Source organism: Gopherus evgoodei, chromosome 2, assembly GCF_007399415.2.
Source record: "Gopherus evgoodei ecotype Sinaloan lineage chromosome 2, rGopEvg1_v1.p, whole genome shotgun sequence".
NCBI lineage: Eukaryota > Metazoa > Chordata > Testudines > Testudinidae > Gopherus > Gopherus evgoodei.
Genome location: NC_044323.1, coordinates 92,689,189 through 92,976,754, shown reverse-complemented (window position 1 = coordinate 92,976,754; position 287,566 = coordinate 92,689,189). Strand labels below are relative to the sequence as shown.

Below are 287,566 nucleotides of genomic sequence, written 5' to 3'. Positions count from 1 at the left end.
AAAATAACCTCCAGTGACATTGCTACCTACTATTGTGCCTATTGGGATCACACAGTGTTAGAGAACTGTAGACAGCCTGTATAAAAACCCACTCTGCATTCTGAGCCATAGCCTTTTGCATTTATGAAGCAATTGTCACCTTTCTAAAAATTCCTTTCAGCCTGGAGTCAGCTGCAGAAACTCTTCATTGGCTTCTGTAGCTAGATGGGAACAGCAACTTCTGATTTAGTGCATATTTTCCAAATACATCTGTAAGAGGAGGTCAGGTCTACAGAACAGGAGGTCACCTAGGGCACAAAGGGGATTTAGGTGCCCAATCCCATTATGAGTCAATGGGAGTTGTGTGTTTAGCTGCCCCTTGGCCTTTAAAAAAAATAAAAAACTTCCGGCTGAATATTAGGTGAAGCCAACAGTCAGTAGTTGTCTGTGTGAGTTATCATGGGCTGACTGGGTGGAGATTTGTCATCAGTCTAGAGGAGCATAACACTTGGGGTGAAAAATCTGGCTCTAGAGAAGGAAATGGGGCCAAGCTCTCACCTCCATAACAGCCTGACACTACAGTCTCCCAATCCAGACATCATTCATCTGCTGAAACAGGAAGCAATTGACAGTAAAACAGGAGCATTGGACCCAGTGTGCAGGCGCAATAATATACCTGCTTATAACTCCCCAGTAACTGGGGCTTATCCTGCATAGTATCCTCCTCAGGTACAGAGCCTCGTGTTAGAGTCTAGAGATTCCAGCTGTGGATCACAGTTGGCACTGGGTGAAGCCCTAAAGGTCTTTCCATTGACTTCAATGGGCTTTGGATCAGACCACAAGTCACCTAATGGCAAGGCAAACCAGCCCGGCCACTTTACATTTTAATATTACTCCAATGGAAACGGGTAAGTTTATTTTGGTTGCTTTTCTGCTGTTTAATTAGCCTTGAACCACAGAGAGCTTATTGTTCCCTTTATAAAAACCACAGAGCTCTGTTCTGAAGGACCAGCCTATCTTTAATCTCTGATGCCAGTTCAGCAGAAAACAGCTTGAACTGATAATATTCTATATAACGTCAATCTTAGCATGAATGTTCAGGGAACCTCACAAAATAAGAGTCCCTGCCACAATGATTTGATAGTCTAAGGTGGGTTACTAGAGCAATGAGGATAAATGGGAGTCGGGTTCTTCAGAACCCAAGGGGGAAAGCTTGTGATTGCAGATGATACTTGAAAGAAGGGCAGAAGTGGAAACATAGCTTATTGAATGATGCTAGAAAAACATAAGAAAACTAATGGAGCTACACTATAAAAAAAGACATCATGGATTGGATTAGCTCTCATCACAAGGAAACAAAGAAGTGTTAAAGAAAACATGAACATACTCATAAATTAATGTGACAAAACCATCAGTGTAGAGTTGGCCCTTTTTCAGAACTAGGACAAAATTGACTTCAAATATACATTTGCAGATCCATCCTATCTCAGTAGAGGGCACTAGCACACAGATATATTATAGCCACTGCACATCACTATTTATAGAACAGAGGGCTAGTATTACACTGAAGTAGGAAGCGATATTCCACTACTTCACATCTAGGGAACTCAGAGAGCAGGATCCTGGGAAGTGCTTAATATCTTCAGAAGGGTTCTGAGTGCTGTACTGGCAACAGCACTACTCTTCAGGACAGCACCTCCCATGTTCAAAAGGTAAAGAAAATAATCCCCAAGAAAAGTAAGTCTTCACTGTGCCATCAACATGGCTCTGCCTGTCCCTTCATCTTTGTATTAGTTACAGTCATATCTTTTTAGACTGAAAATCTTTGGGACAGTCACTCCATATATTGCTATGTATAGTAACTCACACACCATCTGGACAGAGGCCTCTTGGAACCACCATAATATATTTAAAAGACAAGTCCTTTGTTACCCAGACTTTCATGATGCAATCTACACTGGTCTAAAGATAGCGGAAGAATTTGCTTCATGCCAGATACTTTTATCAAAGAGCATTAACTTCGGAGGAGTTTCAGCCATAACTCTACTTATCTTAAATTAGCATATGCAACCAGCAAAACCTCATCCTGTGTTAACTAAATTAGTCACTTCCTGTCCTCAAATGCACCTCTCTGTCCATCCCAACACAACAGTCATTTCTCACAGATGCAGGTCCAAGCAAAACCTGCAAGATGTTGCTACTCCACGTCATTACTCTGGCTTTTGTTTTGTCTTGCACGTTTCCTTTTTATACTTTTCTACACAGTTGTATATTACTGAATAACAATTCACCATGCTCCAGATTCATATTAATTTCTGGTTTTCTTTTCTTGCTCTCTTTCTAGATGGATGTGCACAAATGCATCTGAGACAAGCTCAGTTATCCATTACCAGGGCAGAAACTAAAACCACACGTATAGTCTGTGAGGCTTCTGGCATTCAGAACTTCGGGAGTGCTATTATACACTGGTATCGACACAGACCTGGAGAAGCTCCGGAGTGGATTCTGTACATCTCAACCGTAAAAGTTGAATTTGACAAAGATACCGATAAGAAGAAGTTTGACTGTGAAAAGAAGCCTGACCAGCCCATCTCTACCCTAGTAGTAAATGCAATAACTCCTAACGACCAAGCTATCTATTATTGCGCTTTTTGGGATGGCACAGTGTTAGAAAGCTGTAGACATCCTGTACGAAAACCTCATTCTGAATAGTGAGCCCTGGTCTACACTACAGGGTTAGGTCAAATTTAGCTGTGTTAAGTCTATTTAAAAATGACTGTCCACACAACAAACCCCATTCCGTCAACCTAAAGTGCTCTTAAAATTGACTTCTGTAACCCTCCCCGATGAGAGGAGCAGCGCTAGAATCGACCTTGCTGGGTTGAATTTGGGATAGTGCAAATGCAAATCGAAGGTATTGGTCTCCAGGAGCTATCCCAGAATGCTCCATTGTGACCGCTCTGGACAGCACTTTGAACTCTGATGCACTAGCCAGGTACCCAAGAAAAGCCCCTGGAACTTTTGAATTTCATTTCCTGTTTGGTCAGTGTGCAAACTCAGCAGCACAGGTGACCATGCAGTCTCTCCAGAATCGTAGAGTGTAGAATGTTTGTACTCTCCCCCTATCATCTTCATCCCTGAGGTTATCGCAGATTAAAAGGTGAAAAAACACACTCGCGATGACATGTTTTCTGAGCTCATGCAGTCCTCCCACACTGATAGGGCTCAGCTTAATGCATGGAGGCTTTCAGTGGCAGAGGCCAGGAAAGAATTAAGTTAGCACGAAAAGCGGAGGCAGGAAGCGATGCTAAGGCTAATGGGGGAGCAAATGGACACGATGAAGCATCTGTTGGAGCTGCAGGAAAGCCAACAAGAGCACAGACACCCACTGTGTCCACTGTATAACTGCCCACCCTCCTCCCCATGTTCCATAGCCTCCTCACCCAGACGTCCAAGAAGGCGGGGGGGGAGGGCGGGGCAGGCTCCAGGCACCCAGCCACTCCACTCCACAGGATGGCCCAAGCAACAGAAGGCTGTCATTCAAACAGTTTGATTTTTAGTGAGGCTACAATAAGCTATGTGGTCTTGTCCTTCCCTCCTCCTCCACCCCACCCAGACTACCTTTTCTCTCTTTTTTTTTAAATTAATAAAGAAAGAATGCATGGTTTCAAAACAGTAGTTACTTTATTTCGAAGGGGGGAGGGTGGTTGGCTTACAGGGAATCAGAATCAACAAAGGAAGCAGGTTTGCATCAAGGAGAAACACACACTGTCACTCTGAAGCCTGGCCAGTCATGAAACTGGTTTTCAAAGCCTCTCTGATGTGCAGTCGCCTTGCCCACAACAGCAGCAGTGATGGTGAGCTGAGGAGGCTACAGGCTTGCTGTGGTATGGCATCAGCACGGGTAACCCAGGAAAAAAGGCACGAAATGATTGTCTGTCATTGCTTTCACGAAGAGAGGGGTGACATGTACCCAAAACTACCCGCGACAATGTTTTTGCCCCCATCAGACACTGGGAGCTTAGCCCAGAATTCCAGTGGGCAGCAGAGACTGCTGAAACTGTGGGATAGCTACTAACAGTGCACTGCTCTGTAAGTCGATGCTAGTCACGATAGTGAGGACGAACTCTGCTGAATTAATGCACTTAGTGGGGACATACGCAATCGACTGTATTAAATCGATTTCTAAAAATCGACTTCTATAAAATTAACCTAATTTTGTAGTGTAGACATACACTCTCTACCTCGATATAACGCTGGGCCCAAACATATTCTCAGAACATGGGCCTAGGACATTCCCCAGCCCAGCCAGCCACAGAGTCTGTTCCAGGGTCTAGTCCAGGTCTGGGCTCTGTTTCTGCTCCTCTGCTACCAGGCTTCATCAGGGGTTGGGACACGCAGACCAGGGGGCTGTTAGCAATATTGGTTTTAACACTATTACAGGCAGAGACAACCTTTGGAGGATGTTAGTCTGCTGAAGATCCCTGATTGGAAGAGAAAGCAAGTTTTCCAGACTTGTGACAGAAGGCCACTTAATCAAGACAACAACATTTTGCCCCGTGCTGACTGAACAGCAAATCAATGAATGGAGAGGACTAGTAAGCTACCAGAGTGGTCATAGGTGCGGGAACTAGGGATGCTGCTGCACCCGCTGGCTTGAAGTGGTTTCCATTATATGCAGGCTTTACAGTTTGATTCAATGGCTCTCAGCATCCTGACTATATACTATATACAAATTATAATTATATTATTAGAGGGGTAGCCATGTTAGTCTGTATTCACAAAAAACAACGAGGACTCAGGTGACACCTTAAAGACTAACAAATTTATTTGGGCATAGGCTTTCGTGGGTAAAAAATCCACTTCTTCAGATGCATGGAGTGAAAATTACAGATACAGCCATTAATATATATTGGCACACGTAGAGAAGGGAGTTACATTACAAGTGAAGAACCAGTGTAGAAAGCCAATTCAGTCAGGGTGCATGTGATCCACTCCTAATAATTGATGAGGAGGTGTCAATACCAAGAGAGGGAAAATTGCTTTTTAGTGAGCCAGCCACTCCCAGTCCCTATTCTAGCCCAAATTGATGGTGTTAAGTCTGCAAATGAATTGTAGTTCTGCAGTTTCTCCATGAAGTCTGTTTTTGAAATTTTTTTGTTGAAGAATGGCTACTTTTAAATCTGTTATTGAGTATCCAGAGAGATTGAATTGTTCTCCTACTGTATTTTGTATGTTACCATTCCTGATGTCTGATACGTGTCCATTTAACCTTTTATGTAGAGACTGTCCAGTCTGGCCAATGTACATGGCAGATGGACATTGCTGGCACTTGATGGCATATATCACATTAGTAGATGTGCAGGTGAATAAGCCTCTGATGATGTGGCTGGGTCCTATGATGGTGTCGATAGAGTAGATATGAGGGCTCTAGGGGTCTGTCTGTGTAGATTTGTTTCTGTGCTGTAGCAGGGAGTTTCTTGAGCAGATGGTGTCGTTTCTTTGGGTACTCCTTAGTGGGATCAGAGGATATGGTGTTGCAGAGTTGCCTGGCAGTCTCCTGTTCATAATCTGACCTGTTCATGATGACTACAGAACTTCTTTTGTTAGCCCTTTTGATTATAATGTCAGAGCTGTTTCTGAGGCTGTGGATGGTGTTGCGTTCTGTATGGCTCAGGTTATGGGGCAAGTGATGCTGTTTGTTCACAATTTCAGCCTGTGCACGTCTGTGGAAGCACTCTATGTAGAAGTCTAATCTGTCATTTCAGCCGTCAGGAAGAGTCCATGCAGAATTCTTCTTGGAGTGTTGGTAGGAGGTCAGTGCTCTGTTCAGTGGGGTGTTGAGTCAGAGATGGCAAAAGCAGGCTTCTAGATCACCACCGAACTGTATCATATGCATGGGGGTGCTGGGGCAGAAAGAGAGCTCCCGAGATAGGACAGACTCTTCTGCCGGGCTAAGTGTGTGGTTGGATAGATTAACAATACTGTTGGGTGAGTTAAGGGTACCACTGTTGTAGCCCCCTATGGCATGTAGGAGTTTAGCTAGTTTACTCTCCTTTTTCCTCTGTAGAATAGTAAAGTGTGCATTGTAAATGGCTTGTCTTCTTTTTGTAAAGTCCAGCCACGTGGAAGTTTGTGTAGTAGGTTGGTTTTGTATGAGAGTCTCTAGTTTTGAAAGCTCATTCTTGATCTTCTCCTGTTTGCTGTACAGGATGCTGATCAGGTGATTCCTCAGTTTCTTTGAGTGTGTGTGGCACAATCTCTAACCATAGTCAGTGTAGTATGTTGATTGCAATGGATTTTTTACCTTCAGGTGTTTTACCCATGAAAGCTTATGCCCAAATAAATCTATTCATCTTTAAGGTGCCACCCCACTACCTGTTATACACAAATTGTTCTAACCCCTTGGAGCTGATTGCTGGAAGTTTGCCATGCCCAGAAATATCCTGGACTGTCTTGATGCTTAAGAATTTTTTTTACAGAGGCAGGAAATCACTAAACAGGAGTGCAGAAAAATTCAGACAAATACTACCAGGCTTCTGAACTAGGGGACAGACACTTGCTGACAATGGATCTGCCCCCACAGACATTGTGCCAAGCATGCACAACACCAAGATGCCATTGTCACTAGGAGATGTTGTCACATGATACAGCCCCTGGGATTTATTATAATGCAGTCTCCCTGCAATAGCACTGTAATTCTAGTATTGGAATAACTGTACACCAGTGTGACAGCCATAGAAAGAAGAATATGTGGAAATATGTACTTGAGCTGGCTAAGGCTGTAGACCTAGATCAGATTTCCTTCCACCATCAATGCAACAGTTGCTAGAACAAATCAACAGTTGCATTACACATACATACACGCACTTAGATCACAGATTGTGTGGAAGGTGGGGAGGTTGGAGGAAGGGGTACCAGGGAAATGGGATAGCTTCCACCTGCAGCTGAAGCTAAGGCCACCCTATAGCACACAAATATCCTCCATAACAATAGTTTTATTGGTTTTAACCCAGAAATCTCTCCCACTTATGCTGCAATTTTTCCCCCAGAGTAACAACAAAGGTGGCAGCAGTAGCCACTTCCCAGCTGCAGCTCCGGCTCCATTGGTGCTTTCTCTCCAGCACATTCCCTGGGTCCAGACAAATCCTCAGAACATGGGCCTAGGACATTCCCCAGCCCAGCTGGCCACAGAGTCCGTTCCAGGGTCTAGTCTAGGTTTGGGCTCTGTTCCTGCTCCTCTGTCACCAGAGAACTCTGTGGTATTACCATCATCCCCTCTGCACCAGTCTAGAACTCAGACTGTCCCAGCTCAAAAAGCCTGTCATGCAAGAAGCAAGGGAGCCACACCCAGGATGGTGGTGAACACCCAGTTAATCTTGTTGGAACAAAGGCAGGTAGATGGGCCAACAATGGACTTTTGCTTGGCATCCTTTGCCTTGTGATAGGCACACTGAAGGGTTTTGATTCACTCCCAACATTGGAGAGCCATCTGCTGGATCCCCTCCTCTGCCAGCCTCTTGAATGCTCTCACGCAGATGCTGGTTTCAGGTGCACCTCCCAAAATCATGCTCTTTGCCATGCTCACATCAGAGAGCAACAAGAACCCTGCTGCTTTGACCAGCTGTGACGGCAACTTCTGTTCAACTGAGCTGAGCATGGTAGAGGTGGAGCAGGCTGGATGAAATGAGGGATTAAATGCTGACAGGATATATAAGCCAGTAGAGGCAAATGGGAAGTTATTACTGTAGGTAGGTCAGAAAATACAGCTCCAAGGAATTGTGGGATGGCATTAGAGGCCTATCGAAACCTGAGCTCCACAACCTGGGATTGAATTGCAGCCCCAGGGTACGAGCCAAGGTAAATCTAGTGTGACAACACACCCTGAAAGACAAATCTACTGGCAGCCACAGGCACCTTTCTACAACAGCGTTCCAATACTTGCTTCCACCAGTGGAATTGACCCAGGGGTAGCAACTGAGAGAAATTTTAGAGAAAAAAGTCTAGTGTAGACAGATGATGCTAATTGACACTTAGAAAGTGTCCCAGCAGAGCCAAGTGAAAGTTCCAGTCCATCATTTAATGAAAGGTAAGAAATCCATGATCTCTGAAATTGTCATTTTGCTACTCACTGTGGCCTTGGAACTCCCTGGCAGCAGCAGAGATATATTTCAGATCCTTCTACCACCAAAAAGCACAGTCCCCTCCATTTGGGTTGAAGAAGCGTTTTCTTTAGTTGCTAGCAGGACTGGGTTATGCCACATAGCTGAACATTTGTGGTACCATCCTTGTTCTTTGCACATACACACTAATTAAATTATCACAGTATCTATGAAGGGCTCTTAAGACCATTCTGAGGAATACAGAGAATGAAAATCCTGACTCTCACACCACAGACTGGTGGCCCAGCTGCACCAGTCAATAATTTGTGCAAGTGCAATCAAGCAGAATTAAAGGTCAAGAGGATCCAGAGATGACACTTTCCAAAACAGACTGTTTAAATACAGAAACTGCTACCCAGTCTCTGTGCAGTTTTTTTGTAAGTCATTAGTAGATAAAGGAGTTTCTTGGAGGAAAGCTATTGTGCATTTTGAGTTTTATAAGAGAGGGTGTAAAGATTTGAGGGTGGGCTTGAGTTGGTTAGGAGAACAGCGAGAGATTAAAATAATTCACTGTATATTAGCCACCCTGCCCAGGAGGAATAGATTCCCTTACCAGCTCTAAACCTATCCCCACAATCCCCTCCACTACCAACCCTGATCAGTTCTATATGCAGTCTCTAGAACCCTCTTCCCATCACCTCCTTGTGGGGTAGGGTAAGACGTTCATGTTGAAAAAAGTGCAGTGACACTTCAGATGATCTCTGGCCACTGTATTACAATAATTTATAGATTCTCCAAAGTGCAAAGTGTACATATGTCTTAACATTAATAATTGAATATGCTGTCAAAGGGTAACTCACCATCAAAATGCCCCCATGCGGCTGGCAAAGTTTTCTCCTCTGGTCCCCCTGCCAACAGCCACTCCAACCCTGCTGTGGTCTGCTCATTGTACCTCAGCCCCCAACCAGGTCACATTCACTCCCAGTCATTCCGGGGTTACAGAGAGTCACACAAAACAACAGTCCAATGACCTTATGACAGATCTTCAGCCCAGTTTGGGGTTCAGTAATCCTTATACCCCTTATGGGAAAGCAGGCAGGCTTGCCTTCTACTCTGGGTTTCAATCTGGGAACCCTGTATCAAACCCCTACAGATAGCCTGTTCCTCCCAGCCAGCATTCATCCTTAATTCAGCCACCCAATCCTACCCAGATGAGCATAATTCTAAATTAGGCCTGGCCCACCCTCCAGATGCAACTGGATGCACTAATTGCTGTCTGGCAGTGGCTCAGCTTAACTCTTTCTTTGCCAGTGCATGGTATATACTCCATCACATACCTATGAGATATTAAATAGCATATGTGCTTATATTATATCTTTAATATCTTGTGGCAACATTTTACCTACACATTTGAAGCAAAAATACATACCAGTAATTAAGTGTATAAATGGCCTTTTTTGGAAGACAGGATAAGGTCAGTTATTAACGTACACAAGCATGTATTATATCTCAGTAGAGGGCAGCAATAGCACACAACTGAACTGACGATGACAGGTTTGCATCCCAATGACTATGTGTACAACTGAGAGAAGACGGCAGGCTCAGATTTGTAATGGGAGGGAGGTTGCTCCTTCACAGTCACCATGGACATAGGTGCTGGCCCACGTGAGTAACTGAGCACAGATACAGGAACCACTAGGAGCAATGAACCGTGCTAATAACCAAATTACATATTCTCCTAACATGCCTGTGCCCAGGGGCATGCACAAGTGGGGGAAAGAAGGGGCACAGCCCCTCCTCAGTAGTCTTCTAGTAAAAATATGCTTTTCCGGTCTAGCTCCAGCCCCAGCTCTGGCCGCTACTTCAGCCCTGGTGACTAACCACTGTTCGCTACTCCAGCCCCGGCCCTGGCCCTGGCCCCTAACCCAGCCCCAACTCTAATGTGCCTATCCAAAAGAGATCAAATTTAAATTCCTGTGCATGCCCCTGCTTGCTGTGCCTGTAAAACAAACCAAAAATAAAGCACCTGAAAGATGGTAATCACATGAGATTCTGTGCAAACAACTACACAAGTTTTACTGTACTTACTTTCACTCCTGTTTTAGTAGATGTGGCTGCATTATCTGAAGGACACAATCCTTGATTTTCAAACATTTTTACCCCTCCAGTTTGTTTATGAAAACAGATGAGACTTCAGCACCCTCCCCCGTCCTGAGATTTTAGTTTCTGACCACCTGACAACATACATAGTTTGATGCTTCTGAAAACTTACCCCCACATCTGCAGGCAGGAGAGCAACCATTGGATCCTGCTTAAACAATTAATTTCCTCTCCCTAGCTGCACCTCTCTCCCCATCTCTCCATCTGAGGGGCTATTTCAGTGTCCTCTGTTTCAAGTTCAACCCAACCAGTAAGAATGTTACTGCTGCAGGTTCTTATTGTGACTTCAACATGGTCTTGTAAGTCATTTTTCTATTCTGTTCTTTTCCACATGTATCCATTCCTTCAGCAACAAGACACGTTCCAAATTCCTTCACCTTCAGGTTTATAATATCAGTTCTCCTTTTTTCTTTCTAGATGGATATACACAAATAACTCTGACACAAACTTCATTGTCTGTCACCAGAGCAGAAAATAGAAGCGCATATATATGGTGTAAAATTTCTGGCGAAGGTTTTAATTTTAACAGTGCTTATATACACTGGTATCGACAGAGCCCTGGGGAAGCTCCAAAGAGGATTCTGTATATTGGATCAGGCTCAGCTATTATGGATGAAGGTTTTGATAAAGAAAAGTTTGAAGCTGAGAAAGTTGATTCTACATCCACATCTAATCTCAGAGTACATCAACTAACCCGAGAAGATGCTGCAACCTATTATTGTGCCACCTGGGATCGCACAGCACTAGAAAGCCATAGACAACCCCTACAAAAACCCACTCTGCGTTCTGAGCCAAATGTATGAAACCAGACACATCCCTTCTCCTTCCTCTCAACTTGGAACCAACAGCAGAAGCTCCTGACTGATTTCTGCAATAGGACAGGAAGAACAGCAGCACAGAACTGCAGTTTTGAACTACATTTTGTTACAAATCATCACGACACCTTTTAGAGCAGGTCAAAGTTGTTTTGATGGACATTTTATTCCCCCTCAAAAAATGCAATTTCAGTTTGACCGAAACTATTTTCAAATTTGGGTTGAATTTACAAATAGTTTTGCTGAAAAAAAAAAAAAAAGGATTTTTTTTAAAGTTGAAATTTCAGCATTTTCAAAATGAAACATTTCATTTTGAAATTTAGTCAGATTTATATTTTTTAAAAACAACGAAAAGGTACAACCCTCCACAAAATAAAACATAATGAAACACATAAACAAAAAAATGCTTTGGTGAGAACACAATGTTTCATTCAATCTGAAATGAAAATATTTCAGTTTTTCATTTTAGTGTGAAAAATCAAAATAGGTTTTATTTTGGGGTTATCCAAAAGAAATTTTAGAAGGGATTTTTCAGACACTTACACACATTTAATTTTGAGCACCTGGATAGTCTACGATCTCTGGAGAGCAGACAATCACCTATGGCAGCAAAATTTTGTATATGTATAACTGTTTGTGCAAATGAGTGTTGGCTGGTAGAACGGCATATTTGTTTATAAAAGCCCCAGACTGAGGCTAAGCTCTCTGAGAGCTAGTCTACACTAGAAGCACTACATCAGCGCAGATGCTCCGATGCACCTGCGCTGCTAGACTAGAATCTTCACTAAATACACTCTATGTCGATGGGAGAGAGCTCTCTCATTGGCATAATTACTCCACCTCTGCGAGAGGCGAAAGCAATGTTGGTGGTAGACACAGCACTGGTTTGGACAGTGTTTAGGTTGCTGTAACTTGCCTCGCTCAGGGTGGTGGCTTTTTTACATCCTGAGTGATGAACATTAGATTGACTTAAGTGGCAGTGAAGACCTGCCTCCGGTATTTGGACTCTGTCTTCCGAAATGTACAACTCTTGAATAATTACCTATATCCAGACCCCATGCAAACACACCATGGATCTGTGCACCAGCTGGTCAGCAGTATTTAAAATGAGCCAGTCTCTCCTGTTTGTCAAGAAGCCAACATTTTAAATCACTGAAAGGGAAGAATGAGTGAGAAACACACACACACACACACACACACACACACTCACTCTATATGGAAGGTTTTCTGTTATTAAAGGGGATGCAGATCAAATGAATGCAAATTCTACAAAGCTGAAGTCATTCCAGAAGGAAATACTGTATGTTTGGATTCTCAGCATGAGAAATCCAGGTGAAACAAAGTTCCCAGGCAGTTCTAACAGCACTGATGAAAGAGTTAACAGGTAGAAATGCACACAGTTTCAGTCCATCCACAAACACCAAGAACGAGCGATGCAGAGAACTATGGAGGGGTTTGGAGACCATGGAAAGTGGAACCTTCAGAGGTTGGAGAGAGCTGTATTGCCCAGGTGGAAATTAATAATTCTGTCACAGGGGAGTGAGACTATATGGGCTGATGAGGTCATTAGAGCTGTGGCATATAGGAATATGATCTCAGAAGACGGGAGGAGTCAGTTGAGCAAAGGAAGTGACTGATAGGCAGATCTGAGAGTGAGAAATGTCCAGTGATGATGAGCTATTTCAAAGCAATGTAGATTTGCATTCTCTCTCTATAAAAGTTCATAAGGCTCTCTAGTGGATGGTTCTAGATTTGTTCAACTATGTGGCATAGGCTCTGTACAGATAAATAAATTCCTTTGTGTGGGATTATGCTGCTTTATTCTGTGTTTAACAGAGAAATGAATTGTCTCTTTATAAAAAAGGCTGTTGAAATATACAGAACATCACCTTCTTGGTGGCTTTCTGATCAGTAAAGCAGAGTTAAACAGAGTTCTTCTTCAGTTCAAGTAGATAAGTTCTCTGCATTGGATTAGTTCCCAGTGCAAGTCAACAAAAACTAATAATGAAAAATGAATAAAGTTGTCTGTAAATTAAGAGTTGGGGTGAAACTAAGGACTTGTTTACAGTTACAACGCTGCTGTAGCGCTTACTGAAGACACTTTCTATGTTAACAAGAAAGCTGCTTCTGACAGTTTAGATACTCCGCCTCCCTGAGAGATGGTAACTATGTCAATGGGAGAAGCTGCCCCAGATCAACTTAGTGCTGTCTACACTGGGAGTTAGGTCAGTATAACTGTTGCTCAGGGTTGTGGATTTTCTACACCTGAGTGATGTAGTGATACTGACATAAGTTTGTACTGTAGACCAGGGCTAAGCGTACATGAGCAGCCATCCTATTTCAGTAGAGGACATTAGCACACAGATGTGTTAGCTCTGTTATGAGTAGCGAGATGTAAAACGGCCAAGCTATCACAATTAAGTAGGGAAAAACACTGAAGAATTTATGACTGAAAGATGCACTACAGCTCAATTCTGCAAGATGCTCAGTGTCTCTGGAAACATTGTGAACACCATCAACTTCCACTGGCATTGGTGGGATCTGAGGGAACTCCATCTCTCTCTGTAGTGGCTCAGCAGCTTCCTAAGGAAAGCAATGAGTGAATGACTTCAAGACAACAACAGTTTTAATTGCACCATCAACAGCGTTTCCTTCTCCCCACTCTTTTTCCAAACTGCCCACTGTCGTCCACTACCTGCCTAGCCAGTTCTCCAACAAATGAAATCATGTCTTCTTCCACACCATCACCTACACATAGACTAGCCCCTGACTGGTCTCATATGGAACATCGCTACCTTCTCCTCCGTAAGATTTCTAGTCCACAGGGCATACAAGAAATCTGCTAACACACAATGACTGAGCTTTGAGGATGAGTGAGGAAAAAACAAAAAACAGTATATTTGTGCATAAACAAGGACATGAGAGGAAAAAGTTATTTGTTTTGACTTTCCCTTTTCCCGTAAGCTTGGAAGGTTGCTCCTTTTTTAAGACTGTCAGCAGTCCGAGGCTGAACTTTGCACTTTGTTTTCACCCCAGAGCCCAGATCTTGCATAGCTCCTTAGGATGTAATAAACAACAAAAATAATCAACACTGATCCTTCATTATTCATTAAAGGATCATGAAACACATCCAAGGAATATGTTTCATGCCAGTGCTAGGGTTCAAAGTTGTCATACCGAGCAGCAGTAACTCTACGTCACCTTGAAATAAATCTTCTACAGCCAGTACCACTTAACTGGAGGTTACCTAATTGAGTCATTTCCTCTCCCCATCTACACGTCTCTCACCTACAGGTCTCTTTCTCCATTCAAGATCATCAATTACATTCCTTGGCTGGAGGCTAACAAGAGCAGCAAAAACGTTGCTGCTGACTTTTGTTCTGGCTACAGTTTGCTCCTATGTGTTGCTCACTCTGTCCTCCACATACGTAGGCCCGTGACAGCAGCAGCTGCAGAGCCTTCACATTATTTCATTTTTACGTTGATTTTTTTCATTTTTTTCCCCCCACAGATGGCACCTCACAAGGGCATCTGACCCAACCTCAACCATCCATCACCAGGGAAGAAGGTAACGCCATACGAATTGACTGCCGTGCTTCTGTATCTGGGGATTTTGACAAGGCTTCCATAACTGGTATATACAGAGACCCAGTACAGCTCCAGAGCAGATTCTGTTCATCTCAATGCAATCTGTCTTTGACAGATACTCAGATAAAGGAAAGTTTAATGCTGAAAAGAAGCTTGGCCAGTCTACCTGTACCCTGACCATAAACAAAATAACCTCCAGTGACATTGCTACTTACTATTATGCCTATTGGGAATCACACAGTGTGAGAAAACCGTAGACAGCCTATACAAAAAACCCACTCTGCATTCTGAGCCATAGCCTCTTGAGGGTATGAGCCCACTGTCACCTCTCTAAAAATTCCTCTCAGCCTAGATCCAGCTGAAGAAACTCTTTATTGGCTTCTGCAGCAACATTTGAACACCACCTGCTGATTTAGTGTGTATTTTCCACATAAATCACTAAAGACCAGGTCAATTCCAGCAGAAAAGGTGGTCATTTACAGCACAAAGGAGAGCTAGGCAACCAATCCATTAAACACACAACTCTCATTGATTGTTAACTGTCCCTTGGCTTTCAAAAAAAGTTTCACTCATAATATTAGGTGAAGCCAATAGTCAGTACTTCATCTGTATGGGTTATAAGAATGGCCACACTGGGTCAGAACAAGGGTCCATCTAGCCCAGGGAATCAAAGTGATCCATCCCCTGTTGCCCATTCCCAGCATCTAGGAGACTAGGGACACTTCAGAGCATGGTTTGCATCCCTGCCCATCCTGGCTAATAGCCATTGATGGGCTTATCCTCCATGAATTTATCTAGTTCTTTTTAAAACCCTGTTACAGTCTTGGCCTTCACAACATCCTCTGGCAAAGAGTTCCACCATGTAACAGGGTGCTGGCCAGGAGGTCCTGAGCCAGCCCTCTGTTAGCCCAGCTCCAATTAAGAAGCATTAATTGGGGCTGATTGAGTATGACATGCCTAATTGCTAGAAGAGAAGCACCTGCAGGCTTCATTAGCCAGGGGGCTATATAAGGAGGGGGGAGGAAAGGGAGGGACTAAAGGCTGTGCATCCCTGCTGACTGGAGAAGCTAGCTGTCCCCCAGGTTGCTAGTTTGCAGCAGTCTGGAAATAGAAGATGATGGGAGCTGACACTATATATAAAAGGCATTGGTGATTGCACTCAGAAGAGGTCTCTGGCTGATTTGTTGCGAGGACAAGCGAACTCCTTGCTACGCATAGGTAGACTGTAGGTTGTGTGAAGAAATACTTCCTTTTGTTCATTTTAAACCTTCTGCATATTAATTTCATTTGGTGACCTCTTCTTGTGTTAAGAGAAGGAGTAAATAACACTTGCTTATTTACTTTCTATATACCAGTCATGATCTTTACACCTCTATCATATCCCACCTTAGTTGTCTCTTTTCTAAGCTCAGAAGTCCCAGTCTCATTAATTGCTCCTCATATGGAAGCTATTCTATACCGCTAATCAGTTTTGCTGCCCTTTTCTGTACCTTTTCCAATTCCAATATTGATATTTGAGATAGGGCGACCATATCTGTAAACAGTATTCAAGATGTGGGTGTACAACGGATGTATATGGAGGTAACTGTGAAGGGCTGGATCACAGACACTCCTCTGGGAGCTGCCAATCGATGTACCAAGACTACTTCTATCCCTGTTTTCCCTGCCAGCTCAGCACTTCAGCACCCTGTCTTGCTGAGCCAGACACTCTTGTTTACTTCAACAAAGACCCAGAGTCTCAATTACCTGCCTCAAAGCTGCAGGTTTACCTGAAAACAGCTCACAGACGTGTGCTTGCCTTTAGCACCCCAATGCCCAACTCCCAATGGGGTCTAAACCCAAATAAATCCGTTTTACCCTGCATAAAGCTTATGCAGGGTAAATTCATAAATTGTTTGCCCTCCATAACACTGATACAGAGATATGTACAGTTGTTTGCTCCCCCAGGTATTAATACATTCTGAGTTAATTAATAAGTAAAAAGTGATTTTATTAAATATAGAAAGTAAGATCTAAGTGGTTCCAAGCAGTAACAGAACAAACTAAGTTACCAAGCAAAATAAAAAAAATTCACAAATCTTTGTCTAATCAAACTAAATATAGATAGGATCCTCACCAGTTCCAGAATGCTCCCTTTTACAGGCTAATCTCCTTTTAGCCTGGGTCCAGCAATCACTCACACCCCCTGTAGGTACTGTTCTTTGTTTCAGTTTCCTTTAAGTATCCTGAGGTGGTGGAGAGCTCCTTCTTTTGCCAGCTGAAGACAAAATGGAGGAGTCTCCCAGGGCTTTAAATACTCTTTCTTGTGGGTGGAGACCCCCTCCTCACCCTCTGTAGAATCCAGTCACAAAATGGAGATTTGGAATCACATGGGCAAGTCACATGCCCATGCATGACTCAGAACTTGCAGGCAGCAGTTATTACCCACATGCTACCTTGAATGTCCTCAGGTAGACTTCTTATGTGGATTGGAGTCTTCCAAGCTCTTTTGTCTGTTAAATGCTTCTTGACTGAGCACATTCCTTTCTCAGTAAGTGACCAAATGTTCTAATTAAGGGCTTGGCTACATTGGAGAGTTGCAGCACTGGTGATGGGGTTACAGCGCTGCAACTCACTCTGTGTCCACACTTGCAAAGCACAGCCAGCGCTGTAACTCCCTGGCTGCAGCACTGGCTGTACATCTGGTCTGCTTGGGGTGTAGCAATTCCAGCGCTGGTGATGCAGCGCTGCTCATCAAGTGTGGCCACCAAAAGCGTTTTTGTTGGCCTCCAGGGCATTAGGAGGTATCCCAGCATATCTTTTCAGCCACTCTGCTCATCGTTTCACACTCCACTGCCCTGGGCTCAGATGACCAGCCCGTTAAATGCCCCAGGAATTTTAAAAATCCCCTTCCCGTTTGCTCAGCCAGGTGTGGAGTGCAATCAATCAATCAATCACTGACCATGCCTCCACGCCCCAAACAAACCCCAGCATGGAACACTTCAGAGCTGCAGGACCTCATCAGTGTTTGGGGTGAGGAAGCTGTGCAGTCACAGCTGCACTCCAGCCGTAGAAATTATGATACCTATGGCCAGATATCAAAGTCCATGCTGCAAAGGGGCCAGGAACGGGACGCGTTGCAGTGCAGGGTTAAAGTAAAGGAGCTGCAGAGTGCCTATTACAAAGCCCGTGAGGGAAACCGCCGCTCAGGAGCTTCCCCCACGACCTACCATTTTTACAAGGAGCTGTATGCGATACTTGGGTGTGACCCCACTGCCAATCCGAAAACCACGATGGAGAGTTCAGAGCAGGGAGAGGAGGGGGAGGATGTAGCGGAAACTGAGAATGAGGCTACTGAGGTGGTGGGAGACACCCCAGAGTCCCAGGAGGCATGCAGCCAGGAGCTCTTCTCAAGCCAGGAGGAAGGAAGCCAGTCGCAGCAGCTGGAACTTGTTGGTGAAGACGAAGCAGAGGAACTAGTTCCCGGTAAGCAGCTCTTATTTTAAGGATGGAAATGTTTTGGGAGAGGAGGGGGGGTTATGGCTGCACGTATGCATGCCTAGATGTGGAATAGCCCATTGATTTGGTCTATCACGTCGTGGTAATCAGCCTCGGTAATCTCTTCAAAAGTTTCAGCCAGAGCGTAAGCAATGCGCTTGTGCAAATTTATAGGGAGAGCCACCTGGTCCTTGTCCCAGTCAGGCTAACGCATCCATGCCACTGTGCCGTAAGGGGTTGGGGGACCATTGCTGCACACAGGCAAGCTGCATAGGGACCAGGGCGGAATCCACATTGCTGTAGAAGACCCTTCCACTCTTCCCGGGTAACCCGCAGCAGCGAGATATCTGGCAGGATAAAATCCTGTGGAAAATGTAGGGATAGTGTTCAGTGCAGGTCCCCCCCACATGCTCACTGCTTTCCTCAATGCACAGAAACCCCAGTGAGCCCTGACTCAAGCAGCTCCCCTTCCCAGGTGAGTCGCGGCAGAAACATTGATTAGAGGAGTAACTGCTGTGGCAATTGTGAGGGTGGTGTTCAGTGCACTTTCCCCCCAGCTGCTCTCTGCTTTCCCCAATGCACAGAAACCCCAGTGAGCCCTGATTCAAGCAGCTCCCCTTCCCAGGTGAGTCACAGCAGAAACATTGATTCATTAATCACTCATTCCCCATTACTCACCATGTCTTTGCTGCTGTGGCCTGTCTGTGCTATGTTTGCTATGTGTAAATGATGCTACAAATAGTCTACAAACTCCTTCACTGTGATTATAAACAATGCAGCCTCTGTATTAAATGTTTCTATTTCTGTTTTTTTTAAGTGTCCTTGAATCCTCCAGCCCTATCACAGCCTGCTGAAAGACTACAGAACTTGAGGAGGAAACCAAGGAAAAGCAAAGAAGATTTGGTGAAAGCAGTTATGAATCAGTATGCCAGAGAGAATAAGAGGCTGCAGGACTGGACAGAGAAAATGCATCAGTGGAGGGAAACACAAAGCAGGAGAAAGGAATTGGCTACCAAGAAAAGCACAAAGCAGCTGATAAGCTTTCTGGCGTGCCAAATGGACTGTATGCAGTCACTCGTATCCGTGCAGGCAGATCACTACCGTGCTAACGCCCCCCCCCCCAAAAGCTCTCTCCCTTGTGCCCCAGTTTGCTCAAAACCCCCTTCTCCAGCATCCTGGTTCTTACCACCACCAGCTGCCCCCAACACCTGTATGTTCACCTACCAGCCGAGAACTATGACCCTTACCCTATGCACTCAACCCCCCATCACCATGCAGCATATTAATCCTGAAGTGCAGCAGGCATTGCACAGCAATCCAGGCAGGACATATTCAAACCTCTGAATGTACAGTTCAGCACCCTACCCCCCTGCCCTTTTATGTACTGTATTTTGAATAAATGATTTCTTGGCTTTTAAAACAGTTTTTATTATTGCAGAAAGTGAAACATACTGTACCCCAAGGGAAAAACAGGCACTGCAAATCATTGAAACCACTGCACTTCACTCCCGTGCAAGGCACCAAACATTACTGTTGGCTTTCAGCCTCAAATTGCTCCCTTAAGGCATCCCTAATCCTTGTAGCCCTGTGCTGGCCTCTCTAGTAGCCCTGCTCTCTGGCTGTGCAAATTCAGCCTCCAGGTGTTGAACCTCGGAGGTCCATTCCTCACTGAACATTTCACCCTTTCCTTCACAAATACTATGGAGGGTACAGCACGCGGATATAACCTCAGGGATGCTGCTTTCCCCCAAGTCTAGCTTCCCATAAAGACATCTCCAGCACCCTTTTAAACGGCCAAAAGCACACTCCACAGTCATTCTGCACCAGCTCAGCTTGTAGTTGAACCGGTCCTTGCTCCTGTTAAGCTTCCCTGTATACGGTTTCATGAGCCATGGCATTAAGGGGTAAGCGGGGTCTCCAAGGATCACAATGGGCATTTCGACGTCCCCTACTGTGATCTTGTGGTCTGGGAAAAAAGTCCCGGCCTGCAGCTTCCTGAACAGGGCACTGTTCCGAAAGATGCGTGCATCATGCACCTTTCCAGGCCATCCTGTGTAAATGTCAATGAAATGCCCACGGTGATCCACAAGCGCTTGGAGAACCACAGAGAAATACCCCTTCTGATTAATGTACTTGGATGCCAGGTGGGGTGGTGTCAGAATAGGAATATGCATCCCATCTATCGCCCCTCCACAGTTAGGGAAACCCATTCGTGCAAAGCCATCCAGAATGTCCTGCACGTTCCCCAGAGTCACGGTTCTTCTTAGCAGGATACAATTAATGTCCCTGCAAACTTGCATCAACACTATTCCAACGGTCGACTTTCCCACTCCAAACTGGTTCATGACCGATCAGTAGCTGTCTGGAGTTGCCAGCTTCCAGATTGCAATAGCCACCCACTTCTCCACTGACAGGGCAGCTCTCAATCTCGTGTCCTTGCTCCGCAGGGTTGAGGCGAGCTCAGCACACAGTCCCATGAAAGTGGCTTTTCTCATCCGAAAGTTCTGCAGCCACTGCTCGTCATCCCAGACTTGCAGGACGATGTGATCCCACCACTCAGTGCTTGTTTCCCGAGCCCAAAGGCGGCATTCCACACTGCTGAGCAAGTTACTGCCACAAGCAAATTATTGTCACGTGCATCAAGCGAATCAATATCATCGTCGGACTCCTCACTGTCACTGTGGAGCTGAAGGAATAGCTCCACTGCCAAACGTGATGTGCTGGTGACATTCATCAGCAAAGTCCTCCGCAGCTCGGGCTCCATTTCTAACAGAAATCGCGCTGCAGACTCACAATGGCGCCAAACTGCTGGGATGTGTAGTGATGCACCACGGGGCATTGGGACAGGAAGCAGAATGACCCGCACCCTTCAATCCCCTTCTCACAACCCACAGCGCCAAAATGGGATGAGGTGCTCTGTGGGATAGCTGCCCACAATGCACCACTCCCAACAGCACTGCAAATGCTGCAAATGTGGCCACACTGCAGCGCTTTCCCTACACAGCTGTACGAAGACAGCTATAACTCCCAGCGCTGTACAAATGTAAGTGTAGCCATACCCTAAGGCTACTTAGAGATCAAGCAATTATACAGCCAATGTTCATCACTTTGAACACACAAATGGTACCTGCATACAACTAGGATGAACACAACCAGTAGATCATAACCTTTACAAAGACAAGTTACATGGCATATGTAGCAAAACTCTATTTCAGTTATCATACATACATTTATAAGCACCCCCACCCCATAAAGCCTTATGGGGTACACTGTCACAGTAACATGATATTTTCTGTCTTATTATCTATCCATTTCTTAATGATTCCCAACATTTGTTAGTTTTTTTGACTGCTGCTGCACATTGAATGGATGTTTTCAGAGAACTCTCCACAATGACTACAAGATCTTTCTTGAGTGATAACAGCTAATTTAGAGCCCATCATTTTACATATATAGCTGGGATTGTGTTTTCCAATGTGCATTACTTTGCATTTATCAACACTGAATTTCATTTCATTTTGTTGTTCAGTCATCCAGTTTTGTGAGATCCCTTAGTAACTCTTTGCAGTCTGCTTTGCATTTTATTATCTTGAATACTTTTGCATCACCTGCAAATTTTGCCATGTCACTGTTTACCTCTTTTTCCAGATCATTTATGAATATGTTGAATAGGGCTGGTCCCAGAACAGAACGCTGAGAGACACCACTATTTACCTCTCTCTATTCTGAAAACTGACCAATAATTCCTACTCTTGCTTTCCTATCTTTTAACCAATTGCCAATCCATGAGAGGACCTTCCCTCTTATCCCATGACAGCTTACTTTGCTTAAGAAACGTTGGTGAAGGACCTTGTCAAAGGCTTTCTGAAAATCTAAATACACAATATCCACTCGACCACCTTTGTCCACATGTTTGTTGCTTCCTCACCTTCAAAGAAATCTAGTAGATTGGCAAGGCATGATTTCCCTTTACAAAATCTGTGACTCTTCCCCCAATAAATCATGTTCATCTGTGTCTGATTATTCTGTATCTTTTAAATTTCTGTTTAACTAAACTTCCTCATTATTGTATAGCACCCCTTCCTGAAATTAAATACTACTTTGGTGGGCTGCTTTGGTGTTTCCCCCCTGCACAGAGATGTTAAATTTCATTTTGTTATGGTCACTATTACCAAGCAATCTAGGTATATTCACCTTTTGGACAAGATCTTCTGCTCTGCTGAGGACTAAATCAGGAATTGCCTCTCCTCTTGTGGGCTCCAGAACTAGCGGCTCCAAGAAGCAGTCATTTAAGGTGTCAAGAAACTTTATCTCTGAATCCCATCCTGAGGAGATGTGTACCCAGTCATTAGGGAGATAGCTGAAATCCCCCATTATTAACCATTAAATATGCTGTCAAAGGGTAACTCACCATCAAAATGCCCCCATGTGGCTGGCAAAGTCTTGTCCTCTGGTACCCCCTGCCAACAGCCACTCCAGCCCTGCTGTGGTCTGCTCCTTGTGCCTCAGCCCTCCACCAAGTCACATTCACTCCCACCCCTTCCAGGGTTACAGAGAATCACACAAAATAACAGTCCAATGACTTTATGACAGATCTTCAGCCCATCTTGGGGCTCAGTAATCTTTACACCCCTTATCTCAGGTGGCTTTTATGCCACCTTCTTTGGCAGCCAGTAGGGGCACATGGGAAAGCAGGCAGGCTTGCCCTCTACTCTGGGTTTCAATACAAGAACCATGTAGCAAGCCCCTACAGACAGCCTGTTCCTCCCAGCTAGCTTTCATCCTTAATTCACCCACCCAGTCCTACCCAGATGAGCATAATTCTAAGTTAGGCCTGGCCCACCCTCCAGATGCAACTGGATGCACTAATTGCTGTCTGGCAGTGGCTCAGGTTAACTCTCTCTTTGCCAGTGTGTGGTATACACTCCATAACGTATGCTATTTAATATCTCACGGGTATGTGCTTATATTATATCTTTAAAATGAAACTTTGTGGCATCATTTTACCTACACGTTTGAAGCAAAATTACATACCAGTAATTAAGTGTATAAATGGCCTTTTTTGGAAGACAGGATAAGGTCAGTTATTAATGTATAGGAGCATGTGTTATATCTCAGTAGAGGGCAGCAACAGCACACAGTTGCACTGATACTGACCGGTTTGCATCTCAATGACTATGTGTACAACTGATAGAAGATGGCAGACTCAGATTTGTAATAGGAGGGAGAGGGCTCCTGCACAGCCAGCATGGACATCAGTGCTGGTCCATGTGAGCAACTGAGCACAGATTCAGGCACCATTAGCAGCAATTAAGTGTGCTAATAACCAAATTATATATTCTCCTAATATGCATTTCTGCTCTAGCTCTGGCCCCAGCCCTGGCCACTACTCCAGCCCTTGCGGCTGACCACCCTTCACTGCCCCAGCCCTGGCCATGCACTGCTCCAGCCCCAGCCCTGGCCTATGACCTTCCCCCTGCTCCAGTTCCCAGCCCCTGCTCTAATATGCCCATCCAAAAGCGGTCAAATTTAAATTCCTGTGCATGCCCCTGCCTGCTGTACTTGTAAAACAAACCAAAAATAAACCACTTGACAGATGGAAATCACATGAGATTCTATGTAAACAACTACACAAGTTTCACCATACTTGCATTCACTTTTGCTTTAGTAGATGTGGCTGCATTAAATGGAAGACACAATCCTTGATTTGCAAACATTTTTACCCCTCCAGTTTGTTTATGAAAACAGATGAGACTTCAGCCCCCTCCCCCCTCGTGGGATTTTAGCTTCTGACCTCCTGACAAATATTGGTCTGGGACAGGCTGGGGCGTATTGGCTGGGAAATAAAAAACATAGATAGTTTGACTCTTCTAAAAACTTACAGCACATCTGCAGGCAGGAGAGCTACCATTGGATCCTGCTTAAACAACTCATTTCCTCTCCCCAGCTGCGCCTCTCTCACTGTCTCTACATCTGAGGTGCTATTTCAGAGTCCTCTGTTTCAAGTTCAACCCAACCAGTGAGAATGTTACTGCTGCAGGTTCTTATTGTGACTTCAACATGGTCTTGTAAGTCATTTTTCCATTCTGTTCTTTTCCACATGTACCCATTCCTTCAGCAACAAGGTATGTTCCAAATTCCTTTGGCTTCAGGTTTATATCATCATTTCTCCTTTTTTTTTTCTAGATGGATCTTCGCAAATAACTCTGATACAAACGCCACTGTCTGTCACCAGAGCAGGAACTAAAAGTGCATCTATGTGGTGTAAAATTTCTGGCGAAAGTTTTAATTTTAACAGTGCTTATATACACTGGTATCGACAGAGCCCTGGGGCAGCTCCAGAGAGGATTCTGTATATTGGATCAGGATCAGCTATTATGGATCCAGGCTTTGATAAGAAAAAGTTTATAGCTGATAGTTACGTTTCTGTGTCCACTCTAAGCTCACAGTACACCAACTAACCCGAGAGGATGCTGCTACCTATTATTGTGCCACCTGGGTTCGCACAGTACTAGAAAGCCATAGACAACCCCTACAAAAACCCACTCTGCATTCTGAGACAAGTGTATGAAACTAGACAGATCCCTTATACTTCCTCTCTACTTGGAACCAGCTGTAGAAACTCCTGACTGGTTTCTGCAATCTGACAGGAAGAACAACAGTGTAGGACTGCAGTTTTGAATTATATTTTGTTATAAATTGCCACAAGATCTTTTAGAGCTCGACAAAGTTGTTTTGACATATAGTTTATTCCTCACAAAAATGCAATTTCAGTTTGACAAACTATTTGCTAATTAGGATTGAATTTACAAATAGTTTCACTACAAAAATATATTTTTTAAAGTTGAAATTTCACTTCAACATTTTCAAAATGAAACATTGACTTTTCATTTTGAAACATTTCGTTTTGAAATTTAGTCAGATTTAATAAAAACAACCCACCAAAAAGGTACAACCCTCCGCAACATAAAATAATGAAACACAAAACAAAACAAAACAAATGCTTTGGCGAGAACAAAATGTTTCATTTAATCTAAAATGAAAATATTTTTCATTTTGGTGAGAAATATCAAAATAGGTTTTATTTTGGGTTGAGCCAAAACAAATTTTGGAGGGGATTTTTCAAACGCTTACCCACATGCTTAACTTTGAGCACCTGGATAGTCTATGATCTCTGGAGAGCAGACAATCACGTATGGCAGCAAAATGTTGTATATGTATAACAGTTTGTGCAAATGAGTAAAACGGCCAGGAGGTCCTGAGCCAGCCCTCTGTAAGCCCAGCTCCAATTAAGAAGCATTAATTGGGGCTGGCTGAGTATGACATGCCTATTGCTAGAAGAGAAGTACCTTCGGGCTTCATCAGCCAGGGGGCTATATAAGGCTCGGGGTCAGAGGGAGGAAAGAAAGGGAGAAGCCAAGGGCTGTGTACCCCTGCTGGCTGGAGAAGCTAGCTGTCCCCCAGGTTGCTAGTTTGCAGCAGTCTGGAAATAGAAGGCAGTGGGAGCTGACACTGTAAATAAAAGGCATTGGTGATTACATCAGAAGAGGTCTCTGGCTGATTTATTGCGAGGACAAGCAAACTCTTTGCTACACACAGGTTGCCTGTACGTTGTGTGAAGAAATACTTCCTTTTATTTATTTTAAACCTGCTGTATATTAATTTCATTTGGTGACCCCAAATTCTTGTGTTAAGGAGTAAGTAACACTTCCTTATTTACTTTCTCCACACCAGTTATGACTGTTATACCTCTCTCATATTCCACCTTAGTTGTCTCTTTTCCAAGCTGAGAAGTCCCAGTGTTATTAATCACTCCTCATATGGAAGCTGTTCTATACCCCTAATCATTTTTGTTGCCCTTTTCCGAACCTTTTCCAATTCCAATATATCTCTTTTTGAGATGGGGTAACCCATTTGCAAACAGTATTCAAGATGTGAACCTACAATGGATTTATATGGAGGCAATATGATTTTTCTATCTTATCATCTATCCCTTTCCTAATGAGTCCCAACATTTGTTAGTTTTTTTGACTGCTGCTGCACATTGAGTGGAAGTTTTCAGAGAACTATCCACAATGACTCTTTCTCGAGTGATAACAGCTAATTTAGAGTCCATGGTTTTACATGTATAGTTGGGATTGTGTTTTCCAATGTGTATTACTTTGCATTTATCAACATTCAATTTCATCTCATTTTGTTACTCAATCATCCAGTTTTGTGAGATCCCTTAGTAATTCTTTGCAGTCTGCTTTAGAATTTACTAATTTGAATAAGTTTGCATCGCCTGTAAATTTTGCCATTTCCCTGTTTACCTCTTTTTCCAGATAATTTATGAATATGTTGAATAGGGCTAGTCCCAGTATGGAATCCTGAGAGATGCCACACTATTTACCTCTCCCTATTCTGAACACTGCACATTTATTCCTATCCTTGGTTTCCTATCTTTTAACCAATTACTGATCCATGAGAGGACCTTCCCTCTTATCTCATGACAGTTTACTTTGCTTAAGAACCTTTGGTGAAGGACCTTGTCAAAGGGTTTCTGAAAATCAAAATACATTATATCCACTGGATCCACCCCCGCTTCAAAGAAATTTAGTAGATTGGCAAGGCAAGATTTCCCTTTGCAAAATCTGCATTGACTCTTCTCCCCAACAAATCATGTTCATCTATGTGTCTGATAATTCTGTACCTTTTACATTTCTGTTTAATTAAATTTCCTCATTTTTGTGTAGTACCCCTTCCTGAAATTAAATGCTACCTTGGTGGGCTGCTTTGGTGTTTCCCCCCTGCACAGAGATGTTAAATTTCGTTTTGTTATGGTCACTATTACTAAGCAGTCCAGGTACAGACACCTTTTAGACAAGATCCTGTGCTCTGCTTAGTACTAAATCAAGAATTGCCTCTCCTCTTGTTGGTTCCAGGACTAGCTGCTCCAAGAAACAGTCATTTAAGATGTCAAGAAACTTTCTCTCTGAATCCTATCCTGAGGTGACATGTAACCAATCAATACAGGGACAGCTGAAATCCACCATTAATTATTATTGTTGTTATTGAGTTTTTCATTTTATAGCCTCTCTAATCATCTTCAGCATTTCATAGTTACTATCACCATCCTGATCAGGTGGTCAGTAGAATATCCCTACTGCTATATCCTTATGTAGCAAGGTGGACCCCCTGCTCCTGCCCTGAAGGGCTTAAAAGAGCCCAGGAGATGGCTGTGGCTGGCGCAAGAAGCCTGGGCTGATTGGGGAAAGGAGGCTCAGCTGTGGCCATGCCCCAATCAGGCCCAGTTGGCCCCTATAAAAGGCCGGGAGCCAGAAGACCAGGAAGTCTCTCTCTAGCTGTAGAGTGAGATGGGCCTGGCTGCAGGGAGCTGGACACAGGGTATCTGTGTGAAGCAGGGCTGGGGAAAGGCAGAGGAGCTGGGGAGCTCCAGCCTGGAAAGCCCCAGGCTGCAGCCTAGCAGAAGGCCAAGAGGTACTGGGGGGTTGCAGAGGGCAGCCCAGGGGTAGGCCAAGGCAGCAAGTCCAAACCCTCCTTGCCTGTGATGAGTAGGCTGATACTGCAGTCTGCCCCAGGGTGCAGGGGCTAGACAATGACTGGCAGTAGCCATATACTGAAGCAGGTGGGGATAGTGGGTGAGGATTCCCCAGGGAGGGGAGACCCTAAGACTGAGGGGATTACTGCTAGGGAGCAGCACCCCAGGTAAAAGGGCACTGGGTCCTGGGAGGGACATGGGGCCAGAGGACAGGCATATGACTAGCCTGCAGAGGGTGCTCCAGAGCTAAATCAAGCTAATTCCCAGAAGACACAAGCAGGAGGTGCCGCAGGGGTGAGTTCACTCATCTACACCTTCTTATTCAAGAATGGAAATATTATCCATAGAGGTTCTATGTAAAGTTTAAGATTTTTACTTCATTTGACTCTACACTTCTCACATATAGTACCACTCCCCAACCAGCATGACCTATTCTGTCCTGATATATTTTGTACTCTGGTATTACTGGTATTTAATATAAGGCACTCTAGTTCAATCACCTTAGTATTTAGACTTCTAGCATTTGTATACAAATACTTTAAAAATTGTCACTTCTTAGTTGTCTTCCATTATGTGATGTAATTGAATTGGCTGCTTTTTCATTTAGCTGTTTCTCATCAGATCTTCCCTGTATTTATCCTCTTCTATAGACAATCTTGATTAACAGATCCTCTCCTAAGGGATGTCTCTGTCTGAATCATGTGCTCTTCCACACCTGTGAGTTTTCCCACAGCCCTTAGTTTAAAAGCTGAGCTGACTTGGCGTAGGTCTGTCATCTGTCTAGAGGAGCATGTCACCTGGAATGAAAATCCTGGCTCTAGAGAAGAAAATAGGTCCAGGATCTCTTACCCATAACTGACTGAAACTACAGTCTCCCAATCCAATCCCACAAGTCACCAAACGGCACTGCAAACCAGCCTGACCGCTTAACACTGCATTTTGATATTACTCCAATGGAAACAGGAGTAAGTTTATTTAGGCTGCTTTTCTGCTGTTTAATTATCCTCTGAGGCACAAAGAGCTTATTGTTCACTTGATAAAAAACAGAATTCTGTTCTGAAGAACCAACCTTTATTTAGTCTCTGAAACCAGTTCAGCAGAAAACACATGGTGTGACAGCAGGTTACACTCTGCTTGAACTGACATTATGCTGTATAATTTCAATCTTAGCATGAATGTTCAGGGAGCTTCACAGCATAAGAGATCCAGTCCCTGCCACAGTGGTTTTTCTAGTTTAAACTGAGTCACTAGAGCAATGAGGATAAATGGATTCAGATTCTTCAGAAACCATGAGACAAGCCTGTGATTGCAGATATTTGAAAGAAGGACGGAGATAGACGCATTGCTTATTGAATAAAGCTAGAAAGACACAAGAAAATTAATGGAGCTACAATATAGAAAAGACATTAAGGATTGGATTAGCTCTGATCACAAGGAAACAAAGAATTGTTTACAAGTAATTCATTTGTTCTTAAAGTATTTGACAAGAATATCTTAGTGTTTAATTGGCTCTTTTTCAGAACTAGGGCAAAACTGACAGCAAATATACAATAGCAGGTCCATCCTGTCTCAGTAGAGGGCATTAGCACACAGATATATGAATTAAATATTGTAAAGTGGCTAATATAACAGAGGGAAAGTATCACACTGAAGTAGGAAGCAATATTCAACTACTTCACATCTGGGAAACTCAGTGAGAGCACTATCCTGGGAAGTGCTTAATATTTTCAGAAGGGTTTGAGTGCTCTAGTGGCCAATTGTCCCGATTTCATAGGGACAGTCCCGATATTTGGGGCTTTGTCTTATATAGGCAATTACCTCCCACCTGTCCTGATTTCTCTCACTTGCTACAAAAATTATTGCTGTTTCCTGGCTTTTGTTCAAAGGCAAGATTAAGGAGTAGATACTCGTTTCTGTTTTCTCTCAGCCAGACATAAGACCACCACATACAACTGAGGTTTAAGTACGGCAGGTATAGATTTTAAAAGCATGTAGTAAAAGCAAACTTTTATAAGTACAAAGCAGCATGTGGCTGACCATGTCCTGCAGATAACACTGGTCTACAATTTTTGAGAAGTCATCTGCTTCAGAGATAAAATGTGATATTTATTATGTATTTTGATGTGCTGAATTCATATATGACAATTAAAACAACTGATTGGCTACTGTTTCTAAGATATTTAAGTTTTTACATTTTATGTCTATGTATATTTTGTAGATAGTAGAGTTTTAATCATAAATTGTAAACCTAGGTCTTTTCATGTGTTTATGGTTGCTTTACATAATAATATTTCATCTGTCCTGTTTATGTAACACTTTAAAAATCAGCAAAAGGGTTATATAAATACAATTTATTATGAAACAAAAGGCAAAAAACTATTATGTACATAGTTTAGTCCTATTCAGTGTCTACTAGGCGCTTCTTGACTTATCTCTTGTATTCAATAAATGGGGCATCTCTTGTCACTGTCCAGCAATAGTCTGCAAGCATTGGTGGGCTCTATTTGCCCTGATAGCCTGCCAGGAGATTCCACTGCTGTAGTCTGGAGCCCAACAGCTCTGCCTTACTCTTGGCTAGTTCCAAATCCCTGACAAGGTCATTCAATTCACCTTGTCTTATGAGGTGTGGTTCAGAGGAGGAGGATGGGAGAAAATGTGGGTCCTGTGACATTGATGGTTCAGGACCAGAAGTTTCATCCTCTTCCTCTTCCTCGTCTGACTCAAGTGAGAATGATTCTGGTGCATCAGGAACCGGCAGTCCTTCTCCGTGGGGTACTGGGCGTATAGCTGATGGAATGTTTGGATAATGCACAGTCCACTTTTTCTTCTTTGACACACCTTTCCCAAGTGGAGGCACCATGCAGAAGTAACAATTGCTGGTATGATCTGTTGGCTCTCTCCAAATCATTGGCACTGCAAAAGGCATAGATTTCCTTTTCCTGTTCAACCACTGGCGAAGGTTTGTTGCACAAGTGTTCCAGCATATGTGTGGGGCCCACCTCTTGTCCTGATCTCCAATTTTGCAGCCAAAATAAAGGTGATAGGCTTTCTTAACCATAGTGGTTATACGGTGCTTTTGTTATGCAAAAAGTCACTTCACCACAAACATAGCAGAAGTTATCTGACTGTTCACACAAGTATGAGGCATCTCTGCTCACTTTGGCTAAACAGAAATGTGTCCCTTTGCAAAATCAAACACTGACAAATAAGAGAGCACGACACTGTATGATTTCTAGAGCTGATATAGGGCAATTTGTTCAGCAGAGTGATGTAAGCTTCATTAGGATTGCATCATCCATGACTTCTAGGAATAACATGATGCAATTCATATCATGTATGATGCAATACCAGCTTCAGATTGCATCATTCATTGTTTTGCCTAAAAAGCAAGTACTGTCCAAACCCAGTCGTAGATTTATTCATAGATCCAGTCAAAGATGTATTTTAGTCATTTCTGGTTTAAATTGAGATCCCTTCTCAAAAGCCCTTATAACTCACTTATCCTCCGCCATTCCCAAGTCAAGGGTCATATATACTGACCCAATAGCATATCTTGAAAACTAGAGCCAATCAACAATTTTAAGCATCATTTTCATTCTCAGTGACCCAGAATTAGTAAAGTTGGACTGCATTTATTTCAGAAGGATTTTGGCTGTAGAGTAGTGTAATTACAGTATAAATTAGATATCTAGTTCCTCCTTCATTTTTGGTTAATAATCTTTGGAAGTCATTCCTATCAAATCTGTCCTTGAATGTAGTTTTATATGCTTGCTACCATTTGTTAGGCCTCTTACCAGTATTGGTTTCAGCACTATTACTAACAAAGACAACCTTTGGAGGATGTTAATTTGCTGGAGTCCCCTGATTAAAAGAGAGAGCAAATTTTCCAGGCCTTTTGGCAGAAGATCAGTTTATCAACAAGAAGACATTTTGTCCATGGCTGCCTGAACAGTACATCAAATGAACGGAGAAAGCTAAGATACAGAGCTGAAAGAGTTCCCTGACAGTAATATTCACTGTCTTGTTTTTCTCCTCTATGCAAAATTCGTAAGCATCGTTAGTCAGAAGTGGGGGGAAAATTCTAACAAACATTCCTAGGATTCTGAACTAGGATGAAGAAACTTGATTACAATGAAACTGCCTCCATGTTCCCACCACTCAGACATTGTGCCACGCATAGATAACACAAGTATGCCATGGTCACTAAGGGACTTTCATGTGGTACAGCCACTGGGATTTATAATGTAGTCTTCCTGCGACAGCGCTGTAATACTAGGATTGGAATAACTGTACTACTGTGACAGCTATAGGAAGAGAAGAACATGTACTTAAGCTTCCTAAGCCTGTAGTCCAAGATCTGATTCCCTCCCACCATCAATGCAACAGTTGCTAGAATAAATCAATAGTTGCACATTTAAATTCCATCCCCCTTGGATAATACATGGTGGGGAAGTTCGAGGAAGGGGGACCAGGGAACTGGCATAGCTTCAGTTGTCGGTGGAAGCTAAGGACACCCTATAGTACATAAATATCCTCCATAACAATAGTTTTATTGGTTGTAACCCGGAAATCTCTCCCACTTATGCTGCAATTTTCCCCCATGGTAACAACAAAGATGGCAGCACTGGCCACTTCCCAGCTGCGGCTCTGGCTCCAGCTCTGTTAGTGTTTCCTCTCCAGCGCATTCCCTGGGCCCAAACAGATCCTCAGAACGTGGACTTAGGACATTCCCCAGCCCAGCTGGCCACAGAGTCTGTTCCAGGGTCTAGTCTAGGTCTGGGCTCTGTTCCTGCTCCTGCTCTTCAGCCACCCAAGAACTCTGTGGTGCTACCGTCATCCCCTCTGCACCAGTTTAGAACTCAGACTGTCCCAGCTCAAAAAGCCTGTCATACAAGAAGGGAGGGAGCCATACTCAGGGTAGTGGTGAGCACTATTAGTAGATAAATGAGTTTCTTAGAGGAAAGCTATTTTCCCTTTGGGGTTTTATAAGAGCGTGTAAGGATTTAAGGGTGAGTTTTGAGATGATTAGGATAATAGTGAGAGATTAAAGTAATTCACTGTACAGGAGGGACAGGTTCCCTTATTAGTTCTAAATATATCTGCACAATCCCCTCCGCTAGCAACCCTGGTCAGTTCTATACAGTTTCCAGAACTACCCTCCCAACACCCTACAAAAATTTCACATTGGCTCTTCAGTCCAGAGGCTCAGGGAGTACAGTGACTTTTAGGTCAGAGGTTCCAGAGGGTGGGCCACAATACAGTCCAAGGTGATCCACTGACAGGAGTGGAGATTGGAGGGCATGTAAGGACATTGCCCCCCCCCCGGCTCCAAACTGCATCTTTCCATTCCCCTTCCAACTCCGGCCCTTCAATGCAGCTCCAGGTCTCACAGCCCCTCCAATTTCTCCTGCCTGCTAGAATCTGTGTGGAGAGCGTGTGTCATGGGCAGGGTCTGGAAGAGAGGGATTTTTGGGGGAGGAGGGTGCTGGAGTCAGGGGAGCAGCAGAGGCACAACTGGAAGGTTTCTTCTTCCTTTCCTCAGCATCTGACTTGTAGACAGACAATGGGGATGAGGGTGGCAAGTTGCTATTTTGCAGTGGGGAATATCTAGGGCCATGCCCTGTGCAGTGAGATGTCCACTCCATCTTGGTGGCTGCCAGTGTGGTGTTGGTGTGCTGTTTTGCAGTAGGGGCAACATCAGAGGACCCTCCCCAGGGCACTGACCTGTCCTCTTTCCTCCTCCCATCTCTGCTGTCTGTGCTGGGAGCCACATTCACCCCACTGCAGGCTCCACATGGTCCCCTCCCGAGCCATCCATCTATCTTCATGGTGAAACATGAAGCTGCCTGAAGGACTGACCTCCGCTTGTCCCCAGCAGCCGGGCTTTCTCAGCTGTTTTGCCAACTGAGGCTCCCCTGCTAAATCCAGAGTTCCCCTGCCCCATTCTGCCCAAACCTGGGGTCCCCCATTGCACACTCTAACTCCTAATCCATAAGGTGGCTGCCCCATCCCTTCTGAAACACTCTTCGCATGCCACAGCCCAGCCTATCCCCCACACTCTATTTCACCACGAGCCATCTGTCAGTGCCTTTCCTCTTGGATCAAACTGGTCTCCGTGTCTCTCACTTCACCCCTCTACCGTACAGCCCTCACATGCCACCCTTTTGTGCTCTATTATGTAGACATCACACCCAGAGGATTCCTATAACCATCTGTGCCCTCTGCCAGATGGCACCAAGAGGTTCCTGGGTCACAGCAGGATGTCACCAAGAGTTGTTTAAAGTCTCTGGCCTGATATTCAAAGTGCTGAATTGGATTTGCTCTGCCTACTTCAGAACTTGCCTTGCTTTCTGCAAAAGTGACCTGTCATGATAGCTACATTCCACCAGAACAAGAGGAGACTTGTATGAGAGACAAAGACATTTCACAGAAGCTGGACCTAGACTTCAGGACTCACTACTGCAAGACTGAAGAATGACTAGAGGTCTTACTGTGTTTAGAACTAATTGCAAAACTCTTAACTTCCCTTTCCCACATTTAAAACTCCCAACCTCTCTGACTTTCACACACCACACCCCAAAAACCACCCACACACCAGAAATCGGGAAGTCACAGGAGCAGTTCCACTCCTCCCCCACAGCTGTAGTGCTTCCCCAGTGTTTGAGTAAGAAGAGGATTTCTTGACCCTCACACGGCCACAGCGCACAATGCAGCTATTTACACCATACACTTGGGGAAGGGTTTGGCTTTTCACTGGTTAAATTCATCAAAAGCTCAAGAACCATATCATTTGTATTTAAAACACACCAGTATCGATTTTGATTGCTTTAAGCAAGGTATTGCTGGATAATCCAATCAACCAAGGATGACAATAAATTGTTGCTTAATAAAGCCACATTGTTGTATGGAATAGAAAAAAACCCAATAGACCCATGTGATTATGAGAGCTGAATACAACTAAAGTTATGTTTGTCAGTCAGGCATTAACAAGATTATAACCAGCACCATTCGCTGTGCAAGCTCTGCTATGCACTCTGCTGGTCACATGGGCAACCAGTTTAGCTGCTTATGGAAGTCAAAGTGATTGGAGTGGACTTGATGCAAATAAGCAAGGAGCAGTGTATTATGCAAAATGAACACTCCTTAGTCTGTGTTCTTGCAACATATAAAGTTTTGCTTTAGTTACATGGAACAATGAATTTAAAAATCAAACTTCATTTGAAACAAAGAAGCAGGGACAGGAATTGTAGACTGTAACAAATTCTCAACCCAGATTCAAAAGAACAAAGTAAAGGTCTTCTGGGTATTTGGACTCTGTCAGCCCAAACGTACAGATCTTAAAATAATTACCCATGTCCAGACATGATTCAGACACACCGTGGATTCTTGTTGTGTGCACCTGAAAGTCAGTGGCATTCAAATAAGCCTGTCTCTCCTTAGTTTGGCAAGAAGCCAACAGTTTAAATCACTGAAAGGGAAGAATGAGTGAGAAACACACACACACAATATCAGAGATGGATAACTTGAGCCTGAGAAGGAACCAGAATTTACCAATGTCCATTGCCAAAGAGCCACAGTAATATGTCAGCAGCCTCCCATCAGCTCCCTCCTACCTGCTCCCAACACCTCCACTCCACTAGCAGTCCTGCAGATCAGTGCCTCCCCCTCCCTCCCCACACCTCCTGATCAGCTATTCCATTGCATGCAGGAGGTTCAGGGAGAGGGGGGAGAGGATCAAGTGCATGGCAAGATCAGAGGAGGGGATAAGACGGGGTTGAGGGGGGCAGGGCTTGTGGCAGAGACAGGGGTTGAGCAGCAAGTGCCCCCCAGCACATTGGAAAGTTGGCACCTGTAGCTCCAGCCCTGGAGTTGGTGCCTGTACAAAGATCCTCATATTAACTTCTGAAAAGCCGCATGTGGATCCAAAACCACAGGTTGGCCACCCCTGCACTATATGGAAAGTTTTCTGTGATTAAAGGGGATGCAGTTCCTATGAATGCAAATTCTTCGAAGCTCAAGTCATTACGGAAGGAAATACTGTATGTTTGGATTCTCAGCATGAGAAATCCCGGTGAAACAAAGTTCCCAAGCAGCTCTAATAGCACCAATGAAAGGGTTAACAGGTAGAAGTACACACAGTTTCAGTCCATCCACAAACACCAAGAACTAGTGATGCAGAGAACTACAGAGGGGTTTGGAGACTATGGACAGTGGAACCTTCAGAGGTTGGAGAGAGCCGTATTGCCCAGGTGGAAATGAATAATTCTGTCACAGAGGAGTGAGGCTCTGAGGGCTGGTGAGGTAGTTAGAGCTGTGGCACCCGCTCTGCTCCCCCAGCCAGAAATACATTGAGTTTGCCTGAAAAATAGTAATAATGCTGAAGACTTGCTGTTCCTTCAAAGCAGAGCTGTGATTCCTGAATAAGGCGACAGCCTTGCCTTGGCTTCACAGCTCACAGGAGTATTAACTACAAAAGCTGAGGATCAGCAATTCCACACATAAGAGGACCCACTGCATCATTTCACACCATTCTGGTGCCATAGCTGGCTCTGAGGATTCCCCTTGTGTAAGAACTACCCTTGGGTAGCAAAGCACCAGCATGGCAGGTCTGGGCTGCCACCACCACCTCCTCCCCACTTTGCCTGAAGCTCCTGGGAGAAAGTAGTCATGGCAGGGGCACCCTGGGCCCCGCAATCCCCAGCAATTGGAAGACCCCTGGGGGCAATGGAACAGTGGGCCAAATTCTGTTTAATATTACATCTCTTTCTTGAATGTGTGGTGTAATAAAGGGCAGAATCTGGCCTCAAGAATAATGTCAGCTACAGGAATATCACTGTTGGATGTATAGTAGAATCACCAGCTTATTAGAATTATGCCAAATTCTGACACTAGTTACATACAGGCAATGCCAGAGCCAGCAGTGGTCTCACACTTCTGTAAAGGCAATCAGCATTTGGTCTATAATGGTCTGTGCATATTTCACAATGGGATCTCCCCTATCCTGGTACAGCATTTTCCAAAGCTGGAATTACAAACTTCGTTCTTCATGTACTTTCCTGGCATGAACTATGCACTAAAAATACCATAATCTATGAGTTGTTTTTTTAAATCACTGAAGAAAGAGTGATTGATACAATGTAACGTCACAGAAAATTGCCATTCTTCAGATTTCTGTACTAGCCTATTCAAATTGATACCTAAGAGTTTTACTCGTTTATCACCATGAGGGGGTACCAGAAGCTTGAATTTATATTTAGCTAACCTGAGCTGTTACTTTGTTCAGTCTTCAAGCAGGAACTGTGTGCAATGTTTATTATCGTACAGGAAGGGGTCATCTATGCAGATACACAGAGCAAATTAAGTGAAATGATAGAAGCAAACCAGTGTTGCATGTACAGTAATTGACTATTGAGACCCGCAGGCAAATATAAAGTAGATTACTCAGAGCACCGTATCATACATTATAGCAAACCACCTTGGGAAACATATATGCATATTAAAACATACACCAGAAATCAAACCATACTCTCTGCCCTTAACTATTCTGCAATTAATAGCTACCAACATACAATAAAAATCTAATCCTTCCAAGCCTAGCTATATTGTAATGCAGCTGTCTCAGGGGTGAAATCTAACGAGCCTACACAACAGCTTGGAGAGGTAGTGAGGATTAAACCATATGCAACTGAAACTCCAGGGGGAAGTTTAGGTGAACAGAATGGAAGTACTCAAATAGGAATTTGACAAGGATGCTAGGGCCCACATCTTCCAGATTTATGGGTGTCTAACATGAACTGAAATTAATTGGAGTTAGGCACAGAAATACTTTCAGCATGGGGCATAGGCTCCTATTCTTATAAAAGGTTCCATGGGATCTTTAATGACAGGAAGTTAACACGACCTTTGTCTTACATTTCATTTAAAAAAAAAGAAAGAAAGAAAAGAAAAAGAGACGCCTGTGAGCAGGCAGTGATCTTCCCAAGAAGGGATGAGTTCGTGTTTTATTTCCAATGCCTGAACCTCCTGCCTTTTTGCAATGAAGGGTTCTGGTGTGGAGTTTTTGAGAGTCAGACATGGTTTGGCCCTTCCCTAGTTTTACTAAGAATTATTTTAACATTAACTATTTCAAGTCTGTACGCTTCAACTAATCAAGACGTATGACTGTGTAGTTCTCTAGGTTTCAGAGTAGCAGCAGTGTTAGTCTGTATCTGCAAAAAGAACAGGAGTACTTGTGGCACCTTAGAAACTAACAAATTTATTTGAGCATAAGCTTTAGTGGGCTACAGCCCACTTCATCAGATGCATAGAATGGAACATATAGTGAGGAGATATATATACATACAAAGAATATGCCCAACTCCCACCTTTTCATGTTCTCTGTATGTATATACATTTCCTCACTATATGTTTGATTCTATGTGTATATATATATACACACACATATACAATCTCCTCACTGTATGTTCCATTCTATGCATCTGATGAAGTGAGCTGTAGCCCACAAAAGCGTATGCTCAAATAAATTTGTTAGTCTCTAAGGTGCCACAAGTACTCCTGTGCTTTTTTGTTGTTGTTGTTGTTTGGTTTTTTTGATAGTTCTCTAGTGCAGGGTGAAGAGAATGCAGTGAGGAGTTTGCTTCTGGTTAGTGGCTCACACACTGGGCTGACACGTCTCCCCTCTCACACTCTTAAATACATTGGAAGCTCTTTGATATGGTGAGAACAGCAGCACTTCATCTCTTCTGTTCAGGACTGTGCAGCCTGCTCCCACCTTTTTCTTTCAGCATTTGAGTATTTGTCACTCAAGACTGAGCAGCATTGACTTCTTGTGTTTTTATTTCTCCTCAGGAGCCAGAGCAATTCCAAGAGACATGGTGGGGTTTCTGGAATTTCTCGTCGCTTGCCTCTTGCCACGTAAGTTTGTTGAACTCAGTTCTGTTTATTATTTGTGGTTATTTATGCAGCATTGTGGGCTTGGATCCCCAGAGTTACAACAGTTTTATTCCAGGGCAACCCTTGTGAAAGTAATGGAGTAAGACTGGAGACTCAGTACCCCTGAGTATGCATGGAGCTTTGCAGATAATCCACAGACAATGGACCCAATTCTCCACTGTCCTGCCCCTTCCGAAGTAACTGACAACTATGCAAGGGGGGGAACAAACCCTGAGATCAGAATTGTCCTCTCACTCACACCCGTGGCTGAAATTACACACGTCTCCCTCACTATGCTCACTTCTAAATGAACACGCAAGGTGAAAGGCAGTGGAGAAGCAACCCCAGTGTCCCTTCAGTCTAAGCAGCATGGACTCTGCATAGAGCAACATTACTCCTCCGTGTAGATGGATTATTTCTAGTAGCCATTTCCTCATTCTCCTTATTCTCCTTTTGCCTTCCAGCTGTGCTGTGGGCCATTCACCTGGAGCAGGTACCAATCTCCATCACAAAGGAGCCGCGTGTGAGCAGCAGTGCTGAATTCACCTGCAAGGTGTCTGGCGGGTCGGGCTCTACCTATATCTACTGGTACCGAGCCCCAACTGGAGGGGCACCACAAAGGCTGCTCTACCTTTCTTACTCCAAGCCTCAAAGCTGGGACGCCGGCTTCTCCAGTGAAAAAGTCACCGCCTATTTTCAAGGCCGTAGCATCTGCAAACTATTGTTGCACAAGCTGGAAAAGGCAGACAGCGGCCACTATTACTGTGCCGCATGGGATTATACACAGTGCCACAAACTTCCTGCAGCCCTGCACAAAAAAACCCTCAACAACAACAAAACCACACACAGCACAGCCTGGGGAGGCTGGGCTCAGCTCTCACATTACTGCTGCAGCAGAGCTGAGTGAGCCCCATCTGCAGCCCACTCTATAGTTTGGCAGCCCTAACACCAACTTTCTAATCACATGAAACCAAACACCAATTTCCCATCCCTTCTGAAGCCCCACCCCCCTGCTCACTCCATCCCCTCTCCTTTCATGATTTGCTGTCCCCCACCCTCATTCACTTTCATCTGGCTGGGGGTGCAGGCTCTGGGGTGGGGCCAGAGATGAGGAGTTTGAGGTGTAGGAGGGGGTTCAGGCCTGGGGCAGGGGTACAGTGGGCTAAAGCAAGCTCCCTGCCTACCTTGGCTCAGCATGGCACTCAGATGAGGCCAACATGTCTAGCTCCTAGCCAAAGGGGACTCCTGGCCAATGGGAGCTGCGGAGCCGGAGCTCAGGGTGGAGGCAGCGCACAAAACCCCCATGGCCATCCCTGTGAGTAGGTGCCATAGGGAGATGCTGGCTGCTGCCAGGAGCTTTGTGAGGCCAGGGCAAGCAGGGAGCCTGCCTTAGCCCTGCTGTGCCACCGACTGGACTTTGAACGGCCTGGTCAGCATTGCTGACAGGAGCCGCCTGGGTCCCTTTTTGACTGAGTGTTCCAGTTGAAAACCAAATGCCTGGCAACCTTATCTATAGGGCAGACAGCCTCTCAAACACATACCATAGCCAATACAGCAGATTGACTCCTGCTCCAGCTCCACCCACCCATGCTGATACCCCTTCATCCCAGGAAGTGGGAGGAGGAGCTTTCCTAGTGAGTGGTACTGAGCCCACTTCCCCAGCATCTTCCTAGCAATACCAGCTCCATCTCTTAAGGCAGAACAAACAATTGTCTTCTGGTGTGACTATTTCATAGGTGACTTGAGAATGATTGTGGGTGGAGGAGAGAGAGTAAGGACAACAGGGTGGGGAGGATAAAAGACTGAAGAGGATTTGGGGTAGGTGAACGGAGAAGATGAGGGAAGAGAATTTCTAGTTTGCTCACATGAGCAAGTCACTTAATTCATTTCCACTGAGAATTTTTAGCAATGACTGAAGCACTAACCAGGGTGCAGGAGTTTTTGCTGCCACACTGTTTAACCCTATTCAAACCAGGTCTAAATCACGGAGTGTAAAAACACCTGCATCCACTGTGCTCTAGCTCTCCTATTGCTGTCACCATACCTGGACCTGTAACATTTCAAGGTACAGAAAGGTGCTGATTGAACCCCCTCAGTGTGATGCTCTTATCTCCTGTTTCCAATAGTTGGGCTGTTGCAGCCTTGGCTAACACTGCTGGCTCTTTGCGCTCATGCTTTCAATCCCTGCTTCCAATAACCCACTCAGTGACATGGCATTACATTAACACAGACAAGGCCTTAGAACCAGTTTTGCCCCAGTTTCACACTCAGCAGTGGTGGGTGCACTAGTACCGTTGTTCTCAACCAGTGGTCTGGGGATCCCTGGGAGGCCGCAAGCAGGTTTCTGGGGGTCAGCCAAGCAGGGCCAATGTTATACTCGCTGGGGCCCAGGACAGAAAGCTGAAGTTCCACCACATGGGGCTGAAGCCCGGGGCTCTGACCCCTTCCACCTGGGACTGAAGCCAAAGCCTGAGAAACAGCTTCCTGTGGGACCCTGTGGTATGGAGCCCCAGGCAATTGCACTGCTTGCTATACCCTAATGCAGAGTCTGGCTTTTATATGCAGAAACCTAGTTGTTGAGGCACAAGAGGGCCGTGGAGGTTTTTTTGCATGGAGGGTGGTGGGGTGCGCTCAGGGGGAAGAAAGGAAAAAAAAAGGTTGAGAACCTCTGCACTAGTAGACACAGGATGCAGGAATTCTGTGGCCATGGCAGCAGCGGTCGAGGGTAGACAACGAAACATAACAGAACTAACTTTACTGCACATTAATCCATTGAGGGCTTCTCTGAGTGTGTATAATGCAAGAGAAGCAGTACAATTCCTGACACCTTTCCAGCTCTTCAAACCAAACAAGAGAAGGGCATTGACATTTCCAGGAAGACATAGGGAGCTTCCTTGCTAGTTATCAAATCCCTAATAAGCAGGTTGGCTGCACATCCATTTTATGTTACATTGGTAATTCACTGATCTTACTCTATACTGTAGCTATTTTTGATCTATATCTATGTAAGCAGCAAACTGTCTGAGTAAGGCATTCCTAAAATGTCCATCACCAGGGTATCTGAGCACTGAACACAGTAATAGGGACTCTGACAGCACTAAGAGGACATTAAAGTTGGTTCTGCTTTTTGAATCTGACAGTTTCTAGTAAGCTTTATTTGCTTCTCTTTCTTTGCATATTTATCTGTTGAACACCCTAGTGCTTGCAGTTGTTTCTTTTATTTGCAACAGGAAATTTTTTATCTAGTTACATTTTTAAAATACAAATATAGTAATGTTATTTCTATTCAGGTAGCACCCAAGCTGATTGAGACCTCTTCTTGTTAGGAACTGTCTAATCATGTGATAAAAATACTCCCTGCTCTAAGAAAGTTTTACAAATGATGTAATCATGCTTATCTGATTCCATATGAAGGATGGAGGGAGAGGGACATAACTTTCGTATTAGATGGTAAATTGTTTGGGGTAGGAGTCAGGCCTTTTTGCACATCTGAACCCCACCTAGGACAGTGGGACCCTAATCCTGATTAGGAACTTTGGTTTCCACTATAGTAGTAAAATGATTATTTGCATGGACTTAGGGTCTTTAGGCCCCAACTGAGAGGGGTCCCACTGTGCTAGATGCTCTAGACCACACTGAGAGATGGTCCCTGCCTCTAAGAGGTTATATCTAACTAGACAAGACATAAAAAGAAATGATAGTTCTCATTTTACAGATTGAGGACAGGAGATTATGGGCCAGATTATCAAGAAGAGCTGCGCACCTCTCCCTCCAGCAGAACTCGACAGAAGCAGTGGCACTCTGCCCCTCTGAAAATCATGGTCTTGGTAACTTGCCTGTGGTCAGGGACAGGGCTGGCTCTAGCTTTTTTGCCACCCCAAGCAGCGAATGAGGTAAATAAATAAATAAAGCTGCGATTAGTGGCTTAATTCTTCGGTAGCAATTCGGCAGCCTGTCCTTTTCTCTGAGAGGGACTGAGGGACCCACCATTGAAGACCCAGACATGCCGCCCCTTTCTATTGGCCGCCCCAAGCACCTGCTTCATTTGCTGGTGCCTGGTGCCGGCCCTGGTCAGGGAGGGGGCCATTGGGGTGTAACAATAGTGGTGGTGGCATTGCTGTGAATTGAGTTCAGACCTCCTGAGTCCTAGTTTAGTGCCTTAAAACAAGGCATTAATGGTGAGAGAGTGCACTACAATTTGCTACATGGATCCATCCTTCTGTTGAAGGAGAATGCACTAAGACCGAAATTCTCACAAGTATTTAGTCTCCTAATTTCCACTGAAATCATCCTAAACACTGAATTAGACCCTGGACCTAAGAAACTATAATGGTTAGTGGTGCTCTCTCTCACACACACTTCTCCTCTACCCCCCAACCCGCAACCCAACAGGAAACCAGCCAGTACAGTAAGAACAGCAGCAATATTCTCATTTCTTGGTTTCTTCAGTCAGGACTGGGTAACAGTACTTTTCTTTTGATGAAATTGAGCATCATTAACTTAATAACTTTCCTTCCTGAAAAGGTGCAGCAAATTAAGGAGACATGGTGGGATGTCTGGAAGCTCTCCTTGCTTGTTTCTTCCCTGGTAAGTTTACTGGACACATTAACTGTAGTTAGTGATTTTATTCGGTATTTATTGTTAACAAAAAATACATGTGCCTGAATCTCGAGTCCAGTGTAACACTTGATGTTGGTGCAATCCCAATGAAGCCAATGGCATTGCACTGAAATAAAACTAGAGTACTGAAATGGAGAAATCAGGATCTGTAATGCTGCATGATTCCTCACAGATAAAGGGTCTGATTCTTCACTGCCTTGTATCTTGCATAACCATTCACACCATCTTTGACCAGGTGTAAACAGAAATTGATTGTTCACTCACACTAGAGATAGAGGCTTTAACCATTTTGCCCTCACATTTACAAAATGGCTACACACGCTACAAGGCAATAGATAATTAAACCCATGTACCTTCCTCAAGAACTTACAGTTTGCAAGGTCATGTGTGTGTTACTGCTCTTTGAAGAAGGGAATGTATCTAGGTGCTGTCTCCTCATGGCTGCTTTCTCTCTTTTTGCTTTCCAGTTGTTCTGTGGGCCATTCACCTGGAGCAGGAGCAGATCTCTGTCACAAAGCAGCCACTTCAAGGCAGCTCTGCCACATTCACTTGCAAGGTGTTTGGTGGATCAGACTCTACCTACATCCACTGGTACCGAGCCCGAGTTGGAGAGGCTCCACAGAGGCTGCTATACCTCACTCTCTCTGGGTTGGAGTTAAAGCAAGAGGCAGGCATCTCCAGTAACAAATTCTTAGCCTATGGGACAAAAAGCATCTCTAACTTGTTGGTGTACAAGCTGGAAGAGACAGATAGCGGCCGCTATTACTGTGCCACATGGGATTTTACACAGTGCCACAAGCTTCCTGCAACCCTGCACAAAAACCACCACAGCTCGGTGTGTGGGGCTCAACTCTCATATTACTGCTGCAGCAGAGCAGGCTGAGTGAGCCTTGTGCCCTTCCCATGCACACTAGCCTACAGAACAGGCATAGCCTCAGTCCCACAAGCCACGGCCAGTGTGAACTCCCATTCAGCCAGTTCTAGTCCTGTAGGGATTTGTCTCAGCCAGGGAAGTGGGAGTTTCCCTAATGGGTGATACAAAGCTGCCATCCAGTGACTGCCTGCCAGTGCTGTCTCCATCTCTAAAGGCAGAACATGTGATTAAACAGTCACTGCCCATTTGACTTCACAAAGCAATGAGTGCCAGAGACACTGGGGAGTGAGAGAATGAGGGAGAATGGGGTGGGGACAATAAATAACTGGGGATGGAGGGGGGTAAACTGAATAGGGAAGGTGAGGGGAAGACATTTTCTAAGTAGGAACAAACAGCAGTTTGCATCTCCACTGGGAATTTTCAGCACATATCCATGGCTGGAGCTGTAGTGTACACAGAATACAGGAGTTTTCTATTCAGTTTCAGTGGCCATACATATAATAACTAACATAGTTCTTCTGAGTGCACACGTGTGCCATGCTTGAGGAGTTAAGACAAGAACAGTAGCAAAATATATAGCTTACAAGTTCTTCATTCTAAATGTGAGATGGGCACAAGGAAATCTTGGGGGGCTTCCTTCCCATGGGAAAGGGCCCAATTCTCATATTCATCTGCACCACACTCACTGCAAGACAGAGCTTGGTGACAAAGGTGGCTGGATGCCATCTCTGTGCCTCCATAATGCTGGGGTCAGCTAGTGGCTTGTTTGGCTCCAACTACACCTTAGTGCATTTAGTTGTCCCTGCTAGTATTGGCCCTAAGGAGCCATTGTGGAAGTTAGAGATCACAGTAATGCAATACCTCCCTCTAGCCATGTCCATGACAGCAGAGTGGAAATGGAATACCTTATCCTAGGTTCCAGGAATTCCAGCCTGTCCTGAGAATGAGTAGGTTTTGGTTCACACTCATGTCCTCTGATAGCTCATTTCACCATCAATTTCCTTTGACTGAGAACTTTTAATCATAATTACAAATAAGCAAATGAAACTGGTTATTGTATTATTGATGGACATGTGGGGCTCCTGTTAATATCAATGGATTATATATGGTACTCATTCACATATAATTTAGAGAGTCATTCATGTACATGACACTTACAGACACAGTTCAGAATGTCCAATATAGATTAATATCCATTCATGTTCTTGGCATGTATGTTAAGGAAACCATTTGGTCCACAAAAAATCATAAACATGGGACATTTAAAGAAGTATGGTACTTACATATATATTTCCAAACAATTAATTAATATGTAGTTAAGGTTCATAAAATCAGAGAGGTTCGAAATGGAAAAGACCTATTACAGCATCCAGTCCATCTTCCTGCCAATGCAGAACTATTCCCTACAAAGTATTTTCTAGTGCTCTGTTTGGTCTAGTTTTAAAGGTCTCCAAAATGAGGCTTTCATCATCTCCTGAAGAGATGATTCCATGCCTGATTGAGATCAATGATTGTTCACGCCATCCTCTGCATCAGTATGGAAGATGTTTGGTGTTTCTTTTTTCCTGCATTAAAGGTTCATTAAAGCACTTTGAAATCTCCAAATGAAAGGTGCTCTATCCTGAGCTATTTCTAAAAGGTAGTGGGTGCTCTCATCATCATCTGTAGGCACTAATGGGAGGTGAGAGACCTCAGCACTTCCAGCATTACTTATGGTATGTCTACACTACAATAACTAGGTCTATGTTATAGAAGTCAATTTTTAGAAATGAATTTTATGCAGTCGATTGCATATGTCTCCACTAAGCACATTAAGTCAGCAGAGTTTGTCCTCACTACTGTGGCTAGCATCGACTTACAGAGCAGTGCACTGTGAATAACTATCCCACAGTTTTCACTGCCCATTGGAATTCTGGGTTAAGTTCCCAATGCCTGAAGGGGGCAAAAACATTGTGTAAATGTCATCAGTCTCCCCTCTCTCCGTGAAAGCAACAGCAGACAATTGTTTCATGCCTTTTTTTCCATGCATATGCCATACCACAGCAAGTGTGCAGCAAGCTCAGCTCACCGACACGGCAGCTGTTATGTCCTGGGTGCTGATGGCAGCAGACAGTGCAGTAGGTCTACAAACCATCATCATACACCACTTCTACTGCAACTCTGCTCTGCTGCTATTGCCGCAACAGTGAATTTCTCCATGTTTTCTGTCATGGGCTCCTGGGTACGTGTGTGCTTCCTTGGGAAATGTGCGTGGTGCTAACCGTCATCCTCCACTGCTTTCGCTGCAACTCTGCTCTCCTGCTCACCTCATACCACGGCAAGCATGGAGACCACTCAGCTCACCACTGCTGCAGTGAGCATTGTAAACACCTTGTGCATTATCCTGCGGTATGTGCAGAACCTGCAAAAGCAGGTGAGGAAGTGACAACAGCTCGATCATGCTAGGACATAGACACAGACTTTTTTCAAAGCACGGGCTCTGGCCATTCGGACATCATGGTGGTAATGGGGCAGGTTCATGCCATGGAATCCTGATTCTGGGCCCGGGAAACAAGTGCAGACTGGTGGGACCGCATAGTGTTGCGGGTCTGGGATGATTCCCAGTGGCTGCAAAACTTTCACATGCGTAAGGGCAGTTTCATGGAACTTTGTGACTTGCTTTCCCCTGTGCTGAAGTGCAAGAATACCAAAATGAGAGCAGCCCTCACAGTTGAGAAGCAAGTGGTGATAGCCCTCTGGAAGCTTGCAATGCCAGGCAGCTACCGGTCAGTCAGGAATCAGTTTGGAGCAGGTAAATCTACCATGGGGGCTGCTGTGACCCAAATAGCCAACACAGTCACTGAGCTGCTTCTATTAAGGGTAGTGACTCTAGGAAATGTGCAGGTCATAGTGGATGGCTTTGCTGCAATGGGATTCCCTAACTGTGGTGGGGCAACAGACGGAATGCATATTCCTACCTTGGGACTGGACCACCTTGGCAGCCAGTATATAAACCACAAGGGGTACTTTTCAATGGTGCTGCAAGCACTGGTGGATCATAAGGGAGGTTTCACCAACATCAACATGGGATGGCCACGAAAGGTGCATGTCACTTGCATCTTCAGGAACTCTGGTCTGTTTGAACAGCCGCAGGAAGGAACTTACTTCCCAGACCAGAAAATTACCATTGGGGATGTTGAAATGCCTATAGTTATCCTTGGGAACCCAGTCTACCCCTTAATACTATGGCTCATGAAGCCATACACAGGCACCGTGGACAGTAGTAAGGAACAGTTCAACTATAGGCTGAGCAAGTGCAGAATGGTGGTAGAATGTGCATTTGGACACTTGAAAGTTCGCTGATGCAGTTTACTGACTCGGGGTATGTCTACACTATGGGATTATTCCAATTTTACAGAAACTGGTTTTTTAAAACAGATTATATAAAGTTGAGTGCATGCGTCCACACTAAGCACATTAATTCGGCAGTGTGCGTCCATGTACCGAGGCTAGCATCGATTTCCGGAGCGTTGCACTGTGGGTAGCTATCCCATAGCTATCCCATAGTTCCCGCAGTCTCCCCTGCCCATTGGAACTCTGGGTTGAGATCCCAATGCAAAAACAGTGTCACGGGTGATTCTGGGTAAATGTTGTCACTCAATCCTTCCTCCGTGAAAGCAACAGCAGACAAGCATTTTGCGCCCTTTTTCCCTGGATTACCCTGGCAGATGCCATAGCATGGCAACCATGGAGCCCATTTTGCCTTTTGTCACTGTCACCATATGTGTACTGGATGCTGCTGACAGAGGCGATACTGCAGTGCTACACAGTGGCATTCATTTGCCTTTGTAAGGTAGCAGAGATGGTTACCATCCCTATTGCACCGTCTGCCATTGTAAACTGGCAATGAGATGATGGTTATCAGTCATTTTGCACCATTTGCAATTGGAAATTGGCGATGACAGTTATCAATCCTTTTGTACCATCTGCTGCAGTCATGGGTGCTCCTGGCTGGCCTTGCTGAGGTAGGCCGGGGATGCATGGACAAAAATGGGAATGACTCCCCAGGTCATTCCCTTCTTTATGTTTTGTCTAAAAATAGAGTCAGTCCTGCCTAGAATATGGGGCAAGTGTACTAGAGAACCAGAGAGCACAGCTGCTCTGGGTCAGAGCCCCAGATATCCCACAGAAATGATGAGCTGCATGCTATTCTAGGGGGTGCCCCAGCAACAACCCCACCTGTTGCTTCCCTCCTCCCCCAACCCTCCTGGGCTACCAAGGCAATTTCCCCACATTTGTGTGATGAAGTAATAAAGAATGGAGGAATAAGAAACACTGACTTTTTAGTGAGATAAAATGAGGGGGAGGAAGCCTCCAGCTGCTATAATAATCCAGACAGTACAGAATCTTTTCTTAAGACATGAAGGGGAGGGGGCTGATGGAGCTCAGCCTCCAGCTGCTATGATAAGGACAATTACCAACCGTTTCGTACAGTCTGCCGGGAATGACCGGGATTCATTCCCATTTTTACCCAGGTGACCCCAGCCGACCTCACCGAGGCCAGCCAGGAGCACTCATAGGCTGATGATGACGATAGATAACAGTCATTTTGCACCATCTGCCACCGGAAAGGAGATGCTGGTGTTCAGCACTGCAGCACCCCGTCTGCCAGCAGCATGCAGTAGACATAGGGTGACATTGAAAAGAGGTGAGAAATGATTTTTTTCCCTTTTCTTTTGGGGGGGGAGGGTGTAAATTTATGACATATACCCTGAAACACCCAGGAAAATGTTTTTGACCCTTCAGGCATTGGGAGATCAGCCAAGAATGCAAATGCTTTTCGGAGACTAAGGGGACTGTGGGATAGCTGGAGTCCTCAGTCCCCCCTCCCTTCCTCCATGAGCATCCATTTGATTCTTTGGCTTTCCGTTATGCTTCTCACGCAGCCCTGTGCTGAGTCCCTGCTGTGGCTTCTGTCTATCATAGCCTGGAGATTTTTTCAAATGCTTTGTCATTTTGTCTTCTGCAACGGAGCTCTGATAGAACAGATTTGTCTCCCCATACAGCGATCAGATCCAGTATCTCCCATACAGTCCATGCTGGAACTCTTTTTGGATTTGGGACTGCATCGCCACCCATGCTGATCAGAGCTCCACTCTGGGCAAACAGGAAATGAAATTCAAAAGTTCGCAGGGCTTTTCCTGTCTACCTGGCCAGTGCATCCGAGTTCAGACTGCATTCCAGAGTGGTCACAATGGTGCACTGTGGGATACCACCCAGAGGCCAATACCATCAAATTGCGGCCACCCTAACCCTAATCCGACATGGCAATACCGATTTCGGCGCTACTCCCCTCGTCGGAGAGGAGTACAGAAATCGGTTTAAAGAGCCCTTTATATTGATATAAAGGGCTTTGTTGTGTGGACAGGTGCAGGGTTAATTCGGTTTAACACTGCTAAATTCGGTTTAAACGTGTAATGTAGACCAGGCCTCTGTTAGACCTCAGCGAAACCAATATTCCCATTGTTATTGCTTCTTGCTGTGTGCTCCACAATATCTGAGAGAGTAAGGGGGAGATGTTTATGGTGAGGTGGGAGGTTGAGGCAAATTGCCTGGTGGCCGATTACGCACAGCCAAACACCAGGGTGGTTAGAAGAGCACAGCAGGACGCGCTGTGCATCAGAGAAGTTTTGAAAACCAGTTTCATAACTGGCCAGGCTATGGTGTGACAGTTCTGTTTCTCCTTGATGAAAACCCGCCACCTTGGTTGACTCTACTTCCCTGTAATGCAACCAACCTCCCCACTTTGATCACAACTTTCAGAGGCAATAAAGTCATTACTGTTTCAAAAATATGCATTCTTTATTAATTCATCACACAAATAGGGGGAAAAGTTGCAAGGCAGTCCGGGATGGGTGGAAGGAGGAAAGGACAAAGGCCAGACTACAGTTCAAAACTTATTGAATGCCAGCCTTCTGTTGCTTGGGCAATCCTCTGGGGTGGAGTGGCTGGGTGCCCGTAGCCTTTCCACCCCCCACTTTGCCCCACGTTCTTGGGCCTCTGGGTGAGGAGGATATGGAACTTGGCAGGTGGTTATACAGGAGCTGCAGCAGTGGTCTGTGCTCCACCAGATGCCTGAGCATGTCAGTTTGTTCCCTCATTAGCCTCAGCATTGTATCCTGCCTCCTCTTAGCATGCTACTCCCTTCTCTTATTGTGTTCATTTAACATTTTCCTGGACTCTGCCATTGTTTGCCGCCATGCATTCTGCTCAGCTCTTTCAGTGCAGGAGGACTGCACGAGCTCTGAGAACATCTCGTCATGAGTGCTTTTTTTTCACCTTCTAATCTGTGCTAGCCTCTAGGACAGAGATGATAGGGGAGCATAGAAACATTTGCAGCTGCAGGGGGGGAAGAAAGGGAGAGTAGTATTTAAAAGATACATTTTAGAAAATAAAGGAAGACTATTTCACACTGAATCAAGTGATTCACATTACATAGCACATGTGCTTTCACTACAAGGTGGCATTTTGCTTCTTCTATTGAGTGCCTGCCAGTTTGGCGTGAGACATCATACAGGCTCAGCTGGGCAACAGAATTTGGCTTGCAGACAGCCATGGTAAGAAAAAAGGTTTTGGCTTCTTCAACCTTCATAACATGTGGGAATGGTTTCTAACAGCAGCACCTCCTTTTCCATACCAAGCAAAGCCTGTTGGGTTGGCCATTTAAAAGGAGGAGCTACGGTTTTAGGGTGAATGTGCAGCACAATCCAACCCCTGCGCACACACAATTCTCTGGGATGATCACTTCACCCCTCCTTCCCCCCACCCCACCCCACCCCACTGCGTGGCTAGTATCAGGGAAGATCCCGGTCAGCCATGAACAGGCCTCCCCCCACTATATGGCTAACAGCGGGGATGATTTATTTTCAGCCAAAGGCAAACAGCCAAAGCCCAGGCCCATTTGCTGCAAGGTTTTGTTCTGCAATGATTCCAGACTACTTGCTACTGGCTTGGTGTGGTAAATCAATCATTAAACATGCTTGTTTTTAAGCCCTGTATTATATTTACAAAAGGTTCCTTCTCTGGCTTCATGGTCCAGAAGTCTGCCTTGGGAGGGTATTGGCTCCAGGGTGATGAATAGTTCCTGGCTGCCAGGAAGAAGGGATTCTCCACTTGCCTGCTGTGCGCTATCCTCAACTACCTCCTCCTCCTCATCTTCAATCTCCTCATCCCTGCTGCGTGAGACTCCCCCCGTGCAGTTGTCCACAGACAGTGGTGGGGCAGTGGTAGGGGCCACCCCCAGAATTGCATGCAGCTCTTCATAGAACTGGCATGTATGGGGCTGTGACCCAGAGCAACCATTTGCATCCTTTGTTTTTTGGTAGGCTTGCCTCAGCTCCTTAACTTTCACTCAGCACTGCTGTGTGTCCCTGTTGTAGCCTCTGTCCATCATGCCCTTGAAGATTTTGGCAAATATATTGGCATTTCGTCTTTTAGCACGGAGTTCTGCCTGCACAGATTCTTCTCCCCATACAGTGATCAGATTCAGTACCTCCTGTTCAGTCCATGCTGGAGCTATTTTGTGATTCTGGGACTCCATGGTCACCTGTGCTGATGAGCTCTGCACTGTCACCTGTGCTCAGCGGCAGCTCCAGGCACCAGTGCTCCAAGCGCATGCCTGGGGCGGCAAGCCGCGGGGGTAGCCCTGCCGGTCCCTGTGAGGGTGGCAGTCAAGCAGCCTTCGGTGGCTTGCCTGCAGGAGGTCTGTCGGATTCAGTGGCAATTCGGCGGCAGATACACCGAATCCGTGGGACCGGGGACCTCCCGCAGACAAGTTGCTGAAGGCTGCCTGACTGCCATGCTTGGGGTGGCAAAAAAGCTAAAGCCACCCCTGCCTGTGCTGATCAGCTTGCCACACTGGCCAAACAGGAAATGAAATTCAAAAGTTCCTGGGGCTTTTCCTGTCTACCTGGTCAGTGCATCTGAGTTGGGAGTGCTGTCCAGAGAGGTTACAATGGAGCATTCTGGGATAGCTCCTGGAGGCCAATACTGTTGAATTGCGTCCATGCTACCCCAAATTTGACCCAGCAAGGTTGATTTTAGCACTAAATCCCTCGCTGGGGAGGAGTACAGAAATTGATTTTAAGAACCCTTTAAATCAACAAAACAGGCTTGGCCGTGTGGACAGGTGCAGGCTTAAACAAACCTAACACTGCTAAATTTGAGCTAAACCCGTAGTGTAGATCAGGGCTTAGTATTTTACAGGATAAGCTCTGTATGAGCAAAGTGCTCAGTTTATTTTTAGTAGTTCTTAGACTTAGGTACAGAATTCAATCAAGTCATAAGATTTCATACTTGAGTTGGGTTCCTTCTAGTCTCTTGACCATTATACCAGCAATTATATAATGTATATTTTAAAAAGTTATGACCCAGTCCTCAATGCAAAGTTATCCCACTGTTTTCCTCAAAAAAACACCCATAATTTTCAAACGTGTGTAGCAAGATCTGGGCAATAGCAGCTGAGATTTCTCAAGTCTACTTTCTTCAGAATGTGCTCCTTTCTGTAACATGAAGCAAATGGTGAAGGGAGAAAATGATGATTTTTTTTTACTGAATTAATATTGAATCATTGACATCTTATTTTGTGAAGCTACAAGATGTCTTGAGAATAAAAAGTTTATACAGCAAATTTCCCCACCTTCCTCCCTCCCTCTGTATACCACAAACATCCTTTTAACAAAACAGGATGTGTCGTTTTTCAGCTGCTTCATCATCAAGACAGGAAACCAGCAAATTTCTGTTTAAACATCTGCCAGGTTTGGATTCAAATTACTTCACCGTTATTGTAATGTGCTTTTGTGTAAACAATAAACAACGAAAAAAAAAACCCCAAGTACACTCAGAAGAATCTTTTTCTACATTTTAGTATTAGGGATGGGATTTCCATTTTACTGTTGCTGGGATTTAAAGCCATAAGGCCCTGGTCTTGTGAATTCCTGTTGCCTGTAATGAGGGAAGGTGGTGTTCAGCACCTTACAGGATAGTCCTTTTCAAGTTTCATCCACAGCCCAGAGAAGTCAGGGGAAGAACTCCCAGCCACTTCAATGAGCTTTGGATCAGGCCCCCAGACATCCACAACACACTCCACACTCACTCTTTTGCTGGGGAGATACTGAACTACAGCTTCCACAAAGGGGCTCTCTTCAGATGCCAAGAAAAGGGCTGAGGTTGGTTCTTCAGAGGTGAGATTGTTTGGTTGGGAATATTGTATATTTACAGCATTCACTACAGTGTTTCCATTCTAGAACTGCATGTTTCTATAATCTATATGAACTAAAGTGATATAAAAAAATCTATAGGGTTCTCTGATTTTAGTTTTATCAAAAGTCCATTTAACAGGATATAAATGTGTATGAAAATAAGTGCACAGCAAAATGAATTCTTATAATTGAATTTTCTTGTTTCAATATAACTGAGCTAGCAGAAGATGAATATCAGACTACCTGAGGAGCTGATTCTGAGAACCACCATCTATCATGAATAAACCGAGTTCAGTCAATGAGACTATTAATGTGAGCCAACTTACTCAAAACCCTCCTCTCTCTTGTACATCCCCTAAGAGACAGAGATAAGTTAGTCCTAAATTAACAAGGCAGGGCTCAGACAATTCTCATCATCAAGAAAACCATAGGGAGGCTTTCAGTCTCATTTAAACACCCACACTCCTCCACATCCAGTATATCCCTCTTTGTGAGATTGTTCCTGGTCTCATTATCAGAAAATGGCTGCCTGTGTACAAACTATGATTTTTAAATTCTTGGAATTCAGATCAAGTTTCTCCGGGTGACTAAGTTCAGGATCCTAAATTCCTTTAAAGATCTGGCCCTAACTCCCTTTCCCCAGCTAGCTCTGTTCAAAGAAAGGTTATAAGAAGTTTATGTAGATGGGGAAAAGTATATCCCCCACCCCCGACCCACACACTTAAACAGGGATAGTGCAAGTAGCACTCCATCTATATGTCTAATCACTGTGGTTTTGAAATATGGTACATTTGTTGCTATGTTTCTTTGGATAGCTTGCAAATATATTCAAAATGTTTCAGAGTTTAAGGAGTTCTCAGAATAGTTTATTATAAAGTTTAAAGGGTTAAATTCAGCCCTTTGTAAAGTCAGGACAAGATTTACAGCACTTACTTCCCTCTTAAACCCCCAAAATAGGGCTGAAGCGGAGTTAAAACATAGTAAGGACCTTGTTCTGGCTCTGCACAGAGATGAAGGTCACCCAATAAAAGTTACATGCTCTTGTGGAGTGGGAGGAATAGACACCAACAGATACGCAAAGGGAAACTCACAGACAGGATGTATATAGCAACACAATTCACAAACAGCATATGCAAACTCTTATGAAACAATGGGAATCTATTGATTTAGGTGAAAACAAAGACAACCCCTGAGGTATCTCCGAGTCTGCATGACGCAAGAGTCAAATTAAGTGCAAGGACATTGTGTTTATTTAAGAGATTATTGATTAGTTTTCCTTGACAACAATTATATCATAACTATAAACTTGAGAGGACTCTGAGTTAAGACAGGATGAAAAATTCCTGAGTAAATTCTCCCTAGGAATTGGGGCTTATTCCAAAACTCATTGAAATCAAGTGAAGAACTTCCCATTGACCTCAATAGACTTGGCATCAGACCCTTGGTGATCTATTTTCATCACTGCTTGAAAAAATTCTATTAGTTGCCTTTTTTCATGCTGAGAGCATTATTCCTTGATCAAATCTGCTGATGTTTATGTTTTTTTTTAAAAGGGAGTGCAGAGAACCTCAATACCTGCAACTATTGTTATAATAATCATCTGATACTCTTTTTCAAAAGTTCAAAACAAGGCAGCAGTCAGAAGAGTTGCTGGATAGCATGAGGGAAGGTTAGTAGATGTTCATATCTCAAAGTGTAGCCTTATGAACTTTTATATAAGGCAAACGCAAATCTGTATTGCCTTGAAATAGTTCATCAGTCACTTCCTCTACTCAAGTGACCCCACCCTTTCTCTGAGATCAGAATTCATTTTCCTTTCTTTCTCAGCAGCAGGTTCATCATAGCCTAGTGAGAATGTTACTATTGCAAGTTTATCTTGTTGCTTCAGTGGTTTGGTCTTGTAAGTTGCTTTTTACACTCTAGGCTTCTCCATACAGACATGTTATTGAGCAATGATTGGAGGTCCTCCATGTTTATTCAATTTCAGATTAAAGGGTCTTTGTCTCTTTTCTCCGCAGATGGAGAGGCCCAAGTACTGACTCAATCTCAACTATCCATCACGAGGGCAGAAAATAAAACTGCACGAATTGACTGTCATGTTTCTGGCATAACCCTTAGTAGTGCTTATGTACACTGGTATCGACAGAGACCTGATGCAGCCCTGGAACGGATTCTGTATTTTTCATCAGGAAAGCCGATCTTTGACCGGGATTCTGAGAAGGGAAAGTTTGAGGCAGAGAAGCAGCTCTCCAACTCAATCTGTGTCCTGACAGTAAAGAAAATAAGCAAGAGTGATGCAGCTACCTATTACTGTGCTGCTTGGGATCACACAGTATTACAAAAGCATTCACATTCTGTACAAAAACCTACTTTGTATTCTCAGCAACAGATTTTCAAATACAAGAAACCACAGATACCTCCTAATCCTGTTTTTCATGATGAACTAGATGCAAAAACACCTTACTGGTTTCTGTAACAAGAGATAAAAGCAAGAGAGCTGTTGCTCGCACATGTTTTGCAAACAGTAAGACCCCACCTGTCTCTGCCAAACAACAAGATCAAGTAGTTGCACAGGGCAGCTGAACACTCAGGGCAGCAAAATTTTCAGTTGGTTTCTAGGGGTGACTAAGGTTTGACACAGATGCACATTTATCAGTTTGCATAAGAGAGCAGACATGACAATTGAATCTTTGTGCAGTTAGTTACTCAAGTGCACTGGAAACTAAACTGCTAATGTAAACTATGCTGTAACACTGCTAGAGTAAATAGCTTGAACCTTTTTCCTGTTTCAAATTAGCATTTTACCTGGGAAGGGCTTATTAGTCCAGCAGATGCCTGCTCATAAAAACCACAAAATTCAGCTCTAAAGAACAGTTTCATATTTAATCTGCGATACCAGTTTGTTCAATGAGATGTAATATAAAAGTTACACTCTCCTGAAGCAGATATTTCTATCCAGCCATAGATATGACTGCACCTTCCAAGCCTATAGATTATCAAAGTCCCTGCCCCACAAAGGTGATACCCTAAACTGAGAGGCGTTACTAGAGGAATGTGGATGAATGCTTGGATGAAGAAAGAGAAAGAGAGGCTCAGCAGCTTCTCTGGGCAAGTGATAAGTGAATGACAGAAAGACAACTATAGTTTTATCTGCACTGTCAGCAGCTCTTGTCCACCAATTGCCTATTCAATTCTCCAAAAAATTCATTCATGCTTTCTTCCATACCATCACATACTCATGGAACAGGTCCCTCGTTTCATATGGAACATCACTACCTTCTCCTCTGCAAGATTTCTATTCCACAGGATGTACAAGAAATCTACTAGCACACAATGACTGAGCTTTAGGGGTGACTAAGGAGAAAACAAAAACCAGTGGATTTGTGCATTAACAATGACATGGTAAAATATATGGAAAAAATAAAAATAAAGGGATTTTGATGTTTCCCTTTCCCATAGGCTTGAGAGCTCACTCCTTTTTTTAGGCTGTCAGCAGCATGAGACAGGACTTTGCCTCTTTGTTTCCACCCCAGGGCTCAGATCCAGCACAGTATCTCAGGTTGCTGCTGTAACATAAGTAATAAACAACAGTAATAATAATCAGCACTGATCCTGAAACACACCTAAGGAATCTATTTGACCCCGGTGCTAGGGTTGACACTCACCCAAGGTCAAAGTTGTCATACTGAGCAGCAGTAACTCTACCTCACTATGTAATAAATCTTCTACAACTAGTACCACTTAACTGCAGGTTACCTAAATGAGTCACTGTCATAAACAGATAGCTAAGGGTTAATGTTCTTTTACCTGGAAAGGAGTAACATGAAACACCTGACCGGAGGACCAATCAGGAAACAAGACTTTTTCAAATCTGGGTGGAGGGAAGTTTGTGTGTGAGTCCTTTGTTCTTGGTCTTCTGCCTGTCTCTCTCTCGGCTATGAGAGGATTTCTGTCTCTTGCTTTCTAATCTTCTGTTTCCAAGTTGTAAGTACAAATATAGTAAGGCAGTAAGGTTTATATTGTTTTCTTTTGTATTTACATGTGTGTAGTTGCTGGAATGTTTTGAATTGTGTTCTTTTTGAATAAGGCTGTTTATTCATATTTCTTTTAAGCAATTAACCCTGTATTTGTCACCTTAATACAGAGAGATTATTTTTATGTATTTTTCTTTCTTTTTACATAAAGATTTCTTTTAAGACCTGTTGGAGTTTTTCTTTAGTGGGGAACTCCAGGGAATTGAGTCTGTGCTCACCAGGGAATTGGTGGGAGGAAGAAGTCAGGGGGAAATCTGTATGTGTTAGATTTACTAGCCTGACTTTGCATTCCCTCTGGGTGAAGAGGGAAGTACTTCTGTTTCCAGGATTGGAAATAGGGAGGGTGGAATTCCTCTGTTTAAATTCACAGAGCTTGCTTCTGTGTATCTCTCCAGGAACCCAGGGAAGGAACACCTGGAGGGGGGAAGAGAAATGGTTTATTCCCCTTTGTTGTGAGACTCAAGGGATATGGGTCTTGGGGTCCCCAGGAAAGGTTTTTTGGGGGACCAGAGTGCCCCAAAACACACTAATTTTTTTGGGTGGTGGCAGCTTTACCAGGTCCAAGCTGGTAACTAAGCTTGGAGGTTTTCATGCTAACCCCCATATTTTGGACACTAAGGTCCAAATCTGGGAATAGGTTATGACATGGTGGCAGAGGTGGGATAGATAGAATCCAGAAGCCAGTAGGAATATTATATTTTTCTTTTTCTGCTAGGGGCTTTTTAGCAGAGAGGGTTTGGTTTTAAAAGGAACCAGAGAGAATTTTTTTCCTGCTCTCTCTGGCAGTTGTGGCTTGCATATTAAGCAAGGAACAATTAAGGGGCTATTAAGGGTCTTTTGTGACAATATCACTCCCATTAAGAGTCATTACCAGCACAATACACATGCAAATAAAGTGGTTTTTCTGGTTTACTTTACATTTAAAAGATTAGCTAGAGGAAGAAAGGGAAAAAGGCACTGTTGGTAGGCAGACCCCAGGAGGCAACAGAGAACCTACAGTTCAGAAGATAAACACTGGAGGGCACCCCAACACAAGAAAACAGGAACCATGACTTCCAAGGAAAAAAGGGAGGCAGAAGAACAAATCAAAGAAGCTGAACACAGGCGACAACTAGAAAAAAGACAAAAAAAGGTGGAGCTGAAAGAAAAGGAAGAAAACATCAAACTGGCAGCCTACAAAAGAGAACAAGCAGCCAAAGAGGCAGCCCACAAAAGGAAACTAGAAGAAGAAGAGGTGGCCCACAGAAGGAAACAAGAAGAAGAAGAGGCAGCCTACAGAAGACAGATAGAACTCCAGAGGGAGACCCACCGACAGGCCATGGAATTTAAAAAGGCTAAGCAACAGGCTCCAGCCAATCTTAACAACCCTTCACCAATTATGGTTCCACATCCCAGGAAATTTCCCACCTACAAGGCAAGTGATGACACTGAGGCCTTCTTGGAAAATTTTGAAAGAGCCTGTCTTGGGTACAGCATCCCTGAAAACTAGTACATGGTAGAATTGAGGCCACAGCTCAGTGGATCTTTAGCAAAGGTGGCAGCTGAAATGCCTAAGGAGAACATGAACGACTATAAACTTTTTCAAACCAAGGCCAGTTATAGAATGGGGATAACCCCGGATCATGTCCGTCGGCGTTTCAGAACCCAAAAGTGGAAACCAGATGTGTCATTTCCCAAACACGCCTACTACGTTGGGAAAAATTATGAGGCCTGGATATCAGGACACAATGTTAAATCCTTGGAAGAACTGCACCTCCTCATACAAATGGAGCAGTTCTTGGATGGTGTTCCTAAGGACATAACACGGTACATACAAGATGGAAAACCCAAAAATCTCACCGAGGCGGGGGAGATTGGAGCCAAATGGATGGAAGTGGCAGAAAGCAAGAAAGCTACTGTCAAGGGGAATGAATACCCCAGAGGGCACACCGACCATAAACCCTACAACCGAGGACAGCCAAAGACCCCACATACAACCCAAGTAAAGCCACAGACGCCCTATTCTTCCACCTCACCAGTCTGCAGTAACTCACCTCGACCCAGTGACCCATCAGATGGAAGATGCTTTAAGTGTAATGAACTGGGACATATCAAGGCCAACTGCCCAAAGACCGCCAACCGAGTGCAGTTCATTACACCACCATCACCCAAAAGATCCCCAGGCCCAGATGCCTCTCAAATACTCTTGGAGCGAAGGGAAAATTTGAGAGTGGGCGGAAAGAAGGTTACTGCGTGGAGAGACAAGGGGGCACAAATGTCAGCTATCCACCAATCCTTCGTAGACCCCAAATTCATCAACCCAAAGGCAAAAGTGACAATTTACCCCTTCATGTCACAAGCTGTAGTCTTGCCTGCAGCTGAACTGCCTGTCCAGTACAAAGGTTGGTCAGGAATGTGGACTTTTGCAGTCTATGACAATTATCCTATCCCCATGCTACTGGGGGAAGACTTGGCCAACCAGGTGAAGCAGGCCAAGCGAGTGGGAATGGTTACACGTAGCCAAACCAGGCAAGCTTCCAGACCCATTCCTGTTCCTGAGCCGTCCACAGACGCCCCGTCTGTGTTACCAGAGACCCAGACAGAGGTAGTGGACCCGGATTCCATGCCAACCACTGAAACAGCCACAGCACCTCCAGTCCCAGGCCCGGAACTGGAACAGCACCTCCAGTCCCAGGCCCGGAACTGGAACAGCAACCAGCAAGTGCCACCACATCTTCAAACTCAGCGCCAGAGTGTGCCAGCGAGCCAGAACAGGCAGAAGCAACAGACAGCCATACCCAAAAGGCTCAGCCAGAGCCTGAAATACCCTCAGGTGTGCCAGTGGGGAGCGGTTCACCAGCAAGGGAAACAACCTCATCACCTACATCACTTCCAGAGGGACCAAGCCCAAGTCCACAGTCTGAGGAAGAACTGGTGACCCCAGCCTCAAGGGAACAGTTCCAGACTGAGCAGGAAGCAGATGACAGCCTTCAGAAAGCTTGGGTGGTGGCACAGAGCACCCCACCGCCTCTCAGCTCTTCTAATCGATCCCGGTTTGTTATAGACCAAGGACTTTTATACAAGGAGATTCTTTCTGGGGGTCACCGGGAAGAATGGCAGCCGCAAAAACAGTTGGTGGTTCCAACTAAGTACCGGGGGAAGCTCTTAAGCTTAGCCCATAATCATCACAGTGGCCATGCTGGGGTGAACAGAACCAAGGATCGGTTGGGGAAGTCCTTCCACTGGGAGGGGATGGGCAAGGACGTTGCCAAGTATGTCCGGTCTTGTGAGGTATGCCAAAGAGTGGGAAAGCCCCAAGACCAGGTCAAGGCCCCTCTCCAGCCACTCCCCATAATTGAAGTCCCATTTGGTTATGACAGTCACTTCCTCTCCTCATCTACACCTCTCTCTCCATTCAAGACCTTCATTTACATTTCTTGACTGGAGTCTAACAAGAGCGGCAAGAATGTTGCTGTTAGAGACTTTTGTTCTGGCTACGGTTTGCTCCTGTAGTATGTTGCTCGCACTTAGGTGACAAGATAGGAAGCGTCAAAAATTCGGACGAGGTGTTGGGGTGGGGGGTAAAATAGGCACCTATATAAGACAAAGCCCTGAATATCAAGACTGTCCATATAAAAAAAAAAAAAAAATCAGGAAATCTGGTCACCCTATTCACACTGCTCTCTGCATACATTGGCACATGACAGCAGCAGCTGAAGAGCCTTCACATCATTTCAGTTTTATGTTGATTTTATTTTTTTGTTTCTCCACAGATGGCTCCTCACAAGTGCATGTGACCCAACCTCAACTGTCCATCACCAGGGAAGCAAATAAAACCTTACGAATTGACTATCATGTTTCTCTATCAGAGGATTTTGGTAAGGCTACTATACACTGATATAGACAGAGACCTGGTGCAGCTCCAGAGTGGATTCTGTCCATCTTAATGCAGTCTGAATAGAAAGGAAAGTTTAATGCTGAAAAGAAGCTCGGTCAGTCTACCTGTACCCTGACCATAAAAAAAATAACCTCCAGTGAGGTTGCTACTTATTATTGTGCATATTGGGATCACACAGTGTTAGAAAACTGTAAGACAGCCTGTACAAAAACCCACTCTGCGTTCTGAGCCACAGCCACTGTCACCTCTCTAAAAATTCCTCTCAGCCTGGAGCCAACTGCAGAAACTCTTCATTGGCTTCTGCAGCTAGATATGAACAGCAACTTCTGATTTAGTGTTTATTTGCCAGATACAGCACTAAGACCAGGTCAGGTCTAACAGAACAGGTGGTCACCTATGGCACAAAGGGGAGCTAGGCACCCAATCCCATTACAATGGGAATTGTGTGTTTAGCTGCCCTTTGTCCTGTAAAAAAAGAAATAATCTTCCAGCTGAATATTAGGTGAAGCCAACAGTCAGTAGTTGTCTGTGTGGATTATCATGGGCTGACTGGGTGGAGATTTGCCATTAGTCTAGAGGATCATAATGCTTTGGGTGAAAAATCTGACTCTAGAGAAGGAAATGGGGCCAGGATCTCAACCCCATAAATGCCTGACGTGACAGTCTCCCAATCCAGACATCATTCATCTGCTGAAACAGGAAGCAAGTGAAAGTGAAACAGGAGCATTGGACCCAGTGTGTAGGCACAATAATCTACTTCCTTATAACTCTCCAGTAACTGGGGTTCATCCTGCATAGTATCCTTCTCTGGTACAGAGCATCATTTTAGTGTCTAGAGATTCCAGTTGTGGAGCTCAGTGGGCATTGGGTCAAGCCCTAAGGGTCTTTCCATTGACTTCAATGGACTTTGGATCAGACCACAGGTCAGACCACAAGTCACCAGCCTGACCACTTTACATTTTGATATTACTCCGATGGAAACAGAAATGCATTTCTTTTGGTTGCTTTTCTGCTGTTCAATTAGCCCTGAACCATGAAGAGCTCATTGTTCACTTTAAAATGACCACAGAGTTCTGTTCTGAAGGACCAGCCTATCTTTAGTTTCTGATGCCACTTCAGTAAAAAACACATTATGTGACAGCAGGTTACACTCTGCTTTGAGGGGAGAGATAGCTCAGTGGTTTAAGCATTGGCCTCTTAAACCCAGGATTGTGAGTTCAATCTTTGAGGGAACCATTTAGGGATCTGGGGTAAAAATCTGCCTGGAGATTGATCCTGCTTTGAGCAGAGGGTTGGGCTAGATGACCTCCTGAGGTCTCTTTCAACCCTGATATTCTATGAACTGATATCATGCTGTATAATTTCAGTTTTAACATGAACGTTCCAGGAACTTCACAGAGTAAGAGGCCCTGCCCCAATGATTTGATTGTCTAAGGTGGGTTACTAGAGCAATGAGAATAAATGGGGTCAGGTTGTTCAGAACCCAAGGGGAAAGAGTGTGATTGCAGATGATACTTGAAAGAAAGGCAGAAGTGGAAGCATAGCTTATTGAATGATGCTAGAAAGACACAAGAAAACTAATGGGGCTACAATATAGGAAAGACATTATGGATTGTTTCCTTGTGATGAGAGCTAATCCAAAGTGTTTAAGAAAAAGGTTACTCATAAATTAATTTGACAAAATCATCAGTGTAGAGTTGCCCTTTTTCAGAACTAGGACAAAATTGACTGCAAATATACAATTGCAGATCCATCCTACCTCAGTAGAGGGCACTAGCACACAGATATATAACCATTGTACATCACTCTATTTATAGAACAGAGGGCTAGTATCACACTGAAGTAGGAAATGATATTCCACTACTTCACATCTGGGAAATTCAGTGAGACCAGGATCCTGGGAAGTGCTTAATATCTTCAGAAGTGTTCCGAGTGCTGTACTGGCAACAGCATCCCTCAGGGCAGCAACCTCCCGTGTTTAACAGGTAAAGAAAATAACCCCCAAGAAAATTAGTCTTCACTGTGCCATCAGCATGGCTCTGCCTGTCCCTTCATCTTTGTATTAGTTACAGTCCTAGCTAGGAAACCCAGTCCCAGATCTGGTCCACACTGCACAGGGCATTGTACAAACAAGCAACAAAGTTTGCATCCCCACCCACAAACATCTTGGTGCTTTCTTCCTTCACTTGTGTGTGGAATCTCTTCCTACTCCCTCCCCCCAAACTCCCAAACCACTAGCCTCTTCTCCTTCAAATCCCTCTCAAGACCCACTCTTGCTGCAACTCCTACAAGAAATCTACTGGCAGATAACAACTCTGATTGGGAAGGGTGGAGGATATGGTACATTAAAACATTAATTACCAAATTCTCTGCTGGTGCAAATACCCTTTCGGACTAAAGATCTTTGAGGCTGTCACTCCATATATTGCTATGTATAGTACCTCACACAATGGGGACATCATTTGGACAGAGGCCTCTGGGAACCACTGTAATATAAATAATTAAAAGACCAGTCCTTCATTACCCAGACTACCATGATGCAATCTACACTGATATAAAGAAAGCAGAAGAATTCCCTTCATGCCAGATAATGCTCTTTGATAAAAGTAACTTTGGATGAGATTCATCCATAACTCTACCTTATCATAAATTAGCATATGCAGCCTGCAAAATCTCATGCCGTGTTAATTAAATAAGTCACTTCCTGTCCTCAAATGCATCTCTCTGTCCATCCCAACACAACAGTCACATTTCTCATAGATGCAGATCCAAGCAAAACCTGTAAAATGTTGCTGCTCCACATCATTATTCTGGCTTTGGTTTTGTCTTGTAAGTTTATTTTTTACCCTTTTCTACGCAGTTGTACATTACTGAGTCATAACTCACCATGCTCCAGATTCATGTTAATTTAATGTTTTCTTTTCTTGCTCTCTTTCTAGACGGATGTGCACAAATACATCTGAGACAAGCTCAGTTGTCAATTACCAGGGCAGAAATTAAAACTGCACGTATAGTCTGTGAGGCTTCTGGCATTCAAAATTTTGGGAGTGCTGTTATACACTGGTATCGACATAGACCTGGAGAAGCTCCGGAGCGAATTCTGTACATCTCACCTGAAAAACTTAAATTTGACAAAGTCTCCGATGAGAACAAGTTTAGTTGTGAAAAGAAGCCTGACCAGCCCATCTCTACCCTAACAGTAAACAAAATAGCTCCTAATGATGGAGCTACCTATTATTGTGCCTATTGGGATCACACAGTGTTAGAAAGCCAGAGGCAGCCTGTACAAAAACCTCACTCTGAATACTGACCCATATCCCATCAAATGTATGAAACTACAGCTACCTCCCTGATTTTGCCATCGGCTGTAGAAATTCCTCACTAGCTTATTTTAAAAGGTAAAAAAAAGAACCCATGCAACACGATCAATAAATATCATTATTGTGAAGTAGTTAAGGTCACCACACATATAGTATAGCTGATTCAAAGCCAAAAAAACCAAGTACCATGACCACAGCTCCTGTAATACCTCCACCCCCTACCAGTGGTAAGTGTAGTGTTAAGGGGCTTGCAGAAGATCTGCTTTTCTCTGTGTCAGATTCCAACTAGCTATTCCTAGCAACAAACGCTTCAATGCCTCACCCAGACCCTATCTGAGAATCTCAGCCCTTACAGACACAGTCCCCTGTACCACACAGGGAATACTGCTAAAGGCTTTAATTCTAGGGAAAGATTAATCATTAACATAGAAACAGGCAGTGATTGGTCTTCAGTGGGAGGGCAGCAAAGCACTTAAGATTAAGCATGGGCTTAATGCAGACGCTTTCTGGAATAAAGCCTTAAATAAGAAAGTTGGGGTCTACTGCACTAATCAACATGAACCCTTCATTGTCCACCCCCTTAAGAAACAATGGATATGGTCCTAAGTTCACTGGAGCATTAGCTTCATAGTGGACGTAGTGCTGAAACTCATGCTGGCTCACTTTTGTCTTAATGACTAACAGTCAAATTAACCTCACATGGAACTGACATATCTACAAACAACAGAACTCTTCTTGGCTGCTACTTAAGTGAGTCACTTCCTCTCCCCAGAGGCACTCAGCTCTGCATCCGTGATGCTAACCTTGCAGCCTTCTCTTTCTGACATTCAGGCTCAGCTGAAGTCAGTGAGAATGTTACTGCTGCGGGTTCTTATTGTGGCTTCAATTTGGTCGTATAAGTTGGTTTTCACTCTAGTTTTCTGCAAATATGCAAATTACTGAGCAACAACCAGAGAACCTCCAAATTCATGCTTATGGTATTTTTTTTCCCTTTCTTTGTAGATGGAGCTATACAAGTACAATTGACAAGTTCAGTTATCCATCACAAGGAATCTGATGAAAACAGTAAGAATTGATGTAAAGTTTTTGGCATCAATTTTGGTGATGATTATATACACTGGTATCGACAGAGACCTGGAGAAGCTCTGGAATGGATACTCTGATCATTTTGTACCTTAAAGTAATCAAATTTTGACAAGGACAAGTTTAGCATTAACAAGACAACTGAGAAAAACAAAATCCACCTGTACTCTAAGAGTAGACAAACTAACCTACGATGACACAGCTACCTATTACTGTGCCTACTGGGATCACAGTGTTAGAAAGTCATAGGCAGGCTGTACAAAAACTTCACTCTGTATTCTGAGCCACAGACTTTCAGAAGTTTACAAAAGAAAATCCCCCACACACATAGTTGCCGCCTTAATCTTAATCAGCTGATAGCACAAGTATTTCTGCACTAGATATCAGATCACTACATACAATTGATGTTTTTAAGTATGGCAGATATAGATTTAAAAGGAAGTAATAAAAGCTAACTTTTATAGGTACAGCATAGCATTTCATTGACCATATCCTGCAGATACTTATAGTAGAAGTCAGATATTCAGTTCCTCCTTCATTTCTGGTTAATAATCTTTAGAACACCATTCCTATCAAGTCCCTCCTAGAACGTTCTGTATGTTTGCTACCATTTTTGGGATCTGATACAGGAGTCAGGACACTCAGACCAGGGGGCTGTTAGCAATATTGGTTTTAATACTATTACAAGCAGGGACAAATTTTGGAGGATATTAGTCTATTTAAAATCCCTGATTGGACGAGAAAGCAAGTTTTCCAGGCCTGTGATAGAAGGCCATTTAGCAAGACAACAATATTTTTCCCTGTGCTGACTGAACAGCAAGTCAATGAATCGAGAGGACTACTAAGCTACCAGAGTGGTCATAGGTGCTGGAACTAGGGATGCTGCTGCACCCCCTGGCTTGAAGTGCTTTCCATTATATGCAAGCTTTACAGTTTGGTTTAATGAGTCTCAGCACGCCCACTGTATACAAATTATTAGAGGGGCAGCCATATTAGTCTGTATCCACAAAAACAACAAGAGTCCAGTGGCACCTGGGAGACTAAGAAGTTTATTTGGGCATAAGCTTTTGTGGGTAAAAAATCTACTTCTTCAGATGCACAGAGTGAAAATTACAGATACAGGCATAAACATATATATATATATATACACACACACTGGCACACGAAGAGAAGGGTTGTTACCGTACAAGTGGAGAACCAGTGTAGAAGGCCAATTCAGTCAGGGTGGAGGTGGTCCACTCCCAATAATTGATGAGGAGGTGTCAATACCAAAAGAGGGAAAAATCGCTTTTTTAGTGAGCCAGCCACACCCAGTCTCTATTCAAGCCCAAATTGATGGTGTTAAGTTTGGAAATGAATTGTGGTTCTGCAGTTTCTCTTTGAAATCTCTTTAAGTTTTTTTTGTTGAAGAATGGCTTCTTTAAAATCTGTTATTGAGTGTCCAGGGAGATTGAAGTGTTCTCCTACTGGCTTTTGTATGTTACCATTCCTAATGTCTAATTTGTGTCCATTTATCCTTTTAGGTAGAGACTGTCCAGTGTGGATAATGAACATGACAGAGGGGCATTGCTGGCACATGATGGCATATATCACATTAGTAGATGTGCAGGTGAATGAGCCTCTGATGGTGTGGCTGGGTCCTATGATGGTGTCGCTAGAGTAGAAATGAGGACAGAGAAGGCAATGGGTTTTGTTACAGGGATTGGTTCCGGGGTTAGTGTTTCTGTGGTGTGTAGTTGCTGGTGAATATTTGTTTCAGGATGGGGGGCTGTCTGTAAGCGGGGACTGGCCTGTCTCCCAAGACCTGTGACAGTAGGGGATCGTTTTCCAGGAAAGGTTGTAGATCATTGATGATGCACTGGAGAGGTTCTAGCTGGGAGCAATACGTGATGGCCAGTGGTGTTCTGTTATTTTCCTTGTTGGGCCTGTCTTGTACTAGGTGATTCCTGGGTACCCTTATCGCTCTGTCAATCTGTTTCCTCACTTCCCTAGGTGAGTATTGTAGTTTTAAGAATGCTTGATAGAGATCTTGTAGGTGTTTGTCTCTGTCTGAGGGATGGGAGCAAATTTGGTTGTATATTAGGGCTTAGCTGCAGAAAATGGATCGTGTAATGTGTCCAGGATGGAAGCTGGAGGCATGTAGGTATGTATAGCGGTCAATAGGTTTCTGGTATAGGGTGGTGTTTATGTGACCATCACTTATTTGCACTGTAGTATCCAGGAAGTGGATTTCTTCTGTTAGGGCCAGGCACACAGTGTTAGCTCTGGTGTTGCCTAGAGCTACTGCTTCTGGCCATCGGGTAGCAAAGTCCACTAAAGTCAGTATGTACTGCTTTCCTCTGGGCATCTTTTTTGGGAAAGGGCCCAGAATATCCACAGCTACTCGCTGAAATGGGACCTCAATTATGGGGAGTGGCTGGAGAGGGGCCTTGACCTGGTCTTGAGGCTTACCCACTCTTTGGCATACCTCACAAGACCGGACATACTTGGCAACATCCTTGCCCATCCCCTCCCAGTGGAAGGACTTCCCCAACCGGTCCTTGGTTCTGTTCACCCCAGCATGGCCACTGGGATGATCATGGGCTAAGCTTAAGAGCTTCCCCCGGTACTTAGTTGGAACCACCAACTGTTTTTGCGGCTGCCATTCTTCCCGGTGTCCACCAGAAAGAATTTCCTTGTATAAAAGTCCTTGGTCTATAACAAACCGGGATCTATTAGAAGAGCTGAGAGGCGGTGGGGTGCTCCGTGCCGCCCCCCACGCTTTCTGAAGGCTGTCATCTGCTTCCTGCTCAGTCTGGAACTGTTCCCTTGAGGCTGGGGTCACCAGTTCTTCCTCAGACTGTGCCCCCGTGTCTCTCCACACCATAACCTTCTTTCCGCCCACTCTCAAATTTTCCCTTCGCTCCAAGGGTATTTGAGAGGCATCCGGGCCTGGGGATCTTTGGGGTGATGGTGGTGTAATGAATTGCACTCGCATGGTGTTCTTTGGACAGTTGGCCTTGATATGTCCCAGTTCATTACACTTAAAGCATCTTCCATCTGATGGGTCACTGGGCCGAGGTGAGTTACTGGAGACTGGTGAGGTGGAAGGGTAGGGTGTTTGTGGCTTTACTTGGGTTGTATGTGAGGTCTTTGGCTGTCCTCGGTTGTAGGGTTTATGGTCTGTGTGCCCCCTGGGATAATCGTTGCCCTTGACAGTAGCTTTCTTGCTTTCTGCCAGTTCCATCCATTTGGCTCCAATCTCCCCCGCCTCAGCGAGATCTTTGGGTTTTCCATCTTGTATGTACCGTGTGATGTCTTCAGGAACACCATCCAAGAACTGCTCCATTTGTATGAGGAGGTTCAGTTCTTCCAAGGTTTGAATGTTGTTTCCTGTTATCCAGGCCTCAGTTTTTTGCAATGTAGTAGGCGTGTTTGGGAAATGACACCTCTGGTTTCCACTTTTGGGTTCTGAAGTGCCGACGGGCATGATCTGGGGTTATCCCCATTCTGTATCTGGCCTTGGTTTGAAAAAGTTTATAGTCATTCATTTGCTGCTTAGGCATTTCAGCTGCCACCTCTGCTAAAGGTCCACTGAGCTGTGGCCTTAATTCTACCATGTACTGGTCTTCAGGGATGTTGTACCCAAGACAGGCTCTTTCAAAATTTTCCAAGAAGGCCTCGGTGTCATCACCTGCCTTGTAGGTGGGAAATTTCCTGTGCTGTGGAGCAATAATTGGCGCCGGGTTGTTAGGGTTGGCTGGCACATGCAGCCCAGCTTTTGCCAACTCCAGTTCATGTTTTCTCTGTTTTTCCTTCTCTTCCATTTCTTTTTGGTGTTTTTCCATGTCTCGGCGGTGGGCCAACTCTTCTTCTGCTTGTTTCCTTCGGTAGGCCACCTCTTCTTCTTCTAGTTTTCTTTTGTGTGCTGCCTCTTTGATTTGTTCTTCTCTTTCTTTCATCTCCATTTGTCGCCTGTGTTCAGCTTCTTTGAATTGCTCTTCGGCCTTAATTTTTGCCTTAGAAGTCATGATTCCTGTTTTCTTGTGTTGGGGTGCCCTCCGGTGTTTCTCTTCTGAACTGCAGGCTCTCTGTTGCCTCCTGAAGTCTGCCTAGCAACAGTGCCTTTAGCTAATCTTCAATGTTAAGTAAACCTGAAAAACCACTTTATTTGCATTTATATAGTGCTGGTATGACTCTCAATGGGAGTGCTATTGTGTGACAAAAGACTCGTGATAGCCCTTAACGACTTCTTGCTTAACATGCAAGCCACAAACTGCCAGAGAGAGCAGAAAAAAAATTATCTCTGGTTCCCTTTTAAAACCAAACTGTTTCTCTCTGCTAAAAAGCCCTTAGCATAGAAAAGAAAAATATAATATTCCTACTGGCTTCTGGATTCTGTCTATCTCCCACCCGCTGCCACTCATGTCATAACTTTATTCCCAGATCTGGACCTTAGCGTCCAAAATATGGGGGTTAGCATGAAAACCTCCAAGCTTAGCTACCAGCTTGGACCTGGTACTTGCTGCCACCACCCAAAAAATTAGAGTGTTTTGGGGCACTCTGGTCCCCCTGAAAAACCTTCCCTGGGGACCCCAAGACCCAAATCCCTTGAGTCTCACAACAAAGGGAAATAATCCTTTTTCCCTTCCCCCCTCCAGGTGCTCCTGGAGAGATACACAGACACAAGCTCTGTGAATCCAAACAGAGTGACTCCCCCTCTCTGTTCCCAGTCCTGGAACAAAAAGTACTTTTCTCTTCACCCAGAGGGAATGCAAAATCAGGCTAGCCACTTCAACACACACAGATCTCCCCTGATTTCTTCCTCCCACCAATTCCCTGGTGAGTATAGACTCAATTTCCCTGAAGTAAAGAAAAACTCCAACAGGTCTTAAAAGAAAGCTTTATATAAAAAAAGAAAGAAAAAATACATACAAATAGTCTCTCTGTATTAAGATGACACAATACAGGGCAATTTCTTAAAAGAATATTGAATAAACAGCCTTATTCAAAAAGAATAAAAATCAAAGCACTCCAGCACTTATATTCATGCAAATACCAAAGAAAAGAAACCATATAACTTACTATCTGATCTCTTTGTCCTTGCACTTAGAAACAGAAGACTAGAAAGTAGAACTACTTCTCCAAAGCTCAGAGAAAGCAGGCAGCCAGAAAACAAAGACCCCAGACACACAATTCCCTCCACCCAAAGTTGAAAAAATCCGGTTTCCTGATTGGTCCTCTGGTCAGGTGCTCCAGGTGAAAGAGACATTAACCCTTAGCTATCTGTTTATGACAATGTGACCATCACTTATTTGAACTGTAGTATCCAGGAAGTGGATTTCTTGTTGGACTGGTCCAGGCTGAAGTTGATGGTGGGGTGGAAACTGTTGAAATTCAGGTGGAATTCTTCAATGGCCTCCTTTCTGTGGGTCCATATGATGAAGATGTCATCAGTGTAGCACAAGTAGAAGAGGGACGCTAGGGGATGAGAGCTGAGGAAGCATTGTTCTAAGTCAGCCATAAAAATGTTGGCATATTGTGGGGCCACGCGGGTACCCATAGCAGTGTCGCTGACTTGAAGGTATAAATCGTCCCAAAATGGTTGTGGGTGAGGATAAAGTCACAAAGCTCAGCCACCAAGTGTACTGTGGCCTCATCAAGGATACTGTTCCTGACAGCTCATAGTCCATCCTCATGTGGAATATTGGCATAATGAGCTTCTACATCCATAGTGGCCAGGATGGTGTTTACAATGCATTGGTGATCTTCCTGAAGTTTCCTCAGGAAGTTGGTGGTGTCTTGAATATACTAGGCGTGCTTGTAGCCTAGGGTCTGAGGAGAGAGTCTAAATAGCCAGATAATCTTGCTGAGATGATGGGGTGTCCAGGGTTCTCAGGTTTATGGATCTTGGGTAGCAGATAGAATACTCCTGGTCAGGGCTCGAGGGGTGTGTCTGTGTAGATTTGTTCCCGTGCTGTGGCAGGGAGTTTCTTGAGCAAATGGTGTAGTTTCTTTTGGTATTCCTCAGTGGGATCAGAGGATAGTGGCCTGTAGAATGTGGTGTTGGAAAGTTGCCTAGCAGCCTCTTGTTAATAATCTGACCTGTTGATGATGACTACAGCACCTCCTTTGTCAGCCCTTTGATTGTAATGTCAGAGTTGTTTCTGAGGCTGTGGATGGCGTTGTGTTCTGCATGGCTGAGCTGATGGGGCAAGTGATGCTGTTTGTTCACAATTTCATCCTGTGCACATCTGTGGAAGCACTCTATGTAGAAGTTCAGCCTGCCATTTTGATCATCAGGAGTCCATGCAGAATTCTTCTTCTTGGAGTGTTGGTAGGAGGGTTCCTGAAGGTCAGTGCTCTGTTCAATGGTGCGTTGGAAAATTTCCTTGAGTCAGAGATGGTGAAAGTAGGCTTCCAGATCACTGTAGAACTGTATCATATGCGTGGGGTGGTGGGGCAGAAAGAGAGTCCTTGAGGTAGCCCGGCAGAAGAGTCTGTCCTAAGTGTGTGGTTGGATAGATTAAAAATATTGTTGGATGAGTTAAGAGTACCACTGTTGTAGTCCCCTGCAGCATGTAGGAGTTTAGATAATTTACTCTCCTTTTTCCTTTGTAGAGAAGTAAAGTGTGGATTGTAAATGACTTGTCTTGTTTTTGTAAAATCCAGCCACGTGGAAGTTTGTGTGGTAAGTTGGTTTTGTCTCTAGTTTTGAGAGCTCATTCTAGATCTTCTCCTGTTTGCTGCACAGGAAGCTGATCAGGTCATTCCTCAGTTTCTTTGAGAGTGTGTGGCACAATCTCTAACCACAGTCAGTATAGTATGTTGATTGCAATGGATTTTTTTACCTTCAGGTTTTTTACCCATGAAAGCTTATGCCCAAATAAATCTGTTAGTCTTTAAGGTGCCACCTGACTCCTCATTATATACAAATTGTTCCAGCCCCCTGTGGGTGATTGCTGGATGTTTGCCATGCCTAGGAATATCCCTGACTGTCTTGATGCTTAAGAATTTTATATAGAGGAGAAAAATCACTAACCGGGAATGGGAAAAAATTCAGACAAATATTACCAGGCTTCTGAACTAGGGGGCAGAAACTTGCTGACAATGAAACTGCCTCCACAGACATTGTGCCAATCTTGCCAAACACCAAGATGCCATTGTCACCAGGAGACGTTGTCACATGGTACAGCCACTGGGATTTATTATAAGGCAGTCTTCCTGCCACAGTGCTGTAATATTAGTATTGGAATAACTGTACTACAATGTGACAGCTATAGGAAGAAGACTCTGTTGAAATATGTACTTAAGCTTGCTAAGCTTGTAGTCCTAGATCAGATTCCCTCCCACCATCAATGCAACAGTTGCTAGAACAAATCGATAGTTGCACATTTGTTTCCCCTCACTCCCCAGGATCACACATGGTGGGGAGGTTGGAGGAAGGGGGAGTAGGGAATTGGCATGGCTTCCACCTACAACTGAAGATAAGGTCACCCTATTGCATAAATATCCTCCATAACAATAGTTTTATTGGTTGTAACCCAGAACTCTCCCCCACTTATGCTGTAAATTTCCCCCCATAGTAACAACAAAGGTGGCAGCAGTGGCCACTTCCCAGCTGCAGCTCTGGCTCCATTGGTGTTTCCTCTCCAGTGCTTTCCCTGGGCCCAAACAGATCCTCAGAATATGGACCTAGGACATTTCCCAGCCCAGCTGGCCACAGAGTCTGTTCCAGGATCTAGTCCAGGTCTGGCAGCCACAGGCACCTTTCTACAGTGAGGTTTCCATACTTGCTTTCAGCAATGGATCTGACCCAGGGGTAGCAACTGAGAAAAATTTTAGAGGAAAAATGTCTAATGTAGACAGATGAGGCTAACTGACATTTGGAAAGTATCCTGAGCAGAGCCCAGTGGAAGTTCCATTCCACCATTTCATGAAGAGTAAGAAATCGATGACTACTGAAATTGTCGCTATGCTACTCACCATGGCCTTGGAACTCCCTGGTAGCAGCAGGGATACATTTCAGATCCTTCTACTGCCAAAAAGCACAGTCCCTCCACTGGGTTGAAGAAGAGTTTTCTTTAGCTGCTAGCAGGACTGGGTTTATGCCACATAGATGAGCATTTGTGGTACCATCCTTGTTCTTTGCACATATACACTAATCACGTTATCACAGTATCTATCAAGGGCTTTTAAGATCATTTGGAGGAATACAGAGAAGGAAAATCCTGACTCTCATACCACAGTCTGGTGGCCCAGCAGCACCAGTCATTAATTTGTGCAAGTGCAATCAAGCAGAATTAAAGGTCAAGAGGATCCAGATATGACACTTTCCAAAACAGGCTGTTTAAATACAGAAACTGCTACCCAGTCCCTGCACAGTTTTTTGGTAACTCATTCGTAGTTAAAGGAGTTTCTTGGAGGAAAGTTTGTGCGCGTTTTGAGTTTTATAAGAGAAGGTGTCAGGATTTGAGGGTAGGTTTGAGTTGGTTAGGAGAATACTGAGATATTAAAGTAATTCATTATATATTAGCCACCCTGCCCAGGAGGAATAGGTTCTCTTACCAGCTCCAAACCTATCCCCACAGTCCCCTCAACTACCAACCCAGATCAGTTCTGTACGCAGTCACCAGAACCCCCTTCCCAACACCTCTTTGTGCGGTAGAGTAAGAAGTTCATATTGGTTTTTCAGCTACAAAGGCTGAAAAGATTACAGTGACTCTTCAGATGGTCTCTAGCCACTGTATTACAATAATTTACACATTCTCCAAAGTGTGACATATACATATGTCTTAACACTCATAACAATTAAATATGCTGTCAACAGGTAACTCACCATCAAAATGCCCCTATGTGGCTGGCAAAGTCTTCTCCTCTTGTTCTTCCTGCCAACAGCCACTCCAGCACTGCTGTGGTCTGCTCCTTGTGTCTCAGCCCCCAACCAGGTCACATTCACTCTCTATAAACCTGGAAGCGGTGGGAGTAACACAAAACAATAGTCTAATGACTTTATGATAGATCTTCAGCCTAACTTGGGGCTCAGTTACCCTTATACCCCTTATTTCAGGGGACTTTTATGCCACCTTCCTTGGCAGCCAGTAGGGGCACATGGGAAAGCAGGCAGACCTGCTCTCTACTCTGGGTTTCAATCCAAGAATCCTGTAGCAAGCAGCAACAAACAGCCTACTCCTCCCAGCTAGCATTCATCCTTAATTCACCCACCCGGTCCTACCCAGATGAGCATAATTCTAAATTAGACCTGGCCCACCCTCCAGATGAAACTGGATGCACTAATTGCTGTCTGGCAGTGGCTCAGGTTAACTCTTTCTTTGCCAATGTGTGGTATACACTCCATCACATATGCTATTTAATATCTCATAGGTATGTGCTTATATTATATCGTTAAAATGAAACCTTGTGGCAATATTTTACCTACACATTTGAAGCAAAATTACATACCAGTAATTAAGTGTATAAATGGCCTTTTTTGAAAGACAGGATAAGGTCAATTATTAATGTATAGGAGCATGTGTTTTATCTCAGTAGAGGGCAGCAATAGCACACAGTTGCACTCAAGAACTGGTTTGAATCTCAGTGACTATGTGTACAACTGAGAGAAGACGGCAGACTCAGATTTGCAATGGGAGGGAGAGTGCTCCTGCACAGCCACCATGGACGTTGATGCTGGCCTACATGAGCAGCTGAGCACATATTCAGCAAGCACTAGCAGCAATTAAGTGTGCTAATAACCAAATTAAATCTTCTCCTAACACGTGTGTGCCCAGTAGCATGCACAAGTGAGGGCAAGCAGGGGCATACACCATCCCTTTCCCCCTCAGTATTCTTCTAAAAAAGAAATTATGCATTTCTGCTCTAGCTCCGGCCCCAGCCCTGGCCACTATTCCAGCCATGGCGGCTGACCACTGTTCGCTGCCTCAGCCCTGGCCATGCATTGCTCCAGCCCCAGCCTTGGCCCCTGCCCCTGCCCCTGCTCTAATGTGCCTATCCAAAAGAGATCAAATTTAAATTCCTGTGCATGCCCCTGCCTCCTGTGCCTGTAAAACAAACCAAAAATAAAGCATCTGACAGATGGAAATCACATGGGATTCTATGCAAAAAACTACACAAGTTTCATTGTACTTGCGTTCACTTCTGCTTTAGTAGATGGGGCTGCATTAAATGGAGGACACAATCCTTGATTTGCTAATATTTTAACCCCTCCAGTTTCTTTATGAAAACAGATGAGACTTCAGCCCCCTCCTCCCTCCTGGGATTTTAGTTTCTGACCACCTGACACATACATATTTTGACTCTTCTAAAAACTTGCCCCACACATCTGCAGGCAGGAGAGCTACCATTGGATCCTGTTTAAACAACCCATTTCCTCTCCCCAGCTGCACCTCTCTCCTTGTCTCTCCATCTGAGGGGCTATTTCAGAGTCCTCTGTTTCAAGTTCAACCCAACCAGTGAGAATGTTACTTCTGCAGGTTCTTATTGTGACTTCAACATGGTCTTGTAAGTCATTTTTCCATTCTGTTCTTTTCCACATGTACCCATTCCTTCAGCAACAAGACATGTTCCAAATTCCTTCACCTTTGGGTTTACAGTGTCATTTCTCCTTTTTTTCTTTCTAGATGGATATTCGCAAATAACTGTGATACAAACTCCATTGTCGGCCACCAGAGCGGGAACTAGAAGCGCATATATATGGTGTAAAATTTCTGGCAAAGGTTTTAATTTTAACGATGATTATATACACTGGTATCGACAGATCCCTGGGGAAGCTCCAAAGAGGATTCTGTATACTAAATCAGGATCAGTTTCTACGGATGAAAACTTTGATAAAGAAAAGTTTAAAGCTAGTAATGATGTTTCTGCATCCACCTCTAATCTCAGAGTAGACAAACTAACCCAAGAGGATGCTGCTATCTATTATTGTGCCACCTGGGATATCACAATATTAGAAACCCATAGACAACCCGTACAAAAACCCGCTCTGCATTCTGAGCCAAGTGTATGAAACCAGATGCATCCTTTATCCTTCCTCTCAACTTGGAACCAACAGCAGAAACTCCTGACTGGTTTCTGTAATATGACAGGAAGAACAGCAGCACAGGACTGCAGTTTTGAATTACATTTTGTTACCAAGATGTAAACTACTGTTACAAAGATCAGAAACTATCAAAGCCTTCATCCATAGAAACTGATCCTGATTTAATTTGGGTTGAATTTACAAATAGTTTTGCTGAAAAAAAATGATTTGTTTTTTAAAGTTGAAATTTCACTTCAACAGTTTCAAAATGAAACATTTTGTTTTGAAATTTAGTCAGATTTATTTAAAAAAAAACAACACCAAAAAGATACAAGCCTCCCCAAAATAAAATCTAATGAAACACAAACAAACAAAAAAGCTTTGGCGAGAACAAAATGTTTAATTCAATCTGAAATGAAAATATTTCAGGTTTTCGTTTTTGTGAGAAAAATAAAAATAGGTTTTATTTTGGCCTGAGACAAAAATTTGGAGAGGATTTTTCAGACACTTACATGCTTAACTTTAAGCATCTGGATAGTCGACCATCTCTGGAGAGCAATCACCTATGGCAGCAAAATGTTGCATATGTATAACTGTTTGTGCAAATGAGTGTTGGATGGTAGAACAGCATATTTGCTTATAAAAGCCCTAGATTGAGGCTAAGATTCCCCTTGTCTAAGAACTACCCCAGGGCGGCAAAGCACCAGCATGGCCGGTCTGCGCTGCCACCACCATCCCCTTCCCACTTTACCTGATGAGGAAGCTCCTGAGAGAAAGTAGGCCTAGCAGAAGCACCCTGGGCCCTGCAATCCCCAGCAGTCAGAAGTCCCCTGGGCAGTGGAAGAGTGGGCCAAATTCTGCTCAACATTACACCATTTTCTTGAACATGTGCTGAAATGAAGGGCAGAGGTGGCCTAGAGAATAATGTCAGCTACAGGAATATCACTGTTGGATGTATAGTAAAATCACCAGCTCATTAAAATTATGCCAAATTCTGACACCAGTTACATACAGGCAATGCCAGTGCCAGCAGTGGTCTTCCACCTCTGTAAATGCAATCGGTATATGGCCTATAGTGGTCTGTGCATATTTCACAATAGGATCTCCTCTATCCTGGTATAGCACTTTCACAGACAGGGCGTATATAGCAATATAATTCAAGAACAGCTTATGAAACTCCTTCTGAAACAATAGCAAACTATTACTTTAGGTAAAAACAAAGAGTTAATCCTTGAGCAACTCTGAGTTTGCTTGACACAAGAGTCAAAATAAGTGCAAGGACAATGTATTTATTTAAGAGATTACTGATCTGTTTTCCTTAATAACAATTCTATCAGATCTAGAAACTTGATGGGAATCTCAGTTAAGAAAGGATGAAAAATTCCTGAGTAAATTCTCCCTAGGAATTGGGGCTTATTCCAAAGCTCATTTAAATCAATTGAAGAACTTCCCATTGACTTCAAAGGACTTGGCATCAGACCCTTAGTGATCTATTTTCATCACTGCTTGAAAAAAAAAAAGTTATTTTAGTTGCCTTTTTCATGCTGAGAGCATTAGTCCTTGATCAAATCTGCTGATGTTTATATTGAAAAAAGAAAAAAGAAAAAGAAAGAAAAAACCCAAAGGAGTCCAGAGAACCTCACTACCTGTAACTATTGTTATAAAAATCTCATACCGTTTTTAAAAAGTTCTAAACAAGGGAGCAGTCAGAGAAGAGCTGGAGGATAGCATGAGGGAAACCAGGGCAGCTTAGTAAATGTTCCTATCTTAAAGTCCAGCCTTATGAACTTTTATAGAGGGAAAACGCAAATCTATATTGCTTTGAAAAAACTCATTGTCACTGGACATTTCTCCCCTCAGATCTGTCGCTTCCTCTACTCAAGTGACCCCTCCCTTTTTCTGAGATCAGAATTCATATTCTTTTGTTTCTCAGTAGCAGGTTCATCAAAATTTAGTGAGAATGTTACTGTTGCAGGGTTTTTCTACACACAAGCACATTACTGAACAATAATTGGAGATCCTCCATGTTCATTTCAAATTAACTGGTCTTTGTCTCTTTTCTCTGTAGATGGAGATGCTCAAGTACTGGTACAATCTCCACTATCCATCACCAAAGCAGAAGATAGAACTGCACGAATTGACTGTCATGTTTCTGGCATAACCCTTAGTAGTGCTTATATACACTGGCATCAATGGAGACCTGATAAAGCTCTGGAATGGATTCTCTATTTTTTATCAGGAAACCCCATCTTGAACCAGGATTCTGAGAAGGGAAAATTTGAGGCAGATAAGCAGCTCTCTGAGTCGACCTGTACCCTAAGAGTAAAGAAAACCAAAAATGATGCAGCTACCTATTACTGTGCCACTTGGGATCACACAGCATCAGAAAACTATTCACATTCTGTACAAAAACCTACTTTGTATTCTCAACAATAGTCTTTCAAATGTATGAAACCACAGCTACCTCCTAATCCTGTTTCTCATGATGGAACCAGAGACAGAGACACCTTACTGGTTTCTGCAGCAAGAGATAAAAAGCAACAGTACTATTGCTCTCAAGTTTTGCAAACAATAAGATCCCACCTGTCTCTGCCAAACAAACAATAAGACCTCGTAGTTGCACAGGACAGCTACATACTCCAAAGCACATGAAACTAGACTAGCCATGTTATAACATATTTTGACATTAGCAGAGCAGAAATAAGAAAAAGATTTGAGCTCTTTAATTAACTTTTGACCTGTGAACAGCTTTTTAGTCCAGGAGATGCCTGCTCATAGAACCACAAAGCTCAGTTCTAAAGAACCATTTCATATTTAGTCTGCAATACCAGTTTGTTAGATGAGAAGTAATATAAAAGTTACATTCTCCTGGAGCAGATATTTCTATCTAGCCATACATATGAATGCACCTTATGAGCAAATAGATGATAAAAGTCCTGGCCCCACAGAGCTGATACCCTAAACTGAGAGGAGTTACTAGAGAAATGTGGATTAATACTTGGATGGATAATGAACGAAGGAAAACAAGGACTGCAGTGATGTGACATGCATCTGGGCACATCTTCAGACTTGCACATTTTTTTTTAATTTAGTTACTTCTTTTCCACTCTCTGCCATATGGTCAGGAGCTCACGCACACACACACAGAGCACCAAGAGGAATTAGGTTTTGAAGGCCCATGGGACGAATGCATTTTGACAGAAATCTGAAGGAGGGGAGATGGTAAAAGCATGACAGATTGGATCAGGGTATAACGGTATAAATGTAAACTAACAGTGCTATAGTGTAGAACGTTAAAAGCAATTGTCACATGCTTTAATGAACTGGAGGCTGTGTGTGCGCGCGAGTGTCATAATATAATTCACAATTCTGAACCTTAGCGTCCAAAATATGGGTACTAGCATGAATTCCCCTAAGCTTAATTACCAGCTTAGATCTGATAAGCTGCCACCAATCAGGAATTCCAGTGCTTGATACACTCTGGTCCCCCCAAAACCTTCCCTGGGGACCCCCAAGACCCAGATCCCCTGGATCTTAACACAAGGAAAGTAAACCCCTTTCCTCACCGTTGCCTTTCCTAGGATTTCCCTCCCTGGGTTACCCTGGAAGATTAACATGATTCAAACTCCTTGAATCTTAAAACAGGGAGGAATGTCCCTTCCCCACCCCCTCCTTTCTCCCTCACCCAGAGGCAAAACAGATTCAAGCTCCGTGAATCTAAAATAAAGGGATTCCCCCTTCTCCCCTCCCTCCCTGTTAAGTACAGACTCAATTCCCTTGAGCCTCAACAAGGGGGGAAAATCAGACAGGTCTTAAAAGCAAAACTTTTAATAAAAAGAAAGAAAAAAAGGTAAAAGTTTATCTCCGCAATCTAGATGGTAAAAAGTTACAGGGTCTGTCAGCTTATAGAAACTAGAAAGAAGCCTCCCCCCCCAGCAAGATACAATTTAAAATACTTCCAGCAAACTACACATTTGCAAGTACAGAAACAATCAAAAGACTATAACCGCCTTTCTCACTAAATTACTCACTATTCTGAATATATAAGAGACTGTAGCAGGGAGATTGGCAAGAAACCTGGTTGCACATCCAGTCCCTTCCAGGACCCAGAGAGAACAAAGTAAAACCCAAAAAACACAAAGGCTTCCCTCCACCGAGATTTGAAAGTATCTTGTCTCCTGATTGGTCCCCTGGTCATGTGTTTGGTTCCCTGTTTGTTAACCCTTTACAGGTAAAAGAGACATTAACCCTTAACTATCTGTTTATGACAGCGTGTTAATGCACGCTTCCCTCTAATGAATGGTTCCAGATTTGCACAACTATGTGACATAGGCTCTATACAGATAAATGAATTCGTTTGTGTGGGATTATGCTGCTTTATTCTGTGTTTAACAGAGAAATGAATTGTCTCTTTATAAAAAAGGCTCTTGAAATATACAGAGCATCACCTTTTTGGTGGCTTTCTGATCACTAAACGATAGGTAAACAGAGTTCTTCTTCAGTTCAAGTAGATGGAGTTCTCTGCATTGGATTAGTCTCCAGTGCAAGTCAACAAAAACTAATAATGAAAAATTAACTAAGTTGCTTGTAAATTAAGAGTTGGGGTGAAACTAAGGACTTGTTTACAGTTACAACGCTGCTGTAGCGCTTACTGAAGACACTATCTATGTTAACAAGAAAGCTGCTTCTGTCAGCATAGATTCTCCGCCTCCCCAAGAGATTGTAGGTATCTCAATGGGAGAAGCCCCCTCATCAACATAATGCTGTCTACACTGGGAATTAGGTCAGTATAACTGTTATCTGGGTTGCGGATTTTCTACACCTGAGTGATGTAGTGATACTGACATAAGTTTGTACTGTAGACCAGGGCTAAGTGTATATGGGCAGCCATTCTATTTCAGTAGAGGACATTAGCACACAGGTATGTTAGCTTTGCTATGAGTCGTGAGATGTAAAACGGCCAAGCTATCACAATTAAGTAGGGAGAAACACACTGAAGAATTTACGACTGAAAGATGCACTACAGCTCAATTCTGCCAGATGCTCAGTGTCTCTGGAAACGTTGTGAACACCATCAACTTCCACTGGCATTGGTGGGATCTGAGGGCACTCCGTCTCTCTCTGTAGTGGCTCAGCAGCTTCCCAAGGAAAGCAACGAGTGAATGACTTCAAGACAACAACAGTTTTAATTGCACCATCAACAGCGTTTCCTTTTCCCCACTCTTTTTCCAAATGCCCACTCTGGTCCACCAACTGCCTATCCAGTTCTCCAGCAAATGAAATCATGCTTTCTTTCACACTATCACATACACACATATGTGTATAGCCCCCAACTGGTTTCATATCCAACATCATTACCTTCTCCTCTGTAAGATTTCTAGTCCACAGGGCACACAAGAAATCTGCTAACACACAATGACTGAGCTTTGGGGATGAGTGAGGAGAAAACAAAAACCAGTGTATTTGTGCATAAACAAGGACATGGGGAAAAAGGTTATTTGTTTTGACTTTCCCTTTCCCCACAAGCTTGGAAGGTCATTCTTTTTTAAGACTGTCAGCAGTCCGAGGCAGAACTTTGCCTCTTTGTTTTCACCCCGGGGCCCAGATCCTGCGTAGTACCTCAGGGTGTAATAATTAACAGAAATAATCATCAACACTGATCCTTCATTATTCATTAAAGGATCATGAAATACATCCTAGGAATCTGTTTCATGCTAGTGCTAGGGTTGAAACTCACCCAAGGTCAAAGTTATCATAATGAGCAGCAATAACTCTACGTCACCTTGAAATAAGTCTTCTACAGCCAGTACCACATAACTGGAGGTTAGCTAAATGGGTCACTTCCTCTCCCCACCTACAGGTCTCTCTCCATTCAAAATCATTGTTTACATTCCTTGGCTGGAGGCTAACAAGAGCAGCAAAAATGTTGCTGCTGAAGACTTTTGTTCTGGCTACGGTTTGCTCCTATGTGTTTCTCTCACTGTTCTCCACATACGTAGGCCCATGACAGCAGCAGCTGGAGAGCCTTCACTTCTATCATATCCCACCTTAGCGGTCTCTTTTCCAAGCTGAGAAGTCCCAGTGTTATTAATTGCTCCTCATATGGAAGCTATTCTATAGCCCTAATCATTTTTGTTGCTCTTTTCTGTACCTTTTCCAATTCCAATTTTTTTTGAGATGGGGTGACCATATCTGCAAACAATATTCAAGCTGCGGGCGTACAATGGATTTATATGGAGGCAATATGATATTTTCTATCTTATCTATCCCTTTCTTAATGATTCCCAACATTTCTTAGCTTTTTGGACTGCTGCTGCACATTGAGAACTATCCACAATGACTCCAAGATCTCTTTCTTGAGTGGTAACAGTTAATTTAGAGCCCATCATTTTACATGTATAGTTGGGATTGTGTTTTCCAAGATTCATTACTTTACATTTATCAACACTGAATTTCATCTCATTTTGTTGCTCATTCGTTCAGTTTTGTGGGATCTCTTAATAACTCTTTGTAGTCTGCTTTGGATTTTACTATCTTGAATACTTTTGCATCGCCTGCAAATTTTGCCATGTCACTGTTTACCTCTTTTTCCAGATCATTTATGAATATATTGAATAGGGCTGGTCCCGGTACAGAACCCTGAGAGACACCACTATTTACCTCACTCTATTCTGAAAGCTGACCAATTATTCCTACCCTTGGTTTCCTATCTTTTAACCAATTGCCGATCCATGAGAGGACCTTCCCTCTTATCCCATGACAGCTTACTTTGCTTAAGAACCTTTGGCGAGGGACCTTCTCAAAGGCTGTCTGAAAATCTAAATACATGATATCCACTGGATCACCTTTGTCCACATGCTTAGTGAGGCATGAATTCCCTTTACAAAATCTGTGTTGACTCTTCCTTCAACAAATCATGTTCATCTATGTGTCTGATAAACAGAAATTTAAAAAGGTATAGAATTAACTAAAACTTCCTCATTTTCCGTAGTACCCCTTCCTGGTATTAAATGCTACCTTGGTGGCCTGCTTTGGTGTTTCCTCCTGCACAGGGATGTTAAATTTCATTTTGTTATGGTTACTATTACCTAGTAGTCCAGGTATATTCACCTTTTGGATAAGATCCTCTGCTCTGCTTAGGACTAAAACAAGAATTGCCTCTCCTCTTGTGGGTTCCAGGACTAGTTGCTCCAAAAGCAGTCATTTAAGGTATCAAGAAACTTTCTCTCTGCATCCTATCCTGAGGTGACATGTACCCAATCAATAGCAGGATAGCTGAAATCCCCTGTTATTATTAATTATTATTATTGAGTTTTTTCATTTTTATAGCCTCTGTAATCTCCCTGAGCATTTCACAGTCACTATCACCATCCTGGTCAGTAGAATATCCCTGTTGCTATATCCTTATTATTTAAGCATGGAATTACTATCCATAGAGATTCTGTGGTACTGTTTGGTTCATTTAAGATTTTTACTTCATTTGACTCTACACTTTCTTTCACATATAGTGCCTCCCCATGCTCCCCAACAGCATGACCTATTTTGTCCTTCCGATATATTTTGTACCCTGTTTGTTCTATTGTACCCTATTTGTTTCTCTTGCATCTGAGGAAGTGGGTGTTCACCCACGAAAGCTCATGCTCCAAAACGTCTGTTAGTCTATAAGGTGCCACAGGATTCTTTGCTGCTTTTACAGATCCAGACTAACACGGCTACCCTCTGATATTTGTTCTATTGATTATCCTCGTTCCACCAGGTGTCTATGATGCCCGTTATATCAATATCCTCATTTAATATGAAGCACTCTAGTTCACCCATCTTAGTAGTTAGACTACTAGCATTTGTATACAAGTACTTTAAAAAATTGTCACTTCTTAGCTCTCTTCCATTATGTGATGTAATTGAATTACTCTTCCATTTGGCTGTTTCTTATCAGATCTTCCCTGTATTTATCATCTTCAGTCCTCTCTTCCTTACTAAGATACAAAGAATCTTGGGTAACAGATCCTCCCATAATGGCTGTGTCTGTCTGAACCACATGCTTCTCTACATCTGTCAGTTTTCCAGCAACCCTTAGTTTAAAAACTGGGCTTACAGGGTGGAGGTTTGTCATCAGTCTAGAGGAGCATATCACCTGGAGTGAAAGTCCTGGCTCTAGAGAAGGAAATGGGGCCAGAATCTCTTACCCATAACTGACAAACTACAGTCTCCCAATCCAATCCCAGTCATTCATCTGCTGAAACAGGAAGCAAGTGAAAGTAAATTTGGAGCATTGGACTGAGTGCACAGGTACAGTAAAATATTTCCCTGTAACTGGGGCTCATCCTTCATAGTATCCTCCTCCGGTACAGAGCCTCATGTTTGTGTCTAGAGATTCCAGTCACGGCTTGACCCAATCCCCACTGAGATACACAAGTATCTTTCCATTGACTTCAATGGGATTTGGATCAGACCACAAGTCACCAAACGGCACTGCAAACCAGCCTGGCCACATCATATTTTGATATTACTCCAAAGGAAACAGGAGTAAGTTTATTTAGGCTGCTTTTTTGCCGTTTAAATAGCCCCTGAGGCACAAAGAACTTATTGTTCACTTGATGAAAAAACACAGAGCTCAGTTCTGAAGAATCAACCTTTATTTAGTCTCTGATGCCAGGTCAGCAGAAAACACATGGTGTGACAGCAGGTTACACTCTACTTGAACTGATATTATGCTGTATAATTTCAATCTTAGCATGAATGTTCAGGGAAACTTCACAGAATAAGAGATCCAGTCCCTGCCCCAGTGGTTCTTATAGTCTAAGCTGAGTCACTAGAGCAATGAGGATAAATAGAGTAGATTCTTCAGAACCCATGATTAATATTCGGGGCTTTGTCTTATACAGGTGACTATTACCCCCCACCTACCCTGACTTTTCACACTTGCTACAAAAATTATAGCTGTCTCCTGGCTTCCGCTTAGAGGCAAGATTAAGGAGTAGATACTCCTTCCTGTTTTCTCTCAGCTAGATATAAGACCAACATATAAGGTTTTTAAGTATGGCAGGTACAGATTTAAAAGTGTGTAGTAAAAGCAAACTTTTATAGGTACAATGCAGCAATTGACTGATGATGTCCTGCAGATAATTATAGAACAAGTCTGATATCTAGTTCCTCCTCCATTTCTGGTTAATAATCTTTGGAAAGTCATTCCTATCAAATCTATCCTGGAATGTAGTTTTACATGCTTGCTACCATTTGTTGGGCCTCTTACCAATGTTGGTTTCAACACGATTATTGCCAGCAACCTTTGGATGATGTCAGTTTGCTGGAGTCCCCTGATTAGAAGAGAAAGCAAATTTTCCAGGCCTATGGCGGAAGATCTGTTTATCAAAGAGAAGACATTTTGTCCATGGCTGCTTGAACAGCACATCAAATGAATGGAGAGAGCTAAGATACAGAGCTGGAAGATTTCCCTGCCAGTAAAATCATTCACTGTCTTCATTTCTTCCCCTATGAAAAATTCTTAAGCATCAGTAGCCAGAAGTGGGGAAAAATTCTAACAAACATTATCAGGATTCTGAACTAGGATGCAGAAACTTGATGACGATGAAACTGCCTCCATGTTTCCACTCCCCAGACTTTGTGCCATGCATGGACAATGCAAGTTTGCCATTGTCGCTACGGGACTTTCATGTGGTACAACCACTGGGATTTATAATGCAGTCTTCCTGCCACAGTGCTGTATTACTAGGATTGGAATAACTGTACTACATTGTGACAGAATCGGAAGAGAAGAACAGTTACTTAAGCTTCCTACACCTGTAGTCCGAGATCCCATTCCCTCCCACCATCAGTGCAACAGTTGCTAGAATAAATCAATAATTGCACATTTAAATTCCATCCCTCTTTGGATCACACATGGTGGGGAAGTTGGAGGAAGGGGGACCAGGGGACTGGTATAGCTTCCACATGCAACTGAAGCTAAGGCCACCCTATAGCACATAAATATCCCCCACGACAATAGTTTTATTGGTTGTAACCCAGAAATCTCTCCCACTTATGCTGCAATTTTCCCCAATAGTAGCAACAAAGGTTGCAGCAGTGGCCACTTCCCAGCAGCAGCTCTGGCTCCATTGGTGCTTCCTCTTCAGCACATTCCCTGGGCCCAAACAGATCCTGAAATCAGAACATGGACCTAGGACAGTCCCCAGCCCAGCTGGCCACAGAGTCTGTTCCAAGGTCTAATCCAGGTCTGGACTCTGTTCCTGCTCTTCTGCCACCAGACAACCCTGTGGTGCTGTCCTCATCCTTTCTGCACCAGTCTAGAACTCAGACTATCCCAGTTCAAAAAGCCTGTATGCAAGAAGGGAGGGATCCATACTCAGGGTGGTGGTGAGCACTATTAGCAGATAAATAAGTTTCTTGGAGGAAAGCTATTGTGGCTTTAGGGTTTTATAAGAGCGTGTAAGGATTTGAGGGTGGGTTTGAGAAAGTTAGGATAATAGTGAGAGATGAAAGCAATTCATTGTACATTAGCCACCCTACCCATGGGGGACAGGTTCCCTTATCAGTTCTAAATCTACCTGCACAGTCCCCTCCACTAGCAACGCTGGTCTCAGTCTCCAGAACTACCCTCCCAACACCCTAAAATAAGTTCACACTGGCTCTGCAGCCCAGAGGCTCGGGGAGTACAGTGACCCTTTAGATCAGAGGTTCCTGAGGGCAGGCCACAATACAGTCCAAAGTGGTCCACTGACAGGAGTGGAGATTGGGGGGCATGTAAAGGTGTTACCCCCTGCCCCAAACAGCATCTTTCCACTCGCCTTCCAACCCCGGCCCTTCAATGCCGCTCCAGGTCTCACAGCCCCTCCCATTTCTCCTGCCTGCTAGAATCTGTGTGGAGAGTGTGTGTCATGGGCAGGGTCTGGAAGAGAGGGATTTTTGGGAGAGGAGGGTGCTGGGGTCAGGAGAGCAGCAGAGGCACAACTGGAAGGTTTCCTCTTCCTTTCCTCAGCATCTGGCTTGCAGACAGACAATGGAGGTGATGGTGGCAAGTTGCTATTTTGCAGTGGGGAGTATCTAGGACCTTCCCCTGTACGCTGAGCTGTCCCCTCCATCTCGGTGGCCGGCAGTGTGGTGTGGGTGTGCTGTTTTGCAGTGGTTGAAGTAAAAGGACCCCCCACGAGGGCACTGACATGTCCTCTTCCCCCCCTCCCATCTCTGCTGTCCATGCCAGGAGCCATATTACCCCATTGCTGGCTGCACACAGTGACCTCCCCAGCCATCCATCCCTGCCTAGGGTGGAACATGAAGCTGTCAGTGGGAGCGATCTCAGCCTGTCTCCAGCAGTCGGGCTTGCTCAGCTATTTTGCCAACTGAGGCTCCCCTGCCAAACCCAGAGTTCCCCTGCTCCATTCTGCCCAAACCTGCCTCCCACCACACAACCTCAACTCCCCATCCATGAGGTGGCTGCACCACCCCTTTCCTAACATCCTTAACTCTTCACATGCCACAGCCCAGCCTATCCTATCCACTCCATCTCACCATGAGCCACCTATCAGTGCCTTCCCTATTGGACCAAACTGGTCTCTGTGTCGCACACCTCACCTCTCTGCCCCTGGGCTAGGCTGGGGGTTCTCTGGGGCTGAACCCCTGCTCTGACTGGGGTAACAGGCTCAGTCTTCTTTCTCTGCCTCCTCCCCTCCCACTCCACCCCACCCCTGCACAGCTGGATCGAGCACTCTCCTGTCTGCTGCAGGAGAACTGCGCCCTGCAGGCTGAGGTGGGGCTGTGGCAGTCCAAGAGCCGACCAAAATATGCTGCGCCTGCCACCAGTCAGGGCCAGCACCAAGGGACCTCATCTGCCCCACTCCCCCAACCAGTGCTCTTGGCCTTGGCTCTTCAAGGGAAGGGACAGAAACCCCCTGTTGATTGTTCTTCCCAGTGGCCTCTCTCTCTTGTTGACCTTGCAATCTTTAAATTAGCATCTGGCTTTGCATGCAGCTAGGCTTGCATTGTGAGAGATACACACCTGACCAGACAAAGAGAGAGAAGCATCCCCTCTCCCCTGCCCGAACAGAATCTAGCCAAGGTTTGTCACCTCCTGGTGACCTGCTTTTAAATATCAAGGCTTTAATTTCCAGTATAGATACATGACTTCTTAAACATTACCTGTACATGCATTTCACAGTGACTGAGCTGACCAGTGCATTACTGGCAGCTAGTAGAGCCCCCACATGCCACCCTTTGGTGCACTATTATGTAGACATCACACCCAGAGGATTCCTATAACCATCTGTGCCCTCTGCCAGTTGTCACCAAGAGGTTCCTGGGTCACAGCAGGATGTCACCAAGAGTTGTTTCAAGTCTCTGGCCTGATATTCAAAGTGCTGAATGGGATTTGCTCTGCCTACTTCAGAACTTGCCTTGCTTTCTGCAAAAGTGACCTGTCAGGATAGCTACATTCCACCAGAACAAGAGGAGGCTTGTATGAGATAAAGACATTTCACAGGAGCTGGACCTAGACTACAGGACTCACTACTGCAAGGGTGAAAGATGACCAGAGGTCTTACTGTGTTTAGAACTAATTGCAAAACTCTTAACTTCCTTTTCCCACATTAACCACTCCCAACCTCTCTCACTTACACAGACCACACCCCAAAAAACACCCATCTACACACCAGAGATCGAGGAGCCAGAGGAGCAGTTCCACTTCTCCTCCCATAGCTCCACTGCTTCCCCAGTGTTTGAGTAAAACGATGATTCCTTGTTTTTGTGGTGTGGGGCCAGTTTTGGGCCCCATACTACAAGGATGTGGAAAAATTGGAAAGAGTCCAGCGGAGGGCAATAAAAGTGCTCCAGTCCCCTAATCATATGATTTATGAGGAGAGGCTGAGGGAACTGGGATTATTTAGTCTGCAGAAGAGAAGAATGGGGGTGGGGAGATTTGATAGCTTCTTTCAACTACCTGAAAGGGGGTTCCAAAGAGGATGGATCTAGATTGTTCTCAGTGGTACCCGATGACAGAATGAGGACTAATGGTCTCAAGTTGCAGTGGGGGAGGTTTAGGTTAGATATTGGGAAAAACTTTTTCTCTAGGAGGGTTGTAAAGCACTGGAATGGGTTACCTAGGGAGGTGGTAGAATCTCCTTCCTCATAGGTGTCAAAGTCAGACTCAGGACTCACAATTTGTCAGACCACTCTGTTTATTAGCAAAGCGCTCTGCTAATACACCCAGATAGTTTGAGTCTTGCATGGTGCTCACACTATCTTATTTATACAGATAAAAGGGCATGAACTTAACAAGATAACAAAAAAAGAAGCAGAATTGATAAGTTTACCTGAGGCTAGGCACATATCTTATTTCCTTACTAACTACTACCGATCTCCTGTTAATGTCCCACCATAAGCTTAAGTGGACCCATTGTTTCATACCTTAACGTTTCTTTTCCTGACAACTATATTTCAACATTTCCTTATTCCTGCTTAAAGGAACATACAGCATTTCTTTAATCCATTCTATTTTAACAATATAATTCATTCTACTTTCACATAAGTTTTTAAGATCAGGCTTAACAAAGCCCTGACTGAGATGATTTAGTTGGGGATTGGTCCTGCGTTGAGCAAGGGGTTGGACTAGATGACCTCCTGAGGTCCCTTCCAACCCTGATATTCTATGATGCTCACATTGCCACAATGCACAACCCAGTTATTTACACCATGCACTTCAAGAAGGGTTTGGCTTTTCACTGGTTAAGTTCATCAAAAGCTCAAGAAGCAAATCATTTATATTTAAAAAACACCAGTATCAATTTTGATTGCTCTAGGCAAGTATTGCTGGATAATCCAATCAATGAAGGATGACAATAAGCTATTGCCTAATGAAGCCACATTGTTGCATGGAACAGAAAAAAAACCAACAGAAATCAAACCATACTCTCTCCCCTTGGCAATTCTGCAATGAATAGCTACCAGCATAATAATATGGAGATATACCTATCTCATAGAACTTTAAAGGTCATTGAGTCTAGTCCCCTGCCTTCACAACAGGACCAAATACTGCCCTGAGAGATTATTTTTGCCCCAGATCTGTAAATGGCCCCCTCAAGGATTGAACTCACAACCCTGGGTTTAACAGGCCAATGCTCAAGCCACTGAGCTATCCCTGCCCCCAGTTTGGTTTAAAAGAGGAATCATCAGGGTAAAAAACAAACAAACAAAAACACATACTCACAAAACCCACCCTGCTATTTTTAACTGCTTCAAAGAAGTACCTCAAATCATCATTTTATAATAATGAAAGAAATTTTAAATCCACCGCCTGATTCACTCTGTTGCTCAGAGATCATCCCACTACCTTGGCAATGCATAGCAGCCATAAACCCACTTCATGCTCCCAGTCTTCTTAGATTTTCTTTTTCTGTTTGTTTCCACTTGGACAAGGAGCACTAATTATTCAGTTTCACTTTTTGGTTTTCACGCCCTGGCCCAAAGCTGCTATGTTTGAGTTGCAAGCGCTGCAAAAGAATATTCATTTTCAGGGATTAAAAACAAAATGTGTAAGAAACTCAGTGAGGGCATCTTCACAGACACACACACACACACACACACACAGTGAAATCAACATTAACCTCCATTTAGCAATAAAAATCTAATCCTTCCAAGCCTATCTATATTGTAATGCAGCTGTCTCAGGGGTGAAATGTAATAAGCCTACACAACAGCTTGGAGAGGAAGCAAAGATTACACCGTATCCAACTAAAACTCCAGGGGGAAGTTTAGGTGAGCAGAAAGGAAGTACTCACATTGGAATTTGACAAGGACACTAGGGCCCACATCTTCCAGGTTTATGGGTGTCTAACATGAACTGAAATTAATTGGAGTTAGGCACAGAAAAACGTTCAGCATGGGGCATAGGCTCCTATTCTTATAAAAGGTTCCATGGGATCTTTAATGACAGCAAGTTAACATGACCTGTCTTACATTTCATTTACAAAAAAAAAGAAAAGAAAAGGAAAAAAGGAAGCCTGTGAGCAGTCAGTGATCTTCCCAAGAAGGGATGAGTTTGTGTTTTATTTCCAATGACAGCACCTCCTGCCTGTTGCATTTGAGGGATCTGGTGAAGAGTTTGAGAGTCAGACATGGTTTCATCCTTCCCCAGTTTTACTGACTAAGAATTATTTTAACATTAACGATTTAAAGTTTGTACGCTTCAACTAATCAAGACGTATGACTGTGTAGTTCTCTATTACAGAGTGAAGAGAATGCAGTGAGCAGTCTGTTTTTGGTTAGTGGCTCACACACTGGGCTGACACATGTCCCCTCTCACACTCTTAAATAAATTGTAAACTTTGATACAGTGAGCACGACAGCACTTACATCTCTTCTGCTCAGGACTGGGCAGCCTGCTCCCACCTTTTTCTTTCAGCATTTGAGTATTTGTCACTCAAGACTGAGCAGCATTGACTTCTTGTGTTTTTATTTCTCCTCAGGAGCCAGAGCAATTCCAAGAGACTTGGTGGGGATTCCGGAATTTCTCTTCGCTTGCCTCTTGCCACGTAAGTTTGTTGAACTCAGTTCTGTTTGTTATTGATGGTTATTTATGAAGCATTATGGGCTTGGATCCCCAGAGTTACAACAGTTTTATTCCAGGGCAACTCTAGTGAAAGCAATGGAGTAAGACTGGAGTTTCAGCACCCTGAGTGTGTGTGTGGAGCTTTGCAGATAATCCACAGACAATAGGCCCAGTTCTCCACTGCCCTGCCCCTTAAGCTGTCATTGATACCTGTGTCTTGGAGAGAAAAAACCCTGAAATCAGAATTGTCCTCTCACTCACACCCATGGCTGAAATAACACACTTCTCCCTCACTAAGCACATACAAGGTGAAAGGCAGCAGAGAAGCAACCCCAGTGTCCCTTCAGTCTAAGCAGCAGGGACTCTGCATAGAGCAACATTAAGGCTCCATGTAGATGGATTATTTCTAGCAGCCATTTCCTCATTGCTCCTTATCCTCCTTTTCTCTTCCAGCTGTGCTGTGGGCCATTCACCTGGAGCAGGTACCAATCTCCATCACAAAGGAGCCACATGAGAACAGAATGGCTGAATTCACCTGTAAAATGTCCATCATCACCTGCTTTACCTATATCCACTGGTACCAAGCCCCAACTGGAGGGGCACCGCAGAGGCTGTTCTACCTTTTTTATTCCAAGCCTGACCCCAGCTGGGACGCTGGCTTGTCCAGTGAGAAACTCACCGCCCATTTTCAAGACCATAGAATCTGCAAACTGTTGGTGCACAAGCTGGAGAAGGCAGACAGCGGCCACTATTACTGTGCCGCATGGGATTATACACAGTGCCACAAACTTCCTGCAGCCCTGCACAAAAAATCCCAACAACAACAAAACCACACACAGCACAGCCTGGGGGGCTGGGTTCAGCTCTCACATTACTGCTACAGCAGACCTGAGTGAGCCCCGTCTTCAGATTGGCAGCCCTAACTTCAGCTTTCTAATCACAGAAAACCATTTTTCCACTCCTTCTGAGGCCCTTCCCCCTACTCACTCCATCCCCTCTCCCTTCTGTCCCCCACCCTCGCTCACTTTCATCGGACTGGGGCAGGGGGTTGTGGTATGAGAGGGGGTTCCAGCTGGGGGTGAAGGCTCTGGGGTGGGGTCAGGAGTTTTGGGTGTAGAAGGGGGCTCAGGCCTGGGGCAGGGGTGCAGGAGAGGGTTCAGGATTTAGGCTCTGGATAGGTGGCGCTTGCCTCTGGTGGCTCCGGGTTGGCAGTGCAGCAGGGCTAAAGCAGGCTCCCTGCCTACCTTGGCTTAGCATGGCACTCGGAAGAGGTTGGCATGTCCAGCTCCTAGGTGGAGGGGGGCTCTTGGCCAATGGGAGCTGCAAAGCAGGCACTCCGGGTGGAGGCAGCGCACGGAGCCCCCTGGCCATCTCTATACCTAGGAGCTGCAGAGAGATGCTGGCTGCTGCCAGGAGCTGCGTGGTGCCAGAGCAGGCAAGGAGCCTGCCTTAGCCCCGCTGTGCCACTGATCAGATTTAAACAACCCGGTCACCATTGCTGACCGGAGCTTCCGGGATCCCTTTTCAACCAGGTGTTCCAGTCAAAAACCAGATACCTGGCAACCCTATCTATAGGGCAGACAGCCTCTCAAACATGTACCATAGCCAATACAGCAGACTGACTTCTGCCCAGCTCCACTCACCCATGCTGATGCCCCTTCATCCCAGGAACTGGGAGGAGGAACTTTCCTAGTGAGTGGCACTGGGCCACTCCCCCAGCATCTGCCTAGCAATACCAGCTCCATCTCTAAAGGCAAAACAAGCAATTGTCTTGTGATGTGACTACTTCACAAGTGATTTAAGAATGATGGCAGGGGAGGAGAGAATAAGGGACAACAGGGTGGGGAGGATAACATACTGCAGAGGATTTGGGGTAAGTGAATGGGGAAGACGAGGGGAAGAGAATTTCTACTTTGCTCACATGAACAAGTCACTGAATTCATGTCCACTGAGAAATTTTAGCAATAACTGTAGCATTATCCAGGGTGCAGGAATTTTTGCTACCATGCTGTTTAACCCTATTCAAACCAGGTCTAAAATCATGCAATTTAAAAACCATCTGCATCCACTGTGCTCCAGCTCTCCTACCACTGTCACCTTCCCTGGATCTGCAACAGTGCAAGGTGCTGATTGAATTCCTTCAGTGTGATGCTATCAACTCCCTCCATCAATGCTTAGGCAACAGAAAGAGACTGAATAGCCTGCTACAGCCTTGGCTAACACTGCTGGCTCTTTGAGCTCATGTTTTCAATCCCTGCTTCCGAAAACCCACCCAGGGACATGGCATTACACTAACACAGACAAGGCCTTAGAACCAGTTTTGCCCCAGTTTCACACTCAGCAATGGTGGGTGCACTAGTACAGTTGTTCTCAACCAGTGGTCTGGGGATCCCTGGAGGGCCACAAGTAGGTTTCAGGAGTTCAGCCAAGTAGGGCCAGTGTTTGACTTGCTGGGGCCCAGAAATCTCCGAAGGAAAGGTCTTCTATCCTGCAAGATACTGAGCTATTTCTACAAGGTAGTGGGTGCTCTCATCATCATCTGTAGGCACTAATGAGAGGTGCTTACTTAGGGTTACTCACAGACTCATAGACTCATAGGTCAGAAGGGACCAATATGATCATCTAGTCTGACCTCCTGCACAAGGCAGGCCACAGAACCCTACCCATCCACTTTTATAACAACCCCTAACCCAGGACTGAGTTATTGAAATCCTCAAAACTGGTTTGAAGACCTCAAACTGCAGAGAATCCACCATATATAAACTCTGTCTGAACAGAGTGTTCAGTTTATTTTTAGTAGTTCTTAGACTTAGGTACAGAATTCAATCAAGTCATAAGATTTCACACTTGAGCTAGGTCACTGCTTTTCTTCTAGTCCCTTAATCATTGTGCCAGCAATTGTACAATTTATATTTTAAAGAGTTATGACCCAGTTCTCAATGCAAATTTATCCCACTGTGTTCCTAAAAAACAGGATTTTCAAAGGGTTGTAGCAAGACCTGGAACATGGATCTGGGCATTAGCAGCTGAGATGATACAGTGATACAAAAATTTTAACTGAATTAATATTGAACCTTAACACCTTACTTTGTGAAGCTACAAGATGTCTTGTGTGACAAAGTTCCTCCTTTACCTTGGTGGGTCCTGCGCTTATTGGCAGATTTGCTCACCTCAGTGATCTTCCCCACAGTCTGGGTCAACTCCTCCTGTGTCTGATCAGGAGTTGGGAGGTTTGGGGGGAACCCAGGCCCGCCCTCTACTCTGGGTTCCAGCCCAGGGCCCTGTGGATTGCAGCTGTCTATAATGCCACTTGTAACAGCTGCATGACAGCTACAACTCCCTGGGCTACTTCCCCATGGCCTCCTCCAAAAACCTCTTTATCCTCACCACAGGATCTTCCTCCTGGTGTCTGATAATGCTTGTACTCCTTAGTCCTCCAGCGGCACACCCTCTCATTCTCAGCTCCTCTTGCTCCCAGCTCCTCACACGCACTTCCTCTCCTCTGGCTCCCCCCTCCCTGATTGGAGTGAGCTCCTTTTTAAACCCAGGTGCCCTGATTAGCCTGCCTTGATTGGCTGCAGGTGTTCTAATCAGCCTGTCTGCCTGAATTGGTTCTAGCAGGTTCTTGATTACTCTAGTGCAGCCCCTGCTCTGGTCCCTCAGGAAACAGAAAACTACTCAGCCAGTGCCCTCTACCAGACTCCTGTACCCCACTGGCCTGGGTCTCTCACATATCCCTCCCCCCTGCTCAACACCAAGGGGTTGGGCAGCTTGGGAAGCCAGACAGTGCACACATGACAAGCCATCTTCATTACCGTGACGGCTCCCTGCTCTGTGTTGCACCCGGAACTGGAAAGGTTGGAGGGATAAGAACCACCTGGTCACCCTTGTGTTCTTCTCCTTGTTCCACTGCATCCACTGAAGAGGGGCATGGTCGGTCACAAGGACAAACCTGCACCCGAGCAAGTAGTAGCGCAATGCTTCCATGGCCCATTTTACGGCGAGGCACTCTCTCTCCACCACTGCATATTTTTGTTCCCTCGGAAGGAGTTTCCTACTGAGGTAGAGAATTGGGTGTTCCTCCTCCCCGACCATCTGTAATAGAATGGCCCCCAACTCTACTTCCGATGCATCTGTCTGCACGATAAATTCCTTGGTGAAATCAGGGGCTATCAGCACAGGGTTACTGCAGAGGGCAGTCCATAGGTCTGTGAATGCTTCCTCTGCTGTGTCAGACCATCTCACCAGATCAGATCCACGGGCTTTCACTAGGTCTGTCAGGGGGCTTGCCCTTGTGGCAAAGTGGGGATAAATCGTTGGTAATACCCCACTACACATAGTAATGCCCGGACTTGTTTCTTGCAAAGTGGTCGGGGCCAATTTTGGATGGCCTCCAACTTGTTCACTTGGGGTTTTACCATTTTCCCACAACGTAGCCAAGATATTTGGTCTCTGTAAACCCTACAGCGCACTTGGCAGGGTTTGCTGTAAGGCCAGCTCACCTGACGGTATCAAGGACTGCCTCCACCTTCTATAGGTGGGTTTCCCAGTCTGGGGTATGAATGACCACGTCGTCCAAGCAGGCAGCAGCATAACTGTTATGCAGGCGTAATAGCTTGTCTATGAGGCGCTGGAAAGTAGCTGGGGCCCCATGTAGTCCAAAAGGGAGGACAGTATATTGAAAAAGACCCTCTGGTGTAGAGAACGCAGTCTTTTCCTTTGCGTCTTCCGAAAGGGGAATCTGCCAGTACCCCTTTTTCAAGTCTAGAGTAGTCAAGTACCGGGCATTCCCCAGACGGTCCACTAGCTCATCTATGCGAGGTATGGGGTACGCGTCGAACTGGGATACTTCGTTTAGTCACCGGAAGTCGTTGCAAAACCTTGTGGTGTCATCAGTTTTGGGCACCAGCACGATTGGGCTGGACCACTGACTGTGGGATTCTTCGATGATCCCCAACTCCAGCATTTTTTTTACTTTTGCTTTTATTTCCTCCCTTTTGGCCGCTGGCACCCAATAGGGCCTCATTGTTATTCTGGCCCCAGGGTTCGTGACGATGTAGTGATATGTCTCGGTTGTTCAACCCGGTTTTGTCGAGAACACATCTTGGTTCCGGAGGATCATCTCAGACATCTCATTCTTCTGGTCTGGTGTTAAATCGAGAGACACTCCCACCCGTTTGGAAGGCTTGTTTTCCTGGGTTAGGTCTTTTTGGATAGTTATGCATGCCTCTTGTGCATGCCAGAGTTTTTTGTTTTTGGCGTCCTGGCTGCCGCACCTTGTAGGTTACTTCCCCCATGGGTTCAACCACCTCATAGGGCCCCTGCCATTGGGCCAGAAGCTTGCTTTCTGTCGTGGGTACCAACACCATCACCCGATCCCCTGGTTGGAACTGTCGGACTTTTGCCTGGAGATTGTAATAGGTTCTCTGGGCCTCCTGTGCTTTTCTAAATGTTCCTGTACAATAGGGGTGACACGGGCTATCCGGTCTCACATTTGTATTACATGTTCTATTATATTTCTCCCCTCACTGGGTTCCTCTTCCCAAATCTCTTTGGCGATATCTAGTATGCCACGGGGGTGACGTCCGTATAATAACTCGAATGGGGAAAATCCAGCTGAGGCCTGAGGTACCTCCTGGATAGCGAACATAAGGTAGGGCAGTAGGGTGTCCCAATCCTTCCCGTCCCGACTTACCACCTTCCTTATCATAGTGTTGAGGGTTCAGTTAAACCTTTCTACCAACCCATCAGTCTGCGGATGGTAAACTGAAGTTCTCAGGGTGTGTATATGGAGCAGCGTACAGAGGTCCTTCATTAGCTTTGACATAAATGGGATTCCTTGGTCTGTTAATATCTCCTTTGGTAGCCCCACTCGGGCAAAGATCCCCACCAGCTCTTTGGCTATCGTTTTAGAGGCCGTGTTCTGCAGGGGGATAGTTTCTGGGTAGCGAGTAGCATAGTCCAAAACAACAAGTATATATCAGTGGCCCCGAGCCATCTTCTCCAGGGGTAATAACCGACTGTCCCATGGGCGCATGTTATCCCCGTTTGCTTAGCCTGCAGCAGCTGACTACACTTCACAAGTTTCCCAGAGACAAGCGTGATAGCACTCCCCGAATCAACCAGTGCTGCGGTTTCTACCCCATTTAGCTTTACTGGTCCATACATATGTGGGGTTAGTGAGACCCCACAAGGTGGATTAGGGAGCATGGGTCTGCCCAGTTCCCCAGGTTACACTGCATAGGCTCCTGAGCACTGGGACACTGTTCAGCTATATGTCCCCACTCCGCACAGACATAACATCTGTATGGGGCTTTAGGCATTCCCCGGTCTCTTGGTTTGGGCATTCTAACATCACGATCCTCTTCTCCTTCAGTGCTCCGACTCTTTGTGGCTTCTGGTGGGCCTTCAACCTCTCTCTTTTTTCCACCTGTGATCCCCTGGTTACCCAGTCACCCGAGCTCTAGGGCTTGGTGCTGCTAATTTAACTCGGGGTGCCTCTTCCTTAACTGGTCGGGTCAGCTCCCTCTCCGTCCTTTGCCTCTCTACCAGTAAAACCACCTCATCATAGGTGGAGGGTTCATTCTGGCTTACCCAGGCACAAAGGTCTGGTGGTAGTCCCCTCATGTTTCAGTCGATGACCAGAACCTCTAGTATCTCTTCCAGACTCCGGGACTCCATACGCAACCACTTTCGTGCGAGATGGGTGAGGTCATACAATTGGGATGGTGGGGTTTTGTTTTCCTGGTACCTCCACTCGTGATACTGTTGGGCCCGCACTGTGGTCATTACCCCAGATCTGGCCAGGATCTCCACTTTCAGCTGGGGGTAGTCTGCTGCAGCCTCTTCAGGCAGATCATAGTAAGCCTTCTGGGCCTCCCCACACAGGAATGGGGCAAGGATGCCAGACCACTGATCTCGAGGCCAGGCCTCCCTTACGGCTGTCTTCTCAAAGGCCAGAAGGTATGCCTCTACATCATCCTCCCACGTCATTTTCTGCAGCCAATGGCTGGCCCATATGATCTGCGTCCCATCATGGCCACGTTTCAGCTCTCTAAGGGTCTTTACCTGGTTTACCAGTTCCCGCAACATAGCTCAGTCTTGAGAAGCCTGGTCCATCAGCACGTGATTAGTCTCTTGCTGCAACCACACTGCCTCTTGTTGGGCAGTTGCCTGGACACGGGTAGCCTCCTGCTGGGCTGCCATAGCTTGTATCAACACCCATACTAAGTCATCCATTGTGGTTAAAAAAAAACAAAACCCTCTACCTTTTTTTTTTATCACTCTCCTTCTTCTGCCACGCTCTGCACACCAAGATCCTACTTCTTACACCAGTTGTGACAAAGTTCCTCCTCTACCTTGGTGGGTCCTGCGCTTATTGGCAGATTTGCTCACCTCAGTGATCTTCCCCACAGTCTGGGTCAACTCCTCCTGTGTCTGATCAGGAGTTGGGAGGTTTGGGGGGAACCTGGGCCCACCCTCTACTCCAGGTTCCAGCCCAGGGCCCTATGGATTGCAGCTGTCTATAGTGCCTCTTGTAACAGCTGCATGACAGCTACAACTCCCTGGGCTACTTCCCCATGGCCTCCTCCAAACACCTTCTTTATCCTCAGCACAGGATCTTCCTCCTGGTGTCTGATAATGCTAGTATTCCTTAGTCCTCCAGCGGCACACCCTCTCACTCTCAGCTCCTCGTGCCTCTTGCTCCCAGCTCCTCACATGCACTTCCTCTCCTCTGGCTCCCCCCTCCCTGATTGGAGTGAGCTCCTTTTTAAACTCAGGTGCCCTGATTAGCCTGCCTTGATTGGCTGCAGGTGTTCTAATCAGTTTGTCTGCTTGAATTGGTTCTAGCAGGTTCCTGACTACTCTAGTGCAGCCCCTGCTCTGGTCACTCAGGGAACAGAAAACTACTCAGCCAGTGACTAGTATATTTGCCCTCTACCAGACTCCTGAACCCCACTGGCCTGGATCTGTCACACTTGAGAATAAAAAGTTCATATAGCAAATTTCCCTCCCCTCTCTCCCCATACCACAAACATCCTTTTAACAAAACAGGATGTGTTGCTTTTCAGCTGCTTCATCATCAAGATAGGAAACCAACAAATTGCTGTTTAAACATCTAGCAGGTTTGGACTCCAATTACTTCACCATTATTGTCACAAGCTTTTTTGTAAACAACAACAAAACCACCCTAAGTACCAGGGGCGGCTCAATGTATTGATCAGGAATATTGCATATTTACAGCATTCATTATAGTGTTGCCATCTGCCAACTGCATGTTTCTATATAAACTAAATGGTAAAATTAAACATCAAAGAACCCTGTAGAACAAAGGCCATGTAACAGTATATATATGTGCATGAAAATAAGCACAGCAAATGAATTACTATAATTGAATGTTCTTGTTTCAATATAACTGAGTTAGAAGATGGAGTATTATCTGACTACTTGTGGAGTCAATTTTGAAAACAGCCATCTATCTCGAATAAACCCACTTCAGTCAATGAGACTATTAATGTGAGTGGACTTACTCAAAACCTTCCTCTCCCTTGTACAGCCCCATAAGTCTCACAGGTAAGTTAGCCCTTAATTAACAAGGCAGGGCTCAGACAATTCTCATCATCATCAAGAATTCCACAGGGAGGCTTTCAGTCTATTTAAACATCCACACTCATCCACATCCAGTACTGCCCTCTTTGTGAGATCATTCCTGGTCTGACAATTAGAAAATGGCTGCCTGTGTACAAACTATCAGGGGAGTAGCCATGTTAGTCTGGATCTGTAAAAACAACAAAGAGTCCTGTGGCACCTTATAGACTAACAGAGGTATTGGAACATGAGCTTTTGTGGGCGAATACCCACTTCGTCGGATGCAAGATGTGTACAATCTATGATATTTAAGTCCTTGAAATTCAGACCAAGTTTCTCCATGTGACCAAGTTCAGGCACCTAAATTCCTTTAGGATCTGGCCCTAACTCCCTTTCCTGAGGTAGGTCTGTTCAAAGAAAGGTTATAAGAAATTTGTGTTGATGGGAAAAAAAGTAGATCTTCTCCCTCTCTCAAAACACAGGAACAGCGCAGGTAGCACTCCACCTGTATACTTAATCACTATGCTTTTGAAATATGGTATATTTGTTGCTATGTTTCTTTGGATAGGGTGCAAAGTATATTCACAAAGTTACAGATTTTAAGGAGTTCTCAGACTAGTTTATTGTAAAGTTTAATGGGTTAAATTCAGCCCTTTGTAGAGGGGCAAGGACAAGGTTTATACAGCACTTATTTCCCTCTTAAACCCTCAAAATAGGGTTTAAGTGGGGTTAAAACCTCGTTCTGGTTCTCTGCAGAGAGATGAAGGTCACCCAATAAAAGTTACATGCTCTTGTGATGTGGGGGGAATAAACACCAACAGATACCCAAAGGGGAACTCACAGAAAGGGTGTACATAGCAACAGAATTCACAAACAGCATATGAAACCCTTTATGAAACAATGCGAATCTATCGATGTAGATGAAAACAAAGTTAATCCTTGTGGCAACTCTGAGTTTGGAGGATGCAAGAGTTTCTAATTAGCATTTGACCTGGGAAGCATTTGTTAATCCAGCAGATGCCTGCTCATAAAAATCACAAAGTTCAGTTCTAAAGAACCGTTTCATATTTAGTCTGTGATACCAGTTTGTTAGATGAGATGTCATAAAAGTTACACTCTCCTAGAGCAGATATTTCTATCTAGCCATACATGTGAATGCACCTTATGAGTAAAGAGATGATCAAAGTCCCTGCCCCACAAAGCTGATACCCTAAACTGAGAGGAGTTACTAGAGAAACATGGATGAAATCTTGGATGAATAATGAAGGAAGGAAAACAAGGACTGCAGTGATGTAACATCCCTCATTAAAAAAAAAAAAATGGCCCCAAGACGAATTAGGTTTTGAAGGCCCATGGGACGAATGCATTTTGACAGAAATTTGAAGCAGGGGAGATGGTGAAAACATGACAGGATCAGGGTATAATGGTATAAATGTAAACTAGTAGTGCTATAGTGTAGAGTGTTAAAAGCAATTGTCATATGCTTTAATGAACTGGAGGGTGTGGAGGTGTGTCTGTGCATGCACACTACCCTCTAGTGGATGGATCCAGATTTACTCAATTAAGTGACATAGGCCCTATACAGCTAAATGAATTCCTTTGTGGGAATCATGCTGTTTTAAACAGATAAATGAATGGTCTTTTCACAAAAATGGCTCTTGAAATATACAGAACATCACCTTCCCGGTGGCCCTTTGATCCCTAAATGAGAGCTGAACAGAGTTCTTCTCTAGTTCAAGTAGAGTTCTCTGCAATGAATTAGTCCTCACTGCAAAACAATAAAAAAGAATATTGGGAAAAAAACAAACAAGTTGCTTGTAAATTAATTGTGCAAGACACATTCAGGTATAAATTGGTCCTTTTTCAGAGCTGGGATGAAACTAACTGTCCATGAACAAGGCCATCCTATTTCAGCAGAAGGCCCTAGCCCACAGATGTATTAGCGCTGTTATGAGTAGTGAGATGGAAAATGGCCAAGTATCACAATTAAGTAGGAAAAAACTAAAGAATTTAAGACTGAAAAATACACTACAGCAAAATACACTACACTGAGCCAGATGCTCAGTGTCTCCAGAAACGCTGTTAACACCATCAACTTCCACTGGTATCCATGTGATCTGAGGGCACTGACTCATTCTCTCCAGCAGGAAAGGCTCAGCAGCTTCCCTGGGCAAGTGATAAGTGAATGACAGAAAGACAACTGCAGTGTTAACTGCACTGTCAGCAGCTTTCATCCCAGGGCCTCCCAGAGGATTCAGGGGGCTCTCTCCATAAAAAAGTTGCAATACTATATTCCCGTGGGGGCCCCTGTGGGGCCCGGGACCTGGGGCAAATTGCAGCACTTGCCCCACCCTGGGCGGCCCTGTCTTGTCTTCCCTCCTCTTGTCCACCACCTGCCTATTCAATTTTCCAACAAATTCATTCATGCTTTCTTCCACACTGTCACATACTCATGGAATGGGCCCCTCGTCTCATATGGAACATTGCTACCTTCTCTGCTGCAAGATTTCTATTCCACAGGATGTACAAGAAATCTGCTAACACACAATAACTGAGCTTTAGGGGTGAGCGAGAAGAAAACAAAAACCAGTGTGTTTGTGCATAAACAATAACATGGTAAAAATATATATGGGGGGGAAATAAAATGGTGTTTTGACGTTTTCTTTCCCACAGGATTGAGAGATCACTTCTTTTTTCAGGTGGTCAACTAGGGCTTTTTTTAGGCCTGCATGAGACAGGACTTTATCTCTTTGGCCATGGCTACACTAGAGAGTTGCAGCGCTGGTGAGGGGGTTACAGCGCTGCAACTTAGGATGTGGCCACACTTGCAAAGCACGGCCAGCGCTGCAACTCCCTGGTTGCAGCGCTGGCTGTACACCCGGTCGTGCCACGGGTGTAGCGATTCCAGCGCTCAGCAAGTGTGGACCCCACCAGCGCTTTTATTGACCTCCGGGGTATAAGGAGGTATCCCAGAATTCCTGTCCACAACAAACCGGAAGAAAGGGGGAGCTCGGAGTTCAGCCAAACTGCTTATTTAAAAAACAAACACAGCTCCTGTTTGCTGAGCGAGCGGAGGCAGGCAGGGGAATTACTTTGGAATGTTCACAGCTGTTTGCTTGAAGAGAGAAACAGCACGCTCACACGGCAGAGGGGGAGGGGGAAGTCCATGTTGAGCAGATGCTTATCTGGTCTGACGGCTATTTAGGAGTGCATAATTTGCATTTAGTGAATGAGAGAGGGGTGGGGGAAGGGGTCAGAACTTTTAAAATGATTGAAGGTAGGCACTGTGTGTCTTCCAGTCCTTAGAACTTGCAAGGCAGGGAGCTGAGAACAGTGTCAGCTCCAAAAATCCATTCTCTCTGTCTCCCCCACGCTCCCTGTCACATTCCACCCCACCCCCCTCTTTTGAAAAGCATGTTGCAGCCACTTGAATGCTGGGATAGCTGCCCACAATGCACCACTCCCAACAGCGCTGCAAATGCTGCAAATGTGGCCACACTGCAGCGCTGGTAGCTGTCAGTTTGGCCACACTGCAGCGCTGGCCCTACACAGCTGTACGAACACAGCTGTAACTACCAGCGCTGCAGAACTGTACGTGTAGCCATGGCCTTTGTCTTCAGCCCGGGGCCCAGATCCAACACAATATCTCAGATTGCTGCTGTAATATAAGTAATAAACAACAGTAATAATCATCAACGTTGCTCCTGAAACACACCAAAGGAATCTATTTGATTCCAGTGCTAGGGTTGACACTTACCCACAGTCAAAGTTGAGCAGTAACTATCTCACCGTGCAATAAATCTTTTACAGCCAGTACTACTTAACTGGAGGTTACCTAAATGAGTCACTTCCTCTTCCCATCTACACATCTCTCTCCATTCAAGACCATCATTTACATTCCTTGGCTGGAGTCTAACAACAGCAGCAAGAATGTTGCTGTTAGAGATTTTTGTTCTGGCTATGGTTTGCTCCTGTAAAGGTGTTGCTCGCACTTAGGGTGACAAGATAGCAAGTGTGAAAAATTGGGATGGCGGTTTGGGGGGAAGGAGTAATAGGCACCGACATAAGACAAATCCCTGAATATCAGGACTGTCCCTATAAAAATCAGGAAATCTGGTCACCCCACTCATACTGCTCTCTGCACACATTGCAACACAACAGCAGCAGCTGCAGAGCCTTCACATTATTTCAATTTTATATTGATATTTTTTCATTGTTTCTCCACAAATGACTCCTCACAAGTGCATCTGACCCAACCTCAACTGTCCATCACCAGGGAAGGAAGTAAAACCATACTAATTGACTATCATGTTTCTCTATTCAAGGATTTTGGCAAGGCTTCTATACACTAGAATAAACAGAGATCCGGTGCAGCTCTAGACCAGATTCTGTTCATCTCAACACACTTGGTCTTGGATGGAGACTCAGATAAAGGAAAGTTTAATGCTGAAAAGATTATGGTCAGGGTACAGGTAGACTGTCCAAACAAAATAACGTCCAGCGACATTGTTACTTACTATTGTGCCTGTTGGGATCGCACAGTGTTAAAAAACTGCTGACAACCTGTACAAAAACCCACTCTGCATTCTGAGCCACAGCCTAAAAATTCCTCTCAGCCTGGAGCCAGATGCAGAAACTCTTCATTGGCTTCTGCAACTAGATATGAACAGCAACTGCTGCTTTACTGTGTGTTTCCCATATAAATCACTAAGACCAGGTGAGGTCTAGCAGAACAGGAGGTCACCCAGGGCACAAAGGGGAGTTAGGCACCCAATCCCATTACAAGTCAATGGGAGTTGTGTGTTTAGCTGACCCTGGGATTTAAAAAACACAACTCCCTGCTGAATGTCTGTGTGGGATATCATGGGCTGACTGGGTGGAGATTTATCATCAGTCTAGAGGATCATAACACTTGGGGTGAAAAATCTGGCTCTAGAGAAGGAAATGGAGCTAAGATCTTACCCCCATAACTGCCTGACATGACAGTCTCTGATTCCAGACAGCATTCATCTGCTGAAACACGAAGCAAGTGAACGTAAAACAGGAGCATTGGACCCAGGGCGCAGGAGCAATAATCTACCTCCTTATAACTCCCCAGTAACTGGGGCTCATCCTGCATAGTATCCTCCTCAGGTACAGAGCCTCATGTTAGTGTCTAGAGAGATTCCAGTTGTGGATCTCAGTTGGCATTGGGTCAAGCCCCAAGGGTCTTTCCATTGACTTCAGTGGGCTTTGGATCAGACCACAAGTCACCTAATGGCACTGCAAACCAGACTGGCCACGTTACATTTTGATATTACTCCAATGGAAACAGGAGTAAGTTTCTTTTGGTTGTTTTTCTGCTGTTTAATTAGCCCTGAACTGCAAAATTACTTATCTTAATCAGAACCACAGAGTTCTGTTCTGAAGGACCAGCCTATCTTTAGTCTCTGAAGCCAGTTCAGCAGAAAACACATGGTGTGACAGCAGGTTACACTCTGCTTGAACTGATAGTATGCTGTATAATTTTAATCTTAGCATGAATGTTCAGGGAACTTTACAGAATAAGAGTCCCTGCCCCAATAATTTGATAGTCTAAGGTGGGTTACTAGAGCAATGAGGATAAATGGGATCAGGTTCTTCAGAACCCAAGGGAAAAAGCGTGTGATTGCAGATGATACTTGAAAGAAGGGCAGAAATGGAAGCATAGCTTGTTGAATGATGCTAGAAAGACACAAGAAAACTAATGGAGCTACAATATAGAAACATCATGGATTGAATTAGCATGCATCACAAGGAAACAAAGTGTTTAAGAAAAAAATGAGGTTACTTGTAAATTAATTTGACAAAAACATCAGTTTAGAGTTGGCCCTTTTTCAGAACTAGGACAAAATTGATTGCAAATATGCAATTGCAGATCCATCCTGTATCAGTAGAGGGCATTAGCACACAGATATAATAGCCACTGCACATCACTCTATTTATAGAACAGAGGGTTGGTATCACACAGAAGTAGGAAGCGATATTCCACTACTTCACATCTGGGGAAACTCAGTGAGAGCAGGATCCTGGGAAGTGCTTAATATCTTCAGAAGGGTTCTGAGTGCTGTACTGCAACAGCACCACTCAGGGCTGCATCTTTCATGTTCAACAAGTAAAGAAAATAACCCACAAGAAAATTAGTCTTCACTGTGCCATCACCATGGCTCTGCCTGTCCCTTCATCTTTGTATTAGGTACAGTCATAGCTAGGAACCCCAGTCCCAGATCTGGCCACACTGCCCGGGGCACTGTATAAACAAGCAACAAAGTTTTCATACCTGCCCACAAACATCTTGGTGCTTTCTTCCTCCACTTGTGTGTGGAATCTCTCCCTCCCCTCCACCAAGCCCCGAAACCAGTAGCCTCTTCTCCTACAAATCCCTCTCAGGACCCACTCCTGCTGCCACTCCTACAAGAAATCTGTTGACAAATTAAGACTTAGGTTGGGGAGGGGAGGGGGATATGGTATATTTAAACATGAAGTACCAAAAATTCTCTGCAGCTGCAAATACCCATTTAGACTGAAGATCTTTGGGGCTGTCACTCCATATATTTCTATGTATAACACCGAACACAATGGGACACCACCCACACAGAGGCCTGTGGGAACCACTGTAATATAAATAATTAAAAGACCACTCCTTCATTACCCAGACTACCATGATACAATCTACACTGGTCTAAAGACAGTGGAAGAGTTTGCTTCATGCCAAATTATGCTCTTTGATAAAAGTAACTCCAGATGAGTTTTAGCCATAACTCTACTTATCTTAAATTAGCATATGCAGCCAGCAAAACCTCTTCCCGTGTTAACTAAATGAGTCACTTTCTGTCCCCAGATGTACCTCTCTGTCCACCCCAACACAACAGTCACATTTCTCATAGATGCAGGATCAAGCAATACCTGTAAAATGTTACTACTTCAGGTTGTTATCTTGGCTTTGGTTTTGTCTTGTAAGTTTCTTTTTTACCCTTTTTCTACACAGTTGTACATTACTGAGTCACAACTCAATATCCTCCAGATTCATGTTAATTTCTGGTTTTCTTTTCTTGCTTTTTTTCTAGATGGTGGAAGTGCACAAATACATCTGAGACAAGCTAAGTTCTCCATTACCAGGGCAGAAGATAAAACTGCACATATAGACTGTGAAGCTTCTGGCATTCAGAACTTCGGGAATGCTGTTATACACTGGTATCGACACAGTCCTGGAGAAGCTCCGGCGTGGTTACTATACTTTAAGACACGAGCTGATAAATCAAGTTTTGACAAGAAGTTTAGGGTTGACAAGACAACTGAAAAGTTCACCTGTACTCTAAGAGTAGACAAACTAACCTACAATGATGCAGCTACCTATTACTGTGCCTACTGGGATCGCACAGTGTTAGAACGCCATAGACAGGCTGTACAAAAACCTCAATCTATTCTGAGCCACAAACTTTCAAAAGTGTACCAAAAAAAGAAACCCAACACACCTAGTTGCCTTTTTAATCTTAATCAACAGAAGGCACAAGTAGATACTCATTTTCTCTGAGCTAGATATAAGACCATCACACACAACTGATGTTTTTATGTATGGCAAGTATAGATTGAAAAAGGAGTAATAAAAGCTAAATTTTATAGGAGCAAGATTGGATGTCATTGACCACATCCTGCAGATACCTATAGTAGAAGTCAGATATCCAGTTCATCCTTCATTTCTGGTTAATCATCTTTAAAAAGCCATTCCTATCAAGTCGCTCCTTGAATGTTCTATATACTTTCTACCATTTTGAGGGGGCTTGATACAGGGGTCAGGACACTTAGACCAGGGGACCGACAGCAATATTGGTTTTAACACTATTACAGGCAGGGACAACCTTTGGAGGATGTTAGTCTGCTGAAGATCCCTGATTGGAAGAGAAAGCAAGTTTTCCAGGCCTGTGACAGAAGGCCATTTAATCAAGACAACAATAACATTTTGGCCCGTGCTGACTGAACAGCAAATCAATGAATGAAGAGGACTAGTAAGCTACTAGAGTGGTCAAAAGTGCTGGAACTAGGGATGCTGCTGCACGCCCTGGCTTGAAGTGGTTTCCATTATATGCAGGCTTTACAGTTTGGTTCAATGGCTCTCAGCACCCTGACTGTATACAAATTATTAGAGGGGTATCCATGTTAATCTGGATCCACAAAAACAACAAGGAGTCTAGTGGCACCTTAAAAACTAACAGGTTTATTTGGGCATATGCTTCCATGGGTAAAAAAACCTCACTTCTTCAGATACATGGAGTGAAAATTATAGATACAGGCATATATATATATATATATATATAGGCACATGAAGAGAAGAGAGTTACGTTACAAGTTGAGAATCAATGTAGAAGGCCAATTCAGTCAGGTTGGATGTGATCCACTCCCGATAACTGAGGAGGTGTCAATACCAGGAAAGGGAAAATTGCTTTGGTAGTGAGCCAGCCACTCCTATTCCCTATTCAAGACCAAAATGATGGTGTTAAGTTTGCAAATGAATTGTAGTTCTACAGTTTCTCTTTGAAGTTTGTTTTTGACTTTTTTTTTTAATTGAAGAAGAACGGCTACTTTTAAATCTTTTCTTGAGTGTCCAGGGAGATTGAAGTGTTTTCCTACTGGCTTTTGTATGTTACCATTCCTGATGTCTGATATGTGTCCATTTATCCTTTTATGTAGAGACTGTCCAGTCTGGCCAATGTACATGGCAGAGGGGCATTGCTGGCACATGATGGCATATATCACGTTAGCAGATGTGCAGTGAATGAGCCTCTGATGGTGTGGCTGGGTCCTCTGAGAGTGTGGCTTGAGGACAGAGAAGACAATGGGGTTTGTTACAGGGATTGGTTCCTGGGTTAGTGTTTCTGTGGTGTCGTGTGTAGTTGTTGGTGAGTATTTGCTTCAGGTTGCACATTTAAATTCCCTCCACCTGGATCACACATGGTGGGGAGGGTGGGGAGGTTGGAGGAAGGGGGAGCAGGGAATTGGCATAGCTTTTACCCACAACTGAAGCTAAGGCCACCCTATAGCACATAAATATCCTCCATAACAATAGTTGTATAGGTTTTAACCCAGAAATCTCTCCCACTTATGCTGCAGTTTTCCCCTATAGTAACAACAAAGGTGGCAGCAGTGGCCACTTCCCAGCTGCAGCTCTGGCTCTGTTGGTGCTTCCTCTCCCACGCATTCCCTGGGCCCAAACATATTCTCAGAACATGGGCCTAGGACATTCCCCAGCCCAGCTGGCCACAGAGTCTGTTCCAGAATCTAGTCTAGGTCTGGGTTCTGTTCCTGCTCCTCTGCCACCAGAGAACCTTGTGGTATTACCATCATCCCCTCTGCACCAGTCTAGAACTCAGACTGTCCCAGCTCAAAAAGCCTGTCATGCAAGAAGGGAGGGAACCATACTCAGGGTGGTGGTGAACACCCAGTTAATCTCCTTGTAGTAAGGGCAGGTAGATGGGCCACTATTTTTGCTTGGCATCTTTTGCCTTGTGATAGGCACCCTGAAGGGTTTTGATTCACTCCCAACATTGGAGAGCCATCTGCTGGATCCCCTCCTCTGCCAGCCTCTTGGAGATGCTCTCGCACAGATGCTGGTTTCAGGCACACCTCCCAAAATCATGTTCTTTGCCGTGCTCTCACCAGAGAGCAACAAAAACCCTGATGCTTCCACCAGCTAAGCCGTGCTGGGACAGCATCCTCTCAAGCTGTTTGAATTAGCTGAGCAGGGCAGAGGTGGAGCAGGCTGGATGAAATGAGGGGTTAAATGCTGACTGGGTATATAAACCAGTAGAGGCAAATGGGAAGTTAGTACTGTAGGTAGAAGGCCAGAAAAATACAGGCCCAGAGAATTGTGGGATGGCATTAGAGGACTATCACATCTGAGCTCCACAACCTGAGATTCAGCTGCATCCCCATTGCAAAGCAGGCAGCTTTGGTACAACCTTAGAGCAAAACCCAAGCTGTAATTGACACTCCCAGCCAGGCAAGCAAGCCCAGGTTCAAAACACATACAAGCTTGGGCATAAGGGTTTTGTGTGAGGAGGAGAGAGGGATTTTGACTAAAACCAGGGTAAGAGCCGAGGTAAATCTAGAGTGACAACACACTCTGAAAGGCATAAAGCAAAAGTGTTCCCATACTTGCTTCCTATAGTGGAACTGACCCAGGGTAGCAACAGAGAGAAATTTTAGGGAAAAAAGTCTAGTGTAGACAGATGAGGCTAATTGACATTTGTAGTTTCATAAGAGAGGGTGTAAGGATTTGAGGGTGGGTTTGAGTTGGTTAGGAGAATACTGAGAGATTAAAATAAATCGTATGTTAGCCACTCTGCCCACGAGTTACAGGATTCCTTACCAGCTCCGAACCTATCCCCACAGTCCCCTCCACTACCAACCCTGATCAGTTCTAAACACAGTCTTCAGAACCCCCTTCCCAACACCTCCTTGTGGGGTAGTATAAGAAGTTCATATTGGTTTTTCAGCTACAAAAGGCTGAAAAGAGTACAGTGACTCTTCAGATGATTTCTAGCCACTGTATTACAATAGCTTACACATTCTCCAAGGTGCAATGTATACATATGTCTTAACACAGGGGTTCTCAAAATGGGGGTCAGGACCCCTCAGGGGGTCAGGAGGTTATTGCATGGGGGGGTGGTTCACGAGCTGTCAGCCTCCACCCCGAACCCAGCTTTGCATCCAGCATTTATAACGGTCTTAAATGTACAAAAAAGTGTTTTTAATTTATAAGGGAGGGGGAATCTCACTCAGAGCTTGCTGTGTGAAAGGAGTCACCAGTACAAAAGTTTGAGAATCACTGTCTTAACATTAATAATAGTTAAATATGCTGTCAAAGGGTAACTCACCATCAAAATGGCCCTATGTGGCTTGCAAAGTCTTCTCCTTTGGTCCCCCTGCCAACAGCCACTCCAGCCCTGCTGTGGTCTACTCCTGGTGCCTCAGTCCCCAAGCAGGTCACATTCATTCCCACCCCTTCCAGGGTTATGGAGAGTCACACAAAACAGGCCAATGACCTTATGAGAGATCTTCAACACAAGTTGGCGCTCAGTAACTCTTATACCCCTTATCTCAGAGGGCTTTTATGCCACCTTCTTTGACAGTCAGTAGGGGAACATGGGCAAACAGGCCGTGTACTCTGGGTTTCAATCCAAGAATCGTGTAGCTAGCCCCTACAGATAGCCTGTTCCTCCCAGCCAGCATTCCTCCTTAATTCACCCACCCAGTCCTACCCAGATGAGCATAATTCTAAATTAGGCCTGGCCCACCCTCCAGATGCAACTGGATGCACTAATTCCTGTCTGGCAGTGGCTCAGGTTAACACTTCCTTTGCCGGTGTGTGGTATACACTCCATCACATACGCTATTTAATATCTCACAGGTATGTGAATATATATCGTATCTTTAAAATGAAACCTTATGGCAATATTTTACCTACATGTTTGAAGCAAAAATACATACCTGTAATTAAGTGTACAAATGGCCTTTTTTGAACAACAGGATAAGGTCAGTTATTAATGTACACGAGCATGTCTTATATCTCAGTAGAGGGCAGCAATAGCACACAACTGAACTGAGAGTGAGGCAGCTTGTGGTAGGAAATGTAAGACCCCTGCTGGGGCTGAGCTGCGCTGTCAGTGTGGTACAAGCGGGGCCATCCACATGGCATGCTCCTCCGAGAGCCGGCTGCAGGATTGCCGGAGCAAAGGCTCTGCTCCTTGGGGAGAGAAGGGAGAGAGGCCACAGCTGGCAGCTCTGCAGGCTCTCTTGCATGGAGGGGCGGCTAAGCTGCTTTAACCCACCTCCCTGCACCCAAGCTTTCTACACTCCTGACCCGGCTTTGGTGTGAGGGCCAAGCACTCTCTGCCTTCACAGTCCTGCTTGCCACATGCCTCCCCTTGGTGGAGCGAGAGCCCAGCATTCATCTCCCCAGCCTGGGCGCAGGACGGACTCGTAAAGGCAAAGCAGCCCACACGCTCCCATTGCCCTGTTGCAAGCGCACTTGACCCGCTGGTCCTGCATGCCAGGGACTGGAGAGGATAGTGACCATTTCACTTTGCAGCTCTTTGAATCCTACCCCACCCGCTGCCCCCCTTCACACCCAAACCCAGTCCGCTTCCCTTCCCCGCCTAACCCGATACCCCACTGACTCAGTCTGCTTCCCTTCCCCGCTCCAGCCAAACCCGATCCTCCCACTGACCAAACCCAGTCTGCTTTCCTTCCCTGAGAAAAAAAAATTCTAAATTATTAGTGTTACTCTGTGACAGTGTATTGTGTATAATGTATGTGATTTATTTTAAGATCCATGCTACGTTGTGCAAAGCGAAAACCATAAAGTCAGCACTGTCAAGTTATTTATTTATTTTCATTAAATATGTAGACTAAAATAATTAAATTAATAAATGTTCAAGCCAAACGTGTATTAATTCTAATGAACAATGCCACATTATGCAGTATTCATTTTTGAAAGTTTTTAATAAGCGATGCTGATGGGAAGGGGGCAAGGTAGAAGTTTTGCCTAGGGCACAAAATATCCTTGCACCAGCCCTGGACATTGGTGCTGGCCCACATGAGCAACTGAGCACAGCTTCAGGCCCCGCTAGGAGCAATGAAACATCCTAATAACCAAATCACATATTCTCCTAACATGCGTGTGCACAGGGGCATGCACAAGTGGGAGCAAGCAGGGCATGTGCCTCCCCTTCCCCCCTCAGTATTCTTCTAAAAAAATAAGCTTTTCTGCTCTAGCTCCAGCCCCAGCCCTGGCCACTACTCCAGCCATGGCAGCTGACCACCGTTTGCTGCTCCAGCCCTGGCCCATGACCTGGCCCCTGCACCAGTTCCCAGCCCCCGCTCTAATGTGCCCATCCAAAAGAAATCAAATTTAAATTCCTGTGCATGCCCCTGTCTGCTGTGCCTGGAAAACAAACCAAAAATAAATCATTTGACAGATGGAAATTACATGGGATTCTATGCAAACAACTACATAAGTTTAATTGTATTTGCATTCACTTCTGCTTTAGTAGATGTGGCTGCACAATCTGGAGGACACAATCCTTGATTTGCAAACATTTTTACCGCTCCAGATTGTTTATGAAAACAGATGAGATTTCAACTCCCTCACCCTTCCTGGGATTTTAGCTTCTGACCACCTGACTGCATACATAGTTTGATGCTTCTGAAAACTTACCCCACACATCTGCAGGCAGGCAGACCTATCATTGGATCCTGCTTAAACAACTCATTTCCTCTCCCCAGCTGCACCTCTCTCTCTCTGTCTCTCCATCTGAGGGGCTATTTCAGTGTCCTCTGTTTCAAGTTCAACCCAACCAGTGAGAATGTTACTGCTGCAGGTTCTTATTGTGACTTCAACATGGTCTTGTAAGTCATTTTTCCATTCTGTTCTTTTCCACATGTACCCATTCCTTCAGCAACAAGATATGTTCCAAATTCCTTTGGCTTCAGGTTTATAGTATCATTTCTTCTTTTTTCTTTCTAGATGGATCTTCGCAAATAACTCTGACACAAACGCCACTGTCTGTCACCAGAGCGGTAACTAAAAGTGCATATATGTGGTGTAAAATTTCTGGTGGAAGGTTTAATATTAACAATGATTATATACACTGGTACCGACAGAGCCCTGGGACAGCTCCAGAAAGGATTCTGTATATTAGAGCAAAATTAGTTTCTATAGATGAAGGCTTTGATAGCAAAAAGTTTAAAGCTAATAATGATGTTTCTACATCCACCTCAAAGCTCACAGTACACAACGTAATCAGTGAGGATGCTGCAACCTATTATTGTGCCACCTGGGATCACACAGCACTAGAGAGCCATAGATAACCCCTACAAAAACCCATTCTGCATTCTGTATGAAACCAGACACATCCCTTATCCTTCCTCTCAACTTGGAACCAACAGCAGAAACTCCTGACTGATTTCTGCAATAGGACAGGAAGAACAGCAGCACAGAACTGGAGTTTTGAACTACATTTTGTTACAAATCACCACAACAGCTTTTAGAGCTGGCCAGAGTTGTTTTGACATAAAGTTTATTCCCAAAAAAAATGCAATTTCAGTTTAACCGAAACTATTTTCAAATTTGGGTTGAATTTACAAGTAGTTTAGCTAAAAAAAAAAAAAGATTTTTTTGATGTTGAAAATTCATTTCAACATTTTGACTTTTCAATTTGAAATATTTCATTTTTAAATTGTCAAATTTATTTAAAAAGAACACTGAAAAGATACACGCCTCCCAAAAATAAAACATAATGAAATACAAAAACAACCAAAAAATGCTTTGGCAAGAACAAAATGTTTCATTCAATCTGAAATGAAAATATTTCAGTTTTTCATTTTGGTGAGAAAAATAAAAATAGGTTTTATTTTGGATTTAGCCAAAACAAATTTTGGAGGACATTTTTCAGACAATTACACACTCTTAACTTTAAGCATCTGGATAGTCGACCATCTCTGGAGAGCAGACAATCGCCTATGGCAGCAAAATGTCGCATATGTATAACTCCTTGTGCACATGAGTGTTGGCTGGTAGAACGGCATATTTGTTCATAAAAGCCCTAGACTGAGGCTAAGCTCTCTGAGGGCTTGTCTACACTAGAAGCACTACATCAGCGCAAAAGCTCCAATGCACCTGCGCTGCTAGTGTGTGTCTGGTGAAGACATTCTATGCCGATGGGAGAGAGCTCTCTCATTGGCATAATTATTCCATCTCTGCGAGAGGCAGAAGCGATGTCAGTGGTAGAGCGTCTCCCACTGACAGTGCTGGTTTTGACAGCGTTTAGGTTGCTGTAACTTGCATCGCTCTGGAGCTGGCTTTTTCACACCCTAAGCAATATAAATTAGAACATCTTAAGCAATAGTATAGACCTGCCGTCAGTCTTGACAAGATTCACCCCAAAACAGGAAGGACGTGAAAGTAAAACTAGGTTGCAGAAGCCAATCTGCTGGTGATATGAAATATATGCTTGTTTCTTCTTGGTATTATGATAGTCTTAATATCATAAAATGGAACATATATCGAGGAGATAGATATACACATACAGAGAGCATGAAAAGGTGGGAGCTGTCTTACCAACTCTGAGAGGCCAATTAAGTAAGAAAAAACTTTTGAAATGATAATCAAGATAGCCCAGTACAGACAGTTTGATAAGAAGTGTGGGAATATTTACAAGGGGAGATAGATTCAATGTTTTACCAACTCTCAGAGTTGGTAAGACAGCTCCCACCTTTTCATGCTCTCTGTATGTGTATGTATATCTCCTCAATATTTGTTCCATTCTATGCATCCGAAGAAATGGGCTGTAGCCCACGAAAGCTTATGCTCAAATAAATTTGTTAGTCTCTAAGGTGCCACAAGTACTCCTGTTCTCTTTATTTACATGATCACATGATATTTTTGCATAGGACCCCTCCCTCATTCAATGAATCAATAGTTATTCAGTATTTATTTTTATTCTTCACATCCATGATGTGGCCCCAAGCCTTATTTAACGCAGACCATCCAAATATGGGCATTTCTGTGGTGCTGTCATAGTAGTATCTGGGTACTTAAACATTAATGAATTTCTTTTCATAACAGCCCTGTGAAATTAAATGGTGTTATTAACCCTGTTTTACTATGGGGGAACTGAGGCACAGAAGGATTACGGCCAAAATTGTTAAAAGTGTCCACTCATTTTGGGTGCTCAACCTGAGACATCTACTGCCTGATTTTCCACTGTACTTTACACTTTTATAGCACTCTATATGTTCAAAGCACTGCTCTGACCAACTTCAGTCACAGTTGTGAGTGCTCAGAGCTGCTGCAAATCAGGATCCAGGAGGCCACCTAGAAAATGAGGCGCACATAATATGTAGCCAGCTGTGAATATTTTGGGTTAAGTGACATGCCCAGCATCACACAGGAACTCTAAGGCACAGGCAGGGATAGAATCCAATTATCCCTGTTTGCACCCAACTGCCTTTATCATGACACCAGCCTTTCCTTTCCTGCAACCCCCTCCCTCATCCACTAGACACCTTCCAAATTCTAAAGCAAATGAGTCCAGGGTCCTACATACAACAGCCTCCTTCATTACACAACTGTGATTCAGCCCCAGAGCACCAACCACCCTGTGCACAAAATGAAACAGGAGTCTTACAGAAGAAAAAGTGTGTGATCATGTAATTGAAGACTGTATTGTAACACATATACATAAGGGGACCAAATTAAGGTTACCTGGGCAGCATTAAGTCTGGCATTTGCTAACTTCTGAGTGCTTGATTTTACAAACTTAATATTCTATTAAAGTAGTCTTTTTTATAGAGTGTCCTAATTTAAAAAACAAAATAGAGGTTCCATTCTAGACCTCTGTCACTTCAATTAACGGAGAAACTGGTATCGCTACTAGGCTGTTATCCTCTATGTGGATCAGGCACTAAAGGAGGATGATACACACATTTTGCCAATGGGTTTCAAAGTATTTCCTGAAAAAAGAGAAATACTGAAACTCAGGATTCCTGGGTTTAATTCGAGGAAATTCAAAGGGGATTAGGGCCTTTGGTTCCCACTATAATAATAAAAATGATAATTTTCATGATTTAGGGCCTACAGACCCAACTGAAGGAGAGGGGTTGCACTGTGCTAGATGCTCTAGACCACAGTGAGAAATGGTCTCTGCCTTTAAGACAGGTCCAAATAGACAAGATATAAAAAGAAACGATAATCTCCTGTCCTCCATCTGTAAAATTAGAACTATGGGCCAGATTTTCAAGAAGAGCTGAGCACTTCTTCCTCCAGCAGAAAACAACAGAAGCTGTGGGTACTCTGCATCTCTGAAAATCAGGCTCATGGTAATTTGCCGATGGGCATGCATGGCATTTGTAACATTGCTGTGAATGGAGTTCAGACTTCTCGAGTCCTAGTTTAGTGCCTTAACACAGGGCATTAATGGTGGGAGAGTGCACTGCAATTCGCTACATGGATCTCTCCTTCCATGGAAGGAGAATGCACTAAGGCCAAAATTCTCACAGGTATTTAGTCTCTTAACTTCCACTGAAATCATCCTGAACACTGAATTAGGATTGGATCTAAGAACCTAAAATGGTTAGTGACACTCTCTCTCTCTCTCTCTCTCACACACACACACACACACACACACACACACACACACACACACACACACACACACACACACACGTATTCCTCCTCTTCCCCCCACCCCCAACCCAATAGGAAACCAGCCAGTTGTCATAAACAGATAGTTAAGGGTTAATATCTCTTTTACCTGTAAAGGATTAACAAACAGTGAACCGGACACCTGACCAGAGGACCAATCAGGAAATAAGATACTTTCAAATCTCGGTGGAGGGAATCCTTTGTTTGTGTTTTTTGGGTTTTGCTTTGTTCTTTTCTGGGTCCTGGAAGCGACTAGACATGCAACCAGATTTCTTGCCAATCTCCCTGCTACAGTCTCTTATATATTCAGAATAGTGAGTATTAGTAGAACAGGCGGTTATAGTCTTTTTAATTGGTTTTCTTTATTTGCAAATGTGTATCTGGCTGGTAGAGTTTTAATGTGTATTTGACTGGAAGTATTTTAAATTGTATTTCTGCTGGAGGAGGCTTTTTCTCCAGTTTCTATAAGCTGAAAGACCCTGTAACTTTTACCATCTTAAGTACAGAGATAACTTTTACTTTTTTCTTTTTCTTTTTATTAAAAGTTTTGCTTTTTAAGACCTGTTTGATTTTTTTCTCCTAGTTAAGGCTCAAAGGAACTGAGTCTGTACTCACCAGGCAATTGGTGGGGAGAAGGGAGAGAGAGCAGTGGGAGAAGGGAAGGTGAATTTCCTCTTTGTTTTAGATTCACGGAGTTTGAATCTGTATTGCCTCTGGGTGAAGGGAAAAGAGGAGTTGGGGGGGACGGTAACATTCCTTTCTGTGTGGTGATTCAAGGAGTTTGAATCACAGTGATCTCCTAGTGTACCCAGGGCGGGAAAGAGCTGGGAGGAAGGAAGGAAGGAGGGGGAAGGGAAATGGTTTATTCCCCTTTGTTGTGAGACTCAAGGAATTTGGGTCTTGGGGTCCCCAGGGAAGGTTTTTGGGGGGGACCAGAGTGTATCAGGCACTGGAATTCCTGATTGGTAGCAGCTTATCAGATCTAAGCAGGTAATTAAGCTTAGAGGAATTCATGCTGGTACCCCAACTTTTGGACTCTAAGGTTCAGATTGGGGAAAGATACTATGACACCAGTACATTAAGAACAGCAGCAATATCCTCATTTCTTGGTTTCTTCAGTCAGGACTGGGTATCAGTTTTTGTTTGTTTGTTTTTTTGGACAAAATTGAGCACCATTAACTTTAATAACTTTCCTTCCTGAAAAGGTGCAGCAAGTTCAGGAGACATGGTGTGATGTCTGGAAGCTCTCTTTGCTTGCTTCTTCCCTGGTAAGTTTACTGGACACATTTACTGTAGTTAGTGATTTTATTCTGTATTTATTGTTAACAAAAAAAAATACAACATTTGCCTGAATCTCAAGTCCAATGTAACAACTTGATGGTGGTGCAATCCCAATGAAGCCAATGGCATTGCACTGAAATAAAACTGGGGTTCTGAAATGGAGAAATCAGAATCCATAATCCTGAATGGTTCCCCACAGATAAAGGGTCTGATTCTTCACTACCCTGTGCCTTGTGTAATTGTTCACACTATCTTTACCCAGGTGTAAACAGAAATTGATCGTTCACTCACAGTAGAGATAGAGGCTTTACCCATTTTCCCCTCACATTTACAGAGACATAAATGGCTACACAAGCTGCAAGGCAATAGATAATTGAACCCTTGTACCTTCCTCAAGAATTTGCAGGTTGCAAGACCATGTACATGTTACTTCTCTCTGAAGAGGGGAATGTATCTAGGTGCTGTCTCCTCATGGCTGCTTTCTCTCTTTTTGCCTTCCAGCTGTTCTGTGGGCCATTCACCTGGAGCAGGAGCAGATCTCGGTCACAAAGCAGCCACTTCAAGGCAGCTCTGTCAAATTCACTTGCAAGGTGTTTGATGGATCGGACTCTACCTACATCCACTGGTACCAAGCCCCAGCTGGAGAGGCCCCACACAGGCTGCTGTACCTCACTCTCCCTGGGTCAGACTTAAAGCAAGAGGCAGGCTTCTCCAGTGACAAATTCTCAGCCTATGGGACACAAAGTATCTCTAACTTGGCAGTGCACAAGCTGGAAAAGACAGATAGTAGCCGCTATTACTGTGCCACATGGGATTTTACACAGTGCCACAAGCTTCCTGCAACCCTGCACAAAACCACCACAGCTCAGTGTGTGGGGCTCAACTCTCTCATTACTGCTGCAGCAGAGCAGGCTGAGCCCTGCCCCCCCACCCCACCCCACCCCACCCCACCCCACCCAGGCACACCAGCTGACAGAATAGGAATAGCCTCAGTATCTCAAACCACAGCCAGTGTGAACTCCCATTCTACCAGCCTGTTGTGAAGAGATTTGCCTCAGCCAGGGAAGTGGGAGTTTACCTATTGGGTGGCACAAAGTTGACATCCAGTGACTGCCTACCAGTGCTGGCTCCATCTCTAAAGGCAGGACAAGTGATTAAACAGTCACTGCCCATTTGACTTCACAAAGCAATGAGTGCCAGAGACACTGGGGAATGAGAGAATGAGGGAGAATGGGGTAAAGACAATAAATAACTGGGGACGAAGGTGGGATGAGTAAAGTGAATAGGGAAGGTGAGGAGAAGACAGTCTCAAGGTAGGAACAAACAGCAGTTTGCATCTCCACTGGGAATTTTCAGCACATATCCATGGCTGGAGCTGTAGTGTACACAGAATACAGGAGTTTTCTATTCAGTTTCAGTGGCCATACATAAAATAACTAACTTGGCTTCTCTGAGTGCACATGTGTGCCACACTCGAGGAGTTAAGACAAGAACAGCAGCAAAATTTATAGCTTACAAGCTCTTCATTCTAAATGTGAGAAGGACACAGGAAATCTTGGGGGGCTTCCTTCCCATGGAAAAGGGCCCAATTCTCATATTCAACTGCACCGCACTCACTGCAAGACAGAGCTTGGTGACAAAGGTGGTTGGATGCCATCTCTGTGCCTCCATAATGCAGGGGGGTCAGCTAGTGGCTTGTTTGGCTCCAACTACACCTTAGTGCATTTAGTTGTGCCCTGCTAGGAATGGCCCTAAGGAGCCCTTGTGGGAGTTAGAGATCACAGTAATGCAGTACCTCCCTCTAGCCATGTCCATGACAGCAGAGTGGAAATGGAATACCTTATCCTAGGTTCCAGGAATTCCAGCCTGTCCTGAGAATGGGTAGGTTTTGGTTCACATTCATGTCCTCTGATAGTCAAAGGAAATTGATGGTGAAATGAGCTGAGAACTTTTAATCATCATTACAAATAAGCAAATGAAACTGGTTATTGTATTGTTGATGGACATGTGGGGCTCCTGTTAATATCAATGGATTATATATGGTACTCATTCACATATAATTTAGAGAGTCATTCATGTGCATGTCACTTAGACACACTGTTCAGAATGTCCAATATAGATTAATATCCATTCAAGTTCTTGGCATGTATGTTAAGGAAACCATTTGGTCCACAAAAAATCATAAACATGGGACATTTAAAGAAGTATGGTACTTACATATATATTTCCAAACAATTAATTAATATGTAGTTAAGGTTCATAAAATCAGAGAGGTTCGAAATGGAAAAGACCTATTACAGCATCCAGTCCATCTTCCTGCCAATGCAGAACTATTCCCTGCAAAGTATTTTCTAGTGCTCTGTCTGGTCTAGTTTTAAAGGTCTCCAAAATGAGGCTTTCATCATCTCCTGGAGAGATGATTCCATGTCTGATTGAGATCAATGATTGTTCACGCCATCCTCTGGATCAGTATGGAAGATGTTTGGTGTTTCTTTTTTTCTGCATTAAAGGTTCATTAAAGCACTTTGAAATCTCCAAACGAAAGGTGCTCTATCCTGAGTTATTTCTAAAAGATAGTAGGTGCTCTCATCATCATCTGTAGGCACTAATGGGAGGTGAGAGACCTCAGAACTTCTATCATTACTTAGTGTTTTACAGGATAAGCTCTGTATGAGCAAAGTATTCAGTTTATTTTTAGTAGTTCTCAGACTTAGGTACAGAATTCAATCAAGTCATAATAAGATTTCATACTTCAGTTGGGTGACTGCTTTCCTTCAAGTCTCTTGACCACTATACCGGCAACTATACAATGTATATTTTAAAAAGTTATGACCAGTCCTCACTGCAAAGTTATCCCTCTGTGTTCCTCAAAAAAAAAAAAACAAAAAAAAAAACAAAAACCCAGAATTTTCTAAGGGCTGTAGCAAGATCTAGAACATAGACCTGGGAGTTGAGACATCTCAAGTCTACCTTTTTCAGAATGTGCTCCTTTCTGTAACATGGAGCAAATGGTGAAGGGAGAAAACGATACAGTGACACAAAAATTTTAACTGAATTAATATTGAACCATTAACGCCGTATTTTGTGAAGATACAAGATGTCTTGAGAATAAAAAGTTTATACAGCAAATTCTGCCCCCCCTTCCTCCCTCCCAATACTAACATCCTTTTAACAAAACAGGACGTGTCGCTTTTCAGCTGCTTCATCATCAAGACAGGAAACCAACAAATTGCTGTTTAAACATCTAGCAGGTTTGGACTCCAATTACTTCACTATTATTGTCATGAGCTTTTTTTGTAAACAACAAGAACAAAAACCCAAACAAACCCAAGTACATTCAGAAGAATCTTTCCCCATATTTTAGTATTAGGAGTGGGATTTTCATTTTACTGTTGGTGGGATTTAAAGCCATAAGGCCCTGGCCTTGTGAGTTCCTGTTGCCTGTAATGGGAGATGAAGGTGCTCAGCACCTTACAGGATAGGCCTTTTCAAGTTTCATCCAGAGCCCAGTGAAGTCAGTGGAAGAACTCCCAGCCACTTCAATGAGCTTTGGATCAGGCCCCCAGACATTCACAACACACCCCCTGGAGACTTTCACTCACCCTTTTGCAGTAGAATTACAGCTTTTGTAAAGGGGCTCCCTTCAGATGTCAAGAAAAGGGCTGATGTTGGTTCTTCAGAGGCAAGATTGTTTGGCTGGGAATATTGTATATTTACAGCATTCGTTATAATGTTTCCATCCTAGAACTACATGTTTCTATATAAACTAAACAGTAAAAATAAAATTGGAGAACCCTATAGATTTTTATCACAAAGGCCATTTAACAGGATATAAATGTGTATGAAAATAAGTGCACAGCAAATGAATTACTATAATTGAATTTTCTAGTTTCAGTATAACTCAGATAGAGGAAGATGGCATATTATCAGACTACCTGAGGAGTTAATTTTGAAAACAACCGTCTATCCTGAGTAAACTCACTTCAGGCAATAAGACAGTGACTATTAATGTGAGTCAGCTTACTCAAAACCTTCCTCTTCCTTGTACATCCCCATAAGAGTCACAGGTAAGTTAGCCCTTAATTAACGAGGCAGGGCTCAGACAATTCTCATCACCATCAAGAATTCCACAGGGTGTCTTTCAGTCTTATTTAAAAATCCAAACTCATCCACGTCCAGTACAGCCCTCTTTGTGAGATCATTCCTGATCTCATGATTAGAAAATGGCTGCCTGCGTACATGATATGATTTTTAAATCCTTGGAATTCAGACCAAGTTTCTCCAGGTGACCAAGTTCAGGCTCCTAAATACCTTTAGGAATCTGACCCTAATTCCCTTTACCCAGCTAGGTCTGTTCAAAGAAAGATAAGATGTTTCTGTTGATAGAAAAAAAAGTATATTCCCCCCCCACCTACCCAAAAATACAGGGACAATGCAGGTAGCACTCCACTTATATACTTAATTGCTAAGCTTTTGAAATACAGTATATTTGTTGCTATGTTTCTTTGGAGAGTGTACAAATATATTCACAATGTTACAGATTTTAAGGAGTTCAGAGAATATTTTATTGTAACGTTTAAGGGGTTAAATTCAGCCCTTTGTAGAGAGGCAAGGACAAGGTTTATACAGCACTTACTTCCCTCTTAAACCCACAAAATAGGGCTAAAGTAGAGTTAAAATAGTGTGAAAACCTTGTTCTGGCTCTGCACAGAGATGAAGGTCACCCAATAAAAGTTACATGCTCTTGGAGAATTGGGAGAATAAACACCAACAGATACTCAAAGGGAAACTCACAGACAGGGTGTATATAGCAACAGAATTCACAAACAGCATATGAAACCCCCTAAGAAAGAATGGGAATCTACTGATGAGGTGAAAACAGAGATAATCCTTGAGGCATCTCTGAGTTTGGATGAGGCAAGTGTCAAATTAAGTGCAAGGACAACGTGTTTATTTAAAAGATTACTGATTTGTTTTTCTTGACAATTATATCATAACTATAAACTTGAGAGGACTCTGAGTTAAGACACGATGAAAAATTCCTGAGTGAATTCTCCCTAGGAATTAGGCCTTATTCCAAAGCTCATTGAAATCAACTGAAAAACTTCCCAATGATTTCAATGGATTTGGCATCAGACCTTTAGTGATCTATTTTAATCACTGCTTGAAAAAATTATATTAGTTGCCTTTTTTCATGCTGAGAGCATTATTCCTTGCTCATATCTGCTGATGATTATGTTTAAAAAAAACAAGGGGGAGGGGAGTGCAGAGAACCTCAGTACCTGTAACCATTGTTATAAAAATCTGGTACTCTTTTTTGAAAGTTCTAAACAAGGCAGCAGTCAGAAGAGTTGCTGGATAGCATGAGGGAAGGTTAGTAGATGTTCATATCTCAAAGTGTAGCCTTATGAACTTTTATATAAGGCAAATGCAAATCTGTATTGCCTTGAAATAGTTCAGTCACTTTTTCTACTCAAGTGACCCCTCCCTTTTTCTGAGATCAGAATTCACTTTCCTTTCTTTCTCAGCAGCAGGCTCAGCATAACTTAGTGAGAATGTTACTATTGCAAGTTTATCTTGTTGCTTCAGTAGTTTGGTCTTGTAAGTTGCTTTTTACACTCTAAGCTTCTCCATGCAGACATGTTACTGAGCAATGATTGGACATCCTCTATGTTCATTCAATTTCAGATTAAATGGTATTTGTCTCTTTTCTCCGCAGATGGAGAGGCCCAAGTACTGGTACAATCTCAACTATCCATCACCAGGGCAGAAAATAAAACTGCACGAATTGACTCATGTTTCTGGCATAACCCTTAGTAGTGCTTATATACACTGGTATCAACAGAGACCTGATGCAGCTCTGGAACGGATTCTCTGTTTTTCATCAGGAAACCCTGTCTTTGACCAGGATTCTGAGAAGGGAAAGTTTGAGGTAGAGAAGCAGCTCTCCAAGTCGATCTGTGTCCTGACGGTAAAGAAAATAAGCAAGAATGATGCAGCTACCTATTACTGTGCCACTTGGGATCACACAGTATTACAAAAGCATTCACATTCTGTACAAAAACCTACTTTGTATTCTCCGCAACAGCCTTTCTAATGTGTTTAATAGAGAAAGAATTGTCTGTTCAAAAAAATGGCTCTTGAAATATACAGAACATCACTTCTTGGTGGCCCTTTGATCACTAAATGAGAGCTGAACAGAGTTCTTCTCTAGTTCAAGTAGAGTTCTCTGCAGCGGATTAGTCCTCACTGCAAAACAATAAAATCGAATATTTAAAACAAAAAGAAAGAAGTTGCTTGTAAATATCCCCTTTTTCAGAGCTGGGATGAAACTAAATGTCCATGAATAGAGCCATCCTATTTCAGGATGACACTAGAACATTAGCACACAGATGTATTAGCACTGTTATGAGTAGTGAGATGGAAAATGGCCAAGTATCACAATTAAGTAGGAGAAAAACTAAAGAATTTAAGTCTGAAAAATACACCACAGCTCAAGATGCTCAGTGTCTCCAGAAATGTTGTGAACACCATCATCTACTTCCACTGGTATCCATGTGATCTGAGGGCATTGACTCATTCTTTCCATCATAAAAGGCTCAGCAGCTTCCCTGGGCAAATGATAAGTGAACAACAAACAACTACAGTTTTAACTGCACTGTCAGCAGTTCTTGTCCTCCTGCCTCTTGTCCACCACCTGCCCATTCAATTCTCCAAAAAAATCATTCATGCTTTCTTCCACACTGTCACATACTCATGGAACAGGTCCCTTGTCTCATATTGAACATCACTACCTTCTCCTCTGCAAGATTTCTATTCCACAGGATGTTCAAGAAATCTGCTAACACAATAACTGAGCTTTAGTGGTGAGTGAGGAGAAAACAAAAAACAGTGTGTTTGTGCATAAACAATGACATGGTGTACAAGAGTTTGCCGGGGCTCGACCCTCTCTGGGGTGGTGGGGAGCCACACTGCCTCACTACACCCCATTGGTTCCGGGGAATTAGTCCGGCCAGGGGGTCTCCCCTCGGTAGCCCTTGCTGTAGCCGGCTGAAATGCAGTTAGTCCAGCCCTGGCTCAGGGCGGGGCAACACCGCAAAGTCTGGGTTTGGGCCCTCAGGCAGGGTTGAGCAGTAACAAGAGGCTCCAGCCTCCTCAGGCCAGGGAGAGGGGGAGTCTGCCACCCAGGAGTAGGGTGGCAGGGGGGACGCAGGCCCTTCCATTCCACTGCATCCCATCCCGGGGCCCTAGCAGCGGCTGAAGATCCATTACTTAGTCAGTGGGGATCCTGGCCGCAACACACCGACATAGGCTCTGGTAGTGCTGCAGCCAGACTGGGGTCAGCTGCCCCTGGGCTACTTCCACACTCCCCCTCGGGCCCTACCTGGGTTCTGGTGTTGGCCTCTGGGGAATCCAGGAGCATGGGTTTGTCGGGGCCGGGGTTGGTCTGCAGGCCCGGCAACTCCTCCGGATAGCGGGGGCAGGGCAGTCCCAGCCAGTCTGGGCAACCACCTTGGGCTGCAGGAGCTTCCCAGTCGCGGGCTTCACTAGTGACATCTGCTCTCTCCAGTGGCTGGGCTCCTACTGAGCTCTGGGGACCAGCCTTTATAGTTCCGGGTCTCTGCCCGACCCTCTGAGGGGCGGGCTCAGAGCTCCCTAGCTCCGCCCACTCATGCATCCAGATGGGCTCTTCCTCCTCCAGGGTGGTGGGGAGCCACACCACCTCACCACACATGGCAAAAATAATATGTTGAAAAAATAAAAATAAAGGGGTTTTGATGTTTCCCTTTCCTACAGGCTTGAGAGGTCATTCCTTTTTTTAGGCTGTCAGCAGCATGAGGCAGGACTTTGCCTCTTTGTTTTCACCATGGGGACCAGATCGAGCATTTACATTCCTTGGCTGGAGTTCTAACAAGAGCAGAAAGAATGTTGCTGTTGGAGACTTTTGTTCTGGCTATGGTTTGCTCCTGTAACACTGTTCCTTGCACTTAGGGTGACGAAAGCAAGTGCGAAAATTTGGGACAGGGTTGAGGGGTGGGGGAGGAATAATAGGCTCCTATGTAAGACAAAGCCTTGAATATCAGGGCTGTCCCTATAAGAATCAGGAAATCTGGTCACCCTACTCACACTGCTCTCTGCATACATTGCCACATAGCAGCAGCAGCTGGAGATCCTTCACATCATTTCAGTTTTATGTTGATATTTTTTAATTGTTTCTCCACAGATGGTTCCTCACAATTGCGTCTGACCAAACCTCAAATGTCCATCACCAGAGAAGGAAGTAAAATCATACGAATTGGCTGTCATGTTTCTCTATCCGAGGATTTTGGCAAGGCTTCTATACACTGATATAGACAGAGACCCGATGCAGCTCCAGAATGCATTGTGTTCATCTCAATGCAGTCTGTCTTGGATGGAGACTCAGATAAAGGAAAGTTTAATGCTGAAAGGAAGATTATGGTCAGGGTATAGGTAGACTGGCCAAACAAAATAACATCCAGTGACATTGCTACTTACTATTGTGCCTATTGGGATTGCACAGTGTTGGAAAACTGTAGACAGCCTGTACAAAAACTCACTCTGTATTCTGAGCCATAGCCTCTTGAGTGTATGAGGCTATTGTTCCCTCTCTAAAAATTTCTCTCATCTTGGAGCCAGCTGCAGAAACTCTTCATTTGCTTCTCCAACTAGATATGAACAGCAACTGCTGATTTAATGTGTATTTTCCAAATAAATCACAAAGACCAGGTCAGATGTAGAAGAACAGGAGGTCACCTAGGGCACAAAAGGGATTTAGGCACCCAATCCCATTAGGAGTCAATGGGAGTTGTGTGTTTACCTGCCCCTTGTCCTGTAAAGAAATAAAAAACTTCCAGCTGAATATTAGGTGAGGCCAACAGTCAGTAGTTGTCTGTGTGGGTTATCATGGGCTGACTGGGTGAAGATTTGTCATCAGTCTGCAGGAGCAGTCTGCAGGAGCATAACAAAATCTTGCTCTAGAGAAGGAAATGGAGCCAGGCTCTCACTCCCATAGCTGCCTGACGTGACAGTCTCCCAATCCAGACATCATTCATCTGCTGAAACAGGAAGCAAGTGAAAGTAAAACAGGAGCGTTGGACCCAGTGTGCAGGTGCAATAATCTACCTGCTTATAATTCCCCAGTAACTGGGGCTCATCCTGCATAGTATCCTCCTCAGGTACAGAGCCTCATGTTAGTGTCTAGAGAGATTCCAGTTGTGGATCTCAGTTGGCATTGGGTCAAGCCCCAAGGGTCTTTCCATTGACTTCAGTGGGCTTTGGATCAGACCACAAGTCACCTAATGGCACTGCAAACCAGACTGGCCACGTTACATTTTGATATTACTCCAATGGAAACAGGAGTAAGTTTCTTTTGGTTGTTTTTCTGCTGTTTAATTAGCCCTGAACTGCAAAATTACTTATCTTAATCAGAACCACAGAGTTCTGTTCTGAAGGACCAGCCTATCTTTAGTCTCTGAAGCCAGTTCAGCAGAAAACACATGGTGTGACAGCAGGTTAAACTCTGCTTGAACTGATAGTATGCTGTATAATTTCAATCCTAGCATGAATGTTCAGAGAACATCACAGATAAGAGTCCATGCCCCAATGATTTGATAGTCTAAGGTGGGTTACTAGAGCAATGAGGATAAATGGGATCAGGTTCGTCAGAACCCAAAGGGAAAAGCTTGTAATTGCAGATGATACTTGAAAGAAGGGCAGAAGTGGAAGCATAGCTTGTTGAATGATGCTAGAAAGACACAAGAAAACCAATGGAGCTACAATATAGAAAAGACATCATGGATTGGATTAGTTCACGAGGAAACAAACAAGGGTATAAGAAAAATTGAGGTTACTCAAATTAATTCAACAAAAATGTCAGTTTACAGTTGGCCCTTTTTCAGAACTAGGACAAAATTGACTGCAAATATACAATTGCAGATCCATCCTATCTCAGTAGAGGGCATTAGCACACCGATATATTAGCCACTGCACATCACTCTATTTATAGAACAGAGGGCTAGTATCACACTGAAGTAGGAAGTCATATTCCACTACTTCACATCTGGGGAACTCAGTAAGAGCAGGATCCTGGGAAGTGCTTAATATCTTCAGAAGGGTTCCGAGTGCTGTACTGGCAACAGCACCACTCAGGGCAGCACCTCCCATGTTCAACAGGTAAAGAAAATAACCCCCAAGAAAATTAGTCTTCACTGTGCCATCACCATGGCTCTGCCTGTCCCTTCATCTTTGTATTAGTTACAGACATAGCTAGGAACTCCAGTCCCAGATCTGGTCCACACTGCACAGAGCACTGTACAAACAAGCAACAAAGTTTGCATCCCTGCCCACAAACATCTTGGTGCTTTCTTCCTCCACTTGTGTGTGTGGAACCCCCCGCCTCCCCACAAACCCCAAAACCACTAGCCTCTTCTCCTTCAAATCCTTCTCAAGACTCATTCCTGCTGCAAATCCTACAAGAAATCTGCTGGCAAATAATGACTCTGGTTGGGGAAGGTGGGGGACATGATATATTTAAACGTTAAGTACCAAAAATTCTCTGCTGCTGAAAATACCCTTTTAGACTGAAGATCTTTGGGACAGTCGCTATGTATAGCACCGAACACAATGGGGACACCATCTGGACAGAGGCCTCTTGGAACCACTGTAATATAAATAATTATGAGACCAATCCTTCATTACCCAGACGTCCATGATGTAATCTACACTGGTCTAAAGACAGTGGAAGAGTTTGCTTCATGCCAGATAATGCTCTTTGATAAAAGTAACTTCAGATGAGTTTCAGCCATAACTCTACCTTATCATAAATTTGCATATGCAGTCGGCAAAACCTCATCCCGTGTTAACTAAATGAGACACTTCCGATCCCCAAATGCACTTCTCTGTCCATTCCAACAGTCACAGTTCTCAAAGATGCAGGTCCAAGCAAAACCTGTAAAATGTTGCTGCTCCATGTTATTACTCTGGCTTTGGTTTTGTCTTGTATGTTTTTTTTACACTTTTCTACACAGTTGTACGTTACTGAGTCACAACTCACCATGCTCCCGATTCATGTTAATTTTTGGTTTTCTTTCCTTGTTCGCTTTCTAGATGGATGTGCACAAATACATCTGAAACAAGCTCTGTTGTCCGTTACCAGGGCAGAAAATAAAACTGCACATATAGACTTAAAAAAATAAAGCAACACGATTAATAAAAATCTTTATTGTGAAGTAGTTAGGCCACCACACACATAACATACCTGATTCAAAGCCAGAAAAACCAAGTACCATGATCACAGCTCCTGTAATACCACTGGTATGGGGTGGAGGTAAGTATGGTGTTCAGTGATCACTCAGTGTTAAGGGGCTTGCAGAAGATCTGCTTTTCTCTGTGTCAGATTCCAACTGGCTATTCATAGCAACAAATGGTTCAATGCCTCACCCAGACTCTGTTTGGGAATCTCAGCCCTTACAGGCACAGTCCCCTGTATCACACAGGGAATACTGCTAAAAGCTTTAATTCTAGGGAAAGAATAATCGTTAACACAGAAACAGGCAGTGACTTGTCTTCAGTGGGAAGGCAGCAAAGCAGTTAAAAATAAGCATGGGCTTAATGCAGATGCTTTCCTGAATAAAGGCTTAAATAAGAAAGTTGATTGATGCAGTAGACCCCACCATGAACCCTACATTGTCCATCCTCTTAAGAAACAATGAATATGGTCCTAAGTTCACTAGAGTATTTGCTTCATACTGGACTTAGTGCTGAAACTCATGCTGGCTCACTTTTGTCTAAATGACTATCAGTCAAATTAACCTCACATGGAACTGAAAGACCTACAACCAACAGAACTCTTCTCGGCTGCTACTTAAGTGAGTCACTTCCTCTCACCAAAGGCACTCAGCCCTCCATACGCATTCCTAACTTGCAGCCTTCTGTTTCTGACATTCAGGCTCAACTGAAGCCAGTGAGAATGTTACTGGTGCAGGTTCTCATCGTGGCTTCAGTTTGGTCATGTAAGTTGGTTTTCATTCTAGTTTTTTACAAATATGCAGATTACTGAGCAACAACCAGAGAGCCTCCAAATTCATGCTTATGGTATTTTTTTCTTCCTTTCTTTGTAGATGGAGCTGCACAAGTACAACTGACACAAGATCAGCTATCCATCACAAGGAAACCAACTAAAACAGGAAGAATTGACTGTAAAGTTTCTGGCATCAATTTTCGTGATGCTTATATACATTGGTATAGACACAGACCTGGAGAAGCTCCGGAATGGATACTCTACTTTAAGACACAAACTGAAAAATCAAATTTTGACAAAGAGAAGTTTAGCGTTGACAAAACAACTGAAAAATCAACCCTAACAGTAAACAAACTAACCTACAATGACATGGCTACTTATTACTGTGCCTACTGGGATCGCACAGTTTTAGAAAGCCATAGACAGGCTGTACAAAAACCTCACTCTGTATTCTAAGCCACAGACTTTCAAAAAGTGTAAAAAAACAAACAAAAAACCACGCACCGCCCCCCCCCAAACAGTTACCTTCTTAATCTTAATCATTTGAAAGCACAAGTAGATATTCATTTTCTCTGAGCTAGATATAAGACCATCACATACAACTGATGTTTTTAAGTATGGCAGGTATAGATTTAAAAGGGGGTAATAAAAGCTAACTTTTATAGGTACAGCATAGCATGTCATTAAGTATAAGCAGGATGCGGTCATAGAAGAAGTCAGATATCCTTTTCTCCTTCATTTCCGGTTGATAATCTTTAGAAAGCCATTCCTATCAGGTCCCTTCTTGTACGTTCTATATGCTTATACCATTGTTTGGGCTTCATACAGGGGTCGGGACACGCAGACCAGGGAGCTGTTAGCAATGTTGGTTTTAACACTATTACAGGCAGGGACAATCCTTGGAGGATGTTACTTTGCTGAAAATCCCTGACTGGAAAAGAAAGCAAGTTTTCCATGCCTGTGATAGAAGGCTATTTATCAAGACAATGACATTTTTTCCCCTGCTGACTGAATAGCAAATCAATGAATGGAGAGGACTAGTAAGCAACCAGAGTGGTCATAAGTGCTGGAACTAGGGATGCTGCTGCACCCCCTGGCTTGAAGAAGTTTCCATTATATGCAGGCTTTACAGTTTGGTTCAATGGCTCTCAGCACCCTGACTGTATACAAATTGTGCCAGCACCCCCGGGGGTGATTGCTGGAAGTTTGCCCTATCTAGGAATATCCTTAACTGTCTTGATGCTTAAGAATTTTTTTACAGAGGAGAAAAATCACTAACCGGGAATGGGGAAAAAATTCAGACAAACATTTTCAGGATTCTGAACTAAGGCACAAAAACAATGGAACTGCCTCCACCCCTAACCCCACAGACATTGTGCCATACATGCACAACAACAAGATGCCATTGTTACCAGAAGACATTTTCACATGGTACAGCCACTGGGCTATATTATAATACAGTCTTCCTGCTATCGCGCTGTAATACTAGTATTGAATAACTATACTACAGTATGACAGCTATAGAAAGAAGAATATGTGGAAATATGTACTTAAGCTTGCTAAGCTTGTAGTCTCAGATTTGATTCCCTCCCACCATCAATACAAAAGTTGCTAGAACAAATCAATAGTTGCACATTTAAATTCTTCTCCACCTGCCCCTCACTTGGATTACACATGGAGGGGAGGTTGGAGGAAGGGGGACCAGAGGATTGGTATGGCTTCCACATGCAACTGAAGCTAAGGTCACCCTTTAGCACATAAAAATCTTCCACATCAATAGTTCTATTGGTTTTAACCCAGAAATCTCTCGCACTTATGCTGCAATTTCCCCCCATAGTAACAACAAAGGTAGCAGCAGTGGCCACTTCCCAGCTGCAACTCTGGCTCCATTGGTGTTTCCTCTCCAGCTCATTCCCTGGGCCCAAACAGATCCTCAGAGTATGGACCTAGGCCATTCCCCATCCCAGATGGCCACAGAGTCTGTTCCAGGATCTAGTCTAGGTCTGGCAGCCACAGGCACCTTTCTACAGCAGCCTTCCCATACTTGTTTCCACCAGTGGAACTGACCCAGGGGTAGCAACTGAGAGAAATTTTAGAGGAAAAAAGTCTAGTGTAGACAGATGAGGCTAATTGATATTTGGAAAGTGTCCTGGGCAGACCTGAGTTTCATTCCATCATTTCATGAAAAGTAAGAAATTCATGACCACTGAAATTGTCGCTATGCTACTCACTATTGCCTTGAAACTCCCTGGCAGCAGCAGCAGGGATACATTTTAGATCCTTCTACTCCCAAAAAGCACAGTGCCCTCTACTTGGGCTGAAAAAGAGTCTTTTTTAGCTACTAGCAGGACTGGGTTATGCCACATAGCTAAGCATTTGTGGTACCATCCTTGTTCTTGGAACATATACAATAATCAGGTGATCACGGTATCTATCAAGGGCTCTTAAGATAATTTGGAGGAATACAGAGAAGGAAAATCCTGACTCTCATAGCACAGTCTGGTAGCCCGGTAGCACCAGTCAATAATTTGTGCAAGTGCAATCAAGCAGAATTAAAGGTCAAATGGATCCAGAGATGACACTTTCCAAGACAGGCTGTTTAAATACAGAAACTGCTACCCAGTCCCTGCACAGTTTTTTTGTAATTCATTAGTAAATGGAGTTTTTTGGAGGACAGTTCTTGTGCATTTGGAGTTCTATAAGAGAGGTTGTATGGATTTGAGGGTGGGTTTGAGTTGGTTAGGAGAACAGTGAGAGATTAAAATAATTCATTATATATTAGCCACCCTGCCCAGGAGGAATAAGCTCTCTTACCAGCTCCAAACCTATCCCCACAATTCCCTCCACTACCAACCCTGATCAGTTCTATATGTAGTCTCTAGAACCCCCTTCCCAACACCTCTTTGTGGGGTAGGGAAAGAAGTTCATGTTGGTTTTCATCTACAAAGACTGAAAAGAGTACAGTGACTCTTCAGATGATCTCTGGCCACTGGGTTACAATAATTTACACATTCTCCAAAGTGCAATGTGTACATGTGTCTTAATAACTGAATATGCTGTCAAAGAGAAATTCACCATCAAAATGCCCCCATGTAGCTGGAAAAGTCTTCTTCTCTGGTGCCCCCTCCCAACGGCCACTCCAGCCCTGCTGTGGTCTGCTCCTTGCGCCTCAGCCCCCCCACCAGGTCATGTTCACTCCCACCCCTTCTGGGGTTACACAGTCACACAAAACAACAGGTCAATGACCTTATGACAGATCTTCAGCATGACTTGGGGCTCAGTAACCTTTAAACCCCTTATCTCAGGGGGCTTTTATGCCATCCTCCTTGGCAGCCATTAGGGGAACATGGGCAAGCAGGCCGTGTACTCTGGGTTTCAATACAAGAACTGTGTAGCAAGCAGCTACAGACAGCCTGTTCCTTCCAGCTAGCCTTCATCCTTAATTCACCCACCCACTCCTACCCAGATGAGCATAAGTTAGGCCTGGCCCACCCTCCAGATGCAACTGGATGCACTAATTGCTGTCTGGCAGTGGCTCAGGTTAACTCTTTCTTTGCCAGTGTGTGGTATACACTCCGTCACATATGCTATTTAATATCTCATAGGTATGTGCTTATATTATATCTTTAAAATGAAACCTTGTGGCAACATTTTACCTACACATCTGAAGCAAAATTTAAATTCCTGTGCATGCCCCTGCTTGCTGTGCCTGTAAAACAAACCAAAGATAAAGCACCTGACAGATGGAAGTCAGATGAGATTCTATGCAAAAAACTACACAAGTTTCACTGTACTTGCATTCACTTCTGTTTTAGTAGATGTGGCTGCATTATCTGGAGGACACAATCCTTGATCTGCAAACATTTTTACCCCTTCAGTTTCTTTATGAAAACAGATGAGACACCAGCCCCCTCCTCCCTCCTGGGATTTTAGCTTCTGACCACCTGAGAACATACATAGTTTGACTCTTCTGAAAACTACACCACACATCTGCAGGCAGGAGACCTATCATTGGATCCTGCTTAAACAACCCATTTCTTCTCCCCAGCTGCACCTCTCTCCTTGTCTCTCCATCTGAGGGGCTATTTCAGAGTCCTCTGTTTCAAGTTCAACCCAACCAGTGAGAATGTTACTGCTGCAGGTTCTTATTGTGACTTCAACATGGTCTTGTAAGTCATTTTTCCATTCTGTTCTGTTCCAAATGTACATGTTCCTTCCGCAACAAGACATTCCAAATTCCTTTGGCTTCAGGTTTATATCATCATTTCTCCTTTTTCCTTTCTAGATGGATATTCGCAAATAACTCTGATACAAACTCCACTGTCTGTCACCAGAGAGGAAACTAAAACTGCACGTATGAGGTGTAAAATTTCTGGCGAAGGCTTTAATTTTGACAGTGATTATATACACTGGTATCGACAGAGCCCTAGGGCAGCTCCAAAGAGGATTCTGTATACTAAATCAGGATCAGTTTTTATGGATGAAGACTTTGATAAAGAAAAGTTTAAAGCTAGTGATGATGTTCCTGCGTCCACCTCTAATCTCAGAGTAGAAAAACTAACCCAAGAGGATGCTGCTATCTATTATTGTGCCACCTGGGATATCACAATAGTAGAAACCCATAGACAACCTGTAGAAAAACCCACTCTGCATTCTGAGCCACAGCCTTTCAAGTTTATGAAACCAGACACATCCCTTATCCTTCTCTCAACTTCGAACCAACAGCAGAAACTTCTGACTGGTTTCTGCAATATGTCAGGAAGAACAACAGCATAGAACTGCAGTTTTGAATTACATTTTGTTACAAATCACAACTACACCTTTTAGAGCAGGTCAAAGTTGTTTTGACATACAGTTTATTCCCTCCCAAAAATGCAGTTTCAGTTTGACCGAAAGTATTTACAAATTTGTTTGGATTTACAAATAGTTTTGCTGAAAGAATGATTTTTTTTAAAGTTGAAATTTCACTTCAATGTTTTCAAAATGAAACATTTTGACTTTTCACTTTGAAACATTTTGTTCTGAAATTTAGTCAAATTTATTTAAAAATGCAAACACACACTGAAAAGGTACAAGACTCCTCAAAATAAAACATAATGAAACACAAACAAAGTATGCTTTGGCAAGAACAAAATGCTTCATTTAATCTGAAATGAAAATATTTCAGTTTTTCATTTTGGTGTGAAAAATCAAAATAGGTTTTATTTTGGGTTGAGCCAAAACAAATTTGGAGGGGATTTTTCAGACACTTACAAACATGCTTAACTTTAAGCATCTGCATAGGCAACCATCTCTGGAGAGTAAACAATCACCTATGGCAGCAAAATATTGTATATGTATAACAGTTTGTGCAAATGAGTGTTGGCTGCTAGAACGGCATATTTGCTTATAGAAGCCCTAGACTGAGGCTAAACTCTCTGAGGGCTAGTCTACACTAGAAGCACTACATCAGCACAGATGCTCCGATGCACCTGCACTGCTAGAGTGTGTCTGGTGAAGACACTCTATACCGATGGGAAAGAGCTCTCCCTTTGGCATAATTACTCCATCTCTGTGAGAGGCGAAAGCCATGTCGGTGCTAAATGCTGACATAGTGCTGGTGTGGACAGCATTTAGGTTGCTGTCACTTGCATTGCTCAAGGAGGTGACTTTTTCATACCCCAACAACGCAAGTTAGATCAACTTAAGTGGTAGTGCAGACCAGCCCCTAGTCTTGACAATATTCACTCCAAAGCAGGAAGGATGTGAAAGTAAAATTAGGTTGCAGAAGCCAACATGCTGGTGATATGAAATATATGCTTGCCTCTTCGTGGTATTATGATAGAATGAGGAGATGGTCAATGTTACTGTGAATGGGATACTGTAGTCTATGACACAATCTCTTTTTTAATATATGGACCACACAATGAAAAAGTTTGAGAACCACCTGATCCAAGGTTCTATTTAAACCATTATCAAATAGAAGCTGTCATCTAATTTCTATTTTAAGGAATGAGGATTCATTTAAGCAATGAGGATCCATTTGCAAGAACATGCAAATAGAATCACGGTGAAGAGAATTTATGTGTCAGCTTTATGATGTCACAAAAATGTGAAATTAGTTAAATTCTCCAAGCAGTCAAGAAACTAGGAATACTTCATTAGAAGTTTTTTTTCCCAGCTACTGGTTACAGTGCCTGGTTATTTGAGCAAAGAGATAGCAGCATAAGTAAAGCACCACAGCTTCTTGTAAAATGAAAAGTCAACGTGATACTTCAAGCAGGATCAAGTTCTTTGGCACAGGAACCAAATTAGTTGTTTCTGGTAAGTATTTTTATTCTTGATTGAATCTATTTAGCAAAAGAAAAACAAAGGACAAAAAATTGTACTGAATAAATGAATTTTAGACAAGGAATTTCTACATAAGCCGTGCATTGCTCTTGATCTGAACTGGAACTCCCAAGGGCACCAATGGATTGACTGAAGAGAGTATTTGGTCCTAATGAGTAAAGTGAATACAAGAGTAAAAGGCTGGAATATTTACTGAATAGCTGCTAAGTATCAGGAAGGAGGGAAATGGAGAACTTCAAATTTAAAATATTAGGCCAAGTTCATCTCTCATTCAACTCCATTGAAAGAGTCCAAATGCCAGCAAGTGTAAAATTTACAGCACAGGTTTCAGTTTAGCAGATGTGAGATTATTAAAACTTTTGTTATTGTTAGGGCTATATCAGTGTTTGATGACTAATGAAGGAAAATTGTCTGAGATGAAACAGTGTTCAGGCTCTCGGTACTTGGTTTTATGAACGTAATTTTCCCTTTTATGTATATTTTATAGCATTTAAGCCACAGAAAAACAGTCCAATCAATAATATATGTGTGAATTAACAATGTTGAGTACATATAAGAGCATGTTACAATGTAAAGTGAAGCACAGAGGTTGTGATTTGCCCAAGATCACACGTGGAGCCAAATCTCCTCAGTTCCACTCTGGTGCTTTAACCACAAGACCATCCTTCCTATCCAGGCACATTGGAGATCACTGGACTAAATCCTGCTCATCCACTGAAATTAATGGAATTGCGTGGTGACCAGAAATTCACCCCAATCAATTTGAGTGATGTATGTCAAGGAGCAGAAAACATTTTTGGTAGAAAAAGGCACAGGAATGTACAAAGTGCATAAACTCAGTTTAATACTCACCTAACGTCCTGGCCCATAGCAACTCTTGTTTAGATTATGGACTTTGTATTTAAAATATGAACTGCAGAATTTGAATTCATATTTTGAAGATTCATTAGTTTTTGTAGAAGATTTGAATTATGGAATAAAGTACTTTGGCTCTGGCACCAAACTGATGATTTCAAGTAAGTTTCTCAAAATGTTTTCAAAGCATACATCTACCCTGGGCATCTACTATGCTTGTTATCCAGGACAAAATCAAGCTATTCATAAATATACTAGGTGAAATCCTGATTCCACTGAAATCAAAGGCAAAACTCCAATTGACTTCATTAGGGTCAGGATTTCACATACTAGGCTCTCTAAATCAGAAAGAATCAGAAACACTTCACTTAGGAGAATGTAAAGTGTTTGGAGATCTTGTTTAGCATTGTAAGACTGTGAGATGATTATGCAAAACTATTCAGAGGTCAAACTAAGCCCATTGTTAGCAGTAAATGTGAAATGTAAAATTTATGTTTTTTATACAATGTAGTATATTTAGCACCCAGTCTTATGAGGTGTTGAGGTACTTCAATGCTCATTAATTTAATTGGGAGTTGAGGATGCTCAGCACTTGCAGAATGTGGCCCTTAGATAGCATTAAGGAGTACATTTATAGTAACAATAAATGTATGCAATTGTGTTTTTTTTTAATAAAGACTCCAGTTCAGTAAGGAACTTAAGCATGTTTCTATTCCTATTCAGCAAAGAATTTGAGCATGTGTTTAACTTTAAGGCCAAAATGCAGTAAAATCTTCTTGATTCCATCCAGAAATCAGGAATAAAGGGGTTTGCTTATTTATTACATAAAGATCGAGTATGTGATAGAGATAGACAGATATTTTTAAAGATATTTTCAATTGTTCAAATGTTTTAGTCATGTTTGGATTTAAGGAGGGTCAGAGTATTCTGTGCCTTTAAGCGTATTCTTCCCTCTATATCCTGCTAAATCACCTTGCTGGGGGCCTAATCTCTGTGCTGCACAAATATTGCTGAAGAGCAAATGTTTTCTGTTGGGAATATTCCTGATTAGACCAACTAGCAGGAATTAGCCAGAATTTTCCCCATGAATATACCCATTTTAAAGGCTATATTCTACCCTCAATCTATTGTTATCATTGGGAGATCCATTATGGAATGATGGCAGTGTACAGGCTTAATTTTCTAACCTCAGCCTGTGCACCACAAATTACAATATTTGTTCCTTTCCACAAAATATTCAACACTCTTAATCTAACCCATTTTATCAATGGCATTTATGTGCCAATTGCCCATTGAAACTCAATGATTGTTAGATACCATCATACCTTTTGTGTCTTTGAAAATCTCCCCCACAGTTTTCATATTATTTTACATGTACTCTCCTTCTTTACTATTTTATTGTAAGGTCTGAAAGCAATTTATATAGCAAATCAGATTTATTTTAAAGTAATAACTACTTGTTCATCAACAACAAGATACTCACTCTAGATTTTTGCAAAGGATTTGCTCACTGTGATACTTATTACTACTAGTGGTGTTCTCATCAAAGTATTTGGCTCCGGTACCAAGCTCATTGTAACAGGTAAGTCATGTGGTAATTACAGTAATGCAAAGATAAAGAGGCTTATTGTGGTCATAGAAAAGCTTTTTATCACAAGTAAGGTCAACAATTGTAAGCTCGAACTTTTGAAGAACTGAGGATGTGTCATAAGCATGCTGGTCCTTCGTCCAGTTGCAAAAATTTGTCTTAGCTTTGATATTACTCAAGTTCTTTAACTAAAATTTATAAACATGCATAAAATTAAACAAGAATGAAATAATGGATGTATTCTGTGAAACCTCCCGCTCTTGCAGTAACATCAGTACAGCCCCACCAAGGACACCAAGTGCAGCAGTGCTAGGATCACTTAATCCTGTTCAGAGCAGGTCAAGACGACATGGTGGTAACATGCCAGTGAATGCTATTGCCCTCACTACACCAGTGAAGATTCAGCAGCACTATTGCAATGCTGGGAGATATTCCCAATAAACTCTTGGGTAGTAAACAAGCCCTTTGAAACAACCACCTGCACATTTTGGAGGAACCTGTCTCTGTCTGTTCCTTTTCAATTTTCCGTACTCACTGTCAGTGATTTCCCAGAATTATTCTGCAGGTGAGTGCGGTGGGGATGTCTGTGTCTGTGAGAGAGATCAAATACTCTGGTTAGCTCCCTTCCAATTCCTAGACTGGCATCCACACCTTTTGTCTGAAATGAGGTGAGCTTTCTCAGATGTTATCTCTGTTCTGTTTTAAAACAGCTGTGTATGCAGAGGAAAATTTTTTCCCCTCCCCAGCAGCTATATAAAAAGATACCAGTAAATTGGTAACCCACAAACTACAACAATCCCAACATACAACAGAATAAGTATCTAGGGTACAGGCTCCCAGCTGCAGTCTATGGAGCTCTTTGTGCTAGTCTCTAGAAAGCTGGCTAGTCACATAATGCTGGTTCCTCCTCATTACCATCTATTACATTTCAGTAATACAGCTAAGAATTAAATTCTCTCCAGGTATCATTTTTCCATAAAAGCAATTGCTACAGAGATGTGATGTGATTGCGGATGGGAGAAGGAGGTGGTCAGTGCTACTGGGAATGGGAGAGGGGTTGTAGTGGATGAGACAATCTCTCTTTTAATATGTGGACCACACGATGAAAATGTTTGAAAACCGCCTGATCCAACAGTCTGTTTCCAATATTAAAATCAAATAGAAGCCGTCATCTAGTTTCCATTTTAAGGAGTGATCATTCGTTAACTGAAAAGTTGCAAGGACATGCAAATAGAATCACTGGGAAGAGAATTTATGTATCAGCTTTATGGTGGCACAGAAATGTGAAATTTGTTAAATTCTCCATGCAGTCAAGAAAACAGGAATATTTCATTAGAAGTAATTTCCCAGCTACTGGTTAGAGTGCCTGGTTATTTGAGCAAAGACACAGCAGCATAAGTAAAGTACCACAGCTTATTGTAAAACGAAAAGTCAACGTGATACTTCCATCTGGATCAAGTACTTTGGCACAGGAACCAAGCTAGTTGTTTCCAGTAAGTATTTTTATCCTTGATTGATTCTATTTACCAAGAGAAAAATAAAGGACAGAAAAATTGCACTGAATAATTGAATATAAAAAAAGGAATTTGCACATAAGCTGTGTATTGCTCTTGATCTGAATGTGGGACTGCCAAGGGCACCAGTGGATTGGCTGAGGGGAGTTTTGGTCCTAATTAGTAAACTGAGTACAAGTGTAAAAGGCTGGAATATTCACTCAATGGCTGTTAAGAATCAGGAAAGAGGGAAATTCAGAGTGTTACATTTAAAATATTGGGCCAAAATAATCTCTTTTGCAACTCCATTGACATAGTCCAAATGCCAGCAAGTGTAAAATTCACAGCACAGGTTTCAATTTAGCAAGTGTGAGTTTGTTATTATTAGTGCTATATCAGTGTACGTTGAGAAAAGGAGTAAAAAAGCATGAGGTACAACAGTCTTCAGTTTTTGAGTATGTGTTTTTATTGAAAGTATCTTTTCCCTTTTGTGTATAATATTCTTTATCGGATTAAAGCTATAGAAACAGTCCAATCAATAATATAAGTGCTAGTTAATGCTGAGTACATAACAGTATTCATAATACATTGTCTAGTAAATGTCATTTTCTAAACTATACAGTAAGAGCATGTTAAAATGTACAGTGAAGCACAGAGATTGTGATTTGACTAAGGACAGAGAGGGAGAGCCAGAAAAAAAGGCAAATCTCACTGAGTCCCACTGTGAAGCTTTAACCACAAGACCATTCTTCCTATCTGGGCACATTGGAGATCAGAGGACTAAATCCCGCTCATCCACTAAAATTAATGGAACTGCTGGAACTGGAGTAATTCACTCCACTCAATCAGCCATGCACTGATTTATATTAAGGAGCAAAAAACATTTTTGGTAGCAAAAAGGAACAGGACTTCACAAAATGTTTAAACATGGTTTAGTACTCACACAACTTGCCGATAGCAAGTCTTTTTCAGATTGGGGACTTTGTATTAAAAATAGAAACTTCAGAATTTTAGTCTGATAAAATTCATAACTCGTTAATTCATTAGTTTTTGTAGAGGATTTCAATGATGTGAGTATGGAGTAAAGTACTTTGGCTCGGGCACCAAACTAGTGGTTTCAAGTAAGTTTCTCAAAATGTTTTCAAAGCATACATATACTCTGGGCATTTACTGTGTTTGTTATCCAGGACAAAATCAAGCTAATCATAAATATATAAGGTAAAATCCTGATTCCATTGAAGTTAAAGGCAAAATTCCAATTGATATCAATGGGGTCAAGATTTCACCCATGATAGTGTCTCTAATTCAGAATGAACCAGTTACACTTGTGCAATCAATGAGAATGATGTAAATTGTTTGGAGACATTGTTTAGCAGTGTAACACTGATATGATTATGCAAATATATTCAGAAGTAGAACCCCTTATTGTTATCAGTAAATGTGAAATATAGAATTTATGGGTTTTTATACAATACCGTATATTTAGCAGCCCATCATATGAGTTGTTGAGCTTCTTCAGTGCTCATTGATTTAAATAAGAATTGAGGATGATCAGCACTTGGAGGATCTGGCCCTTAGGTAGCATTAAAGGGTATATTTACAGTAAAAATAATGCAAATGTGTTTTCTTTTCTAAAAAAGGCTCCACATCAGGAAGGCACTTAAGCATGTGTGCATTCCTATTCAGCAAGGTATTAAAGCATATGCTTAGCTTTTTGGCCAAAGCAAGGCCAAAATGCAGTAAATCTTCTGGTTTCCAGACAGTAATGAGAAAGAAAGGTTTGCTTATTTTTACATAAACATAAGATATATGGAATAGATATAATCCTTTTAAAAAACTATGATAATTGATCCAATAATATGATTCTCCAATTTATTTTTTAAAGATGATTTCCAATTATTAGAATGTTTTAGCCATGTTTGGATTTAAGGGGATTGAGAGAATACTGTGTCTTTAATTAGGCTTATTCTTCCTTCTAGATATAGCTAAATGGTCCTTGCTGGGTGCCTAGTCCCTGACACAAACAAATATTTCTGAAGAGCAAATTTTTTCTGTTAGGGAATATTTCTGATTACAACAAATAGCAGAAATTAACCAAACTAATTCTCATGAATATGCCCAATTTAAGAGCTATATTCTACCCTCAATCTATTGTTATCATTTGGAGCACTATCATGGAATGATGCCAGCATACAGGCTTAATTTTATAACCTCAGCCTGTGGACCCCAATTTAAAAAGTAATTTGTTCCTTTCCACAAGATATTAGAAACAGCTAATGTAAACCATATTGAATCAGATTAATTTCAGGGACAGATTTTCAATGGCACATAGGTGCCCAGGAATGATAGTTAGATGTCTAAGTGTCCCTTTGAAAATCTTCCCCGTGATTTTCATATTATTTTACATGCACTTTCCTTTTTTATTATTTTATTGCAAAGACAGAAAGAAATTTAAATAGCAAATCAGATTTTTTTTAAAACAACAACTACCAGTTCATCAGTATAAATATACTAGATCTGTACAGTATTTTGTAAAGGATTTGCTCACTGTGATACTTCTAGTGGCTACTACATCAAAGTATTTGGCTCTGGTACCAAGCTCATTGTAACAGGTGAGTTATGTGGCAATTACAGTAACGCAAAGATAAACAGGCTTATTGTGATCATAGAAAAGCTTTTTATCACAGGTAAGGTCAACAACTGTAAGCTCGATCTTGTGAAGTACTGAGCACTTAATGTGAGGTGCTGAACACCCTCAATTCCTGTAGACTTCAGTGCAGGTCAGGGTTGTTAGCACCTCATAGGGTCTGATTCCGAATACATCAACTTTTCAATCCCAGAGCAAACCTGCAATATTTACTGATAGATTTAAAGTAGATTTTTTCAAGTTAATTAATCTTTCTAAAGATCAGCTGTTTAGTGACTTTTTTAGAGGATGTGCCACCATAAGCATGTTGGTCCTTGGTCCAGAGGCAAAAATTCATGTTCGCTTTGATATTACTCAAATTCTTTCACTAAAATTCATAAACATGCATAAAACTAAACTGTGAAATAAGTAACGTTGTGCTTCTCAATTAAAACAAAAGAAGCAATCTCTGAAGTAGTCAGCAACTTCATAGCTGAATTCCTTTTGTTATAACAGTGTAAGTGAAAGAATTTGGCCCTAGAGATTGTCGTCTTGTGTGAAGTACCTTGGCATTGCCGCAAACTGATACTTGCAAGTGTTCTTAATGGTGTTTCACAACATATACTTGGGGCCTGAGTCTTCTTTGACTTGCTCTTGGAAACCATTTATGCTCCTGAAAAATCGATGGGAAATGCTCCCATTCTGATTAAGTTGCATGTTACACTCAGTTTGCATTGGTTTAACTGACTGCACAAACACAGGACAAAGGAAAATCAGGTCCTTACCCTTCAGACTCATGCTCTGCACATTTATATAAATCAACAAGAATTGCCAGTCTCTTTTATACCTTAATTCACAATCAAGTTTACTTCGGTACCCCTATAGCTCTTGAGTAAAGGTAAATTTTTGTAATACTGCTGATTAAAATGAATACGCTACCATAATTCATTCTAAGCATACCAGATCAGGGTCAGCATGTTGCTTTAAGTGAATATTCTATGGACAAAACTCCCACAGATTTACCAGGTGTTTTGACTGTGTAAGAAATGGATAAGCAAGTCTGTAATGTGTGTAGATTGTGGTTGCTCAATTGATTTATTAGTGTATTAAAACTGTACAATACAATTAAATATTTTAGCAACAAAATATCTTCTCAAAGAGAAATATCAAATATTGGGTAAATAAATTCCTCCTAAGAAAAAAATAACACTAAGATCTTGGAAATATTCAGATCTTGGCACAATTCTAAGTAAAATCAGTGGCAATTGTGGCTGGGTGCGCTAGTCTGAAGTTAACTCCAGAATTATGAGAGTCCGGGCTTTTCTGTTCTAAGAAGATAAGATGAAATCAAGACTCTACAGAACTCAATGGTAATGACTTTTCGGCCAGCATTTTACCCATGTTGTATAACCATACTTCTTAGCAGGGACAACATTATTCACAAGCATATTGAACAAGCAGAAATTGCTTGTGAAGTTATATATACTTAGCAGTTCTGATTTTGCTCTCACACTCGTCATTCCTCTTTTTAAACTGATTTCCCTCCATTCATTTAAAATGGAGTTACTCCAGATTTACACCAGTGTAAATGAGAGCAGGGTCAGGACCTACCAGAATTCTTCAGAATTCTTGCTTAGTGGAATAGATGACTAAAAAGATTTGGAAACAGAACCAAGCTTAATGCTTTCAACGAGCATGACATAGGAATAATGGTGCTTCTCATATTGTATCCATTAAGGTACATCTATTCATCAATAAAGTAGTTTACATTAAAATGGTATTAACTAGATTCTTCTGAACACAATATTATAGGGGAAAAAACTGGCAGGCTCTGTGCAGAAGCCAAAGATTGAATTGAATGAGGAGACTGAACTATTCCCTCTCATCTCTAAAGGTGGTCCTTTCAGGACAAAATTGACATGGCTTGGTGGGATGGTGTGCAGAAGCTTCCTCTGCCCCTGCCTCTGTTGTATCTATCCTATGTAGAAAGGGATTCAGTCTACAATGCTATCCATATGGCAACTTTCAGAAGCACTTGGTCATTTTATTTTAAAATAAGAAAAATAATTCACCAATATTTTACATTAAGTTTCATAGCAGAAATAAATTCAAAAATATTTGGCATGCTTATTAAAAGCTAGACCCAAAGATCATATCTCACATTATATGACGGAAGTTACTTGTTTTTTTATAAAACAAAGTGCATTAAGAACGGAGTGATCAGTATAGATCATTAGTTATAAAGTACAAAGGAGCTACTATTACTGATAATTATTTTGATGATAAGATTCTCAAGTAGTCTAGGGTTGGTTTAAATCAGATTCCTGCCTTTTGAAATAGTTCTAGGTATTGATTTTTGACATTACCAACTAAATATAACAAACTCTTTACAGAAAAAATATGTAAGTATCTGATCCAAACCCCATTGGCCCTAAAAGACCAAATCCAAATTTATGGCAGAAAGTGATGCGCAGTTGTGATCAAAGAATCTTCAGGGGACAGCTGTTCTCCTTAAAAAACTTCATCATGATAGGCACTGCTGCTGGTACTTTTAGCAGAAATACCAAGAATTTAAGGGATATAAAGAATAATTTACCATCTCATCCTTTAGAGGTGACCTTTGCAAACAGATTTCAAATACACTGTTAGGACCACTTGATGAATCCAGGATTAAAAAAAATAGATTTTCCAGTAATAGCCCAAAATCACCCATCACAATTTACAATAGCATTACTAAGCACTGGATGACTATTGTAGAATGCTGACATATTTTCCATATAGGTAGTTTCCAGTGCTGTCCATTTGGCACCTTTCACAAGTACTACATTCACTTTAAAAGAAAAATAGAAATTTCAAGTGAGGCTGAGGAAATTCTAAGCCTTAGGAATGTAGAACGCATTTGAAGTTTTTAACTTATTTTGCATTTCTGCTTCTAGAGTACTCCAAACATCCAATGCAATCTATTGGAGTTGGAGTGTCCGAGGAATACATGATCAAGCATTTGCCATTTTGTAAGGAAAAGCCATTTAAATCAGAAGTCTAGTATATTAAAGAGATTCTATCAACTTCTGTTCACAATTGCACATCAAATAATATGAAGCTATATTGGGCCATATGGAAGCTATATGGGCCAGACCCTCCATGGAACTCCTTTCATTTCCAGCAGCAGAAGATCTGGCCCATGAGTTTTTGCAAAGCTCACGAACACAGTGAGAACTATGATATCAAAGTCTTCGGCTCTGGCACAAAGCTCGTTGTTTCAAGTAAGTTCTATAGTAACATTGAGAAAAAGTTATTTGTGATAATATAAAATTAGAGACTGCAGAGCACTATTTATTCAAAAAGGATAACAGACAATGGAAACGTGATATGCAATCTACAGTAGAAGAATAAATGTCCTTTATCTAAATGTGAGGCTAATGTACAGAATTCAAAGTAAAATGGATTAGTGATCACATTGACTATTAATTATTGACATAGAATTTTTTTTGCTCACCCTGAGTCAAAGCTGGGTTGTTCTCTTGTGTTGGGATCAATGCCCCAGACAGGAAGAACATCCACAGTTCCATTCAGTCTGAGGTGCAAGCCAAAAAAGAACAGTGGGGATCAGGGATAGGAGAGTGGTGAGGGCATGGAATAGCCAGTGGGTCTGTGATTAGGGAGATCAGTGAAGGGTCAACTGCATGGACATTATTAAAGCTCCCGGCCTATGATGCTCTGGCTAGGTTGGGGGAAAGATTTTATCTTCCCGTCCATCATGTAGTTCTCCTAGAGAAACCTCCTTTATTGTGGTGACCAGGATTTAGCCTCTCATATCACAAGTATGTATTAGTCAGGAGATGTAAGATGTTAGAGGTGAAATCCCAGCCCTGTTGAAGTCAATGGGAATTTTGACATTGGCTTGAATGAAGCCTGGATTTCATCTTATTTTTTTCTCTCTTGTTAAGGACATAGGAGCACGTGTAAGGTCTGCGAGAAAGGATGTGCATGGCAACCAAGAGTGCCAATATTTGTGAATATTGTATATGTGATTAGTATGGTAATTTTCTATTGCACAAAATCAATTCAAATTCATACTAAAACATAAATATCATCATATAAGAGTGGACGGGTGCAGGGATAAAAGGGCCTGATCCAGCATCAAAATACCCCATATTTTTAATAAGTATAAGATTGAGCCTGTAACATGCACTGTGAGCCCAGTCCTGAGAGGTTGTTATTAGCTGTTGATTTCAATGGGAGTTGAGGCTCCTCGGTTACCTCAGGATCAGAGTCCCTGTCAGTTCTTGATTCACTTAGTCACACTGCATGCGAGAGCGGGTTTCTTCCCTGATATATTGAAATTCTGTTGTCAGAAGACACGGAATTTTCCAAATTTTGCAACAATTAAATGAGTGATTGTTCTCAACAACAAAAACAATCAATATGAAGGAAGATATTCTAACTTCTTAATCAAATTCTCCTCTGGTTACATCAGTAGAACTCTATGTCTGCTCAGTCGAGAATTTGGCCCAACATATTTTGTAGTTTGTCTACATCAGCGAGACTCTACGCAACATGTGCTATAGAAAGTCAAACTGGGATTTGCCCCGTTACATAATGTTCCATAGGGCTAGCTATATGTCGGTTGCTAAAATATGCATCTCAGAGTATCTCTCTCCTTATTCATTGAGACTTCAGAAGGGATATAACCAATCCTCAAGCCTACAGGCCTTTTAAGATTCCTTTTAATTATAGTGCACAGGAAAGCAAAATTGTATTAGGCAGTTTTACATTTGAAACCATTCAGGAAACCATTTAAAATAGTGCTAGGTGGGTGGAAAAATGTCATGAAACATCTTGAGAGAAGGGGATAGGTCACAGTATACTATAGAATGAGTATTTTTTTTCTAATTATATGTTTATTTATATTGATATTTTTAAAATGGAACCATTCAACCACTCTGACAGTACAGGGGGAAAAAACACTGAAATTTAACTGTAATACCATTTCCATCAATCGACTAGATAAGAGAAAATAATATGAGTCCAACATTAGGTCTCAACTGTCAAACAGATCCTCTCTGTCAGTGAAACGAATGATTTTCTGTTAAACAGAATTTAAAATCTACCAAATTAATATTAATATACAGTATTTGAAAATACCAGTGTAAGCTCACTCTGAAAAATACACTGAATTCTTTGGTAGAATTAACTGGCTCTCAGTTGTCCCTATTTAGCAATATTTGTTCAGATCTGATCCCTCTGAACAGAAATATCTTGGGCAGTTTTTGTAGAAAATTTGAACGCTGTGAAAATCTTTGGAACCGGCACAAAACTTGTCATAACTAGTAAGTTTTCAGATAAATTATATTAAATATTTCATAATGATAAAATCTATCAAATTAAGTTCAATAATTTATCTCAATGCAAGAAATGTATCCTGATTAAAATTTTATTACAGGTGTAATAATTTATTAACAACACTAATGTTAATGAAATTATAAGTCACTGGCCAGCAACAGAGAAATGTCATAACAATCCTTTTTTCTTTGGGGTGTAAATAACACCATGTGCTGAGCACTCTCAATGTCTGACGGTTTCAATGGGAAATGAGAAGCGTTCAGAACTTCATAAGAGCATTCGGCACTTTGCTAGACCAAGCACATAATGCAAAATTAAAATTACAAGCACACCATTTACTTATTTTTAATATATTCTGATGTCATAATGGACTTTGTTCTCAAATAGAACATCAGCATTATTTACGTATGATAGTTTACTTATAAGTGCCATGCAGATTGTAAACACACAAAAATAGTTAGCAGTGAGTCAATTACAACATATCTCTGCAATCCCCACTTTAGAAAACCTCCCATTGAAACTAATAGGAATTTCTTTTGAGCAAGGAATGAAACCAAAAGGCACAAAGTCAATTGCCATCTTAAATAAGAGAAGTGATACTTAAATAATAAAAATATATCAAGTATATTCTCTTACAATGCACCTCCCTTGTTAAAAGTTCAACTTGAATAAGTTAGACAAGTGAGGTGTTTTGAAAATTTAAGTTGGAACAAAACAACAAGTAGCTCCACATTGGAAACTATAATTGACTTGGAAATTAAGGTCTGATCTTCTTAAAGTGTCTTATCTAAAGCCCATTGAAGTCAAATAATAAAAATCCCATTGGCCTCAAGAGATTTTAGAGCAGCGCTAAAGTGAGGCCAGAAATTTAAAACTGATTTTGCTCATGCATCTGCACATTCACTTATGCAAACACACAGGCTGCATAGATATGTACAAAATTCAGATTTTAGATTGGATACAAACCGATCTAACCATGTGCAAATACAAAAAACTGTGTGTGTTTGCAAAAGTGTCAACATGTAAATGGGACTCTAATTTCTAAAAACATTTAATCAGAAATGCCAGAAATAATCATTAGTTTTTGCAAAACACAACAACACTGGGGAGGAAGATATGTAGAGTTTTTTTGAATACATACAAGACTGAGTGAATAAATCATTTGGTAAACCTAATGTTCAAGCCCAATCCTGTAATCCTGGGTGTTTTTCAGGAAACTCTAGAATAGCCAGACAGCACAAAAATAAGCTGAAATCATTTTAGAAAAGGATCCTTCACGAGCTTTGACATCAGTGGGGCAACTCACAATGCATAAAATTAAGCACATGTGTAAGACTTCGTAGGAGCAAGGCCTTAGTATTTATTAATCTATTTGTGTCTCAGTTGACTACAGACAATGGCTGACATTATCAAAGAAGCCTGACTATCAAAGAGATTTGGGCACTTAAATCCCTTCTTGCTGGCTTTAAAAATTCCACCCAATATATTTTGTGGAGTAAAGGACAACTATTTTGTTAAATAGTCTCTAATTTTTCACCTCTAATTAAGTGTTGGAACAAATAGAGAATGCACAAGATACATGGTGCCCATTTGGGTACCTTTGAAACTACTGAAATATCGACAACCTTCCATTTCTTCTTTGTGATGCACATTTATAAAATGAGAATGTTACCTCGTTCTGCAGAGAATACTTCTTTGGCAGTTAGCTGGGTTGGGAAACTTATTCTCCTGGTTGTGTCCCACAGTGACAAACAGGAGACAGAGATTAGAGGCAGTAAGAGTGTTTTGAACCTTCTCACTTCTTGTGATAACTAGTAAATTCAATATACTGTTTAAAAAAATGTATTGTTTACTGTCAGCCATATGAAACAAGCAGACAGATAGTGATTTTAACGTGGAACTCTTCTTTGGTCTAGTTCAGTATTTATTATTTCATGCACTTACACAAACTCAGGGATCAAATAATATTTTTATCCTTTATCATTCAGACTTTTAAAAAAATATTTTTGGTTGTGTTTTATCCTATTTATAACAAGCAACAATTTTGAAAAAATTTATGAAATGAGAAAAAATTGATTTTTTTGCAAATTTTTTTGTCTCAGCTCTATTCCTGGAGAGACAAAATTAATACAGAGGGAGAATTATTTAAAAATAACTCAGGAGACACAGCAGAAGTTCACTAATTGGCACTTCGCTAATCCACTCCAGGATTTGGAAACAAGCAGCAACATTCTCTCTATTCCTCAGCAAAGAGTTGATAGCTGAGTTCTGTTGGGAGCTCCGTTATTAGTAATGCTTCATAATCAAGCTTTTCAGAAGTGATTGACTGAAGTTAGGCTCCTAAATACTTTTTGCAGCATTTAAGTGACTTAATTTTCAGAAGTGTTCAGCATTATGCATAACATTGCATTACATTTGCCAAACACATGATCAACGAATTTTAGGATGCAACATCCTTGCTAATTTCTTAATTGATATTTGTCATTGAGGGATACATGTTAATATATTTACTGTAATTTCCCAAAATGATGTTCAGCAACAGTTTCCCCAAAGTTGTATCAGCTGAATCTGCAATAGAACATATCTTGTATGTTTTTATATCATTTTAAGGTAATGTAGCGGAGCGATGACTCACCAGCGCAGCACCTCCTGCTGGCTGTCTCAGGAATTAGCTCTTTCCAGCCCAGAGCACCCTCTGCAGGGCGGTGTCTCACTGCCGCTGGCCCTGTGTCCCTCCCAGACCCCAGTTCCCTTTGCCCAGAGGTTCTGCCCACCACAGTACCCCCTTGCTCTGGGTCTCCCCTTCCAGGGGAACCCCCAACCCTCTAAACCCACTTTGCCTCAGTGACTACTGCCAGCAGGGCTGGCTTCAGGGTTTTTGCCACCCCAAGCAACAAAAAGATAAAAAATCCACTTCGGTCTTCGGCGGCAAGTCCTTCTCTCCAAGAGGGAGTGAGGGACCTGCCGCTGAACTGCCGACAAAGAGCGGGACGTGCCCCCCCCCTCCATTGTCAGCCCCAAGCACCTGCTTTCTGGGCTGGTGGCGGCCCTCACTGGCAGTCATCATCTAGCCCCTGCTCCCTGGGGCTGACTGCAATCTGTAAACCACTCTCATCAGCAAGGGGGTTAGGACCTGCTACCTTTGCCTCTCTCTAGGCTGCCCCTCTGCAGTCCCACTGCCTATTTGGCCCTTTTAGAAAGGCCTGCAGCCTGCGGTTTTTCCTGGCTGGAGCTCCCAGGTCCCTCTGCCCTTTCCTAGCACTGCTCCACCTCAGGTACCCTACTCAACTCTGAGGCAGCCAGGTCCTTCCCTCTCAAGAAGCTAGAGAGAGTGTGTGTATTAGCTTCTGGCCCACTGCCGTCTTATAAGGGCCAGCTGGGACCTGATAAGCTGGCCAGAGCTGTGGCTGCTTTCCCCATCAGCCTACCTTTTCCAGCTGCAGCTCTCTCCAGGGCTGCTTTAACCCCTTCAGGGCCGGAACTCGGTGACCACTCCACTACAGGTGAATAATTGATTTAAAAAAATTCAAAATGGTTCAGTTTTTTAGTGTGGAAAAGGCTTAAAGATTACTTTTCTAGCTCTCTTTTTAAAGGTGATAACCAAGGTTCTTAAATAGCATAAACAGTTAGTTCAGTGCATGTTTATCTTCTGATAAAATAGTCTAGTGATGTTTAAAGAGAGGTCATATTAAAAGGTTTGTGGAATCTTTAATACTCTTCCCTTCAGGTACATCTACACTGTAATAAAAATCCTGTGGCACCAAGTCTCTGAGACTAGGTCAATTGACTTGGGCTCATGGTCTCGGGATTTGGTGCTAAAAACTGCAGTGTAGAGAATCTGGCTCTGACTGGAGCCTGGGCTCTTAGACCACCTCCGTCACTGGGTTTTAGAGCTTGTGCTCCAGCTCAAGCCTAAACATCTACACTGCAATTTTTAGCTGCACAACTCCAGCCCTGCAAGTCAGAGTCAGGAAATTTGGACCAGTCGTGGTCATGCCATGGGCATGATGTACCCTTCTTCCCACTATCATGCTGTTTTTTATACACAAATTTTGGGTAAATAAAGGGAAGATTTTCAAAGTCACAAATGTTTTGAAATGAACCAGAACATAAGCTGTTCTCAGCATTCATTCAAAAAGTGTTTAATATGTTTTGAGTTTGGAAGCTAAGTTAGTGGGCACTCTCAAGGATTCTTTTGTTGCACAAAAACCTACATTCAATTCAAGCATGTAAACTTCTGCAAATCCAACTCCCTAAAGCTGTAACTCATAAATGGTCAATTTACTCCTATCTTCAGAATTTAATAGGCAGTAACAATATATTATAGACAAAGTAGATAAAATACATTTGGCAATGAGGTATTGTTCTCATGATGAACTCAGAGTTAAGATTGTGTGCTCGCGTGCAGTTTGGAGGAATTGGATGCAAGGAATGAAATTGCCCCCTCTTCCACTTGCAAATCTGTGGATTCTTTATTGTTTCAAAAGCAAAGCATGCTATGTATAATGCAATTCTGAATTTACTTAATTCCTAACAAATTCATTTCTCTCTCCAAAATGAATCCAGGCACACCAGCACATTTAAATTCCACCACAATGCAGGTCCTGCCTCCTTCTACTGAACAAGATGAGAAAGTATCACACATGTGCCTCATTGAGAATTTTCACCCAAATGTTATTAAGGTGACTTGGGAAGATGAGAACAAGAATGAAGAGAAAAATGGAGTGCATGAGGAAATTTGGCCCCCTGGTGACAATCAACAGTCATACTCATTGAGCAGCTGGCTGACCGTAGATAAAAATAGTGGCAAGAATTATCGCTGCAAATATGAACATGAAATCAAAGGAGATTATGTTCCTATGGAATCTCCAGGTATATACTATATTATTAAAACTAGTTCTCTATATATATTTAGAGAGGTCACTGTTTCTTTACAATAAAACAATAAAGTGTATTACTGTTCCTAAAAGTGTGTACACTCTCCAGGCCAATATTAGTTTCCATCTCTCCATAAGTTGGCTATCACTGAAGCTTGCTTCTCCATCAAAAGCTCAGTTTTGGCTTCTCCCCAGTTTAAAATCTTTCTAGAATGAAAGAAAATGTTGGCTGAGATCCTCAGCTAGTGTGAAACAGCATAACTCCACTGAAGTCAATGGAGCACTGTAGATTTACACCCACCAGAAACCTGACCTGCAGTGTTTGGTTTTGAACAAGTGCTATATATTGCAACAAAAGCAATAACACATACAGCATCTAGCGTATTAAAACAGACCAGAAGAATTACACAAAACAAAATAAAAAAGATAATGCAAGAAAAAAAGAGATTCAGAGAAGTAATTTCTGTTTGGTTCTTAACTGAGATACATTTGTATCTGCCGTTATTAATTTATAGTATCTCTTTCAAATGCAATGGGAAAAAAGGGTTTATTGACCATCCCCCTCGTGCACATCAAAAATACCTAAGAGATGGGCCTTAGACTGTCTTCTCATCAGGACTATTTTCTTCTGTGTCTTCTACCGCTATTAAATAACATTACCAGTACCCTGAATGCCATCAATCTCAGGCTAGAGACAAAATTAGGCAGCCAGGTTTTATCTGCAGACTATACATACACATTGCAAAGGGGCAAACACAACTGAGTAATTTCGTGGGACAAAATACATCTGGCTCCATATGAGCAGAAACTTACATACCCAGAAGGGCCAATGTCCAGAACCTGCAATCAGATCTGCTAGTTCAGACACAGGCGCCCAAGCTAATGCCAAAGACTTCAAATGAAGTCGTTACAGACACAGAGGTCTGCACTGCCTGAGCACATATTAACTTTCCATATTTGAGTCACTGTAGTTATAATACTTTTAGCATCTTTCTCTTTGAACGTCTATAAGGAATAGTATGCCTTAATTTTCAACAGGAATCCCATTTGACAATTAAAGCCCTTTTTACATGTTATGCTTTTATCCTTTCAGACAAACCTGTAGTATCTCAAACCACAGGAAGTTGTATCGACAAACCTGAAAACGGCACCATGCTTTCCACAGGTAGTTGTGTCCCAGTTCTCGTTTTCTATACAATACAGTTAAGAATTAAGTACTATTTGATACAGTTAAGACAAAACTGAAAATATTCTCTCTTTCTAAAAAGGTCCAAACATAATTACTGTAGATATGGAACACTGCTGTAAGCACAGGCCCCAACTCTGTGGGTGCTTCGGGGCTAGAGCACCCATGGAAAAAAAATAGTGGGTGCTGAATACCCACCAGCCACCTGCCAATCAGCTATTTGGGGCATCCAACCTATGAGCTGCTCGGTGCTAGGTGGGAGGCACTGGGGTGAGGAGCCAGAGCAGGGTGGGGAAAGAGGTGGAGTGAGGGCAGGGCATGCTTAGGGCAGGGGGCAGAGCATGGATGGGAAGCGGTGGGGCAGGTGCAGGGCCACAGGGAAGGGGGCAGAGCAGAGTGGGACCTTAGGGGAAGCAGTAGAATGGGGTGGAAAGAAGAAAGTCGGCACCTGTCACTGTAAGTTAACATCGGTTGCGGGTTACCAAAAGGGTCCAAAACTTAATGCCCATAGGCAGTTCAGGTTAAACATTGTAGAAGTCCTGCTGAAATACATGTTTTGGTGGTATTCGTTGTGCTTTGCTAACATGCCACATGGGTCATTGTTCTTTAATCTGCACGTGCCACTGTTCCTTAATCTAACATTCAACATGTTAAATTATAAAAAAATATTCAAAGACAGAATTTTCAAATGGTGCATAAAGGTGCTGAAAGCTTGAGGACCCAACTGATTTCAATGTAATTTCAGTACTTCTGAAAATCAGACCATTTGATTGATCAGCTGCTTGAACACAGATTCAGAACAAACTTAGGCACCCAGGTGTGAAAATTTTGGCCTAAAATCATAGCAACAGCCTATTATAAGAAGCACCAGCATTTTGCTTACTCCTTAGCAGACACCAGCGATACCGGCACTGAGAGTGCCTCTTTGTTTCTCTCAGCTCTGCTATACCGTGGGAAGGTGTGATCAGAACGTAGACCTGTTTAGAGGACACAATCAGATATTGATTTAGGCATAGTCTGATTAGGTGGTATAATTACTGCAATCAAATACCATATATACATTACACTATCACACATGGTTTTATATTAATTTTTCTTTGCAGCTAGAAAATATGCAACATTAACCACTTTTTCTCCTTGTTGTATTTTGTGTAGATATTACAGACGGTTTCATACATAGGACGGCGTCTTTAATATACATTGCCCTTCTCCTGAAAAGCACCATGTACTATGTCATCGTACTCTTCTTCATATACAGGATGCAAAGTCCAATCAAGCACCGGGGGAAAAAACCTTAAACTTCTCCTTACACCTTCCAATGTCAGTATTTGTGTTTGAAATTAATTTTGCTTTGCAATAAGCCTGATCATATGAAACACCTTGCTCTAAATATTGAGATGCATTTCAATTTGATTTTGTTGGTTAATTTTCTAATTAGCACAGATGGCTTCTTGTGCTTGAGAGCAAACAGATTTATATGTGACCATTTTTCCTATTTTATTATTTTAATTTTGTAACTGTGGAACTTCAAGGGCTGAGGCTACACTCCTTGATTTCAATCGGAATTTTGCATTACAAAGCAGTGCAGAATCATTCACTTAGGGCTTGGCTACACTCGAAACTTCAAGTGTGAGCGTTGTCCCAGCGCTGCACGTACTCCACCACCTTTTTTTCACACCCCTGAGTGAGAAAGTTGCAGCGCTGTAAAGCACCAGTGTAGCCAAGGCCTTAGTCTCTTAACCTGCTAACACACTTGTGCACACAAAGAACTTTTTCAATGTGGATAGGCCAACTGCACTCAGTGAAGTCCCATAAATATACCTCTACCTCAATATAACGCTGTCCTTGGGAGCCAAAAAATCTTACCATGTTATATGTGAAACTGCGTTACATCAAACTTGCTTTGATCTGCTGGGATGTGCAGCCCCACCCCTCGCACTCCCCCGGAGCACTGCTTTACCACATTATATCCAAATTTGTGTTATATCAGGTCGTGTTATATCAAGGTAGAGGTGTATTTGCAGGGGTGGAGTCCTAATCTGTAATTTTAAATGATTTGTCATTTCATTTCTACTAAATACATTTAATTGCTTTATAAAACAAAAACTGGCTTCTGAAATATGATTAATTTTCTTTAAGTGACAGATTAATGTATTTAAAATAAAATTCAGCATTGCAGAATTCTGTCCAGTTCATTTATTTAAAGGAAATCAATTCTAGGAACTGCAAAGGAGGGGTCTCTAGTGGTCAGAGACCTTTTTCTTTCATTCCCTGCACCCAACCATATAATATATTTGTATGGATTTTACCATAGTAGTATCTGAATACCTCACAATCTCTAATGCATTTATCCACACAACACTGCTGTGAGAGAAGGAAGTACCATTATGCCCATATTACAGATGAGGAACTGAGGTCTGTAGAGAGTAAGTGACTTGCCCAAAGCCACATGGAAAGCCTGTGGCAGAAGAGAGAATTAAATACGGGTCTCTCAAGTCCCAGGCTAGCACCAAGCACTAGACCAGGCCTCCTCCTTTCAGCTTGAACCCTGTCTCTGTCCCCCTCTCTCATATCCACCCCTCCCCTTCAGCTCCTATCTTCCCGCACATCTCTGCCTATACACACTGATATGCCTCCCCTGCCACTCCCTTTAGTCCTATCCACCGCCCGTTACCTCCAGTCCATTTCCTCCTCTGCTCTCCCACCTGTCCCCTCCTCCCCGCACTATTTCCTGTATCCCACTGCTTCCCTCCACTTCTGGCAAACATCCCCCCTCCCACTGTGCTTCTTCTCACACTCTGGCTCTGCACCTGTCTCTTCACCCATCTACATTCTCAGTCAGGCTGCTTCCTCCTCACTGCCTGGGTGCTAGTGGTGTGGGAGGGCAGGCACTGATCACACAGAAGAGAGTGGGTCCTTGCTCTCGCATCTGGTGCTAAAGTGGCCTGCAGCAGCAACAGTGTTTTCAGACTCAAAACTTGAGCTTTTAGCAAACATATGTTAAAAGTAGCCCCCAGAATCACCGAGGTTGGTGACACTGCTCCTCCCACACTCCCCCTCCCCCAGCAGGGCTCCAGTGCATACATCCCAACCTTTCCAGTGGCTGAAGTGGGCTCTGGAGATGAAGGGGCTGATGAGCCAAACCTAAGTGGTCCATGACCCCATGCACTAGGTCATGATGCCATTTGGTGGGGGGCCTGGGGCAAACAGGGATTGTGGGGGATCAAAGGACAATCCCACAAAATCCAGGACTTTGAGGAGTTCTGGTAATATAATCACTTCTCCTTGCAGTAACCTCCAAGGCATGTACACACACAGGCTGCTGCTGACCCTTGATCCACCACGTACCTTGGCTGCAGCATTCCCTTCTCACACTGCTCTCTCCACTGCCTGCCTGGCTGTTTGTTTCCTGGTACCCCCACCTCCCGCCTCCTCCTCTTCCTCACATGTACTGAAAGCAAACAAGTGTGATGGCTAAGGATACAGCTATGTCACACTTGTCACCACTGTCAAGGGCTGGGAACTTTGCCTGTTATATGGTCCCTGCTGCCTCACAGTATCAGAGAGTTAGGTCACTTTGATCAACTGCCACATATTAACAGGTCGTGACTTCGCTTTGAGCCAGTGGATCCAAAGGTTGCTATGACCATGGTGTGACTTGATCTGTTTTTACCATGACTGTGTTTGGCAAAGGTATAAGCAACTGAAAACAGGGTCTTGGAATGGGAAGTTTCAGGCAATGTTAACTTATAGTCATCTATCCCTAAGTGAGCCATCTATAATTAAAATGTTTGTCTATATCACTCACATTGAAATTCCAGCCTTGCCAGTATCTGTCTCTTATCATTTCATCCACCTACAACAAACCCCATTTTTATTAAATATAAACACCCACGTTAATGTATAATTATGGCTGCACATTTAAAATACAAAAAGGAGGTGGAGAAAGGATGATTCTTCTAATTCTCTTTTATTCTCTCTCCTGGATTCTATAAATGGGGAGATTTTGATGAGTCCTTACAACCTATCACGGAAACCATTGGCAATCTATAGCCTTCCATGTCCAATTTTATATTGTTATTTATCGTTCATCACTGAAGTGTCTGAGTGGTAATGCATTAGGGTGATCCTAGTTGACATGAGCCAGGGTTATCAAACTGCTACAACAGGAAAGGGGTTAAACAGCTGCCCTTCCTGCTGCCTAGGAAGGAGTACTGTGGAAAGGGATCTGGGGATTCATAGTGAATCTCAAGTTAAATACAAGTCAACAGTGTAACACTGTTGCAAGAAAAGTGAACGTCATTCTTGGATGTATTAGAAGTAATGTAAGAAAGACATGAGATGCAATTCTTCCTCTCTACTCAGTAGTGGATTAAAACATAGACCCCGGTGCCCCGTTCCCAGGGCCCTAGCCAATTTGAGGCCCTCACAGGGGTGCTGGAACCTGTGTACAAGTGGGGGAGACCAGCACCAGGACTGTGACCCCCACCCCCTGCTCCTCCTCTTTCTCCTAAGTCTCTGCCCCTGCATCTCCGCATCCTTCCTTGCATGACCAGGTCACATATCCTCTCTGGGTTTCAATTTCTCCTGCTGTTAATAATACCTGCCTCACATACACATTTATGCTTAATGCATTAAAATACATTGACATGGATGGAAAGTGCTACATCAGTGCAAGTTATTATGCACGATGATTAGACAATGGCTAAAATTCAGTTTTGCTCTCTACATACTGGCAAGACCAAATCATATTACAACTACTGTGTTAGATATTGTAGGACTATGACTTGGTATATTTGCTAGGGAGAAGGGCAACAATGGATGTATTCTGTGAAAACTCCCACTGTCAGTACAGCCCCACCAAGGACACCAAGTGCAGCAGTGCTAGTGTCACTTAAACCTGCTCAGAGCAGGTCTAGAAGACATGGTGGTAACATGCCAGTGAATGCTATTGCCCTCACTACACCAGTTCTCCCATGGCTCACCAGTGAAGATTCACCAGCACTATTGCAATGCTGGGAGATATTCCCAATAAACTCTTGGGTCATAAACAAGTCCTTTGAAACAACCACCTGCACATTTTGGAGGAACCTGTCTCTGTCTGTTCCTTTTCAATTTTCCGTACTCATTGTCAGCTATTTCCCAGAATTATTCTGCAGGTGAGTGAGGCGGGGGTGTCTGTATCTGTGAGAGAGATCAAATACTCTGGTTAGTTCCCTTCCAATTGCTAGATTGCCATCCACACCTTTTGTCTGAAATGAGGTGAGCTTTCTCAGATGTTATCTCTGTTCTGTTTTAAAACGGCTGCGGATGCAGAGGAAAATATTTCCCCCCTCCCCAGCAGCTATATAAAAAGATACCAGTAAATTGGTAACCCAGAAACTACAACAATCCCAACATACAGCAAAATATATATCTAGGGTATAAGATCCCAGCTGCAGTCTATGGAGCTCTTTGTGTAGTCGCTAGAGAGCTGGCTGATCACATAATGCTGGTTCCTCCTCATTACTGTCTATTAAATTTCAGTAATACAGCTAAGAATGGAATTCTTTCCAGGTATCATTTTTCCATGTAAGCAACTGCTAAAGGGATGTGATGTGATTGTGATGGGAGGAGGAGGAGTTGGTCAATTCTATTGGGAATGGGAGAGGGGTTGTAGTCTATGAGACAATCTCTCTTTTCATATGTGGACCACACGATGAAAATGTTTGAGAACCGCTTGATCCAACAGTCTATTTACAACATCAATATCAAATAGAAACCATCATCTAGTTTCCATTTTAAGGAGTGAGGATTCATTAACAGAAAAGTTGCAAGGACATGCAAATAGAGTCACTCGGAAGAGAATTTATGGTTCAGCTTTATGAGGGCACAAAGATGTGAAATTTGTTAAATTATCCGAGCAGTCAAGAAACCAGGAATACTTCATTAGGAATATTTTCCCAGCTACTGGTTAGAGTGCCTGCTTATTTGAGCAAGGACACAGCAGCATAAGTAAAGCACCACAGCTTCTTGTAAAATGAAAAGTCAATGTGATGCTTCAAGCTGGATCAAGTACTTTGGCACAGGAACCAAACTAGTTGTTTCTGGTAAGTATTTTTATTCTTGATTGTTTTTCTTTTTGTAAATAGAATCAAAGGTCAAAAAAAATGGACCGAATAAATGAATATTAAAAAGGAATTTCCACATAATCTGTGTATTTCTCTTGACCTGAATATGGAACTCCTCAGGCCACCAATGAGTTCACTGAGGGCAGTATATGACCCTAATGAGTAAAGTGAATACAAGAGTAAAAGTCTGGAATATTTACTGAATAGATACTAAGAATCAGGAAAAAGGGAAATGTAGAACTTTACTTTTAAAATATTGGGCCAAGTTCATCTCTTGTGTAACTCCATTGAAAGAGTCCAAATGCCAGCAATGTAAAATTCACAACACAGGTTTCAATTTTACAGGTCTGAGATTATTTTTAAAATTGTTATTGTTAGGATTATATCAGTGTATGATGATGAATGAAGGAACATTTTTTGAGGTGCAACAGTCTTCAGGTTCTCAGTAAGTAGTTTTACTGAAAGTATCTTTTCCCTCTTTATCTGATTAAAGCTACAGAAACAATTCAGTCAATATATAAGTGCTAGTTAATGCTGAGTACATAACAGTATTTATAATATGTTGTCTAGTAAATGTCATTTTCTAAACTGTTCATTAAGAGCATGTTAAAATGTAAAGTGAAGCACAGAGGATGTGATTTGCCCAAGGTTACACAGGGAGAGCCAGAAACAAAGACAAATGTCCTCAGTCCCACTCTGGTGCTTTAACCACAAGACCATGCTTCCTATCCCCATTTGAAATCGTAGGATTTAATCCTGCTCATCCACTAAAATAAATGGAACTGCTTGCTTATCAACAATTCACTCCACTCAATTTGCCATGCACTGATGTATGTGAAGGAACAAAACACATTTTTGGTAGAAGGTGGCACAGGAATTCAGGAAGTGCATAAACTCAATTTAATACTCACACAATTAAGTGGCCAGTAGCAAGCCTTGTTTAGATTGTGGCCTTTGTATTAAAAATATAAACTTCAAAATTTTAGTCTGATGAAATTCATAACTTGATAATTCATTAGTTTTTGTAGAGGATTTCAATTATGTGAGTATGGAATAAAGTACTTTGGCTCGGGCACCAAATTGATTGTTTCAAGTAAGTTTCTCAAGATGTTTTCGAAGCATACATTTACTCTGGGCATTTACTATGCTTGTTATCCAGGACAAAATTTAGTAATTCATAAATATACTGGGTGAAATCCTGATTCCACTGAAATCAAAGGCAAAACTCCAATTGACTTCACTGGAGTCAGGATTTCACCCATAGCAGTCTCTCTAATTCAGAATGAACCAGTCACTCTTGTGTAATCAATGAGAATAATGTAAATTGTTTGGAGAGCTTGTTTAGTATTGTCACACTGTGAGATGATTATGCAAAAATATTCAGAAGTAAAACCAATTATTGTTAGCAATAAATGTGAAATGTAGAACTTATGTTTTTTCTACAATATGATATATTTAGCAACCCATGATAGGAGTTGTTGAGCTTCTTTAAGGCTCATTTATTTAAATAAGAGGTGAGGATGATCAGCTCTTGAAGGATCTGGCCATTAGATAGCATTAAAAGGTACATTTCTAGTAGTAATATCTTAATGCGACTGTGTTTTCTTTCCTAAAAAAATCTCCAGTTCAGGAAGGCACTTAAGCATGTTTCCATTCGTATTCAGCAACATGTTTAAGCATGCACTAAATTAAAGGCCAAATCAAGGCCAAAATGCAGTAAATCTTGTTGATTCCATATAGTAATGAGGAATAAAGAGATGTGCTTCTTTTTTTTACATAAACACAAGGTATATGTGATAGAGTAATCCTTTTAATAAAATATGATAATTGATAGAATAATATGATTCTCAATTTTATTTTTTAAAGATGATTTCCAGTTGGTAAAATGTTTTAGCCATGTCTGGATTTCATGTGGTTGAGAGAATTGTATGACTTTAATTAAGCTTATTCTTCTCTCCAGATACTGCTACATAATCCTTGCTGGGTGCCTAGTCCCTGAGACAAACAAATATTTCTGAAGAGCAAATGTTTTCTGATGGGGAATATTTCTGATTACACCACATAGCAGAAATTAGCCAAAATTATTCTCATGAATATACCCAATTTAAGAGCTATATTCTACCCTCAATCTATCATTATCATTAGGAGCACCATCATGGAATGATGGAAAGATAGCAGCATGCAGGCTTAATTTTATCACCTCAGCCCGTTGACCCTAATTTAAAAAGTAATTTGTTCCTTTCCACAAATTATTTGGCATGGCCAATCTTAACCATGTTTTATCAGATTTATTTTAGGGGCAGATTTTCAATGCATGCAGGTGCCCAGGAATGATAGTTAGATGTCTAAGTGTCCTTTGCCCCTTTGAGCAGTTTTCACATTATTTTACATATACTCCCCTTATTTACTAGTTTTATTGCAAGGCCAGAAAGCAATTTAAATAGCAAATCAGATTTTTTTTTTAAAGCAACATCTACCAGTTCATAAATATAAAGATACTAGATCTGTACAGTATTTTGCAAAGGATTTGCTCACCGTGATACTTCTAGTGGCTACTACATCAAAATAGTTGGCTCCGATACCAAGCTCATAGTAACAGGTAAGTTATGTGGTAATTACAGTAATGCAAAGATAAAGAGACTTATTGTGACCATAGAAAAGCTTTTTATCTCAGGTAAGGTCACCAACTGTAAGCTCGATCTTGTGAAGTACTGAGCACTTAATATGAGGTTCTAAACACCATCGTAGATTTCAGGGCAACTAAGGGCTGTCTGCACCTCATAGGATCTGATCTCAAATACATCAACTTTTCAGTCCCAGAGTAAACCTGCAATTGTTACTGATAGATTTAAAGTAGATTTTTTCAAGTTAATGGTGAATATTTCTAAAACTCAGTTGTTAAATGTAATTTTTCAAAGGATGTGCTGCCATAAGTATGCGGATTCTCGGGATCTAGTTGCAAAAAATTATCTTAGCTTTGATATTACTTACATTCTTTCACTAAAATTCATGAACATGCATTAAACTAAACTGTAAAATAAGTAACCTCATGCTTCTCAATTAAAACAAAAGAAGCAATCTATGAAGTAGGCAGTATCTTCCTATCTGAGTACTTACACTAGTGTAAGTGAAAGATTGTCATCTTGTGTGAAGTACCTTGGCATTGCAGGCAAACTGACACTTCAAAGTATTCTTAATAGTGTTTCACAATATATACTTGGGGCCTGAGTCTTCTTTGCCTTTCTCTTGGAAGTCACTTACGCTCATGAAAAGTCAATTGGAAATGCTACATCCAGTTTGCATTGGTATAACTGACTGCACAAACACAGGACAAAGGAAAATCAGGTCCTTACTCTCACAGAATCATGCTCTGCACATTTATGTAAATCAACTAGAAAGGTCAGTCTATTTTAAAGTTCAATTCACAATCAAGTTTACCTTAGTACCCCTATAACTCTGAACTAAAGGTAAATTGTTGTAATGCTGCCAATTAAAATAAATACACCATCATAATTAATTCTAAAAATATCAGATCAGGATCAGCATGTTGCTTTAAGTGAATATTCTATGGTATTAAAAGTGTAGATATAATTTAGTTAGCATTATAGTTTACAATGGACAGTTTTCCTAAATTGTCCTACCTGTATAAGAGCCTGCACTCTATGAAAAACCAAACTCCCATAGATTTACCAGGTGTTTTGACTGTGTAAGGAATGGAGAACCATGTCTGTGATATATGTAGATTTTTTATTACAGCATGTAGACCTAAGATTGCTCACTTGATTTATTAGTGTATTAAAACCGTAGGATACAATAAAATATTTTAGTAACAGAATATCTTCTCAAAGAGTAATATCAAATATTGGCAAAAACAGTGAGAATCCGGTAGTACCTTAAAGACTAATAGACTTATTTGAGCATAAGCTTTCGTGGATAAAAAACTCACTTCTTCAGAAAAAACCACTTCTGCATGCATCTGAAGAAGTGGGTTTTTTACCTACGAAAGCTTATGCCCAAATAAATCTGTTAGTCTTTAAAGTGCTACCACACTCTTGGTTGTTTTTGTGAATATAGACTAATACGGATATCCCTGATATCAAATATTGGCTAAGTCAGTTCCTCCTAAGAAAAGGAAAACATCAAATATCATGAAGAAATTCAGATTCTGGCACAATTCTAAATAAAATCAAAAGAAATTGTTGCTGTTTGTGCCAGAGCTGAATTTGATTCCAGAATTATAGGAGTCGGGGCTTTTCTGTTCAAAGAACATGAGGCGAAATCCCAACTCCACAGAACTCAATAGCAATGACTTTGGGACCAAGATTTTACCCACGTTGTATAACCGTACTTCTGTGATTTCCAGCAGCTGAAGATCTGGCCCATGAGTTTTTGCAAAGCTCATGAACACAGTGAGAAAAATTATATCAAAGTCTTCGACTCCGGCACAAAGGTCATTGTTTCAAGTAAGTTCTATAATAGCATTGAGAAAAAGTTACTTGTGATAATATAAATTTAGCAATTGCTGAGCACAGTTTATTCAAAAAGAATAACAGACAATGGAAATGTGATATGCAATCTACAGTAGAAGAATGAATGTCTTTACTATCTAAACGTGAGGTTAATGTACAGTAAAACAGATGAGTGATCATATTGACAATTATTGATATAGAGGGTTTTTTTTCTCATTCTGAGTCAAAGCTGGGTTGTTCTCTTGTGTAGGGGTCATTACCCCAGACCAGGAGAACATCCATAGTTCCATCCTGTGTGGGTGGTAAGCCAAAGAGACAATACTAGGGTATCCTGTGCACCAAAGAACAGTAGGGATTGGGGGTAGGGGAGTATTGACAGTATGGAATGGGCAGTGGTCTGTAACTTGTGAGATCAACTGGTTAAAACTCCTGCTAAGTGGTTAGGCAACTGCATGGACATTACTAAAGCTCCTGGGTTATGATGCTCTAGCTAGGTTGGGGGAAAGATTTCATCTTCCCGTCCATCATGTAGCTCTTCTAGAGAAACCCCCTTTACTGTGCTTAGCGCAGCGTCCAGGATTTAGGCTCTCGTATTAGTCAGGAGATGTAAGAAGTTAGGGATGAAATCTCAGCCCCAATGATGTCAATAGGAGTTTTGACATTGACTTGGATGGAGCCTGGATTTCACCCTATTTTTTTCTCTCTCTTGTCAAGGGCGTAGGGGCAGGCAAAAGGTCTGGGAGAAAGGTTGTGCACGGGAACCAAGAGAGCCAATATTTGTGAATATTGTATATGTCATTACTGACATGAGCATTTTAAATTAGTATTGTAATTTTCTATTGCACAAAATCAATTTAAATTCATACAAAAACATAAATGCCATCACATAAGGTTGGAGGGGTGCAGGAATAAAAGGGCCTGATTCAGCATCAAAATTCCCCATATTTTTAATAAGCATAGGCTTGAGCCTGTAACATGCACTGTGAGCCTAGTCCCGAAAGCTTCTGCTCTGCCATTTACTTTGAGGGGAGTTGAGGCTCCTCAGTACCTCAGGATCAGAGTCAGGTTTCTTCTCCGACATATTGAAATATTGTTTTCATAAGACAATGAATTTTCCCAATTATACAATAATTAAATGAGTGATTGTTCTCAAACACAAGCAATATGAAGGAAGATATTCTATCTGAATCAAATTCTTCTCTTGTTACATCAGTACAACTCTATCTCTGCTATGCCAAGAATTTGGCCCAACATATTTTGTAGCCTATCTATATCAGCAAGAGACTCTACACAACATGTGCTATAGAAAGTCAAACTAGGATTTGGGCCTTCTTGCATAATGTTCAATAGAGCCAGCTAGATTTACATTGCTAAAATATGTATCTCAAAATACTTCTCTCCTTTGTCACTGAGACTTCAGTTGGAATATAAACAATCCCCAAGCCTACTGGCCTTTTACGATTATACTGCACAGGAAAGCAAAATTGTATTAGACAGTTTTACATTTGAAACCATTCAGGAAACCATTCAAAATAGTGTCTGGTGGGTGGAAAGATGTCATGAAACATCTTGAGAAAAGGGGATAGGTCACAATGTATCGTAAAATGAGTATTTTTTTCTAATTATATGTTTATTTATGTTGGTAATTTAAAATTGCAACTATTCGACCGCTCTGACAGTACAGGGACAAAACCACTGAGCATCAAGCAGAATTTAACTGAAATAGCCATTTCCATCAATCCACTAGGCAAGAGAAAATAGTACAAGTCCAACATTAGGTCTCAAATCACAACCAGATCCTCTCTGTCAGTGAAATGAATGATTTTCTTTTAAACAGAAATTAAAAGCTACCAAACTACAATGTGTGAAAATACCAATACCAATGTAAGCTCATTCTGAAAAATACATTGAAATTTCCACCATTTCTTTGGCTGAATTAACTGGCTCTCCAGTTGTGCCTATTTATGCTATTTTTGGTATGTTTGTTCAGATCTGTTCTCTTGGAATAGAAATGTCTTGGGTAGTAAAAATTGTGGGAACTGTGAAAATCTTTGGAACTGGAATAAAACTTGTTGTAACTAGTAAGTTTTTAGACAAACTATTTTAAATGTTTCATAATGGCAAAATCTGTCAAACTAAGCTCAATAATTCATCTCAATGCAAGAATGTACACTGGCTAAAATTTTGAGTGTAATAATTTATTAACACCACTAATGTTAATGAAATCATAAGTCAGTTACTAGCAACAGAGAAATGTTCTAACAATTCTTTTCTCTTTTGGATGTAAATAATACCAGGTGCTGAGCACCCTCAATGTTAGTTGTTTCAATGGGAAATCAGAACTTTACAGGAGCATTTGGCACTTTGCTGGACCAAGCACATGATGCAAAATTAAAATTACAAGCACACCATTTACTTATTTTTCAATAAGTGGCATGCAGATTGAAAACACACATAATGATACTTAGCAGTGAGTCAATCACAACTTAACCCTACAATCCTCCCTTTGGAAAACCTCCTATTGAAACTAACAGGAATTTCTTTTGAGGAAGGCTTGAAACCAAAGGGCCCAAAGTCGATTGTGGTCTTAAAAAAGAGAAATGATACTTAAAGTAATAATATACCACGTATATACTTTTACAACATGCCTTCCTTGTTAAAAATTCCACTTAAATATATTAGACAAGTGAGGTGTTTTAAAAAGTTAAGTTGGATCAAAACAAGTAGCTCTGCACTGGAAACTATAATTGACTTGGAAATTAAGGGTCTTATCTTCTTAAAGTGTCTTATGCAAAGCCCACTGAAGCTAAAGGAGAAAAGCCCATTGGCCTCAAGGAGTTTTAGATCAGGCCTAAAATGAGGTGACAAATTTAAAACTCATTTTGCTCATGCAGCCGCACATCCACTTATGCAAACACACAGGCTGCATATGTATGTACAAAATTCAGATTTTATATTGGATAGACACCCATCTAACCATGTGCAAATACAAAATACTACACATGTTCACAAAACTGTCAACATGTAGATGTGACTTCAATTTCTAAAAACATCTACGGAGAAATGCCAGTAATAATCATTAGTTTTTGCAAAGCACAACATCACTGGGCAGGAATCTATGTAAGGTTTTTTTGAATACATACAAGACTTGAGTAAGTAAATCATTTGGTAAACCTACTGTTCAAGCCCAATCCTGTATTCCTGGGTGCTTATGGTGCATATGGAATGTAAGATTGAGCCCCAAACGTTGAACTAATTAGTGCTGGAGCATGAGGATCTAAATTGGAAAGAACAGAAAAATCAATTCCCTTTTTGGTGACAATTTCAAAAATGAGGGAAAATTCTTTAATGAAGGAATTTTTCCTGGTTCAGTAGTCTTATGTCTCAGCTGTGTTTATTTGCTCCTAAATTCAAGAGATATTTTAAACACTTTTTGACAGAGCCCTAATTATAGTGTTTGGTTCAGTTCCAAATAGTTTCAGAAAACTCTAGAATAGCTGGACAGCACAAAAATAAGCTGAAATGATTTTAGCAGAAGAACCAACACAAGCTTTGACATCAGTGGGCCTACTCACAATGCATACAATTAAAGAACCCTTAATTAAGCATACTTGTAGGATCAGGACCTCAGTATTTATTAATCTGTTTGTATCTCAGTTGACTAAAGACAATGACTGACATCAGAGAACGCACAAAATACATGGTGCCCATTTGGGGACCCTCTAAACTACTGAAATATCAACAACCTTCCATTTTTTCTTTGTGATGCACATTTATAATATGGGAATGTTGCCTCGTTCTGTAGAGAATACTTCTTTGGCAGTTAAATGAGTTGGGAACTTTATTCTCTTGATCGCATCCAACAGTGACAACAGGAGACAGAAATTAGCAGTAGTAAAAGTGATGAGAACCTGCTCACTTCTTGTGATAACTAGTAAATTCAATATGCTGTTTAAAAAAATGTATCGTTTACTGTCAGCCGTATGAAACAAGCAGATGGATAATGATTTCAGTAGGGCAGTCTTTTTTGGTCTGATTCAGTATTTATTATTTCATGCACTTACACAAACTCAAGGATCAAATAAAGAGAGGCCTTATTAAAACGTTTGTGGAATCATGAATACCCTTCCCTTCAGGTACATCTACACTGTAATAAAAATCCCATAGCAACAAGTCTCAGAGCCTGGGTCAATTAGCTTGAGCCCTTGGTCTCAGGCTTTGGTGCTAAAAACTGCAGTGTAGACATTCAGACTCTGACTGGAGCCTGGGCTCTTAGACCACCTCCGTCATTGGGTTTCAGAACTTGCGCTTCAGCTCAAGCCTAAACATCTACACTGCAATTTTTAGCTGCGCTACCCCAGCCCTGCAAATTAGAATCTGGAGACTTGGGCCAGTTGTGGTCGTGCTGCATGTCTTTTATTGCAGTATATCTATCTATCATGATGTCTTTTATACACAAATTTGGGGAAAAGAAAGTGGAGATTTTCAAAGTCATAAATGTTTTGAAATGAACCAGAACATAAAATTGTACTCAACATTCATTCATAGATTCATAGAATCAGACTCCAGGACTGGAAGGGACCTCGAGAAGTCACCGAGTCCAGTCCCCTGCCCTCATGGCAGGACCAAATACTGTCTAGACCATCTCTGATAGACATTTATCTAACCTACTCTTAAATATCTCCAGAGATGGAGATTCCACAACCTCCCTAGGCAATTTATTCCAGTGTTTAACTACCCTGACAGTTAGGAACTTTTTCCTAATGTCCAACCTAAATCTCCCTTGCTGCAGTTTAAGCACTTCAAAAAAAGTTTAATATGTTCTGAGTTTGGAGGCTAAGTTAGTGGACACTCTCAAGGATTTTTCTGTTCCACAAAAACCTGCATTCAATTTAAGCATGTAAACTTCTGCAATTCCAACTCCCTAAAGCTGTAACAATTTACTCCTATCTTCAGAATTTAATAGGCAGTAACAATATATTATAGACTTAGAGTAGATAAAATACATTTGGCAATGAGGTATCATTCTCATGCTTAACTCAGAGTTAAGATTGTAAGCTTGCATGCAATTTGGAGGAATTGGAAGCAAGGAATGAAATTGCTCCCTCTTCCACTTTCAAATCTTTATTGTTTCAGAAGTAAAGCATGATACATATAATGTAATTCTGAATTTACTTAATTCCTAACACATTTATTTCTCTCTCTAAAATGAATCCAGACATGCAAGCAAAACTTGATTCCACCAAGATTCAGGTCCTGACTCCTTCTACTGAACAAGATGGGAAAGTATCAGACATGTGCCTTATTCAGGATTTTTACCCAAACGTTATTAAGGTGACTTGGGAAGACGACGAGAAGAATACAGAAAAAAATGCAGTCCATAAAGAAATTTGACTCTCGATAACAATGAGCAGCTAGCTGACCGTAGCAACAAGAAATAGCAACAACAAATAGCAACAAGAATTATCACTTCAAATATCAACATGAAAGCAAAGAAGGTTTTGTCCCCACCAAATCTCCAGGTATATACTGTATTATTAAAAACTAGTTCTATATATATTCAGAGAGTTCACAGTTTCTTTACAATAAAACAATAAAATGTATTACTGTTCCTAAAAGGATTTGCGCTCTCCAGGCCAATATTAGTTTCCATCTTTCCATAAGTTGGCTATCACTGAAGCTTGCTTCTCCATCAAAAGCTCAGTTTTGGCTTCTCCCTAGTTTAAAATCTTTCTAGAATGAAAGAAAATGTTGGCTGAGATCCTCAGCTAGTGTAAAACAGCATAACTCCACTGAAGTCAATGGAGCTCTGTAGATTTACACCCGCCAGAGACCTGGCCTACAGTGTTTGGTTTTGAACAAGTGCTATATATTGCAATAAAAGTAATAACACACACAGCATCTAGCTTATTAAAACAGAAGAATTATACAAACCAAAATCAAAAAGATAATGCAAGAGAAAAGAGATTCAGAGAAGTAATTTCTGTTTGGTTCTTGTCTGAGATACAATAAATTAATAACAGCAGATTCAAATGTATCTCTTTCAAATGCAAAGGAAAAAAAGGAGTTATTGACCATCCCCCTTGTGCACATCAAAAATACCTAAGAGATGGGCCTTAAACTGTTTCCTCCTCAGGACTATTTTCTTCTGTGTCTTCTACAGCTATTAAACAACATTACTCTGAATGCCAACAATCTCAGGCTCCCTCAGGTTACAGACAAAATAAGGCAGCCAGGTTTTTATCTGCAGACTATACATATACATTGCAAAGGGCAAATTCAACTGAGTAATTTGGTGGGACAAAATGTATCTGGCTTTACATGAACAGAAACTTGCATACGCAGAAGGGCCAATGCCCAAGCCCTGCAATCAGATCGGCTAGTCCAGACACCAGCACCCAGGCAAATGTCAAAGACTTCAGGTGAGCTTGTAACAGACACAAAGGGCTGCACTGCCTGAGAATATGAATTTTTCCCAATTTTATCTCTACTTCGTTTTGCACATCTATTATGTGCTACTGAGCATTTATTCTGTGGATGGAATCTAGGTGCTCATGCCTTAAAATATTAACTTTCCATATTGGAGTCACTGTAGTTATAATATTTTTACCATCTTTCTCTTTGAACGTCTATCAGGAAAATTATGCCTTAATTTTCAACAGGAATCCCATTTGACAATTAAAGCCCTTTTTACATGTTATGCTTCTCTCCTTTCAGACAAACCGTAGTGTCTCAAACCACAGGAGATTTTAGCCAAAGACCTGAAAACAACACCACGCTTTCCACAGGTAATTGTGTCCCAATTCTCATTTTCTATACAATACGATTAAGAATTAAGCACTATTTGATACGGTTAAGACAAAACTCAAAATATTCTCTCTTTCAAAAGGGTCCATATATAATTACTGTAGATGTGGAACACTGCTGTAAGCACAGGCCCCAACCCTGTGGGTGCTCCAGGAGCACCCATGGAAAAAAAATAGTGGGTGCTGACTACCCACCAGCCACATGCCAATCAGCTTCTCGGCACCAGCTGGGAGGTATTGGAGGGAGGTGCCGGAGCATGGGAGAAAGAGGAGTGAGGGTAGGGCACGCTCAGGGGAGAGAACAGAGCGTGGGTGGAAAGAGGTGGGGTGGGTGCAGGGTCACAGGGAAGAGGGCAGAGTGGGGAAGAGAAGCGGCAGAGTGAGGGTGGGACCTTAGGGGAAGGAGTACAGTGGGGTGGAGAATCCGCTAGGAAAGAAGAAAGTAGGCACCTGTCGCTGTAAATTAACATCTGCTGTGTGTTACCAAAAGGGTCCAAAACTTAATGCCCACGGGCAGCTCAGGTTAAACATTGTAGAAGTCCTGCTGAAATATATGTTTTGGTGGTACTTGTTGTGCTTTGTTAACATGCCACATGGGTCATTGTTCTTTAATCTGCACGTGCCACTGTTCCTTAATCTAACATTTAACATGTTAAACTATAAAATGTATTCAAAGTCGGAATTTTCAAATGGTTGATCAGCTGTTTGGATACCGATTCAGAACAAACTTAGGCACCCAGGTCTGAAAATTTTGGCCTAAAATCATGGCAACAGCCTATTATAAGAAGCACTAGCATTCTCCTTGCTCCTTAGCAGACACCAGCAATACCAGCACTGAGAGTGCCTCTTTGTTTCTCTCAGCTCTGCCATAACATGGGAAGGTCTGATCAGAATGTAGACCTGTTTAGAGGACACAATTAGATATTGATTTATGCATAGTCTAATTAGGTGGTATAATTACTGCAATCAAACACCATGTATATCTTATGCTATCACACATGGTTTTATATTTCGCAGCTCAAAAATATGCAACATTAACCACTTCTTCTTCTTGTATTTTGTGTAGATATTACAGACAGTTTCATACACAGGACAACATATTTAATATACTTTGTCCTACTCCTGAAAAGCACCATGTACTACATCATCGTACTCTTCTTCATATACAGGATGCAAAGTCCAATCAAGCACCGGGGAAAAAAACCTTAAACTTCTCCTTAACCTTCCAACGTCAGCATTTGTCTCTCAAATTTACTTTGCTTTGCCATAAGCCTGAGCATATGAAACGCCTTGCTCTAAATATTAAGACATTCATTTCAAATTTGATTGTGTTGACTATTTCTCTAATTAGCACAGATGGCTTCTGCTTGAGAGCAAACAGTTTTCTATGTGACCATTTTTCCTATTTTATTATTTTAATTTTGTAACTGTGGAACTTCAAGGGCTGAGGCTACACTCCTTGATTTCAATAGGAATTTTGCATCACAAAGCAGTGCAGGATAATTCACTTAATCCAGTGGTCTCCAATCTTTTCGTCTGCCGCCCATCAAACGAAGGACCGTGGCGGCGGTCGAGCATCCACCGAAATGCCACCGAACACCTCTGGATGACTTCGCTTGTAGATGGCAAGCAGTGTCATCCAGAGGCATTGCCGCCAAAATGCCGCTGAATTTCAGCAGCATTTTGGCGGATGCTTGACCGCCGGCTAAGACGTAGGCACCCGCGGGCACCGCGTTGGGGACCCCTGACTTAGTCTCTTAACCTGCAAAAACATCTGTGCACACAAAGAACTTTTTCGATGTGGATAGGTCAACTGCATTCAGTGAAGTCCCATAAATATTTGCAGGAGTGGAGTCCTAATCTGTAACTTAAAATAATTTGTCATTTCATTTCTACTAAATACATGTATTTGCTTTATAAAACAAAAACAGGCTTCTGAAATATGACTAATTTCTTTAATTCACAGATTAATGGATTTTAAATAAAATTCAGCATTGCAGAATTCTGTCCAGTTCATTTATTTAAAGGAAATCAATTCTAGGAATGCAAGGGAGGGTTCTGTAGTGGTTAGAGACCCGTTTCTTTCATCCCTGCATCCAACCATGTAATATATTTGTATGGATTTTACCATAGTAGCATTTGAATGCCTCACAATCTCTAATGCATTTATCCACACAACACTTCTGTGAGATAAGGAAATACCATTATGCCCATATTACAGTTGGGGAACTGAGGTCTGTAGAGAGTAAATGACGTGCCCATAGCCACATGGAAAGCCTATGGCAGAAGAGAGAATTAAATACGGCTCTCTCAAGTCCCAGGCTAGCACTAAGCACTAGACCAGGCCTCCTCCCTTCAGACCCAACCCTGTCTCTCTCCCCCCTCCTCTTAGCCACCCCTCCCCTTCAGCTTCTATTCTCCCGCACATCCATGCCTATACACACCGATATGCTTACCCTGCCACTCCCTCTAGTCCTATCCACCACCTGTTACCTCCAGTCCATTTCCTCCTCTGCTCTCCCATCTGTCCCCTCCTCCCCACACTGTTTCCTGTATCCCACTGCTTCCCTCCACTTCTGGCAAACATCCCCTCTCCCACTGTGCTTCTTCTCACACTCTGGCTCCTGCATCTGTCTCTCTCTGTCTTCCCCCCCACACACACACTCTTCACCCCTCTGCATTCACAGTCAGGCTGCTTCCTCCTCCTCCTCACTGCCTGGGTGCTAGCGGAGGGGTTGGTAAGGCACTGATCACACAGAAGAAAGCGGGTCCTTCCTCTCACATCTGGTGCTAAAGTGGCCTGCAGCAGCAACAGTGTTGTCAGCCTCAAAACTTGAGCTTCTGGCAAATATGTGTGAAAAGTAGTCCCCAAAGTCACCAAGGTTGGTGACATTGCTCCTTCCACACTCCCCCTCCCCCAGAAGTAACACTCTTCCCCTCCTTCCTGAGCACTCTAGTGCATACATCCCAAGTGGCTAAAGTGGGCTCTGGAGATGCAGGGGCAGAAGAGCCAAACCTAAGTGATCCATGACCCCATATGCTAGCTCATGATGTCACTTGGTGGGCGGCCTGGGGCAAACAGGGGATTGTGGGGGGTCAAAGGACAATCCTGCAAAATCCAGGACTTTGGGGAGTTCTGGTAATATAGTCGCTTCCCCCGCATAGTAGCCCCCAAAGGATGTACACACACAAAGTGCTGTTGGCCATTCCTCCTTCCCATACCTGTGGTTATGCATTAGGGGATCCCAGTTGGTATGAGCCAGGGTTATCTAAGTTGCTACAAAAGGAATGGGGATTAAACAGCTACCCTTCATGCTGTTGCAAGTGCTTTCATGGATAGGATTAAAATTCAAAATGATCTGGACAAACTGGAGAAATGATCTGAAGTAAATAGGATGAAATTCAATATGAACAAATGCAAAATACTCCCCTGAGGAAGGAACAATCAGTTGCACAGCTACAAAATGGGAAATGACTGCCTAGGAAGGAGTACTGTGGAAAGGGATCTGGGGGTTATAGAGAATCTCAAGTTAAATACGAGTCAACACTGTAACACTGTTGCAAGAAAAGTGAACGTCATTCTTGGATGTATTAGAGGAGTGTGGTAAGCAATACATGAGATGCAATTCTTCTGCTCTACCTGGTGGATTAATACATGGGCCCACGGAGCTCATGCTCATGCCCAAGGAGCCCATGCCAATTTGGGAGGGCCCACAGGGGTGCTGGAACCTGTGTGGAAGTAGGTGGTGACCAGCACCGAGACCCCACCCTCTGCTCCTCCTCTTTTGCCCAAGTCTCTGCCCATTGCACCTCCGCACTCTTTCTTACATGACCAAGTCACTTATCCTCTCCGGGTTTCAGTTTCTCCTGCTGTGAATAATACCTGCCTCACATAGACATTGAAGCTTAATGCACTAAAGTACATTGACATTCTTGGATGGAAAGTGCAACACCAGTGCAAGTTATTATGCATGATGATTAGACTATGGCTAAAATTTAGTTTTGCTCTCTCCATATTGGCAGGACCAAATCATATTACAACTACCCTGTTAGATAATGTAGGACTATGACTTGGTATATTTGCTAGGTAGAGGGGCAACAATGGACTGATTTTGTGAAACTTCCTGCTGTCTCACTAATATCAGTACAGCCCCACTAAGGACACCAGTGCAGCAGTGCTAGTGCTGGCATTTTTATGATGGTGTCACTGTAGTGGGGCAGCTGCCCCACTCCTGAAGAACAGGGGTTAAAAGCAGCCCTGGGGAGGGCTGCGGCTCTGAAAGGCTAGGCTGTTTGGGGAAGCAGACACAGCTAGGGCCACACCCCAATCGGGCCACAGCTGGCTCTATAAAAGGGCTGTGAGGCAGGTGCTGAGAGAGTCTCTCTTTAGCTGTAGAGAGAGAAGGACCTGGCTGACTGGAAGCTGAGCAGCATACCTAGAGTGGAGCAGGGCTGGGGGAAGGCCAGAGGAGCTCCAGCCTGGAAACCACCCAGGCTGCAGGCCTTGGTGAAGGGCTACAGAGGTATGGGGGCTACAGAGGTGCAGCCTGGGGACAGGCAAAGGCAACAGGTCCTAACCCCTTGCCAATGATGAGTGGCCTTTACAGACTGCAGTTTGCTCCAGTAACCGGGTGGTGTTGGGGGTTCCGCTGAGAGGGGAGACTCAGACTGTGGGTTACTGCTGGGGGAAGAACCTGAGGGTAAAGGGCATTGGAGTCTGGGAGGGACACAGGGCCTGAGACAAGTGAGACATTGGCCAGCAGAGGGTGCTCCAAATCTGGTGAAAAGCTAATTCCCAAGATGACCAGCAGGAGGCGCCGTGTCAGTGAGTCATCGTTCACTACAGTCACTTAATCCTGCTCAGAGCAGGTCTAGAAGACATGGTGGTAACATGCCAGTGAATGCTATTGCCCTCACTACACCAGTTCTCCCATGGCTCACCAGTGAATATTAACCAGCACTATTGCAATGCTGGGAGATATTCCTAATAAAGTCCTAGAAAGTAGACAAGCCCTTTGAAACAACCACCTGTACATTTGGAGGAACCTCTCTCTGTCTGTTCCTTTTCAATTTTTCTTACCCATTGTCAGTTATTTCCCAGAATTATTCTGCAGGTGAGTGAGGCGGGAGTGTCTGTGTCTGTGAGAGAGACCAAATACTCTGGTTAGTTCCCTTCCAACTTCTAGATTGGCATCCACAACTTTTGTCTGAATAGAGATGAGCTTTCTCAGATATTTTCTCTGTTCTGTTTTAAAACGGCTATGTATGCAGAGGAAAATATTTCCCCCCTCCCCAGCAGCTATATAAAAAAAAGATACCAGTAAATTGGTAACAAAAACTGCAACAATCCCAACATACAGAAATATATGTATCTAGGGTACAGGCTCCCAGCTGCAGTCTATGGAGCTCTTTGTGCTAGTCGCTAGAGAGCTGGCTGGTCACATAATGCTGGTCTCTCCACATTACCATCTATTAAATTTCAGTAATACAGCTAAGAATGAAATTCTTCCCAGGTAGCTTTTTTCCACGTAAGCAACTGCTAAAGGGATGTGATGTGATTGCGATGGGAGAAGAAGGAGGTGGTCAGTGCTATTGGGAAAGGGAGAGGGGTTGTAGTCTATGAGCCAATCTCTCTTTTAATATGTGGATCACACAATGAAAATGTTTGAGAACCACTTGATCCAACAGTCTGTTTCCAATATTAAAATCAAATAGAAGCTGTCATCTAGTTTCCGTTTTAAGGAGTGATCATTCGTTAACTGAAAAGTTGCAAGGACATGCAAATAGAATCACTGGGAAAAGAATTTATGTATTAGCTTTATGGTGGCACAGAAATGTGAAATTTGTTAAATTCTCCGAGCAGTCAAGAAATCAGGAATACTTCATTAGAAGTATTTTCCCAGCTATTGGTTAGAGTGCCTGGTTATTTGAGCAAGGACACAGCAGCATAAGTAAAGTACCACAGCTTCTTGTAAAACAAAAAGTCGACGTGATACTTCAGGCTGGATCAAATACTTTGGCACAGGAACCAAGCTAGTTGTTTCCGGTAAGTATGTTTATTCTTGATTCATTCTATTTACCAAAAGAAAAAATAAAGGACAGAAAAATTGGACCGAATAATTGAATATAAAAAACGGAGTTTGCACGTGAACCATGTATTGCTCTTGATCTGAATGTGGAACAGCCAAGGACACCAATGGGTTGACTCAGAGGAGTATTTGGTCCTAATGAGTAAAGTGAATACAGGTGTAAAAGGCTGGAATATTTACTGAATGGCTGTTAAGAATCAGGAAGGAGGGAAATGGAGAGATTTACAGTTAAAATATTGGGCCAAATTCATCTCTCATGCAACTCCATTGAAAGAGTCCAAATGCCAGCAAGTGTAAAATTCACAGCACAGGTTTCAATTTAGCAAGTGTGAGTTTGTTATTATTAATTCTATATCAGTGTACATTGATTAATGAAGGAAAATTACCTGAGGTGCAACAGTCTTCAGGTTCTCAGGAAGTGTTTTTATTTAAAGTATCCCTTTTGTGTATAATATTCTTTATCAGTTTAAAGCTACAGAAACAGTCCAATCAATAGTATAAGTGCTAGTTAATGTTGAGTACATAACAGAATTTATAATACATTGTCTAGGAAATGTCATTTTCTAAACTATACATTAAGAACATGTTAAAACAAAGTGAAGCACAGAGGTTGTGATTTGCCCAAGGTCATACAGGGAGAGCCAGAAACAAAGACAAATCTCCTCAGTCCCAGTCTGGTGCTTTAACCACAAGACCACCCTTCCTATGCCCATTTGATATCATAGGACTAAATCCTGCTCATCCACTAAAATTAATGGGACTGCTTGCTTATCAACAATTCACTCCATTCATTTTGCCATGCAGTGATGTATGTGAAGGAGCAAAAGACATTTTTGTAGCAAAAAGGAACAGGAATTCACAAAGTGCATAAACATGGTTTAGTCCTCACACATTTAAGTGGCCAATAGCAAGTCTTGTTCAGATTGGGGACTTTGTATTTAAAATATGAACTTCAGAATTTTAGTCTGATGAAATTCATAACTTGATAATTTATTAGTTTTTGTAGAGGATTTCAATGATGTGAATATGAAATAGTAAAGTACTTTGGCTCGGGCACCAAACTGGTGGTTTCAAGTAAGTTTCTCAAAATGTTTTCAAAGCATACATTTACTCTTGGCATTTACTATGTTTGTTATCCAGGACAAAATAAAGTTAATCATAAATATATAAGGTAAAATCCTGATTCCACTGGACTAAAAGGCAAAACTCCAGTTGATTTCAATGGGGTCAGGATTTCACCCATGATAATCTCTCTAATTCAGAACAAACCAGTTACACTTGTGCAATCAATGAGAATTATATAAATTGTTTGGAGATATTGTTTAGCGGTGTAACACAGACGATTATGCAAAAATATTCAGAAGTGGAACCACTTATTGTTAGCAGTAAATGTCAAATGTAAAGAATTTATGGTTTTTTATACAATACCATATATTTAGCAGCCTATCATATGAGGAATTGAGCTTCTTCAGTGCTCATTAATTTAAATAAGAATTGAGGATGATCAGCACTTGGAAGATCTAGCCCTTAGGCATCATTAAAGAGAATAGTTATAATAACAATAATTCAAGTGTCTTGTCTTTTCTTAAAAAGGCTCCACTTCAGGAAGGCACTTAAGCATGTGTCCATTCCTATTCAGCAAGGTATTTAAGCATGTGCTTAACTTTAAGGCCAAAACAAGGCCAAAATGCAGTAAATTTTCTTGTTTCCATACAGTAATGAGAAAGAAAGGTTTACTCATTTTTTACATAAATATAAGGTATGTATAATAGACCTAATCCTTTTAAAAAACTATAATTGAGACAATAATATGACTCAAATTTATTTTTAAAGATTTCCAATTATTAAAATGTTTTAGCCATGTTTGGATTTAAGGGGATGGAGAGAATTCTGTGTCTTTAATTAAGCTTATTCTTCCCTGTAGAGACAGCTAAATAGTCCTTGCTGGGTGCCTAGTCCCTGACACAAAGACATATTTCTGAAGAGCAAATTTTTTCTGTTGGGGAATATTTCTGATTACACCAAATGGCAAAAGCTAGTCAAAATACCCAATTTAAAAGCTATATTCTACCCTCAATTTATCGTTATCATTAGGAGAACCACAATGGAATGATGGCAGCATTCTGGCTTAATTTTATAAGCTCAGCCTGTGGACCCTAATTTAAAAAATATTTTTTTCTTTCCACAAATTATTAGAAACAGCTAATCTAAGCCATATTGAATCAGATTAATTTTAGGGACAGATTATCAATGACACGTAGGTGCCCAGGAATGATAGATAGATGTCTGAGTGTTTTTTTGCCCCTTTGAAAATCTTCCCCACCATTTTCTCAGTATTTTACATGCACTCTCTTTATTTACTATTTTATTGCAAGGCCAGAAAGCAATTTAAATAGCAAATCTGATTTTTTTTTTTAAAGCAACAACTACTACTAGATCTGTACAGTATTTTGTAAAGGATTTGCTCACTGTGATACTTCTAGTGGCTACTACATCAAAGTATTTGGCTCTGGTACCAAGCTCATTGTAACAGGTAAGTTATGTGGTAATTACAGTAATGCAAAGATAAAGATGCTTATTGTGATCATAGAAAAGCTTTTTATCATGAGTAAGCTCAACAACTGTAAGCTCGATCTTGTGAAGTACTGAGCACTTAATGTGAGGTGCTGAACACCCTCAATTCCTGTAGACTCCAGTGCAGGTCAGGGTTGTTAGCACCTCATAGGGTCTGATTCCGAATACATCAACTTTTCAATCCCAGAGAAAACCTGCAATATTTACTGATAGATGTAAAGTAGATTTTTTTCAAGTTAATGATGAATATTTCTAAAGATCAGCTGTTTAATTACATTTTTCAGAGGATGTGCCACTATAAACATGCTGGTCCTTGGTCCAGAGACAAAAATTTATGTTAACTTTGATATTACCCAAATTCTTTCACTAAAATTTATAAACATGCATAAAACTAAACAACTGTGAAATAAGTAATGTTGTGCATCTCAATTAAAACCAAAGTAGCAATCTCTGAAGTAGTCAGCAACTTCATAGCTGAATTCTTGCAGCTATATCAGTGTAAGTGAAAAAATTTGACCCCAGAGATTGTCATCTTCTGTGAAGTAACTTGGCATTACCGCAAACTGACACTTGCAAGTGTTCTTAATAGTGTTTAACAATATATACTTGCGGCCTGAGTCTTCTTTGCCTTTCTCTTGGGAGCCATTTACACTCACGAAAAGTCAATGGGAAATGCTACCATTCTGATGCATGTTACACCCAGTTTGCATTGGTATGACTGACTGCACAAACAAAGGACAAAGAAAATTCAGGTCTTTACTCTCTCAGAATCATGATCTGCACAATTATATAAATCATCTAGAATGGTCAGTCTATTTTAAATCTTAATTCACAATCAAGTTTACCTCAGTATACGTGTAGCTCTCGACTAAAGGAAAATTTTTGTAATACTGCCGACTAAAATGAATACGCTACCATAATTAATTCTAAGCATATCAGATCAGGGTTAGCATGTTTCTTTAAATGAATATTCTATGGACAAAACTCCCATAGATTTACCAGGTGTTTTGACTGTGTAAGGAATGGAGAAGCAAGTCTGTAATGTGTGTAGATTGTTTATTACAGCATGAAGACCTAAGATTGCTCACTTGATTTATTAGTGTATATAAACTGTAGAGTACAACAATACGTTTTATTTAAAAAAATATCTTCTGAAAGAGAAATATCAAATATTGGGTAAGTAAATTTTTTTCTTAGGAGAAATAAATAACACTAAGATCATGGAAAAATTCAAACCTTGGCACAATTCTAAGTAAAATCAAAAGAAATTGTGGCTGTTTGTGCCAGGGCTGAAGTTGACTCCGGAATTATGAGAATCGGGGCTTTTCTGTTCTAAGAAGATGAGGTGAAATCCTGACACTACAGAACTCAATGACAATGACTTTTTGGCCAGGATTTTACCCATGTTATATAGCCATATTTCTTAGCAGGGACAACATTATTCACAAGTATATTGAACATGAAGAAACTGCTTATAAAGTCATATATACTTAGCAATTCTGATTTTGCTCTCACACTCGTCATTCCTCTTTTTAAACTGACTTCACTCCATTCATTTAAAATGGAGTTACTCCAGATTTACACAAGTGTAAGTGAGAGCAGCGTCAGGACCTACCAGATTTCTTCAGAATTCTTGCTTAGTGGAAAAGATGACTAAAACGATTTGGAAACAGAACCAAGCTTAATGCTTTCAACGAGCATGACATAGGAATAATGATGCTTCTCATATTGTATCCATTAAAGTGCATCTAGATTCATAGATCCTAGGGTCAGAAGGGACCAATGTGATCATCTAGTCTGACCCCCCGCACAAAGCAGGCCACGGAACCCTACCCATCCACTTCTATAACAAACCCCTAACCTATGTCTACATTATTGAAGTCTTCAAATTGTGGTTTGAAGACCTCAAGCTGCAGAGAATCCACCAGCAAGTGACCCATCCCCACGCTGCAGGGGAAGGCGAAAAACCTCCAGGGCCTCTGCCAATCTGCCCTGGAGGAAAATTCCTTCCCGACACCAAATATGGCGATCAGCTAAACCCTGAGCATGTGGGCAAGACTCACCAGCCAGCACTCAAAAAAGAATTCTCTGCAGTAACTCAGATCCCATCCCATCCAACATCCCATCCCATCCCATCCCATCCCACATCCCATCACCAACCACTGGGCATACTTATCTGACGATAATCAAAGATCAATTGCCAAAATTAGGCACTCCAATCATACCATCCCTTCCATAAAATTATCAAGCTTAATCTTAAAGCCAGATATGTCTTTTGCCCCCACTACTCCCCTTGGAGGGCTGTTCCAGAACTTCACTCCTCTAATGGTTAGAAACCTTCATCTAATTTCAAGTCTAAACTTCCTAGTGTCCAGTTTATACCCATTTGTTCTTGTATCTACATTGGTACTAAGCTTAAATAATTCCTCTCCCTCCCTAATATTAATCCCTCTGATCTATTTATAAAGAGCAAGCATATCCCCCCTCAGCCTTCTTTTGGCTAGACTAAACATGCCAAGCTCTTTGAGTCTCCTTTCATATGACAGGCTTTCCATTCCTCAGATCATTCTAGTAGCCCGTCTCTGAACCTGTTCCAGTTTGAATTCATCCTTCTTAAACATGGGAGACTAGAACTGCACACAGTATTCCAGGTGGGGTCTCACCAGCGCCTTATATAACGGTACTAACACCTCCTTACTTTGCTGGAAATACCTCGCTTGGTGCATCCTAAAACCGCATTAGCTTTTTTAACGGCCATATCACATTGGCGGCTCATAGTCATCCTGTGATCTACCAATACCCCTAGGTCCTCCTCCTCCTCTGTTGCTTCCAACTGATGTGTCCCCAATCTATATCTAAAATTCTTATTATTAATCCCTAAGTGCATGACCTTGCACTTTTCATTATTAAATTTCATCCTATTACTATTACTCCAGTTTACAAGGTCATCCAGATCTACCTGTATGATATCCCGGTCCTTCTCCGTGTTAGCAATACCCCCCAGCTTCGTGTCATCCGCAAACTTTATTAGCACATTCTCGCTTTTTGTGCCAAGGTCAGTAACAAAAAGGTTAAATAAGATTAGTCATCATTAAAGAAGTGTACATTAAAATGGTATAACTGGATTCTTCTGAATGAAATATTCTAGAAAAAACCTGGCAGGCTCAGTACAGAAGCCAAAGATTGAAGTGAATGTGGAGACTGAACTATCGACTCTCATCTCTAAAGGTGGTCCTTTCAGGACAAAATTGACATGGCTTGGTGGAATGGAGTGAAGGAGCTTCCTCTGCCCCTGCCTTTGTTGTATCTATCCTGTGTAGAAAGGGATTCAGTCTATAATGCTATCTATATGGCAACTTTCAGAAGCACTTGGTCATTTTATTTTAAAAAAAGAAAAATAACCACCAAAACTTTACATTAAGTTTCATAGCAGAAATAAATGCAAAAATATTTGGCATGCTTATTAAAAGTTAGACCCGAAGATCATATCTCACATTATATGATGGAAGTTACTTGTTTTTTTTAATAGAACAAAGTGCACTAAGAACAGAGTGATCAGTGTAGATCATTAGTTATAAAGTATAAAGGAGCTACTATTACTGACAATTATTTGGATGATAAGATTCTCAAGTAGTCTAGGGTTGGTTTAAATCTGTTTCCTGCCTTTAGAAACAGTTCTAGGTATTGATTTTTAACAGTAATGACTGAATATAACAAACTGTTTATAGAAAAAAATGTAAGTATCTGATCTAAACCCGATTGGCCCTAAAAGACCAAATCCAGATTTATGGCAGAAAGTGATGTGCAGTTGTGAGCAAAGAATCTTCAGAAGACAGGAGTCTACCTTAAAAATCTTCATCATGATAGGTACTGTTGCAAGCACTTTTTGCAGAAATACCAAGAATTTAAGGGATATTAAGAATAATTTACCATCTCATCCTTTAAAGGTGACCTTTGCAAACAGATTTCAAAAAGAGTATTAGGACCTGGTAAAAAATCCAGCATTAAATAAAATAGATTCTCCAGCAATGGTCCAAAATCACAGATCACAATTTACAATAGCATTACTAAGCACTGGACGACTATTGTAGAATGCTAAAATATTTTCAATATAGGTAGTTTCCAGTGCTGTCAATTTGGCACCTTTCACAGATATTACATTCACTTTAAAAGAAAAATAGAAATTTCAAGTGATGCTGAGGGATCCCAGCCTGAGGAAATCCTAAGCTTTCAGTATGTAGAATGCATTTGACATTTTTAACTTATTTTGCATCTCTGCTCCTAAAGTACTCCAAATATCCAATGGAATCCATTGGAGTTTGAGATGTCCGAGGAATACATGATCAAGCATTTCCTATTTTGTAAGGAAAAACCATTTAAATCAGAAGTCTAATATATTAAAGTGATTCCTTCAACTTTTGTTCACAATTGAACATCGAATAATATGAAGCTATATTGGGCCATATGGAAGCTATATGGGCCAGATCCTCAATGAAGCTCCTTTGATTTTCAGCAGCTGAAGATCTGGCCTATGAGTTTTTGCAAAGCACATAAACACAGTGAGAACAATTATATCAAAGTGTTCGGCTCTGGCACAAAGCTCATTGTTTCAAGTAAGTTCTATAGTAGCATAGAGAAAAAGTTACTTATGATAATAAAAATATAGCAACTGCCAAGTACAATTTATTCAAAAAGGATAATAGACAACAGAAATGTGATATGCAAGCTACAGTAGAAGAATGAATGTTTTTACTACCTAAATGTGAGGTTAATGTACAGAATTCAAAGTAAAACAGATTAGTGATCACATTGACTATTAATTATTGACTCCAAATTTTTTTTGATCACCCCGTGTCAAAGCTGGGTTGTTCTCTTCTGGAGGGGTCAATGCCCCAGACCAGGAGAACATCCATAGTTCCATCCAGTACAGGAGGCAAGCCAAAAAGGCAATTCTAGGGGACCTCTGTGCACCAAAGAACAGTGGAGATAAGGGGTAGGGGTGTGGTGATGGCATGGAATGGCCAGTGGGTCTGTGACTAGGGCGATCAATTGGTCAAAATCCCTGCTCAGTGTGGGGGCAACTATATGGAGATTATTAAAGCTCACAACCTATGATGCTCTAGCTAGGTTGGGGAAAAGATTTCATCTTCCCATCCATCATGTAGCTCTCCTAGAGAAATACCATTTACTCTGCTTAGTGCAGTGACCAGGATTTAGCCTCTTGTATCACAAGTATGTATTAGTCAGGAGATGTAAGAATTTAGGGATGAAATCTCAGCCCCATTGATGTCAATGGGAGTTGACACATTGCCTTGGATGGAGCTTGGATTTCATCCTAATTTTTTTTCTCTCTTGTTAAGAGTGTAGGGGAAGTGGAAGGTCTGGGAAAAAGGTTGTGCACTGGAACCAAGAGAGCCAATATTTGTGAATATTGTATATGTGATTACTGACATGAGCATTTTAGATTAGTATTGTAATTTTCTATTGTACAAAATCAATTCAAATTCATACGAAAACATAAATGTCATCACATAAGAGTGGATGGGTGTAGGAATAATAGGGTCTGATTCAGCATCAAAATTCCCCATATTTTTAAAAAGCATAGGCTTGAGCCTGTAACATGCATTGTGAGCCCAGTCCTGAAAGCTTCTGATCTGCCAGTGACTCTGATGGGAGTTGAGGCTCCTCAGTATCTCAGGACCAGAGTCCCTGTTAGTTCTTGACAAATTTAGTCACACTGCATGGGAAAGAGGGTTTCTTCCCTGACATGTTGAAATACTGTTGTCATAAGGAATTTTCCAAATTATGCAACAATTAAATAAGTGATTGCTCTCAAACACAAGCAATATGAAGAAAAAATATTCTATCTGAATCAAATTCTCCTCTGGTTACATCAGTAGAACTCTATCTTTGGTCGGTCGAGAATTTGGCCCAAAATATTTTGTAGCCTGTCTATTATCAGAGAGACTCTACGCAACACGTGCTACTGAAAGTCGAACTAGGTTTTGGCCCTTGTTGCACAATGTTCCATAGGGCCAGCTACATTTAGGTTGCTAAAATATGCATCTCAAAATCTCTCTGTCCTTTATCATTGAGGCCAATAAGAATATAACCAATTCTCAAGCCTACTGGCCTTTTACGATTCCTTTCAATTGTATTGCACAGGAAAACAAAATTGTATTAGACAGGTTTACATTTGAAACCATTCAGGAAGCCATTTAAAATAGTTTTTGGTGGGTGGAAAAATGTCATGAAACATCTTGAGAAAAGGGGATACATCACAGTGTACTGTAAAATGAGTATTTTTTTCTAATTATGTCTTTCTTTATATTGGTAATTTTAAAATGCACCCATTCCACCACTCTGGCAGTACAGAGATATATCCACTGAGCATCCAGCAGAATTTAACTGAATAGCCGTTTCCATCAATCCACTAGGCAAGAGAAAATAGTATGAGTCCAACATTAAGTCTCAAACCTCAACCAGATCCTCTCTGTCAGTGAAATGAATGATTTTCTTTTAAACAGAATTTAAAAGCTACTAAATTACAGTATTTGAAAATACCGATACCAATGTAAGCTCACCCTGAAAAATACATTAAAATTTCCACCATTTCTTTGGTTGAATTAACTGGCTCGAACTTGTGCCTATTTATGCTATGTTTGTTTACATCTGGTCCCTGTGAAAAGAAATGTCTTGGGCAGATTTTGTAGTAAGTTGCAACACTGTGGGAGCTGTGAAAATCTTTGGAACTGGCACAAAACTTGTCGTAACTAGTAAGTTTTTAGACAAACTATTTTTAAATGTTTTATAATGGCAAAATTTATCAAATTAAGCTCAATAATTTATCTCAGTGCAAGAATGTGCACTGGCTAAAATTTTGAGTGCAATAATTTATTAACAACACTAATGTTAATGAAATCATAAGTCACTGGCCAGCAACAGAGAAATGTCATAACAATCCTTTTCTCTTGTGGGTGTAAATAATACCAGGTGCTGAGCACCCTCAAGGTCCATTGGTTTCAGTGGGAAATGAGAAGCATTCAGAAATTCACAGGCACATTTGGCACTTTGCTGGACCAAGCACATAATGCAAAATTAAAATTACAAGCACACCATTAGCTTATTTTTTAATAAGTGGCATGCAGATTGCAAACACAGACAAAAATTAGTTAGCAGTGAGTCACTTACAGCTTAGCCCTGGAACCCTCCCTTTAGAAAACCTCCCATTGAAACTAATAGGAGTTTCTTTTGAGCAAAGAGTGATGCCGAGGGGCTCAAAGTCAACTGCCGACTTAAAAAAAGAGAAGTGATACTTAAAGTAATAAGAATATATCACATTTATTCTTTTACAACACGCCTTCTTTGTTAAAAGTTCTACTTAATTTAGACAAGTGAAGTGTTTTGAAAAGTTAAGTTGGGACTCATCTTCTTAAAGTATCTTATCCAAAGCCCATTGATGCCACGGGAGAAAATCCCATTGGCTTTAATGGGTTTCAGATCAGGCCTAAAATGAGGTGACAAATTTAAAACTGATTTTGCTCATGCAGCTGCAAAACCACTTATGCAAACACACATGCTGCTTATATATGCACAAAATTCGCATTTTATATTGGATAGACATCCATCTAACCATGTGCAAATACAAAGTACTACATGTTCTTACAAAAGTGTCGACATGTAAATATGACTCTAATTTCTAAAAACCATCTAGAGAGAAATGTCAGATATAATCATTAGATTTTGCAAAGCACAGCATCACTGGGCAGGAAGCTATGTAAAGATTTTTTGAATATATACACGACTCGAGCAAGTAATATATTTTCTGAGTATAGGCAAACTATTTTGTTAAATAGCCTCTAATTTTTTCACCTCTATATAAATGTTGGAATAAATAGAGAATGCACAAGATATATGGTGCTCATCTGGGAACCTTCAACACTACTGAAATATCGACAACCTTCCATTTCTTCATTGTGATGCACATTTATAACATGAGAATGTTGCCTTGTTCTGTAGAGAATACTTCTTTGGCAGTTAGCTGGGTTGGGAACTTTATTCTCTTGCTTGTATCCCACAGTGACAAAGAGGAGACAAGGATTAGAGGCAGTAAAAGTGTTTTGAACCTGTGATAACTAGTAAATTCAATATACTGTTTAAAAAATGTATCGTTTACTGTCAGCCATGTGAAATGAGCAGACAGATAGCGATTTTAGTAAAGTTTTTTAGGTCCAGTTCAGTATTATTTCATGCACTTACACAAACTCAGGGATCAAATAATGTTTTTATCATTTCTAGTTCAGACTTTGAATAAAAATATTTTGATTGTGTTTTATCCAATTTATAGCAGGCAGCAATTTTTATAAATGTTATGATGTGACAAAAATTGATTTTTTTTGCAATTTTTTTGATCAGCTCTATTCCTAGAGTGACAAAATGAATACTGTGGCAGAATTATTTAAAAATAACTCAGGAGACACAGCAGAAGTTCACTAATTGGTGCTTTCCTAATCCACTCTAGGATTTGGACACAAACAGCAACATTCCCTCTATTCCTCAGCAAAGATTTGATAATTGAGTTCTCTTGAGAGCTCCATTATTAGTAATGCTTCATAATCAAGATTTTCAGAAGTGGTTGACTAAAGTTAGGTTCCTAAATACTTATTGGGACATTTAAGTGACTTAATTTTCAGAAGCATTAAGAATTATGCATAACACTCCATTACATTTGCCAAATACATGAACGATGCATTTCAGGATTCATCATCCTTGCTAATTTCTTAAGGGATATTTGTCACTGCGGGATACATGTTAATGTATTTACTGTAATTTCCCAAAATGGCATTCAGCAACAGTTTCCCTGAAGTTCTATCGTCTGGGTCTGCAACAGAATATATCTTGTATGTTCTTATATTATTTTAAGATGAATAATTAATTTTAAAAAATCAAAATGGTTCAGTTCTTTAGTGTGGAAAAGGCTTAAAAATTACTTTTCTAACTCTCTTTTTAAAGGTGTTAACCAAGGTTCTTAAATAGTATATACATTTAGTTCAGAGCAAATTTACCTGCTCATAAAATATTCTAGTGATATTTAAAGAGAGGTCTTATAAAAAGGTTTGTGGAATCTTTAATACTCTTCCCTTCAGGTACATCTACACTGTAATAAAAATCTCATGGCACCAAGTCTCAGAGCGTGGGTTAATTGACTTGGACTCTTGGTCTCGGGATTTGGTGCTAAAAACTGCAGTGTAGTCATTCAGGCTCTGACTGGAGCCTGGGCTCTTAGACCACTTCCGTCATTCAGTTTCAGAGCTTGCGCTCCAGCTCAAGCCTAAACATCTACATTGCAATTTTTAGCCACACAACCCCAGCCCTGCAAGTCAGAATCAGGAGACTTGGGCCAGTTGTAGTTGTGCTGCAGGTCTTTTATTGCTGTGTAGATGTACCCTTCTTCTCGCTATCATGGTGTCTTTTATACACAAATTGTGGGTAAATAAAGGGGAGATTTTCAAAGTCACAAACGTTTTGAAATGAACCAGAACATAAGGCGTACTTAGCATTCATTCAAAAAGTGTTCAATGTATTTTGAGTTTGGAAGCTAAGTTAGTGGGTATTCTCACAGATTCTTCTGTTCCACAAAAACCTGCATTCAATTTAAGCACATAAACTTCTGCAATTCCAACTCCCTAAAGCTGTAACTCATAAGTGGACAATTTACTCCCATCTTCAGAATTTAACAGGCAGTAACACTATATTATAGAGACTTAAAGAGTTAAAATACATTTGGCAATGAGATATTGTTCTCATGCTGAACTCAGAGTTAAGATTGTGTGCTTGCGTGCAGTTTGGAGGAATTGGATGCAAGGAATGAAATTGCTCCTCTCTTCCACTTTCAAATCTGTGAATTCTGTCTTTATTGTTTGAAAAGTAAAGGATGATACATATAATGTATTTCTGAATTTACTTAATTCCTAACAAATTCATTTCTCTCTCTAAAATGAATCCAGACATACAAGCAAAACTTGATTCCACCAAGATTCAGGCCCTGCCTCCTTCTACTGAACAAGATGGGAAAGTATCATACATGTGCCTCATTGAGGATTTTTACCCAAATGTTATTAAGGTGACTTGGGAAGAGGAGAACAAGAATGCAGAGAAAAATGGAGTGCATGAGGAAATCTGGCCCCCCGGTGACAATCAACAGTCATACTCATTGAGCAGCTGGCTGACCGTAGATAAAAATAGCAACAAGAATTATCGCTGCAAATATGAACATGAAATCAAAGGAGATTATGTTCCTATGGAATCTCCAGGTATATATAGAACTAGTTTTAATAATATAGTATATATTTAGAGAGGTCACTGTTTCTTTAAAATAAAACAATAAAATGTATTATTGTTCCTAAAAGGGTTTGCGCTTTCCAGGCCAATATTAGTTTCCATCTCTCCATAAGTTGCTTCTCCTTCAAAAGCTCAGTTTTGGCTCCTCTCCCCCAGTTTAAAATCTTTCTATAATGAAAGAAAATGTTGGCTGAGATCCGCAGCTATTGTAAATCAGCATAACTCCACTGAAGTCCAGGGCCGCCCAGAGAGAGGGATGAGTGGGGCAGTTTGCCCCAGGTCCCCATGAGAATATAGTATTCTATAGTATTGCAACTTTTTTTTAATGGACGGGGCCCCCAAAATTGCTTTACCCCGGGCCCCCTGAATCCTCTGGGCGGCCCTGCTGAAGTCAATGGAGCTCTGTAGATTTCCACCCGCCAGAGACCTGGCCTATAGTGTTTGGTTTTGAACAAGTGCTATATATTGCAACAAAAGTAATAGCACACACATCCCCCTCTTGCACATCAAAAATACCTAAGAGATGGGCCTTAGTCTGTCTACTCATCAGGACTATTTTCTTCTGTCTCTTGTACACTTATTAAACAATATTACCACTACTCTGAATGCCAACAGTCTCAGGCTCCCTCAGGCTAGACACAAAATCAGGCGACCAGGTTTTTATCTGCCGCGTATACATACGCATTTCAAAAGGGCAAATTCAACTGATGGGACAAAATGCATCTGGCGTTACATAAACAAAAACTTGCATACACAGAAGGACCAACGTCCAGACACTGCAATCAGACCTACTATTCCAGACACCAGCACCCATGAAAATGCCAAAGACTTCAAGTGAGCTAGTTACAGGCACAGGGCTCTGCATTGCTTGAGAATATGCATTTTTGCCAGTTTTATATCTACTTGGTTTTGCACGTCAATTATGTGCTACAGAGCATTTATTCTCTGAATGGAACCTAGGTGCTCATTTTTTAAAATACTAACTTTCCATATTTGAGTCACTGTAGTTATAATACTTTTACCATCTTTCTCTTTGAATTCTATCAAGAAAAGTATGCCTTAATTTTCAACAAGAATCCCATTTGACAATTAAAGCCCTTTTTACATGTTATGCTTTTATCAGACACAACTGTAATGCCTCTAACCACCAGAGGTTGTATCAAGTTTGCTGAGAATGACACCATGCGTTCCACAGGTAATTGTTTCTCAATTCTCATTTTCTATACAAGAATTAAGCACTATTTGATATGGTTAAGATAAAAGTGAAAATATTTTCTCTTTCTAGACGTGGAACATGGCTGTAAGGAGTGGGTGCTCCGGAGCTGGAGCACCCATGGAAGAAAAATAGTGGGTGCTGAGTACCCCCCAGCACCTGCCAATCAGCTGTTTGGTGGATCCAGCCAATCAACTGCTTGGGGGCAGGTGGGAGGCATTGGGGGAGGGTCCGGAGCAGGGGGGGAAGAGGTGGAGTGAGGGCAGGGCGCACTCGGGGAATGGGGTAGAGTGGGGAGTGGGGAGAGATGGGGCAGGTGGGGTGCAAGGCCAAGGGGAAAGGGGCAGAGCAGGGAGGAGAAGAGACGGACTGAGGTTGAGACCTTAAGGGAAGGAGTGCAATGGGGTGGAGAACCCACCCAGAAAGAAGAAAGTTGGCACCTGTCTCTGTACGTTAACATCTGCTGTGCGTTACCAAAAGGGTCCAAAACATAATGCCCATGGGTAGCTCAGATTAAACAGTGTAGAAGTCCTGCTGAAATACATGTTTTGGTGGTATTTGTTGTGCTTTGTTAACATGCCACATGGATCATTGTTCTTTAATCTGCACATGACACTTTTCCTTAATCTAAGATTTAACATGTTAATTTATAAAAAGTATTCAAAGCCAGAATTTTCAAATGGCACATAAAGGTGCTGAGAGCTTGAAGACTCAACTGATTTCAGTGTAATTTCAGTACTTCTGAAAATCAGACCATTTGACTGATCAGCTGCTTGGATACCAATTCAGAACAAACTTAGGCACCAAGGTCTGAAAATTTTGGCCTAAAATCATGGCAACAGCCTATTATAAGAAGTGCTAGCATTCTGCTTACTCCTTAGCAGACACCAGCGATACCGGCACTGAGAGTGCCTCTTTGTTTCTATCAGCTCTCCTGGATGGGAAGGTCTGAGCAGAATGTAGACCTGTTTAGAGGACACAATCAAATATTGATTTATGCGTAGTCTGATTAGGTGGTATAACTACTGCAATCAAACACCATGTATACCTTACGCTATCACATATGGTTTTATATTTATTTTTCTTTGCGGCTATAGAATATGTAACATTAACCACTTGTTGTTGCTGTATTTTGTGTAGATATTATGGACAGTTTCTTACACAGGACAGCGTATTTCATATATATTGTCCTACTCCTGAAAAGCACCATGTACTACGTCATCGTACTCTTCTTCATATACAGGATGCAAAGTCCAATCAAGCGCCAGGGAAAGAAACCTTAAACTTCTCCTTACACCTTCCAACGTCAGCATTCATGTCTGAAATTTACTTTGCTTTGCCATAAGCCTGTTCATATGAAACTAGAGTGACCAGATAATAAGCGTGAAAAATCAGGACGGGGATGACGGGTAATAGGCATCTATATAAGGAAAAAAAAAACAAATATTGGGACAGTTCCTATAAAGTCAGGAACTCTGGTCACTCACTTTGAAACCCCGTGCTCCAAATATTAAGACATGCATTTCTATTTGATTTTGTTGGCTATTTCTCTAATTAGCACAGATGGCTTCTTCTGCTTGAAAGCAAACAGTTTTCTACGTGACCATTTTTCCTATTATATTATTTTAATTTTGTAACTGTGAACTTCAAGAGATGAGGCTACACTCCTTGATTTCAGTGGGAATTTTGCATCATAAAGTAGTGCAGAATCAGTCTTTTAGGCTCTTGTCCTGCAAAAACACTTGTGCACACAAAGAACTTTTTGGATGTGGATAAGCCAATTACATTCAGTGAAATCAATGGGAAAACTCGTCCCATAAATATTTGCAAAGGGTGGAGTCCTAATCTATAACTTAAAATGTTTTGTCATTACATTTCTATTAATTATGCTTATTTGCCTTATAAAATATAAACAGGCTTCTGAAATATGACTAATTTTTTTAATTGAAAGATTAATGGATTTTAAATAAAATTCAGCATCGCAGAAAATTCTGTCCAGTTTATTTATTTAAAGGAAATCAATTCTGGGAACTGCAGGGGAGGGTTCTCTAGTGGTCAGAGACCTCTTTGTTTCATCCCCTGCACCCAACCATGTAACATATTTATATGGATTTTACCACGGTAGTATCTGAATGCCTCACAATCTTTAATGCATTTATCCACACAACACTACTGTGAGATAAGGAAGTACCATTATACCATTACAGATGAGGAACTGAAGTCTGCAGAGACTAAGTGACATGGAAAGCCTGTGGCAGAAAAGAGAATTAAACCCAACTCCCAGGCTAGCACTAAGCACTAGACCAGGCCTCCTCCCTTCAGACCCAACCCTGTCTCTCTCCCCCTCTCTCATATCCACCCATCCCCTTCAGCTCCTATCCTCCTGTACATCCATGCCTATACACACTGATATGCCTCCCCTGCCACTCCCTCTAGTCCTATCCACCACCCGTTACCTCCAGTCCATTTCCTCCTCTGCTCTCCCACCTGTCCCCTCCTCCCCACACTGTTTCCTGTATCCCACTGCTTCCCTCCACTTCTGGCAAACATCCCCTCTCCCACTGTGCTTCTTCTCACACTCTGGCTCCTGCACCTGTCTCTCTCTGTCTTCCCCCCCACACACACTCTTCACTCCTCTGCATTCGCAGTCAGGCTGCTTCCTCCTCCTCCTTACTGCCTGGGTGCTAGCAGCGGGGGTGGGGAGGCATTGATCACACAGAAGAGAGCGAATCCTTCCTCTCACATTTGGTGCTAAAGTGGCCTGCAGCACCAACAGTGTTTTCTGCCTCAAAACTTGAGCTTTTTCCAAACACATGTGAAAAGTAGCCCCCAAAATCCCCGAGGTTGGTGACACTGCTCCTCCCACACTCCGCCTCCCCCAGCAGGAACACTCTTCCCCTCCTGCCTGCAGCACTTTAGTGCATACGTCCCAACCTTTCCAGTGGCAAAAGTGGGCTCTGGAGATGCAGGGGCAGATGAGCCAAACCTCAGTGGTGCCATGACCCCATGTGCTAGCTCATGATGCCACTTGGTGGGGGGCCTGGGGCAAACAGAGGATTGTGGGGGTCAAAGGAGAGTCCCACAAAATCCAGGACTTAGTGGGGGGTCTGGTAACATAGGCTGTTGGCCCTTCCTCCTCCCTGTGCCTGTGGTTGCAGCATCCCCTTCTCACACTGCTCTCTCCACTGCCTGCTTGGCTTTTTGTTTCCTGGTCCCCCCCCCTCCTGCCGCCTCCTCTTCCTCACACGGACTGAAAGCAAACAAGCGCGATGGCTAAGGAAACAGCTATGTCACAGTTGTCACCACTGTCATGGGCAGGGAACTTTGCCCATTACATGGCCCCTGCTGCCCCGCAGTATCAGAGAGTTAGGTCATTTTGATCAGCTGCCACACATTAACAGGTGGTGCCTTCGCTTTGAGCCAGTGGGTCCAAAGGTGGCCGTGACCATGGAGTGACTTGATCTGTTTTTACCATGACTGTCCTGTGAATTATACATAATTTCACTGGGATAAAATCGTATCTAGAATCATGGTGGTGGCTATGGGTAGGCTGCCTCTCTGGCCCCTGGCTCTGCCCACTGAGACTCCACGCCACCTACCACTGCCTGCGCAAAATGGACCTCAAAATGAGGTCTCAGCTCACTGCTCCTGTGCCGGCTCAGGCCCGGCTGCTTTCCATGAATCCGCTGCAAACACCAGGCCTGGCCCCTCCTTGGGCTCTACCTGCAGCCATTCCCCCTATACCATAGAGAGGAGGCACCACTGGTGCCCGAGCTGCGGCTATTCAGCCTCTCCCCCTCTCACTGCTGCTGTGCTGCATGGGGGGAAGGGCACAAAGCAGCAGAGGAAATAGCTCCAGGTGGGAGGAAGGAAAAGGTGCCACCACCCGCTGAATGAAACAGGTGCTGGGAGCTGTTGCACCTGTGCGCACCATGGTTGTGTCATGGCAGCAGCCATGGCTCACTCGCACATGGGACAATTCTGGTTTATGCCCCACCCGCACTTCTCCACTGGCTGCTTCCCTACCCAGCTGTGCACACACTGTGGTGGCTGCTCATTCACAAAGGTGACCCAATGGCAGCAGAGACAGGGCCCATTTGAATCACCCAGAGATCACTCAAAGGGTCACCTGTTGCCAACTAAAGGGTTATTGGGTTGTGGTGGGGAGGTTTGCTGCCAAGGCCTTTCAATAGTCACCAAGTCAGCAAAAAATTGCCAAGGTTGGCAACACTGAGCAGCAATTACAAGGAAAGTCCTGCTCAGCCCCCAGAGCACCAGGTTGCAGCATGTTCAGTAGCTTTGTGGAGACGCCACATGGGCAGACTGACCACATATCTGAACTGGACTGGACACATCTGGACTGGGAGGGCACTGTAGCATGCTTATTGCAGATGAAGTCTTCAGGGACTGGAGCTTCCAAACTTGAAAGTGTCTCTTGACATGTGCAAACTGAGATTTTGATATATGTGGCCAAATTTGGGTGTTTTTCTCACCCGAATTGTAAACAACACAGCTGTAAGAATTATTTAATATGGGCAAAAAATGGATTTTTCTAAAATCTACTTCACACAAATAGCTGCACCATTTTGTCAAAAATATTTTTTTAACATCAGCTGAAAGCAGAAAGCTGGCATGGAAAGTTTCAGCTAGAACAATTTATATTTGGCAAGGGTATAAGCAACTGAAAACAGGGTCTTGTAATGGGAAATTTCAGGCAACGTTAACTTACAGGCATCTATCACTAAAGTGTGCCACCTATAATTAAAATGTTTGTCTATATCATGCACCTTGAAATTCCAGCCCTGCCAGTATCGGTGTCTTACCACTTCATCTACCTACAAACCAACCCATTTTTGTTTACATTTAATGAAAATATAAACACCTATGTTAATGTATAATTATGGTTGGACATTTAAAATAGACAAAGTGAGCAACAGAAGGAGAAGAGAGGATGATTCTTCTATTTCTCTTATATTCACTCTCCTGGGTTCTAGAAGTGAGGAGATTTTGACCAGTCCTTACAACCCATCACAGAAACCATTGGACCTTCCCTATCCTATTTTATATTGTTATTTATCGCTCATCACTCAAGTCTCTCAGTGGTGATGCATTAGGGTGATCTCAGTTGGCATGAGCCAGGGTTATCTAAGCAGCTACAAAAGCCATAGGGCTAAACAGCTTCCCTTCCTGCTATTTCAAGCGTTTTGGCGGATAGGATTAAAATTCAAAATGATCTATACAAACTGGAGAAATGGTCTGAAGTACATAGGATGAAATTCAATAAGGACAAATGCAAAATACTCCCTTTAGGAAGGAATAATCAGTTGCACACCTACAAAATGGGAAATGACTGCCTAGGAAGGAGTACTGTGGAAAGGGATCTGGGAGTCAAAGTGAATCTCATGTTAAATATGAGTCAACACTGTAACACTGTTGCAAGAAAAGTGAACGTCATTCTTGCGTGTATTAGAAGGACTGTGGTAAGCAAGACATGAAATGTAATTCTTCCTCTCTACTAGTAGTGGATTAAGACTTGAGCCCCATGGGACCCAGTCACAGAGCCCTGGCCAGTTTGGGGCCCTCACTGCCTAAGAAGGAGTACGGTGGAAAGGGATTTGGGGGTCATAGAGAATCTCAAGTTAAATACAAGTCAACAGTGTAACACTGTTGCAAGAAAAGTGAACATAATTCTTGGATGTATTAGAGGAGCGTGGTAAGCAATACATGGGAAGCAATTCTTCTGCTCTACTGAGTAGTGGATTAATGCATGGGCCCACGGAGCCCATGTCCATGCCCAAGGAGCTCACGTCCTGGCCAATTTGGAGCCCCCAAAGGGGTGCTGGAACCAGTGTGGAAGTGGGGAGTGACTGGCACCGGGACAGTGACCCCACCCCCTGCTCCTCCTCTTTCTCCCAAGTCTCTGCCCCCTGCACCTCCGCACCCTTTCTTGCATGACCAGGTCACATATCCTCTCTGGGTTTCAGTTTGCCTGCTGTGAATAATACCTGCCTCACATAGACATTGTTGCTTAATGCATTTAAGTACATTGACATTCTTGGATGGAAAGTATACCTCTATGCAGATATAACGCTGTCCTTGGGAGCCAAAAAAAATCTTACCGCATTATAGGTGAAACCATGTAATATCGAATTTGCTTTGATCTACTGGAGTGCGCAGCCCCCCACCCCCAGAGAGCTACTTTACCGCGTTATATCTGAATTCGTGTTATATCGGGTCACGTTATATTGGGGTAGAGGTGTACATTGAAATTCTTAGATGAAAAGTGCAACACCAGTGCAAGTTATTATGCATGAGGATTAGACAATGGCTAAAATTCAGTTTTGCTCTCTCCATACTGGCAAGACCAAATCATATTACAATTACCATGTTAGATGATGTATGACTATGACTTGGTATATTTGCTAGGTTGAAGGGCAAACAATGGATGTATTCTGTGAACCTTCCTGCTGTCGCACTAACATCAGTACAGCCCCACCAAGGACACCAAGTGCAGCAGTGCTAGTGTCACTTAAACCTGCTGAGAGCAGGTCTAGAAGACATGGTGGTAACATGCCAGTGAATGCTACTGCCCTCACTACACCAGTTCTCCCATGGCTCACCAGTGAAGATTCATCAGAACTATTGCAATGCTGGGAGATATTCCCAATAAACTCTTGGGTAGTAGACAAGCCCTTTGACACAACCGCCTGTACATTTGGGAGGAACCTCTCTCTCTGTAAGTTCGTTTTCAATTTTTCTTACCCCCTGTCAGTTCTCAGAATTATTCTGCAGGTGAGTGAGGTGGGGGTGGGGTATGTCTGTGTCTGTGAGAGAGATCAAATACTCTGGTTAGTCCCTGTCCACTTGCTAGATTCTCATCCACACCTTTTGTCTGAGATGAGGTGAGCTTTCTCAGATGTTATCTCTGTTCTGTTTTAAAATGTCTGTGTATGCAGAGGAAAATATTTCCCCCCTCCCCAGCAGCCATATAAAAAGATACCAGTAAATCGGTCACAAAAATTGCAACAATCCCAACATACAGAAATATATGTATCTAGGGTACAGGCTCCCAGCTGCAGTCTATGGAGCTCTTTATGCTAGTCACTAGAGAGCTGTCTGATCACATAATGCCATTTCCTCTTCATTACCATCTATTAAACTTCAGTAATACAGCTAAGAATGGAATTCTTTCCAGGCATCATTTTTCCATGTAAGCAATTGCTACAGAGATGTGATGTGATTGCCATGGGAGAAGAAGGAGGTGGTCAGTGCTATTGGGAATGGGAGAGGGGTTGTAGTCCATGAGAATCTCTCTTTTAATATGTGGACCACACAGTGAAAATGTTTGAGATCCACCTGATCCAAAAATCTATTTACAACATTAAAATCAAATAGAAGTCATCACCTAGTTTCCATTTTAAGGTGTGAGGATTTATTAACAGAAAAGCTGCAAGGACGTGCAAATAGAGTCACTGGAAAGAGAATTTGTGTTTCAGCTTTATGAGATCACAAAAATGTGAATTCATTAAACTCTCCAAATAGGCAAGAAACCAGGAATACTCCATTAGAAGCATTTTCCCAGCTACTGGTTAGAGTGCCTGCTTATTTGAGCAAGGACACAGCAGTATAAGTAAAGCACCACAGCTTCTTGTAAAATGAAAAGTCAATGTGATACTTCAAGCTGGATCAAGTACTTTGGCACAGGAACCAAACTAGTTGTTTCTGGTAAGTATTTTTATTCTTGATTATTTACCAAAAGAAAAACAGATTCAAGGGACAAAAAAAATTGACTGAATAAATGAATATTTAAAAAGGAGTTAGCACATAATCCATGTATTGCTCTTAACCTGTGTATGGAACTCCCAAAGACAACAATGGGTTCACTGAGGGCAGTATATGATCCTAATGAGTAAAGTGAATACAAGAGTAAGAGGCTGGAATACTTAACTGAATAAGTGTTAAGAATCAGGAAGGAGGGAAATGGAGAGCTCTACATTTAAAATTATGTCCAAAAGCCAGCAAGTGTAAAATTCTCAGCACAGGTTTCAATTTAGCAGGTATGAGAGTATTAAAAAGTTTATTATTAGGACTGTATCAGTATACGATGAGTAATGAAGGAAAATTGCCTGAGGTGCAACAGTCTTCAGGTTCTCAGTAAGTGTTTTTCCTGAAAGTATCTTTTTCCTTTTGTGTATAATATTCTTTATCAGATTAAAGCTACAGAAACAATCCAATCAATACTATAAATGCTAGTTAATGTTGAGTACGTAACAGTATTTATAATACATTGTCTAGGAAATGTCATTTTCTAAACTATACATTAAGATGTAAAGTGAAGCATAGAGATTGTGATTTGACAAAGGGCAGAGAGGAAGAGCCAGAAAAAAGGCAAATCTCCTGAGTCTCATTCTGGTGCTTTAACCACAAGACCATCCTTCCCATCCAGGCACTCTGGAGATCACAGGACTAAACCCTGCTCTTCCACTAAAATTAATGAAATTGTGTGGTGACCAGCAAATCACCCCAGTCAATTTGCCATGCAGTGATGTATGTCAAGGAGCAAAACACATTTTTGGAAGAAGGTGGCACAGGATTTCACGAAGTGCATAAACTCAGTTTAATACTCACACAATTAAGTGGCCGGTAGCAAGCCTAGTTTAGATTGTGAACTTTGTATTAAAAATATGAACTTCAGAATTTTATTCTTATGGAATTCATAACTTGATAATTCATTAGTTTTTGTAGAGGATTTCAATAATGTGAGTATGGAGTAAAGTACTTTGGCTCGGGCACCAACTTGGTGGTTTCAAGTAAGTTTCTCAAGATGTTTTCGAAGCATACATTTACTCTCTGTATTTACTATGCTTGTTATCCAGGACAAAATCAAGTTATTAATAAATATACTGGGTGACTGAAATCAAAGGCAAAACTCCAACTAACTTCACTGGGGGCAGGATTTTCACCCATAGCGGTCTCTGTAATTCAGAGCAAACCAGTTACACTTGTATAATCAATGAGAATAATATAAATTGTTTGGAGAGCTTGTTTAGTATTGTCACACTGTGAGGTGATTGTGCAAAAATATTCAGAAGTGGAACCAGTTATTGTTAGCAATAAATATGAAATGTAGAACTTATGGGTTTTGTACAATACCGTTTATTTAGCACCCCATGATAGGAGTTGTTGAGCTTCTTTAATGCTCATACATTTAAATAGGAGTTGGGGATCATCAGCCCTTGAAGAATTTGGCCACTAGGTAACATTAAAAGGTACATTCTTAGTAGTTATATCTTAATGCAATTGTGCTTTCTTTCCTAAAAAAGCTCCAGTTCAGGAAGGCACTTAAACATGTTTCCATTTGTATACCTCAACATATTTAAGCATATTTTGGCATTAAAGGCCAAAAGGCGGCGAAAATGCAGTCAGTCAATCTTGTTGATTCCATATAGTGATGGGGAATAAAGAGGTGTGCTTCTTTTTTACATAAACTCAAGGTATATGTAATAGAGTAATCCTTTTAATAAAATATGATAATTGATCCAATAATACGATTCTCAATTTTATTTTTTAAAGATGATATCCAATTGGTAAAAGGTTTTAGCCATTTCTGGATTTCATAGGATTGAGAGAATTCTCTGTCTTTAATTAAACTTATTCTTCCCTACACATACTGCTAAATCATCCTTGCTGGGTGCCTAGTCCCTGAGACAAACAAATATTTCTGAAGAGCAAATGTTTTCTGTTGGAGAATATTTCTGATTACACCAAATGGCAGAAATTAGCCAAAAATCATCTCATGTATATATCCAATTTAAGAGCTATATTGTATCCGCAATCTATCGTTATCATTAGAAACACCATTGTGGAATGATGCCAGCATACAGGCTTAATTTTATAACCTCAGCCTGTGGACCCAAATTTAAAAAGTAATTTGTTCCTTTCCACAAATTATTAGAAACAACTAATCTAAACCATATTGAATCAGATTAATTTAGGGACAGATTTTCAATGGCACGTCTAATTTAGCCATTTCTAAGTTTCTTTTGCCCCTTTGAAAATCACCTCCACAGTTTTCACATTATTTTACGTGTACTCGCCTTATTTACCATTTTATTACAAGGCCAGAAAGCAATTTAAATAGCAAATCAGATTTTTTTTTAAAGCAACAACTACTGGTTTATCAATATAAAGATACTAGATCTGTACAGTATTTTGTAAAGGATTTGCTCACTGTGATACTTCTAGTGGCTACTACATCAAAGTATTTGGCTCTGGTACCAAGCTCATAGTAACAGGTAAGATATATGCTAATTAAGTAATGCAAAGATAAAGATGCTTATTGTGATCATAGAAAAACTTTTTATCACAGGTAAGGTCAACAACTGTAAGCTCGATCTTGTGAAGTACTGAGCACTAAATATGAGGTGCTGAACACCCTCAATTCCTGTAGACTTCAGTGCAGGTCAGGGTTGTTAGCACCTTGTACGGTCTGATCCCAAATACATCAACTTTTCAATCTCAGAGCAAACCTGCAATTTTTACTGATAGATTCAAAGTAAATATTTTCAAGGTAATGCATATTTCTAAAGATCAGCTGTTAAAAGTCATTTTTTAGGGTGCCATCATAAGCATACTGGTCCTTGGTCCAGTTGCAAAAATTTGTCTTAGCTTTGATATTACTCAAATTCTTTAACTAAAATTCATAAACATGCATAAAATTAAACAACTCTGAAAGAAGTAACAACATCATGCTTCTCAATTAAAAGCAAAGAAGCAATCTCTGAAGTAGTCAGTATCTTCATAGCTGAATTCCTGCACTTACACCAGTGTAAGTGAAAGAATTTGGCCCTAGAAATTGTCATCTTGTGTGAAGTACCTTGGCATTGCAGGCAAACTGGCATTTCCAAGTATTCTTAACAGTGTTTCACAAAATATACTTGGGACCTGAGTCTTCTTTGCCTTTCTCTTGAAAGTCACTTACGCTCATGAAAAGTCAATGGAAAATGCTACTCTTCTGATTAAGTTGAAAGTTACACCCAGTTTGCATTGGTATAACTGACTGCACAAACACAGAACAAAGGAAAATGAGGTCCTTACTCTTCAGAATCATGCTCCGCACATTTATATAAATCAGCTAGAATGGTCTGGCTATTTTAAAGCTCAATTCACAATTAAGTTTACCTTAGTACCCCTATAACTCTGAACTAAAGGTAAATTGTTGTAATGCTGCTAATTAAAATAAATACACGATCATAATTAATTCTAAAAATATCAGATCAGGATCAGCATGTTGCTTTAAGTGAATATTCTACGGTATTAAGTGTAGATACAATTTAGTTTGCATTATAGTTTAGAATGGTCAGTTTTTCTAAATCCTCTTACCTACATAAGATCCTGCATTTTTTGACAGGTAAAACTCCCATAGCTTTACCAGCACTTTTGACTGTGTAAGGAATGGAGAACCATGTCAGTGATGTGTGTAGGTTATTTATTACAGCATGAAGACCTTAGATTGTTCACTTGATTTATTAGTCTATTAAACCTGTAGGATACAATAAAGTGTTTTAGTAGCAAAATATCTTCTCAAAGAAAAATATCAAATAACTCTAGGATCATGGAGAAATTCAGACCCTGGCACAATTCTAAGTAAAATCAAAAGAAATTGTGGCGGTCTGTGCCCAGGGCTGAATTTGACTCCAGAATTATAGGAATCAGGGCTTTTCCATTCTAAGACCATGAGGTGAAATCCCGACTCCACAGAACTCAATGGCAATGACTTTTGGGCCAGGATTTTACCCATGTTGTATAATCATACTTAACAGGGACAACATTATTCACAAGTATAGTGAACAAGCAGAAATTGCTTTTAAAGTCATATATAGTTAGCAGTCCTGATTTTGCTCTCACACTTGTCATTCCTCTTTTTAAACTGACTTCCCTCCATTTAAAATGGAGTTACTCCAGATTTACTCCAGTGTAAGTAAGAGCAGGGTTAGGACCTAACAGAATTCTTGCTTAGTAGAATAGATTAATAAAAAGATTTGGAAACAGAACCAAGCTTGGTGCTGTCAACAAGCATGACATAGGAATAACGGTGCTTCTCTTATTGTATTCATTAAAGTGCATCTAGTCATCATTAAAGAAATTTACATTAAAATGGAATAAATGGATTCTTCTGAATGCAATATTCTAGAAAAAAAACTGGTACTAATGGCAGGCTCAGTGCAGAAGCCAAAGATTGAATTGGAGACTGAACTGTCTCTTCTCGTCTCTAGAGGTTGTCCTTCCAGGACAAAAATGACATAGTTCGGTGAGATGGTATGAAGATGCTTCCCCTGTGTTGTATCTATCCTGTGACGAAAGGGATACAGTCTACAATGCTATCTGACAACTTTCAGAAGTACTTAGTCCTTTTGTTTAAAATAAGAAAAATAATTCACCAAAACTTTACATTCTTTCATAGAAGAAATAAATGGAAAAATATTTGGCAATTAAAAGATATGATCTTTGGGTCTCTCCCACATTATATGATGGAAGTTACTTGGGTTTTTATAAAACAAAGTGCATTAAGAACAGAGTGATCAGTGTAGATCATTAGTTATAAAGTACAAAGGAGCTACTATTACTGATATTTATTGTGTTGATAAGATTCTCAAGTAGTTTACGGCTGGTTTAAATTGGTTTGCTGCCTTTTCAACAGTTCTAGGTACTGATTTTTGACATTACTGACTGAATATAACAAACTCTTTACAGAAAAAAATATATAAGTATCTGATCCAACCCCCCCATTGGTCCTAAAAGACCAAATCCAAATTTATGGCAGAAACTGATATGTAGTTGTGAGCAAAGAATCTTCAAACAACAGGTGTCCACCTTAAAAAACTTCATCATGATAGGCATTGTTGATAACACTTGTAACAGAAATACCAAGAACTTAAGGGATATTAAGAATAATTTACCATCTTATCCATTAAAGGTGACCTTTGCAAATAGATTTCAAATACACTGTTAGGACCAGGTGAGAAATCAGCATTAAATAAAATAGATTCTCCAGTAATAGTCCAAAATCACTCATCACAATTTAAAATAGCATTATTAAGCACTGGACCACTCTTGTAGAATGCTGAAGTATTTTCAATATAGGTAGTTTCTAGTGCTGTCAATTTGGCACGTTTCACAAACGCTAAATTCACTTTAAAAGAAAAATAGAAATTTCAAGTGATGCTGAGGGATCCCAGCCCGAGGAAATTCTAAGCCTTAGGTATGTAGAACACATTTGAAGTTTTTGACTTATTTTGCATGTCTGCTCCTAAAGTACTCCAAACATCCAATGCAATCTATTGGAGTTTTGGATATCAATGGAACACACAATCAAGTATTTGCCATTTTGTAAAGAAAAGCCATTTTATTCACAAGTCTAGTATATTAAAGCGATTCTGTTCACAATTGCACATCAAAAAATATGAAGGTATATTGGGCCATATGGAAGCTACGTGGGCCAGATCCTCAATGAAGCGCCTTTCATTTCCAGCAGCAGAAGATCTGGCCCATGAGTTTTTGCAAAGCACATGAACACAGTGAGAACAATGATATCAAAGTCTTCGGCTCTGGCACAAAGCTCGTTGTTTCAAGTAAGTTCTATAGTATCAGAGAAAAAATTACTTGTGATAATATAAAATTAGAGACTGCTGAGCACAATTTATTCAAAAAGGATAACAGACAATGAAAACGTGATATGCAGTCTACAGTAGAAGAATGAATGTCTTTACTACTATCTAAATGTGAGGCTAATGTACAGAATTCACATTGACAATTATTGATATAGAGGGGTTTTTTACTCATCCTGAGTCAAAGCTGTGTTGTTCTCTCGTGTAGGGGTCAATACCCGGGACCAGGAGAACATCCACAGTTCCATCCAGTGTGGGGGGAGGGCAAGCCAAAGAGGCAATTCTAGGGTACCCCTGTGCACCAAAGAACAGTGAGGATTGGGGATAGGGGAGTGGTGAGGGCATGGAATGGCCAGTGGGTCTGTGACTAGAGAGATCAACTGGCCAAAATGCCTGCTCAGTGGGTGGGCAACTTCATGGCCTTTACTAAAGCTCCTGGGCTATCATGCTCTAGCTAGGTTGGGAGAAAGATTTCATCTTCCCGTCCATCATGTAGCTCTTCTAGAGAAACCCCCTTTACTCTGCTTAGTGCGGTGACCAGGATTTAGCATCTCGTATCACAAGTATGTATAAGTCAGGAGATGTAAGAAGTTAGTGGGTGGAAAGATATCATGAAACATCTTGAGAAAAGGGGATAGGTCACAGTGTACTATCAAATGAGTATTTTTTTTCTAATTATATGTTTATTCATATTGGGATTTAAAAAAATGCACCAATTTGACCACTCTGCCAGTACCGGGACAAAAACACCGAGCATCCAGCAGAATTTAACTGAAACACCCTTTTCCATCAATCCACTAGGTAATAGAAAATAGTACGAGTCCAACATTAGGTCTCAAATGTCAACCAGATCCTCTGTGTCAATGAAATTAATGATTTTCTTTTAAACAAAATTTAAAAGTATCCAATATTAATATACAGTATTTGAAAATACCAATGTAAGCTCGCCCTGAAAAATACATTGAAATGTCCATGCAGTTTGCAACACAAAAAAATAGTTAGCAGTGAGTCAATTACAACTTAACTCTTCAATTCTCCCTTTGGAAAACCTCCTATTGAAAGTAATAGGAATTTCTTTCGAGCAGGGAGTGAAACCAAAGGGCCCAAAGTCGATTGCCGTCTTAAAAAAGAGATGTGATACTTAGAGCACGTATATTCTTTTACAACACGCCTTCCTTGTTAAAAATTCCACTTAAATAAATTAGACAAGTGAGGTGTCTTGAAAGTTAAGTTGGATCAAAACAAAGAGTAGCTCCACACTGGAAACTATAATTGACTTGGAAATTAAGGGTCTGATCTTCTTAAAGTGTCTTATCCAAAGGCCTTTGAAGCCAAAGGAAAAAATCCCATTGGCCTTAAGGGGTTTTATATCTCACCTAAAATGAGTCGATATTTAAAACAGATTTTGCCCGCTTATGCAAACACACATACTGCTTATATATGTACAAAATACAGATTTTATATTGGATAGACACCCATCTTACCATGTGCAAATACAAAAAACTATGTGCGGTTGCAAAAGTATCAACATGTAAATGTGACTCCAATTTCTAAAAACATCTAAAGAGAAATACCAGAAATAATCATTATATTTTGCAAAGCACAACATCACTGGGCAGGAATCTATGTAAAGGTTTTTTGAATACATACAAGACTTGAGCAAGTAAATCATTTGGTAAACCTACTGTTCAAGCCCAATCCTGTATTCCTGGGTGCTTATGGTGCATATGGAATGTAGGATTGAGCCCCAAAGGTTGAACTAATTGTGCTGGAGCCTGAGGATCTAAATTGGAAAGAACAGAAAAATCAATTCCCTTTTTGGTGACAATTTCCAAAATGAGGGAAAGTTCTTTAATGAAGAGATTTTTCTTGGTTAGGTAGTCTTACATCTCAACTATCTTAATTTGCTTCTAATTTCAAGAAATTTTAAATACTTTTTGACACAACCCTAATTACAGGGTTATAGTCTGGTTCAGTTCCAAATTGTTTCATAATAGCCAGACAGCACAAAAATAAGCTGAAACCATTTTAGTAGAACCTTCACAAGCTTTGACATCAGTGGGACTACTCACAATGCATAAAATTAAGCACGTGTAAGGCTTTGCAGGAGCAGGGCCTTAGTATTAATCTATTTGTGTCTCAGTTGACTAAAGACAATGGTTGACATTATCAAAGGAGCCTGAATTTGAAAGGGATCTGGGCACCTAAATCCCTTCTTACTGCCTTTAAAAATTCCAACTAAATGTTTTGTAGAGTATAGGCCAACTATTTTGTTAAATGGCCTCTCATTTTTCACCTGCAATTAAGTGTTGGAACAAATAGAGAACACACAGAAAACATGGTGCCCTTCGACACTACTGAAATATCAACAACCTTCCATTTCTTCTTTGCGATGCAAATTTATAACATGAGAACGCTGAGTCATTTTGTAGACAATACTTCTTTGGCAGTTAGCTGGGTTGGCAACCTTATTCTCTTGGCTGTATCCCACAGTGACAAACAGGAGACAGAAATTAGCAGCAGTAAAAGTGTTTTGAACCTGCTCACTTCTTGCGATAATTAGTAAAATCAATATGCTGTTTAAAAAAATCTATCATTTACTGTCAGCCATATGAAACGAGCAAACAGATAATGATTTTAGTAGGGAAGTCTTTTCTTGCCTGTTTCAGCATTATTTCATGCACTTACACAAACTCAGGGATGAAATAAAATTTTCATCCTTTCTAGTTCAAACTTTTAATAAAAAATATTTTTGGTTGTGTTTTATCCAATCCTATAGCAAGCCGTGATTTTTAAAAACTTTACTACATGACAAAAAATTGATTTTTTTTTGCAATTTTTAAGCTGTATTTCTACAGTGACAACATTAATCCTGTGGCAGAATTATTTTAAAATAATTTAGGAGATAGAGCAGAAATTCACTAATTGGCACTTTGCTAATTCACTTCAGGATTTGGACACAAGCAGCAACATTCCCTCTATTCCTCAGCAAAGATTTGATAGCTAAGTTCTGTTGAGAGCTCCATTATTAGTAATGCTTCATAATCAAGATTTTCAAAAGTGGATGACTAAATTTAGGCTCCTAAATACTTAAATGACTTGATTTTCAGAAGCGTTGAGCATTATGCATAACACTCCATTACATTTGCCAAATACATGAACAATGTCATTTCAGGATGTATCATCCTTGCTAATTTCGTAATTGATATTTGTCATTGAGGGACACATGTTAATGTATTTACTGTAATTTCCCAAAATGGCATTCAGCAACAGTTCCCCCAAAGTTGTATCATCTGGGTCTGCAATAGAACATATCTTGTATGTTCTTATATCATTTTAAGATGAATAATTGATAAAAAATGTTTTTACAAAGGTTAAATTTCTTAGTGTGGAAAAGGCTTAAAGATTACTTTTCTAATTCTTTTTCTAAAGGTGCAAACCAAGGTTCTCAAATAATATATACAGTTAGTCCAGGGCAAATTCATCTCCTGATAAAATAGTCTAGTGATTTTTAAAGAGAGGCCTTATTAAAACATTTGTGAAATCTTTAATACCCTTCCCTTCAGGTACATCTACACTGTAATAAAAATCCTATGTCACCAAGTCTCCAAGACTGGGTCAATTGACTTGGGCTCGTGGGGCTCAGGCTTTGGTGCTAAAAACTGCAGTGTAGTTATTCAGGCTCTGGCTGGAGCCTGGGCTCTTAGACCACCTCCGTCATTGGGTTTCAGAGCTTTCGCTCCAGCTCAAGCCTAAACATCCACACTGCAATTTTTAGCTGTGTCACCCCAGCCATGCAAGTCAGAATCAGGAGACTTGGGCCAGTCGTGGTTGTGCCGCGGGTCTTTTATTTCAGTGTAGATGTTCCCCCTTCCTCTCACTATCACAGTGTCTTTTATATACACATTTTGGATAAGTAAAGGGGAGATTTTCAAAGTCACAAATGTTTTGAAATGAATCAGAACATAAATCTGTACTCAGCATTCATTCAAAAAGTGTTTAATATATTTTGAGTTTGTAAATTTCTGCAATTCCAAAGCCCTAAAACTGTAACTCATAAGTGGTCAATTTACTCCCATCTTCAGAATTTAATAGGCAGTAACAATATATTATAGACTTAAATAGTTAAAATACGTTTGGCAACAGGATATCGTTCTCATGCTCAACTCAGAGTTAAGATTGTGTGCGGGAGTGCAATTTGAAATAAATGAGATTGCCTCTCTCTTCCACTTTCAAATCTTTGAATTCTTTATTGTTTCAAAAGCACAGCATACCATGTATACTGCAATTCTGAATGTACTTAATTTCTAACAAATTCATTTCCCTCTTTAAAATGAATCCAGATACAGAAGCAAAACTCAATTCCAACAAGATCCAGGTCCTGCCTTCCATTACTGAAAAAGATGGGCAAGTAACACACATATGCCTCATTGAGGATTTTTACCCAAATATTATTAAAGTGACTTGGGAAGACGACAAGAAGAATGAAGAGAAAAATGCAGTGCTTGGGGAAATTTGGCCCCCCGATGACAATCGACAATCATACTCAATGAGCAGCTGGCTGACCCTAAATAAACCTAGCAACAAGAATTATCGCTGCAACTATCAACATGAAAAAGAAGCAGGTTTTGTCCTTACCAAATCTCAAGGTATATACTATATTATTAGAACTAGTTCTATACATATTGAGAGAGTTCCCTGTTTCTTTACAATAAAACAATAAAATGTACTTCTGTTCCTAAAAGGGTGTGCACTCTCCAGGCCAATATTAGTTTCCATCTCTCCATAAGTTGGCTATCACTGAAACTTGCTTCTCCATCAAAAGCTCAGTTTTGGCTTCTCTGCCCCAGTTTAAAATCTTTCTAGAATGAAAGAAAATGTTGGCTGAGATCCTCAGCTAGTGTAAAACAGCATAACTCCACTGAAGTCAATGGAGCTCTGTAGATTTACCCAGCCATGGACCTAGTCTACATTGTTTGGTTTTGAACAAGTGCTATATATTGCAACAATAACTAACAACACACACAGCATCTGGCTTACTAAAACAGACCAGAAGAATTACACAAGCCAAAATCAAAAAGATAATGCAAGAGAAAGAGAAAATAAATTAAAAGAAATACCATATTTTCTGTTTGATTCTTATTTGAGATCAGGTGTAGATCTTTAAGAACAAAACCTTTCTCCGTTCTTTTGATTGAACATGTATTTTCCCCAACTTCTATTCACATAGCTAGATTCTCAGATGGTGTAAGCTTGCATAGCTCTAGTCAAGTTAATAGAGCCAGGCCAATGGACACTAGCTCAGAATCTGGTCCATAATCCTTACATTTCAGTTCTCAAAGTGCCCTCTGATAAAAGTATATTTTAAGGTTATTTATTGATTTGCAGTATGTATCTTACCCCCAGGTCTCAGTCAGCATGGAGACAATTAATAAGAGAATTTATCTATTTCAAATACAATAGAAAAATAGCCTTATTGACTATCCCCCTTTTGCACATCCAAAAGGTCTAAGATATGGGCCTTGGGCTGTATCCTCATCAGGATTATTTTCTTCTGTCTCTTGTACAGCTATTAAATAACATTACTCTGAATGCTAACAATCTCAGGCTCCCTCTGACTAGAGACAAAACAAGGCAGCCAGGTTTTTATCTGCAGACTATACATATACACTGCAAAGGGGAAAACACAACTGAGTAATTTGGTGGGACAAAATGCATCTGGCGTTACATGAACAGAAACTTGCATACGCAGAAGGGCCAACATCCAGACCCTGCAATCAGATCTGCTAGTCTAGATCCCAGCATCCATGTAAATGCAAAGACTTCAGTTGAGCTTCTAACAGGTCAGAGGTCTGCACTGACTGATCCGATTGCAACATCAGTACCTAAATCTCGATATAAGGCATACAAGTTCTCACTTGCAGGAGCATATGCATTTTTCCCAGTTTTCTCTCTACTTGGGTTTGCACATAAATTATACGCTACTGAGCATTTACTCTGGATGGAATCTAGGTACTTATTTTTTTTAAATATTAACTTTCCAAATTTGAATCACTGTAGTTATAATACTTCTACCACTTTTTTCCCTTTAAGCTTCTGTCAAGAAAGTGGTGTGTTAATTTTCAACAAGAATCCCATTTGAAAATTAAATCTCTCTTTACATGTTATGCTTCTATCCTTTCAGACACCACCATAGTGCCTCAAACCACAGCAGACTGTACCAACAGACTTTTCACAGGTAATTGTGTCCAATTCTCATTTTCTCTACAATATAGTTAAGAATTAAGCACTATTTCATATGGTTAAGACAAGAATGAAAATATTCTTTGTAAATAGTCCACACAATTATTCTAGATGTGGAACACTGCTGTAAGTTAACATTTGCAGTCTGTCCAGTACCTAATGCCCATGGGTAGCTCAGGTTAAACACTGCAGAGGTTCTGCTGAAATACATGCTTTGGTGGTATTTGTTATGCTCTGTTAACATGCCATGTGTGTCATTGTTCTTTAGCCTACACATGCAACTGTTCTTTAATCTAATACTTAAACATGTTAAATTATAAAAAGCATCCAAGGCCAAAATTTTCAAATGGTGAGTAAAGGTGCTGAATGCTTGATGACCCAACTTATTTCAGTGTAATTTGTGGGTGATTAGGAAGTCTTAAAATCAAACCACTTTTATTTAGCAGCTTGAATATGGACTTAGAAGAAACTTAGGCATCCAGGTCTGAAAATTTTAGCCTAAAATCATGGCAACATCCTATTATAAACTGTCAATGCCAGAAGCACGAGCAACGTGCTTACTCCTTAGCAGATAGTAGCAATACCAGCACTCAGAGTGCCTCTTTTCTATCAGCTCTGCTGGATGGGCAGGTATATTCAGAATGTAGACCTGATTAGCAGACACACTCATTTATGCATAGTCTGATTAGCCAGTATAGTTACTGCAACTGAATACCATATAGATCTTCCACTATCAGACACATGGTTTTATACTTATTTTTCTTTGAGCCTGTAAAATATGCACCATTAACTGATTTATTTTTTTTAAATTTTGTGTTGCTATTACAGTGAGTTTCATGCACAGGACAGCATATGTAATATACATTGCCCTTCTTCTGAAAAGCACCATGTACTACGTCATCGTACTCTTCTTCATGTACAGGATGCAAAGTCCAATCAAGCGCCAGGGAAAGAAACCTTAAACTTCTCCTTGCACCTTCCAAACTCAGCATTTTTGTCTGAAATGTACTTTGCTTTGCCATAAGCCGGTTCATATGAAACACTTTGCTCTAAATATCAAGACATGCATTTCAATTTGATTTTGTTAAGTTTATTCTCTAGTTAGCACAGGTGGCTTCTTCGGCTTCAGAGCGAACAGTTTTAGATGTGTTCATTTTTTCTATTTTATTATTTTAATGTTGTAACTGTGGAACTTAAAGGGCTCTTTGATTTCAATGGGAATTTTGCATCACAAAGCAGTGCAGGATCAATCTCTTAGGCTCTTATCCTGCAAAAACACTTGTGCACACGAACAACTTTTTGGAGGTGGATAGGCCGACCGCATTCAGGGAAGTCAATGGAAAAAAACTCACTGCTGTAATCATTAGCAGGCATGGAGTCCTAATCTGTAATTTAAAATGATTTGTCATTCCATTTCTATTAATTTCGTTTATTTCCTTTATAAAACAAAAACAGGCTTTGAAATATGAGTAATTGTTTTTAAAAAATTGAAGGATTAATGTATTTTAAATAAAATTCAGCATTACAAAATATTCAGTCCAGTTTATTTATTTAAAGGAAATCTAAACACTTTTTAAAAAGATTTTTCAAGGCAGACATACACAAGTCTGAAAGAGAATGGTAAAGCTAAATACCTACTCTTCCTTCATACATGGCAAACTTCCATATTATTTTTTTTAACAATGTACAAGTTATACTGAATGAAATACAATCTTAACTGGATATACCCTCTTCAGTATATGCCTAAAGAATTTCAAAAAGTGAAATACTCTCTTTAATACATACTGTAAGCTCAAAGAGTTCATTTTAAACCAATAAAGGCAAGAGTTCTCAGGTATCAATCTGAACTCGTCTCCAAACTCTGCAAGTCCTTATTTTGATAAAATAATTAATATTAATCTTTCTAAAAATGTTGTCCAAGTCTGGGCAAATTATTGGCATAAGTATAAGCACATTGGGACCTGAATGCTTGCAGTATCCATATAGGAAAAATCATGTTAGCTGTATTTTACATATACACAATTACCAGTATATCTTTTACTTTAATAGCTTGTGCAGTTATGTTCTTAGTATTCCCACATCCTGTATAAAGATTAGATGGGTTCTGCATACTTATATTTACTTCTCAAGAGGTTAAAATTCTTTAAAACAAACAATTGTGTTATTTCCTGAATCATATATAGGATGTGTTTTCCATTACTTAACCAACAAAACAATTTAATACAAAAGTTTCCTGTGGAACAGGAAGTGGGAAACACATATTGTAAATAAAATAATTCTGTTTTCAAAGGATGACATTTGCAGAAAAACAAAGTAGTTTGTACCAAATTCTGCCATTCCCACTCATTTTTGAGAAATTTGCCCAATGAAATCAACAGGGTTAGTCATAGATCAGGATACTATGTACTGTTCAACATCAGGGTGGAGAGTCTGGCTCTTATTCAGTAATGTCTTAGCCTTGAAACTTTTCAAACATACTGGTATCTAAATTGGCTAGTTTGGTCTGTTTCAGTGAAAATAAATACCTACAAAACTCTCTTTGGACCAAATACTTTATATACAATTACAATGGATTATAGTGCACATTTATATTTTGGAGAAAAACAAAACACACCTCTGTTCCTGCTATTGCAGTCCAGAACACAAGAAAACACAGCACAATCCACTAACCTTAATAAGCCAAGCTTGTTCTGATCAGGCCAGATCCTCAGCTGATGTAAATTATCATAACTCTGCAGCTGAGACTCAGGTCTGAGTTTGAAAGAAAAATATTTGTCTGATGTTGTATTAAAGCACCTACCACTTCCCATTGAGACTTATTTTGTACTATGATTTCATTTTGTTTGCACAACACCCTGACCGTGATAGCAAGAGGGGAAACTTTTAAAAATGAATTAGATTGCAGTAATTAGATTTGTAGTGCCGATTCTGCCCCCTCCATTTGTTTTTATGGGAGCTGTGTGCATAGCCACGAGCAGAACAGGTTTTTATGTTTTAAAGCTTCTTGTGGAAAGGCCTTTGCTCACCCCCAGCCCTAAGTGAAGTCACTATGTAGCAATTACTGAGGTTTATCAAGTGTGTGGTATCAAATTTCACAGCTGCAATGGCTCATGAGCACCTAAGGTGACCTCCGGCTGCACTTTTACATGCTGAACATGGGAGCCGGGGGTTGTTTTGAGTATTATTTTTGAGGCTTGAGTTATTTTGTTTGCTGGAAGATGTGGTTATTTAGTGGAAAATTCTATAAACTAAGCTAGTCACTGCTGTTGCAGAAAAGGTAGCTTGTGATTGGTGTGTGTGATAGCATGAGGACAGTTAAACCACAGCCAGTCCTGGGCCCCACCACATACGTATTTACAAGCCACAGCTAATGGAAATACAATGTAATACAAAGACATGCGTGAGTTGCATGTAGAGAGTACAGTTACACTTCATAGTCTACTACTATGATATTTGTAGAAATAGTGCAGTTTACTCTACAGTGTGTTCGAAGCACATTAATACACACAGGCTACCATTGCAAGACTAGGAGGACTGCAGGAAAGCTACATGCACTGATGTTCCTCCTTCCTACCATGAAGTTAGATTTTGTCTAGTGAATTTAATAGCATTCAAGAGTTAACCATCTTCTCAACTGTGAAGGCAAGCATCCTATCATACTGTATCCACACACATGGTTGAATACGTATTTTCTACCTATTATGATTTCATAGGTCACAGTGCCAGAATGACAATCCACATTCAATTAGGGCAACAGTTACTAAGAATTATGAATAATGTACAAATTCCACCCACTGTACATTGATTATAGAACAGCAATTATTGACAAAAATGCTAGAAAAAAGACAAAGGAGTGTCAGTCTGAAGGAAGCATGTGGTACTTCTAGAGATAAACACCATACAGTCACTTCCTCCAGTAGAGCACAAGTAAGATTCTTACAGAGAAAGCCTGAATAATGTAAAAAAGCCTGATACATGTTATGGCAACTACTCATGGATTATTTCACCCCTCAAGTAAGTGTTTCATACACTAAGGGAGATATAGCTCGGTGGTTTTTGCATTGGCTTGCTAAACCCAAGGTTGTGAGTTCAATCCTAGAGGGGGCCATTTAGGGAACTGGGGTAAAAATCTGTCTGGGGGTTGGTCCTGCTTTGACCAGGGGGTTACACTAGATGACTGACTGAGGTCCCTTCCAACCCTGATATTCTATGATTCTACCTCTGGATGAAATCTGATCTGCAAATGGCTATTATAGAGCTGTGAAAAACACTACTATTTCACTTTGTTTTTCTACTTGGTAAAGTGTGGCTAGGTTTTGAAACTACTGCTATCATATCACAGGTCACCTGCTACTCATTAAACCCTGAATTAACGCATGGACACTCACACAAGGCATAGGAGGATGGTTGTTATGCACCTGGGTGTTAAAATTAACAAATAAATAGCACAAGATTTTGAAGTAACTAGTAATTTGGGGGTAGCCAATTTGTGACCCCTTAAGTGCAGGTGCTCAGCACTTTCTGAAAATCAGGGCCCCTTTGAGGTGTCCCAAGTTGAGTGCCCAAAAACTGAGACTCCCAAAAATCACACCAGTAGGTTTAAAGTTTCCTGTTTTCTCTGGCTAATGCTATTTTAAAAGGAGACTATCAATAAAAGCTGAACAGATTTTCTGTGTGTGAGTACTTTTCATATGCTAGGCCTTAATTTCATTTTAAAGTAGATTACAGTTTCAACCCTCCCACAATCCACATAATTATTGCAGAAGCTCATTTCCTGAAACTCTTCACCAAAACAGAGTTGTTTACTATTTGCACTGAAACTCTGCCCAAAACATTTATTAGAATAAATTCCACATTTACCTCCTGCTTGAATAAACAGGATTCTACTGTCGCATAGGCTATCTTTATAAATTATACTCCACCACACTAGTCAGTCATAATAGGCAGCAATAAATTAACGTTACATGTATGTCCCATAAAATCTATACAAAAATGAAAGTCAATATAGACCCTTTGTTTCCCAGTGAGAGACAAGGAGGTTGGAAAGGCAGATCTTCATACTATGTGAAGGGACGGACGACAAACATGTCACAATATGTCATGTTGTTTTTATTAACATTTTTCTTTATTTTACAAAGAGTGCATAAGTCCATTTAAAAAAAAATGCATGGAGTTTAAAAAAAAGAAAATGTAAAAATTAACAGGACAAATATTTAAAGTAAAATAATTTTATCTAGTGAATTCAAACAATCATTAAATATACTTCCATCATACAGAAGTGTTACTTCAGTATATTACCAGGTCTACTGATTAGTTACACAAGCACAACACTTTCTAGTAGCTACCTAGCTGTTAGAAGATCAACTTCAAGAATCACTGAATACAATGTGAGTAATTTTTCATAACAGCCATGAGGCAGTCTAATATATATATGTGAACAGAACAAGTTTGTGAGGTATTACAGTACACGGGAATCACTCCTCTTTGCTCTCTAATAAATAAATTCTTTTGTTAGCAGTTCCGCCAAAAAGTCAACTGCAGACATTGTCGTTACAGTTTCAATATAAGCAATTCCCTAATGGCCTTTGATTCAGATTTTCACTCTGTAAGAGATAAAACAAGTCAAGATGAATAAATAGAGTTTGATTCAAGACAATGAACATTAAGATAGACAGAGATGCATTAAGATAGAGAGAGGCTCAAAGAGAGAGAACAATATCCCACTCCTATTCATATAAAAATCAGAAATGAGCTATGAAAAAAAGAGACAGGTAGGAACTTAATCCTCTTAAGAGGATTAATTCCCCACCAAATAGAAACAATATCAGTTTTAGTACAGTGAGCACATTTGAGGGAAAGACTACTGTGAAATAATATAGAAAGAATTCTGTTTCTTCAATAGTTAATAAAATTGATATGTAAGAAAATATTTTGTACTAAGTATTAAGAGAGGGTAACATATAAAACATAAGATATACACCAAGTAGCCAAGCCCTTTCCTGACTCTGATATATTCTCCTGTCCCTCTTCTTTCTGTTGTTTAAAGCACTTTAACATGCAGATCCCCCAATGTTTTACACTTGTCATGTGTACACTACAGATACAGCATCACAGCTATACCACTGTAGCACCACAGCATAGATACTACAGCAATGGAAAGGGTTTTTCCCCTGGCTGAAGGAACCTGACCTCCCCAGGGGACAGCAGTATTCTTTTATTGACCTAGCTGTGTCTACAATGTGGGGAAGGCAGCATAGGTGCCACCGCTACAGCACTTTAGTGTGTGGATTTTTTCACAGCAACTACATTGACCTAACTTTTAATTGAATACCAGACCGAAGAGAAAGAACTCAAATAACTTCTGCTCCTTTCTCTCTTCCACACAAAATCCTCCAACTTCTTGTCCTTCCCCATCCTCTAAAGCGAGAAACAGGAGGAATGTCAGATACATGCATGTTGCTAGCCCACTTCCTTTCATGTGCTCCATGATAGCTCATCTCAGACCCAACCAGAGTACCTAGTGTGCCTTGCCCTCATCTGTTGCTGTCTCCACGAAGAGAAAAACTGGGATAGTCAGACCTCATTGTAGGTGGGTCCTAATTCACCCTTTCAGCAGTCAGATATATTTGCCTGTGTTCCATAATAGCTAGGTCAGACATTAGAAACAGTTCCAATGGTGTTAACCATTTGGATTGTGGCTAATTCCTAGGTGATTAAATGGAAGGAAATTAAAAAGAAACATTAACTTTTTATGCAAGAGACATTTTCCCTAAAAAAGGACTTGCCTGTTATCTCTCATAGTTGCTATACAATTGGTTTTTCACTATCCTGTTTTTCTTCAGACTCTTCATCAGATCCTAAACAGGAAAAGAGTAAAATTATTAGTTTGGTAAGAGAAACTCAGAGTCCTCATTAAAAAATCTGTTCAAATTGTGAAGATAAGGTTTTCCTAATGTAACCCACTCACCTGATGTGGTGCTCTGTCCCATCTAGTAGCACTGATACCACTTAGAGATTAATGAGTCTGCTCTACAGCCTGAGCTAATAGCCATATGGCTTTTAGCTTATGCAGTAGAGACTCAGACACTAAGGGCTGGTCTACACTAAGGGCTGGTGGAAACTCTGGTCGAGTTTAGAAGGGGGTTCGAGCAGATGATGGAGCAAGGACATGAGGAGGCTGAAGGGATAAGCTCAGACTTGCAGATGGAAGCAGGACCAAAGAATTCTGAGGAGAGACTGCTGGGTGAGGAAAGTGGATGGTGGAAGCATGTGACTAAGAGAACCAGGCAGAGGAAAAGACGGGTCAGTGAAGGAGAAATAGAACTCAGGAACAGGTTTTCAGAGTTGGAAAATGAAGAAGGGGCACAGCAGGTGGTCGCTGAAGGAGAGATGGCAAGGAAAAAGAGAAGAGCTGCTAGCCCTACAGCAAGAGGAGAGGAGTCAATGGAGGCAACACCAAATATGAGCCCCAGGAGGATTGCAAGGGTGAATAGGAATCGAGAGGACTTGCAGCCAGTGGGTGCAGGGGATAGACCGGAGAATCACACTGTCACCAGGAAAAGGCAGGTCTACGTGATTGGGGACTCCTTACTGAGAAGAACAGAAAGGCCTGTAACTAGAGCTGATCCAGAGAACAGAAGGGTGTGCTGTCTGCCGGGTGCTAAGATACGGGATGTGGACCTGAGGCTGAAAAGGATCCTAACGGGAGCGGGAAAGAATCCGTTGATTGTCCTTCATGTGGGAACGAATGATACGGCTAGGTTCTCGCTGGAACGTATCAAGGGAGACTATGTCAGACTGGGGAAGACGCTTAAGGAAATCGAGGCTCAGGTGATCTTCAGTGGGATTCTGCCAGTTCTTAGAGAAGGGCAACAAAGGTGTGACAAGATTATGGCTATCAACAGATGGCTCAGGCAGTGGTGCTATAAAGAGGGCTTTGGGATGTACGGCCACTGGGAAGCATTTATAGACAGAAGTCTGTTCTCTCGGGATGGACTTCACCTGAGTAAGGAGGGAAATAGACTTCTAGGATGGAGGCTCACCCAACTGATTAATAGAGCTTTAAACTAGGAATTTGGGGGAGATGGTTGGGAGATGTCCAGGTGATCTCCACGCCGGAATTTAACCTTGAGAGGGAAGAAAACAAAGTAAGAGGGGATACAGCTGTGGACAGAAGAATTGACATAAGGAGGAAGGGTAGTGTAGACACCAGTCTAACAGGTGATGCGGGTGGTAGAATGTCTGTGCCTAACCGGGTAAAGAATGTCAGTGAAGCCAAACGGCAAAAATTAAGATGTCTGTACACTAATGCAAGGAGCCTAGGTAACAAAACGGAGGAACTAGAGCTACTGGTGCAGGAAGTGAAACCAGATATTATAGGGATAACAGAAACATGGTGGAATAGTAGTCACGGCTGGAGTACAGGTATTGAAGGCTATGTGCTGTTTAGGAAAGACAGAAATAAAGGCAAACGTGGTGGAGTAGCATTGTATATCAATGAAGAGGTTAACTGTAAAGAAATAAGAAGTGATGGAATGGATAAGATGGAGTCTGTCTGGGCAAAAGTCACACTGGGAAAGAAAGCTACTAGAGCCTCCCCTGAGATAGTGCTTGGAGTGTGCTACAGACCGCTGGGATCTGATTTGGATACGGATAGACACCCCTTTAATGTTTTTAATGAAGTAAACACTAATGGGAATTGTGTTATCATGGGAGACTAACTTCCCAGACATAGACTGGAGAACAAGTGCTAGTAAGAATAATAGGGCTCAGATTTTTCTGGATGTGATAGCTGATGGATTTCTTCACCAAGTAGTTGAAGAACCAACAAGAGGGGATGCCATTTTAGATTTGGTTTTGGTGAGTAATGAGGACCTCATAGAAGAAATGGTTGTAGGGGACAACCTTGGTTCCAGCGATCACGAGCTAATTCAGTTCAAACTAGATGGAAGGATAAACAAAAATAGATCTGGGACTAGGGTTTTTTTATTTCAAAAGGGCTAACTTTATAAAATTAAAGAAATTAGTTAGGGAAGTGGATTGGACTGAAGAACTTGTGGATCTAAATGCGGAAGAGGCCTGGAATTACTTTAAGTTGAAGCTGCAGAAACTATCGGAAGCCTGCATCCCAAGAAAGGGGGAAAAAACCATAGGAAGGAGTTGTAGACCAAGCTGGATGAGCAAGCATCTTAGAGAGGTGATTAAGGAAAAGCAGAAAGCCTACAAGGAGTGGAAGATGGGTGGGATTAGCAAGGAAAGCTACCTTAGTGAGGTCAGAACATATAGGGATAAAGTGAGAAAGGCTAAAAGGTAGAGTTGGACCTTGCAAAGGGAATTAAAACCAATAGTAAAAGGTTCTATAGCCATATAAATAAGAAGAAAACAAAGAAAGAAGTGGGACTGCTAAACACTGAGGATGGAATGGAGGTTAAGGATAACCTAGGCATGGCCCAATATCCAAATAAATACTTTGCCTCAGTCTTTAATAAGGCTAATGAGGATCTTAGGGATAATGGAAGGATGACAAATGGGAATGAGGATATGGAGGTAGATATTACCATATCTGAGGTAGAAGCCAAACTTGAACATCTTAATGGGACAAAATCGGAGGGCCCAGATAATCTTCATCCAAGAATATTAAAGGAACTGGCACATGAAATTGCAAGCCCATTAGCAAGAATTTTTAATGAATCGGTAAACTCAGGGGTTGTACCGTACGACTGGAGAATTGCTAACATAGTTCCTATCTTTAAGAAAGGGAAAAAAAGTGATCCGAGTAACTACAGGCCTGTTAGTTTGACATCTGTAGTATGTAAGGTCTTGGAAAAAATTTTGAAGGAGAAAGTAGTTAAGGACATTGAGGTTAATGGTAACTGGGACAAATTACAACATGGTTTTACAAAAGGTAGATTGTGCCAAACCAACCTGATCTCCTTCTTTGAGAAGGTGACAGATTATTTAGACAAAGGAAATGCAGTAGATCTAATTTACCTTGATTTCAGTAAGGCATTTGACACGGTTCCACATGGGGAATTATTAGTTAAATTGGAAAAGATGGGGATCAATATGAAAATTGAAAGGTGGATAAGGAAGTGGTTAAAGGAGAGACTACAATGGGTAGTACTGAAGGGTGAACTGTCAGGCTGGAAGGAGGTTACTAGTGGAGTTCCTCAAGGATCAGTTTTGGGACTAATCTTATTTAACCTTTTTATTACTGACCTTGGCACAAAAAGCAGGAACGTGCTAATAAAGTTTGCGGATGACACAAAGCTGGGAGGTATTGCTAACACACAGAAGGACCGGGATATCATACAGGAAGATCTGGATGACCTTGTAAACTGGAGTAATAGTAATAGGATGAAATTTAATACTGAAAAGTGCAAAGTCATGCATTTAGGGATTAATAACAAGAATTTTAGTTATAAATTGGGGACACATCAGTTGGAAGCAACAGAGGAGGAGAAGGACCTTGGAGTACTGGTTGATTGCAGGATGACTATGAGCCGCCAATGTGATATGGCCATTAAAAAAGCTAATGCAGTTTTAGGATGCACCAGGCGAGGGATTTCCAGCAAAGATAAGGAGGTGTTAGTACCGTTATATAAGGCACTGGTGAGACCTCATCTGGAATACTGTGTGCACTTCTGGTCTCCCATGTTTAAGAAGGATGAATTAAAACTGGAACAGGTTCAGAGACGGGCTACTAGGATGATCCGAGGAATGGAAAATCTGTTTTATGAAAGGAGACTCAAAGAGCTTGGCTTGTTTAGCCTAACCAAAAGAAGGTTGAGGGGGGATATGCTTGCTCTTTATAAATATATCAGAGCGACTAATATTAAGGAGGGAGAGGAATTATTTAAACTTAGTACCAATATAGACACAAGAACAAATGGGTATAAACTGGACACTAGGAAGTTTAGACTTGAAATTAGACGAAGGTTTCTAACCATTAGAGGAGTGAAGTTCTGGAACAGCCTTCCAAGGGGGGTAGTGGGGGCAAAAGACATATCTGGCTTTAAGACTAAGCTTGATAAGTTTATGGAAGGGATGGTATGATGGGATAGCTTAATTTTGGCAATTGATCTTTGATTATCAGCAGGTAAGTATGCCCAGTGGTCTGTGTTGGGATGTTAAATGGGATGGGATCTGAGTTACTGCAGAGAATTCTTTCCTGAATGCTGGCTGGTGAGTATTGCCCACATGCTCAGGGTTTAGCTGATCGCCATATTTGGGGTAGGGAAGGAATTTTCCTCCGGAACAGATTGGCAGAGGTCCTGGAGGTTTTTCGCCTTCCTCTGCAGCGTGGGGCATGGGTCACTTGCTGGTGGATTCTCTGCAGCTTGAGGTCTTCAAACCACAATTTGAAGACTTCAATAACTCAGACATAGGTTAGGGGTTTGTTACAGAAGTGGATGGGTAGGATTTTGTGGCCTGCTTTGTGCAGGAAGTCAGACTAGATGATCATATTGGTCCCTTCTGACCCTAATGTCTATGAGTCTATACTGGGGAGTGGGGGAATTTATCTAAGATACACAACTTCAGCTACATGAATAGCGTAGCTGAAGTCGAAGTATCTTATATCAATTTACCTCGCGCCCTCATGGCACGGGATCAACGTCTGCGGCTCCGTGTTGATTCCACCATCACCACTCATGCCGGTGGAGTTCTGAAGTTGATGGGAGCGCGTTCAGGGATCGATATATCGCGTCTAGATGAGACGCGATATATCGATCCCCGAAAAATCGATCGCTACCCGCCGATACGGTGGGTAGTCTGGACATACCCTTTGCTACAGAGGTCCCAGGTTCGATCCCGCCCGCCAATGACTGGGGACGGTTGTCGTTACAAGTGGGGACTCATTCAGGATTTCAACTGGGAAGTCTCTGAAGAGCAGGATGCGCTTTCTCAGCTAAGGAAAGTATGTAACTCACATACCACTTGGGTGTGCTGTTCTGTCCCAGCTAGTTGCACCAAGACCATTTAGAAAGAGAGATTAATGAGTCTGTTCTGCAGCCTTAGCTAGAGGCATATGGCTTTTGGCTCATGCACTAAGCTCCAGAGGTCCTGGGTTCAATCCTGTCCACAGACGACCAGGGTCTGTCGGTGTTTAATCTAAAATCAGAGATTTTAGTGTAAAACGGAAATGCTAGTAAAGGCCTAAGTAAAATATTTTATAAGCATCAAGTCATTAGTGAAATAATGGTATTCATTTATACGACATGTGAAGACTGAACTAATCAGAATTATCATAGCACAGTTGTGACCACCAATGGTAAATTATTAACCCTATTTTAGAGAGACAGGTATACAAAGAGGTTAAATTACCTACTAAGACCACAGAATGTATTAGTATCAGAGATGGGGTTAGAATTCCGGAGATCTTCGCTCCCAGTCTGAAGCTCAAACCACTGTACTACACACATCTATAATCAGTAAACCCTTTAGTGGTGGGCCCTTTCTATATCCCCACCTAGAACCTCAACCTACTGTGCCATATTGGAGGGAGCGTCCCTTCAGAATCTAGTGCCCACTCAACAGGGCAAGTCCACTTGACTGACCCTTATTCTGTTTCACTGTGCCATCCCATATACGATTAAGGTGAATGAGCCTTCAGAAGGTTTTTCAAGAGGCTAAGAATTTGTTCTGTAACCACGCCCAGCTAGGTGACAAGCTACAGTTCTAAATTCAATCATCGATAAGGAGATTTTCTGACTTTAAATTACATATCCCATCATCCAGAAAATATTTCTTTAATTTTAAGGCTGTTTCTAGACCACTACTCAAAAAACAAAATGTTGCTATCTAGATTAGATAACATGTAAGCCAACGTGAGGAAGAATCTGTAGCTTAGAATGCAAACTAGACTTTTTTTGTTACATAAGGTCCTAGTTTGGACCAAGTGAGAAAAGAGGAAACAAGACCAACATTAGACCTAATTCACAGGAAGTTTGAAGGACACGTTCACTGTCTATCAGTCTCATCTCAGGCATCTCCCTCTCCTGGTCTCCCATCATCAGCTGGCCATGTCTTCATCTGGACTTCATCTCTTTGCCTTTACTGCAAATATGCTGGCATGTCCTAGATGAAATGGCTCAGCTGGACACAGTTCTGTACCTCCCATGCAGCACTTCTCACTAATTGACAGAAGGGAACCCTGTACAGCTCAGTCACTTCACTAAGGCACAATACTATATTAGCAGAAATAGGTAGACCTACCAGTGCTGTGTGGATACTAAACAGGTCAGATGAGGACTAGCAAACAGACGTTCTGTGGCTACGTTTTGAGTTATAGATTCCTTTGTCCCCATCACACCTGGCACTGAACACTGCCTGTGGGTAGTGAGAAATTTCTCAGCCTCTGAACCATTCCAGCTTTGACTATGTGTCTTGAACAGTTATTTTTCCTGTGAGAATCTTATTTGATTGTAACTGTTTATGATGAAAAATGCCTGGGAAACTTACTCTGGAGATCTGTGCCACTATCTTAAAGCCAGATTGTGGACCACAAGAGCAACGCTGTATTTTTCACATGAAAATTTTGGTAAAAAGCCACAGAGCCTGGAAGGATTTTTTTTTTTTTTGAACTAAACTACTTCCAATCATTAAAATTCTTTGTAGTGGCTCAACTGTCTCCATTATTTTGAAGTTGAAATTTAAAAGAAACTGTTAAAATCTAACTGTCGCCTGGCTCAGTTAGCACCTGCTCTCCCCACAATGGTTACTCAGCAACCATTAGCTGCTTACTGAAGATAAAGGGGCTGTAAGTACAGTAAACTGAAACTGAGCTATTCCTCTTAAAGGGACGCAGCTTTACATTTTTTAAAAGACTAGCTTACAAATATTTGATGTTCCTCTAGGGCACCCTCCAAGGGCTTGTCTACACAGTACCAGAAGGGTATAAACTGTAAAGTGTTCTCATGTGTTGTACTTTAACTGCCCCGTGTAGACCCTGTTGACTCGCTTTAAAAGGTTCCTAATGTGTCTTGATGTAGTCTCATATGAAACAGTATGGCATTAACATGCATTAGGAACCTTTTAGAGCAAGGCAGGAGGGTCTACATGGGGCAGAGTGCAATATTTTAGAGCACTCTATAGTTTACTCCCCTCTGGTGCATGTGGTCATGCCATGTAGACAAGTCCTACGAATTTAAAACAAACAAGTGTAAAGGATTTTTCTGCTCTCGTTTGTCTTTTTAGCATAGAAAAAACTGATTAGCAAGGGGAGCGCTGAAAGTAACTATATGTAAAGCTATCAGACGCACAAAGGAAATAAACAGAGAAATTTTTTTTTACCTATTTTTAGTTACAATAATCACTGGTTTTACTTTTAACAAGAGCAGGTACAGAATTTTCAAACGTGTGATTTTCAGTTAAGAGCGTCCCTTAAACTTCTATACTGTGTTTATTGCACAGTTTTCCTAATGGACTGCAAACTACTTTGTGACATTCTAGACCAGCACCTAGATATACACTGAAACATTCCGATTTATTATCTCTTACATTAATTATATCCCAATGTTGCTCTTCATTCTCTTTTCAGTCTCTCCTCATTGACAATGAAAAATAAGGTCACCAATTTTTATCTCCAATGATACTGCCTATACTATTTCTGATTTTAAATTTATTGGCTGACCTTGCAAAGGCCTTACACTCAACTTGGCAGCATTTCTCTGTTCATAACTCAACGTCTTTCAATTCTAAAATTTCAAGAAATGTTCTAGGCATCAATGGCCAGACCCCTATTGATTTTGGGGAAAACCAGAATGGGGAAAACAAGGGATAACGCTTTAACTACCTCTACAATAGTCCACAGATCAAACAACTGGTTGCTGGCACCCAATAATGCCTTCCAGCATGACAACACCCTATCTAACCTCTGCTTGTCTTTCCAATACAGTACTATATTGACACCCTGAATGATACATCTCCCACAAATATAATAATGGTATAGAGAGGAATGGGGGGCATGAAGGTGGGGGAACGCACACAGCCCCCAGTGTAGAGGGGACAATGGAGGCTCACATAAAGCCCCCCAGGGAACATGGCACAGAGGGAGAGAAGAATGGCAAGCACATAATTTTTGGAAGAGGGAAACTGGAAGGACTTTGGTATGGGATGTGCACAGAGCTCTTGCTATGGGAGAGAATGGTGGACCCTGGCATAGAGGGATAGAGGCATGGGGCACACAGAATCCCTGTCAGGAAGAGGTTGGGGGAAGTCCCTAAAGCAGAGAGGGATGGGAGGACGACAGACAGGGAGCTTGTGGGATGGAATGGAAGAATGCAAGGATCCCCTGGTGTGTGCAATAAACTTGGCCCACACAACTTAAGGAAGCTTTAATCCATGACAGCGGTAAAGATCATTTCTAGAATGAGTATACTCTACAGCAGATCTTTAAAAATCCCAGTCTCAAAGGTTGCTATCAAACCCCAATTCTCTTGTCTGTAGCAGTAGACTGGACAGCACATCCGTATTTATTTTTTTTTTAAACTCTGTTTTTTTGCCACTAGATTGGATTAGATCTGGCTGCTTACTTCTGCCAATATTCCTCAAAATCTACTGGAAACCAGATTAGACCAGTGGATATTTATTATAATTTTCTGAAATATCTTCTGATTTGAAGTTACCTGTATGACTTATTTTTACTCTATGCATCTTTCCATGATTCTACAGGCAAGAAATAATGCAGCATTGTGGATTTTAAAACAAGGTTACAAGGGTAACAATACAATACTTCTAACATGCAGCCTGTATTCTTAATGTCTCAGAATTACAACCTACTAGATAGATGATATCGCTCAGATACAACAGGTGAGTAGTATATGGGTACAGGAGCAATTAGCTTTTTTGTTCTGTGCTCTATATTGTCCTAATGCCTCTTACCACCACTAGATGGAACTATACGACAGCTATCTTTATTATACTCTGATGCTAAACAGTTTAGCCTCATACTGTACTAAATTCAGCAGTTAATATCCCTTCTTCATTAACTGCTGAATTACTACAGTATACTAAATTTGTTATAACAAGATCGTTATAACAAGATCATCCTTGATTATATTGCACTCTTGCTCCTGAGTGATACTTCTACATTAACCTCCACATAATATGCAAAATAACTGTCAATAGTAGCCTTATGGACATAAAATACTGTATTTACTACCAATATGAAGTTATAAAAAAAGTGGATATGTCATCTTCCCATGCAAGTTTCTCCTTTGTACAGAGATTGCCAGCGTGACCTCTAGGTTGTTGCTCCTTATTACAGGTACCTCCACCCCACACAGCTGGATATTGAAGCTTTTGTTACCCTGCCTAAATCCTGTACAAGCTTCTCTCAGCCCAGTGAAAGATTTACTAATCTGTAACACTTCTTCAAAGCACCTGAGAACTAAAGCATTCTATGTAGCTTTCTTTGGCGCAGGAATACAGCTATGAACAACTGCAAAGACTTTCTCCTCTTTGTTACACTTTCAATAGCGCAAATTAAAGTTTGATTTCCAAGAATTCAGAGTTTAATTTTAATACATCCAAGGAACACCACAGGTGCCCTGGGGAAAGCATGGGAGAGCCTGCCACAGAAAGGACCAGGCTCACTCCAAACACTGGGGTGAACATTGCATTGCTCTGATCCTGCTGCATCAACAAGATAGCAGCAGAGGGACTGAGATGGGATTGCTTCCAAGTGCCAAAAGCCATTCAGCCAGCTATCTTCAACAGTGTAAAAAGACCAGAAGTCCAGATTCGTGACAGATGAGCTCCTCACAGAAATCTGACACAACTGTTTTTGGTTTTCCCCCCGCATGTGACAGGACAGAGAGCTGTGAAGAGTCTCTAATAGAACGGTAGGAGTAGGAACTCACTTAACCCGTAAAAAATAATGTCAAAGTATATCTTTATAAAGCACACCTTACAAGATCACAGGAAGATATTTATAATATTTTGAAGATGACAAATTCTGATTTGCTTTCATATTTTAAAAGGTATGAACAGATAGCATGAAAGTGAAGTCCTATTCTGAAAAATGACTAGCGTGGTATTGTGGGGTTCCATATTTGTTTCTTAAAGAATTCAGCTGTAGTTAATTCTACAAATAAACAGATGATAGTGTATCTGCACTCCTTGCAAACTCATCCTTGAATCAAATAGAAAAGCTGTTTCTTTCTGGCTCGTATCTAGTCACCTCTTACACCGATCCAACTGAGGTGCACCATAGGCCTAGTTAAGAGGCAACTGAAGTTTGCCTCAACAGAACTCCATGTTTACACCTTATCTATCTATAACACTTCAGGCTAGTCTACAGTACAGTGCTACATCAGTGCAGCTGCGTCATTGTAGAATGTCTGGTGAAGATGTATTATGTCAACAGGAGAGCACTCTCCCGCTGGCATAATTACTCCACCTCAATGAGAGGCAGAAGCTATGTTGGTGGGAAACTGTCTCCTGCTGACATAGTGTGGTATAGACACCACTTTAAGTGAAAGTAACTTACATTGCCCTGAACAACGCAAATTACATTAACTTAAGCAATAGTGTAGACAAGCCCTTATTTCTGTTCAGATTTTCTGATGACAAGAGAGCAAGAAACCCCTTGATCTCAGGTTCTCATCTGTTTTAAATTTGCTGGCCTTTCAGTTTAATTGACTATCATCTTGCTTTTGTATTATGTATGATAAGACTCTTCCCTACTCCGCTCATTATTTCATATACCACTATCATATCTACTCTCTGAGCTTATTTAACTAAACAACTCTAAAAACCAGATATGAAAAGAACAAGTTTTATATTTCTTGACACTATTAGAAAAGGATTTTTGAAATTATTTGAAGTGTCAAACTGAAGAGCTGACATTTCAAAATTAATATAACTTCATATTATAAAGATTTATAGCGATGGATAAGTCTGTCATTTCTGCAGTGTTAAATGCTACATGGAATTTTACTTGCAACAAGTGCCCAATGTATTGTAGCAAAAATTACAAGAGAGAAGCGTAAATTGCAAATAGATCGAATCAGATCAAATGCTGATAAATTAAAATCACATTTTCTGGTACCAAAACTATAAAATTCACTTGCCCTTTAGATTAGACACTCTCCGTGAGAATCTGCAGGAAACCTAACAGCAACAGAAAATTATTCTCTGCATACACACTCTGAACAAAATTACCTGCTGCAGATTCAGGAGGAGAATAAAACTGCCCATCAGAGAGGAGTCCAGGCTGAAGAAGAGCTGCTCGCTCAGACGCATCTTGCACTAGTAAGAGCCCTAAGAAAAGCAGTAATTAGAAATGTGCACCACTGTTATCACTATCAGTCAACATAGAAGGTACTATATTCTAAAAAGTTTGTTTCCATTGTGCTCTGTGTAAGTTGTGTTACTGCAAGATATTATTTTAATACAAAAGAATTCATAAAAACTTACTCTTTGGTGGGCAGGATTTGGGGAGGAGGGACTATGCATTATCAAGAAGCAAAGAGTGCTGTGGGAAAAAATGAATCTCAGTCCTATTTGTTTTGATGATGAGGATAGGCAATTCTGAGTAAAGGTGAAGGGAATACCACCCAGTAAACAGGGAACACCTTCCAGTTATTAATTTGTGCCAATCATACCACTTTGGTTTAGAAAAAGTTTTTTCTTTTTCTAAAGCCTGAACAGTTCACTCCACCAGGCAATACAACATATCCTTGCTAACTAAGTTTTACTTATGAAAACGAATTCAAGTTTTGGGGTAGCAAAGAAAGAAAAACCATGCATAATAAGCCTGCGTTGACTAGTACTGCCATTTGTTCCATTTACTTTCAGCCAATCTCAGAATTGCAGGTACTGGATATGGAAGAGATAGTAGGGCTTTTAATGCATTCCCATGCCAATGCAGGAATGCTCCCTAATTTTTTTTGGTACTTAAACAAATTCAAATTCTCCATCTTTTATTTATTTATTTACTTACTGTCCCATAGGGATTGCCCTGGGTTTTTTTTAAATGTTACTGTCACTGAATCTGTACTAAACACTGAAATAACAAATGGCAAAGATAGTGTGGTAATAGGTTATTTTCTAATCAGAGCTGAACTTTGTTTTCCATCTCAGCCACTTATTTGCAGACAGTAATTTATTCTGCCAACCAGTTCCTTGGGAGGCAACAATCCAAGAAACCAAATATTAGTGGCAAGTGGGAAAATGGAGTGATGAGTCATTAGGAGAATAAAGACAAAGGAGGAATTAAAAATGGGTCATACCATTTAAAACCTCACCTGATGGGTAAACCTCAAAATTAGGAAGCTCAGTGCAGGGAAGCACCAAACACTTCGATGTTTACCTGTACTTCTTGGTTTACAAGACTGTTCTGAAAGTCTTACAAGAAGCAGCTCCCATGAGGTTTTCAGTGCTTTTACTTCTAGCGTGTCTGGAAATTCTCTCCATATTTTAGCAGGTACCACAAAACACAGACATATGTGAGAATCAAATACAATACAAAGAGTTAATGTCATTTTTTTCAAAGCTCAAAATAAATGTGGGTTCTGTTCAAATGGATCAAGTTAGTTTTATCCAGCTGGTTAGCCCATGTCTAGTTATAATAAATATATGCATATGCATGTTCCTATTTATGAAAATATTTCTCCAGAATCATAGTATCCTACTTTCCATCTTTTAAAATACAGAAAAAGAAGAAAACTATTGTACTTTCCGTAATTCTTGCTTTAACTTTGAACACTCGACTATTTTTCTACGCAGGAAAGGCCTTGTTAAAAATTATATTTTTCTTCCCCAAAGTGGTGTAATTATAGAGATTATAGAGAATTCCTATTGTAGCAAGATTTAATGTTGTATATTATACATAAAAACACAGAACATATACAACAGCAAACTTGGGGAGAAATCCCAAGATGTACTGAGCACCTACAATTCTCTAATACAAGGAAAGAGTCCTGTGGAGTGTCTGAAGTAACTGCACAACAATGCTCTACGCCAGGGAACACAGTATTTTCTTTAAAAATATTAGTAGCTCAAACAAGAGCACACCATACTTCAATACAGAAGATTCCTTCAGAACAATACTGTAACTATTTCCTTTAACCCACCAAAAATGGAAAAACACATTTAGTTTTTTGACAATTTCTATGAACTGAACCTCAAAAAGATGTAGGTTGCACGTGTCAAATCTTTTCTTCACTTATGAGTATTCATTGTAAAAGACGTACTTAAAAATCTGGACTGCTAATTTTAAAACAATGCTTGACTTTGAATTCACCAGGCTGCTTAGCTGCTGGGATACTGCGCGATGTAAGTGACAGAATAAAAATAACTGGCTAATTAGCAAGGCAAAAAATGAAGTGTTACATTTTCCTATTTAGTGTCTTGGGTTTTTTTAAATAAACAAACCCCTCTAATTTAAATTATCTTCTTTTGGATGGGAAAGGAGATTGAGAGGGTGAAAAGATTTGGTGCTCCAATATGCTGGATTAACTGTAACATGCTTTGGTGAGGAGAAACTGAGTTCCACTGTTGATGCTACTATCAAGATTTATTGATCTTAAAGGCAAACATTCACTTACGGTCACTTGTTTCAGACCAGATTTAAACTGTTTATGTAAATACAAAAGGTTCACTGTACTACAGAGTGCACTTTTTCAAGATCCTGCCCAATTAATGTTATCTCTTACCAAAAAAATATAAAAATAAAATAAAATCAATTGTGAATGCCTCTACCTTTGCTCCATAAATCCGCAGGAAGTCTTCATGCTCCAAGCTCCTCCTCAGCCTCTCACCTGCCTCTTCTTGAAGGAGCAGCTGTTCATAGGATATGCTAGTCCCATACTATGACAGATACAGTAGCTCCAGGAGCACTACTCTCTCCTTTCCCCATCCTTTTTCAAAAATATCTAGTGGCACCTGATCAGTTGTGAACTCTTTTGCTCCCTTCATGAGAAGGAGCCAGCAGCTCCGCTCCCCACCCCACTTCATTCACCCAGCCAAAAATGTGACTTGCCCCAGCTACATGCAATGTTTTTTTATTAAAAGATGTAAAGGCATATGAAAATAAGACATGCTGGGGGGTTCATGGCAAGTTCCCCTCCCATGATGTGTAATTTTGGCATTCCTGACACACTTCCTTCTGCATAGAAATTCCTCCTCTTTTTTACAATGGGAGAAAAGATAAGGATAAGACATTCAGTGTTACTGCAGCTGTGCTGGCCCCAGGATATTAGAGACAAGCTGGTTGAGGTAACATCCTTTACTGGACTAATAAAAGACATTACCTCCCCCAAGGTAGGTAATATCTTTGTCTCAAGAATCAGATACACTGCTAGAATCTTTGTTTCAAAAATCAGATACACTAACAGTTTCTCAGTGTGACGGGGAGAATACTCTTTTATCGTAAAAGGCAGAAAAAAGTACAAGGTGGACTGCATAACTGAGGTGACTCTAAGATGTAAACTTACTGTTTTCTTCTTCCGCTTCTTGTGGTAACACTTTAAAATCCAAGAACCAGGTCTCTATCCAGGCAAGTATGAAGGATATAATGGGCAGCACATAGCCAAAAGCACCCTGGGAAAACAACTTGAAAAAACAAAACACCACATTTTTTCCTCATGGAAAACCATGATTTTAAATAAATAAATTAAAATTTGATCTGAATACATACCTTTGAGAGAATTACTTTTGCTAATAAAAAGGCACTGGTCACTGCTGTTGTAAACTGAAAAAGACAGTGTTAAGAACAGTTAAAACTGCACTTATAATTGTGGATTTACTTTCTCAGCACAATACAGCAATTTATTTATTAATCACTAAGGCATGAAATCCAAATCACATTAAAATTTACCCAACAATTAACAAGGTCATAGATTAGTAAAACTGAGGTGACAAGATGTTGAAACTTCAGCTCAAATTAGATTGTCCAGGGGTGTAACCATTTTAATTTGGATGCCTCAAAACACCGGGGTACTCATCTATTTCGACACAGCAGAGATAACTTAGAAACTTTGCAGATACTGAGTTATTATAATTTGTAATTTAACTACATAGTGATACCTTATTTTATAAATCACCACCCATTTAAAGATATTATACCTACTTCAGACAAAAATAAACACAGCTATTACTCCAAATACCAACCCACCTATCCTGCTATTCATTTTGCAAGCCATTTTAAAGATTCAAACACTCATATACACTCATGACACTAAACTGGGAGGAGAGGTATATATGCTGGAGGGTAGGGATAGGCTACAGAGGGACATAGACAAATTGGGTCAAAAGAAATCTGCTGAGGTTCTACAAGGACAAGTGCAGAGTCCTGCACATAGGATGGAAGAATCCCATGCACTGCTACAGACTAGGGACCAAATGGCTAGGCAGCAGTTCTGCAGAAAAGGACCTAGGGGTTACAGTGGACGAGAAGCTGGATATGAGTCAACAGTGTGTCCTTGTTGCCAAGGCTGTATAAGTAGGTGCACTGCCAGCAGATGAGGGACGTGATCATTCCCCTCTATTCGACATTGGTGAGGCCTCATCTGGAGTACTGTGTCCCGTTTTGGGCCTCACACTACAAGAAGGATGTGGAAAAATTGAAAAGAGTCCGGCGGAGGGCAACAAAAATGATTAGGGGGTTGGAGCACATGATCTATGAGGAGAGGCTGAGGGAACTGGGATTGTTTAGTCTGAAGAAGAGAAGAATGAGGGGAGATTTGATAGCTGCTTTCAATTACCTGAAAGGAGGTTCCAAAGAGGATGGATCTAGACTGTTCTCAGTGGTAGCAGATGACAGAACAAGGAGTAATTGTCTCAAGTTGCAGTGCGGGAGGTTTAGGTTGGATATTAGGAAAAACTTTTTCACTGGGAGCGTGGTGAAGCACTGGAATGGGTTACCTAGGCAGCTGGTGGAATCTCCTTCCTTAGAGGTTTTTAAGGTCAGGCTTGACAAAGCCCTGGCTGGGATGATTTAGTTGGAGATTGATCCTGCTTTGAGAAGGGGGCTGGACTAGATGACCTCCTGAGGTCCCTTCCAACCCTGATATTCTATGATTCTATATAGCTACCATATTTGGGTAAACAACCTAGAAAAATATTTCAAGTGTTATGAATAGCGAAGTCTTTTTGAGAAGGTTGTGACGGGGGGGTGCTAAGTGCAATAGGAGAGAATAAAAATAAATCTGTGAATGAAATTTGTGATCACAAAAGCCAGGGGCTAATGGTATTCACTTGACCTATACATACTGTGAACAGATACTATGTATCCTTCACTACATAGCTCTGTTAACGCACAATGGTCCAACATCGCTGCAAGTAATACCAATTTGCAGCAAACCATGTGGTTCTCTTCTGATGAGAACAAAGGAGATTTGAAATGAGATTCACTTCTTCCAGAAAAACTCCCAATCGGTTTTTGTATCTCCTCTAATGCTTACCACTTGTGATGGGTTTGGCTTGCTATCTCACAGCCCCTTGTGTAAAGATGGAAGATGTAATCTAGAAGTCAAAATTATAGGCAAGGGGATTTTGAAATGAACACATTTTAGAATTAAAAAAAAAAAAATCACTAGTCCCCTAAAATTCAGCAGCAATTTCTATTAGATGTACACCTGTGGCAAGATGACAATGTACTTTTACTGAATCAAGAGACTCGGGCTCAGAGCCAGTCTAGTACAAGGCATATTGTATATTGCTCCTTTGAAAAAGTTCTACATAGAAATGCAAACACAGCAAATGAAACAAACATAGCAGCCCAACATAGAAAAAATGTGCTTTCCTGGATCTACAATATAATGAGCCAGCAGTAGGTGCTTTATTATATTACAGCCTGCAGTATTCACTGTAAACCACCATACGGATGGAAGTATGAGTCACAGCCATTACATGTGTTAAATTCCCTCTCCTCTTCATATCAGTTACAGAAATAGCTGTGTTAATGAATTTTACTCCAATACACTCAAAAAATCCTTAAGAATTTCCCATTTTACAGGGGGCCTATGGGCAGCACTTTGAACTGGAGTATAGAACAAGATGAGCAAAATGATACATACCTAAAATCTCAGGAAAGTGGAAGTGAGTACAATACATGAACTCGAGAGTTGGGGACGGCAGCATGGAACTGAATGTCTGCACATGAACTCTGAAATCAATATGGTGTTCTCCTTTCCCACAACCTTCCCTGAATAAAGCTGCCTAGTTTCCAATGGTTAACTGGATTTTTCAAACTCTGGTCTAAAGAAACCCAGTCAGATGGAACAATGGGTTGTGAAGTGGCATGGCAAATACAGCAACATGTGCTAACCACAGCTTAGAGCATTATAAGAAATTGTAAGACAAAAAGGTCTATCTACCCCCTCCCATTTTCACTTCAAAAAGGAATTGATAGTTGGAATTCTTCAAAAACATGGAAATGAGTCTTCAGGAGTCACTACCTTATACTATTTGTATAGCAAATAACAACCAGAAAAATGTTTCAAAACGAGGACTCATTTGCTCAGCATGCTACCTATTGCACATTCTTACATTTATTTTATTATAGATAGATGCTTCTCAACATACTAATGTTTGTGAAAGTTTGACCCATTTCTAGTTAACTCTGTTGTGCTTGGCTACTACTCACAGCTATTGCCCACCAATGGCGCAGTCTGCACATTGCATATGCAAGTATTAACACGTTAAATCGAAAGACTGCCAGTAGCTGTAGAGAAAAGAAAAAAATTGTTGGTTAATTCCGAATGTATAAAAAACAGCAAGATACTCAATGGACTAACAATGTAAATAAACAGGACACCACAAAGAAAGGAATTTGGTTATTAGGAAAAAGTTTTTGAAGTGGTTTTGCTTATTAAGATATAAACTCAACATTCTGGCTTCTCAGTTATAAAACACTGCTGTCAATGAGACTAAAATTAAGCATATGCATAAATGTTTGTAAGATGAGGGCCTCCAAGCATACAGTGTGACAGGCAGATGAAGTACATTAAATCTGCATAGGCATACTTGTGTACAGTTCAGGACCTGAACATTTAAGCTTTTCCAATAGTTAATCTGCCAAATACCTAATGGGTAAGTATATTTTAAATATATAACCTTACAATTGATGGGATGGGAAGGAACATATTTATACTATGATTTCTGTAGCTCAAGAATTTAAAAGGTTTACTGAAATAAAGGTATTACAAACATCATTATTTGTTTCCCTTTAGAGAATGCCTGCAATTTTTAATTTGTTTTATTTCTGTTTTCTGTTCCAAAAATTAGTCTTGAGCATTTGACATTTTCACAGATCTATGTAAATATATTTTCTAGACACAGTGTTATCCACATTTTACACTGGAAGAATTTGATGCAGAAAGCTTATGGAACCTGCCCAAGGCCAAAGAAAAAGCCAGTGGCACAGGTGTGATTAGAATTCTGAATTAGAGTTCCCAATCTTCCATTCCTGTGCTCATTCCTTGAGACTAGGATCCTATCAAATTCACAGTCCATTTTGATCAATTTCATGGACAGAGGGTTTTTAATTGGTCAATTTCATATGTTTATATCTGAAATGTAATGGTGTTGAAACTGTGGGAGTCCCAACCCAAAAGGTACTCGGACATGGGTCTGATCTCTCTTCCCCCCTACTCCCCTGAGAGCAGCCATGCAGGTGAGGGGGAAGTCCTGTCCCTCTCCAGCCCGGCTTAGACTAGCAGCTAGGAGCCCCTGGCTGGGCTGCTCCCAGCACCAAGGGGGAGTTCAGACCCACCTCCACAAGCCTCCAGCTGCAAGAACCTCTGGGGCTGCTGTCCAGACCCAGAGCTTCCTGTAGCAGGGGAAGGCACCCAGGGGTGGCTCTGATCTCCCCCGAGAGTGCCTGTGCAGGGGAAGGACAAGTCCCGTTCCTCCCCGGCCCAGCCAGGACTCATAGCTATGAGCCCCAGGCTGGGACACTCCGAGCAGCATGGAGGGGTCACAGTCTGTGACGCTTTTTTCATGGCCATGAAATTGGTAGGGCCCTACCTGCGACCACGTTACCTGTAAAGCATCATCTGTTCACATGAGTTTACAAAAAATGTTCACAAAAGTTGAAACAGGAAAACACTTAAATTTAAGAGAATTGTCTTTCCCTTAGCAATTAAAATATCAAAGCTGAGAATAGCTCTGGAAGTACAATCAAATCTAATCTAGTTTTAAGTATAAAGTTGAATAAGATTAATTACAATTGTGCTAGAGGCAGAAGTGGTTTTAACTGTAAGTTCTAAATCATTTATGGATTTCAATGCCTCCAATGTCTCATATCAAGAGTTTTCCATTCCAAGTTATATGTTTTTCTACATAAGCAGCTTTAACTATAGGCTGGATTTATTTACAAGATTATCAAAATGAACAAACGGATCGCTTTTTTAGCTTTATGAGATGGGAGATACAGTGGGGGCACTGCTGAAGGTAGCATGGTGGGAGGCACCAGAGGGGACAACTCCTGGCTGCTGGAGCAGTTGAACATAACAGCCATCTCATCCAAAGTGGTACAGCGCAGCACCAATGTGGAAATGCGAGCAACATTTTACACTAATTCCAGATGAGTAGTCTGCACCCATCAGTGGAGGAATAACTGGTATATAACAAATGTAATGTCAACAATTGTTCTCTCTAGGGTAGACACAGCCTAATATTACCTAAGAGGAATGAGGGTTATGGAAAAGAAAGGGGGCACAGCCTACAAATCTTGCTGATCCAACAACAAGAAAAAGCATTTATTTGCATGTGAATATCTGCATGGTTCATGCCGTGGAGAATACTGCTCCCTGATTTTGTCCCTTTTGACACTGCCACAAAGATGCAGTCTCAAAACAAAACAAAAAAAAAGAGAGAGAGCGGCAGGCTTCTGTCAACCCATATGGAGGGTGAATGAGCAGTGGAGGTGCTGCTCCCCCCTCCTCCTTGTTCCTAGTGCCTGTGTGTAGAGGGAAGCAGCTGGGTCATTGTGTCTATAGTCATCTATATTTAAAATAGAATCTAAACATAGATTTTAAATAAAAAAAAAATTTAAAAAATTCTATTTTAGTTGAAATACATAAATCTGCAACAAACCTGACATATTCAGATGCCAGCTATTGTCCTGTGATCTATTCTTCCCTCACTACTGCTGTATCTATTTCTGGAATATTGCCCAAACATAAGATTATACACCCTAATTTAAAGAGAGATGTGATTTAGAGTACATTTTCCCTCTCTTTTAAGTTACAAGAAAATCTAACCCTGGCACAAGACTCAGACTATCGGATAATAAAAGATTAGGCTTAAACTGGATTAAAAAAAAGAAATCCCAGTTCTTGCATTAAGCATGTTTTAAAGAAATTCTAAAACAAAATACTTACAAATATATCAAAATATGAAGAATGGTAGTCATACTGCAGGACTTCCTTCTCTAAAGTAGTCTCAATGCCCCCATTTACCTATAAAAAAACAAATGAGTCTTAGTATTTATAGCTTCAGAAAATGGGAAATTACTGAAGTGAAAACACTTGCCATTTTCAACTGTACAAGTAACAATTTCAAAGCATTTCTCTGCCTAATGCCTAGACAGTAAACGTAGAGGCCAGAAATGTTACTATTCTAGAAACATTAGGCATTGTTACAAATGTTCTTTTTTTCCATCAAAATGCATTTAGCATTTTCCAAAAGTCTAATGGGTCTAAGATTATCACTATTTTTAATGACTTCGTGGCCTACTGAGGCTGCCTTCCCGATTCTCACCCTGAGGTAACAGTGAAGAAATTGTTAGTGGAAGTAGTAGCCAGATCCATGTATTTTGCCATCTTTTCATGGGCAGGAAACCAAAATTCCTTGCATATCTAACAATCAGAATAATTTATTTCACTCTATCAACGTAAAACAAGAAACCAACAAAAAATTACCAGCTATAACTGTGTTGGGACAAGTAGTTCTCTTTCCATCATCTTACTCTCAAGATGTATCTTTCTTCATTAAGACCTTGTGTTCAGATTATTTTCTCTGCTACTCTTTAATGGCCTGCTGCTATTTCACTGTTCTTGTTTTCTTTTCCTTTATCATCACCTCACTCCACATTCCCCTGCCAATCACAAGTAGACTAGTCCAAAGAACTTTTTCATGTAAAAAAACAACATTATTTTAAATTCTCTCACAAAGAGCATCAGGACAGAGTAACTTGGAAAAAAAAATCTCTTTTCCTTCTCTTTTACTGTAGTGCTATCTGTTGTCTTCTACCAGGACACAATAGTGCTCCCTCACTGCAGTGCCGTGAAGTGACAGTAAACCCACATCAATTTGCACTACTTCCTGACTCCACACAGGGAAGCACTATCACAAACACGAGTACTAAATGACTGTTTCAGCAGATAGCTCCCCTGACTTCCCCGGTTTTCTGATTATCATGATGGAGCTACAGAAAGCAGCTCTAAGCCATCTGCATTTATGGGCCCATTAAAAGTTAATGTCTAAAAGTTTGCCTCATTTATTTAAAAATCTTAGAGGAGTTTATCTGCTAAAATGAGATCAAGTATTAATATTAACTTCTTGGGCAGACCACGTGAACATAGATCTACCTGTTTTTCTATCTGTACGTGGGGAATGGCTTGGTTTTTCAGTTTAAAATATGGTATCAATATTTTAGTATACTTATTTAGCATTTAGCTTTTCTGTTGAAAGCACCTCAGAATTTGAAGATTTTAGATTGACTCTTTAAAAGCATTCACATCATACTAGAAAAAGTGAAGCCACACAATCCCTTTTACTAGCACTTGGGTCCAATGAGTATACTTTGTGCACTTCTGTCATGCTTTTTATCTATCAACCTCAAAGATTTTTGTAACGGTGGATAAAGCACCATTTTAAAGCTGGGGAATTCAGGAAACTAACCCAGGTCTCCATAGTCCTCTCCCTGTGCACTATACAAAAAATAATTTATAATGAAACTGAAATGTTTGCCGCTTTAATATTCATGGCAGCAAAAGCAACAATTGCTTTTCAAACAAATAGTTGATCATCTTAAATTTAAAAAATCACAGCCCGTCAGGAAAACAAGATGCCTGCACCATTTATCTTTCCCAGACTACCATGGTATTTTTAGTTCAATGAATTGTTTATTCACCTATTGCAAGCTACAAGCATTTGGCTTCCTCACACAGTTCTTAGTACAGTACATTCAAAATCCAGCGCAGGCCTTTTCCCTAGGCTTGATTTCCCCCAGCATTCCTTCCCCAGGAATGCTCAGACCCAACTCTAGGTCCTCTTCTCTCTAGAGAACCACTCTTACATGCCTTATATTTGTCTGGTAAATACGAATGACTTCCAAAAGACTTCTCAAACAATCACCACCTGCCAACAGAGCAGGGTTTTCAAACACATTTTTCCAGTCTTTTACAGTTACTCTACTCAAATACATTAGCTGTTTCAGAACATATACTGGAAATGTGTATGTTAGGAGGAAGAAACAAGGGGAACACTGTCTGCAAGATATATAGCAGTTTGATAGGTCATTTTATTTCTAAGATTAAACATACATCCCTATAGAATTTAATATATAAAACTAATGAGGATTTATTTTGGTTATGTCTCAATACAGATATTAAAGGCATGTATTCTGATGGGAAAGAGAAAAACAACAAGACTGATCACATGATCGCTACTGGAATTAAATTGGGATGTAGTACAATAAAAAAACCCATGTAGCTACAATGTTGATGTATATGCAACACAAACAACAGCTAGCTCATGTATCGGAGATGAACAAGTTACATGGCTACATTATTACACTGTTCATAGTGTAAAAAAATTGGTATGGATAAACATGAACAATTCAGAGTCGGTTCTAAATCCAAGAATTTGAAAACCTAAAGTCTGCATTCCAGAGAGTTATATGTTTTAAGGCCAAAATGGCTCAGTATGATCATCTGGTCTGACCTCCTGATGGGCTTAGAGAACAAGGCTCCTTTTGCCAGTCAGGACAACATGCCTGCCAATCCAGACTCATGAGACTTTGGATGTTTGACAGCTGGAACAGGATGTTTGGATTCTCACCTGAATCATTCAGGTGTAACAGTATGTTGTTGCAAAGCCAAAGAAAAGTCCACACAAAAGACAATTATGTTAACCGCTTAATTCCTAAAGTAGCACAATCTGAAATCACAGAGGCGGTGGCTGTCTGACAGGAAGAGGACACTGTTAAACTCCTCGCATAGGCACAGGACTGGAACTAAAGTAGGGAGAGTGCACAGATATTATAGACAAAGTAGGTTAAAGAGCAGAGAAGAGAGGGAGATTGGACACTTCCCAATACTATGTCATCAACACCCATCCCATCCTATCCCTCACACAAGCCAATGCAACCCCAAACACTTTTATCCCCTCCTCTCAATTTGAGCTCCAAAATACTCTTCCAATTCTCAGAGACAACTTGCCAAAAATCCTTCCTTCTGCACACTGTCCTCTTGCATCTATCCACCTTTATGATAATTAATAAAGATGCCATGTTTATAGTATAAAAAAACTTGGGGAATGCTACCCAGCCTGAACAAAAGCCTTTGGAAAACAGAACTGTGGGGGGAGGGAACAGTAAGAAAAACAAGAACTAGCTAATATGCCATTTTATCACTTGACATAATCATAGCACCAAAAGTTTAAAAATATCCTGATGTGTAAGCACTTCAGCCTCAAGAAGGGAAATAAGCAACAACAACAACAAAAAAAACCAAAAAAAAAAAAACGCCTTCCTCTTCCTCCTCCCTCCCAGCACCCCTACCAAGCAATCTGCTCTGACTTTGGCTGCTCCTTATATTAAGTGCCAAGTGTGCAACAACTGGTGATGATAACCAGTCGGGGTCCAAAAGTAGCAGTCAAGTCCAATAAACATTTTCTGGCTTATGAAAAGTCTGGTATCTTCTCCAAACCCCAATAGCTGTCCACCAGTGAGGAAGACAGAACACAACAGATGCTGTTATCAATTGCACCAACACTCAGTGTTTAAAAAATCAAGAGTTGACAACCTCCTGCTCCCAAGTCATGAGGCTAGCTTTAAAATCGTGATATTTTAAAACTTTAAAAAAAAAAAACACGTTCTTCTTATCTTGTGATGTTGGACGGTTGAAGGGTTTTTTAGTTGAGAAAGAATTACAATAAAACATTACCATACTATATCATACATCACTTATTCAGGATCAGGTTAATAATCGAAGAACCTGGCTAAAGATTCTGCCTTGCTGGCTGGGGAGCCCTCCTCCACTGAATATTCTAGAAAGGGCAACAAAATTTCTAAATATCTATCCTCCTTTTGGTGCTTCTCTTGAGTATGCACTTGGTGCACAAACTTATCCATTACAAGGATAGTCCACATTTTACTATACTACAATTCCATAGGAGTGCTCACGTTTCCAATTATGTGCAGTACAAAGATTAACTGCTAACAATTGAAACAAATAATAATTTGACATTTTGTTTAAAATATAGATCCTTCACTGGAGCATTAGGTAAGCAGGAGAGGGGATCTCTAGGAAGCCAGCATTTTGTCATAGGATGAATCTCTAATAACTTTCTCCCAAAACAACCTAATTTGGGACATAACCACCACATGTGCAACTATGTTCTCCTTTCTCTGTAACACCTCCAACAGCACACCTTCTTAGTTGCAAAAATATGATGGATCTTAACTGGGTAAATGCCATTTATAAAGTAATTTATTAAAAAAATATTCAGAAGCTATAAATATAGAAGACTGGATATCCCCTTTCCCACAAAGATCCACTCATCTAAATCAATCTTTTCATCTGGGCTGTTTTCTTATTGACATCTTTTACAATCAAAATAGTGTATCTCTCAGAAATTAAATCTTTTGTTTCAGCTTGCTGCTGGACCAAACCCCTCAAAAATGTGGTTAAGGTCTAGATAGAGTCACTTCATATCCATATTTCATAATAAAACATAAATACTGTTCATATGGGATCTTTACATTACTACATACCTCTTGATATGATTTCAAATCCAGGACCTAGGAACAGCTGTTTGAATTGAGTAATCTCAGTGTTTACCCACAACAAACAGCCACTTTGATATTTCTGAGGAGACATTCCAGATTATTAATCAAAGTAGTTAAGGGGGAAGACTTCAGCAACAGCAAAATTAATATATTTAAAAAATTAATCTTAGAGTAAACTTGGCACAAGGAAAATATTTTATTTGAAAAACCAATACAACTTTGGCCGAGAGCACCCCTGAGGGAAATCTCTCTCAGGAGAGATAAGCAATGTAGAAAAATATTCTTTTCAATGTGTCAGGCGGTAACAAGCTAAACCCTTGTTAGATTGAAATTCACACTTAATATCCAAATTCACAGAAGCGTGAAACTTTTTGATTCTTTGCTCTCTGTTAAGTACTCTGTTAAGAACTCTTGTTCTAGTTTGACATGGTTAATAATTAGAATGAAGACTGAAGTGTTGTCAGAAAAGATCTAACAATACAAATGGATAATAATGAAGCATAAACCCCGGCGATTAAAAACGGAGTTGCCACTGCTAAGCTAAATGGGTATCTGTTTTCACTGACTGTTAGATGCCAAGACATTTGTTATAATGTAACATGTCAAACTGGGTGATAGTACATACTTTGAGTTGGAGTGGAACAGTGGCAATTAGCCATTTCTGAGCCCACTAACCCCTGACAAAAAAAAACAAATCTAAAAAAAATTTTGAAAAACAAGACTCACATTCAGCTCTATTATCCACAGCAAGGTTACAAATAAAAGGTCAAAGGTAACAAACAAACAGAAAGTCCTTCGGACATCTGATATGCCTTTCTTCTCTCTTCCTTCATATGACTCGATCCTTGCCATCAGCTGCGCTGGGTTGATAGAATGGACATCCTGCAAGGAAGGACAGGAGCCCCGACTGCTGCTCTGAACATTTTCTGCATCATCTGGCAGCCGATTCATCCTGGCGATGATTACAGTAGCCTTTTCCCAGCTTCACCATCACTAGCAGACTGATCCATATAGGAGGAGATATCTTTAGAAAGAACAAATCCAAAATGTTAGTCATAGCAAACTGACTGCTACTAAGCAAACTTCATCTAATGAGACCTGAATTGTTTTTTGTAATCCAACAGTTGAGTGTCTTTGGCGACTGGGTGCTGAAAAATGCTTTTACTATGTTTTCTAAGCTCACCCATAAATTCCCTTTTTGAGACAGAATATTAATATTCTAGACTTCATTTTCTGAAATATGGCTCATGTTGCTATATACACCTCTACCTCGATATAACGCTGTCCTCGGGAGCCAAAAAATCTTACTGCGTTATAGGTGAAACCGCGTTATATTGAACTTCCTTTGATCCACCGGAGTGAGCAGCTCCGCCCCCCCCCCCCCCCGAGCACTACTTTACCGTGTTATATCCGAATTCATGTTATATCGGGTCGCGTTATATCAAGATAGCGGTGTATATAGCAACATGAGCCATATTTCAGAAAATGTAGTCTAGAGTTGGAGGTTTCCAAACTCTAACAGCTTTGCTACTGATTGACTGGGTGGCCCTGGGCAAGTCACTTCAGCTTGTCTTGCTGTCTCCAGCTGTAACACTGGGTTAACACCTCACATGGAATGTTGTGCAGACTGATTAGTCCATGCTTGCATCGTACTTCAATTTAGAGTGCACTCTAAATGATTAGTAAAAGTAGGTTCTCTAGCTGGGCCTACTCTTTCCATCACTTTCATCACTGCTTCACAGAATGATTACTTGATTTTCAAACATCAGCATACTATATCTAAAACTTTTGTGCAATAAGTGAAAGTGCTCAGGCCCAGGTCAAGCTTCAGATAATGTGGGGAAATGGAATTAAGGGCTTGCTGTCTGCAGACTGAGGTTTGTTCTACACAAAGAGTAGTACTGACATAACCAAAGATGTGATGTTAGATTGATTTAGCTAAACGGTCTAAATGTACACAAAGTTCCACTGGTTTAGCTAAATTGATGCAACATCGCACCTTTAGATAACCAGTGTGACTTCTGTCTTTAAGATGTTGTACTAAGTAGACCTCTGCTCTCTTACAACTTGTCTAAACACAGAAGGGTGTCTGTTACCCACACTTATCACTGGCCAGGGTATGACTGACTTGGCTGCGAAAGAAACAGGAACAAGTCAGAAGTTCATTACACTTACTGACAGCTCTGCTACTGGGTATCCTGCTCTACTGAGCTGATATGTTAAATCTTGCCACATCATTTATACCGTGTTACATTACCACTGTATGTCTCTATGAAGCTATAATACATAGAACTTAATGGTGATATATAAAGGTCAACAGATGCCTAAGTCTGTTCCACTACACTGCATTTGTATATTAAAGTGCTCTCTGGTGTCTCACACTGATACATTTCTTCATATACAAGCAGGTGAAGGGTTTTTTTTCCACCACTTGCTGTTGCATGAGATACTTTTTCTGGAAAGCTTCCTGAAAGACAGCTGACTAAGGTAGTCATATGTTTCAACAGATACGAAAATCAGATTAGTTTTCTCCAACGGCATTCATTAAAAATGTGTTACATTTATTACAAAATAATTTCTGCAACTGAAAATTACGCAGCTTTCGATATAAAACTGTTGTAGCCAATTTAGGGAGTACAGTATGTTCCCAACTATCTGAATAGCATGGGAGAGACAGATTTTATTCAAATAAGTGGGCAGCTCAGATAACCGATAAGGCAGGAGCCATTCAGCAGTAGGGTTGCCTCCTCTGTGGCTGGGGGGCTTCTCCTCCTCCTCACAGTCCTGGTCAGGGATTTCTGCTCTACCCTGTTCCTGTGATGCAGGGCTGCAAAGGACTCCCTATGCTGCTGTAGTGTCAGTGATACCAGCTCCACAACCTCATGCCTACAGGAATCAGCTGTTACCAGCAACAAGGGAGCCCTAAGCAATTCCACTATCATGGCCCTGCTCACTCCTGTGACAGCTCAGCCACAGAGGGCTCCCTGTGGTCCCGTTCTGTCACAGGAGCCATCAGCAGCAGGGGTGGCCTCCCCTGTAGCCAGGGGCTTCTCCTAGCCTTGGATGCAGATGAAAATCTCTGCTGTTATTCAGAACTTCATGTTATCCAAATCCCTGCCTTGTTCCCTCTGCAGAGGTCATGTATCTCCTGCTGGTGGACAATGTAGGGATTTGAACAATGTAGAGGTTTAGATAATAGTTTTCTGGATAAACAGTACATTCTTTTACAAATAAAAGACTGGGGGGGGGGGTTTGCACAGGCTGTTCTCTATTAAGTCATATAGGGTAAAGTAGTGAAACTTTCCCCTCCCCCTCAGTTCCTAGAAAACTGCAACACTTCAACCCTACAGAAATTAAAACTGTAGACGTCAACAAGGTTCCCAAAAAAGGAAGTAACAGAATCCAGGACTTTTGAAAGCCCTCTGACAAACCATTTCTTAAAAGCCACCCAAGCAGAAATAAAACCAGTGCAACTGAAAATTCCCAAGAGGAAATCCGAAGCTCTTGAGATCCTCAAATGCTGTATTCAAGAATCCCAGTCAAATGAAAAATAATGGAACTAATTAAAGTTAGTTGAGTCAGGGTTGCCATATTTTTTCAGTCAGATACAGAGTTATTAAATGGTCTGTTATATGAACTCTAACTTGGAACTTCACAAACCATCGTAAAACCCATTTAAAATAAAGAAAAATGTTCTCATCAACTGCTGCCTAATGACTACAAATTAACTTTTGCTTATGTTCAAAAAAAATGACATCTGGTAACATCCACTGACAACTAATACTGAAGAAAATAATCACAAAAACAAAAGCCAAATAATAGATAAATCATGCTTAGAAAAAACCCCAGGTCACATTTTAATATATCTGTTTCCCATACCAATACACCACTCCCCACAGTTTTTCATCCTATTCACTGTACATACATGATGCCTCAAGTTGCGACCTATAGTACAATTTCTTGTAATACTAAGACTCTAATCTTCTACCATTCTGTCTCTTACACAAAGTAAAGGACACAATATTAAAGTAAATTAAAAACAACCAGGAAATATGCTCCAGCGTTTTTCACAAAATAATAAAACTATTATTATTTTTAGAGAAAGAAGAGGTCAAAAGACGTATCAGCAGTACAGCCAAGTGAAAGTAAAATTAAGTAATTATTCTAGGAGAGGAAGGAAGTGGCATTTAAGTATTACATTTAGATTTATGCTGAAAATATAAAAGTAACACCACCACAGAAAGGGTGTAAATATACAGCAAGATATTTAGCACTCATACAACTTTGCATGTGAGAGTTTTTCTACAGCACTCCATGTCAGAGCTTCAAACTTCCAAGGATGAACAGAAAACAATACCTGGGAAAGAATTAGTAGGAGGAACAATGTGCTTGAGGTGGCTCTTTGTTAAAGTTCCACCACCAAAATGAAGGAAGGATTAGAGTAACTTCTATGAATCTAATGAGAGTTCACCCTGTCTCCAAATACAGCCTTTCTTGCCTGCGATGACAACATCCCCAGAGACGGCTGTCTATTGGGGCTCAAAAAAATTCTAGAGGACCAATTTTGTCTTTCAATGCCCAAAATTGCACTAGATCCAGTACCTTAAAAAAAAATGTAATGAGGAAAATATCAAACCTGCCTACAAGATTTTCAGCACCAACCCTTTCCTCTTTTCAAACAAGAAAAGTTTAATGCTGTGGTATAGTAGCAATAGACGGTCTCATTGTCTCTCTCTCTCTCTCACCCTCCACCCCACATTTCCAAATCAAACTTACTGTAATATAAGTTCGATTGCCAAGAGCTACTCTCTTTAGTTAAGGGAATGCTTTTGTTTAAACAGGATACAAACAAATGACTCTTACAATCCTTCAGCCCTCTACAAGCACACAGATTCTAGTGTTTCTCAAATGTGGACACCAGTGGCTTTTTGTGCAGCCACAACAGTCTCCTGGGTGGTGATGGAGGGAGTGGGGCAAAGCACTGGACCCTCTCCCTTCCTCCCTTTTGCTCCTGGCTGTGCCATCCTGCACCACCTCTGGAGAAAGGTGGGACAAAAAACTGCAGGAGCAAGGTGAGTTCTTGACCTACTGGGGTGGGTGGGGGCACGACAGGGCTCAGACTTCAGCCCAGGGGTAGCTAGGCAGCAAGCTCCATTAGCTGGACTTCAAGATATTGGCCATTGCGGTCGACCCGAACTCCAGTTCCTGCATCCAGCCATGTGGTCCCAGCCTCCAGCTGCGGGGCTTTGGACTCCGGAGATTTGGCCATGCAGCAGCAGGTACTGGTCCCCAGCTCCAGTCCCAGGCTCCAAAGTGCTGGATACTGAAACCCAGCCCTGGCCATGCAATGGCGGATGCTGACCCTTGGCTCCAGCCACATGGCCCCCAGCCCGTGGCAGCGGGTGCCAACCCCTGGCGGCAGGAGCTGGCCCCGATGCAGACCTCTGAGATGCAGCAGCAAGTGCTAGCTCCAGCCATGTTGCAGCAGGCACTGACCCCCAACTCTGACGACGTGGCCCGGACTCTGGCCATGCAGACTCTTGTCCCTAGCTCTGGACTCTGGCCACGCAGCAGTGAGCTCTAGCCCTGGGTGCAGGCCTCCAGCTCCAGTTATGCAGCGGTGGGCACCAGCCCGGCCCCCCAGCTTCAGCTGTGTGATGGCAGATGCCAGCCCCCCAGCTCCAGCCACATGCTCTGGCTTCCCAGTCACACGATGTCAGGGCTCACCCCCCGCCCATCAGCCCAAGTCCCTGCTGCCTCCTCCATGCCCCACATCCAATCCCCCCACTATCTCCTGACCACACATCGAGGGCTTAATTTGTCCTGGGGCTTGCTGAGAAAAGTGATATTAACAAATGTATACATACCACTTTTCACAGCCTCCCAGCTAGCTACTAAATGTGCTATAAGAAGTGATATTAACAAACAAATTATCACTTTTCACGTTTTCATTACTGAGTCTCCAACAAAAACCTACATAAATAAATTACAATGATTTGGATGTGTATATGTGCATATTCATTTGTTTTTTTTAAAGTTAATTAAGTATTTTAGGAAAAATCCCAGCTATGTTTTATGGCAGATAAAGGGGGAAAGTGCATGAGTAAATTTCTTATTAAACATTGGGACCACATCACTGGATATGTGGTAGCCAATATAAAAACAAATTAGATACAAAAATTGAAATGAGTTAGTAGGCTATATTTAGACAGATTTACAGTTGGTTTGGTGATAAAACTGCAATGGTGAATAACTTGAACGTACCATCCATTGATAATATTCAGGTAGTACTTTGGCCTCTTGAACTAAAAAAAAGAATATGATAAATAATAGGAAGCACTATGGTTTTCAAATGTAAAATGCCACTCACATCTATATAACAAAAGACTACGTAGTTCAGTGGTTCTCAGCCAGGGGTTCACGTACCCCTGGGAGCACACAGAAATCTTCCAGGGGGCACATCAACTCATCTAGATATTTGCTTAGTTGTACAACAAACTACGTTAAAAGCACTAGAGAAGTCAGTACAGTAACTCCTCATGTAAAGTCATCCCGGTTAACCTTGTTTCACTGCTGATCAATTACAAAACATGCTCATTTAAAGTTGCGCAGTGCTCCCTTATAACATCATTCGGCGGCCACCTGCTTTGTCCATTGCTTGCAGGCACAGGAGCACCATTGGAGCAGCTGGTGAGAGCCTGGAACCCAGGGGTGGATTGGCAGCCCCCCCATCAGCTCCCCGTTCCCTATTCCCTGTGTGGCAGCCGCCCAGCAGGCTAGCAATTGCCGGAAGTGTTAGCTGTCCGCCCTCCCACTATTGCCATGTGCTGCTCTTGCCCTCTGCCTTGTGCTGCTCTCCGAATCGCCTTGCTCGCTGTGCGTGTGGCGGGGAGGAAGAGGAGGGCTAATGTCAGGGTGCCCCCTTCCCCCTGCTCCTATACCCCGCTTACCCCATTTCCAATGGGGGTGGTGGGGTGACATGACAGGGCTCAGGACAGAGGGAGCTTGCTGGTAGGAGCTGCTGTCTCAACTTGCTGATCTATTTTAAAAGGCAATGTACTTAGAGTGGTGTCAGCAGTACTTAAAGAGGCAATGTGCATCCCTCTCACACTGTGTGTGTCTCTGTCTGCCATGCTGTCTCCCCTTCCTCCATTCGTGCTGCCTTGTACAGTGTGTGATGCTACATTAACAACGTGTTAACCTCTGAGGGCTCAGCCAATTGCTAGTTCATCATTTAGCAGCAAGGCATTCCCTGGGAATATCCCACCCTCTGACTTCACCACCTCAACCAAGCTGCACAATCATGATTGTTGTGTACCAGTATTAAATTGTTTGTTTAAAACTTACACTGTGTGTGTGTGAAGAGAAGAGAGAGACTTTTGCCTGGTGAAAAAATGTCCCTGGAACCTAACCCCACCCATTCATTTAATTCTTTGGGGAAATTGGATTCACTTAATATTCGCTTAAGTCCTATTTTTTCAACCATACTGCAAAAGCAAGTTTCATCTACACTTGTTTATACTGCTCTTATACTATATTACTGAAGGGTACAAATTATAGTCCAACATTGATTTTTTAATATATGAAAAATGAGAAAGTGAACAATTTTTCAATAATAGATGCTGTGACATTAGTATTTTATGTCTGTTTTGTAAACAAGTAGCTTTTAACTGAAGTGAAACTTGAGTGTGCAAGACAAATCAGATGCCTGAAAGGGTACAGTAGTCTGGAAAGGTTGACAGTTTCTGACGTAGTTAATCTAAAAAGAATACACATTGAGGAAAATGACAAGGTAAAAAAAATATATGCATCTTGATAAACTAGCAGAAAGCTACCCAAATTCATTTAGTTTACAAATGTTGATACCAGAATCCTTAGATCATTGTAGTCATATATGTGAAATGTGCCGGGTATGCTGGACCTTACATAGACTTTGCTGGATTGATTATGCAAAATGATGTCTGTTATATAGATGTTGTTATCCCCTCTTTTCTTCTCTCAACCAAGCCACTCACCTGGTTTGGGAGGCTGGGTAATACTCGGGAAGGTGGAGCTGTTGAACTGTTTAGGAATGCACATCTGGGGCAGCTGGACCACCTACTCTTGCAACCAAGAAAACAGACTATCAGCTCATGTAATGGTGTTGTTTTTGTATTAAAGACAAGCAGAAGATGGAGCTTTTCCCCAAGGATGAAAAATATTTCTTGGTCTGTGACAGGTATTTCAAGGCCCTTCATAACGAAACAGATCAAAGACCAAAGGGCCTCAAGATTTTAAATGAAAGGTTGTTCTACCTGACTGAGACAGAACAAATCCAGGTGAACCTCTGAACTGCCACCAGGTAGCATTTGTTTTGTACTGGGAAAATTTGAGGGTAATAGTGTAGTTGTTTCTTTAATGCTAAAGAAGATTTAAGGCATTAAATCAAAATCACTTATACGCCTTATGTCTCTGGAAATTATTCTATTAAATATGTGGCTCTTTCAACTACTACACTGGTAGTAGCTCAATTACCCTTATTAAGAGGGCTGCAATTTTCCAAGCAAACCAAATGTTTCTGAGAAAAAAAAATGAGTTTCACTGAAGAATTCCCGTAGGTAAGTATTTTAACAACATTGATCTAATAGGAAATTTCATAACTAGGGCCCTACCAAATTCACAGTCCATTTTGATCATTTAACAGACAGGGTTTTTTTAATGGTCAATTTCACATTTTCAGCTGTTTACATCTCAAATTTCACAGTGTTGTAACCACCGGGGCCCAAACTAAAGGTACCTGGAAGTGGGTCTGACTCTCCTTCTTCCCCTCCCAGAGCTGGCATGCAAGGGAAGGACAAGTCCTTCTCTCCCCAGCCCACATGGACTCAAACTAGAAGTTGGGAGCTTTCCAGGAGCACAGGAGATCAGACCCAACTCCACAAGTCTTTCCAGCTGCAGCATCCTCTCCGGTGCTGGTCAGGGAGCTTCCTGCAGTGAAGGCACTCTGAGTGGGTCATTCCCCTCACCCGAGACCAAGAGCGACAGTGCAGGGGAAAGACAAGTCCTGTCCCTCCCCAGCCCAGCGGGGACTTGCAGCTAGGAGCAGGAGCAAGGGGGAGATCAGATTTCAAGGAGAAGGGCTTATTTCATGGTCTCTGACAGTATTTCACGGCCCTATTCTTAACTAAATAAGTTTGTATTTTGTTTATTTTTAAAAAACAAAACACTTTCAAAATTCATATTGTTTTTGCCCCCTCTGCTTTTTTTGCCACTGAATTTAACAAACTAAAAATGCCCCCTTTCCATTCAACTTTTAAAAATTTCTCTAACTTTCAAAAAGATAGAGCGGTAAAAGGAAAAGTTAAACATCATAACATAGACTATGAGTCGATCACGGTTTCCATGATTTTATATGACCTCCATGACGTCAGCCCCGGTTGGTGAGGCTTCACCCCTGCTCTATGCTGCAAGGCTCAAGTTTCCATGATTTATTGTTTATTGCCCATGTCCTGTCCATGACTTTTACTAAAAATACCTGTGACAAATATCTTAGGCAAAGTTATGATTAAAGCTTTCTCATTTTTCAAAAGTTGAGAAAATGTTTCCATGCCAAACCCTCTGCAAAACAAGATTTTAAACATATCTATAGATTTATTTATTTTTTGCAGAAATTGTTCTTTCATTCCTCTCCATCACCTCTATTTACTAATATTCTGTCCATCAATTCTACTTACTAATATTTTGTCCAGCTGGCAGGATATGCATCAGCTAAGAAATTAAGAGCTGGAAAAGACTTGGTTATGTCTTGTGTTTCTTCAGCCATACAGACATTTCCTGCAGGTAATTTTGTAGTGTTTTGTTTAGTTTACATTCATGTGTCCAAAATAATGGGAATTTCACCATTTCCCTTGAATATTTCATGGTCCTATAATGTAGGTCTCACCATCAACAAAATCTTCTTGATTTTGATTCTGATTTTTTCCTAATGTCATCTCATTACTTGATTTCTCCATCCTCGGTACTGTTAACCTTAGGCTACACTACTGCAATACGCAGCTCTTAGTTATTCCTCAGAAATCAAACCCTAATCATTTCTGATCCTCTTCTCTGATCACTTCTCAGTACTCATTTTGGTACTGAAGTACCTAACAATGATATTATGAGTTATTACTCTCTTTATTCTAAAAATGTCTATATTTACCTGCTTATGCCTTTAGACTAAATGTTTCAGGACAGGAATTCTGGGATGGGTACACTGGGGAACACTGTAAAATGATGTACAGTCATAGCAAAGTAAAAATGCAGTCTCACTAATCATAAAAAGGGACTACTATTTCCCTTCCCCATGACATGCCTGTAACAAGACTGCCCAAAGTTACTCTGGCCTGTTTTACTGTCATACAGCATGAAATAATTACACTTGGACTCCATTTAATGGACTATTTGGGGATTGTTTTCATAAAATCAACAAGTTGCATCAAAGTTATGATTGTGTTCATAAGATCAAAACTGAAAATCTCAATTACAGTATATACAGTGAACAATTTAACTTAATTGTTCAATGATAGTGTACATAACGAACAGTAACAAATTTATAGTTTGCCTGATTTCTTTAAGAGAACTACCTCTCTTCTTTGCCACCAAATCTTCTTTTCAAACCTGTACAGCTGCTTGAACATTGGCTGAAGGACTGAAGTCACAAACTGTTTTTCTGCTGCTGAATAACTGTTCATTAATATGATTGATGTTCATAAAATTGGAATTCTACTCTAAAATTACTGTCCATTATTACGTTGAGGTCTCTAAGCATTACTGCCTTCCACTTTTCAGCTTGCCAGTGAATCTGTATTCCAGCCTATTATCTGCTAAACCTATCAGTTTGTTGCTTTAATTTGAATTTCATTTTGTTTTTTTCATGCACATATTTCTCACCTCTAATTTGTTCTGTGTGATTATCTTCACTGGTATGGAGAGCACCTCCAAAAGTAGCATCTGTAGTAAAACCTGTAATATTAATTTTGTGCTTTTTACCCCTTCCAAATTTTAATGAAGATGTTGAGACTGAGCCGGTCACCAAGCCTTGCGGAATCCCACTGGACAAATTCCTCTACAATTCTATTCACTATTATCTATCAATAAGCCATTCTATGTTGACAATATTTTTAGGATGAGTTAAGAATTCATTTTTAGACAAATCAGCTTATAGTGAATAGCGCTACACCTCTACCCTGATATAATGCGGCCTGATATAACACAAATTCAGATATAACACAGTAAGGCAGTGCTCCGGGGCTGGGGGTGGAGGGCAGTGCTGCACACTCCAGAGAATCAAAGCAAGTTCAATACAATGTGGTTTCACCTATAATGCGGTAAGATTTTTGGGCCCCCGAGGACAGCGTTATATCGGGGTAGAGGTGTACTAGTAACATTACAATAGTCACTTCTGCCCAACCTAAACTACATCTAAATCACAAATATGCCTCTTCAAGACTCTCACCTCTTCCCTACTCAATACATAGCACTTTTCTAGGCTAGTCTGAATCTTTAAAGAAGGTTTTGACACTGTACTATTATGTGCTAAGTATCTTTTTCTCTTCCCCAATAACTGTTACTTCCTCAAAATACTTGCAAAACAATTTTTAGAAACATGCTTCCTAAACTTAGAATTAGATTCAATTATGGTTGGTATTACAGCTTGACTATCAAAACATAGAATCTAGAGATGGGAATGACCAAATAACATAGCCTACTCTGTAAATTCAGGTTTTAGCCTACCTATGGAGGATACGATAACTATTCAAGTAGGAACAGATTCTACACAGCACTTGTACTGATCCACCCAGAAAGCTCCATTAAAGAGCAATAGAAAAATCACTAGAAGTACACAAAATGAAGACAATTACTGATAACAGCCTAAATAGAACAGGAAATGAAAGCTCAAGCCATGCAAACTCTTAACAGCACAAACAGAAGTAAAGAGGTAACAATTACAGAAAATGGAGATAATCACTACTTGATTTCTTGTCCAGCCACTGATTAAAAAAGCTCTGTTGCAGGCATTCTAACCTGTCCCTGATGTTTTTAGCAAAATAAAACCCTACTGGATTATACTTTCCAAGATGTATGTTAACTCTGAGTTCATCAATATGTCTTGTTTACAAAGTAGTCTTAAATGCATTGGTTAAAACTGCATTCTTCTCTAGAAGCTTCCATGTTTCATCCTAGACCTCTGTCCACAATACCAAAAATACCAGAACCCTGAAGTAGTTTAAGATTGTCCTTAGTCTCACATTACAGTTTTTCTGGCAAGTGCTAGCACTAGCAGAGAGAGGGAAAACTTGCAAAAAAGTGTTGAGAACCATAATTACAATAACCATCATTTTAATGTATTTTGTCCTGTCCACCTAGGCCAATAACTAATCAAGACTTGAAAAACATTTTAGGCTACCATATACAATGAGTCAAGACCTCAAAATAACTAACATATGTGCAGCATTCACTTAGTTAATTGTTGTAAAGGAGTAAGAAATAGGCAACATGTTAATTCCAATCAGGTTTTTCTACTTGATCAGACCATACTCTATCATCAAAAGATGACTGGAAACATGCAAATAATTTACATACAATTAAATACAACAATGGTTATGAATCAGAATCCACTGGGATGGGCTACTCGTGGAAGACAGCGGTGGAAGAGTCACCATAAAGGTTCAGAAGATGAGATCTAGTACTAGAAATTTTTATACAGCAGATATTTTTCCCCTCTAAACAAAAAGGAAAGATTTTCTGTATCTTATGTAATCACTTAGTGCAGACAGCTGGATTGCCCAGATTTTTCTTTACATTTTCCTCTCCCTTTGTGACATTCCCTTCTGTCAGATATCCTCCAACAGATTACTAGAGTTTCCCTTCATGCTCTGACTACTTTAAGGGGCAAATCCAAGGTGTTACACCATTCTAAGAACATTACTGTAGCAACTTCCACACTGTCTCCATTACCATGGAGCTTTTGGCCAATTAAGAGGTATGGTGAGGGACATTCCCCAGCCTCACCCTGCCTTAATCTACCTTCATTACTCAGTTAGCTACTTATCAGTGAAAATGTTTCAGGTGCTGATGCCCATGGGCCTGTGCATGCTACTTACACAAATACCCATACTTACCTTATCCAAATGAATCCAAAAACAGGGGTAGAAAGAGCGGGTTAATGGAATACAGCAGCGGTTCACAAACTTCCTTGCACCCCTCCTGACAACAACACAACCCCAGGAGTGGGGACTGAAGACCAAGCCTGCTCAAGCCCCGCTGCCCGGTGGTGGGGAGGCGGCAAAGCTGAAGCTCAAAGGCTTCTGCCCTGAATAGTGGACACATAACCCTACTCCAGGCAGTGGGACTTGGGCTTCAGACTGGGTAAGGCCCAGGGCCAACACCAGCCTTGGCGAACCCATTAAAATGGGGTCCCAACCCACTTTGGGGTCATGTCCCACAGTTTGAGAACCTCGGAATAGAGCAATGCAGGACATTACATGAAATTTACAGTGTAAAACACTCTCTCTCCTCAATCTTTTACAACTGTTCAATAAAGAGAATGTGTGGGGATTGTTGATTATGTATATGAAGACTTTAAGGAGAGTTTTTTTAAAAAGGTGCTTGGCAGATGAAAACAGGGAGACTTTTCCAGCAATAGAGCATGGTATAAGATGTAGTAGATTTCAGAAGAGTCTAAGAACAGTAGTGGAAGTCCTATCACTTGGAACACTTAACAGTGAACCAAAATAAGCTACAAGAATAACTCTGCTTTGGCAGAAAATATGACATCTCTTTTTTATCTGTAACATCCTATGATTTAAGGAACATTCCTTATCCAACATACAAAGTTAAAGTACACCTCACTGTGAGAATACCTTGTAAGGGTATATAGACCTTATAAAATATTTGAAATTTTATCTTTCAAATGGATTTTCATCTTGAGATTTAAAGAAACTTTTCTTTATCAACATGTAGCTTTCATAATATAAGCTGTCTGACCTATAGCCCAGTTCCAAAATAGAAAAGTTATTTTAATTGCCTTGATTGTCAGAAGAAAAAGATCATTTGTTTTTAGGTCATACACAGTGGCTTTTGTAGCTGTGCTGGTCCATGATCTGGACAAATTGGAGAAATGGTCTGAGGTAAACAGGATGAAGTTCAATAAAGATAAATGCAAAGTGCTCCACTTAGGAAGGAACAATCAGTTTCACACATACAGAATGGGAAGAGACTGTCTAGGAAGGAGTATGGCAGAAAGAGATCTAGGGGTCATAGTGGACCGACCACAAGCTTAATATGAGTGAACAGTGTGATACTGTTGCAAAAAAAGCAAACGTGATTCTGGGATGCATTAACAGGTGTGTTGTAAACAAGACACGAGAAGTCATTCTTCCGCTTTACTCTGCGCTGGTTAGGCCTCAACTGGAGTATTGTGTCCAGTTCTGGGCACCGCATTTCAAGAAAGATGTGGAGAAATTGGAGAGGGTCCAGAGAAGAGCAACAAGAATGATTAAAGGTCTTGAGAACATGACCTATGAAGGAAGGCTGAAGGAATTGGGTTTATTTAGTTTGGAAAAGAGAAGACTGAGAGGGGACCTGATATCAGTTTTCAGGTATCTAAAAGGGTGTCATCAGGAGGAGGGAGAAAACTTGTTCACCTTAGCCTCCAATGATAGAACAGGAAGCAATGGGCTTAAACTGCAGCAAGGGAGATTTAGGTTGGACATTAGGAAAAAGTTCCTAACTGTCAGGGTAGTTAAACACTGGAATAGATTGCCTAGGGAAGTTGTGGAATCTCCATCTCTGGAGATATTTAAGAGTAGGTTAGATAAATGTCTATTAGGGATGGTCTAGTCAGTATTTGGTCCTGCCATGAGGGCAGGGGACTGGACTCGATGACCTCTCGAGGTCCCTTCCAGTCCTAGAATCTATGAGTCTATGAGTCTATGATATTAGAGAATCAAGGTGGGTGAGGTAATATCTTTTATAAGATGAATTTTTGTTGGTGAGAGAGAGAAGCTTTTGAGTGTACACAGAGTGTCAGTGAGAAAGACGCTTTTGAGTGTTCTTCAGGTCTGGAAAATGCACTCAAAGTATAACAGCTACATTCAAGATGGAACAGATTGTTTAACGTAAGTAGTTAATACATTTCAAGGGATCATTCAAGGTGAAGTCGGTTAGCAAAGAACAAACTGGAGCAAAGAAATTTGTCTTGACTGAATTTATTTTATTTTGCTGATGACTGAATGCTGAGAACCTGGTTTTGCTGTGCTAGGGTTTTTCCTATTCATTGTTTTCACAGGGCTTCATGTTGAATACTTTTGTAAACTTGTAACTTAGGTCCTAGCTACACTGGCGCTTTACAGTGCTGCAATTTTGTTGCTCAGGGGTGTGAAAAAAACACCCCTCTGAGCGCTGCAAGATACAGCGCTGTAAAGTGCCAGTGTAAACAGTGCCGAAGCGCTGGGAGCACAGCTCCCAGCGCTGCAAGCTAATCCCCATGAGGAGGTGGAGTACGTGCTGTGACCACACTCACACTTCAAAGCGCTGCCAGTTTCGAGTGTAGCCAAGCTCTTAATGTCTTAAGACCATGTCAGCTTCCAGAAAAGTGGTCTTATGTGTCTGGATTTTTGACATTTTGAGGGTGATTGCACATGCATAGTCTCTGATGTGGACCACTGTATTTTTTAAAATTGCTGGTTTAAGTGGGATTTTCCAACTTGATACACCTATTTTAAGCTGAACTAAACAGTTCAATGTCTCCAAGGTAAGCCTCTCACTTGATTTGTCTGAAGACCTTGGACGAAAGAGTTGTAAGGTGAAGGAAGCAAAATTTGTAAGCATCAGTAGTAAGGCTGAGAAACCTTGACTTTCAAATTAATAAGGCATCTAAGGGAAGACTGATATTCCAGAATCAACAAGGCTTATCATCCTGGTGAGAGAAAGTCACAACATCAACAAACAGCCAGAGTAGCCTTTGACTAGACTTTCTCTGCACTCAAAGAAAGCCCACTAGTGATAATCACTGTGCCAGGAGAACATCGCTCCCTGGCTCCTCATCTGCAGTCCCAGCTCCTATTCTACAAGAAGCCAGAAGAATGTGGAAGGTAAAGAGCTCACAAACCCGCTACCTTAATTATCTTTTTGCTATTGTCAGCTAGTTTTTTATTAACTGGGAGTCATCCCAGCCTTTCTGTTTTTTGGGTGTGAGCATGGCTGTGTGTATGCATCTGTGAGATTACACCAATAAAGTCCACATGGGGAAAGAAGTTCCCTAGGTTTAAACAGACCTCAATGCATCTCACAGATATGCATTAAAGTATGTTCCATGTTTACAAATCCTCAGAGACTAAACTGTCATGTAATTTCCAGTAAATAAGAGTTCTTAAACTTCTGTTTATCAGGAATGTTCTGTTGAAGTCTGTCTTATAATATTTCTGTTAGGATGGAGGGAAGGAAAGGTTAGCCACCACAATAAAACTTAAGTCTAAGAAGGCAGCTTTATTATTGGTATTGAGGTTCAGACAATTTATTTTCATTATTACAATATTTAACTCTTTTCAAGTTATAGATTGGACTGACTTTAATAAAATTCTTTAGCTGGGGTTTATAACCAAGTATACAGCCACTTTCATCAACTCCTGAGAACACATAGGGACTGGTTATTTTTGGTATTTATTTGATCCCAATCCGATACTGAGACTAATGTTTGATTTTATCATGATATGATTCTGATCTAATAGTGTTATTTTTTTTAGGTTTGGTGATATGATTGCTCAATTTTATTTTAGTTTGAGTTTAAATAAAATTTATAAAATAGATATTGAGCACAGGTCAATATCTAGTTTATAAATATATTTTATAAGCAGCATCAGCCAAGAACCCTTAAAGGCTTGAGGTAATTACCTGGCTAGCTCCCCCTTATATGCCGATGGTTTTCAAAAGATACAGACAACACAAGGCAATAATTACTCATGAACCTCCTAACAAGCAGCAAACAATGCACACCATACAAAACAGTCTATGCAGAAAAATGCCACAGACTTCATCTAGTAAGAAGGAATTCCAGAATCCTGTGTTTGCTGCAGTACTTCTCTCTCCTGCTCTTTTCCAAACCTTCTTTATAGACTATCATCAGTTTAAATCCATCTGATCACAGCTGAAACAAAAGTTGGTCCTTTTAAGGAGAATGGTCCACTAAGGCTTTACATGTTAAATATTAACTAGTAAAATCTTGAAGTGCACTCAATGCATTAGTGAAAGTTAAAATAGCAGTAGCTTTCCTCTCTATGACTGAAGTTATTTTTCTTTGCTATCACTACTACATGCTGACCTGAGAGCTATATTCCTCAGAATGTAGATAAGCCAACATTATTTTTCCCCTAGTGAGCCAGGTTAGTTGTATTCCTACTTTCAGAAATTCATGAGACTGCATTCATGAACTAATTCAAATTTAGGAGCCCCAGGCTACCATCCAAACACTGTGTGGGCATAAGAGGCTTTTATTGTATTTTCCTGAGTAGGATTAATGGAGTCTTCAATACTTCAGCTTTTGCACTCAATAGGGATTACATTTGAAGGGCATGGGGAATCTCTCAGGCCTCTGTCAAGTGCATTTTCCAGGAAACCAAAGAACACCTGTGGATTCTTTAGAACCTTTAAAGAAATATTTGATTTTAGAAAGTCTGAGCCATTTTAAAATGTGACAAGCTTTTGCAAGCATTTTCACACTTAAAAGTCACATTTTATAGATCTGAAAGAGATCCCTAATAATAACATAATTGTAAGATATTCTCTTTTATTTTCTGAAACTTTAGCTTTATAACCGACTACTATGCCGGATCAGACTACTGGTGCAAATTGAGTACACTGTGCCTGGCAGAGGATTATGCCTGATCTTTAGAGTAAGATATTACCACCACACCACATCCCAAATAATAATGTACCTGGCTATTTTTGCAATGCTGCAATAGGGAAAAATCTTTCCTGACCCTGTGGTGATCAGCTGATACACTGAAGCATGATGTTGGATTATGCGGTTTTAAAACAAATGTATTGATCATACTCTGGCAGGTTTTAAAAATTGTATCTTTTACATATTTAAATTCAATTTTCAAAAATATTTTTAATTGTTCTTATTCCAAACTGTGTATTTAACACACTGTCCTAAGAGTAACGTCTAGGTTCTCTCACTCACTAGAAATCAAATCTGGTTATACAGAACATTTCAACAAATAAAGTTGTTAAATTACACATTAAACATCCAGGCAGACCACTAGAATTGAACTGGGAAAGTCAAGTATAAAAAGATATTAGTTATCAAATTAGCTGGTGGCCCTAGATAATGGTATAGAATGGATTTCAGAAAGTTGGGGCAAGAACTTGTAAGACTGAATCAAGTTAGAATACATCACCAAGGAGACAACAACATTTAATCCCAATGCACCGACTAGTTTAAAGCTACAGAAGTTATACAGTTCAGTTATTTTGACTTATTCCTAAAGAAGTCAAGCGGTTTATTTTTCAAACACTAACCTGTCAGCAAGCTAAGGAACAGTAATACCAGAACAGACCACTGGTCCATCTAGTCAAGCATTAAACCTCCAGCACTACCAAAACATATGTTTCAGTGTTCCAGTAAGAGTAAAAAAAGATTACTTTAACTATTGATTAAATCTTGGCATTATGTCTGCTCCCAACCTCCAAAGTGAAAAAGTTAAATACAGAGACATTTATGATGGAAAATGAAAGCAAAGATATTATATATAAATACCAAAATGGATGGTAACTCAAATGCTTAACCACCATTCAGTGCATAGATAGAGTGTATTAATCTATGCTTCTGGCTCAGTAACATGACTGCTTTATTTTAAACTTTCTTCAAGGATATAAGTTACCCACCATCAACAGTAAAATTAATCAGTGTATTTCACTTGAACATGGCTATCATAAAGTAGATAGCTGAACAAATGTTGCTGGTAAAAAAAACCATACAGACCTCCTCTTCTTTTGATTCACTGGTATAAGTTAATTGAAATGTATGTACAGCGCTGTATAGCTTCATACATTAAAGTTCTTACATATACTTTAGATAATGACCCATTTCATCTTGGGTGAGATTCTGTGGCTTCATTGTGCAGGAGGTCAGACTAGGTGATCATAATGGTCCCTTCTGACCTTAAAGTCTATGATTCTATGAGTCTATGAGAGGATGACAAAGATTTCAATCTATTGTAAGCTTCATTAGACATCCTGCTTACATCCTGCTAGAGAAGTCCATAAGAATTTGGCTGAAATCTCAACTGACAACCGACTTCTGAATCAATTTTGAACTTTCCTGATGTTGAGAGAAGAAAGTATCTCTTAGGGCATGGCTACACTCGAAACTTCAAAGTGCTGCCGCGCTGCACGTACTCCATCTCCTCATGGGATTTAGCTTGCAGCACTGGGAGCTGTGCTCCCAGCGCTGCGGCACTGTTTACACTGGCGCTTTACAGCGCTGTATCTTGCAGCACTCGGGGGGTGTTTTTTTCACACCCCTGAGCGAGAAAGTTGCAGCGCTGTAAAGAGCCAGTTTAGGCAAGGCCTCAGCAATTGACATACCTATTCAATGGGTGTAGTCTGAGATTAAAATTATTCACTTTATATGACCACATTGTAGGATAAATAAAAGAGTTGCCCACATTAATTTGTTTTGGCTGTTTTCAGAGACAAAACACTGAGCTACAGAATTCCTGCGGAGTTGTATATGTGAGAGCATTTGTTAAAGTGGTTCTCAATCTATTTACCATTTGGGGCCAAAAATGCAGCTCTCTATTGCATCCACACAATACATATACTACCTATATGATGCTGAGGAGGTCACATATCTGTACGCTGATTGGGCTGCAAGCAGGCAGCAGGTTGAGAACCACTGTACTAAATTGACATGCAGGGGCACCAGAACAGGGGGGATGGTCAGGACACTCTTCTTACTGTCCACAAGGGTGAGCGGGGCATCGGGGGAGAAGGGGCAATTCAGGCATTGGTTCCCCTACATACACACTTTTAGGAAGCTTCCATCACCCCTGCTGACATCCCCTGAAAAAAATTAAGCTTTAGATGTATGGTACAAAAATCAAGTATGACTGATCTGCATGCATCATACATGTTTCAGCTCAAGCAGCGCACAAACTGTACAATGGATGTTTCTAGAGGAACCTCCAGCTTGATGAGCAGACTGGACCCCTCCTTTATTCAATGCTGACTCAAAGCCTAACTGCTCTGGCACAGAAATACCCTGATTCATAAAGCAGGGGATGGGTCACTGAATTTTCAATGACCCTTTCTTAACGCTGCTGCTGCTGCTGGGCTAGGGTGACCAGACAGCATGTGTGAATAATCGGGGCTGGGGGGGGGGGAAGGTAATAGGAGCCTGCATAAGAAAAAGACCCAAAATCAGGGCTGTCCCTATAAAATCAGGACATCTGGTCACTCCAGCTGCTGCTGCTGCGCCCCTCCCCCAACCACTCTGTGAACAGACACAAAAATGAAACAGCCCCAACCCAGCTAGTGACCCAGGAGCTACCGAACCACCCAGGCCCAAGGAGCCGCGGACCCTCCGGGGACCTGTCCAGGCATCTCACAGCTCCGCCGCACCGCAGCCGGCTGGAGCGCCCTGAGGCCGGGACCCGATCCAGGCCCGCCCCGCCCTCAGGGCCTAATGGGCCGCAGCGCGGCCCCTGGGGCTGGTAAGACGGGCCGAGGCCCGCAGGGACGGAATCCCGGCGCCCGCGGTGGCCGGCCGGGGCGGGGGCAGATCAGTGAGGGGCGCGGAGGGAGCCAGTCACCGGGGGGCCGGGGGGGGAGTGGGTGGGACGAAGAGAAGGCGGAGGGATCTAGTCACCCAAAGGGCGACAGCGGGGCGCGGGGAGACGAGCGGGATCTGAGCCCACCGGGGAGGGGATTGCCATGGGGGGCGCTTACCTCAGCCGCGGTGGGGGAGGGGCAGCGCCGCTGTGACAAGGAGGGGGGGAGCTGTACAGGGCCGCGCACTAACAGACGCCGCCGCGGGGCCTAGCAACTGCCACACACAGAGTGACTAGAGCGGCGGGGGGTGGGGCTCGCATCGGCAGCGAATGGGGGCGGGGCCGAGTGGGGAGTGGGCGTGGCTTATAGGGCAGTGGGCGGGGCTTCCTTCTCCCTAGGCAGAGATGGAATAGGGGTGCTTGGGGCAGGGCCATAAGGAGGCGTTACTGGTTCAGAAGGACCGAAGGGTACAAGGGGGTGTGTGGGTCATCACATTCCTGCTGTCACAGGCAACCCAGCCACCTAACCCCACTCACACAGGGACCAAGCTCCATTTTAAAAGGAGATGGGTTGTCAGCACCCCATCTACTATTGAAACTGATCTTATGAACCTAGCAGCTAATTGTCACCATTTAGGAGGGTGCTTGCTTTACTGCATTAGTGCAGTGGGTTACACAGATCTTAAATCTGGATTTCTGCCCATGTCCTGTCCCCACAAAATTACCAGATTTTTAAAAAACCAAGTCATCAGATTTTAACCTGAATTTGGCAAGTGCAGGAACACCCCTGACCTAGGCTTGCCAACTCCCCCAGGATTGCTCTGGAGTCTACAGGAATTAAAAATCAATTTTTAATTAAAGATATCATTTGATGAAACCTCCAGGGATCTGTCCAAAACTGAAAAACCTACTCAGACTTGGCTCAGCCTCACACAGGCGCTGCCTGACAGCACAGCACACCTGAGCAGAGGATGGTCACTGCCAGTTCGCAGCTGCCGAGTGTGGAGGAATGAGATTGGCAGAGTGGCTGATGATTGCCACCATCTGCTTTCCCTGCCCGACAGATGCCTCTCCTGACCCCAGCCCTTCAGCACAGCTGTGTCGGCTTCCCCCAGTGCAGTCAGGGAGGGAGATGAGCCCTAGCAGCCAAGATCGCCTGGCCACTGCAGCAATAAGCCTGTAGGCAATGGAAGGCTCCCCTCATGACACCTCCTATGAGTACTGGACATCCCTAATGCACCCCAAACACTGGCCTTTCATTTTCAGTTTTTACTGGTTTTTCACCTGTTTTTTAAACACTGACATTCTCAGTACACAAAATAAAAACCAAAACCAAAGGGTCTTAAATTATATGTAATCCAAGATACAAAATATGCCCCACAAATTGCTGATACACCACTCGAATTCTACTCCTCATGCTGCCAAAGTGGCCCCTCCCAATCTGCCACATACAGTGCCACAGCATCACCTTCCAGATCTGCTGTAACCAATGAGAAGACCCTCCCAAGCCCCTCCACTATCTTGCACTGTACAAATTCCTTTTTAATTTGAATGGGGATCTAAGCATTGAATATGTATAAATAAAGTAGTTCTAAGGTGGCTCCAAGTATAGTGGTCACTCATTCTATATCTATATCTGTATATTAGTTAACGTCTCTTATTAGATGCAGATAATGGTGGTACATTTGTGGGGGAAATCTTTGCAATAATTATGCATGCTCTGGAAATTAAACAAAACTTTCATATCCCATACCAACCCCAATCCTCAGGACAGGTGGAAAGAATGAATCATACCATTAAAGAGGAACTGCGAAAAGTGATAGACCATACCGGTAGAACTGGCCTGAAAAGCTGCCTTTAATCCTAGCTGCCATCCACAGCAGTGACAGGCTGAGGACAAAAATCCAGCCATATCAAATCTTGTTTGGGCAGCAGGTGCGGTTAATGATTAATACTGAATGTCTCACTGAAGAACATCCTACAGCAGCGGTTGGCAAGCTCCGGCCTGCGGGGGCCGCATCCAGCCCTCCAGACATTTTAATCCAGCCCTCAAGCTCCAGCCGGGGAGTAGGGTTTGGGGCTTGCCCTGTTCCGTGTGGCTCCTGGAAGCAGCAGCATGTCCCTCCTCCGACTCCTACATGTAGGGACAGTCAGGGAGCTCCACACGCTGCCCCTGCCCCAAATGCCACCCCCGCAGCTCCTATTGACCGGGAACTGTGGCCAATGGGAGCTGCAGGGGCGGCGCCTGCGGACGAGGAAGCGCACAGAGCTGCCTGGCCACACCTCCACATAGGAGCTGAATGGAGGACATGCTGCTGCTTCTGGGAGCCGCCTGCAGCCCTCAGCCTCTGCCATGCCCCAACCCCCTGCCCCAGCCTGATACCCCTCCTGCCCTCAAACCCCTCCGTGCCAGCCCAGAGCACCCTTCTGCACCCCTAACTGGTCATCCCCAGCCCCACCCTATAGCCTTCACCCCCAGCTGGAGCCCTCACCCACTCTCTACCACAACCCCCAATTTTGTGAGAATTCATACAATTTTCCATACCCCGATGTGGCCCTCAGGCCAAAAAGTTTACCTACCCCTGCCCTACAGTAATCCAATGATTACTTTCAGTGGCTTAAACAATTGCAAGAAAACAAAACTACCTTACAATACAGGGTGAATCAAGCTATTGAACAAATGAATACAAAACTGTACAAGCAAAAAGCCACTGATTCTGATTTACAGGAAGCCGGTGACCAGATAATGTATTTAAAGCTAGGGAAAAAGGATCATACCCTGGATTCTAAGTGGACAGATCTCTATTCCATAGCTGATTGTCTTATCCCACTAGTGTACCATATTGAAAAAGACGGCAAACTAAATGGGTTCGTGAGTCACAGATAAAATTGTTTTCTTAATCTGTTTGTGTTTAATTATTACAGGTATTGTATATGGACTAGAAGTATATACCTGCCGCTAACCACATGAATTCCTGCACCCCAATGGAGATTCCCTCACACACTCCTGATCCTAAGGGAGTCCTGCCCGGAATCTGCTAAGGGCAAGAGGTTGTTGTTTTTGGGGATATTTATAAGCTTTTGAGGTTCAAGGATAACATACACAGACTGGGGGCTACAATGGTTTTATTGGAGCATGGAACAGGGTTCAGGAAATATCCATGCATAACAATACCCTGTACGGTCCCTTCACACAAATTGCATTCCAAGCCTGTGTTAATATAACCAATGAGAATTGTGACTGCGTGATTGAGGTGACAACCCCCATGGAGCCAATCATGGATTTTAATCCTTTTTGCGAAGCCAATGAACCTGGTTCACACACCTTTCCACCATTAGAGGTGCACACGATTACAGTGTTGGTGAACAAAACGATTTTTGTATGCAACATAACAGTGCTACTGTTAAATGGTCCTCCAATAATGGAAGGATCCAACCCATATTTCCTTAAAAAACAACCAGCTGGTAAGGCATATGTGGCAGCTATGATAACAATGCTACACAATACAGTTAACTGAGCAACAGCTGTTAGCCATTGTTTTAATAGAGAGATGGACTGGATCTGAGCCAAGGATATGTCTGCCTTACCCCCTCCCTCCCTGCCCCACCCTTCCCAACAGACACAGAAATAATCTTTTCCTCCCTTATGTTCTAGAGTGGTATAAGCCTATGGAATCATACGTATACACAAACACCTTAACAGGATATATTACTATCCAGGTAATATGGGTTTGCCCTGCCATGCACCTGAACATCTTATGGTCTTTCCTAGCACACTCTACAGGGAAGGCATATTTGGACCCCACAATTGGCAGAAATGTATTTAAATGAGAAAGGAGACATCACTGATTACTGTATGAAAAATGGACTAGCCAACAGTGGGTATGCCCCACCTTGCCGATTTTAGAGGAGCCTTGCTCCGTGCAAAACAAAAATTTAGCAACATGCTACTGGGATGACTTGGATAATAGCACCACAAAAGTATACTATGATGGAAAGAATTGTGTTTGTATTCTTGGATTGGAAAAAATTGTGTGGCAGGAAAAGTATACTCAAAGGCCACCTGTACAACAATGTATGTGCAATGTAACAATATTGCAAACTCCCACTATGAATTACTATTTTCCGGTTCATGAAAACAAGGATGTTAACCCAGTAGATGCCAATAATGGTTTGAGTTTTAACTTTTATTTGGGGGTTAATTGGACCACCTCGTAGCAATGGGTAGTGGAGAATAAGCAAATTAGTCCAATGACTGCAGCAACCCGGACAAAAATACTGACACGAAGTCTAGCTATTTTGCACTGAGGAACTGAAATTCTAATTGTATCCACACAAGCTCAACAAATGATGGTGCACCATTTTGAGAGGCTGGTCCCGCTCATGGACATCAGTTTTAAATATTTTCATTCCATAATTGTTTTCTTTGTACTAATTGGAATAATGTTTGTCATGTGTTTTATGTGCTGTTGGATGAAGAGAATGGGGAGGGATAACTCAGTGGTTTGAGCATTGGCCTACTAAACCCAGCATTGTGAGTTCAATCCTTGAGGGGGCCATTTAGAGATCTAGGGCAAAAATCTCACAGTACTTGGTCCTGCTGTAAAGGCAGGGGGCTGGACTTGATGACCTTTCAAGGTCCCTTCCAGTTCTATGAGATAGGTATATCTCTCCATATATATATATGTAAATTCAAATCACAAGCCCAAATTGTTTTGCAATACATTACCTTAAAGCAATTAAAGATGATGTGACCCATTTAATATATTGATATTAAAGGGTCAAAAGGGGGACAATGTAAGCAAAAGCCTAATAGGAAGAAATTGTCTCAAGTAAAATTGTACTCCATTTTGCTTATTTTGCTTTATACTCCATTTTGCTAGCTTTGAATTAATAAGAAGAAATTGTAACCTTGAATTAGTAAGAAGAAATTTTTCTGAGTTGATTCTTTATTGATTGTGTTAATGATAGGTTTTAGAAGGATATAAGTTTTATGGCTGTAACTGCCTTATTTACTTTTTGGTGTGAGTGAAGTGTCTGTCACAGCTATCCCTCTACTCCATTTTGTTTCTTACAGCTGTCCCCATACTCCATTTTGTTTTTGTTCTCCTCCTGTGGCCACCCCTCCCTGGCTGTTAAGTTGTTTACCAGGGCCATTGCCCTTCTCAAAGGGAGGGCCCCTTAAGTTGTTTACCAAGAGCCATTGCCTTTCTCAAAGGGATGGCCACTTGTGCTGCGTGCTAAGTGGGACCACTGCCCTGTTCAAAGGGTTAGTCCTGTTATTACCTTGTTGAACCTGGGCTTGGTGTAGGGCAGGCAATGTCCAGAGCTGCAAGACCTATTGTGTTTCTAAGATCCTGGGCATGAGTCATAGGCCTCATGTGCTTTTGAGTCACCTATTGCACAGGACTCTGCCCAGGCATGTCTCTGTGCTCACCTGCAGTTTTTTCCCTGTGCCTCCTCCCCTGTGACAGAGGGAGCCTATCAGGATTACTGGGGGGAAACTGCCTAAGTCTGCCTTTAAAAACAGACATTTTTGAGACAAACATCAGAAAGGTTCCTGCATTGCTGGCTGGTCTGATCAGCCAGGGGTTTTGGGAGGTCCTTTCTCCACTCTCGTTTTATTTTTGAGTGTACCCCCAGTTTTTAAAAACTCCCCACGAAGAATGAATTGCTGCCTGAGAGATCTCCTGATTATCGAGACCGTACCGAGCCCTCCTTGCTTCTTCTGATGTTGCTGCTGCTTCTGCCTTTGCTGCTGCCTTGGGGACTAGTAAGAATCCCTCTGTGAAACTTTCCATACTTTTATTTTATTACTTTAGCTGCTGGCTCTGTTTCCCTAGCACACAGACTCAAGCTAAACCTTGGTCTGTGTCTTAAAACTTCTCAAACTGCTGCTAAGCTCTGCTCCCTGCTTTCAGCTGTATCCACTGCTGCAGCCACCATCCCTTGGCTTCCTTGGGGGCTGCCTTGGGAACTGTATCCTGGGCACATACCACTCTGCGACTTCCCCATAGCATAAGGTGCACCGTAGGTTTTGCTTTTTAGTTTAATAAGTCATAGTTTGCTAAGATTGTAGAGCTTGTAAGTTTCACCTGCCTTGTTATAGTTTGCTGTTTTATTGCTCTGTATAGTTGCTTGTTATAGTTTACTTAGAATTGTGATATTTGTTGTTTTGCCTAGTCGTTGATTAAGATAGATTTAAAAAAGCCATTGCCTGTCTGTACTCTGTACCTGTTTTATTACTGTGTATAAGCTGCTTGTAATTTATATAAGTTTGATTAAGCTAGAGGATAGATAAGGTTTTTACTGCTTGAATTTGTCTTCCCGCTGTCCCAATCTCTCCCTGAACTTTCCCGTGTCTGTTTTTCCCCCGCTCCAATCTCCCCCTCTGTGTACTTCTCCGTGTCTCCCTGTTGTAACCCCTTGCTACTTCCCCCCCCCCTTGTGTAAATTCCCAAATCCTTTGCCACGTCTTTCCTTTTTTTGGGGGGTGTCCCTCTAGCCCTTCTTTACACCTCTCTGCTGCCTATCCCTGTATCCCCTGTGTTCGTGCCCCCCTCCTCCACTGCCCCTCCCCTACTGAAGATCACCATCACACTGCTCCGTTTGTATTCACCGCGCTGCTCCGCAACTTCCCTGAAGTGCTCTCCGCTGCTGCAGCCTGTTTCTTCCCTCAGCCGTCTCCTCCATTCTCCACGTGCCTTCCCATCGCTTACACGTTCAGCGCCCTCCCCTCTTGCTGCTCCCAGACTCCCCTTAAGTGCGCTCCAGCTGCTCTTGTCTCCCGTACCTCCAGCCCACAGGCTCCTGAAGACTGCTGTTCTGGGCTTCAGAGTCTCTCGCTGCTTGCAGCTGCACTCTCCTCTCGTCAGATATCACTAATCACTCACTCCCCTCCCCCCTTCTGTTTCTTGACCCAGCTTTTAGGTACACTCTTGCTATCACAGCCTCACAAATTAAGTCAGTAATTTTCTACATTGCATAATTTCACTTATCACCCATATTGTATTATTGCACTGTGACTCACATTTTACTTGTGGTTATAACACTCCATTAGTTGCCTCCATTTCTCTAATATACTTTGTATACCATTTTTATATAGAAGCTACCATTTTATTTTGCATTTTCTTTTGGGTACGTTTTGTATTCCACACTGTATCTAGAGTTGTTCCTATATAAAGTTAAGTTGCTTATTGACTGTACGGCATCCCATTGTGCTGAACCCCACTTACTGTACCACACTGTTAAAACTCCCTACACTGTTCAATAAGAACCCCCCCCATCATTGTCTATTGTAAACACCTTGTACGCCCCATCCCATCGCATTTCATTGTTAAATTCCCACCACTTCCTTTTCCCTTTAATAAAGAAATTAATTGGCACCCCACCTGTGTGGTAATTACTCCCCAAGATCTCATTTACCTGCAGGCAGGAACATGAAGAATGTAAGATAATTAACTGAGAAAAGACAGCTAGGCCTGATGGTAAAGAAGGAAGTGGAGGAATTGAGAGGCACCAACTTTCACCCGGATGGTGGATTGACAACCATAACGCAAAGGCATACAACCCTAAGGACAAGATAAAGAATGGAGCCAGAGGGACAAGATAAGAAACAGCTGTGGATAACTCCCAATAACAACCCAAATAATGCTGATTGGAGCAACCCTGAACAGCTCCCAGGTAACACAGCAAGGTCCAGAGACTTGTGTGAGAGCTCATCACTATAAAAGAAGGGTGTAAAGCCCTGGGACTTTAGGTTTGTTCTGCATCAACGTCGGAGCGTCATACAAATTTCACAGGGGCCCAGCTCCCCGCCCTTGTGTGCAGTTTCAGCTGGCTGCTGGAACTGAGTGAGTAACACTAAGGACTGGTAACTATAAAATCCAGCTGCAGAACTTTTTGCTGTGTGTGAATGGAAGCATGCTGAATTTAATGTTTAAATTATACTCTCAATAAATGTGGCATATTGCCTTATCCCTTTTAAAAGATTTTGTGTGCTTATTAGCATAACATGTCAACTCTATCAATAAACTGTAGTATATACACATGATAAAGCATGTTAACTCTCCCTTTGTCCAACAGACTTATGTTTGTACAACACACATTTGTCGGAGAAAAACAGAGTTCTCCCTCTCAGGTTGGGTGCAGCAAGTCAGATACTTTATTATCTCTAGCAATTGCGTGGAGGGAGAAAGCAGAACAGGTCTCTCTCCATGTAAACAATTACAGCAAGCATTTATACCTTTTGTTACATACAATAATGGGCGACAGCTGCATTTTGCTTATACGTATGTCATCCTGTTTTCTTATTTTCCTCAACAATTTAGACTATAGTCTACATTCCATACTTATCTAACACAAGGTCACAACTTCTCATACAGTTCTTTCCCACTCGCCTCACACAATCCTCACTTCTACAAATCTTGCATTATTAGGGTTACGGCTAGCCTGACTCTTGCTCACATAAGGGGACTGTTTGAATATGAAATCCCCTTCAAATCCCTGTCAGTTCTTTCTCTACTTCCACACATTTGTTACTGGTTTGGTGAAATCAAATTATAGAACATACCACCAGTTTGGGGTATCTGCCATTCTTCTGACAGTCTCCCTAAGGTAGGAATTCTCAGTCGCGAGCCACTCCAGACAGTGTGATACCATAATATAAATATTTACTACTACTGACAAATGCAGTTACACTAAACATTGTTCTATTTCTAGTGTAGCTAGGAGTTTTGTCACAGATTTTCTTTTATTTGTATATACTGTACATATGTCCATAACTTGAGCCATACACATGTAGTTACAAAAGTATCAATAGGAGAACACTAAACTCTTCCCAGGCCTTTACCTGTCTGTTATTCAGTACTATCACAAAAGCCAACAGAATTTACTAAAAACAATGATGTGTTCATTAAAAACATCTAAACATATTTACCCCCTCCAATAAAACAAATGGTTTTCTGGACATTTTCATTAGAAAACAACAAACCCAATAAAAAATAATGTAGCATTAGCAAAATGGTAACTTACAACAAAATCTTAAATATTGTTTTTAATCTTTTACAAATCAGAGTGCACTCCAATAGAGAAAAATGGTTCCAAGAACACTTGCCAATTATGTTTGTTTTATTGTTGATTGGAGAATAACTGATTTCTTGGCTGCAGGCTTCTCAATGCAGTTACAGTAAGTGAAGAAACAAGTTCTCACGATTCCGAGTTGAATACATTTGTTAATGTTTTATGCCTGAAAAACACATAGACTAACAAAGTGATCTGGTACTCTTGCTCTATGAGTAAATTCCAAGACAATCTCTTGTATTATTAGACTAACTCCGCCACCCTCTCCTTTTGCATTCTAAAATGTCATTTCAGAAAATAAGGCCACTTTCACTGTAATCATGCCTATAGAAACAGGCAAAACTATTTCCAGCAATGCAGATGAATCCAACAACTTCATAGCTGTACAGGATCTCTAAAAAAAAAAGGTAAAACAATATACAAATATGTTAATATCCTCCAGTGAACAAATCAATATTGGCACAGAGATTATTTGGGGAGGAAGCAAATTACCTGGCCACTATCAATTTGTAATTTTTCAGATTAATTTATTTCAAACTATGAATTATTCTATCAGAGACCCCTTGAAATTATATGGCCTGATTTTTCCAGTACTGTTTAAAGGATATTTGGATAGGACCAAGAGGAAACATATTCGGGTCCACTCCTCCAGCCCTCTCCCTCTCAGTCTAGGCACTCACCTGCCTACTGACCCTTCTGTTTCATGTTTGCTACTATTGTTACTGGTAAGCACTCTCTTGCAGGGCCCAGGCTAAAATGTTCGTGAGATCTTTACCCCAACCTAGCGCAAGGCATAAGACAGGAAGTACAATGGATCATCAACAAAACAGTGAAAATAACTAAACACAAAGTGTAAAATCCAGGCCCTACTGAAGACAATGGTGTGATGGGTTAGATCACAAAAAACACTTTGGGAACTGCCAACTGATGTGCCAAGACTACTTCTTCCCCTGCTTTCCTGCCAGCTCAGGACCCCAGCACCCTGTCTTGCTGAGCCAGACACTCCCATCTGTTCCAACACTAGGGTGACCAGATGTCACAATTTTATATGGACAGTCCCAATTTTGGGGTCTTTTTCTTATGTAGGCTCTTATTACCCCCCACTCCCGTCCCAATTTTTTTTTGCTGTCTGGTCACCCCATCCAACACAGACCCAGGATCTGAATTATTTGCCCCAAAGCTGCAGGCTTGACTGAAAGCAGCTAACAGAAGTGTTCTTGCCTCTAACAGTCAGATGTCCAACTTCCAAGGGGGTCTAAACCCCAAATAAATCCATTTTACCTGGTATAAAGCTTATACAGGGTAAACTCATAAATTGTTCATGCTCTATAACTCTGATAGAGAGATATGCACAGCTGTTTGCCTCCTTCCCCTCCCCCCCCCCCGGTATTAGTAGATACTCTGGGTTAATTAATAAGTAAAAAGTGATTTTATTAAATACAGAAAGTAAGATTTAAGTGGTTTCAAGTAGTAACAAACAGAACAAAGTGAATTACCAAGCAAAATAAAATAAAACATGCAAGTCTATGTCTAATACAGTAAGAAACTGAATACAGATAAGATCTCACCCTCAGAGATGTATCAATATTTTTCTTTCACAGACTGGATGCCTTCTTAGTCTGGGCACAATCCTTTCCTCTGGTACAGCTCTTGTTCCAGCTCAGGTGGTAGCTAGGGGATTTATCATGATGGCTCTCACTTTGTTCTGTTCCACCCATTTATATATTTTTTGCATAAAGTGGGAATCCTTTGTCCCTCTGGGTTCCCATGCGCCCCCCCTTCTCAATGGAAAAGCACTAGGTTAAAGATGGATTCCAGTTCAGGTGACATGATCACATGTCACTGTAAGACTTCATTACCCACTTGCCAGCACACATGCCATGTACAGGAAGACTTACAGGTAAGTTTGCAGATGATACCAAACTGGGAGGGATTGCAACTGCTTTGGAGGACAGGGTCAAAATTCCAAAATGATCTGGACAAATTGGAGAAATGGTCTGAGGTAAACCGGATGAAGTTCAATAAAGACAAATGCAAAGTGCTCAACTTAGGAAGGAACAATCAATCAGTTTCACACATACAGAATGGGAAGAGACTGTCTAGGAAGGAGTATGGCAGAAAGAGATCTAGGGGTTATAGTGGACCACAAGCTAAATATGAGTCAACAGTGTGATACTGTTGCAAAAAACGCAAACATGATTCTGGGATGCATTAACAGGTGTGTTGTAAGCAAGACACGAGAAGTCATTCTTCCGCTCTACTCTGCGCTGGTTAGGCCTCAACTGGAGTATTGTGTCCAGTTCTGGGCACTGCATTTCAGGAAAGATGTGGAGAAATTGGAGAGGGTCCAGAGAAGAGCAACAAGGATGATTAAAGGTCTTGAGAACATGACCTATGAAGGAAGGCTGAAAGAATTGGGTTTATTTAGTTTGGAAAAGAGAAGACTGAGAGGGGGACATGATAGCAGTTTTCAGGTATCTAAAAGGGTGTCATCAGGAGGAGGGAGAAAACTTGTTCACCTTAGCGTCTAATGATAGAACAAGAAGCAATGGGCTTAAACTGCAGCAAGGGAGATTTAGGTTGGACATTAGGAAAAAGTTCCTAACTGTCAGGGTAGTTAAACACTGGAATAAATTACCTAGGGAGGTTGTGGAATCTCCATCTCTGGAGATATTTAAGAGTAGGTTAGATAAATGTCTATCAGGGATGGTCTAGACAGTATTTGGTCCTGCCATGAGGGCAGGGGACTGGACTCGATGACCTCTCAAGGTCCCTTCCAGTCCTAGAATCTATGAATCTATGAAAAACAGAGCCATCTGCAGTCAGTTGTCCCGGTTAATGGGAGTCATCAAGATTCCAAACCACCATTAGTGGCCCAGACTTTGCATAATTACAATAGGCCCTCAGACTTATATTTCATATTTCTAGTTTCTAGTAGTACATTTATACAAATAGGATGATCACACTCAGTAGATTATAAGCTTTGTAATGATACCTTATAAGATACCTTTTGCATGAAGCATATTCCAGTTACATTAGCATATTTTCATAAAATCATATAGAGTGCAATATCAAACAGGAGCTTTGCCAATAATGTCAAGCAGGGCCAAGATTTCCCCCAAAGTGCTGTCAAGTCTACAATGTAAGTAAACTGGAAAAACAGAAATTATTTGTAACAATATTATGTACAAAATTTTGAAATGGAAATCCAATTTTCAAAGTGATGGTTTGGAACAGTAGGAACAGGTGAAAGGTTTTTTGAGGAGTTGGGGTAGAAAAAGGTGGGGAAAGAATTTAATTCTCTGTCCTGGGGCTAAGTTGTTTGAAAGGAAATTTTTCCTGAAAATTAAGCTTTTTGAAATTGAAGGTACATTTTGGTTAATTACTTGGTTATTTATGCAAACCTATGATAAAATTGCCAATAGGTCAACTATCCCACGGCCAGACTTAATTGCAAATATAATTAGTATGATCCATAGTTGCTGCCACTAATGCAATATATTCGTCAACAAAATACATTGTCCTTATTCCTTTTGACTCGGAAACTGCAAAACAAACACAAAAGGCCAAATTCAGAGGTGAATGTAAATTAACTCAAAAGGAGTCTGTCAGTGTTTATTATGTTACAACTTCTAGCCCCTTTATGTGTGTTTTATCTGGACTTATACTCCCTCATAATTGCAACTGCCAAAGCGCACACACAGTGTTAGAGTGCACCATGATTAACTGAGAAGATGTTTGAGCTAGCAGAAAAACTAAGCAGGGTGAAACAGAATGGCCTGGAGATGGAAGAACATAAAATAGAATGTAATGAAATTAGCAGACAGATTCATAGGCAGACTAGATGAGACAAGAGCGAATATCTGAGGGTCAAGTGTATGGAACTGGAGAATTATAAAGAGAGTAAAAATACAAAAGGTAGGTTCACAGTGGTCAGACTTCTTACCAAAAGCTTTTCCCCACAGTCAAACGTTATAAAAGATCACAAGGGCAGACTTCTCACCAAGGGTGATGATATTAAACACACACATAGAGAAATTATTGTGCCATTCTGTGTGCCTCGCCAAAGCCACTCATAATGACAAAAGAGTATCAAATCTGAGCCATCAAATCTGTGAGAAGAAATACTGCACACTATTATGGAAATGAAGGCTGTGAAAACACCAGAGGTAGATAATATACCTGCAGAATTATTAAAAGCAATTGATGAACATGGTACCGCTCTTATTGTGGAAATTTTGTAGAGATATATGGCTGACTAGAAATTGGCTGGAGGACTGGATAAAGGGATATTTAGAGGGAGACAGAGTACTAACTACTGTACCATCTCCAGCAAATTTCTGCTTTATATAATCCAGGATTGCATGAAATAAAAGTTAGAAGCAGAACTGGTTTAGGGAGGGCCAATGCACATGTGACCAAATCACAACTGTTACATCATTGAAAAATACACTGATCATGTGCGTCACTGGCTACTCAAAAGCATTCAGTATCGTCCAGTATGACCATGTTGGAGGATTCTAGAAAATATGGGGATTGCAAAGCATCTCATTGAATCCATTGCAAGTCTGCTACCACCAGAAAAGTGCTTTGATATTGATGAATGAACAATGTTACTGAAGAGCTAAAAAATGTGTATAACTCAGTATTCGTGCACCAAGTGGTGAGAGAGTGACGAAGTTGAACTGCAATGTAATACTCTAATAATCCATTGAGGATTTAGATAGAAATAAGACTGTCATCTTGAAGAAACATTCAGAGAGATCAGAGCAATGATGGCTACTTAATATTCAATGCTGTATCTGTGTAGCACTGCTCAGCATGTTTTATAGTAGTGCAATGTTTAAACAGTTAACTAAAATGCTACTTTTGCAATTTAATAGGATTCACCTGGAAATCAGACACTTCTACATAAAGTAACAGAGATAATGAAACTTAGAGGATATCATCTGGCCCCTACATCATCTAGTGGCTGGTGTTATTTGAACAACAGAAAATGAAGGTAGTAATTATTTCACTTCTAACAGTGAATGAGAGAAACAAGATTAATACAGGATTTTTGAAGAACTCATCATCATTACTTTTTTGAATATTTGCACATATCCATTCCACTGTAGGTGCCTACAGACCTTGTACACAGTTGGAGAATTTTTTCCCTCAGCAGTATCCGTGAACCTGTTTGTAGCACAGACCAAGAAAAAATGCCGTCAGTTTTGTTCCTAAAGAGGTCTGAGCCCAGGCACACTGACCAATGTTTTTTTCTTATCCTGAAAGAATCTCCTCCTATTGACCTTCCCTCCGATTCCTTTCCTAACTACAATCTTGTTCAAAGCAAACAAGACCATGCTCGCCTCATCCTTTTAGCACCAACGTGGCCTCATCATCACTGATACTTGACCCTATTGGCCTTCTCAATCGAGCCTCTACTGTCTCTCTTGTTGGATCCAGATGTCAGTTCCCAGGACCACAGTCGCCTGCTCCTCAGAGGCCTCCATCTGACAGCATGGATGCTTCATGGTTAACACCATTTGAGAGATCTTGTTCAAAGGACATTCAGAAAGTGCTTCTGGATGATAAAAACCATCAATGAAGAGCCTTACCTGAATAAGTGGAAGCGTTTCTCCATTTGGTCACATCAGAAAGGCATATTTCTGGAGTGGGCATCCCTGGACCTCATACTGGCTATTTTCTATATTTTAAAAAAAGACTTTCGCTATTAGCACTATGAAAGTGCATCTGGCAGCTATTTTGGCCTTCATCATCTTGGTGGATAGGAGATCATCATCAAGATTCCTAAAGGGTTTGGTTAGATTGTATTCACACATGCAAGATCCCATCGCTCCTGGGATTTTGAACTTCGTCCTGGAAAAACTGATGGGACCACTTTTTGAACCCCTTGCAACTTGCCCTCTGCTGCACAGACTCTCTTCAAAGGTAGTATTTCTAGTGGCCACTACTTCAGCTAGAGGATGGTAGAGTTAAAAGTCTTAGTATCTGACCCTCCCTATACAGTTTTCTGTAGGGATAAGTATCTTTGCCCTCACCCAAAATTTCTTGCTAAGATAGTCTCTAATTTTCATGTATCAGAGGGGTAGCCGTGTTAGTCTGGATGTGTAAAAGCAGCAAAGAAACCTGTGGCACCTTATAGACTAACAGATGTACTGGAGCATGAGCTTTCGTGGGTGAATACCCACTTCATCGGATGCATGTAGTGGAAATGTCCAGAGGCAGGTATATATATGCAAGCAAGAATCAGGCTAGAGATAACACGGTTAGTTCAATCAGGGAGGATGAGGCCCTCTTCTAGCAGTTGAGGTGTGAAAACCAAGGGAGGAGAAACTGCTTTTGTAGTTGGCTAGCCATTCACAGTCTTTGTTTAATCCTGAGCTGATGGTGTCAAATTTGAACTTAAGCTCAGCAGTTTCTCTTTGAAGTCTGGTCCTGAAGTTTTTTTGCTGCAGGATGGCTACCTTTAAATCTGCTATTGTGTGTCCAGGGAGATTGAAGTGTTCTCCTACAGGTTTTTGTATATTGCCATTCCTAATATCTGATTCGTGTCCATTTACCCTTTTACGTAGGGACTGTCCAGTTTGGCTGATGTACATAGCAGAGGGGCATTGCTGGCATATGATGGCATATATTACATTGGTGGACGTGTAGGTGAATGAATCTGTGATGGAGTGACTGATCTGGTTAAGTCCTGTGATGGTGTCGCTGGTGTAGATATGTGGGCAGAGTTGGCATCGAGGTTTGTTGCATGGATTGGTTTCTGAGTTAGAGTTACTATGGTGCGGTGTGCAGTTACTGGTGAGAATATGCTTCAGGTTGGCGGGTTGTCTGTGGGCGAGGACTGGTCTGCCACCCAAGGCCTATGAAAGTGAGGGATCATTGTCCAGGATGGGTTGTAGATCCCTGATGATGCATTGGAGAGGTTTTAGCTGGGGACTGTATGTGATGGCCAGTGGAGTTCTGTTGGTTTCTTTCTTGGACTTGTCTTGCAGTAGGAGGCTTCTGGGTACATGTCTGGCTCTGTTGATCTGTTTCCTTATTTCCTCATTATAGTTTTGAGAATGCTTGGTGAAGATTTTGTAGGTGTTGGTCTCTGTCTGAGGGGTTGGAGCAGATGCAGTTGTACCTCAGTTCTTCGCTGTAGACAATGGATCGTGTGATGTGTCTGGGATGGAAGCTGGAGGAATGAAGGTTGGCATAGCGGTCGGTGGGTTTTCGGTATAGGATGGTGTTAACATGACCATCACTTATTTGCACCGTGGTGTCTAGGAAGTGGACCTCCCGTGTCGATTGGTCCAGGCTGAGGTTGATGGTGGGGTGGAAACTGTTGAAATCATGGTGGAATTTTTCCAAAGTCTCCTTCCCGTGGGTCCAGATGATTAAGATGTCATCAATGTAGAGTAGGTAGAGAAGGGGTGTGAATGGACGAGAGCTGAGGAAGCGTTGTTCCAGGTCAGCCATAAAAATATTGGCATATTGTGGGGCCATGCAGGTGCCCACAGCATTGTCACTGATCTGGAGGTATATATTGTCATCAAATTTGAAATAGGATAAAGACATAGAGCTCAGCAACCAGTTGTGCTGTGGCATCATCAGGGATACTGTCTAATTTTCATGTTAATGAGGCACTCTGTTTGCCAACTTTTCTTCTGAAACCTCATGCTCATAGAGATGAGGAGAGACCGCATTTTCAGGATGTGAGAAGGTCTCTAGCTTTCCATTTAGATTATGCTAAGGCGCTCTACTCCATTATTTATTGCAATGGCAGATCAGTATATACTCAAAGGATTTAATCCTAGATTTCTTTGTGCATTTGTTTATGCAGCCAGTTGGCTAACATAACCCCACCAACTAGGGTATTGGTGCATTCTACTAGAATGCAGGTAACATCAGTGGCTTTCTCAGTGCAAATGCCTATCATAAACATTTGTAAAGCACATCTGTCCACACTTTTGCTTTGCATTATGCCATTTCCCATTGGTCCAGGGACGACACCAGTTTTGGATGGGTTGTCTTACTATCACTGTTCAGGCAGACTCTGAGCCTACCTCCACATCTGTCTGCTTCTGAATAACCTACAGTGGAAAGGACATGTGTAAGCACTCAGAGAATAAAAACTGTTACCTACATTCCTGTTACTATCATTTTTTGAGATGTGTTGCACATGTCAACTCCACAGCCCGCCCACCTTCCCCTCTCTATTGGAGTCTATCCAGTGGAAAGGAACTAAAGTGGGTCAGGGATGGCTCCATCCTCTTATACCAGGACATAGTGGCACATGGCAACAGAGGGCACTCGGACCACCTCGATGGGTACTGCACGAGGCACGCACACCCCTACAGTGGAATGGACATGTGCAACTCATCTTGAAAAACAACAGTTACAGAAAGGTAGGTAACCGATTTTTGTTGTTGTTGTTCTCACTTTGAAACTGTGAATATTGCACAGTATGGATAACAATGAGTATCTAGAAGTCTTGGTGAACATGAGAAACCTTCAGGAAAGTCAAATGATTGAGCAATTGCAGGGAACTTACTTAAGTTTAATGTAAGAATAGCCATACTGGGTCAGACCAATGGTCCATCTAGCCCAGTATTCTGTCTTCCAACAGTGGCCCATACCAGATGCTTCACAGGAAATGAAAAGAACAGGCAATCATCAAGTGATCCATTCCCTGTCACCCATTCCCAGCATCTGGCAGTCAGAGGCTCAGGGTTACCCAGAGCATGGGATTGCATCCCTGACTATCTTGGCTAGTAGTCACTGATTGGACCTATCTAATTCTTTTTTGAATCTAGTTACAGTTTTGGCCTTCACAACAGCCTCTGGTAAAGAGTTCCACAGGTTGACAGTGCGTTGTGTGAAGAAATACTTATTTACTTTCTCCACACCAGTCATGATTTTATAGACCTCTATCATATCCTCCCTTAGTCATCTCTTTTCCAAGCTGAAAAGTCAGTCTTTTTAATCTCTCCTCCTACAGAAGCCGTTCAATAGTCCTAATCATGTTTGCCTTTCTCTGTACCTTTTCCATTTCTAATATATCTTTTTTGAAATGGGGTGCCCAGAAATGCATGCAATATTCAAGGTGTTGGCATACCATGGATTTACATGGTGGCATTAAGATATTTACTCTCTTATTATCTACCCTTTTCCTAATGGCTCCTAACTTTCTGTTAGCTTTTTTGACTAAAAACAATGGCTACCCAACAATAGCATCACTGCAGGCCATGGGGTGGGCTGAGCCCACAGGTATAATAGGGAAGGAAAACAAATCTCAGCAGCAGTGGGACAAAACCCCTGGTCCCCTGGATGAGAGGTAAGTTCACATACCCATTGTCCTCACCCCACTCACTCCTGTAGGGTAGAGGAAGGGCATGTCAGAACGGTGGTGGATAAAAGGACACCAGGGAGTCTAGTTCATAGATGCCAACCTGACCTGCATCCAGAGGTGGAGATGGCAGACTGATGCACAGGAAGAGAACACAGTCCCCTCCCCACCCCAATCTGGGACCTCACCATAAAAGAGAATCTGGAAGACAAGCAATGGGGCAAATGCACAAGTGAGTGAGTGCTGACTAGGGGTCAGCCACTGCATATACGCAGACCCACCCTTTCCCCAGCTACATCTCTTCAAACCTGCCTTCACCCATAAGAATCCATCCTGTAATAAGTGAGGCAACCCACTGCACAGGCACACCAAAGATAAGAGGGGTCAGGCGAAGGAACGTGCTGTCAGTTCCCTGCCCTGCTGATTCACATCCATAACCTGGCCATTCTCTCTAGCCACAGGCTCATAGACAAGACCCTCCTTTTCCTGAGACAGGTCCCAAAGGTGAGCCATATTGTGGAGATCACATATGTTGCTGTCACACCAACCGGCACACCTTCTCCAGCTACATCTAAAGGCACCCTCCAGCCTGACACAGACTGTGGAATCACATTTTAGAAATAATATTCTTAATATCGATTACCTGGCTCTCCTGTGAGCCAAGCTGCACACGCATTCACTTGCCAGCACCAGCCTCCTCAAGGGGAAGAAAGTAAACAGATGACACATATTGCTGTTGAGGCACCTTCAGTATCACAGATCATCTGTCAATGGAAGCCAGACACAATGGGGAAGTGCTTAGTGAGTGTCCTTCTGCAAATGCATCACCGGCAACCACTGTCATGATATCTGTAAGGAGGTTCTTGACCATGAGTTAACCCAGGCAGGAAAAGGTACCCATTTGAGGCTAAACTATTTGACCTATTCCTGCTGTGCCCTTTTTCGTGATATTACAGCATAGTTGGAAAAGAGGATCACCACCCCTTGGGAATGCTCCTGGTGTGCAGGAGACATAGAGTTAAAGCATCAAAACTTACCACATAGTTGTTCTGCCTGAGCTAGCAAATCTCCCATGCAAAGAAAGAGTGATTTCCAAGGGTGAGGGACATCCAGGGGACTTTAACAGTGCTACCAAACAGAGGGCAATCGATTGGTCTGGAGCCGAGACCAAAACACTGGTGAACATGATTATGAGAATATAAAGATTGTCCTCAACTATGGTGGGAGCAGACAGGAAATATTCAGACACTGGTTGATGGGGCAATATCATCCTCAGTGTGTCCATCTCTGAGTGGGGATATCTGCAACATTAAACAATAAAGTGGTAGGATTTGGCAAGTGCAGTCTTGGTTAAATTCCAGGTAGCACACAGACACCAGCAGGACCAGCAGTGGCCTTTCAAAACCTTTGCAATTGTCGACTGTGCTGGAGATCCCTAGGCTGAGCAGGTAGAGGATGGCATATGGTGAGTGCTTTACAGGGGTCTTGATAAGCCCATGCTGTGGTCTCCATGGGACACAATGTGGGGCTCCATCAGGCCAAGCAGTGAAGGAGCTGCATAGAGGCATGACCAAGATAGTGACTGCAGGCAGCAGATGCAAAGTCACAGTCCAAGAAGCTTAGCAGCAAGACTGGGTGTATGCAGACTGCTTCTTTTATGCGGTGTAGGTATGTGTGTGTCCTTCCATACTGGGCACAACAGGGGATTTGCATTGGTGGGGGATCTTCTATATTCTTGCATTGTCCCTTGTGTGCTTGGCAGGATCAAAACACTAAAGAGATTAATCATCAATTAGTGCAGCCCCTCTTAGGCTAGTTAGGCAACAAAAGGTGGCTGCACTGGCTAGCCCGCTCATCACTATGCTTGGGGAACTGTGTGCTGCCTCCCCATTCTTCTCTGGCATCCTCTTCACTGCACTCTGGATTTGGGAATGTGGAAAACAGCACAGCCCCAAGAAACAACAGTTTTAGCTAAAGGCGACAGAGACTGGTGGAATGTTTCAGTGGAAACAAATGCCTGTGTGCAGTCTGAACAAGGCATCTCCTCAAGAGATTAAAAATTACGGACCTGAGCCAAAACCTGGTCAAGTCAGAGGGAGTCCTTCCACTTACTTCAGCGGTTTTTGGATCAGGCCCCATTACCAGAAATTAAAACAAATTAACATAAGCAGCAGGGTAACAGGAGACTCCCTCAGCCTGGGATCTACCATACCTTTTGACCCAGGGTATAGTGGAATCCTGCCTTCCCATATTTCTCTTGTCCCTCACCCCCGATCTCTCTCCACTGTTATACTCTTACACTGCTGTAAGACCAATTCAGGAGCTTCTGTTTCAAGTTATAAATTCAACTCCATCTATTTCTATAATCTGCTAACATTTACTTAAAAGATTAACTCAGAATAACATAGCATGTGTGCTAAAAGCTTCTACATTTTTTTGCAATCTAACATGGATCTATACAAGGTGGGTTAAAGACTCATTTAAAAAAAAAAGATAATTTAAGATCATTTATATCACTGAAGTTAAGACCTCTCAGTATATCTGGTGGCATTTTCAACTACAAGTACATCATCTGCTTGGTCTATAATTCCCTCTTTTGCTGTATATGTAACAGTGAGGGTTGCCAGTTTGCTCCACCCACATGTCCAGTCACAAAACTTCTTCTGGGAACTCAGTTATTTCAATCAATGGACCTTTTCTGGGAACTCAGTTGCAATGGAAAGGTCATTGCCTTAGATACTTTTGATTTCACTTGGAACAAATATCACCCACTTTCTGTTAAAAGTTGATGACAAATTTAATGTATCAGAACAGAGTGGGAAATGAGAAATGTATTCATCATGAAGCAGAATAAAAATCTCAGATTCATTTTTTTTTCTTTGCAGGATACCTTTTAATCCCCGCCCACCCCTCCCAGAGTTGCCAAACTAATGAACTGTACAATTGTTTGCTGTACTTGTGAGTGGAGGAGTGCTTGAAGTGAAAAGATCCAGAGTAGTAGATTGTTACTACTAAATAATGTTCATATTCTTGTCCCTTTACTGAACTGTAGCAGATTTTTGTGGCCTTGTAGATCAGCTTCCCATTTGGACCAGAAGTTTGTGATGCAGAGTCAGGTATTTTTAGTACCATTTGTTCATTTAGAATGTGTATGCAATCCTCTTAGCCAGAACAGAGGTGGTAACAGACTACACACAGCCAACTCCCTCTTGAAGAAACCTCAGGTCAAGCA

At 41.7% G+C, this 287,566-nt stretch overlaps 3 protein-coding genes, 1 long non-coding RNA gene and 5 gene segments (V, D, J or C); 8 read left to right on the top strand and 1 right to left on the bottom strand.

Annotated features, from left to right (window-relative positions):
• Window positions 1–38,425: 38,425 nt before the first annotated feature.
• LOC115644974 lies at window positions 38,426–40,883 on the top strand. The segment is given in 3 exon segments: window positions 38,426–38,576; window positions 39,059–39,380; window positions 40,721–40,883. Coding segments are annotated over 3 exon segments (528 nt in total).
• A 2,172-nt stretch (window positions 40,884–43,055) lies between these two features.
• On the top strand, window positions 43,056–44,367 carry LOC115645992. The segment is given in 2 exon segments: window positions 43,056–43,181; window positions 43,682–44,367. Coding segments are annotated over 2 exon segments (459 nt in total).
• Window positions 44,368–54,681: 10,314 nt separating this feature from the next.
• LOC115645987 lies at window positions 54,682–56,134 on the top strand. The segment is given in 2 exon segments: window positions 54,682–55,227; window positions 55,346–56,134. Coding segments are annotated over 2 exon segments (504 nt in total).
• Window positions 56,135–75,998: 19,864 nt separating this feature from the next.
• LOC115644973 lies at window positions 75,999–78,816 on the top strand. The segment is given in 3 exon segments: window positions 75,999–76,138; window positions 76,258–76,604; window positions 78,724–78,816. Coding segments are annotated over 3 exon segments (483 nt in total).
• Window positions 78,817–107,563: 28,747 nt separating this feature from the next.
• On the top strand, window positions 107,564–108,352 carry LOC115644972. The segment is given in 2 exon segments: window positions 107,564–107,774; window positions 107,886–108,352. Coding segments are annotated over 2 exon segments (582 nt in total).
• A 22,882-nt stretch (window positions 108,353–131,234) lies between these two features.
• Window positions 131,235–195,220, top strand: LOC115644971 (immunoglobulin gamma-1 heavy chain-like). Its single transcript, XM_030549394.1, has 11 exons — window positions 131,235–131,334; window positions 131,443–131,747; window positions 142,696–142,729; window positions 154,144–154,449; window positions 155,548–155,619; window positions 156,796–156,932; window positions 181,551–181,647; window positions 191,696–192,001; window positions 192,830–192,834; window positions 193,146–193,224; window positions 194,383–195,220. Exons 1-11 carry the CDS (start codon window positions 131,292–131,294, stop codon window positions 194,523–194,525), a joined length of 1,527 nt encoding a protein of 508 aa, XP_030405254.1. The 5' UTR covers window positions 131,235–131,291; the 3' UTR covers window positions 194,526–195,220.
• Window positions 161,041–175,027, top strand: LOC115645993. Of its 2 annotated transcripts, none has more exons than XR_003998894.1 (5): window positions 161,041–161,729; window positions 166,117–166,213; window positions 171,438–171,741; window positions 172,937–173,007; window positions 174,092–175,027. It is a non-coding gene; the product is annotated as an uncharacterized LOC115645993 (long non-coding RNA). The 2 variants fall into 2 exon arrangements; XR_003998893.1 differs by having other exon boundaries at window positions 166,114–166,213.
• Window positions 195,221–200,897: 5,677 nt separating the features above from the next.
• On the top strand, window positions 200,898–214,662 carry LOC115644969 (T-cell receptor gamma chain C region C7.5). Its single transcript, XM_030549393.1, has 5 exons — window positions 200,898–200,967; window positions 203,463–203,537; window positions 211,253–211,558; window positions 213,094–213,147; window positions 213,981–214,662. Exons 1-5 carry the CDS (start codon window positions 200,898–200,900, stop codon window positions 214,112–214,114), a joined length of 639 nt encoding a protein of 212 aa, XP_030405253.1. The 3' UTR covers window positions 214,115–214,662.
• A 3,627-nt stretch (window positions 214,663–218,289) lies between these two features.
• STARD3NL (STARD3 N-terminal like) lies at window positions 218,290–266,226 on the bottom strand. Its single transcript, XM_030551373.1, has 9 exons — window positions 266,092–266,226; window positions 245,845–246,142; window positions 240,485–240,562; window positions 237,745–237,822; window positions 234,796–234,849; window positions 234,593–234,710; window positions 231,318–231,416; window positions 219,938–220,009; window positions 218,290–218,755 (listed from the first exon to the last, which is right to left on the bottom strand). Exons 2-8 carry the CDS (start codon window positions 246,067–246,069, stop codon window positions 219,957–219,959), a joined length of 705 nt encoding a protein of 234 aa, XP_030407233.1. The 5' UTR covers window positions 246,070–246,142; window positions 266,092–266,226; the 3' UTR covers window positions 218,290–218,755; window positions 219,938–219,956.
• Window positions 266,227–287,566: the final 21,340 nt, after the last annotated feature.

What these genes read in the sequence shown, in the direction of transcription:
- LOC115644971 (XM_030549394.1), top strand. Translation starts at nt 131,292, where the DNA reads ATGTTACTGGTGCAGGTTCTCATCGTGGCTTCAGTTTGGTCAT. An exon ending in CACCAAACTAGTGGTTTCAA is followed by an intron (nt 142,730 to 154,143) that starts GTAAGTTTCTCA and finishes AAATGAATCCAG; the next exon opens with GCACACCAGCACATTTAAAT. An exon ending in TCAAGCACCGGGGGAAAAAA is followed by an intron (nt 156,933 to 181,550) that starts CCTTAAACTTCT and finishes AACTACTACTAG; the next exon opens with ATCTGTACAGTATTTTGTAA.
- LOC115644969 (XM_030549393.1), top strand. Translation starts at nt 200,898, where the DNA reads ATGAAAAGTCAATGTGATACTTCAAGCTGGATCAAGTACTTTGGCACA. An exon ending in TGTCCTTACCAAATCTCAAG is followed by an intron (nt 211,559 to 213,093) that starts GTATATACTATA and finishes CTATCCTTTCAG; the next exon opens with ACACCACCATAGTGCCTCAA. An exon ending in TACCAACAGACTTTTCACAG is followed by an intron (nt 213,148 to 213,980) that starts GTAATTGTGTCC and finishes TTGCTATTACAG; the next exon opens with TGAGTTTCATGCACAGGACA.
- STARD3NL (XM_030551373.1), bottom strand. Translation starts at nt 246,069, where the DNA reads ATGAATCGGCTGCCAGATGATGCAGAAAATGTTCAGAGCAGCAGTCGG. An exon ending in CTTCATATTTTGATATATTT is followed by an intron (nt 237,823 to 240,484) that starts GTAAGTATTTTG and finishes TTTTCTCTACAG; the next exon opens with CTACTGGCAGTCTTTCGATT. An exon ending in TCCTCCTGAATCTGCAGCAG is followed by an intron (nt 220,010 to 231,317) that starts GTAATTTTGTTC and finishes TTTCCTGTTTAG; the next exon opens with GATCTGATGAAGAGTCTGAA.